The 278,129-nt window shown below is 52.1% G+C and overlaps 10 protein-coding genes and 4 pseudogenes across 26 annotated transcripts; 8 read left to right on the forward strand and 6 right to left on the reverse strand.

Annotated features, from left to right (window-relative positions):
• Positions 1 to 5,384: 5,384 nt before the first annotated feature.
• Positions 5,385 to 42,177, forward strand: PAK6 (p21 (RAC1) activated kinase 6). Of its 7 annotated transcripts, none has more exons than XM_053665159.1 (12): positions 5,385 to 5,682; positions 6,490 to 6,571; positions 17,511 to 17,628; positions 25,043 to 25,179; positions 31,121 to 31,329; positions 32,194 to 32,847; positions 37,335 to 37,832; positions 37,962 to 38,095; positions 38,449 to 38,575; positions 38,681 to 38,806; positions 39,246 to 39,380; positions 40,782 to 42,177. In XM_053665159.1, the coding sequence occupies exons 5-12, from the start codon at positions 31,126 to 31,128 to the stop codon at positions 40,947 to 40,949; spliced, it is 2,046 nt and encodes a 681-aa protein (XP_053521134.1). In that variant the 5' UTR covers positions 5,385 to 5,682; positions 6,490 to 6,571; positions 17,511 to 17,628; positions 25,043 to 25,179; positions 31,121 to 31,125; the 3' UTR covers positions 40,950 to 42,177. The 7 variants fall into 7 exon arrangements, with proteins under 7 accessions (XP_053521134.1, XP_053521129.1, XP_053521121.1 ...); XM_053665154.1 differs by lacking the exon at positions 5,385 to 5,682 and adding an exon at positions 6,069 to 6,147; XM_053665146.1 differs by lacking the exon at positions 5,385 to 5,682 and adding an exon at positions 6,077 to 6,339.
• A 4,062-nt stretch (positions 42,178 to 46,239) lies between these two features.
• Positions 46,240 to 47,397, reverse strand: ANKRD63 (ankyrin repeat domain 63). The gene has a single exon (XM_037161719.2). It carries the CDS (start codon positions 47,395 to 47,397, stop codon positions 46,240 to 46,242), a length of 1,158 nt encoding a protein of 385 aa, XP_037017614.2.
• A 5,507-nt stretch (positions 47,398 to 52,904) lies between these two features.
• On the reverse strand, positions 52,905 to 72,489 carry PLCB2 (phospholipase C beta 2). Its single transcript, XM_037161791.2, has 31 exons — positions 72,167 to 72,489; positions 68,723 to 68,800; positions 68,023 to 68,091; positions 67,351 to 67,491; positions 67,136 to 67,215; positions 67,006 to 67,059; positions 66,822 to 66,897; positions 63,641 to 63,741; positions 63,316 to 63,482; positions 63,082 to 63,228; positions 62,755 to 62,912; positions 62,419 to 62,501; positions 62,093 to 62,177; positions 61,435 to 61,597; positions 61,169 to 61,281; positions 60,953 to 61,049; positions 59,835 to 59,919; positions 59,588 to 59,712; positions 58,913 to 59,067; positions 58,219 to 58,383; positions 57,528 to 57,627; positions 56,916 to 57,020; positions 56,654 to 56,748; positions 56,455 to 56,530; positions 55,817 to 56,042; positions 55,565 to 55,730; positions 55,389 to 55,465; positions 55,202 to 55,297; positions 54,647 to 54,704; positions 53,922 to 54,008; positions 52,905 to 53,553 (listed from the first exon to the last, which is right to left on the reverse strand). Exons 1-31 carry the CDS (start codon positions 72,248 to 72,250, stop codon positions 53,350 to 53,352), a joined length of 3,516 nt encoding a protein of 1,171 aa, XP_037017686.2. The 5' UTR covers positions 72,251 to 72,489; the 3' UTR covers positions 52,905 to 53,349.
• Positions 72,490 to 81,426: 8,937 nt separating this feature from the next.
• On the forward strand, positions 81,427 to 84,407 carry INAFM2 (InaF motif containing 2). The gene has a single exon (XM_037161805.2). The coding sequence runs from the start codon at positions 81,813 to 81,815 to the stop codon at positions 82,272 to 82,274; it is 462 nt and encodes a 153-aa protein (XP_037017700.1). The 5' UTR covers positions 81,427 to 81,812; the 3' UTR covers positions 82,275 to 84,407.
• Positions 84,408 to 89,513: 5,106 nt separating this feature from the next.
• CCDC9B (coiled-coil domain containing 9B) lies at positions 89,514 to 98,388 on the reverse strand. 3 transcript variants are annotated; one of them, XM_037161790.2, is made up of 11 exons: positions 98,253 to 98,388; positions 97,366 to 97,479; positions 96,973 to 97,080; positions 96,275 to 96,430; positions 96,059 to 96,184; positions 95,197 to 95,396; positions 94,839 to 94,897; positions 94,182 to 94,235; positions 93,976 to 94,075; positions 93,352 to 93,394; positions 89,514 to 93,266 (listed from the first exon to the last, which is right to left on the reverse strand). In XM_037161790.2, the coding sequence occupies exons 1-11, from the start codon at positions 98,262 to 98,264 to the stop codon at positions 92,727 to 92,729; spliced, it is 1,512 nt and encodes a 503-aa protein (XP_037017685.2). In that variant the 5' UTR covers positions 98,265 to 98,388; the 3' UTR covers positions 89,514 to 92,726. The 3 variants fall into 3 exon arrangements, with proteins under 3 accessions (XP_037017685.2, XP_053521552.1, XP_053521561.1); XM_053665577.1 differs by lacking the exon at positions 98,253 to 98,388 and adding an exon at positions 97,582 to 98,034; XM_053665586.1 differs by lacking the exon at positions 98,253 to 98,388 and adding an exon at positions 97,582 to 97,619 and having other exon boundaries at positions 97,366 to 97,505.
• An 8,207-nt stretch (positions 98,389 to 106,595) lies between these two features.
• Positions 106,596 to 109,012, reverse strand: LOC119061237 (proteasome subunit alpha type-2-like; annotated as a pseudogene).
• Positions 109,013 to 111,050: 2,038 nt separating this feature from the next.
• On the reverse strand, positions 111,051 to 112,012 carry LOC119061238 (V-type proton ATPase subunit d 1-like; annotated as a pseudogene).
• Positions 112,013 to 117,700: 5,688 nt separating this feature from the next.
• Positions 117,701 to 129,461, forward strand: DISP2 (dispatched RND transporter family member 2). Its single transcript, XM_037161714.2, has 8 exons — positions 117,701 to 117,828; positions 122,797 to 123,126; positions 123,403 to 123,432; positions 123,580 to 123,703; positions 123,990 to 124,105; positions 124,301 to 124,428; positions 124,792 to 124,889; positions 126,201 to 129,461. The coding sequence occupies exons 1-8, from the start codon at positions 117,716 to 117,718 to the stop codon at positions 129,459 to 129,461; spliced, it is 4,200 nt and encodes a 1,399-aa protein (XP_037017609.2). The 5' UTR covers positions 117,701 to 117,715.
• Positions 129,462 to 138,567: 9,106 nt separating this feature from the next.
• On the forward strand, positions 138,568 to 153,403 carry KNSTRN (kinetochore localized astrin (SPAG5) binding protein). Of its 3 annotated transcripts, none has more exons than XM_037161803.2 (9): positions 138,568 to 138,791; positions 138,999 to 139,093; positions 147,143 to 147,272; positions 148,026 to 148,073; positions 149,342 to 149,447; positions 149,672 to 149,765; positions 150,734 to 150,789; positions 151,714 to 151,788; positions 152,673 to 153,403. In XM_037161803.2, the coding sequence occupies exons 1-9, from the start codon at positions 138,583 to 138,585 to the stop codon at positions 152,805 to 152,807; spliced, it is 948 nt and encodes a 315-aa protein (XP_037017698.2). In that variant the 5' UTR covers positions 138,568 to 138,582; the 3' UTR covers positions 152,808 to 153,403. The 3 variants fall into 3 exon arrangements, with proteins under 3 accessions (XP_037017698.2, XP_037017699.2, XP_053522284.1); XM_037161804.2 differs by having other exon boundaries at positions 152,676 to 153,403; XM_053666309.1 differs by lacking the exon at positions 152,673 to 153,403 and adding an exon at positions 151,914 to 152,666.
• A 2,456-nt stretch (positions 153,404 to 155,859) lies between these two features.
• Positions 155,860 to 158,818, reverse strand: LOC119061239 (gamma-glutamylcyclotransferase-like; annotated as a pseudogene).
• A 6,203-nt stretch (positions 158,819 to 165,021) lies between these two features.
• On the forward strand, positions 165,022 to 177,078 carry IVD (isovaleryl-CoA dehydrogenase). 2 transcript variants are annotated; one of them, XM_037161756.2, is made up of 13 exons: positions 165,236 to 165,487; positions 165,618 to 165,861; positions 166,710 to 166,799; positions 167,024 to 167,075; positions 169,023 to 169,192; positions 169,634 to 169,727; positions 169,930 to 170,066; positions 171,317 to 171,413; positions 173,110 to 173,203; positions 173,697 to 173,778; positions 174,330 to 174,434; positions 174,505 to 174,577; positions 175,281 to 177,078. In XM_037161756.2, exons 3-13 carry the CDS (start codon positions 166,722 to 166,724, stop codon positions 175,412 to 175,414), a joined length of 1,116 nt encoding a protein of 371 aa, XP_037017651.2. In that variant the 5' UTR covers positions 165,236 to 165,487; positions 165,618 to 165,861; positions 166,710 to 166,721; the 3' UTR covers positions 175,415 to 177,078. The 2 variants fall into 2 exon arrangements, with proteins under 2 accessions (XP_037017650.2, XP_037017651.2); XM_037161755.2 differs by lacking the exons at positions 165,236 to 165,487; positions 165,618 to 165,861 and adding an exon at positions 165,022 to 165,210.
• Positions 177,079 to 194,756: 17,678 nt separating this feature from the next.
• Positions 194,757 to 221,304, forward strand: BAHD1 (bromo adjacent homology domain containing 1). Of its 5 annotated transcripts, XM_053665608.1 has the most exons (8): positions 196,107 to 196,263; positions 212,513 to 213,943; positions 215,940 to 216,322; positions 217,207 to 217,366; positions 217,760 to 217,836; positions 218,570 to 218,670; positions 219,098 to 219,319; positions 219,666 to 221,304. In XM_053665608.1, exons 2-7 carry the CDS (start codon positions 212,527 to 212,529, stop codon positions 219,285 to 219,287), a joined length of 2,328 nt encoding a protein of 775 aa, XP_053521583.1. In that variant the 5' UTR covers positions 196,107 to 196,263; positions 212,513 to 212,526; the 3' UTR covers positions 219,288 to 219,319; positions 219,666 to 221,304. The 5 variants fall into 5 exon arrangements, with proteins under 5 accessions (XP_053521577.1, XP_037017631.2, XP_053521583.1 ...); XM_053665602.1 differs by lacking the exon at positions 196,107 to 196,263 and adding an exon at positions 194,757 to 194,777 and having other exon boundaries at positions 219,098 to 221,304; XM_037161736.2 differs by lacking the exon at positions 196,107 to 196,263 and adding an exon at positions 195,747 to 196,087 and having other exon boundaries at positions 219,098 to 221,304.
• Positions 221,305 to 222,963: 1,659 nt separating this feature from the next.
• CHST14 (carbohydrate sulfotransferase 14) lies at positions 222,964 to 225,052 on the forward strand. Of its 2 annotated transcripts, XM_053665180.1 has the most exons (2): positions 222,964 to 223,500; positions 223,660 to 225,052. In XM_053665180.1, exons 1-2 carry the CDS (start codon positions 223,192 to 223,194, stop codon positions 224,320 to 224,322), a joined length of 972 nt encoding a protein of 323 aa, XP_053521155.1. In that variant the 5' UTR covers positions 222,964 to 223,191; the 3' UTR covers positions 224,323 to 225,052. The 2 variants fall into 2 exon arrangements, with proteins under 2 accessions (XP_053521155.1, XP_037017714.2); XM_037161819.2 differs by having other exon boundaries at positions 222,964 to 225,052.
• An 18,699-nt stretch (positions 225,053 to 243,751) lies between these two features.
• LOC128627470 (60S ribosomal protein L17-like) lies at positions 243,752 to 244,284 on the forward strand (annotated as a pseudogene).
• Positions 244,285 to 278,129: the final 33,845 nt, after the last annotated feature.

Consider the following 278,129-nt stretch of genomic DNA (forward strand, 5'->3'; position numbering starts at 1 on the left):
TAGTGTGTGCTTAGGAAAATTAGCTTTTAGCCGCAGTCACTGTCGGGGCATTAGGAACCCCCCCACATACCTCCTTTCCCCAGTCTGTACCACCTGGGTGGCCAGAGTCATCCCTGGTCCTTGCCCACTGCGGAAGCCGAGGTGCGTCAAGGACTCTGCTCCTAGTACTGCGGCTAGTGTGGCAGAGGCCTGTCATGCCCACTGCTGAAAAGAAGGCACACATGTGGAGGCCAGGACTTGGGGCTCTGCAGTCTGTAGTTGCTCTGACCTGTTTCGGAACCAGGGTCGATCCCCTGAAGTGCCCCCGGGACCAGCCTAGTGGGGAGGCTTTTCTTCTTCACTCTCAGTGAAGGCCCAGCTCATTTCTGCTCGTCCCGCCTTTTCTGTGCTCTGACAGACCTGGGCCAGCCCCTCCCACAGAGGCTACGCCCAGGACAACGCCACTGCTGGGCCTGCTGCCAGCCACCGAACTTCGGAGGACTGAGTGCCGACTCCCTGCCGAAGCCAAGGCCGGGCCTCCGTCCCACAGAGATGAAAGCCGGCCAGAGGCAGCTCATCCCTTTCTGCAGCACTACCCGCTCAGGAAGGCAGGACGTGGCCAGACCCCAGCCGAGCGGCCGGCTCCCTTCAGCCATCTGCGCGGTGTTGCCCAGAAACAGTTGAACCAGAGCTGCCCCAGGGGGTTCCTGCCTCAGCCACAGGGTCACAGTGAGAGTCAGGGCGACACTCCGAGTCACAGATCCCTCATCTGTCTGTACAAACGGGTAATGACACCGATGTTTTGGTGCTTTGAGGATTCAGTGAACTAACAGCTGGAAAGATCCGTCCAGTGCCGGCACTTGCCAAATACTTCAAAATGTTTTCAGCTGCCACCACCCTGCCTCACGAAAGCAAGTATTTTCACAAGTCCACACATCCCTGGAAAAAGTATCCCATTCCCTTGAAACGCAGTTTCTCCCGAGGGGAAACTCCTGGAGGTCAATAGCAGAGTCCCTGGCCCTGGTCACCACTAATCTCAGAGATTCTGGTCTGTGCTCCTCTCCCTCGCGCCCCCTGTAGCACTGCGATGGATTGGGCAGGAAGGGATGCCTTCCGGAATGGTGCCTCTGGCCAGCTGCTGACACTGCCCTCTCCTCCTGGTCTGGCTGTCTCTCTGCTGACCATTCGTTCCTGTCACTCTCTTGGCTTCCCCCGGTTGCCCCAAAGGCATGGGGGATGCCAAACCAGCTTCTCTGGGAATAATCCCCGTTTTCTGTCAGATGCCACTTTGGTCCCTTCGCCACCTCCCCACTTCCCTGCCCCTTGGTGTCCAGGCAGGTTCTGCAGCCTACACTGGGCTGCTGGAAGGCCTCCACTCTTCACTTTGGGGCAGAGGGCCGGTCTTAGGCCTTCCAGAGTGGCAGTGGCCAGGTAGCAGGGCTCCTGGGAGTAGCTCCTGGGCTTTTCCAATTTGCTTTATTTGTAGTAGAGTTGCTGGAGAAATCCCCTACTCTGCAGCCCAGCAGGCACTCCTATTCCATGGAGCATGAGAAAGGAAAGCCCCCACTGGCTGCCTCCACACACCTTGCCCTGCCACCAGGGACTTCATTACCCCGGGCTCCCTACCCCCGACCCAAACACACGGGAGAGGGCACAGAAGGTACCCAGAGTACCCCTATCTGAGAAGGTCCTTAAGCATCCTTCCTACTGAGGACCCCCAGGACTTGACCTGCTCATCTTCCCTTTTGCTGCCACACCTGAGAGGGTGGGCAGGTGCCCTGGAGGCATCTGCTCCCCAGCCACCCCACCTGCCATGCAGGAGGCCGTTTGGGAAAATCTCTTGGAGGTGCGGCCCCTGCCTTTGCCCTGGCTCTGCTGGAGGCCCAGGGCTGAGGGACACTGCTGAGGTAACTGCAGCCCTGCCTGGGGTGCAGGACACCTGCCTCCGGTGACAGCACCTGCTCTTTAGCCCGAGGCTTCCTCTCTGGAGCCTGCCCTGGCTCAGGGTGGTAGGAGGTGAAGGCGAGCAGGTTCTGTTCCTCCCCTCCCGGCCCCGAGGTGCGAGGTGTTGATGAGTGTAGGCAGGTACAGACAGGCCTGCTCAGCCATCAAAAAGGCCTGTGTAAAGCACCCTCTCTACATGCGGCGGGAGCAGGTGGGGGAGTGTGTGGAAGAATCTGAAGATCTAGAAAAATGTGGCCGTGAAAAAGAATTCTTCCCACATGCTAGAACACGACACTTGTTTCTGAAACGTCAGTCTCTGGGAAAGTTGACTTCACTGTCACAGGGCCTTTCTAAGCATATCTCCAAATGATTCTTTTCAAACCACACACCGGCACTGTGGACAGAGGCGATCATCCCAGCTGAACCTGACTCACCAAAATGGTGCAGATAAGGCAAGTTGCTTTTGAGACTCTTAAGTACACATCTATTTTCAAAAACGAAATTGTAGGGACACCAGCTTTGCTGATTTGCACACTGCAGCCCTGAGAGCCGAGAATCAAAGGTAGAAATGCCCGTGGTGGCAGCATTGCTGCTGCCTCTGACTAGATCATGGGTACATCACGCTCCAGCCGAGCTAGAACGGGCTGCGTGGACAGCCCGGGACGACAGAGGCCTGTGAGGACAGGAAGCCACATTCCAGCCTTGACGTGCCCCCCCCCCCATTTCCTGTGTGGCTTTGCTGAATCACTTGATCTCTGGGCTGCAGCTTTTTCACCTTGTAAAAGAAGGGGTGGGGCTGATGATTCTAGAATCCCTCTCAGCTCCCAGATTCACCATATTCCAAGGGAGGCCAGAGCACAGAAGCCCTGTGGGTGTTTGTTCATTCATTCAACAGAGTTTGCATGAGCATCTACTGTGTGCCCAGCACCATGCCGGGATTCCTGCCCTGGACAACTCAGCCTCCTGGATTAGCGGAGAGGCGACTCCACCCGGATAAAGGGCACAGGGCACACCACTGCCAGGAGTGGAGGCATCTGCATGCCTGCCCCCCCCGCCCCCCACCCCCACAGGCCACCAAGCTTTGTGGGGTTTCTCCTCAACAGGCTGGCAGGCCCCTCCCCCCCACCCTTTCTACAACCTGTGAAAGAAATGGATCTAAATTTGCCGATATTTTCACCAAATCGAGCAGTCATGCCACATGCTAGAGCAGAGGAATGAGTCTGCTTGTGCAGGCTGTCCATGTTCAGAAGTCCTTGAAGACAAGAACAAAGAATCAACAATGACAAGTGATCACACTGAGCAATTGAAAGTGATTGGAAAAAGTGCCAAAGATGCCTTGGTGACCAATGGCTGGTTTGGGCCTCAGGCACCCTTTCCTTTAGTACCAGCAGCCTAGTCTTCACCACATCGTGTCTGGTGACGGAAGCACTGTGCCCAGGCTACTGTCCCCTCTGCCGGAGCCAGAGGTGGACCCATGGCCTGAGCCCACTGACCACATGTTTTGGCTCCCTGCCCCTCCTCCCCCACCGGGGAGCCTCTGCTCTCGGCTCACAGGTGCCGAGGTGTGCTAGGAGGGGTGTGTGGTGGGAGGACCTTCTGTCCAGGTCAATCTGGATGCCTAGAGACCTCGGGCTGCACTGGCTGCTGTCCCGAACTGGGCGTTCCAGACTTCTCATCAGTGCTAGGGATTAGTTACCTGGTGGCCATCAAAAAACTTAACTCTCCTGCTCAAGATGGAGCTAAGGTGGGTTCCATGGCTGGTAGTTGGAGGACCTGACTAATTGAAGTTTTTATGGTTAATGCCATGTGTGCTAATACTTTGCAGTTCAAACAAAATGTCTATATGTTCAGCTTGAGCCCTTTGCATAAGAGGTGACTGGGTCATGGTTTTGAAAGGCCAACCTGCCCCCTGTTGGTAGGTGGGTAAGTGAGCAACAGCCGCAGTCATGGCAGCTGAAAGCTAAGAAGGAAATTTACGTTTGTCGAGCTCTCAGAATGAGCGGTCCCCCTGCCAGAAGCTTTGCTCATCTAATCCCCATAATCCTGGAAGTCAGGTGTAATCATCCCCATATTATGGATGAGGAAAGTGAGTTCAGTTGGTAAATGACATCCAAAGATCACTTGGCTGATGAACAGCAGAGCTGGGACTTGAAGTCAGAGCCTGGGCTTTTAACCAAACACCACGCTGTCCACTATGGAGGAAAATGCATGGAAGAGTTTTCAAAAACAGTGAGTAGTGTAGTGCCGCCTTGGTTGTAAGGGCCTGGGAGTGGGAAGAGTCAGCCCGTGTCCATCTGCGGGCAGCAGTGGGCACTGGGAGCGGGAGCTGGCCAGTCGGGGTGGCGCCTGCAGCGGGGCAGCAGGACGCTGGGTTCCAGGGTGAGCACTGCCAGGTCTATGGTCAAAGCCACGGAGAGGACAGTGTTTCAACTGAGTGTGGGTAACGGTGGGGAAAGAGGGGCAGGGGGCCAAAACTTGGGCATTCCACAGGGGGTTACTGGGAGAAGTAAAGGAGCCGGCAAAGGCTCAGAGAGGAGGGTACTGTGGAAGGTCGGGCTCCACCGGGAGGGCTCAGAGAGGGGGCCGATGGGCGCATGCGCAAAAGAGCTCAAACTACCTACCTGCAAATGCCCCCGCTTCTGACAAGGGGCGATGATACTATGGGGGCGGGTTGAGTAGCTGCCTTCTGCTGCCTGAAAACCCAGGACGCCAGCGTTCACGCTGCCCAGCACCCTCTGTATGCTGCTCACATTAAAACCAGCTGAGACCCGCAAAGTGAGCTCAGCCCGGCTGTAGTCAGGGCAGGGCAGGCCAGGTCTGCATCTCGCAGCTCTGCAGGGTGGGGAGCCTGGGAGGTCCGGCCTCTGGGGGGCTGGGGAGGCTCCCGCTGGTCCCGGCAGGCGGGCCTTCCTCTCCCTCCCCCTCAGTAAAGGAAGGCAGGAAAAAAACGTGTTTTTATAAATAGCTCCAGCCCCAGCTGATTTGTAAATTCAGTGGGTTTTTTTGTGTCAGTGACATCACCCTCTTCCCCATGGCAACCCTCGACGATATCAAAATTGCCAAGCAACGTTGGAGCAGGTCGTTGCCTGAGGATTTAATGGAGAAATCCCAAAGTGAGCCGCGGTGCGCGCTGGAGGAGGAGGGGCGCGCCGCGGCGGGGAAGGACTCTGTAGCCGCCGTTGCCGCCTGCCAGGCAGCCAAGGGCCAGCTGGGGCTCCTCGGGCCACGCTCCCTTTGGTAGCGCCTGCTGTGGACCGCAGGTGGGGGAGGGCACTGCTCCCTGCCTGACATTCCAGGAGCCGGGAGCAGTCATCCAGGTGACTAAGCTGGCCCACTGACACTGAGTCACCCGCTGGCTTGGAGGTTTCTTTCTTCCCTTTTGCATCTGATTATTTTGGGAACTGGAAACTTGGAGTCTCACCCCTTCTATGACCTCCCCTCCCTACCTTGGGCACCATGGAAGATGGGACCTGCTGAGAGTCTGCCGCCACTTCCTAAGGACACGGAAGACGCTGTGGGGGCGCGAGGTGCCACGGGAAAGACTCCCGCCAACAAAATGCAATAGCCGATATGGAGGTCAGGCTGCTGTGCCCTCTAGAGGTGTCTGGAGAGAAGGGAAGCCTGGCCCATGCCGACTGGAATCCTCCTGGGCTGGCTTTGAACTCAGCTCCCATGAGATATTTCTGTAAACGAGTGTCTTCCAGGGGCAGAGTGGCATTTGGAGAGTGAGGCTGGACTGGCTTAGGCTAGCCTGGGCAGGTAGGTGGCTCTGTGCTGGGTGTGGCCCCACGTGTGTGCAAGTGTGTGTGCTGCCAGTGCTGAGGACAGCAGGGGGCATCCGCAGAGAGCTGGCCGACGATGGGGAATTTGCCAGCAGCTCACCCTAACTGGTGCTGGACCAGCCCAGGTTCTGAGATGGGTGCTGTGGGAAAGGGAACTAAGCACCTGGCCTGCACAGGGTGAGGAGCAGCTCCAGCTCAGGCAAGCCCGGGCCCTCGCCGAGTCCACAGCACAGGCACACGGCGGAATGCCGAGGCAGGGAGTGGTCCAGGGAGGCAGGCCAAGGATGGAAGCCAACCCTCCAGTGGGCTGGACAGCACAGGGGCTGCTCCCTCTTCTGACAGCCCTGGGCACGAAGGAGACAGCTTTCTACCAAGGAATTCTGTTGCTCGCCCATGCAGTGCCGGTCAGCGTCTGTGCATGCTCTCTGCCCAGCTCACAGGGGTGAGTTTCCCGCGAAGAGTGCCGGCCAGGGCACAGCCTCCTGGTACTCAGGACCCCGCCGGGGGCCGCTGCCTGGCCTGGCACTCAGGCCAGAGCCCCTGGCCCCCACGGGGCACGCTCCAGTGTGTGTCAGGCAGAGGGGCGTGGGCCCCCTACCTCCCCCATACAGCTGGCAGTTTCACGGGCACACCGGTGAGTAAGCTGCTGAGGGAGGAGGCTCTGTGCCCACAGAGGCAGGACAATACCAACCAGGAGCCTTTGGGAGAAGCGGCTGAGCGAAAAAAACACTGAGGTTTTCTTTTTCTTTTCCTTTTTTTTTTTTTTTTTCTTTTTTGCCTGAAGGGAGTGGCGCTTCCTGGGCTAGAGACAAGCACCAGCCTGCAGTGGGGAGCTCAAGGCCCAGCTGCCCGGAGGAGCAGCCACGGTAAGGTCCCTGCTACTGACGCGGACATGGGCCCAGGCTTCTCAGGCCAGGGTGGAGCGCAGAGGTGCCCAGGCAAGGTGCCCACCTGCTATGTGGGACAGGGGAGCAGCTCTGGATTCCTGTGGACCCCATCCAACCTGCCACTCCCTTTCCAGATTGATTTTGAAACAGCCCAGTTCAACCTGGGCCCTGGTGTCCTTATTTCTGCTATTCCTGCCTATACCTTCCTCTCCTCCTGGGCCAAGCCAGTGTCTCCTCCTGGGCCAGGCATCCTGTCCTGGATGCCTTCTTCCCCTACCACTTCTGGGACACTCCCCTCTGTAGTCACCCACAAATATTTATGGAGCATCGCTGGGACCCAGGCTGCATGCCATGCCCTTAAGGAGGGCTTGACCTAGCACAGAGTCTGATCCCGAAACTCGGTGGCAGGCAAGGTTCAAAGGTGCCTGGCTGGGTGTCACTGCTTCTCACAGGCCTGGGGCCCCTCACTGCCACTGCCGGTGAGCAACCTGGTTTGTTCCAGGGATGTCAGGCTTGATGAGCTTAGGGTGTTAAAGCATTAGGGCCCCACCAAGAAGCAAGGCCAATACAGTGTAATTTGTTCTTTTGCTGGTGTCATACACCAATGTTGGGTGGCCCTGCATGGGTTCTTTTCCTAAGCTGGTTCTGGTAGGAACCAGGTTCTAAGCGTTGAAGATGAGCTCTCTGGGTTGCCTGGCCCTTGGGCTTCGAGGAAGCTCCTCTGGCTGGGAATAAGGCCTTTGGGCCAAGCAAGAGGCCCTCTACGCAGGTCAGGAGTGGCAAACCTGGGAGCCCTAGTGCCGAATCAGGAGTGGCTGTACAACCAGGAGCAAGGCTTCAGGAAGCACTTGATTTGGGGGAAGCTTTGTGCCCTGTGAGTAGCTGCTGGTGGGAGTGTGGGGGCTGCATGGGCCTCCTGGTCTCCCAAGAATAGACCGATTCTTTGTGAGCTGAGCGCTCTACGATGTGCCAGGCACAGGCAAGGTGCAGGCAGGGGGAGCCCATGGGACCAGAGTCAGGATGAACCCCTAAGTGTCTCCCTCTCAACTAACCCCCACACCTGGCTCCAGTATGAAGAAATCCTGCCTCTCTGCAAAAGGTGACTCCAAGCCCGTGGGTCCCCTGTGTGTGCGGAGCTGAGCAGCAGCTGCTGTCCAGCTGGGTCAGCGTGGCAGAGGGTGTGGAGTGCCAGACAAACAGCAGGCAAGCAAGGTGGCATCTGATGGAACCAGGAGGGAGCAGAGGGCAGAGGCCAGATGCAGGGGGCAGGGGAGGGAAAGGCTGCCTGAAGTTTAAAGACAGCTTCAGGGGGGCTCTGGACACTAATTTTCTTATACCTGCCTGCCTCTGTGGGATGGCCAGGCAGGGGGGTAGGTAGAAACACTGAGACTACACTCCTTACACACATGGCCCCAGAGAGGAGTCCGGCACACTCTGTCTTGGATGGAGAAGGCCGAGGGGCTCGTGGGAAGCTGTCCTGTGGCCCAAAGCAGAGCCGTCCTTGGAGGTTGCCCTCTGCTCCATGAGTGGGAAGGTCCAGGGCTCAGGAGCAGTGTCTGAGTCTGGGAAGTAGGGAGGGTGCTGGCAAACCTTATGCACAGGCATTCTGCAGCCTGCCCCCGTGAGGGCTTAGAGAAGAGAGTTCATTTCTGCCCACCTGTCTTGGGTAAAGAGAGCGGGCTGGCTACCAGGCCGGAACAGAGCATGGGAAGGTGAAAGCCTGGAGGCAGAGAGAGCTCGCAACCTCCTGAGGCCCTGCTGGCCCTCCTGCCCGGGGGCGGGGGGGCAGGGAACGCTGATTGGAAGCCCCCTTCTGAGCTCAGCCCTAGGGCCCACTAAGGGCTAAGATGAGATGTGTGGGGTGTGAGATAGAGGGAAATTTGTCTTGTCTTGGTAAGAGGTGGGCTCCAGGCAGCACTCGGGAGATGGCAACTGGCACCTCATTCTGGCTCGCTTGCAGGCAGGGTACAGCTGTTGCCTGACTCCTTAGTACAAAACACCGGTGGCAGAAACGGAGGGTGGGGGAAGGAACAGGACGGGGCCCTTGCCCCCGGGAGCTCAGGGCCCTCGGCAGAGGGGGAAGGAAAGCCGAGCGTGGGGCCGACCACACCGGAAGCCAGCAGAGCTGCAGAGTGACAGGGGTGCTGCCTTCTCACTCTGGGCTCCCTATTCATCACTGAAGGTATCAGTCATGACCCATCCAGTCTGTAATTTATAAATTTAGACCACTACCAGGAGGTGGTTCTTAACATAGAACTTTATGAAGGTAGACTTAAAAAAAAAAAAGATTAGCTGAGAATGAAAACACACAGGAAGAAGCAGCTTCTACTGTCCTGGGCAGAAGGCAGGTTCTCAGGGACCAGAAGAGGCAGAGTGGCGGAGGGTGAACAGCAAGCGTCAGCAGGTGAGTGTCAGCCCCGGCAGCCGGTTCCTGCCAGGTGACCTCACATGAATTACCTCATCTCACCAGGTCTTAATTTCCTGTCCCGTCCAACGGAGATAATTATAGGACCTATGAGACGGGATTGTTGAGAGGATTAAATAAGACCCTGTGCAAACGCTCTCAGCCACTCAGCAACCCTGTTACCGTTGGGGTGACTGTTAGTTTCGGAGAATCAAAGTGCCGAGAGGCAGAGACCTCGCTGGGGTCTTCGGGGGAATCGGAAAAGGCTTCATGGAGGAGGTGGCTTTGGAAGAACTCTTCCTTTGAGAAAAGTTAAAGCACCCAGAATGCTGAGAGACCCACCCCGATAATGCTGGAAGAAACGCAATACCAGATCCATTTTTTTCCCAAATAGCAAATTGTTTTTCCACTAAAGTTCTCTAAAGGATGATCTGAGACTATTAAGAGTTTCCTTCTTCTTTTTCTGGGGCTCTAGAGTTTGACATCTTGAGAACTCGACATGGACTGTATGTAGTGAAGGAATCTAGCAGCCTGGTCTGACTCTGGTCACATTCTTCTCTGGGCCTGGAGTCTTGTCACGGGGTAGCCCCGCTTCCTTGAAGGACTGTGTCCACACCTGCGGAGGGGCGTTGTGCAGAAGGGCCGGACTGGAGGCCACCGCGACCTCTTGGTCTGCTGTGGCAGGGGACTCAGACATGCCCAAGATTCATAAGGCTCAGATGCAGAGACATCTTTCTTTTCCTACCCAAGGGTTATTGCTCTATGAATTTAGGAAAGATAATCCCAGGTTCTGTTCACCTGAAAGAACAAGGCAAACCCAGAACACGAAACTCTTTCATATGCTGGGAGAATTAGCAGGCAAAAAAAGGGGGGTTCCCTTATAAGTACATGGGGCCACATCAGCCCCAGCAAAGGGACACCCATTCCAGCCAGCATTTTCTATACAACCTCATAGGGACACATCAGGCAGTGCCAAGACCCACATCCTTACAGAGACAGCGATGACCTTGCTTGTACACTCGTGGGTCCTCTGTGGCAAACTCTCCCCTCAAAGTGCTGCGTTGTCAGCCAATGCTGACATCTTTCTGCTTGGCTCTGGTTTGCCCAAGACTCAAAGTGCTCAGGCCCCTGGGCCTCTGGCTAAGAGGGTGGAGGCAGGGCTGTGTCCTGCACACTCAGGCTGCCCAGGACCTGAAGTGGGGGCCTCTGGGTGCTTGGAAAAGCAGGTCCAGAAAGCTCAGGTCAGCTGAGGCATTGTTCTGCTCTCTGATCCTAATGCGGCAGCTACCCCAAGGCAAATAACGAGGAACCAGTCACCTGCTCAAGGCCCGCTGCTGCCTGGCCCCAGCTCCCGAAGGCTGCAGCAACAACAGGGTTAAAACCGGAAGGACTGGTTCTCTGGTTCAGCTTCCTGGTCTGGAGCCTCCAGTCTCCATTTTCTTTCTTTCAGCTTCAAATGAGGCTTCAAGTGGAGTTCCGCAAAAAGGCGCAGAGGGTGGAGGAAGCCTGGGGACCCACTGGGGACAGCCTCCTGGCAGGTCCAGAGCACAGTCCCAGGTCGGCGAGGAGAAGCACAAAGGTGGAAAGGGCTGCCCCAGAAAGGAGCTGGCTGTCTTGGATGGCTGTAGCCCATTCCAAAGGAGTCCCTAGGAATACTTAATCCAGCCGCCATGATTTTAGAGAGGGGAGAAGGGGCCCAGAGAAGGGAAGTGGTTCCCAAGGTCACGCAGCTAACTGGCGGCAGAGCCCGATTCAGGCCTGGGGGCTCCCGCCTCCCAGCCCCACACGCTCACCACTCAGGCTGCCTTTCCACGGGCAGCCACTTCAAAGGCACCCCAAGCAGGGGCGGGCACGGGCGGGCACTAGCTGCCCGGTCACTGGATGGATTGAGAGCAGTGGTCTGGTGGCCCAACGAAGTAGGAGGGTGGACAGGTCCCAGCCCTCCTCTGTGCCTCCTGCCCTGACGGTCCTGGTCCCGCTCCCCCACCCCCTCCCACACCACCGATCTTGCTCCTCATAGAAGCCCAGCTTAGCTCCTGCTCGCTCGGCATAGCCCCGCAAAAGGAGGCCCTGCCCACCCCACCCAGGCCACTGAGTGTAAATGGATTGACTCAAGTTCTGCTTTTCCCAGGAGGCAGTTTACGTTTTAGCCAGAAGGTTGTCGATGTCTTAAGCCCAGGGGGATAATGATGAGAGTGTCTGGGAATGAAAGAGAAACTGGGGCAGAGGTTGGGGGTTGCATACGGGAGGCCCTTTACCTCCGGTGGATTTTTCCACAGTATAGATACTCTGGCCCCAGGCAGGAATTTAAATGTCGAATGGCCACCATCAGAGGTCAGATCTCAGAAGCAGGAGGCCTGTCATCTGTCACCCTGTTACCAGGCCCAGGCTGGACAAGAAGACTTCAGTGTTATACTATTGTGGGTCTTGCTGGAGATGGTGCGTCTGGAATCTAGAAAGGTGGAGGTCTTGACCCTGGTGAGGAGTGGAGCCAAGCCCAGGGGGCAAGGGTGCAAGGTCAGGGAGTGAGCAAGGGCTTGAGGCTCCTACAGAGGAGGCGTGGTCAGGACCGGAGGAGGAGCCGCTCCTGAGAGTCCATTGTGCCAGCCACCAGGGAGGGTGTAGCAGTGCACAGCAGGCCTGTGCCACGTCAGCATTCACATGAAGGTCCCAAAGGCTGCCACCCCTGGGGCAGTCAAGGTGTGGGCCAGAGACAAAGGAAGGAACGACCCTGAGAAGGGCAGGCAGCAGCTGCCTGGGCCCCTCCAGGACCCTCTCAGCACAGCACAGCCCAGCCCAGCGGCAGTGAGATAGGCCATGCATCTGACGCCAACCCAGGGCAGAAACAGAAGCAGAGTTCTTCGAGCTCTATAGCCAGGGGTCAGTGCTCCCAGGAGACCACAAAGCCCATCATAGCCTGTGAACCTCATGCATTAAGAGCTTGGGCGTTCCAGCCGGAGGACTGTGAAGGGGGCTCAGACAGCCAGCATCGTGCTCCTCACTCTTCCCTTTCTCTGGCTGGAGCCCTCACCTGGTCAAAAGCCTTCTACGCCCCCCACTCACCTGTTCTTCCTTCAAGTCAGGCCCTGGGCACCAGGGCTTGGTGCCAGTCACAGCCCTGCTCCAGCCTCAGACTGGGGTGGCGACCAGAGAGAGAGGAAGAACCATGGAAGCATTGGGGCAATGGAGGGTTTCCATTCAAGGAGGCTTCCAGCTGTTAGTTCTGCCAGCCAGAGAGCTAACCTGCCAGCAACAGACATTTGGGTGGAACTTTGGAGCTCATTAAGAGCAGGGGCTGCCAAGTGATCATAGTGAGAAGATATTAAATTAATTCATCATGTCTCTAAGATGTGTGTTCTCAGCACAGAAGTGAGTCTTTTCCCAGTCCTCCCCAGGGCAGCTTATATCCTCTGTCCTGAAAACCTTGCCACAGACTACACTGCCCCAGCCTCAGCCCCTTGAAGGGGGTGGACAGTGGCCCCTGCATCTGAGTGGCTCATCCAGGTCAACAGGCTTCTTTGGGACAGTCAGGCAGGTGTGGCCCCGGCATCAGTTTGCATTTGGGGAGGACTGGCTTTGTATGTTCACTTTGGCATTAGGGAGCCTAGTATGGATACAAGCTTGAGAAACAGTACAGAGAGGCTGAGGGGCTTCTGGGTGTAGGAGTTGCCTCTGCGGAGGCTCGAGGCAGCAGGCCGTGTCTGTCCGGCCCCAGGCAGGGGGCCCCGCAGGCTTCTCCCAAACACCTCGCTGGGCCCAGACTGTGCCGCCCCTAGGTGCATTCTGTCTCCAGGATCTGGAGGGGATAGAGCTGTAGGGTTGATTCCTTAGCAAGTTCTGCTGGAAGAACCCTGGCGCACGCCCCCGTGGCGCACCAGACTGGGCTCTGTTGCTCCCTGTGGCGTCTATGTGCCTGCACGTCACGGCGGAGGGGAGTCTTCTCCTCCGTCCCTCACCAAGGGCCAGGAACCTCTCACCCTGTTCTATGTCTCATCACTTCACCCGCTTCTGGAGGGAAGGCGACACTCCCTCCCCCATTACGCACATGAAGAGCCCGAGACGTGCTGGGAGTCTAGAGGGGCAGAAAGGCTCCAGTCCTGCAAGAACCCATGCTCTCTGCACCTGGGCTCTGTCTCTCCTGCTCTAGGACCCCAAGGGCTTGGCAATGTCGACCCGCTCAACTCACACTCCCAGGCCCTCAGAGGTGGGCACCTGCCTCTCAGCCCCATCGACACAGAGAGAGAGACGTGGTCCATCAGAGTAGGTGACACTGGCCCAGGCCACCCCAAGAGCAGGAAGGAATAGCTATTGGACAACCGGGAAGAGAAGGAGAGGAAGAGATGTACTCAAAATTGCCTCTCTCCTAGGGCTGGGGACTGCCTCCCTCCCAGGTGCCAGCGGGTTCTTCCAGCCAAGTCGCGAGTCGGTGTGCCAGGCCCCGCCTTGTGGGCAGTGCCTGCATGTGGGCCTAGTGGTCCTGGGCCATTCCGAGTCCATGAAGGACAGATGGCTGGTGCAGGGACTTCAGACAGGGGGCTGGCTCATGACTGGGGGGGTCTAGCACCTGATTCCTACCAGAGGACTTGGTGACAGGGTGGGAGAAAACGAAGCCCCTCTGCCCCTCACCCCCACTCCTGTGTAGGGGTCCTCATTTCCTTGTCAGAAGTTGGGGAGAAATCAGTGTCACGTGACTTACCCATACAGGGTGGCAGCGTTGGCACAAGAGGGCAAGAGACCAGTGCCCCTCCCACCAGCTGTTCCCAGGACCTGCTGTGACCCCCAGTGACCCCCCATGATCAAGTCATATCAGGCAGTCCCCAGAGCCAGGACCCCTAAGCCCCGCAGAGCTGAGACAGCCCACGGGCGGCCCACGTGGGCGGACACTTGGGCTCCGCCATTCAGTAACTACCAGAGCCAGTTCCTTAACCACCCAGAGTCTCGGTCTCCTGGCCTGTAAAGTGAGAAGATAATGGGATCATTCTTCTGTGCCAAGGTTGTGGCAAAGACTTGAGTGGGATAATACGTGGCCGAGCATGGGGCCTGGCCCGTCGGAAGCATTTAATAATTGGCAGGTATTGTCACTAGTGTTATTAGAGGAGGGCAGAGCCATCCTGAGAAAGGAGTCCCAGCGGTGAGCAAGCTTGTCAGTGGTGTTCCCGATCCCCAGGCAGCTTTTCAAGTCACACTGCAGAAAGGTGCAGGGAAAGGATAATGTGTTTGTGTTTCTAAACCACAAGCTGATCCGTATCTTCCCTCTTTGGTCCTAGCCCAGGCTCCCAGCCCTCGCTGTAAGTGCTCCAACATTACAGCAGGCCCCAACAGACTCGGGCTGGGAAGGAGCCGGGAAGTGCCTGCCCGGCCCTACCCACGCACCGTCTCGCACAGCTCTGCTGCCAGTGCCCCGGTGCTGGCAGGGCTGCCAGACCCATCACCCATGGTGGAATGTCCGTTCTGTGTCCCTGCTCAGAGCTCCTGCTCAATCTGTAGAGCAGCAGTGCACGGACGGCTCCCTCAACCTGAAGGCCTCTGCCAGGGGCCAGGGCTCTGCGAAGCAGGGTGCCCCCCCCATCCCTGTGCCTGGCCAGGCACAGCGCCATGGGAACAGGGCCAGAGGCAGGCACATGGATGCTGGAGGGGATGCTGTCCCCCAGACTGCCCCGCCTCTCCCTGCACTGTAGTTCTGCCCTCTCCTCCCAGGCAGGCTGAGCTGGGCATGGCTCAGAGGACAATGAGAAGCCGGGGAGTCACGCACAGGAATTAATCACTCAGGACCTATTCTTCACATCCCAGCCATCCTAACTTGCAGACAGTCATCCAACCCACTGCCACTGACCTACCCATAGACGCAACCAAAAGTGCAGCAACGTGGGGTTGTGAGGGCCCTGAGCAGTGCCCTGGTCCAGCCTAGCATCCAGCATGGAGCTTTTCTCTAGTACATCTGGGGTCTTCAGTGATGGCAGGTTCATTATCTCCACAGTCAGTCTTATTTGGGGGGGTCTCTACCTCTTCCCAAACCCTATTGAAGTTCCCAAAGGTGGGGAGACCTCAGGGTTCCCCAGACTCAGTGCCTGCAGGGTGAGGATGGGACTTGGCTGGTAGCCTCTCTGGGATACCCAAGCCTGGATTTAGACCATATTAAATAACAATTCACTTCTGATAATATTCTAATGTTTACACCTTGTCGTAGTTCAAAGGTTCCAAAGTACTGCTCAGAGCTGTCATTTTGGTATACAAGGTATTTGTATGAAAAGAAAGAATTCATGTGTGCATTTGTGAGCCAGTAAAATATAGTTTAGGGTGCTGATTCTGGGTTTACTGATGTCATGCATTTCATTCTAGCTTTGGTTCATGGTGCATTTCAAATCCTCAGCAATCAACTCCCCCTGCAAACCCACTTCCCACAGCCAGTGCTGCTATGTAACTAATCTGTGGAGAAAGCCATATTTGTACCACGTTTCCCCTTCATCCCGGACTCCGCAGACAGCTTCCTAGGGGGCCACCAGGGGTTGGAGGTTGGCGGTGGGCAACAGGGGAAGACACGGAGAGGAGGAGGGGGGACAGGGTAAGGAGCGGAGCAGAGACCTGCCTGCAACCACCCCAGCTTCCACGCCACGCTCCGGCTCACAGGGCCAGTGTCTCTGGCAGGCACTGCCATGCTTCCCCACACAGGCTGAGGGCACTGCGGCAGCTAGACGGGGTGCGGGCCTGCCTGGGGCTGGCGAGTTCCCACTGGCCACCTCAGCTATGCTTGGTGGGAGTCTGGAGTAAACTGTGCATGAGCAATACAGCTCATATGCAGTTGCTTTATCCGTAAATTGCATTGATCGATCTAAAGAGTTAGTGAAGAAAAATGGTACATGACAATAGTGACCTCAATTAATAACCAAGGTTTGAGGTGCCCAACACCTCTGCACTGCCCTGGGTCCCTTCGTAGTTACACTGCCAGTCACCCAGTCACCGCTTGCGAGCAGCCATCTGGGCTGCAGGTGTGCAGGATTTCCAAGCCAGAGTGCCCTCAACACTCAGTTGGACACGGCTCTTCCTGGGGACCTGGGTCTGAAACAGCAAGGATATTCTCACTTCCTTATTTGGGGAAGAGACAGATGGCCTCTGCCCCTCCCCCACAGGAGAAACCACCCTCCAAATCAAAAGAATTAGGGCAAAGGGCATTCAGGAGTGAGCCACTTGGAAAAGCCATGCTGGTCCTAAGCCAGGCCACTAGGGTACAACCAGGAGGTTGTAGAAATGGGGTTGTGAAAATGGGGCTGTGGAAATGAGCCCCATCCTCTGTTTGGGGGTGCAGGGCTCCTGAAAGCTTTCCTTTCCCCAGAGGTGCCCTATCTGAGGCCAGACGGTTGTTAGAATTGAGCAAGGTCTGGCAAGGAAACTGGAATCTCATTAATCCCAGCTTCCCTGCCCAGGACAGTCTTGGGGGCTTGTCCAGATGGACAAGACAGGCCAAGGCTGCAGGTGGCAGGACTCCCTCCCGCTGGGACTCTGGGACTCTCTGAGGGGTGTGGGAAGTGACTGCAGCACCTCTAGGATCTGGGAGGAGGCAGCCCGGAGCATCTACAATGCAAATTGATGAGTTAATTACACAGAGAGGGGCTCACTGAATAATCCAGGCTGCGCGGGGCCTCTCACAGAGGCCCCGGGACCTCCTGGCCACTGGCAGATCACAGCGGGCCAGGCCGGGATCAGGGTCCCAAGGTGATGGGCCAGAGGAAGCTGGGGCCCAAGGGTTTGAGGGAAAGGGTTGAGTAGGGAGGTGCCACTGGAGCAGAGAGGCTCCTGGCCATGGCCCCGGGTCCCTGCACCCCTTGGCATTTTTTCCCGGGCAAACCTGGGCTCTGTGTTCCCCGCCAAGTCTTACCTGCGGCCACACCCTGAAATCAAACTCGCGGCCAGGTGAAGCGGGTGCTGTACCAACTTGTAAGCGCTGCCTCCCCTCGCAGTTCCTGGCGCCCCGGTCCTTCCCGCGGAGGGCGGGCCAGACTCCTGAGCTCTCTCCTAGTGCTCCGGAGGCTTCCTGCTCGCAGGTGGGTGTCCCAGCCACCCCTTGAAGCTGACTAACCTCCCTAGGCTGGGGCCAGGACGAGGGGACAAGCATCCGTGTAGGCGTGGCCCCCTTTCTCGGTTTCTCACTCCCTTAAGTTCGCAGCCGCCCGTGCTTGAGCGCAGGGACTGAGAGCCCGCGCGCTGCGGACGCAGATTTACCTCCAGGCTTGCGCCCGGCCCGCTGAGAGATTCCCGCCCCGTTCGGGCCTGCAAGGAGGGGAAGGGGGCGCTGCAGCTGCTGTGGGTTAGGAAGCCCCTAGAAGAAGGGCGGGAAGCGGTACTCACTGCCCCCTGGCAATCTGTGAGTTTCCCTCCTTCCTTTGCACCTGAGAAAGTGGTTCCCTGGGGAGGCTGGCAAGGGGGTGTTCATAATGCTCTGGATTCCAGCCATTAGCAAAATCTGTGGGGACACTTGTCATATTTGTCACAGTGACTCTCTGGTTTCTTTCCATCCAGGCCTGACAGGACTGACCAGCAAGGTGCTCAGTGTTCCCTCACCTGGTGCCTGAGAGCTCTGCCCACTGGAGGGTGAGGAATCAGGAAGAAGAGGAGGCGCAGAGGCAGCGCGCCAGAGGTGAGTGAGGGACCTCCATCCCTGGTAGGGTATCCAGGAGGAGCCTTTGGAGACCAGCATGAGGACAGATCGGAAGGGACAGCGAGCAGGCAGATGGCCCTCCTGGGCTGGCCTGTTCTTGGTCCTGTTAGGCAGCAGCCGTCATCCCTTTTAGGTGCCATTTCTCAATACTTAGTGGAGGTGCATTGTTACTTCCACCACCTCAGCCCGCAGCAGGCTGCTGGCTTCGAATGCCCCGCCCTGCCCCCTGGCCCAGCCTCTGCCCGTCATCAGGCACGGTGCCTGTCTGGGGCAAGGCAGCGTCACCGAAGCTGCGCACAGGAAGTCAGTAGCGGGCCCGGCGCCGTGCCAAGCAGACCAGGAGGCAGTCCCAGGCAGAGGCGCTACTCTGCACACCCCAGCCTGACAGCTTGCTCCCTGGATCTCCAACCTGCTAAAACCCCTCCGGCTTTTCTGGCACCCAGTGCACAGCATCAACCTGGGGTGGAGGTGCTGCTGGGAACACCTGGGAGTTCCCGGGGCGTAGCCGTGCTTTCTGTGTCTTGCCCCCTTCTGCTGTTCTTTTGGGGTCTTCTTGTTTTTGTAGGTGGGGGAGTTGGGGAGGCTTGGGTCTGTGTTCAGGTCTTTTGTGGCCGGCGCAGCATGTATGGCCATGTCCTCCCCCTGTGCCATGTGTAGGACAGTGGCTGAGAACACATTTGGAACCAAGAAGAACTGGGTTTGAATCCTGACCTTTGCTTTGATTCTGTAGGCAAGTGGCTTTACTTCTCTCTAAACTATTTTTTTCCTTAGTTTTTAAAAAATTTTTTATTGATTATGCTGTTACAGTTGTTCTATTCCCCCCTTCATTCCCCTCCACCCTACCCCCCTCCCCACCATTACCCCCCCTTAGTTTATGACCATGTGTCTCAATTCCTTTAGATTCTATATTTCCCATGCTATTCTTGCCCCCCCATCTATTTTCTATCTACTGTCTATGCTACTTATTTTCTGTACCTTCCTCCCCCCTTCTCCTCCTCCCACTCCCTTGTTGCTAACCCTCCTTGAGATCTTCATTTCTATGTTTCCTCTCCTGATCTAGCTGTCCTTTTAGTTTGCTTTTGTTTTAGGTGTGGTTGTTAATAACTGTGAGTTTGTTGTCCTTTCACTGTTCATGTTTCTTTAACTTCTTTTTCTTAGATAAGTCCCTTTAACATTTCATATAATAAGGGCTTGGTGATGATGAACTCCTTGAATTTGATCTTATCTGAGAAGCACCTTATCTGTCCTTCCATTCTAAATGAAAGTTTTGCTGGATAGAGCAATCTTGGTTGTAGGTCTTTGGATTTCATGACTTGGAATACCTCTTTCCAGCCCCTTCTTGCCTGGAAGGTCTCTTTTGAGAAATCCGCTGACAGTCTGATGGGGACTCCTTTGTAGGTGACTGTCCCCTTACCTCTTGCTGCTTCTAGGATTCTCTCCTTTATTTTAATTTTAGCTAATGTAATTATGATGTGCCTTGGTGTGTTCCTTCTTGGGTCCAACTTCTTTGGGACTCTCTGAGCTTCCTGGATTTCTTGGAAGTCTATTTCCTTTGCCAGATTGGGGAATTCTCCTTTATTATTTGTTCAAATAAGTTTTCCACTGGTGGCTGTGCCTTTTCCCCCTTCTGGTACCCCTATAATTCGGATGTTGGAGCGTTTAAAGATGTCCTGGAGGTTCCTAAGACTCTCCTCATTTCTTTGAATTCTTGCTTCTTGACTCTTTTCTGTTTGGCCATTATTTGCTTTCTTCTGGTCCACTCCATTGATTTGAGTCCCAGTTTCCTTTTCATTGCTAATGGTGTCCTGTGCAATTCCATTCATTTCAATTAGTTTTGCCTTCATATATTTGTCTAATTTGTTGGTATAATCAACCAGTTCTGTGAGGATCCTGATGACCAGTGTTTTAAACTGTGCGTCTGAGAGTTTTGCTATTTCTTCATCGCTTAGATCTATGGGCTCTGGGGCTTTGAGATCTTGCGACATTTTTGGTCTGTTCTGGCCCTTTAAGTGTGAGAAGCAGCGCCTTGGACTCCCAGGTCGCTGGGTTGTGAGGCTGTATGTGGGGGCGTGGTCAGAGCAGGGAAATGTCAACCCCCTCTGCTGTTTCTCACAGCTGGGTGAGGATTAGCGTCTTAGGTGGTTCACCTGGGCCGGGCCACTCAGAGTCGCTGGGTTATGACGCTGTATGTGGAGGTGGGGTCAGAGCGGGGAAATGGCGGCGCCCTCCACTGCTGCTTGCCGTGGGGACCCGCCGGGCCCCGGTCCAACCGCCCACTCCCTCGCCTGTCCGCCTGCACACAAATGCGCGACCACAGTCAACACGCAGCACCGCTCCCCCGCTGTCTCCCCCTCGGTCGCTCGCCTAGTGGCTCGCTTGGTCGCTCACTAGGTCCAACTCTGCACCTAGATTCCGCGCGTCTGGATTCCGCGTGCCTGAGTCCGTCTGACCGAGTCCTCCTGTGCAATCCCGCTTCACCAGCCGCTGGTTTCGCCCCTTACCGGTCAGGCTGAAGAATTTGTTGTTAACGGACTTCCGAAAAGTTCAATTTTCCGTGTTCTGGCCGTGTTTTCTATTGCTAATATTTAGTTGTCTCTAAACTTGGTTGTGTGAGAAGGCACGGCACATCCACCTATGTCTCCATCCTTCTCTCTAAACTTTAATGTTCTCAGCTACAAAATAGGGAGGACCGTGCCCTCCTCCTCCTCACAGGGTAGTGGTGAGAAGCCACAGTGAGAAATGAGAACAGCCCAGCGGAGGACCACGTCTCTCACCCCCACATGTTGGTGTTGGAAGAGGTGAAGCTACCTGAGGTCTCCTCGCTTGGAGGACGTTGAGAATGGTCTGGCTCTGAGGCAGGAGACTCTGGAGGTTGTTAGATCGAAGCCCCGGGAAGACAGTAAAGGCAGAAGAGGGTCCATGGTTGCGGAGGAAGTGAGCCGGCCCCGGGAAGAGCCCGTTTCTGGAAGGGGGTGTGAGTTCGGAGGCAGAAACAGCGGCACGCTCTGTGTGTGTTCGTGGTGACGCTCCACACGGGTGTTGCCTGGGGGAGAGGGAGCTTCTGGCTCGAGGCTTTTGGTCTGATCTCTACGTAGCACTGTGGTGTGAGGCAGGTCATTTACCTTCTCTGGGTGTAATAGAGGAGCTTGGAGTTGGAGAGATCGGGGTTTGGGTCCCAGCACCACACTTACCATCTCAAACAGTAGCTTCTTTCCAAGCCCCGGTTTCTTTGCTTGTAACAGAGCACATAGTATCTACTGAGTAAAGTTGCAACCGCTGAAGGCTCTAATGATAAAAGGCACCGGCGCCGGGCCCGGCGTGTTCCGGGTACTTTGTACCTGTCTCTGTGTACATTCCCTGTCTGGTCTCCCTCCTCTTCCCAGCCTCCTGTCGTCTTTAAAATGCACCCAGCAAAGCAGGTTTGCCCCAAGTCTCGTACTGTGAGCACAGAGTGAGGAGGTAAACAAAATAGAGAAAGCTAAGGGCTGTGGAAACATAATCTGTGTGTGTGCGTGTGTGTGATTGAGGACCTAATCTCCTGAGTGGGGGACTCTGGAGGTTCTTTCTGGCCAGGCTCTGAGGACTCCGTGGTGGGGACTCCGGCCTCTGGTGCTGAAGCTGCTGAAAATCGGGCTGGTGAGGCAGTGCCTGGTCTGCAGCGCCCCCAGGCCGGCCATCCTTCTCTCTTCTTTTGGGGAGAACCCCATGCCCAAGAAAGTGCAGACCAGGGGACTGGGGAAGGGTTAGGATTCTCAGTACAGTGAGCAGAGGTCAGAGGGCTGGTCTGCCCTGAGCTGCCGCCCTGGCCGCAGCAGTGCTGCTGGAGGCGGGCCTGGGAGGTGGGCCTGAGTCAATATTGACCTGCTCTGGCTGGCCAGCCTGGCTCTTTGGCCTCTTATTCAACTGGAGTGTTGACACAAGTGATTGAATGAGCTTTATTATCATATTCTTTTCAACAACAGCCCCATTATCTCTCCCCTGGGGATTCACTGGGACCTCTAGTGTGGGAATGATGACAAGGGCGGGGAGCCCAGATGTGCCCTCTGCCCTGCACTCACAGCGTCTCTCTGGGCCGCTCCAGTGGGACAGCGGGACCCGAGGACCACTCAGCATCCTGGAGACACGCCACACTGCAGCACAACGGCCTTGGGAAGACCTTACGGAACCCTCAGGCCATGGCCGTGAGGGCCACGGCCTAGGTCTATGAGCCACCCGCCCTGCCGGTGAAATTCTCCTCAGGCCCTTCCCCGGGTATATATCTGGGGGCCAGGAAAGGGTGCTGGGGTGCCACCTCCCCTGACTCTCATGTCCTATAAAGAGGAGCAGACGGTAGTCCTGGACCCCCAGGGGAGGCTGAGAAAGGACAGAGCTGAGCCCCTCACAAAGGACGAGCAGCAAGGGGACAGAGGGGCAGAGGGCAGGGGCCTCAGGAGGGGGAGGCGCTCCCTGTCACCTAACTCATCCGAGCAGCTAGCAGCGCCCAAGCAGGAGACAGGCAAGGGGGACAGCAGTTTGAGCAGGGCCAGAGGGGAGGCCAGACCCCCGAGCGAGCCCCCCAGGGCGAGCGTCATCACCTCCTCTGGTGGGAGGTGAGCGCAGGAGGGCGACTAGCAACATCTGTTTGGAAAAGCAAGCTGATTCCATGGGAGCAAGGGCTTCCCACTGTGGTCCCAAAGCCCAGAGCGGAGTAAACGCACAATAAGTACTTTCGAATAAATTAATGAATAATATAATTGTATATTTAAACAAACTCCAGAAAGTAAAGTTTGAGAAAAGTCTTCTGGCTGATGAGGATTCCCTGGTGGAAGGCTGGCTGCGGCCCACGCTCCTCTCAGCCAGGGGCCGAGAGGCGTCAGCTCTCCGGGACAGGCGGGCGGGAGGCCGGTCCCCAGGGGGCGTGAGGAGGTTGGGTAGCCCGACCGCAGATGTCTGGGTGAGAGGGCCAGCTCTGGAGGTGACATGACAGGGTCCTCTGTCGGCCACTCTGTGACCGGGCGGTGGCAGTAGTAGAGGTGCCTAATGGCTGTGGAACTCAGGGTCGTACTTCTGTCTTGGTGCCACAATTCCAGAATAGTTCCTTCTCTCAGGCAGCACCCTGGAGGGGCTGAGAACTGACATTTTGCGTGGAGGGAGGCAGCAGCTGACTGCAGCCAAATCACTTAATCTCTCTGAACATCAGTTTCCTCATCTGCGAGATGGGACAGTAATAATCTTACCTCACGGGCTTGTGGTGAGGACACTCTGCATGTGAAGTGCTTGGCCCGTGACCTGGCGCTTACACTAGACCCTCCCTGAGTCACGGAGACTGGCAATGCCCAGAACGAGCCCTGGAGCCAGAACAGATGCTGTTCCTCTTCTCACTCTGCCATGTGTAGGACAAGGTGAAGGTGAAGGAGTCTGTTCGTTGGGCACCACCCAAAAGGCCGAGGCCTTGAAAGGACAGCAGGCCAGGGCCACAAGCTGCAACTCAGGAGCCACATTCTCTGGGGCCACCCCGAGCCAGGGCTCAGCCACGGAGGAAGCGGCAGTGCGCCCCCCACTCTCGCTCACCGGCACTCAGAGCAGGGCGCTGGGTGCAGCCGCCTCCTCTCTTCCAGTCTTCCGGCTTCATTCTCAACGGACAGCTAACCAGCACCCCAGAGCGCAACCAGCCGCACCCCGCAGAGTGGCTGCACACGCCTTTGGCTTGCTCTCTGGAAGCCACCTTCCCAGCCTGCGGTGCGTTTCTGTAAATCCCTTCGGGGGGCTAAGTGCCCCTTTCCTTGAAAGGGGTTTGATGTGTGGAAATAGCCAAGACCCACTGGAAGCCAGGCCTGGAGGGCAGGGTGGGCGACCAGGTCAGACACCACCACTTCTAGTGACAGCAGACACGACAGGTTCAGAGAACAGTCGATGTTGGTTCAAGATGGACCCCAAAGGTTTTTTCCAAAGGGGACTTCTGGAAGCACCGGAGCCTGTTTAGAGCAGCCGGAGTCACTCCTAAGGGCCACCTCCAGGGGCCGCGCTCATCAGGATGTCAGAGCTCTAGTCTGAGGTCCAAACGCAGGCTTATTTCACTGTGGTCCCGTCTGGGGCTCATGGGACCCGGCAGCTTGGTAGCCCTTGCACCCCAGGCCCTGGCCCTAGAGGAGGAGCAGTTTGGGAGCGTGACCCCCGTGCCACAGCTGCTCTGCTTACCCCTGTATGAACTCTGGACCAGCCACCCCACAGCACCCTGCTCTGAGGGCCACCACCCAAACCCCCTGTGGCCAGGGAACTGTAGCAGCGGCCACAAAGCTCTGCCTCCCACCGCTCGAGCCAAGCCTGTGGGTTGCCTGCCTTCAGACCAAGACCCTGTGGAGGGGGCCTGGCCTGCTGGAGAGAACACACCCCTGCTGCTTCTGTGGCTTTTTCATACGTGCCAGGCCCTGATGTCACAGCCACCAACATGAGCTCTTTGGAATACTTCACCTACCCCTCACAAGGCAAAAAGAAACTTGATTTCAGATAAAGCGAGGGTCCGCCTGCAAGTCAGAGCAGCCCCAGCCCCCGGCTTCTGATTCACAGATCGGCCTGGAAAGAACCTGGCATTGGCAATCTTGGTTGAAGGAGCTGGCCCTGGCCCACCCACTCCATCCTGTTGCCATGAGCTCACTCAGGCTGCTCCGTATTCACAGAGACCCCAGGGAGGAGATGAACTGCAACCCAGGGCCCTCAGAGTGGGAACAGGGGCTGTGGAACCAAATCCAGGGCCCAACCCCAACCCCGGCACGTCCCAGTTCTGTGACCTTGAGCAGGTTATTTAATCTCTCTGAGCTCGTCTGGATTTCTGAATAATAGTAATTCCTACCGCTAGCATCGTTGTGAGGATTAAACGAGTTGATCCTTGGAAAGGGCCTACCACATAGTAAGCGCTCAGGAACAGTAACTTCCCTTTTTGTCTCGAGTCTCCTCTAGCACGACAGTCCCACCCCTCAGTGACCCCATTCTGTGGTTCCCCAAACTCTCCCATCGGCTCTGCCCTCGGGTTCACTGGGTGTGGCGGCACTTCCTCCAGAAAATCTCTTCCAGGAACTGTGGCTCCTCTGCCAGCTCTGGCTGGAGGAAGCAGCCTTGGCAGGGGCTGCGCCCAGGGAGCTTCCTTCTCCAACTGGTTTGGGCCGGGCTCTTCCCTGCCAGCACTGGCACCCCGCTCTGGTCCAGTCATGGGCCTGCCAGCTGGGAAGCAGCATCTGCAGACATTCAGAAGAGGAAAGTCCAGAGTGTTCCTCTGTCACAGCAACGCATCCCAGCCTGGGAAAGAATCCTTAGCACCTCCCTGCCCTGCGCTGGGGTGAGGGGTCAGACAGACAGGAGGTCCCCCCCATCCCCCGAGTCTGAGCTGGCCCCCTGCCTCTGTCCATTTCTCCTGCAGAGTCCGAGGCCCTCATTGCTTCCACGTCAGAAGGGAAGGTAGACTGGCTCTCTGAAGAAAAATCACCTCCCTTCCTCCACAGGGTACCGTCTTTGAGGAAGGTGCCTCTGCTAGATGATCTGAGTGTGGATGCAGAGGTGAGAATCTGGGGGCGGCAACTGTAAGGGCCGGCTCTGGCATGTGCGTTAATGCTACTCCCTCAGGGCTGCTGCAGCCCCGTCCCCCCTCAGCCCTCAAGGGGTGGGGGTGGGGATGGGGGGGTCGGGCTTGGGCTTGGGTCTGAGGTAGAACCTGGGAGACCGAGAACCAGAACTGGCAACTTGAGGGCCCTGCCTGGGCAGGCGGGTGTACTCAGGGCTCGGGCTCTGTGGCTGGAAGGAAGCAGGATGTTCATGTCTAAGGTGTTTCACTCCCAGTGACTCGGCAGCATCAGATACTTGCGTGGGCAAATGGCTCTCAGGGACTCAGTCATCGTGGCTTGCCATTTCTTTAGAGGAGCAGTCGGTCATCTTGAAGGAAAATCGAGAAGAGTAGAAAGCTGGGGTTCCCCTGACCAGTGTGGCTGAGTTGGCTGGGCGTCACCCGCCAGAGTGAAAGGTTGCTGTTCGGTTCCTGGTCGGGGCACGTGGCTGGGTGGCAGGTTGGTCTTGGTCAGGGCACGTAGCCCGTAGGAGAGGCAATGGGGAAAAAAAGATGGGATAGGAGAAAATCACCTGTAGCCCACCAGTCAAACTCAACAACAATGAATATTTTGCTGTATTACCTTCAACCTTTATTGCATTCACACTGCATTTACAAATCAATCTCAGTGAAATCTTTAGAAAAGCCCTGCTCCTAACCTGTGACATCAAGAATTCGGCTCTGGTGTGGAAGAAAAAGGGGTTCTGTGCAAAGTAACCTCACAGGGTGACCTGATTATAAACCCCAACTGGGCAGGTGATGGGGGGAGTCCTACTTCAGGCACATAACTTTTTTTTTTCTTTTTAAAGATTTTATTTATTTATTTTTAGAGAGATGGGGAGGGAGGGAGAAAGAGAGGGAGAGAAACATCAATGTGTGGTTGCCTCTCATGCCTCACTACTGGGGACCCGGCCCACAACCCAGGCCTGTGCTCTGACTGGGAATCAAACCGGCAATGCTTTGGTCCGCAGGCCCGTGTTCAATCCACTGAACCACACCAGCCTGGGCAGGCACATAACTTCTTTGGCAAAAGGGCCTTAAGCCCGCCCTGCGCATTGCTTCTGCGCATCCTGGTTGACGCAGCTCTGAAACGCCCCCATTCAGCCCCTCCTTCTAAAACCAGAGAGCACCTGATCTTAACTGTCCTGGGACTTAATCCCCTGCTCTGCTCTGCGTCTCCCACCTTCACATAACTGCTCGGACGCTCCCTCCTTAATTTCTTTTTTTTTTTTAAGATTTTTAAAATTTTGTTTTTTAGATCTTATTTCTTTATCTTTAGAGGGGAAGGGAAGGAGAGAGGGAGAGAAACATCAATGCATGGTTGCCTCTCATGCATCCCCTGCTGGGACCTGGCCTGCAACCCAGGCATGTGCCCTGACTGGGAATCAAACTGCGATCCTTTTGTTCTCAGGCCTGCACTCAATCCACTGAGCTATGCCAGCCAGGGCCCCTCCTTAATTTCAAGTGGACAGAAGGAACTATAAGACTGCTATTCTCCACATCCTGTGAGATCTCCCGGCGTATGTTGTCAGTTTGGCTCGAGTAAACCCTTACAAACATTAAAAAAATATATGCATTGGAGAACAAAAACCAAGTAGTGTAATTTGCCTCTGGGACCCCTGGGTGTGGACAGGTTTTGGTCCCAGCAGGTCAGAGGCTTCGGGAGACCCCCCCCCCTTGCAAACTTGGGCTCCACACAGTCACTCACGGGGGACCCTGGGCAGGGATGGCTGGACATGGGGTCTCCCTCCCTGGGCCCCACCACCACCCCCTCTAGCTTTATTATTTTATTTTTCCCACTTAGAATCAATTAATTTTGAGGGATGATATGAGTTCATTTTTCAGGGTTCCTTTTTTTTTATGTGGATATCTAATTGCTTCACTGCATTTATGGAAAAAATCATCTGTTCCCACCACACTGCGGTGTCACCTTTGTCATAAACTGAGTGACTGATATGACTGAGCCTATTTCTAGATTCTCTCTTCTGTTCCATTGGTCTTTTCATCAGTCTTTGTGCCAGTCTCATACATATTAATTAATACAGCTTTACAGTAAACCTCGATATCTAGTGGCATGATTCTCCAACTTTGTTCTTCAACATTGTCTTGGCTATTCCTGGTTCTTTATGTTTCTCTGTAAATTTTAGAATCAATTTGTCAATTTCGACAAAAAGAAATACACTGAGATTCTGAATTAAATCTGTAAATTAATTGGAATAATTGACATCTTGACAATATTGAGTCTTTCAGTTCATGAACATTCTTTAATATCTTTAATTATTTTACACTTTTCAATGTAGAAAACTTACACATCTTTGATTAGATTCATTCATAGGTACTCAATGTATTTAATGTAAAATGGGAAATGGTATCTGAGGGTTCTTTTCCCTGACATCAAGCGAGAGAGTTTTTCTCCCCGAGGCCATTTCTCCAGCTCGGACACCGGCTGGGTGCTCCACAACTCACTTCAGTTCAGCTCTGGCACTGACTTCCTGAGGGAAGCGCAGACCCCGGGCTCAGTCTCCCAAGCTGCCCCCCACTTCAGATTCCAGTTGCCAGTCGTGAGCCACCTGTCCTTCTGACCAAATGGCCATAAAGACAAGGGTTCTCACGACGCCCTCCTCAGGTTCAGTAATTTGTGAGAATAGCTCATGGAACTACTTACTTACTCGTACCAGCGCATTATAAAGGATACAACTCAGGAACAGCCAGATGGGGGAGATGCGTCGCGTAGGCATGTGGCCAGGAGCCTGGAGCCACCACGCCCTTTCCAGACGCCTCACCCCCCCCAGCGCCTGGGTGAGCTCGCCAACACAGAAGCTCCCTGAACATTGCCATTTGGGAGTCTTTATGGAGGCTTTGTTACACAGGCTCAATTGATTAAATCACTGACCATTGGTAATTAACTCAGTCTCCAGCCCTTCTCCCCTCCCCAGAGGCGGGGCGGGGCGGGGGAGCCTGAAAGCTGGGCATTCTTGTCACTCTGGGGAGTCCGAGGGTTTCGGAGCTGTGCGCCAGGAACCAGGGGCCATGACCAGATTTCTATTTCCCATCATATCACAGAATCTCTTTTTATATTTTATTTTCTATTTGTTGCAGGCATGTCAAAATACAATTGATTTCTTTTTTTCTTTTAATCCTCACCTAAGGATATATTTATTGATTTTAGAAAGCAAGGGGAGAGAAAGAGAAAGAGAGAAGCATCTATCAGTTACCTCCTGTAAGTGTCCCAACCGGGGATCAAACCTGCAGCCTAGATATGTCCCCTGACCAGGGGTCAAACCAGCAACCATTTGGTGCATAAGATGACGCTCCAACCAACTGACCCACGCAGCCAGGGCTGCCGTTGATTTTTTTATATTGACCTTAATTGGAGGCCTTTTCCACTCACTTACCTAAGCCCAAGAGTTTGTAGGCAGTGCTTTGCCCCCGGACTTTCCCTGCACATAAGTACATCGTCCCAGGCGGCGCGGACTCCACCGCTGTGGGAGCGTTCGCCGCCTCCCCGGCGGTGCAGACCAGCGGAGTGGCGGACCAGCGGAGTGGCGGGCTCTGGCTCCTAACTCTGCCCTCCCAGCCTGTAGCCTGAGCTCAGTCAGTGCTTCAGCCGGCTCCCACCCTCACCTCCACAACACACGACCACCTTTATTTTCCCCCAGCCTTCCTTTCTGCCACTGTGAAGCGTGTTCTGAAACCGCTGTTGGGGTAGCCTTTAGATGATTTGCTAAAGATGCTGTCCCCTGCAAAACTGGGGCCCTCGGGGGGCAGGGGTGGGGCAGGGGCGTAGGGGAGAGGGATGTCCTGGGGGGAAGAGGTATTAGCCAGCTTGTCTTCAACTCTAGGGTGTCCCGGCATCTCCAGGGAAGTTAGTAGAGTGGGGGAGCAGAGCGAAACTGTCCGCTCAGCTAAGCTAAGCCCCAAATAGAGAGAGGGTCTACCTCAGACGCTGTGAGGACAGAGGGATGAAGCCTCTTCTATAGCCAAGGGCCGAGAGGGAGGAGGTCAGGCTTTACCAAACCATCAAGAATCAACACAGTGGAGAGGCGTTGAGGGCCTGAGGTCCCAGAAGTCAGGCCTGGCCCTTTGACAGGGAAATCTGAGGTTGGAGTTCAGTGTCACTCTCGGGCTAGTATTTACTCATGTCCCCCAGTCTGTAGGGCCCTGAGCTTAGAAGCAGGGACACAGAGAAGTGGCCCAGCAATCTGCTCATGTAATACTCCCCAAACCCTGTGAGGTGTCTCCCATTAACCCCATTTTACTGATGAAGGACACCACAGCTCAGACCATTCAGGTAACTTGCTCCGAGTCTCCCAGATGAGTGGGGGACCCTCACAGCTCACCTGCAACTCAGACAGGTGTATGTCACTCTGAAGTCCTTGGTCCTCAGGCATCCCACACGGGGGGCTTTGCTCATAGGGGGTGTTAGGTGGGCTCCTGAACCTCAAGGTCCTGGAGGGCAGCTGACATTCCAAGGGGTCAGATGTGGATTCAGACTGACCCACTCTGGGTGAACTCTAGTGGGGACGCTGTGGCTACTCAAGCCCACAGCTGTCCTGAGTGGGCTCCAGCTGCCTCCCGGATCTGTGACCTTCTCCACAACCTGCTGAAGTGCCCAGGAAAATGCTGTTTCCAGAGCAAGATCCTAAAGAGAATGCCCCGGTATCCAAAGGCCCCCCAGGTCTGTGGACAGATGAATGACATGAGCATTCAAGAAACAAACATTTACTTTTAAACCCAGAAGTGACCTTTCCAGATGACATAAGAACCCACTAAGCGTATTTTATTTACCACACTAAAGAAAAAAAAATTAAAATCCCATTGAGCTGTTCTGCGCCACTTCAGACACAAAGCGACCCTGCGACCCTGACCTCCATCACATGTGTTCCCAGTCAGGGACCTCCTGACGGTGAGGCTGGAGCAGCACTTAGGAAGAGTCACCTAACCCCCTGGGTTTCCAGTCTCTCTCAAATCTGCGGGCCAGTGTCACTCTGAGCTGCTGAGGGAGCACAACAGGGCCCTGGCTAGACCCCAGAGCAGCAGGAGAGGGAGGCAGGTATGACCGCGAGTGACATTTTGTGAGTCAGCGTTCTGAGACCCAGGGAAAAGGGCCCAAGGGGAGCGGGGCTCTCTCTCCCCTGGAGAGCTTTACCCCTGAGACAGCGGCCCCTCGGGGCTTTCCAGAACCTGGGCAGAGCACCGGTAACAGCAGGGTCAGGGACTGGGCAGTGCGCCTGCAGCGGGGCGGGCTGGCCTCTGTGGAAGTCGTGAGCCGCATCCGCAGGCCTTCTGCTGTCGAGCCACTCGGGGGCGACCCGAGCTGATGGCGATAAAACAGAAACCAACCACGAACACCTTACCATGCTATTGGATTCCACTTGCTAGTTTTGTTTAGGATTTTCACGTTTATGTTCATAAGTGAGATCGGTTCATATTCTCCTTTTCTTCTGCTCCCTTACCTGGTCGGAGAATCAAGGTCACACCCACTCCATAATGTGCATTTGCCAGCTCTCCCCACTCTGCGCCCGTTTTTAATTCTTCGACAGTGGATGATATTAGTAACGGGCTTTGGATCTTGTAAGGACACACCCCAGAGTCAGCCGCTCGACAGGGGACTTGGCACGGACAAGAAGACAGGCACCTCTTTTCTTGGTTTATTGTCTGTGTTGGCTTGTATGGCGCTTTTGTTTTTTCTGGGACCCCTCTGCTGGGAGCTGGCCGTTTTCCTGCCGGAGAGGGGTGGGAGGTGAGGGGAGCCCTGGGCCCAGGCAGGGAAGACGTGCTCCCAGGGAGGGAACACGCCCAGAACCTGGTGCCCGGCCCCCCTGCAGCCACCCCTGCCCCTGGGGCCAGGCCCCTGTGAAGCGCCCGCGGGAGCTGAGCCTGACCCTCCCCACGCAGGCACCATGTTCCGCAAAAAAAAGAAGAAACGCCCTGAGATCTCAGCCCCACAGAACTTCCAGCACCGCGTGCACACCTCCTTTGACCCTAAAGAAGGCAAGTTCGTGGGCCTCCCCCCTCAATGGCAGAACATCCTGGACACGCTCCGGCGGCCCAAGCCCGTGGTGGACCCTTCACGCATCACGCGGGTGCAGCTCCAGCCCATGAAGGTGAGGTGGGGGGCAGGGATGGGGAGGCCAAGTTCAGCTTCTGCCCCACCCACGCCCGGGCCTGGCCAAACCACAAAGGCACCTGGAGGACCCACCTAATTACCAGCTACCAATTAGCTGCCTTCTATCCCATTAATCAGCCTCATTCACTCCCTGGGTGACCCAGGGAGGGGGACCCCGGGGAGTCCTCTAAAGGGAAGGGTTGCCAGATATGGCAAATAAAAAGACAGAATGCCCAATAACATTTGAATTTCAGATAACCACAATCTTTTAGTAGGAAGGGTGCCCACGCAGTACCTGGCCCTGCAGCCCCTGTGGGACTAGGGGTTTAGTTGTGTGGGGCCAGAGGGTGGGGCCAGGAGCCTGGGAGGGGCTGGGTCAGGGTTCGGGGGCCGCAAAGCCAGTATGTGTGGAGGAGAGCCTGGGACCGGTCCCTGCCTCCTCGGCGGGTGAGCTCTGCACGTCTTCCTGAAGGCCACAGGCAGAGCTGGAGGGTGGCGGGGGGCCCCAGGTGGTGCCTGGTGGGTGCCCCGTCCCCACTGGTTCCCCTCAGCTCCCCAAGCTCAGCTGCCCACACTGTTCAGGATGCTGGATTGTAGCCCTTGGTTCCTCACCTGTGTGCCCTGCTGGACTGCGAGCCCCAGGAAATGGGCCTTTTCCCTTTGTTTCTGCTCCAGCACAGGCCTGACCTGCCACAGGCCTGGGTAAGTGACCGAAAAATTGAGGAATGGATGGATGGCCCGGCAGGCAAGGTCCTTAGGCGTTCCTCCTCCAGGCCCCCAGGGAGGCCCCGGCCTGGTCCCAGGCCACTCCCCCCTGTCGAGAAGAGGACTCTCACCCATGCTCTTGTGCTCTCACCTGCAGACCGTGGTGCGGGGCAGCTCTGTGCCCATGGACGGCTACATCTCGGGGCTGCTCAACGACATCCAGAAGTTGTCGGTCATCAGCTCCAACACCCTGCGTGGCCGCAGCCCCACCAGCCGACGGCGGGCACAGTCCCTGGGGCTGTTAGGGGAGGAGCCCTGGGCTGCTGACCCGGACATGTATCTGCAGAGCCCCCAGTCTGAGCGCACTGACCCTCACGGCCTCTACCTCAGCTGCAATGGGGGCGCACCGGCAGGCCGCCAGCAGATGCCATGGCCAGAACCACAGAGCCCACGGGTCCTGCCCAATGGGCTGGCCACCAAGGCACAGTCCCTGGGCCCTGCCGAGTTTCAGGGTGCCACGCAGCGCTGCCTGCAACTGGGCGCCTGCCTGCAAAGCTCCCCACCCAGTACCTCACCCCCTGTAGCCGCCGGAAGGCGTGGGACCAAGGCTGCCAGACATGGCCCTGAGGAGGCCCGGCCACAGTCCTGCCTGGTGGGCTCAGCGGCAGGCAGGCCGGGTGGGGAGGGCAGCCCCAGCCCCAAGACCCAGGAGAGCAGCCTGAAGCACAGGCTGTTCCGGAGCATGTTCCTGTCGACTCCTGCCACGGCCCCTCTGAGCAGCAGCAAGCCAGGCCCCACACCACAGAGCAAGGTATGTCGGGGGCTGCTCTCTGGGGCCATTCTTGGCAGGGCCGGGCCAAGGGCTGGCCTGGGGGATGTGTATCGGGGACTCGCGTCCTGCCTGGCCTTTCCCATCTACCAGGTTGGGTTGGGGACAGCCTGAGGGGACGAAATAATCAAGAAGTCAGCTCAGCCCTGACTGAGGGTTCTGTCCTGAACCAGCTCAGCCCTCCTCCGAAGGCTTCACACGAGTCAGAGGTTGTGCTCCAGGTCGTTTTCCAGGGGCACCTTGGAGGGGCTTGTGGTACAGGCAGCTCACACGCCTGCCCTCTGGGGTGGGTCTAGGTGGACCGCACTAACTGGCAGACACCCCCTGAAAAGGCGGCATCTTTAACCACAGAAGCCCAGACCTTCGCCTGTCCCGGGTGCCCAGCAGCCCCCGCCCAGGCCCCAGCGGAGAGGAGGGCTCCGACCGTGGGCAGGGCGAGGCCTGTCTGCCTCCCTCTTCTCGGACCTTCTTGTCACCCCCACCCCTCACCTGCCCCAGAGGCCCCGCACTGCCTCTCCTGACCAGCATTCAGCAGTGTCCCGCCTCTAGTGAGGATGCCTGCCTGCCCTTTTTTCAGTGGTGGTGATTTTGTGTCATATTTCTGTAGTGATTAATTTTGAGTTCGTGTCTGGTACGAAAAGCTAGAGGATTGAATCCGCCTGGGTCCGGAGGGAGCCGGAGAACTGACGTTTGGCCTGTGCGACAGTCTCAAATGTGCACATTTTTCTTATAAAAAAGGAAACAGTGAAGGAGGACCTCATGGTGACATTCCTGGGCAGAGGAGAACAGTTTTGCTTCTTACGAGCCGTATGGCATCCTGCCTGCGGTGACAGTAACATCCTTTCCCGTTTGGCAGATGAGTAGACTGACTCAGAGAGGGCGCGGCAGCCCCCAGGTGTCACTCGTGAGTCAGTGAAGGAAGGCTCAGCTGTCTGGGCAGCCACATGCTCTCTAGCTCCTTCCTGAGGGGCAGGCGGCAGCCGGAGGGTTCAGCGTCAGACCTCAGAGACTCCGTGGCTCCCCTCCCTGGAGGAAGACAAGCCTGGTCCGTCCCCTCGCAGTGGGCAGTGGGGGAGGGGCCTGGACCCACGCACCCAGGGAAGGCTCTGAGCCTTGTGTCCTCCAGCCCCGCACGGGGACAGTGGACCCGGCTCCCCTGCAGGGTGGAGGCCTGGGGACACATAGAGAAGTGGTTTGTGACGAAGGAGAGTGTCTGTGAGCAGAGGGGTCTGGAAAGTCTGTGCCCCTGGGGAGCCGTCCCCCGGAAAACCAAGGTGGGAGCAGCACAGCACCCCCTGCCAGGGAAGGGGCAATGGGAGCTTGACTGCTCCCTCCCTCTAGGGTTTGAGGGGCTACAGGGACTTGGAGAGAGGGGGTGCCAGCACTGGGCTGGGCACCGACACACATGTTTCTGGGCTCCTGGCAGCACCCCACAGCCTGGCGAGGGCTGCCTCCCAGCCTGGGGCTGTGCCCTCACACTGTACTGGGCGCCCCCTACGGGCCCTGCTGCCGGTGTGCAGGGCTGGCCCCGCACCCACAGTGGGCGGTGGTGGTTGTCTTGGGCTTGGAGACACCACGGCTTCAAGTTCAGTGGAGAACTTTCCTTCTCGGCACTCCGGGCACATGTTTCTACATAAATACCCTAAGCCAGGCCTCTGAGGCAGGGCTGAGACCTCCTCTGAGCCACTCGGAGCCAGAGCTTCTCAACCCTGCACTGTTGGCGTTTGGATCATCTGGATCATCCCTTGTCACGGGGTCTGTCCTGTGTATTGTAGGACATTTAGTAGCATCTCTGGTCTCTACCCCCTAGACTTCAGCAGCACCCCGCTGATGGGACAACCAAAAATCCTTCCAGATATGGCCAAACTTCCCTTGAGTGGCAAAGTCACTCCCAGTCGAGAACCACTGCTTTAGGCAAATCGCCACACAGATGGGGCGTCCAGCTTGCTCCTCCCTCACAGCCCCAGGAACCGTTGGCCCAGCCCACAGCAGCAGTGCAGGGAGGCCAGGCTGCCGATGGCCACGGCCGCCCGGGAGTGGCTGCAGGAGCACCTGTGGCACCAGGTGCTCAGACTTGGCCCAGGCAGCTCGGCCTGCGGTCACTCACTTTGGCTAAAGAGCAAAACACCTCGAGTGGGGGTGGGGAGGCCAAAGAGACACGACAGTTATAAATCTGGGGAATTCAGAAGTGTTTCCACTTAGAGGTAGAAAGGCCATGTCAGAAGACCTCGATAATCAGCAAACTTTTGTTAAGCCCCTGCTGTGTACTGGGAACTCCATTATATGCCAATGATATATGACACCCATAGAACCATGCGCAGGGGCCAGGGAGTAGGCCGACCAGGCTGGAGTCTGCCTCGCCCCTCACTGCTCAGTGACTCTGGGCAAGTTACTTAGCCTTTCCGACCCTGTTTCCTCACCTACAAATGTGATGATAAGAGTACCCATGAGATCATGAAACAGCCCACAGGGTTCTGGGACTTAAACGAGATAATGCATCTAAGGACCTCATCCAAGTGTTAAATCTGCAATGAATGGCTTTATTATTCTTTTTTTTAAAGATGCAGTACAAACTCCTTAAAAAAATTTTTTTAATTTATTTATTTATCTTTAGAAGGGAAGGGAAGGAGAGAAGGAGAGAAATATCAATGTATGGTTGCTTCTTGTGCATCCCCTGCTGGGAACTGGCCTGCAACCCAGGCATGTGCCCTGACGGGGAATCAAACCACGATCTTTTGGTTCGCAGGCCTGTGCTCAATCCATTGAGCTACACCAGCCAGGGCCATTATTATTCTTTAAATAGCCTCTGCCTTTGGGGCACTTACAGTGCAGCCCCAAACCCACAACCGGGGAGCCCAGTGCTGCTACCGTGGCCGTGGCCAGGAAGGCAGCAGAGCACCGCTGTAACTCCGCCCACGACTCTGCTCACGGCTCCCTGCAGAAGACGAGGTCTCAGATGCACAAGGAACTCCGGAATGAATTCGGAGCCCATAATAATTCCTTGATTTCGTACCTGTCTCCTTTCCCTTTCTTGGTGTGGTTTATCAAGTTTCACCTGGTCCTTTCCTGTGGTGACATTGAGTGAAAGTTCCCTCCTTGTGGAAACAGGCAGCAGGGCCATTGAGGGGACACTTGGACCTGTCCCTGAGGAGGTGACCAAGTCTGGCCGTACCACCCCTGTGTCCCGTGTCCCAGGCCACGGCTGAGAGCTGGGCTCTCAGCTCTCTGCAGGCAGGGACACCTGCTTGACCCTGGACAAGGCTGGGGACTGTGGTCAGGGTGGGAGCCCCGAAGCCCAGGGAGGGGTGCTGCAGAGGCTGGGAAGGCTCTGGCTGAGCCCAGGGGACCCAGGGCCCAGACTTGGGGTCCCCGAGCAAGCAGCTCAGCCCAAACTTACTGCTTGAGAACGCTTCCTGGAAGTGGAGGCAAGTCCAGGAACCAGGAGCGGGAGCCAGCAGCACCTAGACGTCGCCTGCGATGGGCTCCGAGGAGCCTTGAGAGGGCCTCTCTGCAGCCCCGAGGCTCCCGTTGGGTTGCTTAGGGCCCGGTCCCTGTGTCTCTCTTAAAAACATAATTCATATCATGTCGCACACCACCAGCTGCATGGGGAGCACCCCAAAGTTGGGGGTCATTTTCTGGCAGGACTGGAGACTCCGGGCCTAGAAAATCAGGGAGCCTCAGAGGCTTCCAGGGGTGGGCTGTGCAGGGCTTATGGGGGGGGGCCAGTCTGCCACTCAGCTCCAGCTTCCCTCCCGACCCACATGGACAGGCCCTGCTGTCCCTTCCTTATGGGTGGTCCCCAGCCAGGAGTTTTGTGCTTGAGAGCAAGTAGAGGGGCTCCTCTGGAGAGGAGCCCTTAGAAACCCCCCCAGGATCCCTGGCCCCAAGGGTTGGGTTTGGCTGGACCTACCCTCCTGATCCCAGTTCTCTCTGGCACCGCATCTCAGCCCAGGGGTGACCCGAAAACCCCCAGATGGAAATATGGCCCTGAGGTCCTCCGTGGGGCATGCAACGGTGCTTTGCTTGCATGGGCCCTTGGGCCGAGAGCCCCGGGAGCAGCTGCCTCTGACCCAGAACACCGGCACAGCCCCGCCGCAGAGGGAGCACTGCCTCCCAGTGGCCTCTCTAGGGTCTGGCTGTCAACTCCCCAGGAAGAAACACCTAGCTAGCACAAGGACGCCCCAAGGACTCTGCTTTCTTTGTCTTCCCGGAAGCAGGCAAGTTGGATGCACAGAGTTCTCATGTGGTCTGCTCACCTGGGAACAGTGGGGGTTGGTTTCCCAAGCAGGACTGGGGTTTAGCTTCTGCGCCATTTGAAAAGCTTTGCTTGCGGCACCGCCCCAGCTTGGCCCGATGCCCTGGTGATTAACCTGGCCCGCGTCCGGGCGTCAGGGCAGCCCCCCTCTGCTGTGGGACGTTTGCTCCAGACATCCCCATGACCAACCTCTTTCTGTTGCTTTTCCCCGCAGCCCAGCTCCTCATTCCCACCACCACAGAAAGACTCCCCCACAAGCCTGGTGGCCAAGGCCCAGTCCTTGCCCTCAGACCAGCCCATGGGGACCTTCAGCCCTCTGACCACCTCAGATACCAGCAGCCCCCAGAAGTCCCTCCGCGCAGCCCCCGCCGCTGGCCCTCCTCCCGGCCGGCCTTCTCCTGCTGGCTCCCCGCGAACCCGGCACACCCAGATCAGCACCAGCAACCTGTACCTGCCCCAGGACCCCACGGTAGCCAAGGGCGCCCTGGCTGGTGAGGACACGGGCATCGTGACACACGAGCAGTTCAAGGCTGCACTCAGGATGGTGGTGGACCAGGGTGACCCCCGGCTGCTGCTGGACAGCTATGTGAAGATTGGCGAGGGCTCCACGGGCATTGTCTGCCTGGCCCGGGAGAAGCACTCGGGCCGCCAGGTGGCCGTCAAGATGATGGACCTCAGGAAGCAGCAGCGCAGGGAGCTGCTCTTTAATGAGGTGGGAGGAGAGGGTGGATGTGGGTGGGCATCTGGGATGGGCAGTGAGCACCGAGCCAGGCCAGGCCGGACAGGTGCCAGCAGGGCGGTGGGGTCTGCCCAGAACTCAGGCATCCCCACCCGCCCCCAGGTGGTGATCATGCGGGACTACCAGCACCTCAACGTGGTGGAGATGTACAAGAGCTACCTGGTGGGCGAGGAGCTGTGGGTGCTGATGGAGTTCCTGCAGGGCGGGGCCCTCACCGACATCATCTCCCAAGTCAGGTGGGCAGCTGGGGACTGGATCCCGAGTGCTGGCTGCCCCACTATTGCCCTGGCAGGGATGTCAGGCAGCCGGGGGCCCAGCAGACTTGGTGGAACTCTCAGATTGCCCCAAGTACCCCCTGTCTATTGGGGTTAATAGGACCCAAGGACCCCGGGCAGTGAGAGGACCAGGTGGTTTCTAGCCCCGGCGCAGGCCCACTTCCTCCAGGGCTCCGTCCTAACAGGGCTTCCGCACACACCGCCAGGAACTGTGGGGCCTGCTGCCGGGGGCCCTACTCCCTCAGCCCGTCTGTCCTGCAGCCCAGCCACAGCTAACATTCTCTTCCGACGGTGGCCCTTCCTTCCCTGTCCAGGCTGAACGAGGAGCAGATTGCCACTGTGTGTGAGGCCGTGCTGCAGGCCCTGGCTTACCTGCATGCCCAGGGTGTCATACACCGGGACATCAAGAGTGACTCCATCCTTCTGACCCTTGATGGCAGGGTAGGGACCTCCCCACCCTGGCACCCCCACACCCCCACTTCCCTGCACCCAGCATGGCCCCTCCTAGTTCACCACTCCCCTTTTTCCCTCCTGCCTGACCCCCAGGTGAAACTGTCTGACTTCGGGTTCTGCGCTCAGATCAGCAAAGACGTCCCTAAGAGGAAGTCCCTGGTGGGAACTCCCTACTGGATGGCCCCAGAAGTGATCTCCAGGTCTCCGTATGCCACCGAGGTAACCACTCCCTCTATCCCCCAGTCCTCCCAGAAGAGGCTGGGGCACTCTTCCACTTTGGGTCCCCTCCCACCAGAAATAGCCCTGGTTCTCAGGTCCTCACTTACTCAAGACCCTACCCCACTGCCCACTGTCCCTTCTTGGATGGGTCTACTCTTGCCTGTGACTTTGCTGCCACAAACTGGTCTCCAAAATGCTTGTCCCCAGCTCAAGGGCAAGGTAGGGTATGGCCAGGCTTTCCCGTACATGGTAACCTTTCTCAGAGAGTATCCCTAGTCAAGGTCACTCACACAGGAAGCAACTGCTCACAGGGCAAGTGTCCAGAAAGGAGGTTAAATCACTAAGGAGAACTGGGAGCAGCGGTGCCCCTCCCCTGCAGTGTGCTGCTACCCAGGGGTCAGACTCTGCCCGCGGAGTCAGGGACATTCTCCTCCTGCAGGTGGATATCTGGTCTCTGGGCATCATGGTGATTGAGATGGTGGATGGGGAGCCACCCTACTTCAGTGACTCCCCGGTGCAAGCCATGAAGAGGCTCCGGGACAGCGCCCCACCCAAGCTGAGAAATTCTCATAAGGTCAGTGGGTGCATGAAGGTGTGACCCCACAGACCCCATCTCCCTGAAATTTGGAGGACCAGGGCCTGGGCTCCCAGGCCCAGCCTCTCCCTTTCACAGAAGCCAGAGAATCTGGGTTCCTGGAAAAGGCTTCTCCTTCTCCACACAAAACCTGCACCTAGGCATGGAGCCACGTCAGTATACAGACTCCCACGATCCCTCCAGCAAGTTTCTACCTGCAGGAGATCGACAGGAGCTCAAGAGAAGGGAGGGCAAGGCTGCCAGGAATCCCCGGTGATCTGGGGAGGAATCTAGAGATGCGAACTGAGCAGGAACCCTGCAGCCCCAGCCGTCCGGGAGCTGCGCCTTGGCACGGCACTCCCCAGTCTGTCACCCTGAATCGGCTTCTCCTCCATCACTGCACATCCTGGCCACATCCGAGCCACAGTTTTTCCCTTAAAACCTCTGTGTGTGTGTGTGTGTGTGTGTGTGTGTGTGTGTGTGTGTGTGTGTGTTTGTGTGTAACCCTTTTCTACCAAATCTACCCAAACCAGCAGGCCTTACTTGTGGACACCTGTCTGGAGGCCAGGTCAGCACAGGGCTGCACAATGTCACTGCCATCTGGCGGCCAGAGTGAGAAGTGTCCCAGAGGGTTGAAGTCTGGTGGCTCTAACACAGGATGGGAAACACCTCTGAGATGGCAGGTTTTGGGGGACCACTGCTGACCCCACCATTAGCAGATAGGGGAGATTTCCAGTTGACTAGTTACCCAGAGGAGGTAGCCTTTAGCCTTCTCTAATAGCCCAAGACTTACCTCACCTCAAGGTACTGACTCAAAAATAACCAAGATAAGTCCTTGACTTGACTCTAAGGCTTATAGCAACAAAGAAATCTTCCTTTTCAGGGCCCACCTTGTTCTTTTCTATTTTTCAAAAACACTTCTTCCTCCCTGACCTCTTTCTTTATCCTCATTAAAGCCCTTTGTGGCAGACAGAACAAGCACAATTTATTATTAGCCCATTTTGCAGACGAGAAAACTGAGGTCTAGAGAAAACTGCAACTTGCTGGAGATTAGTGATAAACACAGGGCTGCATCACTGATACTGATCCCATGCCCCTTTGCACAGAGAGCCCAGAGGAAGCGGGTGTGGAATGGGCTGTATTTAGAGCTTGGCTCCCCCAGGGCTCCAGGAATCCTAATTCTATTGCTCAGCAGCACCCCCTAGAGGCAAACTGGCCACTCTTGCTGAACTGATGCTGATTTTTCTTTACCTTCCTGCTAATCCCAGAAGTGTTAGACCTGGAAGGAAGCAGGAAGAAAAGAGAGAATTTAAGACTTTGAGATGATGGTGGGGCCGGACGTATGGGTCGCCCCAGCATGACTACAGATCGGAGCTTTTTCTCACTGCCCTGTCTCCACAGGTTTCCCCAGTGCTGCGAGACTTCCTGGAACGGATGCTGGTGCGGGACCCCCAGGAGAGAGCCACGGCCCAGGAGCTCCTGGACCATCCCTTCCTGCTGCAGACTGGGCTCCCTGAGTGCCTGGTACCCCTGATCCAGCTCTACCGCAAGCAGACCTCCACCGGCTGAGCCCACCTCCAGAGTGCACCTGCCACCTGTGCCCACAGGCAGGGGACACTGGGCAACCAGCTTGCTGGCAGGGCCTGCTTGCCTCATTCTCTCAGTATTCTCTCCAAAGATTGAATGTGAAACCCCACCCCCACCCTCCTGCCCTTCAGCCCACCGGGCCAGGCCGGACCTGCCCCTCAGTCTCTCTCCCCTCACAAGAGAGTCCCCAGTTGCCTTTGGGATGATGGAGACCCCTTTTTCAGAATGACCCTTTGTTATTTGCACAGGGATATTTCTAAGACACACACAGAGACCAGCATTTCTGGCCACTGCAGCCAACACAGCAGAAAAGGCTGCTGAGATTTTTTTAAGGGCATCCCAGGCTACCCAAGAGGGCGGAGTGCTTGTCTTCACCAGGATACTCGCTGCTCTCAGCTCCACTTCCAAACCCTGGTGTCTGGAGAGGGTCCCAGGGAAGGCTTTTATCACCCGCACCCACCTCCTTCCCTTGGTCTGCCTTCCTACAGGCACAGCCCCACCTGCACCCGCTTCCGGACCCTGTGCTGCACCCTTGTGCATGGCCGCTCACAGCTGTGGGCAGCCCGTTTGCAGGCCATGGGCGGGGAAGGGACATTTTCTGGGTGAAAGAGAAATACTGGGCCTGGTGGCCAAGGTGGTGTCACTTTAAGGAGTGCACATGCCCGCGTGTGTGTATGTGTGAGTGTGTGTGTACGTGGAAGAAGGCCACCCCCACAGCCTGGCCCCTTCGGTTAGGCTTCCTCGTCCTCTTCCCCACTGAGTTCTGCTCTAAGGGGACCGGCTTCCCTCGTCCGACTTCCCACCCGAAAGTCCTGCGTCTCTGCCTGACCAGTGGTCTGTGTGGAGACGAGCACACCCCGTGGGCCGCACGGGGCCCGGTCTCTCCCGCGCTGTGGAGTCTGAGGGCCCGAGCGTGCCTGTTTCACCTGTGAGCTTCATCTCAATAACCAGGACATCAGGGACCCTTTTCTTTCCAAAATCCTGGTCTGGGGCAGATGTGAACCAGCTCCTGGGGCCCCATCATGTCAAGAGGATGGACACCCCATTTGTGCCAACCGTCTGCCCCTCACTGCCCCTCAGGCACCCGTCTCCTTGGCCTCCTCCTCCTCCTTTCAGGGCTGTTGGGAGACAGGGAAGAACACCAGGAGTCCGGACCCTAACTACATCATATTTTTAGATTTCTCTGCTCCCTAATGGCCTGTTTTGGGGCAAAAAAGAAACAAGAAAAAGAAAAAAAAAGGATTTTTTTTTAAGGGTCAGAGTTTTGAAAACAGAAGCATCTTCCCTAGAAATTTTTGTGAACTGTTTGCACTTGTGCCTGTTTTAAATTAAACTGAGTGTTCAAAACCTCTGGACTTCCTCTTGTCTCTGGGAGTGGAGCCGGCTGTCTCTGAGCTGGGTGTTCTGTAGCAGGCGTCTAGTGTGGCCCTCTCATCCCCGGCACAAGCTTTCCACTGGCCACTCTAGTCCACAGACAACTCAAATCCCCCTGGTGGCGTGTGGACCCAAACTGAGGGCAGAGAATGAAGGAAACAGGAAGTGAAATACCCCTGAGACTGCAAGAGCTGAGAAATAGACAGGCCTCTCCTTCCCAGGGGAGAGGGGCCCAGCCAGGAAAGCCAGGGCCATACCTCTTGCTTGCTGGCTCTACAGGGGCTCCAGGGGCAGCCACCAGGATTGATGACCACTTTCTGCAGCAGCTTCTCCCTTTCCCTATTTGCTTCTCCTTGGAAGTGAAAAGCTACTGTCTTTCGGCTGTCCGTAGGAAGGGGCCTGAAACTGCCTCTGGTGAGAAAGAGGTCTCCGTTTGGGTTCTCAGAACTGAGGGACGTAGTGAGGAGTTGTGAAAGAGCAGTGTGGTGGCTGGAAATCAAGAAAGTGGACTTTGAGTCCTGGGGGGTGGGGTGGGTGGGAGAAATTTTCTTAAAACTTCTAGCTCTAACACTGATTCCAGTACTTCCTTTCTGAGAGCTCATTCTACCCCCTAGCCCAGGGCTCACTGAAACCTCTTAATCAGGAGCAAGAATCCATGCAGACCATCTCCTGCTCCCCACAGCATTCACACCTAAATGGCTGCCCTGGTCCAGGGCTCCAGGCCCACCAGCTCAGCCAGAAATAGCACCTGAGTCTTACCTCCTGGAGGCAGCCACAGTGGGACCCACAGAGATGGGGGCGAGTACACCCTGCCACCTCTCCAACTGAACAACACTGGATTTATTAACTATTCTTTTGAGTCCTAATAGTCCTTCCAGCACATAAGTGTCATTCCAAAAGAGCGTATGTAAGTCATTCCGCCTCACTCAGCCCAGTTCTGAGTTTGATCTCAGAGTACTGGCTTCCAGTGGCATGGGTACATTTTCACAATGATGAAAGCAACAAGAGTTGGCAAAGCAAAGTGTTTAGAAAGTCTCTTCTAAAGTGGAGAGAGCTAGAGAGGACCCAGCCCCCAATGCCCTTGGGACAGACAATGAGAGGAAGTTCAGGAGAGCAAAATGTGGCGAAACATTTAAGTTTTGCACTGAGCTGGGCCTGGTAAGAAACCTGCGAGAACAAGTCAGTCAGACACACAATTCATTCAGACAGGAAAGATCAGCTGTGGTTTTTTTAGAAACATCACTTTCAACTACCCAGCCCTTGGCAACTCCACAGAGGGGCCCTTGTGGTTGTTTACCCAATAAAGAGGGCGCAGGTGACATTCAACCAGAAAACCCCATGTCGGTGACACTTGAAAGATACAGGACTTTCAACACAATGTGCACCTCAAACCTCAGGGTGTTTTGAAGAAGCCAAAATACTTGTATTCTTACACCGTTAGAAACTTCATGAAAATTAAACACAGTCGGAAAGGGAATAAGTGAGCAAGCAAGGGGATAAGTGATCAGGAAAAAAAGGAGTTTGCACTTGGGGTGACCAACCCCCCCATCTTGCCCCACATCCTCTTCTTCTGGCTTTTGAGGAGCTTCTGTGTCCTTTACCCACCACCAAGACAGTGGACTAAAGGAGGCAGATGTTTGAGGGGAAAGGAGTGGGGGGAAGGGCAAAGCACCCACCCCAGAAACAAAAGCAGGGCTCATCAGAAGAAAACAGTGCATGATCAGTAGGTCCCACGGTCCAGAAATCCCGAAGGAGGGGTTGGAAGCTCCAGTTTTCCAGAAGACAGCAGGACCTCGGAGGACACAGAGACAACCTGGAAGATCTTGGGGTCTTTAGTGAAGGGTCTGCGCTCCCGCTACTCCAAATGCGAGTTTTTTTGTTCATGGTCCCTTACTTCACTGCTGTGAAATGACTTCAAGTATCAGGATTTAATGTACTACAAGAGTTTGAAGATTTTATGGGCAAATGCACCCACAGGAAGAAGTAAACAGCAGAGAGGATCTCAGATAAAACCGTGAGTCCGAACTCCGAGCCGGGACGCAGCGAGACTGCAGTGCTGCCACCAGGGGACACCAGAGATCACGTCCCGTGTAAGGGCGCCCCCCCAGCCCCGCGGCCTCGCGGGCCTAGAAGGGTGGGCAGATTAGGGAATCGTCTGATACCTACCTCCGCAGGGCCCACTCCTGATCAGCCACCCATCACCCCCAGGCCTAATTTCCCAGCACAAGTCTCCCTCTGGGCAGTTCCCTTAGAGTTACTGGTGAGAAACCTTTCATTCTGCAAAGACAGATGGACATCTTGAAAAGACCCTCCCGCAGGTAAGTGGGAGCACACTCAACCTTCGGGGTTCACAGAAAGAGCTCCACGCGCCGCCACCTGGCGGGCTGGGTGCACAGACAGGAGCTAGTGCTTCCGCAGGGCACGGCGGGGCATGAGATTTGGCAGACCGGCTTAGTTCCCCCCCGGCTAAGCCGGCACAAAGAAGGGGGCGGGGAGGGAGGGAACGGGGCGGGGGGCAGGCCAGGAAAGGGCCTTTTACCACTTCTCTGCGGTTGCCTCTGACTCACTAATCTTCCCGGTAATGAAGCAGGGCGGGGGGCGGGGGGCGGCGGACCTGCGTCCCACGCCTTGGGGCAGAGGCAGGGGTTCTTGGTCTCGACCTCTTGCATCCATCATCCGCTCTGCCCTCCATTAACCGCCCAGCGAGAAGCAGGAGCCGTTTAACAGCCTCCTCCCAGCTCTCGCTGGAGTTTGATGTAATTTAAACCCGGACCTGCGGCTAGTGTGGGCTTCCGACTCCCGCGCGCCTCGTTTAACGTGGCAAACACTTCAGTCAATTATCCCCCTCGCGGAGCTTCTATTTAAAGAGACATTGTCAGGTTCTTAAGCCTTGGATCAGACCTGCTGCTTTCTGCTTCATATACAAAGACGCAAAACACGGGTTCTTTTGAGGATTGGGAGAAACACAATGAAGCAGAGTGCCTTCTTCGCAACAGTTCCCCCCTGCAGGAGCACCCACGTGTGGGATGGGGGAGCTGGGAGGAGCTGGGGGTGGGAGAAGTGCTTTCCATTTCAGGCCTCTGAGAGTGAGAGGAGATAAGGCTGGGCCAGGAGGGGTACGACCCCAAAGACGGAACTCAAATGCAGAGGAGCCTGGGGATGGCGTTGGCCGGGGCCACACTGCCAATGAGGTTGAGTTCTGGGTGGGCCTGGGGAAGAGGAGGCGGGAACTGGAATTACCCGGAAGCTGGTTCGAGAGACAACTAGCATTCAACACCAGAGGTTCTGCCACTTGCAAAACAAGTTTTCATTGTCTTGAGGCAGGAGATCCTCCCTAGAAAAACTTGACCTCTAGAAGATTCCTTCCTAACCAGCCCTCTTGCCCAAAAGTCTCTGAGGCCCATCTCCATGCTCCCCTTCTCCGACACTTAAGGGAAAGGGGACTTAGGTCATGTGTGGCATTATTGTCAGCATCACTGGGAGGGAAGGGGCTAGACCCTGGTTGGGTCCACTCTTCTGCGCACTCGGAAACATGGCCATGGGAAGGAGACCAAGCAAGAGCCAGCCAGACTCAGGACTGAGCCTTGGGGCACAGGGAAGGGGGTCCGCCTTCCCGGAAGGTTGTAGCCCATGGAACCACTCCATGCTCCCCTTCCAGGTCAGGAAAGGCAGGCTGCACAGAAGGTGAGACTTAGGCAGGGAATACTAAAAAATACCAACAAGCACAAAAAAGATATAATAGGGGTCCCTTTCAGAGAGAAGGCCACTTATCTTGGCAGTGGGGACAGGTTCTGGGATCACAGATGGGAGGGAAACTGCCAGGAAAGTGAGGACGTGGAAGGAAGAGAAATCCCAGAGGAGCAGAGGCAGGCAGGTGCAGGGAACAGGGCTACGCTGTTTACCGTTGAGCGTGCAACGCCACGGCCTCCGTGTCTGCCTGCCAAGCCTGGGGTCCAGGCATCGAGTGCGGCACAGCGTTGGCCTCCAATTCCGGGCCGCTCTCGGGCCCTGGTGCCTCCCCGACCAGGCTGGGGATGTCTGGAGCTGTGGAGCGTCGGCGCAAACCCAAGCGGCCGGAGCCGGGGCCGCCCTCAGGGTGGGGGCTAAGGCCGATCGGGGCTTGCGCTAAGGTTGGGGGCGCTCCCTCCAGCACCTCATGCGAACGCCACCGCCCAGTCCCCGAAGACTGGGGCGAGTGTGGTCGGACCATCAGGGCTCCCGCCCTCAGTCGAGACGTCTCTTCCTCGGTCACCGCACCCAGAGCCAGACTCATGCTCCGGCCCAACTCGGGCCGCTCGCTCCCCTGCGCCCGGTGCCGGCCCGAGCTCTTGCCCCCAGAGCCAGCCTCGCCTCCGTGACCATGGCCGCCGGCCGCTCGCGCAAAGCGCGCCAAGAGAGGCCGCTGTAGGCGCCGGGGACTGGGTCGTCGGCGCTCCGGGCTGGGCGCGGGAGCCGGACGGCCAGGGGGGCTGTCGGAGTTGGAGCCCCGAGCCGCGGCGGCCGCAGCGGCGGCGGCTGCGCGGCCCCAGGGCCCGGTGAGGGCCTGCACGCAGGTTCCGTGACCGCGAGCGGCGGCCAGCTGCAGCGCTGTAAGGCCAGCACGGTTGGTGCGGTCGAGGCGCAAGCCGAGACGGCGGAAAGAGCGCACCAGGAACTCGAGCACCGCCCCGTGGCCGCACGCCGCTGCCCACATCACGGGGCTGTTGCCCGCCGAGTCAGCCGCCTCCGGGTCGCCGCTGAACTGCACCAGCAGCTGCACGGCGTCCAGGTGGCCACGCTCGCACGCCAGGCTGAGTGCGGTGCGGCCGCGCTCATCCTTCAGGTTCACGGCCGCACCCTGCTCCAGCAGTAGTCGAACGAAGCGGGAGCGCAGCGCGGGGTCCGGCAGCCCCACGGCCACCATGAGTGGCGTGCGGCCCTGCTCCGCGCGGCAGTCGATGATGCTTCGGTCTAGCGCATCCAGCACGAAGCGGGCCAGGTGCACTTTACCAGCCTGCATGGCCTCCAGGAAGGTGCGCGTACCCGCTCTGGGGCACAGGTCCTTGGGCTTGAGCATGGCACCGGCCGCCGCCCCGAGGCGGCCCGGCAGCACCGCACGGGGGCGCCCCTCTTCCCGCGCCCCGCCGAGTTCTGGCCTCCGCGGGGTCTCTGGCGTGGCTCCCTGCCTGCGTGGGCGGTTGCGGCCGAGGGTCCTGAGCTTTCCACTGTGCTGCCCCCACGGCTCCCGCTGTCCTGCCGCAACTGGGCCCCACGCCTGGAGTCTCGCTTCTCCGTCCCTGGGCTTCCCGCCTGCCTGGAGGTGTGGGTTGCTCGCTGCTCCGCGCCAGGCCCCGCACGAGACGGCTGGAGCCGAAACTCGGCCCGCTCCTGAAACTCCCGCTGCCTTCCCCGTGTCCCGCGACCCTCAGTCCCTCGTGGCCTGGAGCCGCGCCACTCACCCGCACCCGGGGCAGCCCCCGCTCCCCTGCTGAGACGGTGGCGCCAGCCTCGCGCGCCTGCCTCTAGCCCTGGCGGGGCGCGCTGCTCCTCGAGCTGCTAACGCCGCTCCTCCGCCTTCTCTCCTCTCGCGGGGGCCGGGCCACGCCAGGGCGCTTGCTCCTTACTTGGGGGGCTCCGCGGCGCAGGAGCCGCCGCCCACCTGGATACCTGACTTTACAGCCTCGGGGGTCTCCATGGCAATGGCTGCCCTGGAAGCGGGCTGAGCCGTCAAGTCAGAAAAGGACGGGCGGGGGAGACCAACCCTGACCCCCACACCTTCGCGGGACTAGATATGCGGGAGCAGTTCCTCCTCCGCGCTCCCCTGGGGCTTCAGCGGCGGCTTCGGGAGGTGGCGGGGGCTGCTCGTCGTGGGCCACATGCAGCCGATCGTGCCAATCCAAAAGTCACAGTCTTCTCTCCCCGCCCTCTGCTCCCAGCTGAGTCTGTGCTCCTTAGATGTTTCTAGACTCCTTAGAAACTGGCCGGACTTCGGGGCCGTCGGGGAAGGCCGGGCGTTGCCCCCGGAGGTCCAGGTGGAAAGAAACGGCACCCCACGAACGCAGAACTGGACCATAAGCGAGCTAGGGTGGTGCGAGAGGCGGGCTGGGAGTAATTTGGGCGAAAGGGTAGCTGCGCTGCGCGCAGGACGGGGGCGCCCAGTCTGGCTGGGAACTGCCACTCGTGTAGCGAACCACGCACTCACAATTGTGCCTCCCGCACAGGCTCCCTGGAAGTGGGGGTGGGGGGAGAGCGCGCTCTCCAGTCTCAGACGTCTCCAACCCCTGCAGCGCGCCCGCCCCCCAGCTCCCGGCGCCTTAGGATTCCGGAGTGCTGCAGCCGCAGCAGCAACTCCCCGGGGCCGCCTTTTCCCTGCTTCAGGACCCCCGCCATCCCGGAAAGAGCAAAGATCGAAGAACACACGCAAGGCTCTCCCCACGGCTTCTCCCCACGTCCCCATTTCCCTCTTGAGCACAACCCCCACCCCCCCCCCCACAAGGCTCTGACCTTCACCACTAGCTGACCCCTTCGGAGTGTAGAGGAGAGCTTGAGGTCAATAGGGTGTAGAAAAACCAACGCACGAGTCTCCCTCTGGCCCTGGGGGGCGGGGTGCACAGGCTTAGGGTGCGGGGAGTCCGGGTGCCCTAGAGCAAAGGGATGTGGGAGGGTGCGTAGGCTTGAAACTGATACTTGAAAAATAAGAGGTGAATCAGGTATCAACCACAGATTTACTGATTCTTTTCGTAAGCCAGGTATTGTGTTTCCAGCGGTGGGAAGTAGAGAAGCAGAAGTTCAGTTCTGGATGGAAAAGACCTCCCTCTCCAGTGGGACGTAAAAAGTGGAGTCTACTGCGAACCAGAGTATCGTGGTTCGATTCCCAGTCAGGACACATGCCTGGGTTGCAGGCCAGTTCCCAGCAGGGGATGCACAAGAGGCAACCATACATTGACAGTTCTCTCCCTCTCTCCTTCCCTTCCCTTCTAAAGGCAAATAAATAAAATCCTTTAAAAAAAGAAAAAACAAAACATTTTTTTAAAAAAGTGGAGTCTATCACCTGAAGGCTGAATTTATCTGTTAAATACAAACGGAGACAGCCCTGAGAGGAAAAGGTGGAGCTGTGAGGGAGGGCGGGCCCTGAGGTCTTCCAAGGGTGGAGCTTCTGAGGTGGTCTTCAAGGAAGTGTGGGGTGGGATCTGGCTGCAGAGAAGCAAGGAAGACATTCCAGACCAGGTTACTGCAGCAAGGGCCTTGGGGCAGGAAAAACGCCTTGAAAGAACAGTGTTGGAGGCTACTTGAAAGGGTCCCTTCCTATGAAAGACAGGAAATTAAGAGAAAGGGAGAAGTGTCTTCAGCCCAGGCAGAGCAGAGACAAGAAGCTCTGCAGCAGAGGTTGCCCGGGGAAAGGTGCAGGGCAGAGAGACGGTTTGCCTCCAGGAGGGAGGCCACGCGTGCGTGAGTGGCGGGTGGCCGTAGGGCCCTGCACCCTGAACTTCTTGCCCCTCTCCAGCTCCCAGGCCCCAGGGAGCCTGCCCCGAAGGAACATGTGATGCAAACCTGCACACACTGTGAAGCCCCTCTTCTTTTTGCATTTCTTAATCCCTCTGCTCAGGGCTCTGCCAGGGTTTGACATCAGCATTAATTCCCAGTTTGAAGGCATTTACCAGCAGTGCGATTCCCGCCTGCAAAATGGAGCCAATAATACTACCCTGCCTGCATCAGGCAAGATGTTGCTGGAGAGTGTCAGGAAAAGAGCTATGCAATTATCCAGCACGCAGAAAGCCCGATCCCGCCCCCAGACCTGGGTGTCGCCCAGGGGTGGGTATAGACTCTCCAACCCCCAGGAGGACAGGAATGTTCTCCGAGCTCTTTACTCAGACAGAAGAAGAAAGGCTTTTCTTCCCTTCGTGACTTAATTTCCCTTTCTCCACCATGAAGGAAATTGCTTTCTTCCCTTCTTTCTCTGTTTCCAGGGTCAGGCCAGGGGTACCCCTGGAATCTGTGTGTGGCAGGCCATCCTACAGCCAGGCAGCGACCCCCCACGTGCAGGAGAGAAACACAGACTGGGCACCTTGCCGGCCCCTCTCCCCCGAGCTCCCTCCCCGAGGCATCTCTGCCTCACTGACGCCCATGTTGCTGTGGAAGATGGAGACAGTTCCACGGAAGAAGAGGAGCTGGGGGCCTCACCCTGGCCTGTTAGAGAGCCCCGTGCTGGGTGCTCTTTGGAAGGAGTAGCTGGCTCCATTTGCCTCAGGTGGCCTTGCCAATCGGGGCCAGGCCTGTGGTGGGGTAGGGCAGAGGGTGATGGGGGGGCTGGGGGGGGTCTCAGGCCCTGGAGGCTTTGCTTGGACTTCCCTGTGGGCTCAGTATGTTCCCAAAAGAAAAGAAATAGCAAAGCTGGGGGGAAAAAAAGCTGAAACTTTGCTGCAGAGCACAGAGGCACCAACAGCCCAAATTAGAAGCTGTCGCTTAGGGAGCTGAAGGCTGACAGGAGATAGAGCCGAGGCAGGCAGGGGGCAGGCAGGCTCGCGGCTCCCTCTCTCCACCCACCCCCGAGCCTCTCCCCTGCTGGCCCCAGGTTGGCAAAAGGGCTTCCTTGCAAAGACGGCTCAGGTCTGCAGTCTGTCACTCTGTCTGCAGCTGCCCGCCCCCCAGACCCCCTTCTTTCCTCCTCAAGTGTCACCAACCCCCTCACCCTGTCACGTTGCAGCAGCTCAGCAGGGTTGGGCCCGGTGGCACGTGGCTGGGAGAGCTTGGGGGGTGCAGGGGGCGGGTGAGTCAACAGGGGACCTGGCATCTGAATCAGCAGGGAGATTGGGAAGGGGGTAGGGACCCTTCTCTTTATGCAAAAGGTGAAACTGAGGCATGGTAAGTAAACAGGGACCTTGCCCAGCCTCCTGGATACCCAGCAGGAATGGAACCCAGGTGCCCTTCACCTGCCCAGTGCCCTGACAGAGGTAAACCCTTCCTTGGCTCCTCCCGATGCCAGGAACTAACTCATCTCCAGGGCCGAGACGACGGTAGTTTCCCAGGGGCACCTTGCTCCTTTCTAAGAGAACAAAGCAGGGAGGAGGGCACCTGGGCCTGGAAGCCCCCAGCTTGCTGTGCAGAGGCCTCTCTAGGAGGCAGGATTTTGTCCTCATTCCTGGGCTTCCGAGCTCCTGGGCTTCCGAGCACACTAGGGGCCCAGAGACCAGCAGGCCTGGCTTAGAAAAGCAGGGGAAATCAGCCCCTCCTTCCCGGGGCACTCCCTGTCACAAGCTGGGCACTGCCCAGTTGGCTCTGTTTGGTACTGGCTCTGGCGTGTGCCCCATGTCTAGGTCAGTGAGTTCCTCTAAACCTGGGTTTCTACCCCTGGGCTGGGGGGCAGATGGTGCAGCTGGAGGACTGAGACGGGGCACCACCCTCAGCCATATCCAGTGTGTGTGCAGGCTGCTCAGTGACAGACCTTACTTCTGGGGATGAGCAGACCCTTAGCCTCACCACGCAGCCAGGGACCGCTAGGATCCCAGAGGTCAGGGCCCCAGAGGGGTGGGGAGGTTCCTGTTTATTTTCCGAAGGCACAGGTGCACATAGCTAATGGCATTCGCTAAACTCTGGTAAGAAAACAACCTCTTCCCAGAATCAACCCCCACCCTGCTTTTCCCAAGCCAGTGCCTGGCCCCAGTGGGGATTCAGGACCATGTCATAGGTACAGTGACTGGATGCCCACAAGCCCCTCTATAGCAAGTGCTGGGGTCAACCATGACGGCCACAGGGGGCTGAGAACCCGACCACTGTAAGTGTGCTTAACAGGAGGCAGGGGTCTGAAGGTTTGCAGCTCCCCAAGAGGGTGGGGGGCACCTTTGCATAGGCTCCTCTGCTCCAGCTTTGAGGGTGGAGACAGGGAAGGGCCACATCCGGGTGGGGGTAGAGAAGAGGGGTGGTGTCATTTTTGAATGGTTACGGCATCAAGGAGGGCAGAAGGGGAAGTGACTCCTTTTCAAGCCTAGAGGCAGGGCCCCCCCACTGGGTTGTGGAGGGCGCCTCGCCCCGGGGTTCGGCTCCCGAGGGTTCCCCCCGGCCTGCTTCATTTCAGGGTATTTTACCCGCCTCCTCTCCTCCCCTTTCCTTAGCCGTAGAACAGAGGCCAGGCTTAGTCAGGAAAACTTGGACAGAGTTCTTTAGTAGGAGTAAGGAGAAAAATAAATAAACTAGGACAGAAAATGATCCTGACCTTGTCAGGCAGCCTGGGTGGGGCCACATGCCAGGAAATCACCACCCCCAACCTAAGAAAAGGGGTGAGCCAGGCTCCGAGTGGGAAAGTGCCCAAAAGGCCATCCTTCTCCCCTCGCCGCCAGCCACGGCCCCAGCTGTCTCGGCGGCTGAGGTCCAGGCAGCCGAGGCTGCGTTTTCATGTCAGCCTCCCACTCCCCGCAGGCAGGAAGCCAGGGAAGGGACCTCAGCCTGGGATCCTGGGGGCAGTGGTTTCCCAGGGAGCGTGGAGGTAGTGCCAGGCTCTGGACCAGCCAGGGAGCCAACAATGAGGCCAACTCAGGGCAGGCCTGAGATGGGGCCTACAAGCCAGCGTGAGCTGCCAGCCTTGAAGGATCCTGCTTGAACTACAGGTGCCGGAGTGGAGGTTCCAGTGGCCAGGCCTGCCCGTCCGGGTGAGGACACTGATTCCAGGGTGGGGCGCCGCTAGTTGCACACTGGGAAAGGCAGAGGGAGGCCAGGCCCCCACGTCCTGCCTCCCGGTCCGTATTCTTTCGCCCTCAACAAATACATGACCCTGATTCCAGGAGGAGAAAAACGAGGAGCAGGAAGCCAGTTCGGAGGACCTCCACGTCTCCGAGGAGCCCCTGCCCCGACGGTATCTGGTCGCCGCCTCCTCCTGTAGCCTGGCTGTGGAGGAGGGTGCTCCGGGCTCCAAGGGAACCCCGTGTCCCACAGCCTCCGAGTGCTGGGGCTGCGGGGGCCTTTCTCCCTGGGGGCACGGAGCCTCCTCCAGAGAAGGAGAAATGTCCTCGAAGGAGGTCCCAGCTGGACGGAGGTATCAAAGGAAGCTCTCCTGGGTGTCTTCCGTGGCTTTAAGTGGGTCCGGCCCACTCGGCTCCCTGGAGGCCTCACAGGACATCTCAGGCTTGTCCTGGGCCTCAGAGGGGAAGCAGGCCCTGAGGCAGGTCCTCACCGACTCCTTCACCTCCGTCTCCAGGCCCTTCATCCTGGCCTCGTACTCTGCCAGCGCCTCCTGCTGGAACTGCGGGGACAACAAGGACCACCACCTGGCTCAGGAGGGGCCACCTACCCACTCTCCCCGCCCCGGACAATGGAACAGAGAGATGCCCAGCCTTTTCAGAGCTCCCAGGTGAGGGGGGTAGGAGGTAGGGCACAGTGGAGACCCTCAGGGAGCCTCTCAGGAGAGGGGGTGCCCACAAAGCAAAGAGATCTGAAGAGCTGTCTCATGTGAAAGGGATGGAGGGTCCCATGGGAGCCAGACCCTGTGACTCACTGGTGAGGGGTGAGCCCCACCCCACTCTCCTGACTGGAAGCTCCCCGCAGCAGGTCCCCTCTACACCCTGGAGCCAGGCCACCTCTGCTGGGGGCCGGGGCAGTGGTTCCAGTCACCTGCTTTTCCATCTCCTGGATCTGCTCCAGACAGGCTGCCTGCTTCTCCTCCAGCTTCTCCTGGTGCCGCTCCAGGCTCTCTGTCATCTGGGTGGGAGTGAGAGGCAGGGAATCAGGGCGGCACAGACAGGCTCTGGCTGGCACCCAGCGACAGTCCCACTTAACCAGCTGTAACACTTAGGGTAAATTCCTTAACCTTCGAACAGGTTTTTTTTTTTAATTTATAAAACAAGGATAATAGTACCTGCCTCACTGGATAACGAAAGCTTATATGAGACCGTTCAGGTGAAGCACCCAGCTTAACGCCTGGCACAAGGTCATGCCAATAGCTGGTAGTTCTGCTACTGTTGTTAATCCCCAGGAAAACTTTAGGTCCATTCTCAGCGGGGTTTTTCTTCCTCTTCCAACTCCTTGGAGCCTCAGGAAGTACCCCTCACTCCCTCTCAACCACCCATCCCAATCCCATCCTCCCCTGGCTTATATGCTTTCCATACAGGCAGCCGGACAGACACACGCCCTGTGGGCTGGTAGCCCAATCTCCCCAGAGAGACAGACACTCAGACTGGCCCAGGAGCTCTGGGCCCCGCACTGCCTGCTGCCTTTCCCAGCTGGACAGGGTGCTCTGCACAGTGTATCTCCTAAGGGCAACTCCAGGCCCCGCGCCACCCGCCTCCCTTGGGAGAGCACGTGCACGTGTGTGTTTGTGAGGATGCAGCGTTACATACCTGCTTGATGACCTGTACCACCTCTTGGATGTGGGAGTTGTTAATCTCTCTCTTCAACCTGTTGGGGTAGTCAGGGTTTCAGAGAGGGTAGGAGGCCCCCGGGAAGAGCGGGCTGAGGTGGAGACTCCTCAGAGCCAAATGAGGACTATATGATAAGGGCAGGAACAAACCAAGGACTGACCTGGGGACCCCAGGAGGATTCGAGGGGCCACAGAAGGTTCCAGGGGGTCCCTCTGAAGGAAGGACTTCCTCACTAACCCTCACTGCCCTTCAAGGTGCATGGGAAAGCACTGGTGGGAAGCTGCCATCCCAAGATTGCACCTCTCTCTTTGCATGCTTAATTTTCCCTTAAATTCTCCTCTTTGGTCAGATAGTGTTGGCATGTGTTTTGCGTAAGGAGGTCACTCTAATCAGAGGTGACAGAAGTGAAATTAACTTTCTAGAGCCAGGAGACAGGCACATCTCCAGGGAGCGAGTCAGGACCCGCTTGTGGGGAGACCCGGCCCCGCCTGCAGTGGCTCCGGCTCAGCCCTGGGCCTCTCTTCCAGGACTCACCACTCCTGGGCCATCTTGTCAGTGGTGACCTTGACCATGGCCTGGATCCGCTCCAGCCTCTTGGCCTCCAGCTTCTTCTTCATTTCTTTGGTGTCACTGTAGAGAGACAGGCAGCAAGAAGAAGTTTTGCAGGGGCCTGAGTCCTCTTGGGAGGTAAGAGTCAGGCGTGGGAGGGAGGCAATCATACCTCTCTGAGGTCTCCTTGAGGGTCTTCAGCTCTGTAGCCTGCTTCTCTCTGGCCAGCTCCATCATCTTGGCGATTTGCTGCAGGGAGAGGAAGGACCGGCTTAGGGTGAAGCCCTTTCTTGTGCGCAGTGTGCGGTTTGATTTGGTCGTAGCTCTCTCCCCTCCCCGACCCAGCACCTCGGCCACTTGCTGCTGCTTGCGCTTCAGGACGCACTCGTACTTCTCCTCGCCCTGCTGCAGCAGCTCTAGCTCCAGCCGGTCCCTCAGCTCCCGCACGCGCGTGTCCGCGCCCTCGGGGCCCTCAGCCTGAGTGGCTCCAGTGGTCTCCTTGCAGGGCAGGGTCCTGGGGAGGCCACATGGGAACAGGTCCTAAGCACTCTGCCGCCGGCACTTGCCACGCGATGGGCAGCTCGTCGCCACTGTTATTACCTTTTCTTGCGGGAGCCCTTGCCCGGGCCAAGCCTGCAGCCCCCGCAGCTGCCCCCCACACCGGGCAGCCCGAGCTCCGCCAGCTGCGCCGCACCCCGCTGCAGCAGCTCCTCCCAGCGCCGCGCGCCACGCCTCTCCAGCTCCCGCAGCTCCTTCTCGTGCCGCCGCTGCAGCTTCACGACGCCCTTCAGCTCCCGCAGCTCCTCCAGACTGGTGGTCCGGGGCTCTGCAGGGACCCCGGTGAGGCATCCCGCTGCCCAGGAGCCCCCCTCTTTCCCACTAGTTCCAAGTCCTCCCAGGCTGGTCCCCAAGACTACTCGGACTCAGCAGGCCTTACCCACAGCTTCTTTCGTGGCCTCTTCCCTGGCACTGGCCACGGCTGCTGCAACAGCCACAGGGCTGGCTGGCAGGTGCCCTGAGGCCCCCTGACCCAACTCTGCTCCACCCCGCCTGCTCCGGGTGCCAGTACAGCCCCCGGTGGTGCACTTCCTCAGCACTGAGGTTTCAGACCCAGTGTTCCCTTTCCTGGGTCAAAGTCTGTTATTTAAAGATCTGTTGGTAGGTTGGGATGTGCCTATGGATGCAGCTGAAGAAGGCAGGACCCTTCCCCGTGGGTGGGAGGACCTCACAGTGCATACCTGCTGACCCATTGCTGGTTGGGGCAGTTGCTCCGTTCGCCTGGTTGGCAACTGGACTCCCAAGAGAGCAGGGCTTCTGTGTAGGAAGAGTGGGTTAGGAAGATGGCTCCAGCAGCCCTCTCTCCCTGAGCCCTGGACTCTTCCCACAGAGAGGGCAAAGCTCCTGGGGGCCCCTGGAGATGGACCCAGCAACACAGACCTCAGGCAGACCTCCCATGGCTTCCTTGAGCTTCACAGACTTCTTGTCATGGGCATTGAAGAACTTGATGGGATTGGCGAGGGCCACAGTGAGATCTGGGTGCACAGGAGCATCACGGGCCTGGTATGGAGCGTACCTGGGCACCTCCCCACTGCGCGCCGACCCTAGGACCCCCTGTCCTTGCCCACTCCAGAGTCTGACTTGAGGAAGGGGGAGAGGAAATGGACAGCCCCGGTGCCCAGCACCCTTTGGGCCTCCTAACCTGCCCAGGTGTCAGGTACATAGTCCTTCATCTCCAGGAAGACAAAGAGCGCCGGCATGGTGAGGGGCATGTTGCTCTCGCTGCGCAGGCACAGATGGTGGTACCCTGCGGGGCGCCGTGGAGTGGGCAGTGAGCGGGGCCCCTTGCTGCCCCACCGCACGCCAGCAGCCCAGCGCGCAAGGCTTCCGGTCTTAGAGTCAGAGAGGCCAGGGAGTGAGTCTGGTCCTGCGCCTTCCTGGCTGCGTGTTCTTGGGCATGTCACTGTGACATGGGGGTGGTAGTCTAGCTCATGTGGTTAACTGTTAGGGTTCAGTGAGGACATGTTATAAGCTCTTAAAGCATTTTAAGTGCCCAAGAAGTGTCGGCTACTTGGGAAATTGCCCCTGTAGTTCCAGAAAATTACAGACATTCTGTTAGGTGGGCAGAGTCCCCTCCTCTGTCGGTTTCCTGGAGAAGCACTACCCTGCTCCACTCCTTAGGGCTGATGACATAAAAAGGTTGGGTGAAGTCTCGGGGCCACTTCCCTGAAGCTGGCCCACCTGCTGGACAGGCTCCTGGTGCTGGCTTTGCTCTCAGATCTGCTGGGAGCTGTGGGGAAGGACCCCTGCTTACCAGAATTGAGGGCACTGATGGGGATGATGCGGTGTCCAAGGAACTTGTTGCCTTCCTCCATCACAGCCACTCTGAGGGAAGCCAGCTCCGGCATCAAGATCTGGGGAGAGTTCAGGACAGGACAGGCTGGCAAGGAGAGAGGGCGGCCGAGCTGGCCCCCTCCCTAGTTTGTGAAGTCTAGGGTCAGTGTGAGAGCCTGGCAGGCGTGACCAGATTTGGTGAGGACAGAGGGCACCCTCTAGGCCGCACACACAGACATCTTCACAGCTCATGCCACGGCTAGTCCACCCGGGGAGAAGGGCTGGACATGCAGCCCAGGGCTCTAGGGACCCTGGTGCAGACAGCATGTGACAGCTTTGTCAACAAGTACCCAGTGGGGGCAGAAGACCCCCAGTGACCCCGTGGGACCTTGCAACCTGGTCTGGGAGCTCACATCTCTGCCTCTGACCCTAACATGAACACTCGTGTTCACGCGCACATATGCGCACACGCATAACCTGCCCACCAAGCACATTCCTGTAAATTTGCTCCTGGACTCCTGACATTCAGGAGGGCACAAAGGGAGGGGTGGGGACAGGAGGCGGCTCGGGAACTCCTTTCATGTAGCTCCTGTTTTCTAGAAAAGGCCAAGAACCAGGGACAGCCTGCAGCCTGCCCAGCCCGCAGCCCCTGCCCTGCCCTCGCCTCCCACCTTCTCAAAGACAAAGGGGTCCTCATCCCAGACGGGGTTGATGGAGTTGGTAGTGGGCGACAGCTTGGTGCGGTAGCGCCTCTTGGGGTCCCCGGGAAGGCCGAACAGCTCCACCTCCACGTAGGTGCGCACGCTGCGCTCGGACAGGAACTGCCCGGAGATGACCTGGAGGCGGGGCCGTGAGAGGCCAGCATCAGCTCCCCAAGCCCGCGTTCCCCAGCACCTGGGGCCCCCGGCTTCTCTAGCTGAAGCGTCCATTCTCAGGTACTGGAAGAGCCCCACTCAGCTCTGGCCACTGAGTAGAGGCTGTGCAGCCCAAGGGCAGCAGCTAAACCCTGGTGACTGGGGAGCTTCCAGCATTCTGGGGAGAGGTGGGGGCCTCCCTTCCCGGGCAAAGAAGGAACAGGGCTCTGTTCCAGGGCCTGGGGCCCCTGCTGCCCCTTTCTGCCCACTCTTCTCCCTTCCCCCACCCCAGCCTCAGCCCTTCCCCTTGGTTTCCATGGGGACCAAGAGGCAGCTTCCAGGGCTGAGGAGGAGGCAGTTTCCAAGGCAACTTGCTACTGCTGGAACTGGCTGGGGCTGAAGTTTTCAAGATAATCAGGAGAGGGGGTTGGGAGTAGAGGAGTGGGGCTCCTAAGTCTTTCTCCTCGAGACCCCAACCCCCGGCCGCAGCTTGTCCGTCTCAGGGCCTCGCCTTAATGGAAAGGGTGGTGGCTACCACCACGTCGATGCGGTCCACGGAGAACGGGTTGAACTGCTTGTCTGGCCGACGCATGAACTCGTGCTTGAGGAGGTAGCCAGTCTGCCCGTTGAACTCAAACAGAGCCATGTTCTGCTGCATGGGCAGGTCTGGGGGCGAGAGCGCGGGGTGAGGAAGGCCCAGCCCGGGGTCTCAGCCCGGGGTCTCTGCCCGGTCCCTGTGCCCACATTCCCAGCCTTCCTCCTGGTTTGTGAATGGGGCGGTTGAACAGACCGTGGGCATGAGGGTTTCTCGGGTCTCAGCCTGGTTTCTTAGGGTGTCTCTTCTCTCAGGAAGGGCCCACAGCCTGGGGTCAGCGGGACCGAAGCCTCGACCAGGGCTCAGGCTCACAGTGGGGGCTGAGGCCAGTGAAGCAGGGGCTCCCGTAGGCCCGCTCAGAGAGTGGCCAGGACCCGTGCTGCACCCGGGCACCTTCACAGGCACACTCACTATCGTGCATCCTACAGGCGTGGGCTAACGCGTTTCTGTCCCGAAACGGCCACACACCTGCACGTGCTCCCAGCATTTGCACAGACATCTGGACCCTGTGTGTTCTAAAGCCCACCCCCAGGAGCGCGGTGAGAGCAGGAGGGCCAAGGGGAGGTTCTTAAGGGCCTGGGAGCGCCTCACCCATCGTCTGGAAGTTGAGGGCAACCATCTGGCAGCCAGCATTCCAGAACATCTGGGGCAGGTAGTTGGAGGAGTCCATGCGGGTGCCCTTGGGGTAGATTCGGCTCATCTGGCGCTTGTTGTAGCTGCCCCAGCGTATAGGAGCCCCCTGAGGCTGCATCAGGAGTGCCCAGCAGCCCCCCTTCGAGCCCTGCCCCCATCCCTCCACCCCAACCAGAGCCTCTGGCTACAGAGGCCTCAAGGATACTCCACAAATTGCACTGCGGCCTTGGAAAGCAGGTCATAAGCCTTGAGCTCCGTGAAGGAGGAGATGACATAACTTCGGTTCTTCTCTGCGTGGGGGACAAAGAGGAGAGGAGTCCATGTCACACTGAGGTAGTCCCTTGGAACTACCTTCCCCTTCAGTGCAGCTACGTCCTGCACAAGAGACGCATCTGACCCAGCGCTCCCACGGAGGCTTGGGGGTTCAAGGCCGGAGGGCAAACCCAGCAGCAGGGGTGTGCAGGTCCGCTGTGGGTACTGGTGTGTGTGTGCGTAAAGGGTGTGAGTGGTGGATGTACATCGGGACTGGGTGTGTGTCACAGCACCGGAGGGTGAGGGGGGCCTGCCCTGAGGGGTGCAGAGGGTGTGGGGAACACCCTAGGGTGAGCTCAGGGACTCAGAAACACACTGTGATGCGCAGGGTATGAACCCAAAGGGCAGTGCAGGGTGAGAGGCACACACCAAGGGCGGTACATGCCATGGGTGAGCACAGGTGGTGCAGGCTATGGGCTCAGGGCTGAGGAAAAAGGTTATAGGTGAGTGCACTGAGTGCAGGTGTACACAGAGAGAGGCGATCGTGCTGGGGACCCGCACGGAGCGGGGGAGGAAGGCGCCGTACATGTGTCTGGAGAAGATAAAAAGCATGGTGTGCACAGAAAGGGCAGGTACAAGGGGCAGGTGTGCACTGGCTGGTCCCTCTGCCTGTCACTGCCTCCCAGGAGTCCTCATACCCTGAGGCTGGGGATTTTGGGATTAGGAGCCACAGAACTGCAGGAGTCTGCAGGGGTCCCCGGCCAGCTGCACGGAGGTGGCCTGTCACAAAAGGTCTGCCTGTCACCGACATAATCCAGAGCATCCCGCTCAGTGCCAAATTCCTCAGTACACACTGTACTCAGAAATGGGAGCCACTGCCACTTAAACGAGTCCTTCACCTGACTCCTCTGATGGATGTTCAGAGAAACAGGCCCCAGTCCAAGGAAGGGGGAGGGCTTCCCTTCCTCTCACCCCCACTCATCAAACTGCCTATTGTCAGAACACACTTTCTGGGGCCTTCCGGATCTAGCCGAACCTCCAGCTGACCACCACCAGCCCATGCTAACTTACGGGCAGAGAACTCAAAGGAGATGAACTTGGTGGGCTGGATGTAGTTGACGAGGCTAGACATCTCCTCGTAAGCTGTCACTTCCAGGCCCGCTGTGCCCTAGGGAAGAGAGAGGAGGGTGAGGGTAGGAGAGCACAGAGCCCAGGGACATGGCCGCATCCTGCCTGGAGGGTTCCACAGTGGGGATGGCAGAAGGGCCTCCGGCTGTCTCCACACACCTCGTCAGATTGCATCTTCTTTATCTCTTCTTCGTCCAGGTTTCCCGACTCCTCCTCCTCTTCATCTTCCACCTCCTCCTCCTCTAACTTGGCCACTTCATCACCAGCCCACACTGCCACACACAACTCGTCAGCACAGGGCTGGGGGGCCCCCACCCCAGGCTGGCTCCCCAGCACGTCCCCTGCAGGCCCAGCCCCTCTCTCTCATTCCAGATGCTCCTTTACCCCCGCCCCACCCCACCGCCACTTCTGCCACACTGACTCACCTGTGTCCCCAACCACAGGGGCATCAGGGGGGCAGCTGCCCTCAGCTTCCCCACCCGGCTCCTGGCAGGAGGATGCTGGGCCAGAAAACTGGTTCTTCTTGTTCTTAATGAGGATCTTGCCACGCAGGTCCTCAGGGCTGGGCAGGGGGGTGCCTGGTTTTAGCTGTGGGAGAGGAGAGGGTGTCAGCACCATCTCCTCCCCTTCAGGGTGTAGCCCCTGCCCCCCTCTCCAGCCTCACCTCTCCTCACTCCCCTCGTGCACCACACGGCTGCCCGGCGCCACTTACCCCAGTTCCTCAGTGATGTTCTCTCTCGCCCATTCTATCTGCTTGGGACCCCTGTTCCCCACTCTCAGCAACGTAAATCCAGTACCTCCCCTGGGTCTCAGCCTAGCCACTACTTTCCCCAGGAAGCCTTCTCTGACCCCAAGACCGGACCAGGACTCCCCAAGTGCTCCCATAGCAGCCACTGGTTGTCAGGCCAGGTTCCCTGTCTGTCTCCCCACTGGAGAGTAAGCCATCTGAGGGTGGGGGCTGCATCTCTGTCACCGGTGTACCCTCAAAGTCCAGCACAGGTTGACATGTGGTTAACCTGGCCCCGACAGGGCCCCTGGTCCCCAGCCCCCAGCCCCAGGGACCCCACAGGAAAGCCCACTCACCGGAAACTTTTCCAGGGGCTCTGTGAGCAGCATATCGCCGAACATCGTCCGACAGTACTCGGCCATCTTGGCCTGTTGGCGGGGTCTGCAGGGAGTGGGGTGGGGCTCAGCAGCGCTGCCCCACTCTGGGCCATCCTTCTGGGCCCCGGATCTGGGTCATCAGGAGCACGGGGGGGTCTCGGGGGCAGGGACACAGGCAAGAGGGCCTGGGGTCTCGAGACTGTGTGGAGGGCACAGGTAGAGGCCAGGAGTGGCTGGGGAAGGGCAGTGCAGGCAGAAGATGGGGACAGGGCAGAGAGTGAGGCTGACTGGGCCTGGGCACTCACGAGTCCACGTGGTTTTCGAATGACAGGATGACAGGATAGGGGGAGGTCTTGAAGGCACTCTCTGCAATTGCTTCAATTGCTTCCTGAACGAGAGAGGATGCAGTGGAGAGGGGGCCAGTGCCCCAAGCTCCCCCCACCCCCTGCAACAGCACCCTTCCCCTCTCCTGTTTAAACATGCTCATGGAACTGGGGGGCCACGGTTGGCCCCCTGTCTCCTCTGATCCCCTCTCGTCCCCACACTGGTCCCAGGCCTCCCGCCGTCCTGCTTCATGCCCCCACACCCAGAGGGCTTGGGCACCAGGGTCTCCACCACCAGCCCCACACCCCGAGTCTTACTTTGAAGTAGATGTCTGTGGTCATGGTAAAGCCATGGGTGATGATTGGCTCCTCATCGGGGGGCTTCCCCTTCCAGCAGTCCAGCTCCACGCAGCGGCAGCCAGCCAGCAGTACCTGGCGGTACATCTCAGCGGAGGAAAGGCCTGAGAACTGGCCAGCTGAGCCAGAGCAAGGGGCAGGGGCAGGGACATCATTTAAGGACTGCCCCCCAACTCTGCTCCAGCCTGGGCTGTACTGTTGGCAGCCCGGGGCAACCCCATGAAGAATTCAGGGAACAGGAGCAGCCCCCGTAAAAGCGAAGCCAGCAGTGTGGCAGCTAGGGCCCACCTGTCAGGTAGGTGTTGTGTGAGGAGTTGATGAAGTAATGGTTGAGTGGTTGCGTCATGTCATGGTGAAGCAGCAGCTTGTCCTGGGCCAGCATGCTGTTCTCCGGCCCACAGAGAAACCACACCATGCCCTCCGGTGATAGCTGGCCTGGGGGGCAGGGATGACTGTCAGGGCCACAGCCCAGTTCAGAGCAGGACAAGCCCCCCGCGGGCAAGGGCTCCCCTCCTTTCTCACCCCTCTGCACGTTGATGCCACTGGGCTCGTACTTGTCGATGAGGCCCTGCACCTGGTCGGGCCGTGCGGGCGGGTACAGTAAGGAGTTGAGGCGGGAGTCCCTCTGTTTCTGGTTGATGAATTTGGTCAAGTGATCCTTGGTCATATAGGGTTTGGCCTTGGCATGGCTGTAGGCCAGAAGGAAGAGCACCGGCCTATATCCTCCAGGCTGCGGAACTCGGACTTGCTGCCCCTTGTCCAGCAAAGCCTCCTAACCATCAGCATAGCAAGCGGGAATTTCAGCCACCACCCCTTCGCCATGCCCAGCCCAGCCCAAGAAGCTCACTAGGAAGTGAAGATCTCGTCTATTTCTGGCCGAGGGCAGAGGTTCATGAGGAAACTCTTATAGACAGATTCTGGGAAGTCCTCAGGATTGATGGCATCATTCTGGAGGGACAGAGTCACCCAATCACCTCTGCCCCACCTTCTCAGCACGAAGAACCACAGACTAGGCCTAGCCTGCACAGGGGGCCTGGTTAGAGGGAGGGCTCAGGGCAGAAAGAGGAGCATTGAGGATATGCCGAGCATCCACTTGTCAAGGCCCTGGGTGCAGAGCAGAGAGCGTGCTTAGTTGGTTTGCTTTGTCCCTGAACTTGGACGCTGTAGGTAGTCTCTTGGCTGGAGCAGGATTGGAACTAAGAATGACCAGAATGAGGAGAAAAGGAGGTCAGAAGTAAGTGGTGCTGCTTGCCAGAGTAGTGGGCTAGCTTTTTTAACATAGAGAACAAAATTTTTAAAAGAAGCAATTTGAATATAAATAATACAGCGAAAAACAGAGTCCCAAGGTGCACAAAGTAAAACCTGACAGAACTGAAGGGAGAAATAGACAAGTCAGCGATTCTAGTTAGAGACACCAAAAGATACAAGAACAGCCCTGGCTGGTGTGGCTCAGTGGACTGAGTGCTGGCCTGTGAGCCAGAGGGTTGCTGGTTTGATTCCCAGTCAGGGCACATGCCTGGGTTGCCGGCCGGGTCCCTGGTGGGGGCGTGTGAGAGGCAAACATATATTGATGTTTCCCTCCCTTCCCCTTTCTAAAAGTAAATAAATAAAATCTTTAAAAAATACAAGAACAATAACAAAAGAAGATAAATTGGACTTGGTCAAATTTAAAACCTTTTGTGCTTTGAAGGACACCATCAGAAAGGTAATAAGATAATCTATAGAATGGGAGGAAATACAGGGTAGGGCAAGGGTAGGTTTACAGTTCAGTGTGCAAGACAGAGTTTATTCTTGTATGATTATTTATTAATTATTATATTATTTTCCACCTGTTCTTATTGTCTAAGGCCAACTGTTAACCTACTTTTGCCTCACCCTGTATTTGCAAATCAGATATCCAAGCAGGGACAATTCATCAGTAAAAAGCAAATAACCTAATCGAAAGATGAGCAGCAGATTTGAATAGATAATTCTCCAAAGAAAATATTCAAACAACCAATAAGCAAATAGAAAGATGCTCAATAGAATTAGTCATTAGGGAAATGCAAATCAAAATCTCAGTGAGCTATCACTTCACTTCTTCTAGGATGACTAAAATTAAAGAAAAAAGACAAGAGACAATAACAGGTGTTGGTGAGGATGTGGAGAAATTGGAACCCTCATACAATACTGGTGGGACTGTAAAATGGTGTAGTCACTTTGGAAAACAGTTTGGCAGTTCCTCAAAATGTTAAATAGAAAGTTACCGCCCTGGCTGGTGTAGTTCAGTAGATTGAGTGTGGGCCTGTGAACCAAAGGGTTGCTGCTGGTTCAGTTGCCAGTCCGGGCACGGGCCTGGGTTATGGGCCAGGTCCCCAGTGGGGGGGGCGCACGAGAGAAAACCACACATTGATTTTTCTCTCCCTTTCTCCTTCCCTTCCCCTCTTTCTAAAAATAAATAAATAAAATCTAAAAAAAAAGTTACCATATGATCTATTAATTCCACCACTAGGGATATACCCAAGAGAACTGCAAACTTACATCCAGACAAAATAGTATACGTGAATGTTCATAACAACATTATTCATACTAACCAAAAAGTGGAAAGTACCCAAATGTTCATAAGTAAGCATAAATAAGCAAAATGTGATATAGCCATACAATGGGCTATGCTTCAGCCATAAAAGGGAATGAAGTGCTGATACACGCTACAGCATGGATGAACCTTGGAAACATTATGCTAAATAATAAAGCCTGACATCCAAGACCCCATATTGTGTGGTCTGTTTACATGAAATGTCCAGATCGGCAAATCCGTAGAAACAGAAAGCAGATGAGTGGCATTCCGGGATTTTATCTCAGAAGCAGCCACGGAATGTCCTCCACGGTCACAATGAAGTCTTACTTTGGAGCAGGAGAGCTAGGACGGATCTCCCTACAATTGGATCTTGGACCAATCAGCTTCAAGCAAAGATGGGCCTGGACGCCTACTGGGACACAAGCAGAGCTGACAAATCAGAGGGACTCAGCCAGGGTGGGAGCTTGGGAAGCAGGAGAAAAGGAGGATGGATGCGTACAGACCGCAGTTTGCAAAGCCGGCTGTGGGCCCTCGGCATGGGTCCATTCCCATTCTCTCTCCCACCCCACGTTTGCATCCTCTCTCACTGATGTCACCCAGGGGTCACCAGCCCCATAAAGCTGTGACTATGGAGGAAGTATTCCTCTTGGGCTTCATGAGGACAAATGATCAGTGAGGTCTTAGTTTAATTACAATGTTTCAAATTCTTACCAGGAAAAAAGACTCAGTGGGGCGCAGGTGGCAGCCTGCACAGACGGGGGTGGGGTGGGGGTGAGGGGGCAGGCGGTGGGGGGCTGAGATCCACTCCCCCAGCCAGGCAGAAATCCTGGCTCAGGACCGAGTCTGCCCTGAGGGCTCCTTTTTGTAATTTACATAATACACCTCATGGATGTGTTACATAATACACCTGCACACAACTTGTAATTAAAAATTAATTATTTGACTAAAAAGAAAGGAAAAAATGCTGTTCTGTGTTGAGTTAAAATCTGTGTCCTAGCAGCTCACACCCCTGATTATCCCAGCCTCTCCCTCCACCCCATGGAGCTAGTCCCCTCCTGTAGCTTCCGACCCCTGCAGATGGCCTCCTGTCCTTGATGACCGTACCTCACTCCTCCAGGCTGAACAGGATTCCCTTCCACTTTCATTCCAAGGCTGGAATGCAAATGCACCCACACCTGCTGCCCGTCCTGAACACCAGCCCCTGCCCCGCACGCACTGCCATCCAGGGCCAGGAGGCCGACCTGCTCGGAACCCAGGGCATCTCACCCCTCTTGCCTGGTCCTGTCTCTGTGCCCCAGAAACCAGTGGTTCTTGGGTTAACTGGCTTTTGAGCTGTTTGCTGGGACTGTGGACTGTGCTATTATTCTTTCCCTCCCCAACCCTGACCAGGCCTGGCAACTTGACCTCTGGTTAGAGCCAGCTCGGGTGACAAGGAGAATAGCCGGGTGGGCCGGGGAGGGGGACCACTCACTTTGCCTTTGGCGAGGTGGCAGGCACTGAGGGCGGCTTCCACCCGCTTGCGGTCAGCAGGGAACATCTGGAAAAAACTAAGGGAGCAGAGAAAGGCATGTGGGCAAAGAGAGGAGTCAGCCGAGAGAGAGGGAAGGCTTTGGGGAGCTGGGAGGAAGTGTGGGGAGGGAATAGGGCAGGCTCACTTCTTCACAGGAATCTTCCCTTCAGGGTTGACCTGCATCTTGAGCTTCACCAGGCTGGTGGGGCAGAAAGCAACACGTCAGGCCCGGAGGCTGGCACACTTAGCCCTGCGCTGTAGGGCCAGGCACTTACATCTTGTCCAGGAAGGTGGTGCGGGGGGCGTTGGTGGTCAGTGGGTGCTTGACCAGGGCCAGGACATCTTCAGCCCAGTCCTGCAGGACCCCAGAGCACAGCAGTCAGGCCCTTGACCTCAGAAGTGTCCACACCACCCCTTGGTCCAGCCCTGTCTCTCAGGAAGGCCAGGCTATGCCAGGTGCCGAGCCCCAGGCCAGGGCACCCCAGTGCACCTTGCCCACATTCTCCTTATAGGAGACGAAGTTGTGGAAGGTAAGGTCCACCATGTCAGGGCCAGACACCACGGTGAGTGTCTTCAGCAGGAAGTTGTTGTCAGGGAAGTCCATGTTGAAGACGTCCCGGAGCTTCTGGCTCTGCGGCAGTAGTGACATGGTTAGCATCGTCCCTGCCCACGGTGGCTGCCCTGTCCCTCCCCTTTGGCCACTTGAACGATTGTCCACCAGGGCTGGGCTGGGAGGGAGAAACCCACAGGAAGAAGATAACCTAGGCCATGGGGTCTGGGACTTCTGTGTATTTTGTTTGTCCCTTTTTATTTGAAGATATGTCTCGGAGACCTGCTCCACCAACCCCTTCCTCCAATCTGTCTAGGGGCACTAAGCAAAGACAGGAAAACCAGTCGGGGGTGAAGACAGCCTCCAGTGACCCCTCCCAGACAGCCCGGGGTGATTTAGTGCAGGAGCCGGCCTTGATCGGCCTTGAGACATCTGTGCAGATGGTGCCAAATGGAGCCCCGGCAAGCCCGGGAGCAGCGCTTCTCCTTCCTCGGCTCAGGGGAGGTCCTGCTGCCCAGCCCAGGAAGCTCTCCCCGCTCCCCTGGGGACTCCTGGCCCAGCCCTGTGGAGCAGGTGGCCATGCTGCACCTGAGCTATACTGGGCCCTCCTACCTTGGGAATCTTGGCAAACTTCCCAAAGCGGGTGTCCCGGATGCTGGTGATATCCAGAAACTCCATCTCCTGGAAGGGGCCAGATGGAAACATAGAAGGGATGTGGACATAGAACAGTGAGGAGGGAGCTTCCATATCCCTTCGCATCTTGCCAACTGCCCTCTCTAGGTGCCAAGACTGTGTGGGGTGACCCAGACCCCAGCCTTCCCTTCCCAGGGGTCAGTTTTTCCCTGTGCATGGCGACCCTCCTCCCCTCCTCTCTGTCCTTTCCTTCCCTGGCCACTCTGAGTTCCTCGAGGATCTGTAGTCTGCAGTCTTGCCTCCTCCAGCCTGGACTCTCCCCAGGTTCCCCCTCCCTTCCTTCTGTCTAGGTGCTGAGGCCCTTCTCCGACCACTCTCAGCCCTCCAGCTGTGCTGGAACCGCAGGCAGAGAATCAGCCTTCAGCTGCAGCTTGTTTCCTTCCCCTCTGTGGGATGCTAAGTCTGGAGCACCTAGGCCCAAGGCGGCTGTGGTTGGAGTGACTGCACCCTCCCTCCCAAAGCAAATAGCCCCTGCTCACAGGAGGTCCCCCAGCACCACCCTTCCAGGTCACTCTATGCTCCCCAGTATCCACGCCTCCAAGTCTGCCTCGCCAAGAGGCTGCGCTGACTCCATGGGTTAGCAGGAGCTCAGGGCCACTGCAGGCAGGGGCCGCCTCACCTTACTCTGGTGTGTCCAGTATAAGTAGTAGCCCTTGGGGTCCACGCGGAGGATAACCGGGGAGGCAATTGTGGTTTCCTGCCAAGAGAAGGAGTCAGCGCCCCACTCTGAGACTTCAGGCGGAGCTTCCCTGGCCTTGGGCACCAGGGGTTTTGAGCTCACCAGCTCCCTGGCAGGTGGCTGCCCCAGGAATCTGGGCTTTGTTCTCCAAAGCTAAAGTCTGGGCACGAGCCTTAAAAGCTCTGGATCAGGGAAGGCGAGGGATAGAGGACTGGAGTTGCCATTTCTGGAAGAGAGGATAGTTTTCCATCTAAACCCCAAAGAGAGGTTCTCCCTTTACACTGCAAACAGCATCTTGGCCCCTACTTCCCCCTGTTTTTATGGGTCACAGCTCCGCTGAAGGGGTAGAATATCTCTCCTAAGGGTCCATACTACCTCCAGGATAGCTCAACAGAGCCGAGAATCCACCTGCTGCACCCGCATACAAGGTCCTACAAAGTCCAGCCAAAAGCTGGCTTCCCGCCTGCCCAGTCCCTCCTTGCTCGAGCTGTCCCCTTCACCCGGGCCATCCAGCTGTCATGCAGACACCAAGTGCATTTTCTCCTCTGAGCCTGAAACCCGCTTCAGGACCAGCACAAGCCTCATCTCTTCTGAAAATCCTTTTCTGAAACATGGCGGGTGGGGGCTTGTTCTCAGACCTAAAAGCCCATCCAGGAAATCCCCAGGGGCTCTGGACTCCCCAGAAACAAGCCTGTCCTAGATCATGAGCCCAGTGGCCTCAGATTTGCTAAAGGAGCCAGGGAATGATGAATGAACTCCCTTCGAAGTTCCCGTGCAGCTCACAGAGCACACGGCCTGACCTCAGTTATGATGATATTCGAATGCTCATATAACAAGACTCTGAAGTGGAAGTTTCCGAAGAGACACGGCAGCTCCTGCACACCCACCGAGTCAGATGCAGAGTTCACAGAGGAAAGAGTTCAGAGAGCTCTCCGGTCAGGGCAGGTTGCAGGCCTGGGGAAAGCTCACACTGTGAGGAGGCTACTTTTGGAGAAAGCTGTGCTGTGAGTTCCATTCCCTTCCCTCCTCACCTGAGCAAGAGAGGGTTGAGGGGGCCTGACCCCTCACCCTAAGCCTAGCGAGGGGTGTCACCTGCACTCGGAGAGCGTTGGTTGCCCCTGGCCATGTGGGACATAACAGACTGGGGCCAGACTCCTGCCTGGGAGACCAAGTTGGTGACAGACCAGCCGACTACTGGAGGCTGAAGGACTCGAGTGTGCCAGATGAGCCCGTCCGCCCAGTCTGCTGGGACAAGGCTCACATATGTATTTGCTGGAGTCCAGAGCTGGCCTGTGGGAGAGAGGGGCAAAGAGTGCAAAGCTACAGGAAGCTGAAAGTTGTAACTGGATTCAGAGGGGCTGATGAAGTCCTTGCAAGCGATCTCCTGAAAGGAAAGCAGCAGCAGGACCTTAAGCAAGAGATCCCCAGTTCAGGGCGGGGGGGTCTCCCGAGAATCCTCAAAAATATGCACCAGAGAAAGAAAAAGCCTGCACCACCTGCCAGGTTCAGAGAGCATGAGGCAGCTGAGGAACATGTCTGTTCAGTTCAGCACTTGGTACCCCTCGCTCACTTCCCTCCCTGGACCCCATCCCTGCAGGGCCTGGGAGGAGCAGGGAATCCCACCAGGGGGACTGCAGCCCACCTAAAACCATTTCTAAAGGGAGGAGGGCAGAGGATGGCATTCTAAATGAAGGTTGGATTTTTGGATTAGAACTGGTTTTTGAAATCAGACCGGGCTTTGTGAGGAACCACGACCACAGGATTGTATTCCCTGAGAGCAAATGGATTGTCTGCGTTCCCTTCCGTGGGTGGGAGGAGAACTTCTCTTACCAAAGACACTGTAAAGGGGCCATGGAAGACAAAATTGACAAAATTAAGTAGGGAGTTGATTACGTATTGTGCACTGTGCTTGTTCTACACGGCACGACACACCCAAGCCGACCACCAGCTGAGTGTGGCGGAGGCGGTCTCAGAGCAGAGCCCTGGCCCCCACTGCACGTGCCCTGCGGATGGGCTGGCTCCAGAGGTTCCTGCCTGTGGAAGTCAGGGTGGAGGACCATGCAGTGCCCTGGCTCGGGGAGGGGAACGGGGTGGCAAGGTTCCCAGGTGCTGGATTGCAGAGAAGACCACGAAGCATGTCCCCACCCCTAATGACCCTCTGTCCAGGCAGGTTACACACACTTCCCAGAGGAACTGAGAGAGGCCACTTCATTTTTCACTCTGAGCCACTTCCCTCATTCCACGGGCTCCTGGGACATGCCGCCACTGTGCCGCATCGACCACACACCCCTGGGGAAGCGGAAAGCAACTAGCTAGACTAGCTACAGCCTCCTCCCATAGTCATGGCAACCAGATTACTCAGCCTAGCCTGGTCCTGAAAGCCGAGAGCCGAAGGTGCCTTAACTCAGACCCAGAACCTTCTCATCCCCCCTGTGAAGGGGACTAGCCAGCCCTAGGGCCCTCTCCCCACCCCCCACCCCCACCCCCACCCTTCCTGGTCCCTTCCTGGGACCAGCCCCTCTAACTCTCCCATAGGGCCAGCCCAGCAGCTTCCCCACCCTGAAGAAGGGTCCTCATACTGGGCTCCCCACCTACTCAAGAGAATCCCTGGCCCCGGTGTCTGGGAAGGCCAGAGGCTGGGAGGCAGGCCCCAGTTTGGGAAGGAGCAGACAGAGTGGAGACCAGGCAGGGCAAAGCGGTGCCTTCCCCCTTCCCCTGTGGACAGGCAGGCATGGGGAGCCCAGCTGAGAGCAGCCAGCAGAAGCAGAAGTCAGTCTGCTCCCTCCCAGTCCCCTGAGAACAGAGGCCTCCAGTTCTCGCTTGGGGTCCAGGGCCCTTCTGTGGCTGCCCTGCTGCAGCTCAGGGGAGGGCAGGGCTTCCCTGGGCCAGGGCCAGGGCCAGGGCCAGAAGGGAAGGAGCGGACAATTTCGGTCTAGGCGTCCCAGTGGGGCAGGATTGGGGCATCTGCGCTGGAAGTAGAGGACTAGTCCGCCTCTGCTTCTGGCCCTGCCTCAGCTCGGGGGGGCACACTTTCCTCCCACTGAGGCTAGGGCCAGGGGCAGCAAAACGTGCTCTTCCGTGGGAGGGGACCCTGGGGGTGAGACAGACGAAGACCCAGAGAAACTTCCACCCAGGACGCCGGCCCATCCAGATGCAGAGCCTCAGCTTCAGCAGCCCAGGGACAGATGTTTGGGGCACACTCCCTCAAAAACCCCCTCCCCTGGTTTGTTTATTCAGGCAGTTGTGCCGGCTGCCCGGCCAAGCCTCAGTCCTGACATACATAAACCAACCCGCCCACCCTGGCAAAGCCCCTGGCGGCCGGGCCCTGTGCCCCAGTGTCCCAGCGCCCACAGCCCCTGCCCCCACAGCCCCTGCGCCACTCACATCGTCCCATTTGATGAATCGCTCCCCTTGGCTGAGATAAGCCTTCACCTTGGGGGGCAGCAGGACAGGGTTGAGCAGAGACATGGTGCCAAGTCTTTCTTTGGTGAAACTGGACAGGCAGGCAGGAGGAGGGTGGGCAGGAGGAGAGCCAAGCTGGGCTCACATGGTACCCGCCCTGAGCCGGTCCGGAAGTCTGTGTGCTCCTACAGCCCACGGGTGGTAGTGACCGGGTGCAGAGCTGAGTGCCTCGCACAGAGGCCCAGCTGCCTTTTAAAGCAGCTTCCTCCTGCCTGTCTGCAGCAGGGCTGCGGTTGCTGCTTCTGCCCAGGGAGGACAGCTGCCCCTCCCCAAAGCCCCCGCCCTCACGCTGTGCCTCGGCACTTCCTGCTCAGGGCTTCCGTCTCTGTGCTGTTCACCACTGTGGGGCAGGTCACAGGACCCGGGCTGCTTAGAGCAAGGGCCTCCTGGGCCCAGGAGTAGTCCCTGCTCCCCAGATGTGGCTGGGGGACTAGAGAAGGAAGAATAGGGGGCCAGCTGGGGACACTGTTGCCAGGCAGGGACTGAGGAGGGAAGGCAAGGAGGTGACCAGGGAAGAGACCTCCACGGAGGTGGGGCCCAGAGCACAGGGCTGCCTCCCAGACCATGAGGAGGCTGGGACCACCCTGGAGATGGGAGTTGAGGGCAGGGCAGTGCCCAGCTGGGATTAAGCGCTTTGAATAAGCAAAGTTTGCTGAACACCCAGCTCCTCTTTCTCAACGCTTCCTCCCCATGAAAATAAGGTGCAAGTGAGGCAATCGCACCCACCACATATGACTCTCTCCTCTTGGTCCCCCGGACCTGGCTGAGACCTGGAACCTCCACCGACCAGCCATTCTCAACACAAGGCTAGTTGGGCAACCCTGGGCCACCAGCCTTCACTGGGCTCTCCTGCCGAGCTCCCTCTTCTGCTCTGTGCCAGGGGCTGGGGAGAGAACACTTGAGGCAGGAGGCTACTTGGAGAGGCCTCAGCCCTGAGTACTTCCTCAAGGTGCATTGCCCCAACACTGCCCTGGCCCAGGGAGCTCAGTCCTGACCCAGCTCAGCCAGCCCACTTCCTCTAGCCTTATCTGATCTGATTATCACCTTCGTTAATTCAACGGGGGGGGGGGGGGAGCAGGGAGCTCTACCCAGGACTTCCTTCCCTTCTCAGGACCTGAGTCTTTGTGCCAGCCCCTGACAATGAGGGAACCCTCACTCAGGCCCTAGAACTGCCTCTGCTGGCCTGTTGGGGCTGGAGCAGGAGGATGGGGGCCAGTGGGGCTGGAGCCAAGCGGTCTCTCAGCCAAAAATAACCTCCAGGAGAGCCATTCCAGGACTGTCGGGTGGAGCCTGGAGCAAGGCCTGACTGAGTCCGTGGAAGCGGCTTGGGAGTCCTCCAGCTTCCTCATCCTCTCCCCTCAGGGCTCACCCTCTCTGCCCCGACTCCGAGCCCTGCTGCCCCTCCTTTCTCTTCCCCTGTCTCTCCAACCCCGGGCCCCTCTGGGGGCCCTTCTGGTGTCCCCACAGTTCTGATTCCCTCCCTGGGATCAGGTTCCCTCAGTCTGTTTGAATAGATTTTGCAAGGGAAATCCCTGATCCTTCCCCAAACCCCTGCACCTGTCACCTGCAGTCACCCCTGGTCCTGCACCTGCGTCCCTCCCTCTTATCTGCCCTCCAGCCATCAGCCCTCTCTCCAGTTTGGACCTGGAAAGACAACTCCCTCTGTCTTCCTCATCCTGGGAAAGGAAAGGGACTGGCAGGCTCCTCTCATTTCGCAGGATTGGGGGTGCGGAAGGGAGTCAGGGAGCTCAGGATTCTGTACTCTGATCCTCCCATTCTCCGGCTCTGAAGGCTGAGGCCGAGGCTGTGAATCCACAGAACAAGCCCTCACCCGTCTACCCTGTGAGGGCACCGTCTGAACCAGTTTGTGAGGCCCCCAACGGCAGCCACCACGGGGCCTGGTCTTTTCCTGCCAGTGTCCTGAGAAGCAGCCTTCAGAATGTAGGAAATGCACACATTTGAGGGAAGTTTAAAAAACCTTCATCAAAGAAGGCTTTTTTTTTCTTTTAAAAATATTTTGAGGGCCTGGCTGAGCAAGGGCCTGTGAAGCAAAGGGTCGCTGGTTCGATTCCCAGTCAGGGCACATGCCTAGGTTGCAGGCCAGGTCCCCAGTGGGGGACACATGAGAGGCAACCACACATTGATGTTTCTCTCCCACTCTTTCTCCTTTCCTTCCCCTCTATCTAAAAATAAACAAATAAAATATTTTAAATTTGGGGGGGGTTAAAAAACATGTATCGACAAAGAAAAATACTGTATAAAATGATAGCATGGAGGTGGAGAAAATCAGGAGGTCACGCGAATACCCAGTTTCCGAAACCCGCTCCTCCGCCGAGCTGGGGGGGGGGGGGGGGGGTTGGCGAGGAGCCAAGGGGGGCGTGGTGGGTCGGCGGGGCAATCTGCCAATCTCTCCTCACCCCGCCTTCTCCCCCAGGGCAGAAGGTGGAAGGACGAGGATGCCCCCTACTGGGCTCGCTTCCATTAGAAAGCTTGTGCCTCCTGGGGAAAAGCTGGGATCAACTGAAAGCAGATCCTCAGGGAAGTCGCTGGAGGGCCTGTGTCAGCTGTGATCCTTGGAGACACGCAGGCCAGAGAGTTTGGTGTGTGCAAGCTTTGGGCCACACAAATCTCTGAGAACTCACAGCCAACATGCTGCCGCCTCCTAGGGAGATGCTGGTGGCCCGAAGCCCCAGGGGCAGGTCCCAAATTCGCTCACTCTCCGGGCAGCTTTGTGTGGGCACCTCATGCTTCGGTTTTCCAACCTGTTCACCAGAGAAATCTAGTGGTGGAAGCTGGACTGAGATTCTTCAGGTGACCCAGTTACCAGGCAATAGGAGAGTCGGGTTAGGTGGGTTTCCTACCCAATGCCATGACACCTGGTGAAGCAGCGGGGTTCAGAGGCCCATGTTCTTCCATCTTCTGGGGACTGTTTCCCAGCCTGACACATGGAGTCACACTCACTACGCTGTGAACCCGACCACTTGTGATGTTATTTTAGCAGACACTGTCAGGAGAAATGCAATTTCTTATTATTTCTTCTTCAGTATATATTCTTCACTGACTTGCTCTTTGGATATTCTCCCCAGCAGTTTGTGTGAGTTTGAGGGCTGGACCCACCTTCCCAGGGCAGACCGAGTCCATCTACAAGCCTCTGCCTGTAGACTGGGAGCAGGCTGTCCTCCAAGCGGCCAGGACTTGTGAAGTTAAGTGCTGACCTCCCGCCACCTTTGCACCACCATGGCCCCCACAGCTGATGAGGCAGGCTGAGAGTCAGGACCAGGAGCTGCCCATCCCCTGTCTGTATGTCCGGCTGTGGATCTCCATCCGGCCACCCTCTGCACAGTCAGAGCTGAGGTGAACGAGGGGACAAGCTGGGTAGCAGGTGCTGAAGTTCTAATCCCTTAGGAGATGCGAGGTGAACAAAAGCTCAAAGCTCCCGGTTAAAGCCCAAGAGGAAGCTGTTGCCTGTCCTCCCGAACCCAGCCCTTTGAGAAGGAACCGTCTGGGATTTAGAAGTGGAAAAGAATCAGTCCTGCACACGTTTCCCTTTGAAGTGTCATTTTGGATCAAACTTACCTTGATTGAGATGTAGCTGCCTGAACACTGAATTGTTCTCAACAAACCCAGATGTTAATCCGAAATGGAGGAAAGGTGTTGATCTTGACAAGTTACCTGAGCTCACAAAACTGTTAAGCTTTTCATCGTTTCTAAGATCCCTTCCAGCTCTAAATTCTCTCTCTTCCCAATCAGAAGGGCCAAGTGAGAGAGAAGAGCTGTAGCTGGCAGGACAGGACTGGTCCCTACCACAGCAGGGTATTTTTAGACGCATCACTTATCTTCACTGCCTTTGTTTATCTGTGGAACGAACCCATTTTTCTAAGTGGGATGAAAATAGGTGAGATGCTGTCCTTTGGCAGGCGGGCACGGTGCATTACACATGAGGAAAGCCTTCAGAAAGATCGATTGCTTCTGTCCTTATTTCTGTCCTCATCCACCTTTTCATCACGACGTGGGCAGAGCTACAGTGCACAAACCCCTCAACTTTGTGAACAGCAGGAAGTCCGTGAGAACAGGGGACATACTGGGAGACACCCGGGATCCAAAAACATCCTAACCTGCTGGGGTAACAGGCTGGACCTCAAAGGTGAAATGAACAGGGCCTACCCAGAGAGGTCTGGGCTGGGCTCCAAGGCACCAAGTGTACGAGGACAGGGCGGGGAGGTGGCGGCTTAGCAGAAGCAAGTGTGAAGAAAACTGAGGGCTTTTGCTGACAGCCAACTCCACATGAGTCAAATGAAAAGGCTGCCAGAAACGCGGCCAGTCTCAGGCTCCTGAATTGAAGTGGAGAACTGAGCCCGGTGACTCTCCATCTTGGTATCAATCAGAATCGCCTGGGAAGCTCTGGTAACACCGTGCATTTCTTATTGCATCTGGACCCTCTGAAGCAGGGTGGCTGGGTGGGGAGAGGGGAAGGGAGGTGAGGAGCCTGGGTTTCTAAAGGGTTCACCCTTGGTGCCAGTGCACAGCCAGGGCTCTCAAACCAAGGAGGACTCAGTCACATCCTCCTTCCTGGCACGATGTGCTCAGACTGCAGTTCGGTTGCTTTACGTAGCTGGAGTCTGCTTGGTGGGGGACAGCCGGGATGTCGGACACGCACAACACTCTGTGAGGACTGGTGGAGGAAATCACAGCTTAGAAGACAGAGGCAGCCAGGAGGTCTACTTTCAGATGGACGAGATTTGTTCTCCTGGATCCCCAAGGTTAGAATCTTAGGTGACTTAAGTGACTGTCCTAGGTCAGGTTTCCCAGGAAAACAGTACGAGGAAGAGATTTGCTTGCAGAAAGTTTATTGGGAGGTGCTCTCAGAAACAACATGACATCTGAGGGCATGAAGGAGGCAGGAATGAGCCAAGGACTATCTTAATCAGTGATGTGGTCACCACAAAGAACGTCTCCACAGGGAGCTCTGGGGTTGCTATGACCCTCCAGACCTGGTCCCAGCTGAGGCAAGAGGGCTGGACCTTTGAATCCTCACGCTGACTGGGCAGATTATCCCTAGGAAGGGCTTGTGATGTTGAGGCTATAGTTCTCCCTAGTTGCCTTCCCGTAAGTTTCCCAGAGAAAATGGTCACCAGAATTCTGGAGGAACTATTTCCACACAAGCATGCAGGTCTGAGCCATGTGAAGGGGGTGCTGCCGTGGTTGCTCTGGTACAGCCCCCAGATCCTGCCTTTGGGGCCAAGAAACTTAATCCCCACATTGCCAGGAGTGTTGGCAGCCAATGGCTCATAGCTGAACCTCTCTCCCTGGGCACTTCCAAAAGTAGCTGCCTTGCCCGACTTCACGAGCCCTTCCTAGGGATAATCTGCCAGGTCGGCGTGAGGATTCAAAGGTCCGGCCCTCTCGCCTCAGTTGGGGCCAGGTCTGGAGGGTCATCCCAACTGCAGAGCTCCCTGTGGAGACGTCCTTTGTCATGACTGCATCACTAATCAATGTATTCCTCTGCTCAGCCCTGACTCCCCACTACTGCAGCTTGTCTTGGTGTCACAACTGATAGTCAGCACTGTCCCCACTGCATCACCCATTCAAGAGTCTATTTACCTTCAGCTTGGACCTCTGCCAGTCTAAGTGGCTTACCTGGTGGCATTCCTGAGGGGTCTGAGCCCCTAATCACCATGCTCTTCTCAAACCAAGCTTCTGAATTTGTCTGCTTACTATCAAAATCAGGCGAGGGAGTACCAAGTGACAGCCCGGTGCATCACCTGGGTGCCGAACATATTCTTTCCTGACCCCGCTATGTAGCAGCAGCCCTGTCTCTCCTAAAGGATCAGGGTCAAGTACTCTTGCCAGGAATTGACTCCTTTCTTTGCCTGATAGTGTCTTGGCACACAGAGTCTGAAGGATGAAAAGTGGCCACACGGAACATTTGTGGAATTCTTGTTCCCCTGCCGGAAGTGTTCCGCCTCTAGGACCTAGATTCTCTAAACTCAGAGAGCTTGGAACTGTAGGACGAGGACTAAGAACCATAAAGTCCAAGCCCCCCTCCAAAGGCCAATAGTAAATTAGTTTGTTCCTCCTTCTACCCCTCCCTGGACCACTGTATTTCAGCTGTCGGACCACAGCGCCATGACAGCCATTGGGTAGGTGTCTACTCGATGCTGGAGCGCCATGTCCCACCATCTCTGAAATGGTGCACCAGCCACACCTTTGAAAGGCTGTTCTTTTACTCAATCAGCTCTATTTGCCACTGGGCAGCAAAGTATGTGATATGCCCGGAAGATTCCACGACCACTGTTTTGCTATAAAGCAGGACTCTTGTTCTGATGCAACGTTATGTGAAATCCTGAGTCAGTGGATCAAACACTCTTTAAGCCTTTAGGGAGTGGTGTTGGTTGAGGCCTTTGGCAAGAGAGAGAAATCTGTATTCAGAATATATGCCCATTCAAATGAAGATGAGCCCCCAGCCCTTCCAGAGTAACTAATAGGGTGTTATGAGATAAATGAGATAAGAAATGTAAATGCTTAGTATGGAGCCTGGAGCAGAGTAAGAGCGTGGATGTTGCTACTGTTGTAATTGGTCAGAACTTTCCAAAGCCCAACAAGGCTGCCTTAGGGGGCAGACAAGGTCCACTACTATCATGGAGGGTCTTTTAGCCAAGGCTGAAGAGTGCTCCATAGGGGTGTTATGTGGGAGGTTCTAGGGTCCGAAGGTATGTACAAAAGATTAGACCTTCGGGGCCCTTTCCGTCCCCGCCCTACCTTGATTCTCTGATTTCCCTCGCTGTGCCAAGGGGGAGAGCCACTTAGACAAGCATCTTCACTATCCGGCCACTAGGGGGCCATTTAGTTGCCTGCAGCAGGAATACACTAATGGTTTCTTAATGGCTCAGGCACAAGGGAGATCAAGCTCAATTATATCTGAAAGCAATTTGAGTTCGTAGGGTAAAAGACACTATGTAAATCCAGATAATAAATAGGACTTATTGATGATAGGTTAAAGAATTTGGCACTGTTTACTTTGGAGAAAAATAGGGTGAGAGGAATTGAATTAGTGCTTCAAGTATATTTATTCCTTAGAAGAGAGTAACATGCTGTTTTCTGCTCCCTGAGAACCAAGCAAGAAGAAATAAATTTAATTTGCAACAGAAGAAATATAGAGTGAATTCAAGAAAGAGGCTAGAAGGAGGGTTGGGGTTGACTTTACCTGGGATCTTTCAGAATAATTCTCCCTGGTGTAGTCGGTACGATCTGTCCTGCCAGGAAAGCCAGAGAGCAGAGCAGAGAAGAGAGGAGAACATCCAGAGACGACAATTCAGGGATTTTAACGTAGCAGGCTACTCTGCTAGACAAGCTGTGACCGATCTGGGAGCCGGCTGGGGAAGAAGTGGTTGTGTTTTCCCCATCCGCCCACAGAAGACAATACACACTCCAAACTTGCAGTGTTTTTGACATTTCTCAGAAAGTAAAAAGGAAGGCTTCTCCTGAAAACAGCATTCAGTTGGCCACTGCTGTGGCAGACTCACACCTGGGCCTCAGGAATGAGAGTGAGGGCTCGAGTTATAGGCCTTTAGCTCCGTCAGCCATCAGCACACTCAGCTCTCTCTGGTCAGCTACCTGACTTCTGTGCATAATTGGTCAGAACTTCCCAAAGCCTGACAAGGCTGCCTTAGGGGGCAGACAAGATCTACCTCATGGAGGGTCTTTTAGCTGAGGCTGAAGAGTGCTCCATAGGGCTGTTGTATAGGAGGTTCTAGGGTCTGCAGGTATGTACAAAAGATGACCTTCTGGGCCCTTTCTGTCCCCGCCCTGTCTTGATTCTCTGATTTCTCTCCCTCTGTCTACCCTTATCTGGGGGCAGGACAGCAGTGTCAGGAAGGGGCTTCCTCGACCTAGATACCAAAGGTTCCTGTGGTATCTAGGAAGAGGGGAAGTGGGAAAGGCCAGAGGGTCCTGCCCCCCAGAGTCAGAAGTAAGGAGTCAGGCTCGCATCTGCAGGGGCAGGACTGGGTGGGGGGATGTTCACCCAAAGCATCCCACCAAGACCACATTGCTCTCCCCACACACGTTCACACAGGCGCAGTCTCCCACAGCCAGGTGAGAAACGCAGTTCTGGGAACACAGGAAGTAGAATTCAAGGAGGAAGGAGCCAGAAATTCTAGAAAGTCTTGTAGAGAGGAAATCGGAAGAAGAGAAGGCAGGGGAGAGGAAGATGGAAGGAGGGGGAAAGGCACATGGGAAAGCAGCTGATGTGAGTCTAAGCTTAGAGAGGGGTCGTCAGAATCCACCTGAAGGAGGACAAACCTCACATGGGAAGGGGGTGACGGAATAAACGCCCAGACTCTAAGGCCTAGAGAGGATCAGAGAGAGGGAAATCTGACAGCCCCTCTATGGGTTCAGTGCAGCCCCTTGACCTGGGATTTGGAAGCCCCCATAAGCGGGACCTTAGACCTGTTCTAAACTTGCACTAACATGGGAGGTGAGGCTGGAAACCCAATTTAGCACGTGGTACTGTCTCAGAAGTTTTGTAAGGTCTGGGCATCCTGACTCCGGGCTCTAAGAGGACAAGGAATCGGAGAGATACCAGCAAAACCCTGAACCCCTGGCGGGACGGGGAATGAAATGGGAATGCGGCCGGTAGGGAAGGGGCGCGACCAACTGTGACCACAGTGTGAACCACTGGTCCTCGTTGGCCTACGCCGGACGTAGGCTAGACTGTCCAGTTATAAAGAGGTTTGGGAGACCCGCACGGCGGGCACGTGGAGCGGGGCGCGAGCCGAGAGCACAAGCGTGGTATCACCCCCGACTCTGGGTGTAAACTGAGGCCTGGGGGCGGAAGCTGCTGCTGCTATTCCATCTGTCGCTTGGGAAAGGACCGAATGGAGAGGTGCCAGAGTTGACAGCTCCGCACTCCGAACGCCCCTCCCCGCCCTCTTCCGTTCCGCACTCCGCCCCAAACGTTCCCCTTTTAAAGAAGCGCCCGGGGTCCCACCTCCCCGCGCCAGCCCGCGCGGGGCTGCAGCGACGTTGCCCTTTTAAGAACCAGCCTCCTTTAACTCTTTCGTACCCGGGCGTCCCGGCGGAGCGTGCGGCGCCCGGCAGAAGCCCGCCTCCCCGCGCGGCACTTCCGGACCCCGGCGTCGCCCTTTTAAGAGGCAGCCCCGAGCGGCGCTCTCCCCCGCCCCTGTTGCCGGCGCGCGAGGCGGGGGAGCCGGGCTGGAGCGGAGCGCGCTGTCCGCACGGCCACTGGAGACCAAGCGGCCAGCGGCCAGGCAGGCGGCGGCGGCGGATGGGGACGCGGAGCCGGGCGGCTGTGGCGGCTGTGGCTGTGGCGGCGGCAGGGAAGCAGCTGACGGGCCGGCGGCGGCGGCGGCGCTGGCGGCGGTGACCGGTCCAGGCCCCGGCGGCGGCTGCAGCGACCCGGTGGCGGGCTGCGGGCGGGCGTCGTGAGGAGCGGCGGCGGAGCACGGGAACTGAGGGCGCCGGGCCGCCCCGTGTCTAGTCCTCACAGGCCGGCAGGCCCCCTCTAGCCGGGGCCGTGGAGCACCGGGGCAAAGGCCGGGCCCCCCCCATGAAGGAGCGCGACGCGGCCCCGGCCGAGCGGGGCAAGCCGGCCACCTACACCGGGGACAAGAAGGCGAAGATGGCGGCCAAGACCAACAAGAAGTGGGTCCGGCTCGCCACCGTGTTCGCCTACGTGCTCTCCGTGTCTCTGGCCGCCATCGTGCTCGCCGTCTACTACAGCCTCATCTGGCAGCCGGTGGGCGCCGGGACCTCGGGGGGAGCCGTCGGCCCGCCCCCAGGCGGTTCCAACACCACCGGCCCGTCTGGGACTTCGGCGGCGGCGGCAGTGGGGCCCAACACCACGGGATCCTCCAGCCGCGAGGCACCGCGAGACGCGCCACCGCTGCAGGCGGCACGGCCCACGCCTCCTGAGCCCTCTGCCGACAGCCCCTTGGCCGGGCCGCTGGAGCGGCCGCGGGGGCCGGAGGAGGACGAGGAGGAAGCGGCGGCGGCGCCCGGGAGTCGCTGAACCCCTCCTCACCAGGGGCGGTGGGGAACCACCCTCCGCGAGCCTGGAGCTGGACTGTGCCGCAGGGCGGAGAGCCCGCTGGAGGGACCCTCACGGGAGTGAACGCCCCTCCTCCCACGACGACCGCGGGCTTGTGGGGGCGAGTGGCCTTCAGCTGGGTCTTCAGTCAAGCGACCACGATTCGTCCGGAACTCACAGTTCGGTCTTCCCAGGCCTGTGCTGCGGCGCCGGGGCCCTGAGCCACGGGGCGTTGGGGGAAGGGGTGGGGAGATCCCAGCACGGAACACTTCTGCGCCGCTCACACCTGTGTATCCTACGAGCAGGGGTCACTCGGCCTTTCCCCACAAGACTCAGGGGAAGGAGGGAGTTGTGGGGGCTCTTAAATAAGCTGAAGCTCTCGGAAGGAGGAGGGCACCAAAAGTAGTGGAGCTCAGGTACGTCAACCTAGTTGCAGTGGCCACAAACGCATTTAATTTATAGATCCCTGTACATAGTTGACATATGCACTAGAAGCAGTTATTACATAGAACTATACCAGTATATATCCTCCCACACCCTGGGTAGCTACTGCCTGAGGGAGCAAATAGCAAGGGCTATTTGCTAAGCCCCCGATGCACCTAGCCAGAGGGCACAAACACTTTTTTCCGTCACCCACTCTTTCCCCTGCTCTCTCTCCTATTTCAGAAAGAAAGGTTTGTGACAAGAGTATAATCATTCTTAGACTTGTTGAGAGGATAGTGGGAAGCCTTAAGAGGAGTAGAAGCCGTGTAGGGAGGGTGGGGAGTGCACTGTTCTCTTTCCCACCCTAGTGCCCTCACTTAAGAGGTTTCCTGTTGCACCCTAAGTATTTGGACATGGGCCAGGGAAGAAGGAAGGGAAAGAGCAGTAGTGCCTCTGTGCTTCAATCCTTGGCCTTCTCATAGATTTTTACGAAGAGCAAACTTTGTAAGTAGGTTGACTCACAAGTGTTTTATCTTTTTTTCCTTAAAATCTTGTCTTGTTCCAGTAAGCATCCCTAGCCTTCCCTCTTCTATGAGCTGGTAGTGACAAAGTAGCCCTGTGATTAGGATGAAATCTGTTGTGAAACCAGAGCTTTGCACACGTCCTGTGGTTTAAAAGATGGGCTTCAAACTCAGGACTGTGCTCCGAGAACCAGTTATTACACCAGTAGTGGGAAAGTTAGATTGACTTGTCTATACCTCTCCTGATACACTTATATGCAGCCTGTACTTTTATTGAAATGAGAAACATCAAGGGGAATGACATTCGTGTAGCTCTGGGGCAGCAAGAATGATACATCCTCAATTCAGATTCCATTTCCTTCTGCCACTTGCTTTTAGGCAATTGAGTGTGGGTAGTGACGAGATATCAAACCCCTTAGTGTTTCCTTTTTGGGAAATGAGGCACTTTTTTTAAAACAAGACAAAAATGTAGCCACCTGAGTCCGGAAGCAGTTTTTCTCTCCAGTTTTCTGGCTTACACTCTAGTTAGCTCTGATCCAAGTTCACAGGATGAACAGCCTTGCTTTAAGCCTTGTCCTGCAGTAGGCACGATAACAGCAGCTGTGCTGTCATAGCCTAGGGGCAGGCTGGTGGCACCCCCAGGGTGTCTTGGCTGGAGGAGATTCCTGAGCAGCTGACTTGACTTTGGTCATTAGAAAGCCTCTGAGACCTTTTAAATATTTTGGTGGGAGCCTGGGGGAAGAAACATAGAAATGCCACTTTATAACTTCAATAATAGCCTGTAATTTATATTTATTGTGTGAATTTTTAGTCCTATATTTTAATAATTTATAAATTGATCTCTTATTCCAAGAAATCTTTGAACTTGCAGAAGAACATATGAGAGTCCAATCCCCTGTCCCCGTCCTGACCCCTGCATTTTGGACTGTTTAATCTACTCTGGGACAGATTAAAGAGTCTGAAGAGACCACTCACAGGTCCAGCTGCTGGCCTCCCGACCCTCTAAAGCCTTCACTGGAATTGGGACATTAGTTCCAGCTCTAGCTGTGAACATGACCAGAGACATTATTTATAATGCAGCCATTTAAGATATACCTGTACTCAAAAAGTCTTGTATATTTTTTAAAAGTTTTATTTTTCAGGTGAACAAAAATACATTCTAAAAACTCCACGTAAGCTGTGTAAGTTGATCGCTCCTCTTCTCGAATTTCTTTGGGAAGGAGTGGAGGATGAAGGAGGAAGCAGTCTGAGATGTGGATGGGTGGTAATGAACTGGTATGGGAGGAAAAACAATCGCTCTCCTGTTCTCAGTGCTGTACAGCTTGACTGAGTTGATTCGTGAAGGGTGGCAGGATCCATCTTAGGGGGGAAGCAATGATGGGGTTGAAGAACAGTGATATCTAGCTTAAAATGGTTGAAAAAAGTTAGGCACTTAAAGGACTAAGCAGATGCCTAACTGAGGGAGCTAAGGGACCAGTCACCGTGCATATTAAGAATTATTGCAAATAGTGAGCTGGCTGAGGACATCACTGTTCTCACCTTTAAACAAACCATTGGCCCCTAGATAACTCGAGAAATGCAAACACTGGGAAAGACACTGAGGAGGCCGCAGTGGTTGGGCAGAGCTTTGTCCACAACAGAGGAGGTGAAAGAGCCAAATGGCTGAGAGAAGCTTTAGGTCGCTTCAAAGGTGAGGCTCTTTTTCTCCTTAAAACAAATAATAAAAGACATGTGGGTGAAATGCACAAAAATGAGGGATTAGTTATACTGCAAAATATGTGGCAAGCAGTTGAGCTCAGTTCATTCTTAGACAATGCTGCCCAGCACACAACCAGAAGCCAGTGTTGGAGGGCCCCCTGGGGCATGCACTTCTCCAGAGCTGTTAGGGGGTGGCTGCTGCGCTTTTACCTCACCCTGTAGTCTGCAGGAGAGTGTAGAAAAGTCCGCCCTTTTATTTCTCTCTTCAGCCTACACAATAGGTTTCTATGAAAGGTCTTGGTAAGGCAGAGCAGAAGGGGAGGGAAAGAGTTTCAAGGTTCTTCCAGTCAGTCCCTCCTTTCTGTAGCCGGTGACCTGCGGCTTTTGCCGCTGCACCAGGCTTCACATGGTGGACCCATACAGCCGTGTGTGTGGCAGGCACCTGCTGGCTGATGAGAAGAGCACTGTTCACAGAACAGGGCTCAGTTGGTGGGGAGCAGTTGTCTGAATAGCTTTATTTTCAAGGGTTAGAAATTAGCTGCAAAATTGTCCATGGCTTTTGAGCCAGGAAGGAGAGGTTTGTGCAAAGGGGATTACTTTCAACCGCTTTTTACCTGCACCGCCAGAATCATTTCTGGGTGTTTGCTTGTATTAGAAGTTACCACGGGTGCTTATTCCTTGACAGCCTGGGTTTGAAGGAAGAGATAATCCTCTTTGGAAAGTGAAGTGTTGGGGGTGATGGGCCAGGAGTTGGCCAAGCTGGTTACACTGAGTTTGTGTGGGTATCATTTCTCTCCCCCATGGATGCTGAGGTACAAAGAAGTGTTTCTCTGAAATTTTAAGCATAAGAAATATTTTTCTTCTAAAGAGCTCTGCACAGTATGAGGCCATTTTCTGTCTACCTTGTTTTTCAGTTTTCACCAGGGAATTCTAAGATAGTGTGTTGTTTAGTTGAGTATTTATATCCTGTTTTGAAATGCTGAGCAGAGAGCATCTACTTGTCTCTACATGTTTCTTTAAGGGGAACTGAAAGGTCAGCTCCCGAGCTTTGGGGCTACCACAGCTATTTAAAAGGGGTAATAATCGTTCTCCCCCTTCCTGTCTGAAGAGAATGGAGGTATTTCTGGAATTGCAACTGTAGTAACGAAAGGGCAAGTGCTGTATACTCCAATGCCCCCACCCCACTGGGTTGAGGGAAGGACCACGGTGGCTTTGCTCCTTTCACAGAACCAGCGCTGAGCTCCATGCCCGATGCGGTAATAGGTGCTCTGAGTCTGTCGCTGCTCACCTGGTTGGTCACTGTGTTGGACAGACTTGTTCTTTGTGTCATTGTGGTGTCACTGTCACAATCCACTTGTGGACCCACATCCACAGCCCACAATCTGATTCAAGGGAGTGGATGGGCTGCTTAAGAGAACCCCTGGAAGCGCAGCGGCACTGGCCATTCCAGTCGTGGTTTCTGGGTTTCCAAGTTGAGGGACTTGGGCTTGGCCTGCCTGTTCTTTGCAGGCACCAGTCCACAGCTGTGTTCCATGTGGTGCTAATGGAGGCAACAAAGATATGTGATCCATTCATTGTCTCTGTTCTGGCCTATGTGTAATGTTGAGCTATAAAAATGCCTGATCCGTCAACAGTTTTCTGGTCATATCTGTTTTACTTGCTGACATGGCCTGTGGGTTTCTGCTGCCAGAAAACCTACATTATGTTCTTTGTTGCCTCCAGAAGCTAATTTTAAAAATAGAAAAACAAAAACTTTTTTTTACCACATAGCCAGATTCTACTAGACTCTCCATCCTAAGTGTGGAAACAGCACGGCTCCCACGGCGCACGCCAGCCGCCTGGTCAGCAGGAACAGAGGGCCGGACCAGCTTTCCTGTTCTGTCTGTTAGTGTGCAGACCTCAGGATTACCACGTGGGCCTCGCCCTGTAAAAAGGAATTGACAGTCATGCCAACAAGAATTGACCTTGTTATGCCCTGTTTCCTTAACTTCAGGAACCTGTTTTTGCAATAGCTTATCAGTTAAAACAGCAGTAAGATTCTAACTTAACTTATTTTCCATAAACCACTACCATTAATTCAAGAACTATTTATTTAGTGTCTACAGTATGCCAAGTGAACCTCAAAAGTCCTAGAACCAACTTGTCCAAAAAAGCAATTGTGTCGATCACCAAGGATTTCCTTTTACATGCACCTCTGTGCTGCCTCCACGGTACTGTGCTGGGTCATGAGTCGAGGCCTCCCCACACTGTCGTCTGGAGGCCACCTCCTCCCTCGGCTGCGGGTCAGCCTGGGCAGTGTTGTCACGGCAGCAGCCCCTACACAGCTCACGCTGTCATGGGGACCGGGCGGGAGGCAGCATGCTCTTGGGGACACAGGAGGCTTGAGGACTCAGCAGTGGCCATTGGCTATGGCTCTTGACTCCTCTCTTCTCTCCTAACTTAATGGGACCTCCTGAGAGCAAATGGCGTTAATAGATAGGACAGAGCTGGGTGACCTCAGGAATAAAGGTACAGCATACACACACAGGGAGATATACGTTCAAGGGAATGTCTGTCCTTTTGGGGAAAACTGACGCGCAGAAAGAAATGTGAAGGGGCAGGTAGCAAGCATCAACACCAGTGCCGTGACCATCAGCATCGGCACCACTGGCAACTTGTAGAAATGCCATGTCTGGGGCCCCATCTCAGACCAACCGAATGAGAGATTCAGAGGATGGAGCCCAGCGCCGTGTTTCAGTTAGCCTTCCAGGCGATTCTGATGGGCACTAAAATTTGAGAACTGCAGGCCCAACCTTTCCCTCTAAATCTGGGGGTTAGGGTTAGGGTTAGGGTATTTCTGTTTTGACAGATGATTATTGAGGGGGGCTTCTGACGCTCTTTCTTGGTTGAAGCTAGCTGCCCTACTGGGGGGAAGGAAACGCTGCGTTGCCAGAGTTGGTGAGCAAAGAGGAAAAAACCCACATTGTTGGTTATTTCTGACCGTTGCAGGAGAACTGGCCCTGGAGAGCTTGTTCAGAAGGAAGCAGGCCTGAAAGAGCCCTCCCTCCCCTCCCCACAAAGGTACCGATGTGTTTGCCTCACCTCTTTCCCTGGGGCCTGCTGCTCCTCGAGCCAGTCCTTAAAAGGAGCTGTGGGTGCCACGTTTGTTCCTTCTGGTGCCAGGTCTGCGCAATTTCACTCCCCTGGCGTCAAGTGGACGCTTAACGAGAGGCTGTGACATGGGCCAGCAGACTCGTTGAAGAAAAGCAGCCTCAGTCTGGGCCTTGTGCTGGCTCCTCTCGTTGCCTTTTCCAGCCTTGAATTCTTTCCCTCAGTGAGGTTGTGGTCACCCAGTGTCCGCCCTCCCTCATGAGCCCCGATAACCCCTGCTCAGAGGCTCAGAGGCATGCTTGCCGGGGCCCGTGGGCACTGATAAATGACTCAGGCGGCAGTGAAGTGGTTGGTGTCTTTAGTCTCTCCTGTTCCTTTGACCGCCTCGGACTTGGTGCCCAAAATAGAAAGATATGGGGGGTTTTGCCATTTTATTTGTTCTTCTGGGGGGCTGGTACCAACTTTGTCTGTTATCCCTGTCCTGTAGCCAGGGATGGGACCAGAGCCAACTAGTGGTCAGACCTTCCCAACTTGTGCCTTGTTACGTAGCTGGGGAACCCCTTCTTGCAGGGGTCCTCATTCATCTGTCCCTTGACCGTAAGAAAATATAATTATACTGCTCCTTTGAGTGGCAAAACCTAACAGTAGAAGGCATGAACAAACTCCACCAGGGAGTTTGCTTCTGAAGGAAATTTTTTTTAAAGATTTTATTTAAGCCCTGGCTGGTGTAGCTCATTGGATTGAACACGGGCCTGTGAAGCAAAGGGTCTTTGGTTCGATTGCCAGTCAGGGCACATGCCTGGGTTGCAGGCCAGGTTCCCAGTAGGGGACACATGAGAGGCAACCACACATTGATGTTTCTCTCTCACTCTTTCTCCTTCCCTTCCCCTCTCTCTAAAAATAAATAAATAAAATATTTTTTTAAATTAAAAATTTATATTTTATTTACATATTTATTTATTTTTAGAGAGAGGGGCCAGGGAGGGAGAAAGAGAGGGAAAGAAACATTGATGTGAGAGAGATGCATTGATTGGTTTTGCCTCTTGCATGCGCCCAACCAGGGACCAAACCCACAACCCAGGCATGCGCCCTGACTGGGAATCAAACTGAGACCCTTCACTTTGCAGAACGACACCCCAACCAACATTAAAGAAGTAAAAACTAGTGGAGGGTCCTCAGATTCCTACCGATGTGAACAGAGGGAAAGAGGAAGCACTCTGAGCTGTGGGAACCAATGTGTGGAGTTAGGCAGAAATGCGTAGGACACCCTTAAGATCCCACTGGTGGGTGGGGACAAAGAACCCTCCCTGTAAGAGAAGGGCTGCTCCCTGAGGCTGTGACTCAGCTAGACTCCCCAACGTGAAAGCAGGTCCTGGAATGCTAGTAGCTTCAGAAACCATCCCTGTTTCCCTGAGGGTGTGCTGAGCCCAGTGAAAATGAGACTAGAAGAGAAGGTGAAGGAAAAGATGGGAAACAAAGCAGACGGAGATCACACCAAATAGCTACTTCATTTATTCCACAGATATTTACTAAGTGCCTTTAGGCTGCTGTTAATAGAATGCCTACAGTGTGCTGGGCGTATTTCTCATACTATTAGCTTTCGTTTTCTGAACAACCTTTCAAGGTATTACTAGCCCTATGTTGTAGATAAGAAAACTGAGGCTTTTCAAGCTTAAATTGACCAAGGTCATCCAGCTAGTCGATGGCAAGCAGGATTCAGGTTCAGCCTGTCGGATTCTAAGACCTGTGTCTGTGCGGCTCTGCCATGCTGCTTATCCTCAGAAAACTGGCCTCCCCTGCAGTGCCCTTTGCTGCTCCCCTCTGTGAAGGGGTTTGGGCCCGGGCAGGGACGCCTTCTGCCTCTTCTGCTCTCCTTGTTTGGAGCCTTTGGTAAAGCTGTCATGTCCCTACTGGCTTTCTGCTACCTCCTGTGCCCTCCCTTCTCTTTTCCTTCAGCTCTGTGCCTGGGTTCCTGATACTCACGCCTCGTGAAGAACTCCCCAACTTTTCAAGCAATCTTGTTTGTTAGTTGGAGAGGAGAAAGGATTCCAAAAGGAAGGATCCAGGAAGAGAGAAAAACAGCCTCCCGTGACCCCGAGGTTTGTGGTGGGGTGTCTCCCCATGTTTCCCTTCTGCTCCATCTCTGGCTCCACCCAGGAGCAGGGGGGTGGCCCTGTGGCTGCTGGCTCCCTTTAGTCTGGAGAAGGGCTTGCTTTTTTAAAATTAAAGCTCAGGGATACTCGCCTGGCCCTATAATCTTCCTCCAGTGAAGATGTCCTGTACCAGTCTTCATTCTCTCCAGCCCCCAGTGGCTCCTATGACATCCTTTCTCCTAAGGTCCTTCTGAATGTTCCCCGCAGGGAGAGAAGCCCTGTCTCTCTGTGGCCCTTCTGCCCAGCTTTCTCTTTAGATTATGTCCTGCTGCGAGGGTCGAATCAGAGCTGCCAGAGCATGCGTGCAGTTGGAGGTGCTGGGGGTTGGTAGCAGTTTGTGAATCTTAGAATTTGAGTCCTCGGCCACAGTTATTTTTGGAAACACCTGCAGTCAAGGGCCCTGCCTGCACCTGCTCCGCCCCAGGCCCATCCTGGGGAGTCATGGGTGCCAGAACCAGAGCCGTGCTCTGAAGCCATATTTGTGTGACTGGAAGGCAAGAAGAAGACTTGAACTGGGACTCTTTCATCCTTGCCTCTCTCATCACAGGGGTCTCCCTCTCGCACGCACAGGAATGTTCCCAAGTCTTTCCAAAATCCCTTTGACCAACCCCACGCCAAGCTCTTCCACCTGCTGCCCCTCATCCCAGCCAGCTTTCTCACTCTATACTATGGGAAGCTGGCACCACCACTCACCGACCTTTCAAGCATCTTCCCAGCTGCCTCAGTTTCCCACCCAGCTCTGAAGCCCAGCGGGTCCCACCAGCGGAGGCAGCACCGCCCCATCCTCAGCCTAGCCAGCCCCAAGCAGTGAGAGTGTTGTCTGTCTTTGCCCCAGCCCTCCACGTCTGTTAGTCCAAACCCTTACTGCTCAAAGTGTGGTCGGGCACCAGCAGCATAAGCATCACCTGGAGGAGCAGTAGAAATGCATATTCTCAAGCCCACCCCAGACCTACTGCGTGAGAATCTGCATTACTCTGCACCTTCACATGTAAGAAGCACTGCTTTAAACAATCTGATCCCCTCCTCACGCTTCTTGAATCGTTGGGGCAGGTGGAATGAGAGCCAGTGAGGAAGCCCAGGTTGCGACCTCATGGTTAAGGCCTCACTTCGACAATAGAGAAATCTGGGGGGCAATCCAGACACTCCCTGGAGAACCTAGGGAGGCCCCGTCAGCACACAGGAGCAACCACTGCAGGCCGAAGGGGAAGGGAGCAGAGGGGGCCACATGGGGAGATCCAGGCAAGGCCTTGGGGCAGAGGGTGCACACTGAGAGAGGGAGGGGCACCTGCTTTTGCTAGCAGAGGTAGGATGGTTCCCTTTGGGCTGCTACCGCCATCCCCAGCCCCTGTCCCCTGTCGGGCACTGACAGCCAAGGGCTCCTGCTGGGCTGCCTTGATTTGCCCAGTGACTGGGCTTCTGCCCTCCCCCTTGCTGGCAAAGTCACCATCGCCCTCTGGCTGTGTTGCTGTAGTGGGTGTTCAGGAAATGTTTGTTGAATTGAGAGGAAGCCACACCTTGTGCAGAATCTGGATAATTCACCAGACGGTGGGCCTCAGAGGAGGGGCAGGAATGGAGATGTAAGTGGGAAAGACAAGTCCTGATGCCCTGCTTAGCTGCAGTCGCCATTTCTAATCTCTCAGACCCTGCCTGAGTCCTTGCTTTTGCCTGACCACAGTTCAGCAAGGTGGTGTGGGGAGAGGAAGTAGGCAATGGCAGGAAATGACTCTGGGCTGCAGGACTGCTCCCTGACCCCCATTTGGGGTACACTCAATGTCTGACCTGGCCTGAAGATGGGGTTCCCTGATGGTAAGCCCCCCACCTACTGGGGGGAGGAAGCCGTCTCCTCTCCGCCCAACCCCACCCCGTTTCAGAGAGGAGGTCTTTCCGGGGAAGACCTTAGCTCTGCTCCTCTGGCCCCAGCTCAGCCCCTGCTGACTGTGGCCTCCTTCTCTCGGGGCTTCAGCCTCCTCTTCCAGAAAGGCAGAAGATTTCTGGCTGATTGGTGCGATTCCCCTGGTTTGGCCATCCTGAGTCTGGGGCTGTGAGCCACCTGGGTGCAAGGCAGAGGCGAGGAAGGGCCTAGGCCTGGCCTGGCCTGGCCATGCCAGCTGCTGAGGCTGCCTGCACCCGAGGAGCTGGAAGGTGGCAGCTGGAAAGGGAGGCCATGCAAGCCAGGGGCTCAGTGCTTCTCAGCCTTGCTTTCTTGTCCTGGGGGATGGCGGGGCTGGGGGAAGCTTACGGCCTAGGCAGCAGTAGACCCAAGCAAGACATGGCTTACTAGCCTCAGAGACAAGGTATGGCACAGGAATACACCCGGGGCTGTGCCTGCAGGTGCAAACACACTTGTCTACGGAGGTGTGTGCCCATGAGGTGCAGGGAAGGACAGCTCCTTGCCCTCACAATGTCACTGGGCCGGAGAATTTGCCAAACCATACAGCCAGGCTGCCACAAGCCACCAGCAACAAGACGCCCATCACAAAGAAGGCTCTTGACTGTGTTCTTCCCTCCTCCTCTCCCCAGCCTGGTCCCCCTGCTCCCAGGAGCTTTGTTCAGCATCTCCCTGTGGGGCCAGGGACCCCCATCCTGCCCCTCACACCTCCTCTGCCCCTCACTTTTTGGCCAGTTCCTCTGGGGGGCCTGCATCGTGGTGTCAGGCCCTGCTGGGCCCCAGCCTTGCCAGGCCCGTCTTTTCTGGGTTCTGAGGGCCCTGTTCCTCTTTGTGACTCAGAGCAAGTCTGGACTTCCTGCTCAGCCTGGGGATCCTCCCACCCTAGGGGCTTCTCAGAACCATGTGACCGGGACACTGGGCTCTCCTGGGCACCAGGCCTTGGACTGAGCACACCCACGCTCTTCCCAGGCCCAGGGCTACTGGTGCCTCCTAGAGAGAGGTCAAGGGGAACCAAGTCAGAGGTTTGTGGAGAGCCAGGGACCGGACTGGCTGTTGAAGCTCCTGACTCCCCCTTTGGCCCCTCTGGGGATGCTGGAGATGGGCTGGTTGCTGGGGCACTCGGGGGCCTGCTCTGCTCCATCCCGTTCTGTGTCTGTGCCTGCTCCTTCTTGTTCAGAGTCTGGCCAGTGCTTTGACTTCCCTGAAACGAGAGATTGTTCGGCCCTGCTGGCTGGCAAATCCAGGGCTTGTGTCCCTAGCCCGCCCCACTCTGTCCTAGTACCCACCTCCGGGCTCTCCACCTCCTCCTTCTCTTCCTTTGTCTCCCACCTGTAGAAACACAGCACACAGCAGGCCCCTCTCCTACCCACCCTGCTTCACATCACCAGCACCACAGTCGGTGGCCTACATTTTCCAGAGTTCAGGAGCATCAGAGCCAGAACAAGGCTCCTGGATGCTTCCCTTCCAGCCCAACTCGCTCCCCAAATTCAGCCATTTTCTCCGAACACTGACCTCCTTAGCCCCAGCCCAGGTCCCAAGCTGCTGTTTGTGCTGAGCCCCGAAGCACCTTGAGTTCTGTGGAGACTCTAGGCATGTCCCTGCCTGCACTGCCTGGGAAAGGCACCTGACTTCCCCAGGGGAGAGTAGCTGCTGTAATTACCACCAACCTCCCTGGGCACCAGGCTCTTGCTGCTGCGGCTGCTGCTGCTGCCCGTGCTGATGGCCTCTCCTTGCATCTTATTAACCTTCCCCCCGGGCAGCTGTCAGCAGTCAACCAGGGGGAAGAGGCACCAGGGAGGGCTGGCGCAGGCACCAGACCAGTGTGGGTTCTCAACTCTCAGGAGCAAAGGAGAGCCAGCCATTCAGGAAGCCCAGAATCCTCCCTGATTTCGCCCTCTGCCGCCTGTTACCTTCGGGCCCTGCCAGTCAGCCTATCCGTCCCTCGAGCTTTGCTGCATATGGCTGGTGCCGCCAAGGATCTGCTAGACTGCCCACCCCGAGTAGTACCACCTGCAAGAAATGGTCCGCGAATCAAGGAGAGAAGAGGGCCTTAGCAGCGCAGCTCCTGCACCAGCTCAGCTCATGGGACCCAGCTCCTCCTTCTCTCCCAACTCACCCTTGCCATCAGGGGGCAATTGTGGGGGCTGCAGCCTCCGGTGGCTCCTGGGACCTAAGTGGAGCAAAGGAAAAGGGGAACGGGTGGGGTGGCAAGTGACCCAAACACCAGTTTGGAGCAGGAACACCAGTTCTTCCAGGGCCAGGAAGCTGTCGGTCCTTCTCTTGGTCCAGTTGAGGGTTTTCTGGCCCTCAGATCAAGCCCTGGCCTGGAGAGCTGGTGGGCGTGGTCCCTGTGCTGGTGTTACCACTCCTGGCTGAGTGACTGGCCAGCCTTTCCAGCACCAGCTTCCCCGTGTGTAAAATAAGGGGAGAAGCAGTTCGCAGAGCTCTGCTCCTACAACAGCCCGTGCAGGGCACAGGGCTCTCACCCTAGGGAACCAAGGACTCCGCGGGACCCCAGCGCAGACTCCCTCACGAGCCTTCTCCCCTCGCGTTCTGGGGTCATAACTCTGGGCAGAAGCCGTAGTTTTGGAGGGTGTACAGGGAGGTCATGGTGCCCTCCTTGGATAGCAAAGGGGAGGAAGGAAGACATCCTTCCAGGCTTCCTTCCAGCTCTGAAAGCGAGTGGTAAACCAAGAGGCAGAGAAAAGAGAGGAAGAGGGGACAAGGGGTAAAAAAGCCAAGGGGAAGGGGGAGAGGTGGGGCACTGGCTCACCCCTGGTGCTGCCCGCCCTTCCCTGGCCCTCCTCCCGAGGTTTGCTGGAGCCCTGCGGCCTGTGGAGACAGAGAGGGTGGTCAGGTTGTCAGCGCAGGGGAGGACAGAGTCTGTAGCAAGACGCACACTGCCTCCACCTCCCCCAACCCCAGCCCCAGAATGGAGGGCAGCAGGGAGATGGTGGGCCCAAGCAAGATGGGGGACCCAGTGCCTCCACGGCACTCTGACCCGAAGGCCCAGGCAGACCCTCACCACCCTGGGGAGGGTCCCACCAGCCCTCCAAGAAGCACCCACAGTTAGCCCTGCCCCAAACCCCACGGCACATCAGCCCGATAAGCCTCCCAGCCCAGCCACCCACGTGGACTTGGCCTTGTCCAGGTCCCATGGGCGGCGCCAGTCACCCTGTGCATCTCTGTGCCGGGCGAGGCGGGCCAGGTCGATCTGCTCCCGCTCCTGCTTCCACTGGGCATAGTCCCAGTCCCCCTCCATGGCTCCCCACACTGGCTGGTGGGGAGCTGAGCCGGGGACCAGGCCTGGACTCCGGGGCTCCCAGGCACCCTGCCGGGAGAAGACACTCAGCACCATGGGGTATGAGCAGAAAGAGTCCTGGGTTTGGAATGGAAATCCAGAGTCTACTGACCCCTTCCTCTCTCAAGACTTTGCCGTCCCCATCTAAAAATTTGATGTGTTCCATCTCTAACGTGTTGTTTGCCATGGGTATGGTTTCTATTCACTTGCTAGCTGTGTCTTTTGGGCAGGTTACTAAACCTCTCTGTGCATCATTTCCTCATCTGTAAAACAGGGATAATAATAACACCTATCCACAGGGCTGCTGCAGGGGGTGCGGCCAGGCCCGAGTGGGGAGCCACCCAGCAGCTGTGAGCCACAGCCAGGACTAGGGACTGCTGCCACCTAGAGGTTGGACCTGGCATGGGGCCAGTCCTCCGCACCCTCCTGGCCCCACCTAAAGTCCCCACCCACTTGTCACCAGAGCTCCAGGTAGGGTAAGGAGCTGGATCACACCTCTGGCTTACCCTGTCTTTTGGGGCAAGGCCCACCCAATGCGGGGGCTGGACCAGGAAAGGAAGAAGGGGTAGGAATTCTTGCTGGGGCTTCCTGGGCATGTCCCCACAGACAGGGGACATATGTGACTCAGCTTCTTGGCCTCCCCTGAATGGGTACCACCACATTCATGTCCTCATCCCCTCTTAAAGATATACCTTTCGTGTAGAATCCAAACTGACATCCATCTGCACAGAGCAGCTCTGACCCAAGGCCCCTCCAGGAGGCCCTTCTGCTCCCTGGCTTCTTGCTCTGGTGTGCTTCTCGCTTACAATCCGCTTGGCCTGGGGGAGGTCAGGAAGGGCAGTGTGGCCGAGCTGGGGAGGAGGAGGCTGCACACCTGCGCCTGGGCTTCCCACACCCTCCCTGCTCACCTCAGCTTTGTTTTCCATGGTCACGGCCAGCTCCACCCGCTCCCCTAAGCAGAAGGTGTCTGTGTGAGCCTCCAGCTCCTCATCCGTGAGCACCTCATTGGCCGCTCCAGGCCCACGGGTGCTTCTTGCCCAGTTCTGGCTGACCACCCGCTTCTCCTGCAGAACGAGGGCAGAGGTGGCCAGGAGCTGGGGGCCGGGTCCTTCGGGTGTCTCCCTAGGCCAGCTCCAGCCCCGGCCCTCCCTGGAATGCCCACGGAGAAGCTGGGCGTCCACATGCCAGTGGCATTAGGTTATCCAGGCGGACAGCCACCCTGAGGCTCAAGATGCCACAGCGACCCGTCATCTCTGAGCAGGGAAATCCAGAGCATTCAGACAATGGGTCTTTGTCCCTCCCCCACTGTGGCTAGCATTCAGCCCCTTTTCTCTGAGCCCTGGGGTTTGGGGTTCAGGAGTATCCTGTGCTTTGAGGCATGTGTACAGGGCTGTGGAGCTGGAAAAGGGTACAAGGAGGCTACCCTCTGCTGGCCTTTCAACTGTGGCCCTTTGAGGGCGGGGGGACAACGGCAGCCTGGGCTGCAGGAGATTGGGAGCTGGAAAGTACCCCAGAACTGTAAGTGGGAGTAGCAGGAGCGGTCGTCCACCCCGACATGGGTGGACACCTCCTTGCCACCCCGCCCAGTCTCCCAGGTGGGGCTTACACCGGGAACCTGGCTGATGGTGATGGTAAGGCCGTCGGGTCGGAGGAGCTCCGGCGTGGTCACAGCCCTGCCCCCCTGCTCCGCCCGCCGACGGTCTTCCTGGATCTCCTGTGGGAGGGCCGGGAGTCAGCACGGGCCATGGCCCCCCCAGTGGCACAGAGACACAGACGCCGACAGGCCTACACAGAGAGACACCGGTGGGACACCAAGAGGCAGGGATGCCGCATCACAGAGTCCCTGAGACCCTCACACAGCCTCTGAGATGGACCACGCCCACCCTGACCCCGTCCCCAGGCTGAACCCGCAGGGAGAGACCAGCACACCAGGGTCCGCGGGTCAGACGGGCAGTGCCAGCTCCGCCAGCCCTCCCAGCTCCTGGCACGGCCCTCTCACCTGGTACCTGCGAAGTAAGGCCTGGTTCTTCTTTCGAAGGGCGATTATTCTCCGGTCCAGGTCTGCATCCTTCTCTTCCTGCCTGCTCATCAGGGACTCGGCCCCCTGAGGCCCCTGCAGAGGGCAGAGGGCCCAAGCTCCTGAGTGCTGGGGTCATCCCTGACCATTGCCCAGACTCTCCCTCCCAACCAGATTCTTACCACCCAAAGAACATACCCCAGACCCAGCGCTAAGGTCCAAAGAGGAGATGACACATAGAAGGCCCTGAGCCCCCACCCCACGAGGCCTGCCTGCCATCACTCTGCATTCGTGGGCTCAGGTCAGGGCCTCCGTACCCAGGCCCACAGCTCCCAGCAGTGGTCTGCCCCTCCCCCGGCTCTCCAGGGAGCTCCACTGCCGAGCACAGCCTGGAATGGGAGTTATAAATGGCTCTGGCAGCGGAACCTGCCGTGACTGGGAAGTTGCCAGGGGATTCGGGAGGTCGAGGAGGGAGCTCTTTGGCTCCCAGGCCCAAATCCACAGTAAAAAGAGAGGCCCCTGATTCACGCTGAGCTCCCAGGCCCTGGACCCCACTCCTTAGGCCTGCGCCCAGCCTGTGGGAAAGAGCCGCTCCCAGGGGCCCAGCCACTCCAGGCTGTGAGCTGCTGGCAGTGGGCATAGGAGAGAGCCAAATCTAGGGAGGCCTAGGTCCCTCCCTCTCTGCCTGCAGGGTCTCCTTTGTCACCAGTGCCCCAGCCACCCATGCCCCTGCCCAGCCCCCGGCTTCCTAGGCACAGCCCTCTTCCTCCCAGGCCCAGCTGTCCCCAGCTGCTCCCAGAGTATGGCTTCCTGGCGTCCCAGCCCCCTCCCAGCCCCAAGAAGCCCTCCAAGGGTGAGGTGCCACTCACAGCTGAGTGCATGGCAACAGCGGGCACGAAGAGAATTCCAGAGGAGCCTGGGGGAGCTAAAGCAGGAGGGACTCTGGAGCCGCCAGAGCCAGGCCTCTGCCGGCCTCTCCCTGCCGGCTTCGCTGCTCAGCACACGAGATCATGTTGTGATTACAAAAGACTCCTCTGGGCTCCCAGCCAGGAACGCCTTGGCCGCTGCCCCCACCCATCCACTCTCAGAGGGCAAGGGCCGGGGCACCGGCAGCCAGCTGGCCCTGCCCAGCACCTCTGCCTGCCCTGCCCCAGGGTCCCCAGACAAACCAACAGGGACCTCTCCCCGGCAGGGTGAGCTGACTCAGGGGCCCCGGCTGCCCCAGGCCCGGTGCCCCCCTGAAGACCCCAGTCTGGGCCTGGCTGCAGACAGAGGGGCAGCCAGCATAGGCCTGTGCCCCTCCCATTAGTAGAGAAAGGCCTACAGGACCCAGCCTATCCAGCTCTCTGGTCTGCGGGTGCCCCCCCTCAAACAAGCCTCCCCTCACTCTCCTTACCAGCCCTAGTTAAAATCATCTGAAGGGATATAAGAAGCTCACTTCCCCTAAGCTACCGAATACTACCTTGTACCTAAAATAACACCATTAGTCATTCACTCCTTTAGGTTGAATGTTGTCTTTCCTGTGTTTTGAAGTACGGCCACCCCTGGGAGGGTCAGCTGTTCATGTCTCTTTTTGGTATGGGGTGAAGGACCCTTGTCACCACAGTTCACAGCTGGCCACCAGCCTCCTCCCTCAGGCTCCTAACTTGGGGCCCTTCCCAGCCTTGCTCTCTGGGGCTAACCCTTTCAGCCCCTCTGACCCAGAGAAAGGAAGCAAACTTTCTTGGGAAAGTTCCTCCCTGAACTTTCCCTGTATGGCTAAGGCTGGTCCCTCTGCCAAGGGAGCAGCTGACCTGGCACCCCCCCCCCCAGGAGCCTCTGGGCCCGGGGCATGGGGTGCCAGGAGGAGGGGTGGTGTCGCTGTGTCAGGAGCACCTGGGGTCTCTTTCAGCAGTTACAGAGCCCTGACCTCTGCGGCTTGAGGGGGTCAGAGGTCCCTGCATGCCCTACGTCCCTGCTTGACCAGGCCTCAGTTTCCCTAATTACACAGCAGGACTGGTCTCCTTCTGTCTCTGGAGCAGAAAGCCCTGCTGCCCTCTCTGTCTTCCCGGGTCCAGCCAGAGACCCAACCTCTGTTCACCTCGAACCACCCCTTCCTGTCCGCCCTCCCCTCCTCACCACATTTAACTCTTTCCCGGCCAGGCCTTCACACAGCACCCCTGACCCCACACCCCCTCTCAGAGGCCCTGGAGTTCCCATCCCGCTCGGAAACGCCACTGCACCCAGTCTTCCCTTCCAGCCGGATGTTCCCACTGAGTCAGACTCCTCTACTTCCCCAGCAACATGACTCACCCAGGCTTCTCGTCCTGGTCCTCTCTCTCGAACAGGCTCGCTCCATCTCCCACCTTCTCCATACGCTGCCCCCCACAGGCTGCAGAGTCCCCAAGGTCCAAGCAACGGGCTCTGGTGGGTGGCAGTCCAGCTCCCCATCACCTGCCCCCGCCGTGTCGTTGGAGCTGGGAGGCCTGCAGAGCACCTGCCTAGAGGAGCTGATGCCGAACATTCTCCGTCACGTTGGGGACCCAGACCCCAGACCCGAGCAGGAAGGGTAGAGACAGAAGAGGCTGCAGGCTGAGGCTGCTCCCCTCGGTCCCATTCCCAGCCAGGGGAACAGGAGGCACAGGCAGAAATCAGCCATTCCACAGGGAGGGCGACCCCGCTGTTCTGGAAGGGTCTGCAGGGAAAGACTCCACTGACCTAGTGACAAGGCCTGGAAGCCCATCAGGCTGTGAGGCCCATGTGCCCAGAACAAGCCAAGAGTGAGACAGGGCCCCACATTGTCTGGCCATGTGCCTCCCACATGTTACCATGTCACACCTTGGAGCAGCCCCCCCCCCGTTCTCCTGTTTGTTCCAGAGTCTGCTGTCCCACCGCACAGGGGCTCTCTGAGGCAGCAGTGGTGTACCCAGGACCTCTAGCTTCCCCTGCAAACCGCAGACCCTCCCCCCACCACTTGCAGAATGAACATATGAGTGAATACCCCCATGCAATCCTGGGCACAGCTGTGGGTATCTTATGTATAGGCTGTGACTGCCATTCTTTCACCCAGAATGCTTGCAGCCCTGAGGTAGGCGGTGGCTGGTGAAGGCCGCTGTCTGGGGGAGGCAGGGAGGTGACCAGTATGGTGTTCCCCGTGAGCCCCTGTCTGTTACTCCATGCCACCACTAGGGGCAGCAGAGTTACAAAAGGCAGTTTGGGGGGTGCGAGAGGCCTCCCCTTCTCTTCTGCTCTCCAGCTCCTCTTCCTCAAGTCTCCATAAACCTCCCACCTCCACCAGACTGGAGAAGTTACTCAGTTCCAGACCTATTTTACTGATGAGGAGGCCCAGAAAGGTAGCCCCATCAGTCTAGGCTGCACAGCCTATTTGAAGCACAGGTGAGACTAGAAGCCAGCAGGGCACCTGCTTTCCCTGCCCAGCACTCTCTCCACCACCCCCAAACCTACCAGCCACCCCCCATACTTTTCAGGTCACATAATTTCTCTTAGGAAGGTATTATGGGTCCAAGGTACAGACCGAGAGCGAACCCTGAGGACACAGTGGCAGCAAGTCTGGAAATCCTCGTTGAGAAAGAGAAGAAGAGGGAAGCGTGCAGGGGAGGAAAGACCCTCGGGACCACACGCCGAGCCGGGGAGCAGAGACCTGGCAGAGGCCCCTCCCATGGAGCCTGCACTGCTCAGACCCTGCTCACTGTTTCCAGAACAGCTGCCCCTGAGGATGGCTGGTCATTAAACAGAAGCATTCCAGCCCTTGTCATAGAATGAGACACAGTGGAGTCTTGGATTCCAAATTAACTTCATCCCTCACTGGCTGTGTGGATTTAAGTAACATCCTAACATCTCTGGTCCTTATCTGTCAAACGAGGTGGACCTACTTCACTGAATCATTGGTGGAAAAAATGAAGTAACCCGGTAACATCCATATGTATCTAGATTCTAGAACAACATGTGACCCAGAGTAAAGCTCAGAATAGTTTTATTCCTGCCTCAGGTAACTGTGATAGCCACCTTCTTGCTGCTACCATCACAGCATCCTCTGAGGCACCCCAAAGGCTGCCCCCTGCCAGCCTGCGGGGGAACACACTGAAGATCTCTGGGCCCTAGAATACGGAGCCCTTCTGTGAGCTGGTGGGGGAGATCCCTGGGGCTCTCTCTATGCCTTCCTTCATGCGGTTCCCCGCCCAGCTAACCCTGCAGGGCCCGAGGTCCTGCCCTACTCCCTGCAGGGAGTCCTCCCTGCCTGCCCACTTCCCCCATGCCCTGTCCCCTCTGAAATCCAGGCTCTGGCTGCCGTGTCCTTCAAGGCAGCTCTGGCGCTCCTGGAAGCAGTGTCTGCACTTCACCTGTCTCTGGATCCCACCGGGCTCAGTTCCAGGCCACACCCCACATCCCAATGCCTGGGAACCATTCGTTTTGACCCTGGCCTGGCCCTTAGTGGTCACTGGTTCCACTTCCAGGTTTGGGTGGGCGGACGAGTATTGAAGAAGAGGGTGAGCAAAGCTGGATTGCATGAGATCCCAGCTACTAGGCAGCAGCCCTCTAGATGGGAGGGAGCAAGGAGGCAGTTTCAAGTACAGTGTTCCTTTCCTACAAACCCACTCCCTGCAGTGAGCCCTGCACCCACCGTGGCCATTCCTAGCTCAAGAAACTGCTGTGCTAACTCCTACTGACCAGCGTATGTGCAGGCCTCTCAGGTCAGGCCAGGCCTGGCCCAGGGTGGGGAAGACTCAGAGGGCATGAGATCGGGCCAGAAGGACAGGCTCTGGGCAGGCTTGAGGTTTCAGAAACAGTCTGTGCCCCACCTCTCCCAAGAGCGTGCACGCTGGGGCAGGGCAGGCCCAAAGCCCTTTGAGGTACCAGGAAGCAGAGGGAAACTGTCTGAGGACCTACCCTTCCATTCTGCTCTCCAGGCCACGCCCAAGGCTGGGGCCTCTAGCGCTTTCCAGCCTTGTGCCCAGTGCTGGGAGGTGAGCCCTTGTGTGGCACTGAACGCCTGGGGTCTCTCCTATAGGGGACTTTCTGTTTCTTGCTAGCTGCAAAGATGACTCAGATTGTTGTTCCCAGAGCCATTCACACCAGAGGCCAAGTGCTGCCCCCATCAGGGCTTGTCCTTGATAGTAGCGACACCTACTATGTGCTGTCCCTGGATGAGGCTACAGAACCAGGAAGTGAACACCCAAGCTCCACCTCAGAGGCACTTGTGAATACCAGGCCAGTGGAGGAGGATGGTTTTCCAGGACAGGAGCTTTAAGGGGATGAGCAAGACTCAGCAAAGGGATGGCAGCGAGAAGGCATCATGTCGGTGCAGCGGGGAAAGTGGTGGCGGCTCAGACCAGTAAGAGAATGTTAGGTTAGGAAGGTGCAGACCAGACCAGAAGGACGCTGAAAGGCAGGTCCCAGGAGTAACGTGGTCCAAGTGGTCCAAGAGGAGCTCAGTGGAGGCTCTACAGCAGGGTCGGAGGAGGCTGTACAGTGGTTTGGGAAGCTGAAGCCAGAATGGGTCAAGCAGGTAAGACATGGAGGAGCGGGGCAGAGGTGGACGGAAGCACACAGGCAGGAAGCTGTGTCCAGAGCCTGGAGGGAGGGGTCTGGGCCAGGCAGAGCAGTGGGGGACTAGGGAAGAGTGAACAGGAGGCCCAGAGTATTAGCATGGCTGAGGGTGGGCACCGTGGAGAGGGGAAGGGCCCACCCAGCATTGAGGACTCAGGCCTGCGGAACCTCGTGGATGTGAGGAGAGGGCTGGGCTTGGCCATGTGTGTACTGGGTGCTCCTTCCTCTGGGCGGACAGAGTGGGTTGGCCCGAGACAGACAGGTTCTCTTCCCTCTCGAAGCTCATCCCAGAGGCCTCTCAAGGCCATGGGGGGTGAAGAGGGTTACATCTTCTCACTATAGGGAAAAGGTCTGGCACAGGTTTGAGGTGTACAGGGGACAGAAGCTTAACAGGAGGCTGAAGGATTGATTGGTGAGGGCTGGTCGGCCCCACTGAGAAGAGGGCAGGAACGGCCAGAGGTGGCATGCCCCATCTCTGGGTGGCATGCCCTGGCTTAGAGGCTTCAGGGCAGGTAAGGGCAACTGAGATGAGAGAGAGGGAGAGAGGCAGACAGACAGACAGACATTGAAATGCCCGGGACACCATATTCACCGCAGGGAAGAGGCAGCAGCCTGGGGGTGGGGAGGGCAGTGTAGTGATCAATTGTCCCAGTTTGTCTGGAACTGACCCCATTTTAACATTGTAAGTCCTGTATCCAGAAACCCCTCAATTTTAGGCAAACCTGGACAATTGGTCAATTTAGGGCAGGGGTGTCAAACTCATTTTCACCGGGGGCCACATCAGCCTTGAGGTTGCTTTCTAAAGGCCAAATGTAATTTTGGGACTGTGTAAATGTAACTATTCCTTAACAGTTAAGGAGAGCTCGGCACTGCTGCCTGGTAAAGATAAGGTGCTGGGCAGGATAAAACAAGGTGGAGGGCTGGATTCTGTCCACGGGCCTTGTGTTTGCCACCTGTGATTTAGGAGGAAGGAGGGTGTGGCAAGAGCCTGGGACAGGGAGAGAACTTCTCAGACGCTGGTTTAATGAGATACTCTGAGTGGTGCCAGGGGCGGGGGTGGGGGAGGGTGGGGGTTGGCGGGCATCTCCATCCCTGAGTGAGGGAAGGGATGGAGAGGCCAGGACATCCAATCGGTCCTCAGTGCTAACCCTGACAATGGTCACACATAACACCTTGCACTTAACATCTGACATTGCCACACCCTCACACTGCGATGCCATGTAATCTCATCAAGCCCTGAAATTAGCCGGGACAGGTATTACTAGCTTCTCCTTGGCGATCAGGGTCAGTGACCTGCCCAAGAGTTTGGGTGGAGGGGTGGAAGCCCCCCCACCGCACCTGCCCTGAGTCACTCAGGCCAACGCCCCAGCCCCACAGCACACTCTCCAGCGCATGCCCAGGGTTGGCCGCCTTTGCTCTCCTGCAGTGAGAAACCTGTCCCACCAAACGTGTGAAGGAGCCTGCCCGCCCGCCTCCCTCCCCACCCAACAAGGCAGCCCAGCCACCAGGGGCCTGGCTGGCTCTGCAGTGAGAGAGATCAGAGGTCACAGAGAGGGACATCCTGCTTTCTGCCCCTCGCTGTCAGTGTGGGCTCCCCCGAGACTCCTCCCCTCAGCCTCTCCTCTCCCTGAGCCAGCCTCTCACCCCAGCAATGTCTCCTTTGCTCCCCAGCCCCCTTCTCTTCCCGCAGTGTCCTTCTGGCAGGTAAGTGCCACCGCTTTCAGCCAGGCAGTAAGTTCAAGCACTTGGTGAGTGCTTACCACCTGTAAGGCACAGTGCCGAAGGAAAGGGGACACGCGTGCGGCTGAGGCTCTGCTTGCCCACAATATCCTAGGGCTCAGTAGGGAAGAACCCAGAACGTCATAGTCCGCTGTAAATTCACTCCAACGTGCTTACCCTGCTGTGGGCATCCTCATCTCCCTCGGGCCTCCCGGCTCAGTCTGTCCCCGCTTCTCTGTCCACCCTGGCAAGACAGGTCTGCCTCCTCCGTACGCCTTTCTGTGGTGACCGGGGCCCTGAGCTCAAACCTGACTCCAGAGATGGTGAGAATGGAGCATTCCTCAGCCCTGCAGCCCCTCAGTCCCCCGCGAGGGTCTGTGAAGACACACGCCTCCCCTTTTGGCTTCCTGCCACAGCTGGGCTGGGCTGGGGTAGGGAGGTCATGTTGTCAGGGTGGCTGAAGGTGAGAAGGAGGATTCCTGGAAGAGAGGGGTGTGGAGGGCTGGCGTGGGAGGAGGCAGGTCCTGCTGCTCAGGCCGTGTGGGCCGAGGTGTGGAAGCCTTCGGGTACCACACCTCTGTACACTGCCCTGTGGACCCCCGTCCTCCATGCCCTGGCTCCCCCAAGGCTCTCAGCAAACGTGTGGGTGACGCAGTAATAACTCCTCGCTGGTCAGTGACCAAAGTCCTTTGCCCACAGTGTTACCAAAGCAGGCTGAAGTTTTTCAGAAGAGCATTCCTGAAAGGAGAGAGGACGGGAAGGTGGAGGAGGGGCCCAGGCTAGACCCAGTACACTGGCTGGGTGGCCTCAGGCCAGTTTCCCAGTCTGAGGCCTGAATTTTTTGTATCTACAAAAGAGGGGAGATAACACCTATCTTTGAGAGCTGACCTTGGATCACTGTGAAAGAACCTGACACACTGAAATCCTTTTCTGCACACCATGGAAATAACAGACAATCACTCTTTTTCCTTCTCTCCTTTTTTCAAATCATTTTCTGATATGGATGTGTTATTTGTTCTCACAGTTGTACTTGAGACCAAACTGACATTCCGCAAACAGCACACAGTGTACAGTTTGGTAAGTTTTACCACATGTATGATCCACGAGCCCATCACCACAGTCAAGGTGATGAAAACCCCTGCCAGCCCCCAAAGCGTCCGGTGCCCCTCTCTCAGGTCTCCCCCAACCCCCCCCTCCAGTTCCCACTGCGGCCCCAGGCGACCACTGGTCTGCTGTCATTGCAATGATGAGTTCACATTTCCTAGAATTTTTCAAAATTCTAGTACTTTCTAGACAGAATGATACAGTATGTGTTCTTTACATGCTGCTGCTTCGACTCAGCAGTCATTCTGATATTCAGTCATGCGTGCGCATACGGCAAAGTTCTTTTTGTTGTTTAGTGTTCCGTCAGATGCATACCCCACAACTTGCGTACTCATTTACCTGTTGGTGGCCATTTGAAAAGTTCCCGATGTTAAGCTTTTCCAAACAAAGCTATTCTGAGCATTCAAGTATATAAACCTTTGAGAGGGCCTATTTTCATTTCTCTCAGACATGTTACTTTTTTATTAAATTATTTTTCAGTTAAAATTGACATACAATATTATATTAGTTTTAGGTATATAACATAGTGATTAGACATTTATACCTTACAAACCGAACCCCTTGATGAGTCTAGTACCCATCTGGCAACAGGTATGTTACTTTTTATTTTATTTCATTTTACTGGGTATAACAGTTTTTTTTATTACTTTATTGTTGTTCAGTTACAGTTGTCTGCATTTTGTCCCCACCACTTGGATATAACAGTTTATTACAATTTATAACTGTCACATGAAAAACATTGATCCATTAAATCATGTAGAAATAAGTGTGCAAAAAGTTTGCAGAACAAAACATACTTCAGACCTGTTCACGTGTAGAGACGCTCTGAAGTTCTGGATTTCTCAGTCACTTCGTGACTGAGCAAGGGCAGCCCAGTGCGGTTCGGGTGGAGGAAGCCTCTGACGTCCAGCTGCACCACTGGTCCCAGCTTCTACATCACCGTCTGTCACTTGCCCTTCAGAACTTCCCTGTAGGGTTGATCTGGCTGTGTGAATGGCATCCTCAGGTTCTAGATATTTTTTACATCTTTCTCAAGGAAAACGTTCCCATTCACATAGTTCTTTCCCGTTGCTATGGCTTTCCAGGCAAAGTAGGCTCTGCAGGGTCTGACGGAAGTGAGTGCAGTCGTCCCTCATTCCAACCACGAGTTGGTACAGTCACTCCAGTAACTCCAATACGCCTGGCTGAGTGTATGCTCGCACCCCAGAAGCCACGCTGTGTACCAGCCACGCTGTGGGGACGGGTTCTTAGTAAACAAGAGAGCGTGGCTGTGCACAAGCACTCTGTCACCTGGGCCTACGCCTCACGCTTGGTGAGTGGCTCCGCTCTGTGTACACTCTGCTCATGATACAGAACGGATTTCTGTTTCATCTCAACTGCGAATACCGCACCATTTGCAGCTTTAACTCCCACTGAAGGGCTCCTTGAGTTACAGCAGCCAAAACACATTCAATCTGGACAAGTCTACCAGATGGGCTGAACATAGTCAATGAAAGCCACCATCTTTGCCCAGAGACGAGGTATGTTGCTTCTCAGAAATGGATGTAATGCTGTTCAGGTGTAGATAGTTCACCCAGGCTCTTTACAGGAAAGCCCAGAACAGAGACTGTTTTAACTTCTCCGCTTTCTGTTGTGCGCTTTCCACTTCACATGGTTCTTGTTCTCCTTGATTAAAGCAGAGGCCAGCCGAGCCCTTGGCCCAGCTGCGGATGGGAGTCTCAGCTGGCCTCGGTTCACCCCCCATCTTGAGCTCGAGGGTGGGCGGCAAGCATGGAAGGCATTTTCCTCCTTTTTCCAAAAAAAAAATTTTTAATGTGTAAAAAAGAGGAAAAAACATGAACCCTAAACCACAGAGATGGAAGCATATATGTTATAATATTTCTATTATTACCCCAAAATAACTGCACTCCGACTTCACCAGCTATTTCCTGGGCGCCCACTGAGTGACAGGAGAACCGCAGAGGGCCGGTCACTGTAAGCACGAAGCGAGCGTACAGGCGGGTGGGGGCGAGGGCCGTTAGAAGAGAGGATCTGGGGAGGTGGGAGAGCTCGTAACAGAGGTAGCTGGTCTGTTGCGGGGCTCAGACAGAGGACAGTGTGCCCAGGGCTGTGGCCCACAACAGAGGTCACAGGGCCTTGTGGAGGCCAGAGCACAGGGGCTTGCCAAGCGCAGAGCCAGCTGGCAGCCTGAGCTTCAAACCCCAGGCCCCCTTCCCTCGTGTCTGAACTCCATCCCCAAAGCACCCTTTTCTGACTTGTTTGATGTCCACTCACAATTCGGCTCCCTAGGTTGGGGCCGAATGGAGAACTCAGGACTGGGGCTCAGTGCCCAGGGCGAAGATTCCACCAGTTTCCTCCTCCACCCAAGTAAGCAGGTGAGGATCCTGTCTCTTTGGTAGGAGTCAGTGGTTAACGAAAGCATGTGAAGCGCATGGCCTGGCATTCAGTAGCAGCTCCACAAACATTTAGAGCCAGCTGGGTGCTGAACAGCCTTGCCGGGGTTGGGACCCCTGCTTTGGTTCTATTGTCTGCTTACCAGACCAACCAGGCGATGGGTTGTTTCCTGCATTCTCCACCTGTTACCCCCCCCCACACACACACCTGCGGCCAGCTGCTCGTGGCCCAGACCCTTAACCCCCCACCACACCCTCTGCCCTTGCTCCTTCCAGTGCGCCTGACCCACACCAGCTCCTCCCCACCCTACACTAGTGACTTTCAACCTTTTTCACCTCATGACACATATAAAATAATCACTAAAACTCTGCAGCACACTAAAAAATAGATTTTTTGCCAATCTGACAAAAAAATAGGTATAATCTTGATTCATTCACACCAGACAACTTTTGTTGTGTTGCCTATTATCATGTTTTTATCTGACAATCTGAGGGAAAAGAGGTCAGTCCCCCCAACTAAACAGCCTGATATTACACGCTTTTTAAGAATTTTTGTGACGTGGCGGTAAGCTGCAGCACACCATTTGAAAATCACTGCCCTGTACCAATACACCTGAGGACGGAGAGACCCAGGCTTCCCCCTGCTCCTGCTCTGCTCTCTCAGGTGAGGGTCTGGCCCTGCTGCTGTGGGCAGGGGACAGAAGGGGCTCCGTGACGGGTGTGGCGGGTCAGTGTACGTGCACTGAGTTGGTGTCTGTGCCCCTGCGTCTCCCTGTGTGGGTGTCATGCACCTGTGTGTGTTAGTCTGTGTCTCTCATGAACATAGTGAGGGTCTGCGTGCCGTGTGTGTGCGTACCTGCGTCCATGTCTGTCCACCTGCCCTGGTCCCATTCTGAGCCAAGCCCCTGACCCCCAGTGTCTACCTGAGTTATAATGAATTTACAGTCTCTGCCATGCCAGGTAGAGGGGTTTTGCTGAGGGTTGAAGAGACTGGATGACCAGCTCTCTTTCAGAGCCACCAACTCCTGTCCCTCAAACACCTTGGTCTGAACTGGGAAAAGATAGTCCAAGCCCCACCCCCAACTTTTTTTGAGGTTTTATTGACATATAACATATTAGTGTAAGGTGTGCAACAGTTTGTAATTTGATCCCGTTCGCCAATTTCACCCACACCTACCCATCTATCAGCCCTCACCACCTCCGATAACCACTCGTCTGTTCTCTGTGTCTATGAGCTGAGGGTGTTTTTGTTTGTTTGTTTTTATATTCTAGGGTATTTTTTTAGATTCCACATATAAGTGAGATCTGTCTTTCTCTGTCTGGCTTATTTCACTTAGCATAATGTCCTCAAGGTCCATCCATGTTATTGCAAAGGGCAACATTTCCTTCTCTTTTATGGCCAAATAACATGGCTGTATGTATGTATCACATTTTCTGTACCCTTTTCATCCGCCAGCGGACACTTAGGCTGCTGCCGTGCCTTGGCTATTGTGAGTAATGCTGCAGTGAGCATGGGGGGGTCCTACCTGTTCTAGTTAGTGTTTTTGTTTTCTTTAGCTGAATATACCCAGAAGTGAAATTGCTGGGTCATATGGTAGTTCTAGTTTTAACTTTAAAACATTTTTTTACTTATTTATCTTTTTTAGAAGGGAAGGGAAGGAGAGAGAGAGAGAAATATCAATGTATGGTTGCTTCTCATGCATCCCCTGCTGGGAACTGGCCCCTGCTAGGAACTGGCCTGCAACCCAGGCATGTGCCCTGATGGGGAATCGAACCTCGATCCTTTGGTTCACAGGCCAGTGCTCAATCCACTAAGCTACACCAGCCAGGGCCTAGTTTTAACTTTTTGAGGAACCCATTTCCACACTGCTTTCCACAAAGGCTGCACCCATCTGCACTCCCACCAACAGTGCACAGGGCTCCCTGCTCACCACATCTTCTCCAACACTCCATTCTAACAGGTGTGAAGTAGTATCTCATGGTTCTTATTTGCGTTTCCTTGATGATTAGTGATGCTGAGCATCTTTTCATGTACAGGTTGGCCATCTGCGTGTCTTCTTTGGAGAAAGTCTGCTCATATCCTCCGCCCAATTTCCAATTGGATTGTTTGTGTTTTTCCAAAGCCTATCTTTTCTCTGCTAAGCCAGATTCTGACCAGCCCTAAGGTTTCCTTTACTGCTCCCTCTTCCAAGCCCAGCCCCTTGGATCTCTTCCAGACTCATCAGTCATTAAAGGGAAGGAGCAGGGGTAGGAAGGACCTCGGGCATAGCTTGGAGGCTGACTGCAGCTGAACATTTGTGGTGCAAGTAGAAGCCAACAAAAATAGGTGGCTCAAGAGGTGCAAGGAGCCTGTCTTGCAAGGAGCTGGATAGTTATACTGGATGTGTGTGTGTGTGTGTGTGTGTGTGTGTGTGTGAACATTTGTGTTTCTATGTTCAGCAACTACATGAGTACCAGAGAGCTCTGATGTCAAGTATTTAGTCTTTTTTTTCCTTTGAGAGGGCAGTTTATTGTTCAAAGGGGCAGAGCTGAGAAAGGGATATGAACAGCTACCTCCCCCACATACACTGCTTCCTCACGGCTCTGGGGGTGACCCACAGAGGGGAGAGGAGGCTCACGCTGCCCCCAGGGGTTCTCAGGTTAGGAAGGGGCACAAAACTGACCACATGCTTTTCAGACCTATCAGTGGCTATAACAGAGCTGAGGGAGCCTCCTTGATCTGGAGGGGGACTTGGTCAATCCTTGGTGGGGGGAGCAGGTATCCAGCCCCTTTCAGGCCCAGGAGTAGCCTCAGAAGAGCAGGGAAGCTGGGAAACTGCTAGGACAATGTGCTCCCCCCAGGGCAGGCCTGTGAGCCGTGGCCTTGGTCCCAGCACACACGGACACACACACCTTTGGGGAGCCCTAGGCCAGGGCGCTGGAAGATGGGATGTAGTTGTTGATCTTGGCACGGTGGTGCTGGGCAATGCACTCAGCAATCCACACGATGTTGCAACACTCCTGTTCCTTGAGCTTCACAAAGGCATAGAAGACACCAAAGTGGAACTGCTTCAGAAAGGCCAACTTGTTCACTTTCACCTGGTGCTCAAAGAATCAGTCCTCCAGGGTCTTGTCTCCAGGGTTACTGCCTGTACCCTCAAAAAGCAGCTTGTACTCCAGGTAGCAGTCAGCCACATTCTTGACCTGCTTGTAGTCATGAGCCCAAGCTAGCTGGGCCAGGCCCTCAGGGTACAGCTGCTCTCAGTGTGGAAAGAGCTCGACACAGTCTTCCTTGGACAGCTCTGTACCAAAGGAATTGATGGTGATAATGAAGGCGCAGTGAACTGCTTCAGACTCCAGGATGGGGCACATGGCATTGGCCGTGGTCCCGCCCAGCTGGGTGCAGAACTTGTAGAAAGACTCCAGGCAGGCCTTGTCAAGCTTGTTGCAGATGATCTCAATGTTCATCTCCTGTAAGTCCTACTCTTACATGCAATTCTGGAAAAAAGCCGCCAGGGGCACGTCCACCAGAATGGCATTGTAGAGCTCGGCAGGTGTCTGCACAATGTTCACAGCTTCCATCTGCTCAAAGCAGCAGAGTGGGTGGCACTTGGGCACAAGCTCAGCGACAGAGTGCTGGTGCAGTGTGCCTGTGATGATTAGGGTCACATTGTTGATCATGTGGCTGTAAGTAATGAAATCCAGGAAGCTGGTAAGTGGCTCATAGGTGTAGTTAGTGCTCTACAGGTGTACATTCAGGAGCTCGAACACCTTGTACTGCACCAGGTTGAGGCCGCCTGGCCACATGCCCTGGCCTTCAAGCCGCGCACTAGTCCCTCCAAGTAGCCATTGTCCACGTTGAAGTAAAGCTCCAGGAAGGACGACATGGCTGCGGCGGGAGCTCAAGGATTTGGTCTTCATGTTACATAATGTATTCTGATTTGCGGGTCAGAAAAAAAATGAATGTACTGTACTTGAATGTACTTGCTTTGTTCCGGGGTTGTCCACTGTGGTCTACAAGCCAAGCCCAAGCAAGTGAGGCCAACCTTGGCATTGTAGCACCTCAGCAGCTCCGCCCAATGAGAACACACTTGTTGGTAAATGACGGCCTGGCTCAGACCCTAGGCCTCCCGCCACTTCCAATCCTGTGGGAGGAAACAGGACAGGCAGCCAGGGCCCTGGAAGGCTTTCTGTTCACCTGCAAAGATCTTTGGGTCCCTGGATCTTCCATAGGCCCCTGCCAACTGACCTCATCCTGCCCTCCCCTGCCCTGGGCGACCCGGTCTCACCAAGCCACCCTCTCTCATTTTTATGCCAGGTGTTTACACAGGGATAAGAATCTATAGGGACTGGGTACTATGATTTGGCATGTGGTAGGCCCACAACATGAATAATTAGCATGGTTGACATTGGCCCAAGTGAAATTGAAGAAGTACATGATTGTGAGTCTGAGGGTCAAGTGCGAGAGTGGAGTTCAGGGGTCAGTACATGATGCTTTCATGTCCTGTCTACCCACCATGTAAGCAAACCCACTGTACCCATTCACCACCCATGCCTGGCACCTACTCAGTGCCCAGCTCCGCACTGTGTGCAAGCTAAGCCAGAGGGAGCAGTTTTACCTCTGTGAGTCCTTGAATGGATTGTGTGTCTACATCCCAGGGAGGGAATAAGGAAAGGCTGAGATTTAGGTTACAGTAAACTAAAACCACTGGTGTCCCTTTCATCACTTCATGTACTTGCCTGATAAAGATGGAGCCAGGAAACTACTGTGGCTGGAGGCTGTGGGGCAGAAGAAGGAAGAGCGAAGGAAAGAAAACGGTGAAGGCAGGCACCGTGGGTCACCGTTCTACTGCATGCCAGAATGTGTGTTTGCGCCAAGGGAGTGGTCGGGGCCCAAATGAAAACAATCCCTTACACTTTGTAGAATACTCTGCGGTTTAAGAAACAACCTCAGGAATAACCAGACAGGTGTTTTTCCCACTGTACACATAAGGCCACGGGAAATTATGGGTTACGGTCAGGGTGAGGCTGTGGAGATGTAGCTAGGCGGGGAGTCCAGAACTCAGCTCTTGGCAGCTGTACCATTGGCTTCCCTCAAAGGGAGCAAAAGGCCATCCTGGCCCTCAAGAAATACGTCTCACTGAGTAGGCAATTCCCACCAACAGAGCACTTCAGAATACCCAGGACCACTTGGACTGGTTACTGAGGAATGACCCCATGGCATCTGCTGCCGGGCAGGCAAGGCAGGCAGGGTGGCCTGATCTAAACAGACATCCTGCAGGAAGGCAACACAGAGTTGAACAGGAGAAGTTTTCAAGTGGCAGGAGGTACGAGCAAAGGCTGAGAGTGGGGAACAGAGGACCGTAAGCAGTAGCCAACAAATGGCTGAGGGTCTGTGCAGAGACCGGACTGAGAAAAGTGGGTTTTGAGAAAAGGAGCCGGATGGGGCCTTTCTGGAGGCGGCAGCAGAAGAATCAGGGTTTGCCACTGCAGAGTGCCTCCCTCAGTGTTGTAGGGTTTGGCTGGGGTTTGCGGGGCAGACAGCTAACAGGGTGGTGGCGACACCCCACCCAGGAGGACGGGCCAGCTCCCGAACAACGGCAACGCGCAGCTGAACTTTCCATCGACTTCCAGTGCACCTGTATCTGTTGTTGAGTGAATGGAGGAAGGGACGAGGGTCAGGCACGTGAGGAGCCTTGTTGGAGGTGGGGGTGGGCACAAAACCAGCACCAGGGAGAGGTCAGGCCTCTAGCTTCAGAACCAAATGACAAAAGCTGCTTCTTTTTTCCCCTTTCTTTTCCACAATCGGAAGGTAGAAGTTTCCCAGTCATCTTCCTTTTCCCCCTCTACTGCCATGTTCTCCAGGCCTCTAGCCACCTTCCTGGACCTTCCCAAATGAAGAGTAGGAAGCAGGCTCAGCCATCAGCCCTACAGCGCTCATCCACCCCCTGCCGGCTGCAGCCTTCTTGTCAGCTGCTCTCTTGTTTTCCCATCTGTCTCTCTCCTTTCCTCACATCCTCTCCCTGCCGCAGCAGCCCATCCTCTCTCCTGCTGCTTCCCCGCCTGTTTCATGCTTCCCTGCCTTCCTGGCTACCCCCACAGACTTCCTGGCTGCCTGGCTTGCTCCCAAACCCCAACCACACTACAGGGCCCCAGTGACCTGCCTAGGTCAGAGAAGGGAGGCTGCCAGCCCTCCTCTCTGCTCCCCCAATCCCTCCACTGGCTACCACAAGCAGACCCAGCTCCCAGGCCTGGAACTGGTCCCACCATAAAAATAGTCATAGAAGGAGAGGCAGGCATAGGAAGGGGCTATTTCCAGGCATCACTGAGCCTGAATGGGGTAAGAGCTGCTCTAACGTGCTGACAGGAGAGCCCCTAGTCCTGGAACCTGCCTCTCCACACTCACGACCATCCCCAATGCCCAAGGCTTTACCAGGCCCTAGGAGGCAGAAGCTGACTGACCAGTTATCCCGCCCCTAGAGCAGGGGTATAGCCCTACCCCTGCTCCTTCAGGGCCCCAGGAAATCACTCTCCTCTTCCCTGGGCCTATGGCAAAAGGTAAACTACTCTGGCCTTGGAGCCTCAAAAGTGTTTCCAGCCAAGACAGAAGGTTAAACCAGCCTCTTTCTAGGCCTCTTCTGGCTGAGGCAGTAAAGCCTTGATTTTATTTTCTATTCTTCCTGGTTTCTTGAGTCTGGCACCTATTGGGAGACAGGCACCGGCTCACACACACTCTCCCATTATCTTGTACATGCAACCACACACGTGCACCCATATGCATGTGTCTGTCTGTGGGCACAGCAAGCATGTATATGCAACCCACCCATGCACATGTACACAGGCATAGCTATTTGTATGTAAATTAGCATACACACTTGTACCTACGCATATGCATGCGCTACCGACATAGTGAATACACACACCCTTGCCTTGCCACCTCCTGCCTGTAGTCTCCTTCCAGTCTCCAGCTGTCTTCCTCCTCCCCCCACCCCAAGCTCCTACACACCCACTGACCCTGCCTCCTGTCTCCTCCTTGCTTCGGGGCCACAGTGAGCTCTTCTGCAGCCTCCCCAGCCCCACCCTCACTTCTAAGTACAGTCAGCTTGCAGTTCCCAGCATGGTACAACCTCTAGTCACTCTACAAGGGTTCCTGGGGGATGGAAGGGAGAAGATGAGATCATTGTCCTTCTTTGTTACAGATAAAACAAACTGAGGTCTGGGGAGTGGGAATCATATGTCCACTCAAGGAATGGAGACCAATGAATCTAGCTTCCTCCCATTTCATCTTCTTGGTGCTCTGGCTTCATCAAAGCAAAAAGCCCAGCGCTAAGAGCTGCCACTGCTGGCCCTATCTCCCAACCCTCCACCACGATCCCCTGCTACTGCCCAGGAATCTTGAGTCCTCTGCAGAGCGAAGGGAGGAGAAGAAGGGAAATCGATTTGGGGTGAGACAGGCACTGGCTCTACCATTGCTCATTTGGCTTTCTGCAGGAGTGCTGCCACGTGGTGGGCATGGCTATGATCCTGGCCCAGGGCACTGTGTCCCACTCCCTGATACACATCACTGAGTAGGCAGAAGAAACGGGACCCAAGAATGGGGAGCCTAAGTGGCTTGCCCTGCTGACCTGACATGGAGCCTGAACCAGACTCTTCTCTTCCTAATGAACAGTTTCCTAAAGGCCATGTTTCACTCTTAAAAAAGTCTGTCTTCCCTCACACCCAAGCTGGTGCTCAGAAACCTAGTGGTCTCTGAGTTCCCTAGCTGTGAGAATGGGGTACTCAGCCACACATTCTCAGAAGCTTGACTCTGTGGTCCCCACAGCATATGGTTGCATAAGGCCACCTGCTTTCTTTTTCACTTCTGCTTCTTCCCATGAGAGGGCCTAAAACGCGGCCTCATCACCTCTACCCCATCATATATACCCCAGCCTAGGGGGTCTTCCAAAGTTCCATCTTGCATGTCTCACTCTATAGATCAGAAACCTTTAATGCATGGTTGTCCAACCTTTAGGCACCTCTGGGCCACACTGAAAGAAGAAGAGTTGTCTTGGACCACACGTTAAATACATTGTGATATGTAATCACAAAAAACCCCTCAATTTTTAAAATAAATTTACGGTTTCCTGTTGGGACGCATTCATAGCCATCCTGATGCATGCAGCCCACAGGGATTCCTACTGTCCACATGTATTTCTCACCATTCCCTCAATGTACATTGAACTTTCCGGCTTTTTTAACTTTACACGGTTCCCCACCACCTCCACCCCACCACACTCCCAGGTCAGTAATGCCCTGCTTCCAAGCCAGATGAATTTCCACCATCAACATGATGCCTTCCCTACAGCCCATTAGGAAAAGAGAGGTCCTCTCTCTGCGTACTGCCTCCTTCTCTACAGCTTAACTATTGATGGGTGTGGCCACACCCTACCCAGTCAATACCAATTCATGGGCTAGCCTTTTATTTCTCCAACCAAACTAAGGTACTCAGGGCAGGCCCACCACTTCCACATGTCTAGATTCTCCCACCCGCATCCTCTACTGATCTGTGTCTTACATAGGGTGGTATCCACACACTGTTTAGAGATACCTATATGCCATACACTTCTGGGTTCTGACTCTCTTCCCAGCCCCATTCTTCAGCCAAAGCACCTCCTTGCACACCCATCCAGTCTGCCTGCTGCGAAACCCTTTCTGCTCAGGCAAATCCCAGATCTGGAACCCTCTTCACTGGCCAAATTCCAGGCTTCTCACAGTGTCCCTATCTATCCTAGAGCTACCACAGTCCTCTAGCCAGGCCTGTCCATGGCCATCACTCCTCCTCTCCCTCACAGTCACTTCCTCACAGGGGACGCAGCAAGTGCCCTGGAGTACGTGGCTACTAGGTACTTCCCAGGCTGAAGTGGGGTGATTATGAAAAAATGCACCAGGCCTTCTCTGAGTGTCTCCCGTCACCCAGTCCCCACCATATGGCACACTTGAAAAACGGAACTGGGGCTCCATGTCTGATGGGAGCAGAGTTGGTCCACATCCAGGCGAACATGAAGTAAGACTCAACTTGAGCAGCTGTCTAGCCCTACTGGGGAGGAAATGGGGGCGCTGAATGGACCCAAGAAAAATGTGGGACTAAAGTCACCCGACCTTTCGACCCCTCAGTGTCCCGTGCTGTGCAGTGCAGGCGTGGAGCTACTCCCTCTTTTCCACTGGAAAAGTTTGCACTTCAGGTTGTGAGGCTCCCTAACGCGATCCCTGGGTCCGTGCTTCCTAGTTCCTTACGGGAAGACCGATACCACTCAGGAAAGGCCAATGTGCAGACTACAGCTAGAAGGCCAGACTTCCAACAGAAGCTCTCAGACTCGGCTTCGTTAGAGGGTCCCACACCACCAGCCCGGAGGTCTTAAAGACCGCAAGCCTCCAGCTCCCAGCAGCAAGCAGCGAGGGAAGCATCTGTCCCCGCCCCCGGCTCTGCGCCCATTGGCTGGGCTTCTCACTAGCCCCGCCCAGCAAACACGCCCTGCGCATACGCATGCGTAGAAGCCCTCCACCGCCACCAATTCAGCACCACCGCCCGGACAGCGGCGCCGCCCACGGGCATGGACGGAGGTAGCTGCGGCAGCGGTAGCGGTCCTGCTCCCGGCCCAGGTCCGGAAGGGGAGCAGCGGCCCGAGGGAGAGCCCTTGGCCCCAGATGGAAGCTCCCCGGACAGGTAGGGCAAACTACTCCACAGACCCAGCTCACAGACCTTCCCAGCACGCACGCCCCAGGTATTCCCAGTAGCCGCCATACATTGCCCCATTCATTCTCCAGCCCCTCTCAGAGCCTCTTCCGGGGCCTCCATGCTCCCGGCCCCCTGGCCACGCCCTTATTCTGCCAAGTAAATTTTCTCTCTCCTTGCTACACCCCACTGTCAGCCCCCCCGGCGCTCTCATGGCCCCGATTCTTGCCCCACCCACTGTTCCTATCTTAAGGCCTGGGGTTCACTCCCTCTGGCCTTCAGAGACCCTCCCTTTAAGCCCTGCCCCCCCCCCACACACACACACACTCCCCACATCTTCTCTGTAAAGCGGTAGCCTGCAGCAACCTCAGACCGGTTCCAGTGTGTCAGTGGGCTGGAGGGTGCGTGTGTATCGCGGATGGAATGTTTGACAAGGTGTGTGTCCTGGGGAGAGCAGATACTCGGCAGCCACGCCACGGACTGTCTTTGTCCATCACCATCAGTCTCCACTCTGCCCTGCATGGGCAGCTGCGCACGTGTGGACCAGAGTCCCCGCATGTGGCAGCTACCTGCACTCGCTGAAGACACTAAGGTAGGCAAGCTCAGAGGATCAGGCTACAGTCAGAACTAAACCTGAAAGGGCCCTGGGCTGGCAGGACAGGAGGAACCCCTTCCGGCTGAAGGCCCAGATCCTGGTGCCTATCTTCTCTCTTCCTCCACCATATGTGTGAGGGAACAGCCCAGCCAGGTAACAATATGGCGCAATTTCTGTGTCCTGCTTGGTCTGCCACCCCAGAATCCCTCCCCTGAGGTAACACTGCCTTTCTATGCTGCCTGGACTGAAATAAGAGGCATTCTTTGGAGGCAAAAAGCAGAGGTAGACACATGGCCTCCAGACTGCTCCAGTTAAAATGTACATTCTGTACCTCAGGGCAAGAGGAAGCTCCACAAGTGAAATATTGTCTTCCCTCTAATGTTAACACATCAGCCTGGACAGATTTAGTCACCTTTTCTTAGGAAAGACACAGAGATCTCTTCAAAGAGACGAGACACAGGATTGATATGCTCCTGGGACCAGGGTTGGCCTGGGAGTATGGCTTGACCAAAGAGCCAGAGGTAGACAGGGCAGGGGTGGTAACGGGGCAGAGCAGAGGCCCGGAGCCAGAAGCCTGCCTAGAAGGTGCTGGTGAGTCATTTGGTTCTTTGGATATTTTGCCAGGGATCAGCCCTGACTAGACTGCTTACTTCCCCTGCTCATGAGGGTCATTCCTGGGCACAGGAACCACTTGTGGTCCTCCAAAACCTCCCTGGGACCACTCACCCCTCCTGACTTCCCCAGAGACCCTGGATACTAATCAGGCAAAGGGACTCACTTCAATTCAAGAACAAATATGCTCCTGCCGAGCTCAGGAGAACTCTGGGGATAGATACACAGTGAAGATGCTGACACGCACATGCACACACACAGTACTTAACTAACACACTGACTACAGAGCCAACTGAGATCATTCGTTCTTTGTCTTTAAAATTACCATTTTATTTTCCTAGTAGCATGAGCTGCTTCCCATCTATCCTGGCCTGTCTTCAGGATCACATGGATGTCCGTGGGGCTGTGTGTCTGTGGGCTTGGGGGCAAGGTTAATGCACATGTGCATTGTCCCTTGTGAGGCTCCCAAGTGGGGGCTCTGTGTCTGGGGCCCTGTCAACTAGGCTCTGACTGCTGTGACTTTGGCCTCTTAAGGAGGTCTGCATCACCACTTTCCATTCCCCTGCCTGCCTGCCTCAATCACTGACTTGGCTTACAGGCCCAAGGGTCCAGACAGGCAGCTCAGGAAGTTGCTCATCCCAGTGAGAGCCATGGAACTGAGAGGGTGAGAATGAAAGCCCCCTGGGGAGGCAAGGCCTGGACGGCTTAATTCATGTTATTACTATGCCTCCTGAGAACAGAGGGCAGCAAGGGCTGGCAAGAGAAAGCTTTTATTCTGAGAAGAGTTTGGCTCTTCTCCTTCAAAGAGTGGAGACAAAGGCCTGCTCCTGCAGCAGTGAGAATATGGAGGGTTTCAAATTCTACCATTTTGATAATATGGGCATAGTCAAAGAGGGTGATATTTAGAAATAACTAATCCTTGGTCCCTGGAGAGGAAAGAAGGGGTTAAAAGGAAGAATCTGGGGCCAGGAAGACCCCAGTAGAAGCAAACCAATGGTAGAAGCTGGAACGCCCCTTGAACAGAAGCCACCTAAGGAAGGGGTTGGGCTTGAGGTTTGGTAGACTGGTTAAGAGATTGTGGTCATGTTCTCCTCCAGCACGTTCTCAATGAAAAAGAAAGTGACACTCTAAGTGGGAGCCTGGCTCCTAGGACAAGTCCTGTGCTCAATGAATGTTTTAAGGCCATGAAAAGTTGGAATAGGCACCCTGGTTGCCCCACCCTCCTGACCTCTGGAAGGCAGGCCCAGCTCTAAAGAGGGAGACCAAGACTAATGGGCCATCTTCATGCCTTCAGGATTCACCTTAGACCAAGCACAGTGCTCAGCATGCAGTAGGTGCTCAGAAAAAATACCTGTAGAATAAAAATCTTTAAGAAGTAAGTAGATGTCCACACTTACACACATAAACCCAGGCCATATATCCAGCTTCCCTTTTGGCCCATGGAGATGGGCTCATAAGGCCCTTTTAACTGCCAGGATACTGGTTGCTATGTCATTAACTTTATGGGGTAATCTGAAGTCTTGCTTTAAAACAACATTGGTCTAATTCTTCTTTTTCTTTTTTTTAAAAAAAATGTCGTTTATTTATTTTTAGAAAGAGGGAAAAGGAGGGAGAAAGAGAGGAAGAGAAACATGTGTGAGAGATACAGCGATCGGTTGCAACCCAGGCATGTGCCCTGACTGGGAATCGAACCGGCAACCCTTTGGTCCGCAGGCCAGAGCTCAATCCACTGAGCCACACCAGCCAGGGCTAATTCCTATTTTTCAAAATTCTGAGTTAGTAAAAAATATAAAAAATATAAGTATCAGTAATTTAAATTATGAAATCAAATCCTGATGTAGCTTTGGGATAACAAAAAAGAAAGCATTTATAATTATATATGTAGCGAGATTTTCAAGGTGTGTGAGTTCTCAAATAGAGATTTACTATCTGAGGTGCCTAAAGAGGTCAAATTGTAAATACATATGTACTTTTTAGACTACATGGTCCCTGCGGCACTGAGTGTGAGAAGGGGCGAGAAGGCAAATGTACCTTCCACATGCCAGGCTCCTCACATATATTATGGCAGTTAATGCCAAACCTGAGAGGGGTCATTATTATCACACCCCCATGCAGCAGTCATGGATGCCAATGCTCCAAGAATTGTGTGTCTTCCCCAAGATCCCAGAGCTAAAGGATGATGGAGCCAGGAGCCAGGAGCACCCCTCCACCACTCCCCCGTTTTATTCTCAGCATAAGGGCCATGCTCTGCCGACTGCTATGCCTGCCAGCCTTCTGGGAGGAAGAGGATGAGCTTGCCCATTCTTTCCAGTTCCTTTACTCGGTCTCTGGGCAGAGCCCAGCCTCTGGGGGCGATGTCCTTGCACCAGGACTGTGGCCCACAGCCCCTTCAGCAGTGCAGCTGGCGGCACTGGAAGCCAGGGCTGCTTCAGCATACACCCGGCTCTCCCAAAGGAGCTATGCAAGCTCTGGCGAGCCAGGGAGATGGGAGGAGAGAGACAGGGCTATGCCAAGGCTGCCCATCCCAGAACCCCTGGGGGCCCCACTCTGTTCTGTGGCCATGTTCTCCTGTCCTGGGTCTGGCAATCCTATCACTGGAGTGTGATCCATCTAGCCCCACACTCAGAGAATGGGGCTAGGTCCTGCCCCCATTAGTAATTTTGGAAGATAAATCTATTTCTGACTCCTCCCTAGCGAGTTCCTGGGGGATCCAAAATCCATCTCCCAACAATACATCCCCTTGCAAAACAAATCTTCCTTCCATGGCTCAATGTTGGTGGAAGGGCAGCAGCAGCCTCTGCCAAACTTTCCCTGACTACCCCCAGCCCCGTTGAAGGTTGGGCCCTCCTCTGGGCTCCTTCACCCTCTAGGACTTCTTCTCTCGCAGCACTTAGCGTGGCAGATTGTCCGCATCTCCCACCTGCTATGAGTACCTAGAGGACAAGGACCCGGCCATCTTTATCCTAGCACCACTATTAGCAGCCTGTCTGGCACTCAGGATTCATTCGACAAACATTCCCTGGGCACCTCTGTGTGTAAAGCACTGTTCAAGGCACTGAGGACAGAAAGATGGATCTCTCTGAGGGGCACCAGGCCCTGCTCTCCCAGAGCTCACATTCCATATGTGAGACAGGCAATAAACATGACACCTCTACAATATAATGTCCAGTTGTGGCAAATGCTCCAAAGAAATATAAAGCAGGTAGGGGGGTGGAGAACGGGTAGGTGATTATTTAGAGAGGGTAGTCATGGCAGGTTTCTCTAAGAAGGTAATAGTTGAACTGAGAATAGAATAAAGAGAGAGCGTGAGCCATGTCATTATCTGGGGGAGCAGCAATTATCTATAGGGACAAGAGTGCAGCGGGTGCTCAATAAGTATCAAACGAGAGAATGAACTGAAGACTGTAGCAGAAAGAGCACAGGACCACAAGTCAGAACTGGGTTCAAGGCCCAGCTCTTCGTATCTCACAGAACCTTGGTTTTCAAATCTATACAGAAGAAAAGTACTTCCTCTGTAGGTTTTCGTAAAGAGTAAATTAGATCATACGTGTAAAATCACATTTGTAGCCTCGCACAGTGTCTGGCACGTAGCAGGCTACCAATAATTTTTCTTTGAGTGCATGAGTGAGTAAGACAACGGACCCCGAGAGGTAGGCAGGGGATGTAGATCCACAGCCCCCACCCTCCTTGCCTCCCCTCCGGGACTAGCAGTAGGAAAGTCCCACAAGCTTCCCTGCATCTTCTCTCTCCAGGTCCCAGAGCAAGGCTGTGGCCCCTGAGGCAAGCCCAGAAAGAAGCTGCTCCCTCCACAGCTGCCCCCTCGAGGACCTTTCCAGTTCTTCGGGACCTCCACCAGCAACTTCTACCCGCCAGCCTGTGGGCCCACCTAGTCCCTTGGCCCCTGCCCTCTTCACTTATGCTCGGGCACCACAGGAATACCGGGGGGGCACTTCTCTGCCAGGGCTTGGGGACCGAGCAGCTCTGTGCTCCCATGGCTCCAGCTTCAGCCCTTCCCCGGCCCCCTCTCAGCACGATGGGGCCTGGAAGCCGCCATCTGTGCAACACCATGTGGTCAGTGTCAGGTAAGGAGGGCTCCTGCAGCCTGCCAGCTGCCGCTGGAAGGTAGGGCAGGGCTTAAAAGTGGGACCGATCACCTGGGCTCTGGGCTCCATGCAGCCCAGGATGCCCCCTGCCTCTGATGAAGGAGGCAGTTCGGGTAGAGAGCTTGGAAGTAAGAATTGTAGCAGAGGTGTGGGAAAGCCTAAAATGGTTAACACCATTTTCCTCTGCCCCCTGCCCCCATGTCTCACCCTATGAGAGGACTTTGGCAAGCAGGTATCTTTTCTTCTATTCCACAGGCAGAAACAGGCCTTCCAGATGCCAAAGAGGTAGGCCTAGGCCTTTTCTTCACCCCTAGGGTGCCCAGTCTGTGCCCACTCTAGCCCCACCACCCCTTCTGGGTGGTTCCTAAGCTTACCTGGCCCCTGCTGCCACCCGCGACACCCATTCACGTGGGCTCTCTTCCTCTTTCCCAGCTATTCCCAGCTGATTGCTGAGTGGCCAGTGGCAGTGCTGCTGCTGTGTCTAGCTGTCATCCTCCTCTGCACCCTGGCTGGACTCTTAGGGGGCCACCTGCCTGACTTCTCCAAGCCCTTGCTGGTGAGGAGCCAAGGGGAAGGAGGGGACCCCCAGGTCTGGCCACTTAATCTCGGTCTCGGAAACAGGTTTGCATGGCCCAGCTGGGGGCGGGGCGGCAGTGGCGGGCTCTTAGCATACAGAGCAAGTTGGGAAGATGGTACAGAGGCAACATGCCTGCTCATCAGTCCAGGCAGGCAGGCTGGCTGGCCTTCCCTGTTCTGGGGAGACAAACGGGCAGAGCCAAGAAGCACCAGACGGAAAACCCCTCCTTCTGCTTGCCTGATCTTTCCGGCCCTCCTCCCTACAGGGCTTTGAGCCTCGAGACACAGACATCGGGCGCAAGCTAGTGGTCTGGAGAGCACTACAGACCCTCACAGGCCCCAGGAAGCTGCTTTCCTTTTCCCCAGACCTTGAGTTGAACAGGTAATGGGTTCCCATCTTTCCACACCACTGGGGGAAATAGGAGAGAAAATGAGGCTTCTAGAGAGAGGCCATCAAGTGACCCCCCAAAAGACCTGTCAGGGGGGCTGGCTGGGGACCTCTGGGGAGTAATGTATGGCCTCCTCTGAGCACCCCACCCCTCGATGGTGCCTGGTATTAGTTTTCTCTCTGCCTCAGCTCAAACCCACATACCACTCTGAGCCCCGAGCCCTGGAGCAGTGCCCAGGAGGGCGTGGTCCGGCCCCGGAGGATGGCGGAACCCCCGGAGGACAGAGGGCACAAAAGCTTCTTCTGTGGCCCCCCTGGTAAGCTGCACTTGACCAGTCCCTGGCTTTAACAGTGGTCCCCACCCCACTTACTAGAGCAGAAGGACCCAGGAGGACAGATGTAAGCAGACAGAAAGGGAAGAAGGCCAGCTGGCCACATTCAAGCCAAGAAAACTGGGTTGTGTCTAGGAAGATGAGCCAGGTCTCAGGCGATCCCGCCAGGTCGGGTCAAGCTGGGCGTGGGCGGGCCCAGGAGCGGGGATGCGGGCCGGGCTGAGGCAGCCAGGGGCAGGGTTCAAGCTCCTGAGAATCCGAACCTGATGTGGCTCTGCGTAAGAGTCTTTCCTTTGGTGGGCCCAGCACCTGGGGCCAACGGGCTGAACTCTGGGGGATGTGTTGCAGAAAAGAGCTATGCACAGCTGGTGTTCATGTCCACCTCCGCGGGCAGCCTGTGGAACCTGCACGCCATCCACTCCATGTGTCGCATGGAGCAGGACCAGGTGAGCTGACTTGGGAGGTGCCCAGGGCTGGGTGTGGGGGGACCAGGACACCGAGGACCTGACCCCAGGGAAACACTGCTGAGCCAGGACTGCCAGCGTGGATGGGGAGAAGCATTCCCGCTTAGAACATCATTCCAGCGCTGCCAAAAGGCTGTGGGTTGGGGTAGGGAAAGAAGAGTCAGCTGTTTTCACAAGAACCAAAACTCAAGTGTTAGAAGACACAACGTGCAGAGCCCAGGGATTTCATAAAGGTACCGAAAAGGAACCTCGGGAACTGGCCCAGGGCCCCCGCCCCTCATCAGACAGCCACACACTGTACCATCTGCAGAAAGATCTGCTGCTACAAACAGTGTGAACACCGCAAAGTAGCCCCAGCCGCCCACTTCACACAGAGTACCCAAAGCACCAAAGACACTGGTTTAGAACATGTGCCCTGGAGTCAGATGCCTGGTTTCAGGGCCAGCCCTGATACTCCCTAGCTGAATTCAGGCTAACTACCAGGTGCCTTCCATCAAGCTGTGTGACTTCAGGCATGTTTCTTAACCTCTCAGTGCCTCAGTCTTCGTACATATAAAATGGGGATAAGAATGGTACTTTCCTCATAGGCATGTTGTGACAATTAAGATGGAATTTGTAAAACTATAACACAATGACTGGCAATAGTAATCTCTCAATAAATGTTATGAGTGTCACCGCGATCTCAGATGCAAAGCTGTACACCCAGTTGGTGACAGAACAGAGCCTGGGGCTCCCAGACAGGTGCTCTGTAACTACGCCAGTTGTCATGATGTCAACAGCAGGTGGGAGAGAAGAGGAGGCAGGAGGTCTGAAAAGAAACAGCCCTGTGTCTGAGAGGGTTTAAGTGGACTAATAGAGGGAAGGGGCTAGAGTTTGGCAGTGACCCGGATCCTGGAATGTTTTGGCCTCCGCTTCTCTCACCCTTTACTTCCAGTTTCCTAGACCTTTGACCCTGTTCCATCTGTGGCTGCCACTTCCACTCCTACTCTTGGCTCAGGCAGCATAAAGTTGGGGTGTGTGACCCACGGGGGCCCTTAGGGCAGGACTTCTGAGGCTGGGGTCTTGGCAGCATCTCTGAAGCTCCTTTGATGGAGTCAAGATGTAACTGCTGACACCTGGGCCAAGAGCCAAAAGCAGCTCTGAGACAAGCCAGTTCTGCTGGGCTGTCAGGATACCACTCTGCCTCTGCCCTGCAGCCCAAAAGGAGGTGAGAGGGCCTTGGGCAGGGCTGGGGAACCCTGGGCCTCCTCACTGCCTGCCCTTGAGCTCTCTCCTGCTGTCTGTGCCCTACAGATCCGCTCCCATTCCCATTTTGGGGCTCTGTGCCAGCGCACAGCAGCTGACGAGTGCTGCCCCAGCTGGTCCCTGGGCAACTATGTGGCTGTGCTCTCCAACCGCTCCTCCTGCCTGGACACTACTCAAGCAGACGCAGCCCACACACTGGCCCTGCTTCGGGCCTGTGCCCTCTATTACCACCGTGGTGTCCTGGTGCCCTCTTGTCTGGGACCAGGGCAGGATAAGCCCCTACGCTGTTCCCAGGTTCCCACCAAGTGCTCCCGGAGCAGTGCTGTGTACCAACTTTTGCACTTTCTGCTGGACAGGGACTTTCTGAGTCCCCAAACTGCTGACTACCAGGTGCCCTCCCTCAAGTACAGTCTGCTCTTCCTGCCCACCCCAAAGGGTGCCTCCATGATGAGCATCTACCTGGACCGCCTAGCTACCCCCTGGGAGCTCTCTGACAATTACACGTCCATCACCGGCATGGACCTGGGCCTCAAGCAGGAGCTGCTGAGGCACTACCTGGCCCAGGATACAGTGTACCCCTTGCTGGCGCTGGCTGCCATCTTCCTCAGCACCGCTCTCTACCTGCGCTCCCTCTTCCTCACGCTCATGGTGCTGCTAGGAGTGCTGGGCTCCCTGCTGGTGGCCTTCTTTCTTTACCGAGTGGCCTTCCGAATGGCCTACTTCCCCTTTGTAAATCTGGCGGCCCTAGTCCTGCTCAGCAGTGTCAGCATCAACCACACCCTTATCTTCTTCGACCTCTGGCGTCTCAGCAAGAGCCAGCTGCCATCTGGGGGGCTGGCACAGCGCGTGGGCCGCACCATGCACCACTTTGGCTACCTGGTGCTGGTCTCCGGCCTCACCACCAGCGCGGCCTTCTACGCAAGCTACCTGAGCCGCCTTCCAGCCGTGCGCTGCTTCGCCCTTTACATGGGCACGGCTGTGCTGGCGCACCTGGCGCTCACGCTGGCCTGGCTGCCCTCCTCTGCCGTGCTTCACGAACGCTACCTGGCCCGCAGCTGTGCGGCCCGTGCGCAGGGCCCGTGGGCCGGCAGCGCACCCCGGCGGCTAGCGCTGGCGCTGCAACGGAGGCTCCGCGGCCTTCGGAGGGCCGCGGCTGGCACCTCGCGACTGCTCTTCCAGCGCCTCCTGCCCTGCGGAGTCATCAAGTTCCGCTACATCTGGATCTGCTGGTTCGCAGCGCTGGCGGCAGGGGGCGCCTACATCGCCGGTGTCAGCCCGCGCCTGAGGCTGCCTACCCTGCCCCCGCCCCGAGGCCAGGTCTTTCGGCCCAGCCATCCCTTCGAGCGCTTTGATGCAGAGTACCGCCAGCAGTTCCTGTTTGAGCGGCTACCTGAGGGCGAGGGGGGCCACATGCCCGTGGCTTTGGTGTGGGGCATCCTGCCTGTGGACACTGGGGACCCCCTGGACCCTCGCAGCAACAGCTCACTCGTAAGTGACCCTGCCTTCTCAGCCAGCAGTCCTGAGGCCCAGCGCTGGCTGCTGGCACTCTGCCACAGAGCTCAGAATCAGAGTTTCTTTGGCGCCCAGCCCGAGGGCTGGCCCACAGTGTGCTTCGTGGAGACCCTCCAGCACTGGATGGAGAGCCCCAGTTGTGCCCGCCTGGGGCCTGGCCTCTGCTGCGGCCACTCAGGCTTCCCCTGGGCGCCGCAGCTTTTCCTGCACTGCCTCAAGATGATGGCTCTGGAGCAAGGCCCAGAGAGCACCCGTGACCTGGGACCACGCTTCGACACCCAGGGCGGCCTGACTGCCCTGGTCCTGCAGTTCCAGACCAACTTCCAGTATAGTCCAGACTACAGCCAGGCCCACCGCTTCTACACTGAGGTCAGCCACTGGCTGGCAGCAGAGCTGCACAGGGCACCTCCCGGCCTCCGCCAAGGTTGGTTCACCAGCCAGCTGGAGCTGTACAGCCTTCAGCACAGCCTGAGCACTGAGCCTGCTGTGGTGCTGGGCCTGGCTCTGGCGCTGGCCTTTGCCACACTGCTGCTGGGTACCTGGAATGTTCCACTCAGCCTGTTCTCTGTGGCAGCTGTGGCAGGCACGGTGCTGCTCACCGTTGGGCTCCTGGTTCTCCTCGAGTGGCAGCTCAACACTGCCGAGGCACTCTTTCTCTCTGCCTCCGTGGGCCTCTCAGTAGACTTCACTGTCAACTACTGCATCTCCTATCACCTGTGTCCGCACCCGGACCGCCTGAGCCGCGTGGCTTTCTCACTGCGCCAGACCAGCTGCGCCACAGCCATGGGCGCCGCAGCTCTGTTTGCGGCTGGTGTGCTCATGCTGCCTGCCACGGTGCTGCTCTATCGCAAGCTGGGCATTGTCCTCATGATGGTCAAGTGCGTCAGCTGTGGCTTTGCCAGCTTCTTCTTCCAATCTCTCTGCTGTTTCTTCGGACCAGAGAAGAACTGTGGTCAGATCCTCTGGCCCTGCGCCCACCTGCCGTGGGATACCGGAACTGGAGAGCCACGTGGGGAGAAAGCAGGCCGCCCACGACCAGGGCCAGTAGGAGGGCAGCCTGGGTCCTGCTCAGAGCAGTATGAGCTACAGCCCCTGGCACGGCGCCGGAGCCCCAGCTTTGACACCAGCACGGCCACCAGCAAACTGTCCCACCGACCCTCAGTGCTCTCCGAGGATCTACAGCTGCACGATGGCCCCTGCTGCTCCCGTCCCCCACCGGCCCCTGCCTCCCCAAGGGAGCTGTTCCTGGACCACAAGGCAGTCTTCAGCGAGTGCCCAGCCCTGCAGACCTCCTCCCCTTATAAGCAGGTTGGCCCCAGCCCGAAAACCCATGCCACTCAGGACTCCCAAGGGCAGAAGGCTGAGCCTGTGCAAGCCTCACCTGAAGCCCCTGCCCATGCCCCCAAGCCCAAGGTTGCAGAGCCACCTGACTGCCTCTGCTCCTCAGCCAGCACCCTGGAGGGGCTCAGCGTCTCTGATGAGACCTGCCTAAGCACCTCTGAGCCCAGTGCCCGTGTACCAGATTCCACGGGTGCCTCTCCAGAGGACCCAGGTGAAACTGAGCAGTCGGTACCCGAGCGGGGCCAGCTGAACGAGAAGCGGGACACCCTGTGGCTGGCACTGAAGGAGACTGTGTATGACCCATCACTGCCTGCCTCCCACCAGAGCAGCTCGTCCTGGAAGGGCCGTGGGGGGCCAGGGGATGGCAGCCCCGTGATGCTGCCCAACAGCCAACCAGACCTGCCAGATGTTTGGCTGCGCAGGCCCAGCACTCACACTTCAGGCTACAGTAGTTGAGGGAGGCCCAGGGAGGCTGGACCAGGGTACAGGCCCTGTCAGGGATGGCGAGGCAGGGGCAGCATCAGGCTGAAGCCTCGATGGTGTTTCCCCACGTCGGCATGGAGAGGTCTCACCCTCCAGCTGTGGATTTTAAACCCTGCCGGATGTTCCATCCTTGGCCTGGGCTGCTGCTTACACCCCACGTCTGGAGGATTCAATGGGGAAAGTCTTCGGAGGGAAACGCCAAGCTCTCCCTGTGATCTTCTGAAAGTTCCTATGCCCCCATAATGCCAACCAGGACATACCCTGAACAGAAGAGTCCTGAGGAATCTCAGCAGCGCCCTGGGCCTCCCACCTTTCAGGGGCTCTTTATCAGGACACTGCCTTCTCTTTGAGGAGCTTCTTTGTGCCAGAATCAGGTGGGGGCCTCTGTCCTGCACTGCCCTGCTCCCCTCCACATGCCCCAGCCTGACAGGAAGTTCATCAAGGCCAGAGACGAGAGGAGCAGGAGAAGGAGGCCTGCTTGGAGCATCCCTATGATATGGCAGGCTGGTCCCTCATAGGAAGCTGCTCTGGCAGGGAAGGGCGGTCTCCGCTGTTAACAATCAGAGTCCTTTCCATCCCTGCCTCTTTCAGTTTACAGAACACTGCTGCTTCTGTTGTCTCCTTGGGATCTCACTTCACTATGGGGTAGCCTGCAGTTGGCTGGGTCCTTTTGCCCCCAGTTTATAGGTAAAGACACTGAAACTAAACAAAGTGATTTGCCCAAAGTCACATAGCTAATAAATGGCAGAGCAGATTTCCACACTCACTGCACCTGTGCAGCTCCCACTCTCCTCCTGGTCACCTGCCCCAAGGACGTTGGTCTGTGGCTGTCCTTATCTTTTGCCTCCAACCCCTCTTGTGACCTGCCTCTTCAGATGCGCTCCTCCTGCCTCCTTTTAGACCTCCACCTCCAGAGAGAGCTACACCCTGAGCGAGCCTGGAGTTCCTCCCCATCAGCTGGCTGTGATGCCTACTGGCTGTGGGATATCCTGGCTCACCTGATTTCCAGGTTCAGAGTCAGTGACAAGCCTCTTCCATGGCCACGGTGTATGGAGAGCCCCTGCCGGGAGAGACACGGAGGGCAGTAGATATGGAGCAGAGTTCCATTAAGGCAGGAACTCGGGGCTGTCCTTGCTGGGACTATGTGCATCTGAAGCTATTCGCCAGGTAGGGTCCCCAGCTTCCTAAGGACAGATCTCTGTGGTGGCCACCAGCAGACCAAAGGGTGTCTCCGCCCCATCGAAGCAATGAGTCTCTCCGGAAGGCTTTATCACAGGCCAGAGCTCACAACACTCGGAGCACTGGCGAGCTTGCTGAACACCCACTCTGCACCCAGCACTCCGAGGAGGCAAAGACGTGGGAGGAAACAGTATCTTCCCTCAAGGCGCTCGCCCTCTAAACTGGGGAAACAGTTCACACGCCCATGCAGGCAACCATGGGTCTCTGAGGGACATATGCCTGTCACCGTCAGTACCGCTGGAGTTCCAGTACCCAAGACTGGGTAACCAGGAAGGCTTCCTGGAAGAAGAACAATTTGAGCTGGGCTTCAGAAGTCTAAGTGTCTCAGACTGGAAGGAACTTCAATGATCATCCATTCCAGAAGTTTTCAAACTCTGTAGGTTCAGGACCCTTTCTTCAAAGAACCCTTGTATGGAAACACAGTATATAAAACAGATCAAAAGTGGCTATTCTGGTGGGGCCCGGTGGGAGCAAAAAGCCGGCTCAGCCTCCCCCCTACCGCACTTCTCTGGGAGCCCTGGGGAGCCCGCAAGCTCCTGTAGGCTCCACCGAATTCGGCGTGAAAACCCCTGATTCGGGCCATCTTACCGAAGAGTATCACAGAAGGGAAGGGGGTTTTCTAGGAAGAGTCTATGGTAGAGCTGGAGACAAATCAAGGAGTGTTTTGTTTTTTTCTGTATTGTTGAGACTCACCTCCTGCACCAAGTCACCCAGGGACAGAAATCCCAGTGAGACACTGGAGTTGTAGAAGACACAGAAGACCATGGGCAGGAATGACAGAACACTTTACTCAGCCAGATAAAGAAATCAGACCCACTGGGCTCCTAGGAAGGGAGGTAGTGACTAGGATGTCAACTGGACCGCTCTCCATGTGCAAGCAGAATTCAGGCTCTCTGGTCTAGGGCTGCCTGTCAGGGTCCTGCCTTCTCTGCGCCAAGGACTGGGTCCCTCTGTTAGCACATGGACAGGCCATGACAGCCCTGGCCTCACTTGGGACAACCAGCCCTCTAGAGGGAGAACAGGTGAGCTCTTCCTCCCACGCATGAGAAGTCTGGCCTTGACTCAAAAGAGAGTCCAGCACCTGAACTGCTTCTCAACAAGTCACCAAGGCTCATTGGCCCCGTGCCATGGGAGAGCAGCGAGGACCTGGGCCAGAAGAACCTGCTCTTCCACAGCCTTCTTTGTGTCTTACAAAGGAAAACACCGGTGTCTCGGATTGGAGCTTCAAAAACTTTGCCTGAACACAACCACTGAAACGTCAGAGCATGGGGCGGAGGGTCACGGGGGGTCAGGCGCACCTGAGGACCCCATCAGGGACTTCGGGGGCTTGGTCTTGCAGGCTGCAGCCATAAAACCCTATAGGAGGGCAGATGCACCAGAGCTGTTGGGGTGCTACTGGATTTGCCCTTTATGGCTCCAGGCCCCAAGGACTGGGAAACCAGTGGCAATCAAACGCTTCACCTTGCAACGAGAATGGCCCAAAGCAATGGCAGCCGCCCTGCCTCAGTGAGTAATCCAGCCCACTTCTCCAGCCCCAATTTTGGAAAGCAGGACTCAGCACTTTGTTTCCTTTGACTTTAGATCTATTCTCTTCATTATGGTTATGGGTGGTCACAATGAGTGTGTGGCCCTGGGCACCTGTGGGGAGAGGCTTAGAAGCATGGAGTGAGGCGGGAAAACCAGTCGAAGAATTCATGTTTGCTCTGGAAAACCCAAGAAATGGTTTCGTAGCACTGAGACGCTTTAAAATAGAACTATGTTAATACTCATTTGGGACTTGAGAGTAATTCTCCTATTGGTGCCACAGAGTTCATGCTTGAACTCATGCTCAGAGTATGTAGGCCGTGTTTTTAAAATGTAACTTGGTGTAGCTTGTGGGAGGGCCATCCTTCCATAGCTGTGGCGCTTGGATGGTGGTGGTGGAGGACACAGATTGATGTGACTGGCCGAATGTTAGATTTTACTGGCACATGGTGTATTCTAGACCATGACATTTAGTCAATATCCCAGCCTGAGCCTGATCCTGAAAGAGACACCTCCTAAGAGATTTAGAAGCCAAACTTCCTCAGGCCCTACAACTCATTTCATTCTCCCAGTGTGCAACAGGGCAGGGGGACAACCGAAGGGTGTCAGGAAGGAGGATAGTACATTGACTTGTATGACCTTCACTCGTTGTCCAGAGAGTTTCTGATCTTTTCTGCCACGGTGGTCTCCTCTCAGCCTTTCATAACACACACGGACAATGACAAGCTCCGGGGCGTCCCAGGCCACACGTCAAGCTCCTATTTGCTTGGGAACAGCAAAAACAGATGCTCCTCACCCTTTCTACCCTCACCCTTGTTCCCTGGGGCGACTGTAACTCAAGGTCTGGGGGTGTTTATGCTTAAGGGAAGAAATCGTAACACAATTCACTGGGAAGGCCATTATGTGCTGTGTGAATGACCAGCCGTCCAAAGCCACCCTGTACTGAGGAGCCTTGGAAGGACCTTGATAAACTTATCATTGTTATCACGCCTCTGTGTGATTATTCACAGTATAGAAGGGAGAGATCAGCATCTTATCAACTACACGCACATCGAACAGGAGCTTTAGTGTCTTGAAAGAAAATCACACAGCTGGGCAGAGTGATGCAGGTCTGAATTCGTGACCACCAAACTCCAACTGGACCCTCAGCCCTGCCTAGCTTATTTCCATTCTAATTACTAGTTTCCATTCTTTGTAAGGACGCTTTCATACTTTCTCTACCTTCCCCAAGTATCTGATACCCACCTCCACCTTCTACAACCCCACCGTCAGGAGACACCCATTCTTCATAAAGAAAACTGGAAATTTACTCACCTTCAAGTCCCCAACTTGCCTTCCTCTGCCCCTGCCTGCTTCTTACCCATCCCTTCTATTACAACAAAGGAAGCAGTGATTGTTCCATCTGTGGCTTCACACACTGCACCAGCGGCCTCCAAACAAGGGCTTGCATGTCCACAGGGACATGAAGACTTTCTAAAACGTACGTGGACACAGACAGTTTTAAGGGAATCAACTTCCAGAGCTGCTTCTCTCATATGTTTCCTCTCTTTGTATTGATCAGCCTGAGAAGGAGCCTTAGGTCAGTTCTTCTCTGTCTTCTCTTTCCCAGCTGACCCCCTCCTTCATTTTGAATCCTACTCTGGCAACTCACTCTGGGGTATTAAAAAAAAAAAAAAAAGGCTACTTGAGAATGCTGTGCTTGAGGAAGTTGAGGAAGTCCTAGAGAAAGCAAAGTCTAGAGAGCTTCTGTGAGAATTTTTGAAGGGGACAACTCTATAGCTCAGTTCTGTGCCTTCTTCATTTAATTTGAATTATTTCCATTGAAAAGCAAAATAAAAAACAGAGAAAATTTTTAAAATCAGGCCTTTTCTAATGGAAAGTCAACCTGACCTGGCCGATGGGTCTAACGTAGAGGCCTGGCTTTGCAAACAGGACACATGGCGCACATCTTTCAAAGGTGGACATGTTTAAATCCAAAGCCTCACAGCTTGAACAAAATATATTTAAAGCACACATATGACCTCCCCTTCTAGCCAAGACAAAGTAGCAGGGACCGGATTTACTCTGTTTCCTGAAACAACTATACAAGAAAAAATCTATGAAACACAGTTTTCACAACACTGGATACAGACAACAAAGCACAGTGACCCCTGATGCACAAGAAAGTGGTGAGGTGGGCCCTGTGGTTGTGCAGCTGACCACTTGAGTTTCCAGTATCTATTGCAGGGAGGGAGAACCCAGGCAGGACGGTGCAGACTTCCTGAGCTGAGGAGAGAGCGCAGGGTTTGGGGCAACCAAGGGAGCAAGAGTGCTCAGGACAGGACACTAGACAGGAGGGGGGTGCACAGAGAGAGTCTCGGGGATCTGAAGCGGAACCCCCTCAAGTATTCTTTAGAGCACTGCTCATCACAAAAATGTGAGGAAGCCACTTGAGACCAAGGAAAGAACCACCCACAATGATCAGAGGGAACAGCAGCCATGAGTCACAAGGGTCTGGAACATTGCCTATTCCCATTAGCCACACTGGAAAACCTCGTAACTTACGGAGCATGGGTTAGAATTTTCAAAATGTACGTGGCTCAATAGTGGGGACTCGTTAGCCCTGGTTTAAACACCGATTGTTCACACCTAATGAATCTTTAAAGCAAAACCTGAAGGGATCAGATTGTTTCTAAATAATGTAACTGCAGCCTGGAACAAACCTTCAGAATATTTACTGGAATACAAAAATAATCAGCGCCCCAAAACATAAAATTCACTATGTCCAGACTCTAATAAGAAATTACCAGTCATGCAATGAAGCAGAAAAACATGACCTATATTGAGGAGGAAAATCAACTGACCAACCTAGAACTGATGCTAAATGTAAGAAGTACCTGACAAGGACATCAAAACAGTTATTATGACTATTCCCAATGTTAACGTAGCTAATTAGAAACTTGGAAGATATTTTTAAAATGCCCGCATAGAACATGGAGAGATGCAGACTAAAATGTCTGAGATGAAAAACTACTGAATCAGAATTAACCACAGTTTAGACACTGCAGAAAAAAAATTTTAGAAATGAATAAAAATCATGCATAATATGTAGGAGGTAGAAAGCACATGTTCTTTACAAATAATTTATGAAAAATTTAGTCATCAACTAAAAATGGGTGAGAAGGTACCTAGTTTTTGTTTTGCTATTTTGTGGGATTTCATGAACAAAAGAATTTGAAGATGCTCTTGAACAATTAAGATAAATAAATTAAAAAAAAGAATTTGAAGATGCTGCTCTAGATCCCACCTTCTTCCCTCTTTCTCAATGACTTTGCTTCTTTCATCATCCCCTCTCCTCTCGGAAGCACCCTTGTTTTCCTGTCAGCGGGCTCAGTCCCATCAGCACACGTGCCACCCAGTATCTGCACCTTCAGGGTATGCTCCTCAGCCGGCCTTCAGTTACTGCCCAGTGGCTCTACTCCATTCACAAACTTCAAATCCATACCTGCCATCCCTCTCTTCCTCCTCTTTCCTGTTCCAACATGGTTGCCACTCAAACTTCCCCATTAGAATTTCTTTTCCTATATGCATCAATGACTTCTTTGTTGCTAAATTTAAAGGATCCTCGGTATTTCTCACCTCACTTGCCCTTTTACTTATGTTCAATAGTTTACCAATCCCTCCTTCAGCAGTTCACCACTTCTTCCTTCTTAGCTTCTACAATATCACCCTCTGTTTGTTTTCTTCTCACCTCTCTGGCACCTCTTTATCATGTTTCTTGCCTGGCACTTTCTTATTGCAGCTTCTAAGCACTGTTGTCCCTGTCCTGGCCCTAAGTCTCTCTGTACCCTTCTTCCCTTGGTGATCTCCTCCAAGATCTGGTTTTAAATGCATCCATATACCCATAATTCCCAAAAGTGTATCTCCAACCTAGACTTTCCTCTGGGCTCAAAGCCTGTATTTCCAATTGCCTACTTGATGCTTTAAACTCTTGAATGTCTCAGAGGCATTTCAAATTTACCATGTTCAAAACTAAACTCTCACCCCCCCCAAAAAAAATAGTGACTCTACCCACATAACTATTCAAGCCAGGGAGTCATCCTGAAACCAGGACAATTGTCCCCACAGGCTCCACTGCCTGCCAGCACAAAAGCCAAACTTGTGAGACAGGTGCTCTGTGAAGAACAGTGGTTGAGTTTGAATCAACCTAAGGAGGTGGCAGGCTCATGCCTCCAAAACCATCTCAACATCTCTGGTCAAACCAGTGATTCTTATAGTGAGTTGGTGGGAAGTCAGAAGGGGGAGAATTCCAAAGGATAGAATGCAGACATGCAGTTTCTCTTGAGAAAGGGAACTGGGAGTGAGGGGAGGGGGAATGAAGTGGAATCATGCAGTTCTTGCTTGGGCTCATTTCTCTCTCTGATGTTATCTTGTGACATAGTTAAGCTCCACATCTGTGGTCCATTGCTTCACTGTCAGTGTCAACACCCCTCATTCCAGGAACAAGTTATTAGGCTGTAACAAGAACCTAGCAAATGAGAGTGAAAACACAGAGTTGATTAAAAGCACAGGGTAAATTATACTCTTTGATTTGTTACAGAATGTATAACTTTGATCACTAAACTAGTAATATTAAATTATGGTTACGGTCCTTAAGATCTACCGTTCCCTTATCCTCACCCACTTCTGAGATTCAACCTCCAAAAATTGTCTTAAATGTATTTGATTGTCTCTTCTTTTCCACACACACCACGACCATCTTGGCTGAGCCACCATCTTCTCTCACTTGTATGATTACAGTAGCTTCCTAATTGTCTCCCTAGTTCCACTCTTGCCTCTTCAATCCATTCTCTAGGTAGCTAGTAAGAGCTTTTAAAAATAACTTCAAGAATACTCTCCTTCTCTAATACTTCAATGAGTTCCCATTACTTTTCCTTTGACCTACAAAGGCTGCCATTCTTCTAGCTTCACTGTACCACTGTCCTCCCATCTAGGAAAAAGCCCATTCCTGCCTCAGGACATTGAATTTCTGCCGCCTCCCACATTGTCCTCCCCTGTTGTTCATCTGATTAACTCTCACTTATCCTTACCATCCTTACAGTGACTCCTCCTGGGACTCCGCAGTTATTTATTTACAGAGAGGGGAAGGGAGGGAGAAACAGAGGGAAAGAAACAGTGATGTGTGGTTGCCTGTCAGGTGCCCTTCATCGGGGACCTGGCCCACAACTTAGGCATGTGCCATGATTGGGAATCGAACCAACGACCATTTAGTTCCATTTAGTTCTCGGTCGGGGCTCAATCCACTGAGCCACACTAGCCAGGACTCTGGCTCCCCAGTTTAAACTTGCTTTCCCTGCTTTTCTCCCTCATAGCACATTGTACTTTTCCTTCATACTTTTACTACAGTTGGTAAATATATATTTATTTGGCAATTGTCCAGCTTGAGATATAATTAGCAAGTTCATATGATTACTGTTTCCTAGATTCTAAACACCAGGAGAGCAGAACCAAGGTCAGTTTTTTTTTCTCTTTTTAAAAAAAAATTTTTTTAAATTTATCTTTAGAGGGGAAGGGAAGGAGAGAGGGAGAGAAATATCAATGTATGGTTGCCTTTCATGCGTCCCCTGCTGGGAACTGGCCTGCAGGGAACCAGCCTGCAACCCAGGCATGTGCCCTGACTGGGAATCGAACTGCGATTGCCTGGTTCGCAGGCCCGCGTTCAATCCACTGAGCTACACCAGCCAGGGCCCAAGGTCAGTTTTGATATTTGCTGCCCTGCCGCTCTGACCCCCACCAGCCTACTTAGAATAGGGACCTGGCACATATAGTGCTCAATATTTGTTGACCGAAATGAATGAATGCATTAAGTGCTTGAGAACTCTGCTCTGTTCACCAAGAGCAGCTCTGAATTTCTGCTTCAAATCTGGATAACTGCTACTAGAATTAGAATAGAGGTACATGCTACAGGTATTTCAGCCCACAGACCCTCTTGAAACTTCACCTGCTACTCCCCACAGCGTCAAGTGTAGTTTTACTCCCATTGAAATACTCTCTGCAGTCTACAGCCCTAAGACCCCGAACGTGCCCGATCTAGTCTGAAATACTCTTTGCGCCTGGCAAACAGGCATCACGCAATATCCCTGATAATCACAGACCAAATAGAGAAGGATTGTGACATGGACTCTAAACGTGGCTGTGTTTTGCATCCCAAGCTGAAAAGTGCCCTCCGTGGCTCATAGCTCCACTCACATCCGCAGTCTGCACCACTTCCCTCACCAGCAAAGACCCGCGGGCTCCAACACCCACCGCAGGGAAGTTCAGCTCGCGCTCCAGCTCCGACCTTCCGTACCGCATGGCAGCCCCCCAAGGAGTCCCTCAAGACAATGCTGTCCGTACAACATGGCCGCCTACAGGGCGCGCAGCGCAGCCCCACCCACCGAGCCACCGGAAGTTTCCGTTTGAAATCCAGGCTGCTGATCGGCTTGAAGGTGTGGCGGTTGCCGCGGAGCACATTTTGAATCCTAACAACGAGAGTTGTGAGCCGGAGCAGCAGGCACCTGGGTGAGGTTCTCCCGGCGCAAGGGACTGGTCTGATGGGGGCAGAAAGGTTGGGCTGGGAGTGGAGTTTCCCCCTACAACTCCCGTTGAATCAGAACGACTAGGGTTGTGAGCTGGGGCTGGCCGGGTCGCGCGCTCTTCCTGTCCCCTCCACCTGCTTGGGAGCCCTCCGGTCCACCCACGGGATAACATTCACCTTTCACCTTACAGGGCCCAGCCTTGTCACCTCCTTACGATGACCAGCGGGGTTAAGACAGCGTACACACTGCAACCCCCCTCAGGGCTGAGCGGCGGCCCGCCCGCAGGTGGGTGCGCACACTGCCCCCAGGGGAGGACAGAAGAGCAAATCCGTGTCCCAGAGCAGAGCACGGAGCCGGTGCGGGGGTGGGGGCGGTGGGAAGGGCATTCCGTGGACGCTGACTACCTGCTGACTCTCCTAGACCCTGGCTCTCCAGGTTTAAGATAGGAGTTAGAAGAGGGCCTTGCGGTAGGATTTTAGACCTGCCCTGCACCCCTGCTTCCCCAAACGTAACAGCGCTGCATTACCAATTCAGTTAAACTGCTGACTGCCCTACAGTCTTAATCCCATTAATTTAGGGATTTCCTTGTAAACAATTACAGATTTTATTTCCAGACCTGCGCTGTCTGGAACTGGGTAGTTGTCTTGGGGAGGGAGAAAGGGGAGTCATTTGAGAAGCTGGATACTTTCGCGGGGAGCACTAGAATTCCCCACCGTGTCTGGTTCACATTTGTCTCTCATATAGTACATTCCTAGTAAACATTTGCTCAGGGAAGTGTGAGAGAGGGGTCAAGCTTAGCTAGAGCATTCGAGAAACTTGGGAAAAGAGACATGATTAAATTTTGTTAATTGTTTTGCCATCTTGCTTTATTTTACATTATCTTGTGGTTTAAAGCCAATGCCTAGAGTCTGCAGGTGTCCAGCTGCCTAATCTAGCGATCATAGCACAGAGTAAGCTTCAGACATCAGAACCAGTTGTGGGAGATTTTGAAGCAGCTGTTTAAGATCCCTTACCAGTCTCATCATCAGCTGGTTGAGGACCAGTAGCAGGATTGATCTGTGAAGTAAATAGGCTTTTCTCCAAAGGCTCAAGGGTTGCCCTCTTTGTCTTAAGTTGCCTCAGAACACCTGGATGGTAATTCTGGCATCAGCAGGGCCTAGCAGTAGCTGGGGGAACCAGAGCCACATCCGTTTACTCTGCTTGTCCCGTGGAGTGCAATGCCCCCGCGGTCACTGGGGAGTGACTGGCTCTCCCCAGCAAAGTTGAAAGTTTTCAATCCCTTTGCTTTCTATTCCTGTCCTAGCTTTATCATTATATGTAACCTCGGTAATTTAACATTTTTAGTCAGTCTTCCAGGTTTTTATTTTGATTTTGGGCATGGGCTGGTTGTTTTTTAAAATATATTTTATTGATTATGCTATTACAGTTGTATGCTATTTCGGGTGTATGACTTTAAAATACAGGGTCTGACAGAAATAATGCCTGCTTGAGTGTGGTTGGTAGGTTAATATGAGTGTAATAATTTATAGTTTTAATGTGAACATTTCACCTAAAATGTTGTATGGTATACTTGAGTGTGATATTGTTATGTTACAGGATATCATGCTTATGATTTTGTAATAAAAAAAACTTGTAATAAAAAAGGGGCGTTATTTGTGCTGGCCCCTGGATAACATCTGTATGCTTTATTGTGTGTTCAGCACCTGAAGTCTAATCTCCTTCTGTCACCACACACTTGACCTCCTTCCACTCTGGTAAGCTCCATTCTGTTGTCTGTATCGATGAGTTTGGTTTTTGTTTGTTTCATTTATATGTTTGTTGCTTTTTGTTTTATATTCCAAATATGCATGGAATCGTGTGGTTGCCCTTTTTCGTTTCACTTAGGTCATTGTGGAATACTCCCGACATTCATCCATAATGTCATAAATGGCAATAGTTCTTTTTAATGACTGCATAGCGTTCAATCATATGTATGTACCACATCTTGTTTTTCCAGTCATCAGTCAAAGGACACGTAGGTTGCTTCAGTGTCCTGACTATCGTCAATCGTGCTGCAATGAACACAGTGGTACATATATCTTTACAAATAAGTGTTTTCACATTTTTAAGACAGATAGTCAGGAGAGGGATTGCTGGGTCATGTGGTAGCTCCGTTAATTTTTTGAGGAGCCTCCATACTGTTTTCCAAGTGGCTGCATCAGTTTACATTCCCACCAGCAGTGTCCCTGTTCTCCACATCCTCTCCAACACTTGCTATTTCTTGTTGTCTTGATCACATGCATTCCAATGGGTTTGAGGTGGTGGCATCTCATTGTGGTTTTGATTTGCATTTTCCTCATCACTAGTGATGTTGAGCGTCTTTTCATATATCTGTTGGCCATATGTAAGTTCCTTGTAAAAACGTTTATTCAGGTCTTCTGCTCGTTTTTAATGCAGTTTTTTGCTGTTAAGTTGCTGGAGTTCTTTATATATTTCATATGTTAACACCTTATCAGACATTATTTGCAAATATCTTGCCTTTTGTTTTGTTAATAGTTTCTTTTGCTGTGCAGAGCTTTTTATTTTGATATAGTCCCATTCATTTATTTTTGCTTTTACTTCCCTTGTTTTGGGGGTCAAGTTCACAAAAACCCCGAGACCAACATCAATAGGTTTGGTAACTATGTTTCTTCCTATATAGTCAAGTCTCTACTCCATTGTGAGCTAGTTTTTGTATATGGTGTCAGATAGCAGTTTAGATTCTTTGCATGTGGCTTTCCAGTTTCCCAACACCATTTACTAAAGAGACTTTCCTTTCTCCATTGTATGTCTTTGGCTCCTTTGTTGAAAACTGGTTGCCCATATATATGTGAGTTTATTTCTGAGCTCTCAATTCTGTTCCATTGGTCTTTCTGTTTGTTTTTCTGCCAATACCATGATGTTTTAATTATTGTAGCTTTATAGTTTAGTTTGAAGTCAGAAAGTGTGATACCTCCAGCTTTGTCCTTTTTTTTTTTTCCAGGAGTGCTTTGGCTATTCAGAATCTTTTGTGATTCCATACAAATTTGAGATTTTCTGTTACATTTCTATGGAAAAAGCTATTAGGATTTTGATGGGGTTGCATTAAATCTGTATATTGGTTTAGGTAATATAGTCATTTTAACAGTGTTAATTGTTCCAAGCCATGAACATGGATGGAATATCTATTCATTTCCTTAGGTCTTCTTCAATTTCAACAGTGTCTTGTAGTTTACAGATCATTTGCTATCTTTGTTAACTCTATTCCTAGGTATTTTATTCTTGTTGCAATTGTAAATGGCATTATTTTCTTCATTTTTTTTTTTTTTGATATTTTGTTGTTAGTTGATAGGAATGCAACGGGTTTTCATCTGTGGATTTTATATCCTACAACTTTGCTGTATTTGTTCCTAATACTTTTTTGGTGGCATTGTTAGGGTTTTCTATATACAGTGATGTCATATGCAAGTAGTGAGTTTTACTTCTTCATTCCCAATTTGGATTTCCTTCCTTCCTTTTTTGGTCTAATCGCTCTGCTCTGGCTAGGACTTCCGGAACTACATAGCACAGCAGTGATGAGAGTGGGCATCCTTGTCTTGTTCCTGAGCTTAGAGGAAAAGTTTTCCGTTTCTCCCCATTGAGTATGACGTTACCTGAGGGTTTGTCATCTATGCCCTTTATTATGTTGAGGTCATTTCCTTCTATAAGCATTTTATGGAGTGTTTTATTATATGTGGATGTTGTAACTTGTCAAACGCTTGTTATTGTTATCACATTGATTGATTTGTGGATGTTGAATCATCTTTGCATTCCTGGAATGAACCCCATTTGATCGCGATGTATGATTCTATTAATATATTGCTGTATTCTATTTACTAGTATTTTATTTAGGATTTTACCTGTTTATCAGAGATATTAGCATGTAATTTTCTTTTTATTTTAAAGATTTTATTTATTTTTAGAGAGAGGGGAGGGAGGGAGAAAGAAAGGGAGAGAAACATGGATGTGTGAGAGAAATGTTGACTGGTTGCCTCTTATACACCCCTAACTGGGGACCAGGCCAGCAACCCAGGCATGTGCCCTGACTGGGAATTGAACCAGTGACCCTTTGGTTTGCAGGCTGGAGTTCAATCCACTGAGCTATACCAGCCAGGGCTCCATCGTTTCTTTTCCCTTGTGATTTTTGTCTCCTATTTTAATATGGTAGTTTTCTTTTTTTTTCCATTCCTTTCCTCTTTTTTTTATATCTTGTGTCTGAGGTCTGGATTTTTGTTTTGTGCGTGCCATTAAGTTTGTGTAAAATGTTGCATATATGCAATAGTCCTCCTCCTTTTGATTGCCTCGTCTTTTTTTTTTTTTTTTATCTGTAGAAGGGAAGGGAAGGAGAGAAATATCAATGTATGGTTGCTTCTGGTGCATCCCCTGCTGGGAACTGGCCTGCAACCCAGGCATGTGCTCTGACGGGGAATCGAACCACAATCTTTTGGTTCGCAGGCCCGTGTTCAATCCACTGAGCCACACCAGCCAGGGCTGATTGCCTCATCTTATTCACCTGTACATGTGCAGTCCTTTTTCTTCTCCCCTTATATGACTTTGTTGTCACAAATTATCTCTTTTTTTTTTTTTAATTTAAAGATTTATTTATTTATTTATCTTCAGAGGGAAAAGGAAGGAGAGAAATATCAATGTATTGCCTGTTATATGTGCCCACTGGGAACTGGCCTGCAACCCAGGCATGTGCCCTGACTGGGAATTGAACCGAGATACTCTGGTTCTCAGGCCCACGCTCAATCCACTGAGCTACACCAGCCAGGGCCTACAAATTATCTCTTTTATGTTGTACATTTGATAACAAATTGCAGTAGTTATAGTTATTTTTTAATGCATCTTGGAGAAGGTCTCTTTGCATTGATATAATTAGGTGTTCTGTTAGCTTCTTCTATTCCAAAGTCTACTTCTTCCCATAGGTTTGGGAAGTTCTCTTCAATTATTTCTGTCAGTCGGCGCTCTGTTTCCTTCTCTCCTCTTCTCTGGCATTCCCATTACACTGTGTTGCTCTTTCTCTTCTTCTTTTTTTTAAAGATTTCATTTATTTACTTTTTAGAGAGAGAGGAAGGGAGGGAGAGAAACATCAATGTGTGAGAGATACATTGATTGGTTGCCTCTCCCACACCCTCAACTGAGGACCCAGCTTACAACCCAAGCGTGTGCCCTGACTGGAAATCACACTGGTGACCTTTCAGTCTGCAGGCTGGGGCTCAATCCACTGAGCCACACCAGCCAGGGCTGTGTTGCTCTTTCTAATGGAGACAGATAGTTGTCATATAGCCTTTCTTCCCTTCTTTCTTTCTTTCTTTCTTTCTTTCTTTCTTTCTTTCTTTCTTTCTTTCTTTCTTCCTTCCTTCCTTCCTTCCTTCCTTCCTTCCTTCCTTCCTTCCTTCCTTCCTTCCTTCCTTCCTTCCTTCCTTCCTTCCTTCCTCTCTCCTTCTCTTCTCTTCTCTTCTCTTCTCTCTTCTCTTCTCTTCTCTTCTCTTCTCTTCTCTTCTCTTCTCTTCTCTTCTCTTCTCTTCTCTTCTCTTCTCTTCTCTTTTCTTTCTTTCTTTCTTTCTTTCTTTTCTTTCTTTCACTCCTAGTTCTTTCTGTTCCTCCTCCTGGGTCATGTCTAGGTCCTACGAGCTTGCTGATGCTCTTCCATGCTGTCCGCTCTGTCTCCCGTGCTCTCTGGAGCACTCCTCATCTCACTTACTGGGTTGTAGCTCCAGGATTTCTGTTTGGTTCTTTATTATAGTTTAAATTTCTTTGGTAAAGTACTTCTTTTGATTATTAATTTTATTCTTGAACTCAGTGTACTATTTTCTGAGTTCTCTTGTATCTTATTGAGCTTTTTCATAACTGCAATCTTAAATTTTCTGTCATTTAAGTCATGCTCTTCCATGACTTTGATTTGGTTTCTGGAGACTTTTCATTTTCTTTCTGTGCTCCTGTGTTATCTGGGTCGTTCGTGGTGTTTGATGAATTGCTTCTCTGACTGCATGTTTCAGGGTAGTGAACTCCTTTCTTGTCCATATTCTGTGTTGCTGTCAGTAATTCAGTGATTTGATAAGTAGGGTACTTTATTTTGATGCTGTTATAGTTTTAAGTTTTGTTTTCTCTTCCTACGCTATTTGCACCTCTGGGATCATGGTGGAGCGGTGTCAGTTCAGCTAAGGAAACGGCACACACCCCCTGGGATGGTGGGTGTCCCTCTGTGACTGGATGGCCTCCGCCACAGGGCGCCGCCCCCATGGCGGGGGAATGTGGTGGGTGGTGGGCTACTGGTTTCACCTACTGCCTCCTTTTGTCTAATGGTCCCAGGCCCAACTGTATTTTTGGAGGCCTCTCCACTGGCTCCTCCTGGCTGTGTCAGGATGGGTCGGGCAAGGGATGCAAGTTCCCCATCTCAGGGCTCTGCCCCTCCCTGTCATCACCTCCACACTGTTTAAGGTTTCCCAGCCACCTTGCCAGGGTCCGCTGCAAGCGGGAAGGGGGTAGGGGATGGCTTTTCTCAGGGAGGCACTCCCTCTGCCCCCCTTACAGCCTGACTTCTGCACTGCTGCTGTGCTCACTGGCGCCGCGGTGGGCCGCCACCCTGCACGTCCCCCATCCCACCTTCCCTACTCGTTGGTACACCTGTCTTCAGGCGTCCCAGCATGTGGGTCTTTGAGGCGTGTTTGTGTGTTGCGGAGAGGATCCTTTGTTGAGTTACAGTTGTCCAACTTGTAAATTTAGGGGAGAAACAAAGGAGTCTTCTTACTCTGCCTTGATGTTTACATCACTCCAAGTTTTATGTGATTCCAGGATTGTTTTTTGAGTAGGTAACATATGTTTGTGTAAAAAAACCCACCAAAGTTAGGAAATGATATGTAATGAAAAAAAGTCCCCTCCCCTTACTCGAACACCAGCCATCCAGTTTCCCTCCTGACATCTCTGGTTTTAAGAAGACAGTCTTCATTAAGTCCTGCTAACTTTTTCCTACAACGCACCCTTAGGTTCTAGGAAATGTGGATTATTGGAACTAGTAACAGTCAGGGAAAAGTGCTAATTTTGACCAATTTACTGTGAACACCTTTATAATGGGGTAGGTTTGTTATTATGTATAACTTGTAAATACTTGAGAGAGAAGATAAATACATTACCCCAAGGTTACCTTTTACTTCAGATAGAGACCTCAGAAAGAATCCTTTTAATCTTTGTTTTATGGGTAAGAGTATGGAAAGTGGAGTGTTAGTGCCCAGTGAGTGTACCTATAAGGGAAATAATGTGTTAACCTGAGAAATGATATTTATTCCAAACCGTTGCATGGTTAGACTCATCGAAATAAAGTCTTCTTCAAATACAAATGCAACATTTCCTAATCCTGCGATCCAGTGCTTTGTACCTCATTTCTTCAACTTGATTTCATTCTCATGGGTAAGCTGAAACAAGCCATTTTGCAATGAACAAAGTAAGTTAGTGTAGAGAGGACAGGGTGTGTGTAACTCCAGAACAAGTTACTGCTTGAATTTGGCTACAAAATATAAACAGTAGGAAGTCAGTGTGTGGTGAAGGGCAGCACAAGGGGTAGGAGAAAATCCCCTCCAGGGTAAGAAGAGTGTTACAGCAGGGCCCTCTGGCCACCTGGAGATAGCCCAGCGAGAAGATCAGAGTAGAATGCAAATGGGGAACCTCTAACCTTAATGATGTATAAACAAATTAAAGGGGCTGGCAGTAAAGGTATCAGCATGGAACAGGGAAAGAAGACTAGAGATTATTTAGAGGTGGTCTTTGAAACCTCCATTAGTGTGCCTGCCCCAGGCACTGTCCTGAGCTCTGGCACACCGAGACGCATTTTAGAGTACTTAGGGAGACCGTCTGGTCAAAACAGTTCCAGTGGCAGTTGACAGAGAAACTCGGAGCAGCTTGAGTGCAGCCTTGGGAGAGCGTGCAGAGTGCCTGCAGGTTTAACGAGATGCTTCCATTCCTCTGGAGTTTGATGAAGCATTCAACTGTGTTTTGCCCGCCAGCGGCCTCTCATTTAGCTCTTGCTTGCATCAACCATCACATACCCTGTAGCCATTCTATGTGATCTATCATCAAGCTTTTGGCTCCCCGTAAACACTGCATTGTTACATTTAAAGAATTTTGTTTTCTATCCCAAATTAGTCTAGAATTCTCATTTTTCTGAATTAATCTTCACAAATTGAGATGGGCCAGAAGGAAATACAGGTTTCTGACAGCTTAGAATTAAGCTACGTTTGTTAGAGTGGCAGCTGTTGGGTCCTGATACTTGAGATTTCACCTTCCTGTTTTCCTTTGCAGACACACAAATTCGAGCCGCTTCTAAGAGCTTATTACCTGTTAAATCTAAAGAAGTCGATGTTTCCAGAGTTCTTCATCCAGGAGTTTCAGAGAATGATATTATGAAAATCGTCAAACCAAGACGAGATGGGTGGGTCAGATCATTGGTACCCAGTTAGAACGTCTTATTAGAAATTGCTCAGTATGAAGAATCAGAAAATACAGTTTTCAGGAGCACAAGGCACCTGCACAATTGGCCTGCAGTCAGTGACCCAGAGCGGAACAGCGTTGCTGAGCTGTCAGGACCCTTTGTGTCTGTCAGTTCTAAAGAGACACAGCAAGGGTTATGATGAGAGGTCTGCTTCCTCTCTCACCACTCGCCCTGAGTGTACAGGTGGCGTTCCTGTGGTCGCACGCCAGCCCTGGATGGCGGTCGTGGTGGGCAGGCACTAGTATTCAGCTTCTGTTGCTGGTCTGAGCACGTCTGGCCCGGTGCGTGTGTGTCCCTCTGTCTCGTGCTCAGTCCCCAGTACAGGAGGTTGACATGAGGTAGTCACTCCATTCTGAGCAGGAGGGGAGTTCATTCTCCATTAATAAGCCTTTTTCAATAATCTGGGCTGAAGCGAACGTGCATGGGCCCTCAGAGTTTATCGATCTTGTGCTAGTTGCATTGTATGTACGCAGTGAGAATCATAATATGTTGTTATGTGTTGTGAACAAAGCAGAACAAAGAGCCTGGTCTTGAAAGATTGCTCCCTTTGCTTTTTTTTTTTTTAATTAAGGTATAATTGACTATAGCATGATAGTTTCAAGTGTACAATATAATGACTTGATATGTGTATATATTGCAAAATGTTCACCACGCTAAGTCAACGTGCTGAATCCTTTCTCATTGTTTCTCTAGGCAGGTCAAAGCTGCTGATACTGTCATCAAGAGGAACATCAAAAAGAGGTAAACATCAGCCCTGACTGGTGTGGCTCAGTGGATTGAGCACCGGCCTGCGAACCAAAGGGTTAAAGAGTTGCAAGGGTTGTGGATCACATGCCTGGGTGGCAGGGCGGGTCTCTGGGGGCACGGGAGAGGCAAACACACACTGATATTTCTCTTCCTGTCTTCCTCCCTCCCCCTCTCTTTAAAAATAAATAAGTACTTTTAAAAAGAGAGATGAATATCAGCATATAAGAAGGTTGGATTGGGCACCGTTTTAGTGGATCTCAGTCCTGATTGTACAGGATTTGTTGGGACTTGTTTAATGTGTTATAGTCTGTGTTGCCACCCCCAGAAATCACAACGGAATTGTCAAGGGTGAGGCGCAGCCAGATATGAGAAACTGTCAGGGCAAGATGCTACCATCTTCAGGGCCAATCGAGATCTTTTGGGGCTCCATGCCAGGACCACTGCAGATTGGAAATCAAACCCAGCTATGACCTAGCAACAGGAATATGAAGCCTTCAAGATAGGAGGGGCTACATGTAGTTGGTGATTTTGAGATGCTGTTTCTGGTGGTGCTGCTGCTGGGGCTGGTGAAGGCTAACTCCAGGAGAAGGAGCCATCTTTCTCTCCGAGGCTAGCTCGGAAATTTTGCAGTCCTGAAGACAGAAATAATACAAGCTGAACAGTCTATAGAAATAAGTTCTAATTCCAAATGTGGGCAAGTCTTAAAAGTTCTGAAAACAAAATACTATTAAGAAGAACTCTGAGTCCTGGCTGGTGTGGCTCAGTAGATTGAGTGCTGGCCTACAAACCAAGAGGTCACCAGTTCAATTCCCAGTCAGGGTACATGCCTGGGCCAGGCATGTGGGCCAGGTCCCCATTAGGGGGTGCGCAAGGGGCAACCACACATTGATGTTTCTGTCCCTCTATTTCTCCCTTCCCCTCTGTCTAAAAATAAAATCTTTAAAAAAAAGAACTCTTAGAAATTTGAAAAGAATAGTGTTGATAATGGCTATTATTTATTGTTTACTACGTGTCAGTAGCTGTGCCGAGAATGGTACTTGTATTCTCTCTAATTCTTCACAATAATAATAATATGAGATGCAGGCATTATCCTAATTCTAGAAATGAGGAAACGGCCTCAGAGAGGTCATGCAGTTCACCGAAGGTCATATAGCCCTATGTAAGGGAGCCAGAATGTGGACCCTTGTTTGTGAGACTGCATGGTCCATACATACTCTTAACCCTCCACTACTTCATATGTTCATTAAGTACAATTATTACAGCTACAAACCATTGAGTAAGCAGAAATCAGAGGAAGAACTCAAGGATAAGAACCAGCTCTTAGAGGCCGTCAACAAGCAGTTGCACCAGAAGTTGACTGAAACTCAGGTGAGAGACCACCAGACTCTGCCATCAGCTGCATTGGGTGATGCAGGTGGAATCCTGAGGGACAGCCCCTTGGGTGGGAGCAAGCTTGCAGTGCCTGGGCGCCTGAGGGCAGAACGTCAAGGTACCAGGCTTGTGCTTTGGCTGTCTGAGAGCAAGGGCAGTAAAGGCCGCCCCAGAAGGATGGAGTGGGGAAGGCCTGATCTCTCTGCATGGTGCCCCACTAGGGAGAACTGAAGGACCTAACCCAAAAGGTGGAGCTGCTGGAGAAGTTTCAGGACAACTGTTTGGCAATTTTGGAGAGCAAGGGCCTCAATCCAGGTAAAACACAGCACCCAGTGGCCTTCAAGGGAATCAGTGCACGTGCCCTCTCCCGGAATGATGCTGGCCCGTAGGTGACGGGTCCAGCATGGCCGAGGCTGGCCTCAGCAGCCCAGGGGTTTGGAGCTCCTTTTTGTTCCCTTGCGACATGGACTGTGCCTGACCAACAATCTCAGATGGTTGTGGAGAATTATTACCACCTTCTTATCTGAATACTTTATGTGATTCATTCAGCATCCAAAGATATGACCTTGCAAATTAGACCAGAAATAATTTTATTTCTTTCAAGAGTGGTAATATACGGGTAACTCCCAGATGGGAAGAGAGAGAGGTGATACTGTAGTATCTGGCTAATCAGCAGAATCATGGTGGCTAAGATGCAATTCCTGCTCTGACCTTGTCCCTGGAGAACAGCCTGGCAAAGAAGAGAGCACAGAAGGAGCTTTCCCAGGACCGTAGCAGGGGCAGGCCGAGTTGCGGAGCCTGGGAACGCCCGGGGCAGGGCCCTGGCCTTCTTTGAATTAAGGAGTGCTGGCTGTGCTCCTGGTTAACCTGTGCATTTTTAGGGTATATTCTTTATAGTCACCATGCATGACTTTACATGATTTTAATTTAAAAGTATGTACTACTTTTGCCAAAAATAATAATAATGTTTAAGGCCTGAAAAGCTTTTAAAAATAGTTTTATGTTTTATGCATTTCCTTTTGACAAATGTTTTGCTGAGCAGAAAGCAGAATGAATTTTGGGCCATATCCAAACACAGAAAGGAAGGAGGTAAAATATATATCTCTGTGGAGGCAGGTGTGGGCGGCACTGCCCAGGTGAAGACTCGGGGACGTCAGGGAGCAGCTGCCCAGACACATTTCCCTCATGGAAACCCTTGTGCTTGTCCAGGAGGGATTTTATTGTATTTTGTCTAAGGTACAGTTCCCTAAACAAGGCTGACTTTGTTGACTCTATGACTTTAGACAGTGAAGCTCCGGCGTCACAGGAAGAATGCAACACGGACCACGCAGACTCCATGGTAAGGGCACGGGTGTGCGTGGGCAGGGGCCCAGTGGCCGTGGGGCTCTGCAGCTTTAAGACCATCTCTGCCATGCAATCAGTAAACCCCAAGAAACAGCCTTTGGTTACCCAGGATAGTGGAAGAACAGAGTGGTGAACGTATACTTGAAATAGCATATTTACCTGACAGGGGACTTTGTACTCACAAATGTGAGTCTGAGTTGAAAGTGCACCACTTTAAAACATGATAGGATAGACCTGTATAGAGAGCTTTCTGGTTTCTCTATTCTACCCTAGACCAACGTTCTCTCCTTTGCTGAGAACTGTGTAATGCAAAAATTTGGCATGAATTAAATTTGGCTTCTTTTTGGTTTCTTCCCTGAAGTAAGAAGGTAATTGTCTGGAATTAAAGTTTTCTGAGCTTCTATAATCTCTTCCCCAAGAAGAGATTGTCATCTTAGAATAATAGAATGCTAGATACGGAAGCCATTCTCCGCTCTCCCAAGCTCTTAGTCTCCCCTTCAGTGGCTACTGTGTTTCATTCATACTGCTTGTGTAGCAAGGCTCACGGAAGTGGGCTGATCTGCTGTCCCTCCTCGGGACAGAGTCCCTCCAGGGTGCACAGAGAGAACCCAGCATGTGGGTGTGGACACTCAGCAAATGAGTGACGTTAGCAACCATCTATTTTGGCTCTCCTTCCATACAGAGAGATTAATTTGTATGAAGAAAATGTTCATGAGGAACAAGTATGAAAGACACAGGGATGAGGACTGGGGGGGGAATGGGAGGGAGGGGGGGAGATGGGGCGGGGGGGGTCTGGGATGGGAGAAATAGACCAAAAAATGTACTTGAAAAATAATTAAATAAAAATTAAAAAAAAAACAAAACAGAAAATGTTCACATTTCAGTAAAGATTTGTTAACTACATTGTATTTCCTTTTAGTTGCTGTTAGAAACTTTGCAAGGTGAATTGAAGCTCTTTAATGAAACAGCCAAAAAGCAGATGGAGGACTTACAGGTAAGAGGCCAACATCACCTAGAGGCAGAATTACCATTGCCTACCACCGTGGGAAGATCTTTGGAAGGCCCTTTCTTATTTATCTATTTCTTTTTTTTTTAAAGATTTTATTTATTTAATTTCAGAAAAAGGAAGGAAGAATGCAAAGGAGAGAAACATCAATGTGTGGTTGCCTCTCACATGCCCCCAATTGGGGACCTGGCCCGCAACCCAGGCATGTGCCCTGACTGGGAATCGAATCAGCAACCCTTTGGTTTGCAAGCCGACACTCAATCCACTGAGCCACCCCAGCCAGAGCTATTTTTTTTTATTTTTAATAAACTATTTTGTAATCTGGATTTACAGAATAATTGCAAAGTAAATACAGAGAATTCAATTCCCATAATATTAGCATCTTACATTATCGTGGCACATTGTCAAAACTAGGACACACCAACGTTGAAGTATTACTGTTAACTAAATTTCAAGACTTCATTTGATTCCACCATTTTTTTTCAACTGATTTTCTTTTTCTGTTCTGAAGACTCTTTAGAATTGTTCGTATCTGCAGGGCACGAGAGGATGTGCACCATGCTGGGTTGCTCAGAGTTGGGACCTGTGTGAAACCGAGGCCGGGGAGACGTGACACCTCAGGGAGACCAGTCACAGGAGACCCAGCTTCCAGGGGCTGCTCTGGGTGGCTGGGCGGAGTCATGGGGTGTGACCCCGAGCCCTAGGGGACTTTATTGCTCCAACTTAGATCAAGGAGTCTCTAGCAAAAGGGGGCAGTTCTAAAACCAGGACAGATAAACCTAATGTTAGTATACCTGTGGTCTTCGATGGAATAGAAACATAATGTTCCAAAGTTTTGTTTTGTGTTTTCTCTTTTTGAATGTCTTTCCAAGCAGGCCTTAAAAGTAAAACTGAAGATGAAAGAAGAAGAGAGGGCCCAGTTCCTGGAACAGCAGACCTTGTGTAACAGTCAAGTAAATGATTTTACAACAACCCTTGAGGAACTGGAGCAGCTGTTAGAAATGTGATAAAAAGCAAGTGGCCAGATGGCTCTCTCTGGGGATTAACTCTAAGAAGTGGCCACTGAGGACATCTGCTTCTTGGCGATGATCTTCTAGGACTCACCATCCCCAGAATGAAAACCGTTTCTGCAGTAGGATTAAGGACAGTTTGTGCTGGAACGGCAGTCTCCCCTTTAAGCAAGTGTTCTACCCTCAGATTGGTCAGCACCCTGAAGCTTTCATGTACATAATTAAGGTCTACAAGAGGGAGGCCTGGATGCTTGGATCAACTCCTAGGCAACAAGGCAACAGACACACTGTTAGAATTAGGAGACTAAACCTGCCACAGCCAGAGAATCCAAAAGGTCCCATTCACATGCACGGGAAGAAACGCTTAATTGTGCACGGGAACACAGGTGCTCCACAGGAAGTATCGCTGATGAGCCATGCGCTCCCCTGCTGATTTGGAACCTACCCTGTCCCATCCTGGTTGGGCTCTATACCTCTTTGTAAAGTTGCAAACTTAAAGTTACTTGGAAAGGCTTATTAGCAAATGGGGTGAAGATGTATAGATAGCAGTAACACCTACCTGTAACAATACACGTTGGAGCTTTTAGTCTAAATCATTTCTGGTTTTTTATATATATAAGAAAAGAAATATCTTTTTAAAGAGAGATTTCTTTTTATATGTAGCTATTTCTGTATTCGGATTGCAGTATTGAGAAGGGAAAATAGCCTTGTAACCTAAATGTGTTCACTGACTACCACTGAGCTAATCTAGGAGTTCACGGCTGAACTTCAACCCAGAATATTTCTCTTCCACTCATTAATTGCTCCATGCCTACCCCACCCCGTCTTCCAGGAACGTGAGCTGGTTTTCTGCAGACATTCCCTGTTTGTTGCAGTGGCCGCCATACACTGTCTACCGGGTCTGTGTCACTGGCTGCCTGTGTTCTCCCTGTGTTCCTAAGCATGGTTACGTACCAGCTGTTTGTTTTGCACAGCCAATCCTGACCTGGCTCCGTGGATCCTCAATCAGCTGAAGTCCGTGGCAGTCCGCCCCGACCTGATTTACCAAGGCACAGCCATATTTCATTTCTTAGTCAAACTGGGCAGTCTTTGGCCAGCTCCTTTTTTCTGCGCCTACTAATTTTTTCACCGAACCAACCTACCATTCAGCATTGCTGAGGCTGCCCAGGGCCACCCATTCATGCTAGGTAATGCCCCCATCCTAACCCAAAGGGCGAAAACTCTGCCTTCACACACCAGCTTTCATGCAGTTGGTTATGTCCCAAACATTTTGAAGGGGAAATCCAGTTAAATAATTCCCACAAGTGAGAAGGGCTCAACATTTTCTTCTACCCACTTTTAGGACATTTATAGTTTAAAAGATTGTTTACCCAAACAAATTAGTAATTTCTATTTCAGGCCAAAATAAAGTTGTTACTTCCTTCTTGGAACGAGAGGTTGGGAAACTCAGCTGTAGGATCCTCACCTCCTTGTCATGCCTCCCTGGGTGACTGAAGAATGTCACAATCTCACTAATGTCTGTGGTTGCTCATCTTCCCCCACGTAGAGACCCTGCTCCCTCGTGGCCTGGTCACACCAAGGGTTCTCCCTTCACGGTTCTGCTGTGCACCACCAGCCAGCATTTGTGTGCACTCATTCCCTCTGACCAGTGCTGCTCCTCCTGCCTTTTGTATGTGAGGTAATATTCTGGGTGCTTAATCTGATCCAGAGCCTGAAAAATTAATACATACACTTAGCAAATAGTGATCCGCACCTTCCACTTTGCTAGATGCTGTAGGAAACTAATGTAACATGACATTCTTAATCTCAGATGTTCAGTCTTAGGTGAAACAAAAGTGCAGGTCATTCATACACAAGGTAGCAAAAGTTACTATACTAACAATGGGTTGTGTGGTACAGTCGTACTGGATACCACAGTTAACTGAGCTAGGCTTATGGAGGAGGTAGACTGGAAATTGAAGGAAAAGTAACACTGAAGAGGCTAGCTAGAAAGTTGAGGTCCTTCAAAGTTGGTGAACACGAACATTTCAGTAAAGCAGCCTGCTCAGAGAGGGCGTGGAAGCTCCATGCCCTTGACCCCACATCTTTCCCTACATACTCTTCCATCTGACTGTTCCTGAGTTTGTTTTTATAATAAACCAGTAATCTAGTAACTAAAGTACTTTGCTGAGTCTTTGAGTCACTCTAGCAAATTAATCAAACCGAAGGAAGGGATCATTGGAAATAACAGGAGAAAATAAAATGAAAGGTTGAAAAAAGCAGGGCAGGGAGGTACCCAAATAAGTCTTGGGTCACTGAGTAAGAACGCTGGGCATATTCAGAGGATTCGAGATGAGAAGGGATTATGCCTGACACTCCATTGAACACTTGTAATATAATCATCCAAATGCGATGTTTATGTTCCTCATGTATTACATCCCCATGTAATCCTCATTACAGTCATACCAGGTAAGTCATATCACACATTACTCCTGTTTACAGGTGGGGAAGTAGGTTCAAGGAAGTTAAGTTGATTGGCCCAAGGTCAAATGACAAGCAAGTATTGGAAAAAAATTTGAGCCAGGGAGTAATGGGTGGGGGTGGAAGATAATGGTGTTCCAAGAAGTTTTAAAGAACATTGAATGCCAAGCTAAGATGTGTGGGCTCTGTCATTAGCAACTGTCTCTGAAGTTTGCTTGCCCTCATTAAGCTCAAAAAAATGTTCCAGAGCAGAGCGATTCACAAGCACCATCATTAAGTTGCACTTCTATCCTTTGTCACAGAGCAAGAATATATATACTTCAGGTCAACTCAAGAAGATAACTTCATGGAAAAGTGGTCACGGAAGTACCCACGTCCATTTATCATGCATTCCAGTGCCTTACGGTCCCCTGTACAATTGCCTAACTCCTAACCCAGTTTCATTTTATGATCCAAAAACAAGGAATCCAGTGAGATATCCCTTGCGAGCATTGTTGAAGATATATTAAACAGATAGATCCCAGATCCCTGTTCTAAATGTTAAAAAATATTAAAAGCACATAAAAATATCTGTATGGTCTATAACGGTCTAGTGAGTTTGTTTCCCCTTCTTTGATAATGTCTTCAATTTCTACTCAGACCGTTCTTTGTACTCATTTGGTTCTATTGCATTTAACTTCTTTTGATACTCCAGTGGCAAACTGGAGCAGCAAACTATTCTCTTGCACCCATGCAAAGGGCCTTTTTATACTAGGGTTATTTCCTTCCTGAGTGTAAACATTACTTTCTATTGGGGGCATATGTTCCTATTAACTCTTCTTGCTTATCCAGGGAATTTAAATTGTTTTTGTTCATTTTCCACACTGCTCCTCATACTTCACAGCCAGGAATTTGGAAAATGGTGGCTATGCCTCCATGCTAAGTTTCCCTTATTTTACCTTGGGAACTGCCAAAGTCAAGCTTAAAATCCTGTAACTGAACAATCATTTGCTCGTTAACTCTCTCCCTTGTCTCAACTATCAATATAAGCATCTGAATCTCTTTCCCACATTTGAGGAATCTCCTACCTTACGTGTCTGGAGGGTAGAGACTGCCAGAGCCAGACTTCCAGTTTTGAACTTTTGAACCCCAGAAGGTGGTCTCCCAGCTTTGCTTGCAGTCAGGGCAAGGGCATGTGGCCAAGACTTAGCCAATCTGGACAACCTTTGGGGCTTTGAATGGTGCCCACGACAGCAGAGAGTTCACCCTGGTCCCTGGTGGTGGTAGCCACATCTGGGTTTCAGGACCTGCAGAAGTGTTGTGACAGTGGCAGGCAGGGTCCACATTTACCAAGTTCAACAGTGGCCACCTGGGCTGTTTCTGTCTGTGACACTGGCTTGTATTACGATTGCCACGCCTCCTTTTTTGCCTGCCTATAACGTCAGTTTTGTGGTCCTTACTTCTCAGTCATTCTGTAAGCTCTGTGACAGCCTTTCAACACATTGTTTCTGCTTAAATCAGCCACTTACTGTTGCTTGCAACTAAGAACCTTGGGGGGGGGGGGCAGCAAGCAGCAGGCTGAGGGGTTTCAGAAGGGGATTCGCAAAGTTGGTAGGTTGCTGCCAGAGGCAAAGTTCAGAAAACTCCACCTCCTGGCCCTGCAGATCTTGATTCGCCGCTCCCGCCAGCTGCCTGCAGGGGTGTGAGGAAAGACAGCAGGGAATGACCCCAGCTCGGTGGCCGCTGGGCCACCACCTCGGGCATTAGGAAAAAGGCAAGAAGCGTGGGCCCTATTGTCTCAGTAATATTTTTTGACACTAAAATAAGTACCTAACAATTCTACTTTAAGTAGTTAGATCCAAGTAAGTACTTATGCCCTAACAACTTATAACAGCTATTTGAAAAAGTAATACACAAATCTAAAACAAATTTTATTGTTCAATAACCCCAAGCATCTACTAATGGAATTTTGGGCACTGCCTAATTTCTCAAGCCTTGGAATAAAATCAGACACTACTGCCTTCATTCCCCGTTTGACCCTGTCAAGGAATGTAGCGTGATCTAATGTTGACACGGACCTAGTTCAAGCTAGTAGTGAAATATAGAATAAAATGTTCCCCAAAATTGCTCCATGGAGTCAATCCCTGCCAGAACCATGATTGTGGAATTGTGGCCCAGAAACTACTTTCACTTCTTGTAAGTTTGTTTTTCAGATCCAAAGACAACCTACCAACCAAGCACAAACTCAGTATCTGGTTGAGCAAGTCCCTTCCCACATTCCCTAATAAATGCTGCACAGTCCCAGAGTGCTTCACTTTGCAGATATACACCAGGACACCAGTGGTCCAAAAAAGGAGAAGCCTAATAATCTGCTCTCTGATTGGTTAACCCCAGCAAATCTCCCGTCCTCAAGTCATAAAAACCCTTGAGCCTCACATCTGGCACTCAGAACCTGAAGCCCTGGCTCAGTGTTCTTGCCTCTGCAGAGCCTCAACAAATCTGCCTTTGCTTTTATCAGTGTCTCTGTCCTAAATTCTTTTATATCAGGAGAAAGAGAACCCAAACTCGTTGGTAACAGTAGTTCACATGTCTAACATATCAAGCATCACTGTGATTCCCACCAAAATTTAAAATGTTCTATGCCATCCCTGTGAGTTTGCTGCCCAAGGGTGCCTTAGCTCACAGTCTGGGAACCACAAATCTAGGCAATAAGGCATCACAAACATTTTGATCAGGCAATCACTGTAACAAATGTTTTAGGAAAATGAGTCTGGCATTGGTGTTAAAGCTGGATAGCACTGTTAACATTTTTTTAAAAGTAGCTCTGGCTGGTGTAGCTCAGTGGATTGAGTGTGGGCTGAAAACTAGAGGGTCACCAGTTCAATTACCAGTCAGGGAACATGCCCAGGTTTCAGGCCATGTTCCCAGTATGGGGTGCGTGAGAGGCAACCACAAATAATATTTCTCTCCCTCTCTTTCTCCTTCTCTTCCCCTCTCTCTAAAAATGAATAAATTAAATATTTAAAATAATAAAATAATAAAATAAAAACAACGGAGACTAGCCTTAACAATTTCAAGTACACAAAACCAGTTTAGTCAAACAAACAGACCTTAATTTAGGTTATTTTACAATACTAACTCACCCTGATCATTTCCTGCTTACGCTTCAGGAAATCATAAGCAAAACTTGACCCTTTAACAAAGTCGACATAAGGTAACCACTGAAAGTTCTAATATAACCAGTCACTATGAAGAATAAACAGTCAGTGCATTTATAATCGCAGAACCAGCTCACAATGGTTACTGAGTTGACTTTCACAATCAGCAGACCAAACTGCAAGTCATGAATCCAAAGTACGTGCAGAGGAGAGAGTTTGACCTCCGCAACACCCAGACCGAAGGACTAGAACGTGACCAGAATGTGAACACCAAAACCCTTCAGAAGCAAAGGGTCTGTTGTACAGGAAGACTGATGCTTAGCATGCTTTACCATAAGTGGCCAAGGTCCAAAGCTCTCCTGTCAACACCTGAACCACCAGTTTTTCCGCATACCAGACTGCTCCACCCATTCTCTAAGCCTCAATCTTTGCCTTTAGAAACCCTTGATTAAAGGCCGTTGGGGAGTTTGGGTTTTAAGCCATAGCTTTCTGTTCCCCTTGCTTGACTCGCTGCAAGTAAAACGGCTTTGACTTCTCCGCTGCAGATCTTGGTGTTTGGTGTTTGGCTTTGCTGCACATCAGGCAAGCAGCCCTTGCTTGGTTTGGTTCAGTGACATTTTCTCACCATACAAGCTGCTTTATAACATTATACGAGTACTCCTGAGTCTCACTTCGTATTTCGGTTTGAGTGCTCCTGGGTTGCACGATGAACTCTGACTAATTACTACTTCGGTGACGCATTGGGGTCACTTTGGCTATTTCTGAACTTTTAAGAGGATGGATTCAAGGACCTGAGGAGAGCTCAGGAATCCCATGTGTAAGGGCCATGGCAGCAAATGAGTAAAGAAAGATTTGGACACGAGAAAATTGCAGGACTTAATTGATGGAATAGGGTGTGGGGGGAAGTATCTATATACATAGAGATTTTTAGGAGTGGTGACAAAATAAGAATTAGATATAAAATTAGGATGTTGAAACATCAGTTTGCAGCCCATCCTAGCCAAACAAATCTAAACTGAAATCCTAGCCTACACATTGTCCATGAAACTCAAAAATCAAATCTGGAGGCTGTGGCTAGAAATGAATGATAAAGATTTATTCAAATGTGTTAGGGTTTGCAAACTAGAAACACAACTAGGCAATACCCGGAGTGTTCTGGAGAAAAAATGAAACAGGTAGAATAAAATGTTCCCCACAATTGCTCTGAGCCAAGTCTTGCCAGAACAAATCCCCACTGAGTTAAGCCCTGCCAGAATATGACATTTATCAATAGGTAGCTATGAAATAATGGACCAGGGGCTACCCAGACTTCTTCCTGGACATCAGTGTTCATATACCTGACATCAGTGTTTCAAAAAAGGAAAACTCTGCTACCTTACTCCCTGATTGGTTAACCCCAGCAACCTCCATGTTCCCAAGTCATAAAAACTTCTAAGCCCCACATTTGGCGCACAGAACCCGAGGCCCTGGCTCAGTGTACTTGCTTCTGCAGAGCTTCGATAAATCTGCATTCGCTATTATCAGTGTCCCTTGTCTAAATTCTTTTATATCAAGAGTCAAGAACTCAAACTCATTGGTAACAGAAGGAAAAGCTGAGGGTTCTCATAGTAAAAAGTACATTCTTGAAAAGAATTGGCCCAAGATGGTAATCCTCTAGACGACCAGAGGTCCAGAGAACGGGTGTCAGGTAACCAGCTGTGTGAACTTTCTTTCCTTAGTCTTTCAAGGAGTAACCAGAGGGTTATCTGGAGGTCTGATGTATAACCAAGCATTGATGCAGGACTGGAAAATTCAAAAGTATGTTTCTGATGGGGGCTCAAGAGTTGGAAAATTTTAGTTTAGGTGATAGCTAATAAGCTTAGTAATCAACGCATGTAAGAGCCATTGTTCCAGGCACCGAAGGTAGGACCCAGCCCAGCTCCAGGAGACCATGGGCGGTTCCACCCCTGCGCCTCAGGAGGACTGCGGGCAACCCAGGTGGTGACTGAGCGGGATGACCAGCGCCCAGGGCAAGAACGTGGCAGTTTTTTAATCCAATTAACTTTTCCCTGCATTCCAACCCCCTTACCCACACTTTGTTCTCCTTATAAAAAGGGTCATTTCAAAATGGAATTTAAGACGGTCTGTTAGGGCACAAACCCTCTGCCTTCTCAGATCACCGGCCATCTGAGTAAAGCGCCCACAAAGGTTCAGTCCCTGTCTCTGCCCATTGGGTCTGGTGGGTGCCAGGCAGCACGAAGGCTGGCTCTTCCTATTTCATTTTCAGGCTAGTTAAAATAAGGATAGAATAATTTCCTCATACCTCAATCTGTTTGATTCCAGTAATTTAACAGTTTGACTATAGTGATTCCATTTTATTTCTTCATTGTATATCTCACCACTAAAGACTGATCTTTGGCAAATTCTCTTAGTCTAATTTCTCGCCAGGCTGGAAAGATATAGAGATAGTATGGAATTTCTCTGAGCAATTCGATAGTATCTCTAAAATAGAGATAGTATCTATCTTGTTGGGTTGTCATAAGAGAGAATTGTGTACAGCACCTGGCAAAGGTACTCAAATCCAGAGATGGCTACTAGTGTTAAGACTCAAATTTTGTCTTGGTGAATGACCCCCTTCCTGACTGTGCCTCTAATACCCACCACCATGCTGGCTCTCTCTCTCTTCTGCCCCTGTCTCTTTAGTGCCCTGATTTCACAAAGCCTTTGCCAACCTTAGATATTCAACTTTTCTCTCACTGGGATCACTCAGTTTTTACTCTTAGGCTCAGATACAATCTTTTGAAAACAAGCAAGACAAAGCAGCATTCTTGACCACCCCCCCCCAGGTACCATCTATCTCCTATTCCCAGTCAAATGTCTTCAGAAGTGTTTTCATTCACTGTCCTCTTCCCCTTCCAATGTGATCTAAAGACAAAGGTAATTATATGATGTAGCTACAATAGGCAAAGTCATAGAGACAGAAAATAAAATAGAGATTTCCAGGGACTGAGTGGAGGAAGGAACAGGAAGTTTAACATGTGCAATTGCTATTTGGCAAGATGAAAAGTTCTGGAAACGGATAGTAGTGATGGATGCAGAAAATTGTGCATGTACTTAATGCCAGTAAGGTGAACTAAATATAGTTAAAAGGGCAAATTATGTATATTTTACTACATTTTAAAAAGATTTTATTTGTTTATCTTTAGAGGGGAAGGGAAGGAGAGAGGGAGAGAAACATCAATGTATGGTTGCCTTTCGTGCGTCCCCTGCTGGGAACTGGCCTGCAACCCAGGCATGTGCCCTGATTGGGAATTGAACCGCGATTGTCTGGTTCGCAGGCCCGTGCTCAATCCACTGAGCTACACCAGCCAGAGCCATTTTACTACAATTCTTAATAAAATGTATTGAGGCTTACCAAAGTGTACTAACCTCTAGTGTACAGGTTAATAAATCACTGCCTCCTTCTAGAGAGGACCTCTAGTCTGACAGAAAATCACCATCTATTAGTATTCTTTTTTTGAACTTCATATAAATAGATTTGTCCATTTTGTCATTGTCAAATGTATTGATATGAATTGCTCAAAATAACCTCTTATTATCTTTTTTATATCAATAAGATCTGAAAAGGCTGTTCTTTTTTTTTATTCTTTAACAATTTTTTATTTATTTATTTTTAGAGAGAGGGGAAGGAGGGAGAGAGAGAGGGGGAAGAAACATTGGTGTGTGAGAGAAACACTGACTGGTTGCCACTTGCCCCCCCCAACTGGGGACCTGGCCCACGAGCCAGGCACATGCCCTGACCAGGAATCGAACCAGCGACCTTTCGGTTCAGACGCTGGCACTCAATCCACTGAGCCACACCAGCCAGGGCTCTTTATCATTCTTGATACCAGCAATTTACAATTTCTCTTTTTTCTTGATCAGTCTTGTTAGTGTTTCATCAATTTTATATTGCTTCCTTTGTTGTACATCTGTTATTTCATAATTTCTACTCATTCATTTCCATCCATTTCCAATTGAGAGTTGCTTTTCCATTTTCTTAACATAGAAGAGTAGATAACTTCATTTATTTATTTATTTATTTATTTTATTTTTAAAGAGAAGGAAAAGGAAGAAGAAAGAGAGAGAGAGAAACATCGATGGAGCATATGTTCTGGTAGGGTTTAACTCTGTGGAGCGAGTTTGGGGAACATTTTATTCTACCTTTTTCAATACCACATGTTGTACTTGGAAGCACATTTCTACCCAGAAGCACATCTTGGGCGGCTTGTCCTGAACCCCCACACCTTCAGGTTTCAGTTCCCCAGCGAGACACAGTATTTATTCTCAGTACAATCAGGGGAAAGGGACGAAATCAACTAAAGTTGGCAGATCTTTTTTAAAAACATAAAGCCTGTTTAAACATTCCAATTTCCATAAACTTATCGATACTTACATTTCTATATTCTTTTTATCTAATTATAACCTGAGTTCAGACTTCACCAATGGGTTTTTATACCACAGTTCATGAACTTCCATATCAAGGAATCCTGGAAATTTCTCTTTTCTATCTCCCAGCCATTTTACCCGCTCTTTTATTTTATTTTTTATTGATTGATTTAAGAGAGAGAGAGGAAAGGAGAGAGAGAAAGAGGGAGAAAGAGAGAGAAATCAGTGCGTTACTCCACGCATTGATGCACTAATCGGCTGATTCTTATATGTGTCCTGACCAGGGATCAAACCCATAACCTTAGCATTTTTGGGACGATGCTCTAACCAACTTAACTACCCAGCTAGGGCTATTTTACCCAGTCTTGAGTAAAAGACTTTAGGTCCCCAGTCAGGAGTCAAGCCAAGAGACCCTGGCCCTGTTATGAAACTTGAACTCAATTTAACCAGGTTCACTGTTGCTCCAACTGATTGCTGGTCGAGTTTCTCATTGTGATCACTTCCTTTTATTTTACTTTTTATTATCTTTTCCTTTTTTCTCTCCTCACCCAAGAATATATTTATTGATTTTAGAAAGAAAGAGGAAGTGGGGAGAGAGAGGGAGGGAGGGAGACATCAGTGGTTCGCAACCCATGACAGGGGATGGAGCCCACAGCCCGGCTGTGGCCCTGACAGGAATCAAACCCGCAACCTTTCGGTGTATGGGATGATGCTCCAACCAAAGGAGCCACCCGGCCAGGACATTTTTTTTCTTATAATCACTTCTTTCCAGTCTTCTCCAAAGATGGGTAAATAGAAAAAAACTTATTTAATTCTGGGGAACTTCTGAAACCGGAAAAGCCCATGTTTGTGCTGCCTGACACCTACCAGACTCAATGAGCAGAGACAGGGCCTGAACCTTTGTGGGCGCTTTATTCAGATGGCCGGCGATCTGAGAAGGCGGCGGGTTTGTACCCTAACAGAATGTCTTAAATTCCGTTTTGAAATGACCCTTTTTATAAGTAGAAGAAAAGTGGAGGTAAGGGCTTCAGGGAAAAATTAATCGGATAAAAGCTGCAGCTTTCCTTCATCTGCGTCCTGGGCCGTGGACATCTCACTCTGGAGTACGAGGGCTCAGACACCCCCTGGGTTGCCTGCAGTCCTGAGGCGCAGGGGTGGAACCGCTCACGGTCTCCTGGAGCTGGGCTGGGTCCTACCTTCAGTGCCTGGAACAATGGCTTTTACATGTGATGATTACTAAGCTTATTAGCTATTACCTAAACTAAAATTTTCCAAATCTTGAGCCCCCATCACCTCAGTTTGGCCCATTCAGCCTTTGGTAATGCTGTACTAAAACTTTGTTTTTAACCCAATGTCCATTTTATTTATTCCCATTTTTATTTTATTTTTAAACTAAAGGTTTCCAGTCTGGTAGTTTCTACTCTGGTGAAAGGAGTCCCGTGATTCATCTTTCTCTTTAATTCAGCCATAGTAATATTTTTTTAAAGAGTTTATTTTTAGAGAGAGGGGAAGGGAAAGATAGAGTGGGAGAGAAACTTCAATGTGTGATTGCCTCTCACATGACCCCAACTGGAGGCGGGGCCTGCAACCCAGGCATGGCCTCCAGTCAGGGTTGACTGCAACCCAGGCAACCAAACTGCTATCCTTTGGTTCCCACGCCCCCTCAGTCCACCGACCTACACCAACCAGGGATCAGCCATATTAATATTTAAAAGTAGTATCTCATTCTGTTTATTTGGTTTGAAAGCCCTTGTTTTTGAAGTGCACACCAGAGCAAGCCGGCTTTCCCAGTCTGAGCAATCCCAGATTTGCTTTAACAGTTTATTCTTAAACACGAGGTTTTCGGGGAGCTTTCCCCTTTGCTACATTGACACTTGCTTTCCTACCGAGGTAGACCTCTGCAGTTAGGGACTGTTTTTTAGCACAGGGGAGATACCATATCCTCCACTCATACGAGATATTTGTCTTCTACTCTTCTTAAAGAAGAGCCAACCTATCGCTGAAGCTACCACATCCCATACTTGGCACTGGCAGCCCACTCCCGCGGTGTCGGCTGGCGGGGGTCACCAGTGATTGGTTGGGTCGTGGCTAAGAGCTACAAAGCCTTCAGCGGGCAGCGAGGAGTGATAGGCTCAGGGAAATCCATCTCCTCGCTAATTGGTGGCGGCTGAGAAGCCCGGGATTGGTGGAGCCCACAGGGCAGGCTCCAGTTCGCTGCAGCTGGGCTCTGCTACCAGAAAAAGATGGCAACTACGGTGTGGCTACTGGGGCGGCGCATGATGAGCTGGAGGCTGCAGACGCCGCTGTCGCCGCTCGTCTGCCTCGTTTCCCAGCGGGCCCACTCGCTGTTGCAGGTGGACGATGCGATCAGCGGGCTAAACGAGGAACAGAAGCAGGTAGGGTGCCTGACCCTTTCCCTAGCCCCAAGGCCTCCTGCCCTGGCCGCAGCTGCCAGCTTCGTGAATTGCCTGACAGCCCCCTGCCCAGCGGCCACTCAGCCGCGGCGTGTGTCTAGCTGCGAGAGTTAGATGAGGAGCCAGGCAGCAAAGCTCCTGGGAGACTGATGGTGTTTTGGTGGAGAATTGGCAGGGGCCACCCGTATGTGGCAGAAACGTCCTCAACCTGCCTGAAATCTGCTTACATCTGAACACAAAGGCTGTGGTTGTCAAACAGGTTAGTCATTATCCCCAACAATTTTTTGTTTTACATACACGCTTTTGGAATTTTTTTAATGCAGTGTGATCTGACCCCACAGAGCCCTCTCACAAAGTTGAGCAAAATACATGAAAAAATGTCATTACAGCTGGAGCTGAACCAGAGCCCTGTCAGGAGGGAGGAGACTTCTCTTGGACACAGCTCCCCACAACCCCAGGAACATGATTTTCCCATGGCAACAGCCAGCCCATGCCAGTGCCTCCCGGAAATCCCGGAACACAACTCTGTTTGTGTCTACAGACTGCAGGCAGAGGTTTAAATCACCCTGGAAAACTAGAAGTCAATTCTAGTTCTCAAACTTTCTTGCCAAGAAGAGTTTCTAATCTCTTTGGGTAAAACCTATATATATTTTTAATTAATGAATTAATTAATTTTCAGAGAGAGGGTGAAGTGAGAAAGAAAGGGAGAGAAACATCTGTTTCCTCTCCTATGCACCCTGCTTGGGACATGACCTGCAACCCAGGCGTGTACCCTAACTGGTCCCTGCCTGTTGGGCAAGCCAGGGACCTTTGGCTTTGCAGAAGTAATCCCTTTTGGGCAGAAAAGAGCCCAACTGGCTCCTGGAACTGAAGAGAGCACAGTGTGTCCTTGGGGAGGGGAGGGACCAGAAAAGTGAGGGTACTGGGGAAAGTTGGAAGGGTCAATGAGGGTCAGCTCATGCAGGACCTTGGCCTTCTGAGTACAAAGGAAAGCCATGGAATAATTTTATGTGGGGGAGTGGCATTTTTAAAAAAATCATCTTCAATCTATCTGTACTTGGGACCTCAAGACAGGGGTGAAGACCTGACTGGGATGGCTCAGGTGGTTCCGCAAAGTGGAGGCTTGCTGGTTCAGTTCCTGGTCAGAGTCCATGCCAGGCACATGCCTGAGTTTTGGGACATTTCCCAGTCGGGGTGTGTGTGGGAGGCAGTGGATGGATGTTTCTCTCCCTCTCTTTCTCCTTCCCTTCCTTTCTCTCTAAAAATAAATAAATAAGATGTTTTTTTAAAAAATAAAAAGAGGGATGAGTCAGTCTGTGAGGAAATATAAACAAAAAGTGCTTCTAAGTTTTGTCTGATGCTGTTTGGTGAGATATCTTGGGGCCTGTTTGCCTGAACGAGTCCTCAGTAGTGGAGACGCTGTCTTCACGGGCAATAATGTACTGGTTAAGAGGCATCTGTGTCCACCTCTCTTCCTCTAGCTTCGTCAGACCATGGCTAAATTCCTTCAGGAGCATCTAGCCCCCCAGGCCCAGGAGATTGATCGAAGCAATGAATTCAAGAACCTTCGAGTGAGTTCCAAGGCCTATACTGAGGGGCAGAGGGGCAGTTTGGGAGCTGCTCTGGGAGAGATGATGCAGCAAAAAAGAGCTCATACAATCTTCTAGTAAACAAAATCTCCTTAAGACTGCAGCTCCTTTCTGTGAAGCATTTGGGTCTGTTGCTCCAGGTGCCCAGGTACCTGTGACTGGCTGCCTTCTCACAACTCATTGCACTCACTCCACTTTGTTGATAGGAGTTTTGGAAGCAGCTGGGGAACCTGGGAGTCCTGGGCATCACAGCCCCTGGTGAGTATAATTTCATTCCCTAATGAGAACTTTTCTTGCATGCCCTTTAATATCAGTCCCAAAAGAATTATGAAGGGAATGAAAAGGTTGTGTTCAACGAAACCTAGAACTTCCTCCCTCTTGGTTCTGGGAAAGCATCCACTGACTGTCAGCCCTCACATTTCTTTAGGCTGTGACATTGAGAAGGCAAAGAGATTAGGCCACTGTGGCTCACTTAAATCAGGGTCACTTGGACTCTTGAAGTCTTCATGCTTAGTAAGCTCCCCTAAGTGACTCTAATAGCTGTGTTAGTACCTAGTCCAGTCCCTAAGCCCTGCCCTACCAATATAACATCTAGGCACACAGGTTGGCCCTAGGGCTCATTTGGGAACAGATGATGGTGTGAAGGAGAGGGATGCCTGTCTGAGCCTACACATGAGGTGGCCAGATGATGTGTTCAATACACTGTCCCTGGGCCTGTCCTGTGTCCCCTACTACTTGTGGGTCTTACTATTTGTTTTCAGGGATAAAGGACAGGGAGCTGGTGGGCTCTGATTTGGGTGTTGGTGTCTGAAGGAGAGGCCCAGCCTGGCTTACAGTGCCCAGTAAACAGATGAGCCTGTGGCCCCACCAGCTAAAGCCCGGATGGCACACTCTCCTTTGGCTTGTATTCACTGGGCGTTAGAGTAGAGGTGGAGCACAATACACTACCAGTGTTTCATCTGGGTACCCTGCCTGAGCCATGAAGCAATCTGAAATAGCTGCTACTTGTATTGGGCTTGGACATTCCCAGGTGAAGCAAAGCTGTGACTCTAATCTGGTTGCCACTAGAGCTTATGGAGGCCAGCTTTTGCTTACATGATAGGATTTAGGAGCCAAGACCAGCCATTTTGTGGAAAAGTATCTTGGGTCAGACAGAGCCTCTGGGAATCTCCAAGATGGGCCACACAGTGTTGGCCAGGTTGGTAGTGTCTCAGATATGGCACCACTGGTGCCCTCCAAGCTGCCACCCTCGTGCTAGAGCTCAGAGGGAGGGAGTCTGAGTAGGTGAGTCCCTGTGTGGGTTCCCCAAGAGGAAATGGTCAGGACTCCAGCAGCCTCCTTCACTGACTCAATCTCCACTGTTTTTCGCAGCCAGAAGGGGACTTATCTTCCTGGTCTGGGGGGCCTAGTGTGGTCTGGGACTCCTCATTCCTAAGATATCCTTCCCAAATTTTTATCCACATGGGTGTGGGGCCAGCCTATTCTGCATCTGCACCCCTCCCACCAGTCTGGATGGTGTGGTTTCAATTCCGTCGTTGTCAGACTTCTATTTAGCTTGATTTCTGACATTCCCAAGTGATGGTTGTTCTATCTTTTAGTGTATTTTTGAAATGATTGTGCGAAGAGTTGAGCCATTTCTGCCCATGTTGCCATCTTGACCGAAGCCTCACTTTTTTATTTTTTAACATTTTTCATTGAGATACAGTTGACATGTAACATTGTGTAAGTTGAAGGTGTACAGCGTGTTGATAGTTCAAACCTACGCTGTGAAAATCTCACCTTCCTCCAGCCTTTTACACCCATCCTTTGCTTTGAATCTATTCTTTGTGCTTTGATCTTCCTTCTTTATGTTTCTTGGTGGAACCCCAGGTCCTCTTTATCCATCTGCCTCTGCACTTCTGTAGCTTTCTGTGTAGCGGGTACTCCAGTTCTGCTGTCTTCACGAGAAGGTCTGTCTGGGGTAAAGCAGGAGCTCTAATGACTTTTCTGAACCACACCTCAGCTGACAGAGGCAGCAGACAAAACCAGTTCTGCGTGTTCATAAGCAGAGTCCCTGGCATCAGCCTGTTGACTTTGTTAGTGGGGAGCGTGGACTAAGGTGCCACGAGGGTCTTTCTCTGTTGTCAGTAAATGTTAGGTTCCTGTCAATGTCCTGGTTTAACCTGGGCTGCCTTTTCTGCTCCCCTGAACAACCTCCACTCCCAGTCCAGTATGGTGGCTCTGGCCTGGGCTACCTGGAGCAAGTGCTGGTGATGGAGGAGATATCCCGAGCTTCTGGAGCGGTGGGACTCAGTTATGGTGCCCACTCCAACCTCTGCATCAATCAGATTGTTCGCAATGGAAATGAGGCCCAGAAGGAAAAGTACCTCCCCAAGGTGAGGAAATAGGAATGGAGAAACACGCTGATCTCACCATACGACCACTGACCCCGAGGTACCCTCCCTGGTGGTGAGGGCTGGTCAGATTTGCCCTCTGTAGCTTGCTGCCTTGAATCAGATATGATTAGGAAGGGATCAGGGGTTTGCTTTCAAATGCTTTAGTCAAGAAAATTAAAAATAGGGCCCGACCTCTTGAATTCATCAATAGACAACATTTGCAGAGAGCTCTAAGAAACAGAAGACTGGGACTGGCTTCCTATGCAAAGGGGAAAAGGAGAAATATTTTCAGCCTTGTAGATACCGAACTTGCCTTGTAACACTTAACCAACACCCTAGTCTTAGAAGTTTGAAGGGGTGTCGTATGAACAGGCAAGAAGCACCCGAGCCCTGTCGGTACTTCTGAAGTCATAACCAGGCCCCCTGGGGTTTTCCTTGCAGCTGATCAGTGGTGAATACATCGGAGCCCTGGCCATGAGTGAGCCCAATGCTGGCTCTGATGTTGTCTCCATGAAGCTAAAAGCAGAAAAGAAAGGTGAGGCCTCTCTGGACTCAGGAGCTGAAATGCACAGAAGGACAGACCTTGTCAGGGTGAGGGAGCAGTAATTGGGGGTACCCTCTGCTAGACTGCCGGGACTGTGTCCAGCTGGGCAGCTTCCCGCTTAGCGGGTCTGTGGACTGACTGGCTGACACAGGCCAACAGTGCTGCTGTTTAGTAGCCGAGTTCCTGTCCGTAGGAGATGACTACATCCTGAACGGCAACAAGTTCTGGATCACCAATGGCCCCGATGCCGATGTCCTTATTGTCTACGCCAAGACAGATCTGGTTGCTGTGCCAGCTTCTCGGGGCATCACGGCCTTCCTGGTGGAGAAGGTCAGTGGAGGGCTGGTGCATGGTGGGAGGCCCTCGTCTGCTGACAGCGGTGCCCAAGGTGGATCCCTTCAGCTGACCGCAAACCAGTCAAACCCGTGTGCTCTGCCAAGGCTCCCTGGGGTGGGGGTGAGGCGGGAGAGCAGACTGAAAGGAGAGTGGCCAAAAAGTGGAGTCTAAGGAGGGTGGGGCAAGTTTGAGAGCAGTAGAGCCAGCCACCAGGCCGGGAAGATACAGACTGAAAGGAGACATCTGAATTTGACAATGAAGGTGTCATCAGGGGCTGTGAGAGTGGGAAGTGAGTACAGACTGATTGAAGCCTGCACCTTTTGAATTTCGACAATAAAGGCAAGAGGGAGATAGAGCAGAAGTTAGAATGAAAATTTGGGAGTTTGAGTGTGTTTTTAAGAATGGGAGAGAACTGAGCCAATTTTTTAGGAAAGTTTAAGGAAAAATAGGAGAGGGAGGATTTAAGATGTGTGCAAAACACAATGGAGAGTCAAGGGAGGAGCTGTGAGGCTGGTTACAGGTGATGGGGGAGGGACCTCTGCTTTGTGACCTTGGGGTGGAAGACCAGGGCACCGGAGAGGGAGTGGGCGGACAGTTTCATGGATTAGTGTTGTAAATGCACATAATACCCTCCTGGGGAGGGGGAGAAGGTAGCTGACTAGGAGTGGAAGGCCGGAGAAGTGAGTGGCCCAGAGGGCCCGGCTAAGATGGAAACGTCAGGGCTGTGTAAAGCCACTCCGGTCAGCCAGGAGGTGCGGGGAGCCACACGTGCTCCTCTGGGCACTTAATCGCGCTGCCTCTGATTAGCCCAGGACACAGCACACAGGTGGTTGAATTGATCCCGGCTGGGACTCAGTTAGCTACAGATGGCTGAGGAACAAAGGGCCAAAGGAATGGAATGGGCTGGTGTGAATGTCCTCGAAGTGATTTCCTGAAGGAAAGGAAACGAGCCAGAAGGGTCAGGCAGGCCCCAGGGATCAGGCATTTCAGAAAGAAGTGCTCCGGTGAACAGCGGGGAGAATGCAAACTAGCAGAGAGAAACTAGGGCCTGGGCGGGGCGTTGGGGCAGGAGCTTCCAGGGGTGCAGCAGTTGTGTACAGGTGGGGGTCCTGGGAGTAGAATGCTAGGGTGCCGCACAAGTACTGGGACTTGACGGGAAGGTGGGCATTTTGCAGGGATCTTCCCTTTACCAGACCCCCTTGGGGCCTGGTCTGTAATCAAGGCCACCTTCTGTTTCTGTAAAGAACATGCCTGGCTTCAGCACCTCCAAGAAGCTGGACAAGCTGGGGATGAGGGGCTCTAATACCTGTGAACTAGTCTTTGAAGACTGCAAGGTTCCTGGTGAGTGTCTGAGAAAGGGTGCACCCCGGTGCTGACCCTTCATAAGCAGGGAAAGCCCATCTCTGGGTGAGAGAGGCTCCCCATTGTTAGCTCACCGATGACTGGTGGCGTGGGGGTGGGGGTGGGGGTGCCGCCCCTGCTCCGGCAGGCACATGGGGGGCGCTGGGGCTGCTGCGGGCAGCTCTTTTCCCTGTGTGCCCAGCTGTGGCCACAGTGAGCGGTGGTGCTTCTCTGTGGAGAGCACAGTGTGCTGGACTTGGAACGGAAAGACAAGATCTGCCCTTGCCCGTTACTCTCCTTCAGACACATCCTTGTCTGTACAGCCTGCGTGAGGTATTCATTAACAACGCTAAAGCAGTGTCCAAATACACTGATGGAAGCTGGACTCAGTGAAGGGAAGGCAATTCAGTTTGAGCATATTCTCCCCTGAAGTGTAGCTGAAAATGCGACACGTTGTCCCGCACACCCTTCATGTGCTAATGAGACCACGGACACAAACTTGATCACTAGGTTTGTTCCGCACCCCACCCACAGGCCAGCCCCTCACTGTCTTGATCCATCTTCTGAGAAAAGTGCACTTTGGTTACAAGGCGCATCACAGGAGTGGGGGTCACTACAAGCCCTTCTTTGTAAGCGGGAGAATACTCCAAGGGTCCTGGCTTCATGGGGGAAGAGGGGCTCAGCAGTTCTGTCACCGGTACTGAATGGCCCATCTCCTGGGCGGTGACTTCCAGGACCACCCTTGGAGGGGAAGAGACAGATGATACTGGACCGGAGCAGGCTCAGCCTCAGGGGAAGAGTAATTAGGGACATAAGGGCAGAAAAGCTGGGAAGGGTTTGGCTGACTTCTAGACCAAATTTACTTTTCTTCTTTCCCATCCAAGGCAGTGGAAGAGGAGAAGGAGACCTAAGGATCTGGCCTTTGTGTCTGATCCTGTGGGTGGTGGGGGCGGGACCTATCTAGCAAACTGCTTCTGACTGAGGGTGGCAAACTCCGTCCTGTTCTCCCACCCAAGACACTCTCATTGAAGGTCAGGTGACATTTTGTTTTATGTTTTTAAATTTTTATTTGATTTGGAGAGAGGAAGTAAGAGAAACATTGATTTGTTGTTCCACGTATGCATTTATTGGTTGATTTTTAGAAAGATTTATTTATTTATTTTTAGAGAGAGGGGAAAGGAAGAAGAAAGAGAGGGAGGCAGAAAGAAACATCGATCAGTCGCCTCTCACATGCCCCCAACTGCGGGCCCGGCCCACAACCCAGGCACATGTTCTGGCTGGAGATCAAACTGGCGAGTCTTCGATTCCCAGGGCAGCGCTCAGTCCACTGAGCCACACCAGCCAGGGCTCATTGGCTGATTCTTGTATGTGCCGTGACAGGGATGGAACCCACAGCCTTGGTGTGTCTGTACAGTGCTCTAACCAACTGAGCTACCCGGTCAGGGCCAGGAGTGTTTTTAAAGTGGTTAAGTACATCAACTGCTTTTTGTGTGTGTGGTTTCTGGGATTTAGTAGTAGGTAAAAAAGATCTTCCCACTTTCAAAGAGGAGCTCTAAGCAGCCAAGCTACCGGCCAGGGCCAGGTGACACATGTTAATGCCTTGTGTGAGAGTCCTGGCACCAAACACAGTAGCTTTTATAAAAGTGGGAAGTCTGTGGATATCCCTCGCCCCTCTGACCAGCACTTGTCCTGGCAGCTGAAAACATCCTGGGCCATCTAAGTAAAGGCGTCTACGTGCTGATGAGTGGGCTGGACCTGGAGCGGCTGGTGCTGGCTGGTGGACCCCTGGGGTGAGCGTGCAGCAGGGGCGGGGAGGGGCGGGGAGGCTCCTCCTTGGCAAGCGCTGCCTTGGCAAACGGCAGCTGCAGCTTTCCCCTTGTGGATCCGGGGGAGCCGCCTCCTGGCCAGTGCACCTTCTATCCTGGAGATAAAAGAACCTCCTCCTCCCACGTGTAATTTCTTCATGATAAAGGGAAAGACCAGTTGAAAGACAGACAGGAGGCCTGAGGAGCAATCCTGCTTAGTTACATTGGAGGTGAAAAAAGTACACCCAGGCTCTGAGGCCCCACTCACTACACAAGGTCCTGTATAAGCCCTGGCCGTCAGCGCATGACTGAGCAGGGGTAACAAGTGTTCTCCCTCTCCCTTCCTCCGCCCTAGAACTCCAGCTCCGAGTCTCACTGAGCTGCCCCGCCCCCCAGACCTTCCACACTGGCGTTTTGCCACCCCAGCGGCAGCTGGGGGACAGTGAGGCACCACCCAGCGTCTTTCTCCCTCCACCAGGCTCATGCAGGCTGTCCTGGACCACACCGTCCCCTATCTGCACACTAGAGAAGCCTTCGGCCAGAAGATCGGCCACTTCCAGGTGAGTGGAATGCTTTGCTGAAATGTGCTCTTCCATTGGGTTCGAGTTTTCTTTAACAAATGAGTACATAGGAAATGCTCTGTGGGGCATTTACTATCCTTCCCCAGCAAAATGAGTTTGAACGCTTGGAATGCCGGCTTCTTCAGCTTGCTACTTGGCTTTGGAAGTTGTCTGGAAGTTCTTCATGTCACCTCACTTCCTGAGTGAGTTGAAGGAAGGAGGCATTGTAAGGTCGGAGGGTGAAGCACGCCAGTTCAGGGAGGCCTGGGCAGAGGGGAATGGCATTTCTAGTCAAGTTTTGTGGCCTGAAGACCTTCAGGATTAATGAGGGCGGTGGAGGTGGAGGGCCATTTGAGGTGCATCAGCCGCCTTCTGGCCTTAACTCCAGACCTGCTACCGTCTGTGTCATCCCAGGCAAGTCCTTCAGCTCTCTGTGCCCTGATGTTCCCGTTCTGGCTGTCAGGTTGCTGATCTGCTTTTGGTAACTAGGGGGAGTGTCTGAGAGGAATGTGGCTCCAGTACGTTGACTTGTGACCTCCTTGTGTGCCCAGCTGATGCAGGGGAAGATGGCCGACATGTACACCCGCCTTATGGCCTGTCGGCAGTATGTCTACAATGTCGCCAAGGCCTGCGATGGGGGCCACTGCACTGCCAAGGTACGGGCCTGCCCAAACAGAGGCAGTGGTGGGCTGCGGGGCCCTGCTGACCTGCGGCCTCCTCCCACAGGACTGTGCAGGTGTGTTTCTTTACTCAGCTGAGTGCGCCACGCAGGTGGCCCTGGACGGCATTCAGTGTCTTGGTGAGTGGCCCCCACTCCCCACTCTCAGGGCTTCCCTCGCTCCCAGAGCCTGTGGCTACCTCCAGAAGGAGGTTTCCTCTCTCCCCCTCACTCGGAGCTTCAGTTAGCTGCCACTGAGCTGGCTCCCCTCGGATCCTTCTGCCCCAGTTACTGGGAGAACATGGAAAGGCAAATGGAAAGATTACTGGAGGCTACAAATCGCTACTCTTTCAGCAACACCCCCCTCACACCCTCCCCACCTAGTCCTGTGGACACTGGCAAGTGAGAGAGAGAGGTGTCTCGGAGGTGGGACAGCCTTGTTTCAAAGCTGCACAGACTCGAGCCAGATGGCCTGGATTTCAATTCCTGGCCTTACCACTAACCAGTTTTGTGACTTTCACAAGTTACTTCACTTCTCTGGGGCTGGCACCCACTAAGTGCAATGCAGTGTCTCTTTGTCCCCTTCTCCACACTCGCCAGTGGTCCTCTCCCCGCCTGCCTGCTCTCCTCTGCACTCTGGGTGGCCTTCCAACCCCTGTCCACTGTCCTTCCAGGTAAGGTATTCCCCACGCCCCAGCCTCTCACCACCTCTTGCTGGTGCCCTCTAATTAGTCTCCCCCTGCCTGCTTCTCTACCCTTGGCCTTCTGTTTGCTTCCCTTGCTTGTTCCACGGCCCATCACTTTTCCTGTCGTTCTTGTTTCTCTGCCCAAACCCTGGCTACAGGTGGCAATGGCTACATCAACGACTTTCCCATGGGCCGTTTTCTGCGAGACGCCAAGCTGTATGAGATTGGAGGTGGGACCAGTGAGATCAGGCGACTGGTCATTGGCAGAGCCTTCAATGCAGACTTCCACTAACCCCAAGACCTTCACCCCTCTTCCTAGCACCTAGAGGCCTTTTTTTGGAAGCAGAAGTGTGGCAAGTCCTGCTGCTTGGCTGCCAACCACTGGGCCTCAGAGCCAGACCAGCCAGCCAGCCCAGAAAAAAGCACTCAGTGGCTTAAAATGGACACAACAGGAAGCATCGTGGCTTTTCTGGGGTTATTGGGATGGGCTTTGGTGACCCTGTGCACTTGCTCTCTAACTTCTAAGCCTGATGCACCCACCTTCCAGGGTGGTCACGTGGGGGGCGGGCAGGCAGTCACCTCTTTTTCTTGGATGAGCATCTGGCAGGGAGCCCCCTGCTCATCTGCTTGAACTTGATAGCCTCTTCCAGAGGGAACCCTCCCCCCAAAAAACCCTGGGCTTTATTTCTGCCAGTTTCTAGAGGCACCAGTCCCCAGCAGCTTGTGAGCAGGCACCCACTCAGCACAGCCCCTGCATCCGTCCAAGGGCTTCCTTCTTTATGGCTGACATCCCACCATTTTGGGGTGGAGTTCTGGAACTGGGCATCTCAAAACACATGTGCCACCCACAGTCTGCAGTGGGGCAGAGGTTGGCATACTCGTGAAGGATCAGCTTGGCACTGGCCTCTGGCAGCACCTCTGAGCCCTCTGGCACCGCCGTGGCACCACTGCCCCGGTCCCGGCCATGTGACGGCCCCCAGCTGACAGGCAGCGGGCCGAGTCGGCTGGCTCCACGCCAGCCAAGGCTGCCTGCGTGCATTTCTCTGGACGCCCTATGGCTAATTTTGTTACAACTGCACAGCGGCTGCTGCCATTTTGTGTTAAACATAGCATGAAGCAGACCCATCTGCTTCTACCCTGGTGTTTGGGGGAGAAGCAGTTGACTTGCTACCACCTCCTGCCTGGCTCCAGCCCATGTCCTTAGGGGCTGGGCCACGTCCTGCTCCTGCTCCCCAGTCTCCTCACAGGTGGAAGGGGGTGTGAGTGGAAGTCAGTGCTTAGGAGAGAAGAGGTCTTAGCTTCCCTTTTCCAAATCCCCAGGGATTTTTAAAAGGAAGTTGGAAGCCCAGGGTGGTAAGTCTTGGAGCTAGAAGAAAGCTCATAAATTTTGGGGAAACCACCCCCATGTTTTTTTAAAAGATGAAGACAGATTTTTTTCAAGGTCAGAGCTGGAGCTCGAATCCAGAGCAGCAGAAATGGGGATTCTGAAAATGCCCTCCTGGAGCCCCACCGCGCGGCTGCGTGGATGCAGCTTGGGGAGGACCAAGTTTGGGTCGTTCCATCCCATGTGCGTTTTCTGAAGAGAGAGCTGGTTTTCTTGGCTCTCAGCCCAGCGATGCCTCTTCTAACTTGGGTCCTGGCCTGTAGCCAAATGCTATTCCATTCCCACCCCAGCCCAGCTGCGATCTGAGGGGGAAAAGACCCGGGGCTTGTTGGCACTGACCCTTCACTTCTCCACTCTACCTCCTGCTGTTGGATGAATGTGACTAAAATGGTCTTGTTGGGTGTTACGTATGGTTAGACAACTGGCCTGGAGATGTTCAGAATGGGCTGTTTTGTCCAGTCAAGGTGAGTTACAAGGCCTGCCACAAACTTGGGGAAAATTGATTGTTCTCCTGATGCTATATGTGAACAAGTGTGTTTTAAAATAAAGCCAGCCCTGGCTGGTGTGGCTCAGTGGATTGAGTACTGGCCTATGAACCAAAGTATCACTGATTTGATTCCTGGTCAGGGCACATGCCTGGGTTGCAGGCCAGGTCCCCAGTGGGGGGCACACAAGAGGCAACCATACATTGATATTTCTTTCCCTCTTTCTCTTTCCTCTCTCTCTAATAATAAATAAACATTAAAAAATAAAGAAAAAAAAAAGCATATCTTGAGTTATGAATGGAAAAACCAGGGAGCCCTTCCACCTTGGTTGTTTTGGGAGTTTTCGGTTGTTAGAGTTACACTGTGCAACTCTGGAGCACCAGCTGCCAGCCCTCCTTCCAGGGGCTGCCTCTAATTCCACTCCGGTGTTCCTCAGGTCGCACTATCAGCCCAGGTTCCCCTGTTGATTACCTTCCCTGCTTTCCTACCGCTTGCTCTGTGGGATGGTAATAGATGCTAAGGAAATGGTTCTCCAACTGTGGCCTAGGCATCCGTTTATGAGAATTTGGCAATCTGTTTTAAAAAGAAGAAAAGGCATGTTCCTGGATGGGCCCCAAACCTAATCACCACTCCAGGGGTAATTCTGAGGCACAGGCAGCCTTTCAGAGCTGGTCTGGGGCCCTGAGGATGCTTCCGAAGATGCCAGAGTCCTAATTATAAACCTCTGTGATCTAGTGATGGCAGACCTCTCAAGTTTCTTTTTGACACTAGCTCGATTTGCGACTACCCGGGTTCGGGAGACAGGGTTGCACGTGGGCCCCATTCCAGCAAACCAATAAGGTGAGTGGCCCAGGGGCACCGCAAACAAACCGCGGACAAACTAGCCCCGCCCAGGCGCTGGGTGGAGCCAGAGCTGGTGTAAACCCTAACTGGGGGTATGGGAGGGGTGTACACTCCTCGTCCCTCCCGGCCGAGCCTGACCTAGGACCCAGGTGGCTGTTAGTTTAAGGTGGGTAGGTTCAGGATCCCCCGTCTGCCTCTTCCCACCCCAGGCACCTCCTGCTGCAGAAAACTGCTCAGGCTCTCTCTTGGGGTGCGGCTCCCTGGGCCCTGCGTGGAGCTCGCCTGACCCCTGCCGGCAGGCCGCAGGGTCGCAGGCGCGCAGAGCCCACCACCTTGGACCTTTTGTCGGTGCTCTGGACTGACTACTCAGGACACAGAGAAAGCTGACTACCCTTTATCTTGTATCATTTTATACAAAACAGGTCACTTTAGAAATTAGAAAAAGTAGAAAGGACTTAAACTCAGAACAAAAGCCATTTTTTTAAAAAGTTGTGTTTAATGTTCGTGGGTTTTAAAATATAATTTAAAAGGTGTATTTAAAAACCTTTCAATGGAAAAAACAACAACAACAAAAAAACGCTTGCCCTTGATGCCTCAACAGCGCCCTCCACCCCACCTCCTCACCCCTCCAAAACAGCACTTGAATCTTTAAGAGATTTCTTTTGGTAATTCATTTCATGCCTCTAAGTAATATGCTTACATATGGATTTAATCGCAGACACGTCTAAGGGTAGTGCTTTAAAGTGCATACATTTGGCCCTGACTGGTGTGGTCCAGTGGGTTGGGCACCATTCCCCAAAGCAAAACTTTGCGTTGGATTCCGGTGAGCGCCCTGCCCGGCTTGCAGGCCAGGTTTCCAGCTGGGGGCTGAGGGAGGTGACTGATCCTTATTTCTACTGCACTCACTGATGTTTCCTTCCCTCTCTCCCTCCGTTCGCCTCTCTCTAAAAATAAATAAAGTGCAAACATTTGGCTTATAAGAAACTCGTTACATGCCACGCTTATTTTGCTCACCTTCTCAGGCTTGTCCACAGGCTAAAACTTGGGAGCCCTGGGGTCAGATGGTACAGGGTCCCACCTGCATTCCTGGCTGTCCCCCAACTCTACCCACACTTAGTGCTCCCCAGTGGCCAGAGCCCAGGGCCAAACTGGTTCCAGGCGGAAGCCCCCTCTCCCTGTGCGCTCCACCTGGTCACTCCAGCAGAGAGCTGTGTTCAAAGCTGACCTCTCTGAATCCTCACACACAGCTGGCCTGTCAAAATATTTCTTGGATCCACAGTATGACAATTTCCCTGCCTTCTTCCTTTCTATGCCCCTCAACCTTTCTCTATCAAGCCAGAGTGAATTCCCAAACTCCCCCTAAATACTTCAGGGGCTCACCTGTAAGATCTAAGATTTGTCAGGGCAGTTGGGAACTCTGATCGACCCCTGCCTTCCCCTCCTGCAGCCCCTGTCTGCATCCCCATGAGGACTTGTGTTGTGTTGCCAACACTTACAGTGCTATTTCTTACCCTTGGGCCTTTGTCCCAGTTGATCCCTCTGCAGAGGATGCCCTTCCAGCCCTTGCCCTTGCCCTTGTCCTTGCCCTTGCCTCCTCACCGCTAATACCTCAGTTCAGGGGCTGTCTCCCTCAGGAAGACCTCCCTTCTCCAACCTTTCCTCACTGCTTGTCCCCATCCTGCCCATCCTGAGTGGGGCCCCTCCCTCCTTCCCCCTGGGCAAATCTACATCAGTGGACTTGCCCCACTTTTATATTTATCCCGTGCATGTGTCTGTTTCCCCTGCATCTGCCTAAGAACTTAAAGGCCAGTATTGTGATTTAACTGCTTTTATATGTTCACCATCCAGCATGGCTCCTGGCACATAATAGGTACTCCACAAACATTTATTGAAAGAGTAAATAATAAAATGTGACGCTTTGCTCACATTTTGTTGGTACCATAGTTGTTTGTGTATGTGATCACCTCTGAGTATATTGCAAGATCTTTTTTTTTTAAAGATTTTATTTATTTATCTTTAGAGGGGAAGGGAAGGAGAGAGGGAGAGAAACATCAATGTATGGTTGCCTTTCGTGCGTCCCCTGCTGGGAACTGGCCTGCAGGGAACCTGCCTGCAACCCTGGCATGTGCCCTGACTGGGAATCGAACCGCGATATTGCAAGATCTTTGAGGTGAAAGACCATTCCTCAGTTATCGGAATCCTCCCCACAGCACCCAGGGCTCACAGAAAGCACTCAGTAGCTATGTTCATGCTGAGTGAGTGAAACAACAGGTGGGCCAGAGCCTTGGCCTAATCCCCAAAGTTGGCAGGAACAGCAGAGCCAGCCGGCCTCCCCTGGCCCTGCCTTCCGCAGGCCTTCTCACCCCTGAGTATCCAGGGCCCAGCTGCAGAGGGGAGGCCCCCGCCTCTTATATTCCTCTGGCCCTCTCAGAAACAGAAAGGAACTGTGACGAGGGACACTGGCCCCTCTTCTGCCAGCTGAGAACAGAAATGGGGATTGGGTGGAGAAAAGGAGCCAAGCTGGGGCACACATCATTCTTTTTTTTCCTTGTGGTAAATGTATGGTATATACCAAGTATGTGACATGTACATGCAGCGCAGTGCAAAGAACAATAATACCATAAAACAAAGTCTGCACAAGTCGGTGAGGAGGCTACTCCAAGTGCCTTAGAAGCCCATGTGCCTCTCCCTGACACATTTTCCCCAAAGGAAGGGAACCACTGCCCTGAATTTAGTGACAGTCCCCTCCTCACCTTTTTTTTTTTAAGCTATTGTTTATTTATTTTTAGGGGGGGGGAGGGAGAAAGAGAGGGAGAGAAACATCAGTGTGTGGTTGCCTCTCACACACCCTCTACTAGGGACCTGGCCTGCAACCCAGGCCTGTGCCCTGACTGAGAATCAAACTGGCAGCCCTTTTGTTGACAGGCCAGCACTTCATCCGCTGAGCCACCCCAGCCAGGGTATTCTTTATGCTCTCCTACCTCTGTATGCATCCTTAAACAATATCACTTAGATTGCCTGTTTTTAACCTTTCTACAACCAGACTCATACTTAATATATTTTTTTGTATCTTTCTTTGTGGGGTCATTGTATAGGTTTTAAAGGCTTCTTCATATTAATGAGTAAAACTGTAATTTGGTCAATTTTTTTTCTTGTATAGTGTTCCATTGAATAACAATATGACAACTTAATATCCATCCTGGTGTTTGTGGACATTTGGGATGTTACCACCTTGAGGCTATTCTAAAATCTTCTGTGTATGTCTTCTGGTTTATGTGCACAAGAGTTTCTCTAGGTACAGTCCCAGGAATGGAAAGTTCTGTGTTACTGTGTTACCTGATCAACTCCACTAGGTAATTCCAAACTGGTTTTCAAAGTAGTTGTGCACCTATACTTTATTATAGTTTTTAAAGATGTTATTTATTTCTTTTTAGAGAGAGGGGAAGGGAAGGGAGCAAAAGGGAGAGAAACATCAACGTGTGGTTGCCTCCTGCACGCCCCCTACTGGGGACCTGGCCCACAACCCCGGCGTGTGCCCTGACTGGGAATCCAATCTACAACCCTTTGGTTCGCAGGCTGCTACTCAATCCACTGAGCCACACCAGTCAGGGCTCACCAGTACTTTTTAAAATAGTGCCACCAGAGGTGACCCAGGCAGAAGTGGCATGCCAGCCACAGGGCCAACCGCATGAGTTTATTTTCAGCGAGGGAGAGAAGTCATATGGCAAAAGAGGTGCATCACTACCTCCCTGCTCAGGCCCATCAACTGCATCACCAACAGACCTTCCCAGAAAAGCTCAGAGGTGTGCACTGGGCCAGGGGCTGGGAGACGGCCCTGAGTTAGCTCGAGCAGCCCAAGACAGGAACAGTTGCGTTCCCAGGCACTCTGCCAGGCGGCCCCGCACACTTTGGCCATGGAAGGCATGGGACAGTAAGGGCTGGATGGGTCAGTGGGAGTTTCTTAAAGAGAGGAGCAACATTCCAGGCCCAGGATACCTCAGCACAGGCACCATCTTCCTCCTCGAGGAGGACAGTGGATCAGTGGAGGAAGGACAGAGGGCTGCCCTCCCATCACTAGAGGGAGAAAAGGGACAAAGAGAAGGTTGGGGCCTTCTGAACCAGAGACAGACATCTCTCCATCCAAACGCACCTGTTCCCTTGTGCCCATCCACAGGCAAACATGGCACCCACGCCGGGACACAGGCTGTTAGCTGTGCTTCAGGAGCAGAGGCCGGGAACGGGAGCTCGCAGCCGCCTGAGGGAGACAAGCCCAGCTCGGGGGCTGCCTGCCTGGCCTGGCCTGAGAGTCCCCCTGGCACATCCGCCTGGGCTCCCAAGAGGCACTCTCTGCAAAGTGGAGTGTTTCCAGGACAACCTGGGGGCCCAGCCCCAAATGCTTGCTCTATTTAAGGGAGTGGCTTAGCAAAGTCTCTTAGTCCATGCTAGAGCCCTATCTGATGCTGCCAGGCTGGGCAGGGTTGAGTCTGCAGTAGATCCCATTACTTGGTGAAGTAAAATTGTTTAATTAAATTTATTATAAGATTCATTAAGATTTAAAATAGGGGGAGTAGGACTCTAAAATGAGAAAAGGCTGGTGAGATGAGACTCTGCGTCCTTTCACAGTCGGCCGGCGACCTGCCCAGTCCTTTGTTTCTTTCTGGACTCCCACTGTCGGCCCAGAATGGAAGGGTGGGGTCTGTTGACCCAGAGAGTAGACGGGTGGGGTTGGGGCCATTGCAAAGTTGCTAATTAAGGCTGGAGGTGTGTGAATTTTGTCTAACTGTAGTTGCCTGAGAAAACAGGGACCTGCTCCCCGGTGCTGAGACTGCTTCTGGTGGTCGAGCTGGCCAAGGTTCAGGCTGGAGAATCACCACCTAGATACTCAGACCCAGCAAGCACCAGCTCTTCTCACTACTGACCTCCCAGCCCCCACTTCCCAGGTGACTCTGGGCAGAATACACCCTTTGGCCCTGCAGGGCTGAGAAGGGGTGGGGTGGGAAGCAGGTTGGTCTTTGAAATCTCCACCTCCCTGTGGTACCTCCCCCCACCCCCTGAACACTGAGGGGCTCCAGAGTGAAGGACTATGAAGTCCTCACTGGAATGCAGGTGGGCCTTTCTTAGTCTTCTTCTGTGAGGTGATACCCAGGTGCTTGGAGCCCTGCCACCCCCCTCTATGCCCCCCTCCCCATTCACTGACCCTTAGGGGCCAATCGGAGATTTTCATGCTGCAGCTTTTCTGCTTTTCCCTCCCCGTCACCCACATCTCCAAGGGGACAAAGCCTCATGCCCTGGACTCCTGAGCCCTGGAGAGAGGCCCTGGGGGTGGGGTGAGAGAGCCGGAAGGGCCGCAGAGTGTGGAACCTGTTGTCAATAGGCAGCAAGACCACCTGTAAGGTTGTTAGCACTCCCCAGAGAAGGGTCAAGCAAACGCTGGCTCCTCTGTCTTAGCTCAGAGGCAGATCCCTCACTAATGCGTAACCTTCCCTGTCTCATGTTCTGCACTCCTAAAACTTCTGCGTTCCCCTCTGCTTCAAGTGGACACTCCTGTGGGCTCGGCCCTCTCACGGTTCCCCACAAGGCCCTCTGATAAGCCCCTTCCCTCCGCCCAGCCCCTCTCCCCAGCCTCCCCCTCTCCCCAGGAACAGCCACCCACCTCAGTTCCCTGCTGCCTCATGGAAACTTCATCTGCCTCTCCTGCAAGGGTTTTCTGAGTCCACCACCCAGTGCCCCCAGTCAGTGGATGGACCTGCTGGTCCAGCTTCCTGCCCCCAGCCAGCACACTTCTGGCTCAGCCCATTGAGTGAACCATCCCTGCATCCACCAGCCTCCAGCTCAGAAGAGTCAGCATTTACCGAGTGGCCACTATGCACCATGAACCAGGGCTGTGGGGGAGTCTAAGACCAGTAACAGTTATGAGATTACAATTTAGCTGAGAAAATTGACATAACACAGATCGCTTCAATCAGTTCTAATGTTATTTATTCTTTTTAAAAAACTTAATTATTGATTTTAGAGATGGAGGGAAGGAGGGACAGAGAGAGAGAGAGGGAGAAGCACCAATTTGTTGTTCCACTTAATTACGCATTCATTGGTTGATTCTTGTATGTCTCCTGACCGGGGATCAAACCCATAACTTTGGGGTATCAGCATGATGCTCTACCCAACTGAGCTACGGGGCCAGGGCTGATGCTTCTTGTTCTTTAAAACCTGGCACAAGCACCACTCACCCAAACATAACCTGTCTGTGGTTTGCTGCTGTATCCCTAGCATTAAGTCTGGCTTAATGGAGATACTTGAATAAGAAATATTTGCATGATGAATGCCTGCCCTGGGGGGCTGCAGGAGGGACCACCCCTCTTCCTGTCTCCCTCCACCAAGCTTATCTAAATGAAATCAGATTTAACTGAAACATCAAGGGCAGACTTGCAGGGGGGAGGAGAAGAAATGGGCAGGGGAAATCCCAAGGCTTTGCCTTGAACTGAATTCTCCAATCTTTTCAGTAGCAGCTAAAAGATTGGGGTTCTGGGGCCACAGACTCTAACTTCTTGGAGAAGCCATCTGGTCTGCCAGAGCCAGAACTGTAAATTTTATGTCTCCAGATTTCAAAGGACCTGCCCTGTCAAACCCATAACTATTGGAATCCCAGTCACTGCATTCATCAAGTCAGTAAATTTTACAGGAAAAATGCACACAAATCACAAAACCCATAAACATTGGAGACTTAGAGGCCAAGGTAACAGCAAAGTTACTTCTGCAAACAGGCAAACTGAGCTGGGAGGAGTGAGTCTAAGGGCAGCAGCTGGGGCCTGGCACACAGTGTGGCTACAGGAAGTAGTTTTCCAGCACTGTGACCACGTGGCAAAGCGGTCGGACTGCAGAGCTGAGATGGCCCAGGCGAAGGTTTAATTTCTCTGCCAGTTGTTCATTTATTCATTCTTCATTCAGTAACTGTCACTGAGAGCTGACCGTGTGCAGTACCCTGCCAGGCGGTGGGGACACAGGACCCGATGTAGATGTCCTCACCCTAGCCTAGCTGGCAACAAGCTGTACCAGGGAGCCACTCCCTCGCCAAGCCGGGTTTGGGAGGGAGGGGGGCATCGCAGGTTCAGGAGTGAGATTGAGGGCAAGGGGGGAGGTGTGGAGAGATCTGTGAGCCTCGGGCTACGGCAGCCTCGGTTGTCTGTTTCAGATTCGGATCTTTATCCTGGCAGCCGGCAGGAGCCACAGAAGGGTTTAAGCAGGAGAATGATATGCTGCGATCTGTTTTGAAAAGATCCCTCTGGCTGCTGCATGGGAAAGTCTGGGGCGGGGGGGGGGGGGGGATGGGAAGGGCAGAACGGATGCGGGAGGCGAGGGCTGCGGTTGCAGGGGTGGGGAGGAGGAGGTTTGAGGAGTGGAGGTAAATGACAGTCTGGCTGTGGTGATGGATTAGATATGGGTGGTGGCTGGGGAGGGCGAGGGAGGTGCCAAGGATGACTCGCAGGTTCCTGGCTTTTGAAACCGGGTGGGAGGTGGTGCCTTTACCCCAAAATGGAAACACTGGGAGAGGACTTGGTGTGCTGTAGTTGGAAGTTGGTTGAAGTGTATCTGATGTTCCTAAAAGACCACATTGTTATTTCAGTGTCAAAATGAGTGCAGAGGGCAGGGAAAGGGTACTTTTGATGAGACCTCGCACAAGGAATATTCTTTTCACTGAGAAATATGACAACACGCCGCAACATTTTGCCTCCAGTCTGATAGCGGCTCACAGCGACTTCATGTGCAAAATCCAAATGATTTGCTGACAGATGGCTGGAAAACATAAGAATAGAGAATTGTTTGGGGAAACTCATTTAGGAACAAGTGATGGAGGAACAGCTACAAGTGACAAGGCTGGGATCCACCACTTATCAGCTGTGTGACTCTGGGCAAGTTATGGAAACTGTCTGTGCTTCAGGCTCCTCATTAGTGATATGTAATAGCAGTACCTAAGTCACGAGACCGGTTGAGAGTTAAGAGAGTGCATGTTCTCTCCATCAGTGCCGAGCCGGGGGCACCTCTTAGGACAACTGGCACGGTGCTGCACGACCTTGAAGCCCAGCCACAAGAAGTGACAGTATAAGCTGGGACGCCCTGCTGCCAACACAGATTGTCCCCCTGCCCCACGCAGTCCACAGGCAAGGAGGCAGCAGGTACTGTACCTTGAGCCCGGACATGGGCAGCTTCTCCTGGGGCTCGGAGTGTCATCCTCGCAAAACAAGAGCTATTGATGTGGTCCACAATGACGGACTGGTCGGTACCGATGCCCTAGGAAAGAACCGCATCGTGCTTGTTCGCAGCACACCGCACCAACTGGTGCGCATCCTGCTGGGCACTGTCCCTGGGCTGCAAGAAGGTGGCCCAGCGGATGGACTCCTGAGGAGGATGAGATTTTAAACAAAAAATGATCAAAGGAAATTCAGAAGAAATATGATGAAAGGAAAAAGAATGCCCAAATCAGCCGTCTTCGGGAGGAGCAGTTCCAGCAGAGCGAGCGTCCTGCGTTCGTCGCTGGAAACCAGGCCAGCGTGGCCACATGGATGCCTGCCTGCTGGAGGGCAAGGAGCTGGGGTCCAGCTGAGGCAAACCAAGGCCCAGAAAGGCAAATAAATCCTCTCCCCTCATGTAATAAAGGTGCTTATTCTAAAAAAAAAAAGTGTATAAAGAGTTTAACACAATGCCTAGCTCATGGACTCTCTCTAGGAGTGTCACCTATTGATACAAACTGCACTCCAGGGGAGAGGAACAAATCAAAACAGCAATCGCTGACTCACCCATGTGCTGTTCAGTAATAAAGAAGAACTGCCATCTAACTAAGCCCGATTTTCACAGATTCCCTTATAATGTTTTTAAAAATAGACTTATTCACAAATCAGAGGCAAAAATCTGTCAGACCTTGGTGCTGGAGTCCGCCTGTCACCTACCTGGCTGCTTACTGCGTGGGCCAATCTTGCTCGGGTGATCGATCTCTGCTGGTGATAGTTCTTTAGTTCCGGAGGGTCTCGTCATGGTGCAATGAAAGCTTTCGAAGGTCAGAAGCAATGTCATCGGCATCATCTTCCAGGTCCTGTTCATACCTAAGCCGAGCTGAGTGTGAGTGGTACTATGGTTGGTCAGCGTAGTACTGTGGTGTGGAGATCGCCCCAGGCAAGCGCCTGTGCTGCGAGGGGCTGGCCTGGCCCCTGTGGGCTCACTGCCATTAAGGGGAAAATGGCAAAAGAGCCACAAGTGACTCTCTCCCTCCACTGTTCCTTTCCAAACACTAGAGAGGCCGCTGGCTGTGGCCGAGAGCCCGTAAGAGATGGAGCCACCTCACCTTGGGGGGTGTGGTTAAGGATGCCACCGAAAATCTTTCCAAACGTAGAGAGGAAGGAAGATGGTCCTAGTTTTGGGAGGGTGGACTGGCAGAGTCATGAGGAGGGAGGCCGGTCCCCTTCCTGACTCAGCAAAGAGAGGCACAGCCTAGCCGAGGCCAGAGCGGGATACACGCTTCTGGATGCAGAGAACACAGCCGTGGACACCACCTAGTAGGAACTCAATGTGGGAGACAGAGGTGCAAACAGGGGCTGCAGGACTGGATTCTGGGAACAGGCACACTGCAGGCACGGCCGGACAGGGGCGGCTTCCTAATTGCTAATGTTTAGGGGGCGTTTGCTAAGAGTCAGGCACGTTCTAAGCATTTTGCATGTTGTAAGACACTGTAGAGCCAGGACTCCAATTCAGGAAGTCTAGCTACAGAGTTTGTATTCTTTAACAACTACATTATGTGAAATGCAGGAAGAGTAAGGGTTTTTAGACCTCTTTCCCTTTGTGCTAACTGCCATATTTAAAAAGCAAGGGTCTGGAACCACTCCAAGCCCATGTGATCTTGAGCAGTTACTTAGATTCTCCAGGTCTCTGTTTCCTTATTTGTCTGTTAATTTAAGAATAATATTCACCTAAAAGGGCTGCTGTGGATGAAATAGAGAAAGGAGTGTGAGTGTGAGCCCACGCTCCTGCAAGACCTCTGACTCTGGCAGGCGTTGCCCGCTCCAGACCAGGGTGTGCCCGTCCCAGCAGTCTGCAGGCCTGGGTTCAAGGAGCCGTAGTGGATGTACTCCTGCACCCCTGTCCACAGCTGCTGGGGTTCCTCAGGGAGGGGTCCCCTTCAACATAGTCCCATTTGATAGCTGAGCAGATGAAGTGTCCCAAGAACAGTGACCCTGAGGAAGCCACGGTCCCAACCACATCCAGATGATCACAGGTATTTCACGCTTCTTGGAACTGTCATTTCTTTACCATTAATTTATTTATTCAGTTGCTATTTACCAATCATTTGCTATTCAGTTCAAGTATTATCAGGCACCTACTATTTGCCAGGCATTATGCCGTGTTCTCAGGAGTAGTCACCTCGAGGAGCCCACAGATGCTGGACCATGTTTAACATCCCTTTTCATCTCCAGCATACTTGCACGGATCTTGGAGAGTGCTCAGTAAACATCTGTCTCTGAGGCAATAATAAAGGCACTATTGGAGACAGGCTGTGAGAATGTAACAAGGCTGTCTGTGTAGGTCCTCGGCAGGCGGACACTCCAAAAACTTAAGACACCCATCGTTGTCTCTGCGGCCACAGTGCAAGGATCACAGTCCTGAAAACCTTTGAGTCAGGCAGGTCTCATGAGCGCCTGAAGAGGGCAAGGTGGGACTATGACGAAGTAGAGCTAGAGATGGCATTTGTTCTCAGTACCAGCCTATTGTTGCAAGTAGAAAGGTGGGCCAAAAACAGCCAGATCTTCTGGCTTTTTAAAAATAAAAAAAACATGTTTATAGATTTTAGAGAGAGAGAAAAACACTGACGTGAGAAAGCAGCACTGAGTGGTTGCCTCCCATCCACTCCCTGACCGGGAATGGAACCCCCAGCCTGCAGTGTGGGATGAAGCTGCAACCGGCGGAGCAGCCCGGCCAGGGCCCAAGCTGACTGTTGAAGAGAAATTGGAATTGTATTATTTTTAAGAGTTTACAAAGTTCTTTTTTTTTAAAAAAAAAATTGATTTTAGATAAAGGAAGGAAGGGAAGGGGGGGAGAGAGAGAAGAAAGAGAAAAGAAACTTCTATTTGTTGTTCTACCTATTAATGCATTCGTTACTGATTAGTGTATGTGCCCTGACCAGGGGTCTGACCCAAAACCTTGGTAGATTGAGATGATGCTCTAACCAATTGAGCTACCCAGCCAGAGCAGAAATTTGGATTTTTATTTTAAACCCAAAATACAGGCTTTGGCTTCTAATTTTAATCTTTCTTAAAAGTCCTGTGAGACAAGAACTTGTCAAAACAGAAGTTGTCTACCTGCCGAATTCTGCTTAAAGGTTGCCATGGGGGACCCCTAAGTCGATCTTCAGAAGGGGAGAAGTAAAGAGCTTTGTGTCCTGGGGCCAGGTTCTGGGAGACCCAGAATGCCATCCTTCCTTGGGTGCAGGAATAGGCGAGACACACAGGAAGCCTTAAAGGGGAAGTCGAAGCCATAGCCCTGCCCTCCAGAGGTCTGTAGTTTCATCAAAGACCCAGGCAAAGTCGCAGATGCCAAGGCTCTTAGGAATTCAGGGCATCAGGGAGCGATGTGGACCTCAATTCCAGAGACCTTCACCTGAGCCTTCAGAGACCTTTCTGAGTCTGAAGACTCTGAGGATGAGGATTTCAGGGGCAGAGAGTTCAGGAAGCTTCAGGAACAAACAGGCACAGGCATGACCTGTGCTGGGGTCCAGAGAGGTTGCTTCCAGGTGTCATGGGAAAAGCCTCGCTGGGAAGGACAGGGCTGTATAGTATAAGGCTTCGATGACACCCCCACGCCCTGTCCTACTTGAGGTGGCAATCCCTGACTGGTGAGAGCAGTCGAGGTCCGAGTGGGCGGGCAAGCAGGGCAAGGTCAGTCAGTAGAAGGCACTACAGTAGGCTAGGGCCCCAGGAGGGGGGTCCAACCCTGACCTGAGAGTATGGCAGACCAGGCTGTAAGCCTCACTTGTGTGACTTGGGACAAGCATTACCTTCTCTAAGCCTCGGTTTCCTAATCTGTGAAATGGTGACAGTGAGCCTATCTCCTGGCAATGACTGGGGCGCTGACGGAAGGAACCGGCTCCCAAAAGTCAAGTGCTCAGTCTGATGCCAGTCCCAGGGCCCCAGTAGGGACGTTAGCCAGCGTCTCTATGTGGTTGTTATCGGCAATGTCTACTGCCTGACAATTCTAGTCCCACCTCAGGTGGGGAAAGAGCACCTGTACGGTAAAGCTGGTCCCCAAGGTCTTGCCTTTTTTACTGTCAATGCTACAGGAAATGGCACTGATTCTGGGAGGGCAGGACTGCCCAGAAGGGGTGAGGGAGGAGATGGATGAGCTGGGCCCACCCCACGCCTTCTCTGGGGAGAGAGGAGGTAGAGCCCTGCTTCAGGTGGGAGCGGCGCGGAGACAGGACTCTTCCCCAGGGCGGACCCTTCCCGCCTAACCCCCACCCAGGAGGCGGAGAGGTTCAAGGTTAACTATCCCTCCGGTAAGACAGCGCCGGGTGGGAAGCAAAGTGGAACATGCCGCCCAGCGCGAGCCACACCGCCCTGCTGGCCCGTGTGCCTTCCCGGATCTCTGGCAGACGCAGATCGGACCAGGACCCTGCTTCCCTTTAAATCTGCCCCCCTGCCCTCCAATGCCTTTGGGGTGAACACCCTCCGCAGGACTTGCAAACCTTGGTGGCCGCAGCCACCTCTCCACCTTTACCTCTAGTCTCACCCCCTATGTCACAGCTCGATGTCCTCAACTTCGTTCTGCCTCTACCGATGGCACCTCTGCAGGACGAATGGTGCCCCTCCATAGAGATTCTGCTCTCGGCTGAGCCCCTTCTCAGGACGTCCTCGCACCTCCCTCCAGTCCCACCCCGGGGAAGACCCCACACTCTTCCCTCTGCTGCCTCAGCAGCCATTGTGTGCTGCTGTCACGAAGTTATGCTTATCACGCTGTTTCCTGCCTACTTGTCCCTCTTCCCCCAACACATCCCAGCCCTCCGACTGGAAGCTTCTCGAGAGCAGGAAAAGTCTTACTCCTCGTGGTAACCCAACCGCTGGCTAGCCCTTTCGCCTGGGGCATTCTGGCCACTCCACTCGGGATGGGCGACGGAGAGGGCACCCGCGAGTGGGCGGCTGGATGAAGAACTAAAGCAGTGGATGGAGCTGCTTTTTTAGAAACCGCGGGGGTGGTGTTGAGGTTAGCACTTCAGCCTCTGCAGAAGGCTCCCGCCGACCCCAGCCCGCCCGGCCCAGCTCCCTCCCGCTCGGGCGGCCCAGGCCCACCGGACCAGGTGATCTCGAACCTTCTCCCTCTCACACCCAACAACAAACAACCCTCACGCTCTCCCTCCGGAGAAAGGAGGTGGAGCCTGACCTCAGCCGGAGGCTGCAGCAGCTGCCGGAGGGGGGTGGGGGAGAGCTCGGAGCTCCAGTTCTTGGGGGAGCCTCTCCAACTGGGAGTGGCGGGGTGGGGGCCTTGGCGAGTTCCCAAGCGCCCGGGAAGCCCTCCCTCCGCAGCCGCGACCCTCCTCGGGCGAAGGGAGGAGGGGCAGAAGGGGTGGCTTCAGTGAGTGCCTGCTTCCGACTCTGTCCCTCTCTGGATCTGGAGTGCCCTCGAGCCCCCCCCCCCCCCCGCGCCCCATTCACACCCAACCTTCCTCGAACCCTGCAGCCCAAAGGGCCGGGTGAGATGAGGAGCCTAGTAAACCGGAGAGAGAGGTTGCAGCTCTGCGGGGCTCCCGGGAGCCGAGGTGTGCCCATCCCCCACCCCCTGGGCTTGGGTGGGGGATAGGGGGCAGTGTGGTGAGACGGACCCCGGGGACGCTCCGACTAGGGCAGAAAAGGGCTTGAAATGGGGTGTAGTCTGTAGTTGTTGGGGCTCTGGTGGAGGCGACTTGGGTAAGGGGCAGAGAGGGCACCCCGAGGAAGGCGCACCCCAAAGAGGGTAAGAGTCGGGAGCTCGGAGAGAGGGAAGGAGAACGCATAAACAGTTTTTTCCGGGGAGGGGCAGCTTGCAGACTTCCTTGGCCAGCAGTCTGGAGGCTAGCACTGGACACATGGGGGTCTTGGACACAGCACCAGGGACATGTATTCCCTAAAGTATGAGTGCATGTAGCCGCCCTCCCGCCCACCCCCCATTTTCCTTCTGAAGGTCCTGAGCCCACACAGGGCCCGGCTTCACTTTGACCCCCAATCCCCACCCCCAGGCTGTAGCAGTAGGTGCCATTAGAGGAAGGAGGAAGAGGTCCTGTTCTTTGCTGGGCATTCAACAGCTGGCTCCTGGGCAGGGCCTTGCCCCTCCAGTTCAGAGTCACAGGAAGTGTACTTCTGCTTCCCCCATCCCTAGGGAAGGGGCCCCAGCAGGTAAAGACCCAGCAGACGTCTGCTCTGGCTTTTGCCTGAGGGCAAATAATTTCTAGAGATCCCTTTAAGGAGGGGGTTCCGATCCCTTTAAGAGGGAGTGGGTCAGATAAAAGGACTATAAAGTCCACTTTCATTATTTCCCCTGGGGTGGGGGGTGCATGCGTGGCTTCCTATGACGAGGGAGGGAGCAAGTGCTGCAGCCGCATTTAATCGGTGCCCTGGTGTCTTTCCCCCAAGGAGCTATGCCCTTCAGTTTGTCCAGTGGGGCTGAGAGGCCAAGTGGCTCAGTGTTCCTGGGACCTAGAGTTCAGGCACTTTAAGGGGGCGGAGGAGCAGCTAGCTGTCCCATATCCTGGAAAGATGGGACCAGTGCTTGGAATGGAGGTGGGGAAAGTGGTTACTGCCACCACTGCAAGGACAGCAGCGTTGCCTCGCTGGGGTGCCCTGCCTGGGGCTAGGTGGCTGGAACCGAGGGCAAGCGGTCTGCAGGGACTGTGGCGGCAGTGGGGGAGGTGCTTGGCGGCTGGACAGCAGAGATGGAGCAGCCAGTCTGTCCCGGCTGTCAGTCTGGTCCTAGGTGGTGGGGGAGGGGTGTGCGGTGTGTTTTCTCCAAGCCCTGGATGTTTTCCTCTCTGCTCTGAGGCAGTTTAGCCCTTCCTGATGGGTCTGGAGGCATGGCATGGGTCGCCCCGGAGACCTTATGGATCCATTTCTCTCTCCAGACCCAGCCACTAGGTGAGGAAAGGTGATGGGCCCCAGGCTGTGGCACAGCCGCCTTGGTGGAATGGGGTGGGGGCAGTACTCATTGAGGACAGAGAAAATCAAGGAAGGAGGAAGGGGTGGAGTCCTTTCCAGGTGTAGAAGGGCTCTGGACTGGGGAGGAAGGAGGCCCAGTCACAGAGGTCCCTGGAAATGAGGGGAAGGGGGACTGGCTGAAAGGTCCCTTGGGGAATAGACAGAGTGTACAGCCCAGTCCCTCTTCTTCCCTGGCTTGTTGACCAGCTTTAACAGGGGGTGAGGGGAGGGATTGGGGGTAGATCAGTGGGCAGGCACAGGAGGAACACCAAGTGCCTTTAGCCAGCCTGTGTCTGAACCTAGCCCACTCAGAGCCTCCTGGGGCAAAGGACACAGACACCCACATGGGGGAGGCTCTGTGGGTAGAATTCCTCCAGCTGCCAGGCAGAGCAGACTGGGAAAGCTTGAATGGGTTCTCATGACCACTCTGCCTCCTCTCCAGTCAGTACTCCCTTTTTGCCCTCCCAAGAGGGCCCCATGAAAGACAGCTCTCTCTCCCCAAACTCCCAGTCCAGGGCCACTGGATCTTCACTCCTGCGTGGTGGGGAAAAGCCCAGTCCTCCAACCTCATCCTCCAACCACTTCCTAGGCCCATTACGGCTTCCTGCCACTTGGTCTCCTTCTGTATGAGTAGGTACATTTCTCTTCTGACCCTTGCAGTCTCAATCCCTGCCCATTCATGGGCATGAAGTCAAGGTCAGCACAGGCTGAGCTGCTGACTGGAGCCCTGTCCCCTCCTTTGTTTTGGCTTCAAGCTGTCAATTGCCACAGCTGCCGTGACCCTCTCTCTCTCTGATGAGGGGTGGGGGCACATCAGTCCATGGGAGACTGCGTGGGGCAAGGGTGCTTTCTGTGAGGTGGGAATAGGGCTGGGATAGTGGGCAGGACTGCTAGAAATCTTTGTCCTGGGCAGCTCAGGAGAATTTTCAGTGTTCTACTTTTGTAGATTTGGGAATTTTGCTTTCTCAAAGGGCGAGAGATGGGAGAAGTAGGGGCAGTTGTCCTAGGAGAACCTCACTCTGAGTTTCCCCTAAGTGTTAGCGTTTAGCTTCCATTCATACACTTCTCCTTCTGGGTGGCCCTCTCCTTTAAACATTTCCCCCAACACACCTAAAACTACCTGGGCCTCACTGACAGCTCTAGAAGTGGATGGGAACCATCCTTGAGGGTGTTATTTCCTAGCCATGGGGGTGAGTACCCCCGATTGTCTTCAAGACTGCCTGTGTGAGTGCTTACATGTCAAGGTCTAGGAAAGACTAGATAGTATGTGGGGTGCAGAAGGGCCCCACAGCCACACTCCAAGGCTGAGTTTCTCCTCTACCCTAGGCAGCCCCAGCATTTAAGGGTGCTTCTCTCTGCTGGAGGCGGTCCCTCCCTGGGCTGCTCCCAGCCCTCCGGTGACTCCACTCTACCCTTCTTGCTGTTGCTCCTTTTACCTCCCAAAGCTCCCCTCCCTCTCCTGAATGGGGAATGAGGCTTTGTTCTGGGGACTTAGCATTTCTCAAGAGCCTACTATGTGCACATTCAGTGCTGGTTGGGTGAAGCCCTGTTCTGGTTCTGACGACACAAGGTGCCAAGACACAGCCCCTTCCCTCACCTCGCAGGGACCTCCCACACCTCCATGTGACTTCAGCCTGCTGTGCCCACCCACCCCGCTGACCCTGAGAGCATGCTCAGGCTTGGAAAGACACGTCTGTGGGTGTGAGACGGAGTCACAGCATTCGGTGACTAGGGGGAAGCCAGGTAAGTGTCAACGCTTGGTCCCATCCTGGAGTGGGGACGAAAGGGAGTCCGGCCTGGGCTGTCAGGCTGCCCCCCGACACACACACCACCCCGCTCCCGCAGAAAGCTCTGATTTTCCCCGCGGTGGTGGAAGAGGGTATGTGGGTGTCAAGGACTCACAAACCAGGCTCTGGTGTCTGCTGTTAATGGATGAGGGTTCCACACTCTGCCTCTGGGAAAGGTGAATTAGGAGCTGGAGTGGAGGGCGGTAGGTGCAAGGGAGAAACAGGAAAAAGAGATGCGGGTGAGGGGTTACCGAGCCAGGACCGACCTTGCTTGAAAGGAAAGGAGACGTGGCAGCCTGGGAAGTCGGAAAGATGAGGCAAGGGCGGGAGGGGCTTCTCAGCAGTCGGGGCCCTTTCGCTGGAGTCTGGGGCCCTTTCTGCAGGAAAGGGGGGGGTTGTCCTCGCTTGATTTTCGTCTGGTCTTCCCGAAGCTTTGCCCTGGGGGCAGCTGCCGCTGGCGAGGGTGGGGGTGTTCCTTGGTCCGCAGTTCTCTCCAGTGGGTGCTAGGGAGGAGGAGGAAGCGGGATGTGGAGGGGTTACGACCAGGGCGGGGGGCAAGATGATTTCTCTGGGGTGGGGTAGCAGCTGGGGGATTAGGATTCCAGGCTCGGGTCACCATGGGATACAGGCTTAGGCTCTGCAGGAGAAAAGAAAAATCCAAGAAGCCGGCAAAGAAAACCACCACCCGCCACCACCCTTGGCACCGTACCCCTCCCCCAAGGCCCCACCACTCCCCGCACCGCCTCCCCCAGCCGCCTCGTGCTGCCCCCTGCGTTGGGACGACCGACCCACGGTTCTGATTGGTCCGAGACTGGGAGGGGGAGCTGAGGGCCGGATTGGCTGGCGGGGCTAGCGCAGGGCGGGGCGGCTGATTGGCGGAGCTGGCCGAGGGGCGCTCCGCTGATTGGTTGGGGACGAGGAAGCAGGAAGGAGGGTGGCGGAGGCTCCGCTCTTGGGGAGTTTGTGGAGGAACCGCGAGCGGCGTAGCGGATCCCGGAGCCCGGCCCCCGCCGTTCGCCCGTCCGGCTGCCTGCCCCGCCCGTCCGGCCCTCGCCGTCCGCCCGCCCCGGCGCGCCCGCCCCCCCGACGGCCCCGCCCGGCCGCGGTCCCCGCTCCGCCCGCCCGGCCCCGGCCCCCAGGAGGAGGCGCTGACGCAGCAGCGTGGAGCCCGGGAATTGAGCGCCCCCGGGGGGTTCCAGCCGCCGGATTCCAGCCCTGCTGGGGCCTGCGGGCGCCCAGAGCTGCGCCGTTCGCGCCGCCGTCCCGGTGAGCTAAGGGCCGGGGTCGAGGTGGGGGGAAGGGGCGAGCGGACGGGAGGGAGCGAGCGAGGGAGGCGGACGAGTGAAGAGGAGAGGACCGACCGCCCGTCAGCGCGCCCCACCGAGCGCGCCGCCGCCCCCGCCAGCCCGGGAAGGGACGGACGGACGGACGACGCGAAGCAGGTGCGGCCGCCCGCTTGCTCGCGCCTGATCCTTCCCCGGGGTCCGGCGCCACGGTCCCGCCATCGGGGAGCGCGGCACGCCTCGAGGTGACAGCCCCCGGGGGTTGCTCGCTTCGATGGCCGGGGGCGGGGTGGGTGGCGGCCGCAGGGTAGCAGCTTGGCCGTGCGGCGGCGGCGCGGGCGTCCCGGGCCGCGGAGGGCGGGAGGACGCTGCTTGTTTCCTTGCCGCGGCGTAGCCGGCTCGCCTCCGAGTGCGCGGGCGACGCGGCCCTGGCCCCCCTCCACCGCCGCGCCCCCTCCCCCATCGCGGTCCCCGAGGCTAGGGGCCGAGGCCGGGGGCGGCGCCGCGGGATTGCCTGTTCAGGGTGGGGGGCGCCCTCCCGCGCTGGGAGCTGACCGGTTATTGCTAGATGGGGGGCAGGGGATGGGGGCTGCGCTGGGGTGGGGGGTAGTGTAGACCCGATGGGATCGGACTGAGAGGAAGGGAGGCGCCGAAGACGGAAGGGAACCGGTTCGAGAAGCGAGTGTGGGCCGCGGGAGGCCCGGCGGGGACCGTGCAGAGCGGCTGCCGAGTCCGTGGTGGGGCGGAGGGATCGAAGTTGTCAGAACGCCTCCAAGTGACAGCGGGACCCCGTGCTCTGGGCCGGGCCTGGTCCTGCCCTGCCTGCCTCGCCGCCGCTCCTCGGGCCGGGTCAGGTCGGGCTCGAGGGGCCCGCTCGGCGGTGAAGCGCCGGACAAAGGCGGCGCCGGAGCGGGCGCAGGTGGTGGCGTCGGGGAGGGGAGCGGGTCCGAGCCACCACCCGGAGGGGCGGGCGACAGGGCCGAACTCTGCCCGGGGGGTTGCGGGGGCCGGGGTGCCCTCCAACAAGAGCTGTGGCACTGGCTCACCGTTCCAGCCGCGGATCCTCGCGAGGTTCTGGGAAGAGTGAGGTCGACCTGGCCAGGATGGAGTGGCACAGGAGTAGAGGTGGGGGAGTGCAGACGGTGGGCCTGGCTGGTAACGACCAGGTCTGGACGTACCGAGGCAGGCGACAGTCTGGTGGTGAATCATTGTAGAGCCTCCTAGGAATGAGGGGTTTCAGCACGCAGTTTGCCCACGGGTAGAGGTTTAATTTCACCTGGGGCTTCTCCCAGTCACCCATTGTCGACAGTTTTAAGAGGACTGATCAGTTGTATTGGGAACTAGGAGACACCCTCCAGATGTGCGCCAGCAGTCCATTCTTAACTGCTTTTAGCACTTTTTTTTATAGCCAAAGAAGGTACCCACGTAGGGAAATGAGAAGCTCAGTTTATGAATTCAGGCAGAAATTTAATGATTAAATGAAAAAGCCTTCCAATTCTTTTCCTTTGTGCCACCTGAAGGACTTTACTTCCTGCCTTTTTCATACCCATGTCTTCCGGAAAGGGGCCCCAGAGGGACTGTATGTCCTGGAGGGACACGTTGTACTTGGTCAGCTGGAGGACACTTGGGAACCAGTGGCTTTAAGCTGTAGGTTCCTCTAAGCCCACCAGTAACCAGCTCTAAGGTAGATGCTGTTTCCTATTTGTAAACCCCCCCCCCCAGAGCTCCTGTGACCCCGAAGTGGAATAGTTGAGAACACGAAGATGTGGAGACTCGGGCTGTGTAGAATGCAGACTTTTGCTAAGAATCTGGGTTCGAGTCCCACTTCTTGTAGGTGTTGGCTAAGAGCTGCTCCCAGCTGTAGTTGGCTATAATCTCACTCTTGGGAAAGCTGCCTGTTAGCCTTGCTTAGTATGGGCACAGAGTTAATTTATGGCCACCCCCATCCTCCCCCTGTGGATCTAGACCCCAGCCTGAGTGGAGTTTGAGGCTTGTGGGAATGTGATGTATTACCTCATGCAGGAGACTAAAGTTTGTTCTGAGATTAATTTAATTGTATGTCTAAGGTTCAGAGAATGATGAAGGCCCTTGTGCCTTTTGGGGGGTTACACAGTATGTGATTTCTTTTGGTGGCAGTATAAAGGGAGTGACCTGGTCTGGCCATTGGATGTAAAGGGGAATGAATTGCCAAAACAGTGGTTTTCCTCTTGGACAGGCTCTTACCTGGCCAGGAGTCTCATGCCAGTCAGATCAAGTGATTAGGAGGGTTGTCTCAGAAGAGGTTAGCCAGTGAAGAGGTTTTCTCTTTTTTATGTCTTTCTCCCTCCTTTTTTTCTTTCTGTTGTCCTTCCGGCCTCATGTCAGGCCTGTGTTGTTGTCCTGGCCTCCCTTGTTCTCCCGCTTCCTCTGATCCTTCTGATCCAGTCCCTACACAGCTATTAGATGACTCTTCCTAAAGCACCCCTTTGCCTCGTCATTCTCCTATCCACAGACTTGCAGTGGCTCCCCTTTTCCCACAGTCTGACAGCAGACACTTCCCTCCCCCTGACTCCCCCAGTCATGCTGTGCACATTTATCTCCCTGCATCTTTGCTTTGCTGCATTCCCCAGTTTTCCCCAATGAGGAGCCCCTTGCCGCCTTCTTCTCCCGCCTGAACCCTATTCATCCTTCCTTTCCCTGTCACTCACATCACTTGAGGCCAACATTGACTGTTAAACCCCTATGCGTGTGTGTGGGTGTGAATATTCCAGGATTTCTGATAGTGTCATACACATTATTTTTGTTGCATGAATAAATGCAGTTGACTGCTTAGTTGGGTAGGAACAGAGGGGAAGCCTTCCTTTCCGCTTCCCCAGCAATGCTCGGTATGGAATACTTTGTGGTTTCCAACCTTTTCTCTCAAAGGCTTGTAGATAGGGCATGTTTGGGGTGCTTTAGTGTGGGGAGCAAATGAAAGTTAGCCGTTTCTGATATTCCGTCTCGTGAAAAGTCTGTCCTATGGGTTGCTCACATGATGTGATATAGACATGAATTACAAAAAGACTGTAATCCCATTTTACTTCTATAGCACCAGGCCATTCTTTCCACCCGGCTTTGCTGCTCTTATGCAGTTTTCCTTGTCCATGCTAAATGATTCCATATGTTTTATCTCTTCTCAATCCCAGGTGTAAATAAGAGAGAAAACGGGGTTCTGAGAACAGAAAAGAAAAAGATTCCTGGGTCTGGCCCATGGATGGGACTTTGGGGACTGGCGTTGGAAGAGGTGTTTGTAGCAGTATCACTGATGTGGGAGGCATGATCAGCCCCACACTGGACCCATCGGAAAGGAAGGCTATGATCCCAACTGTCTCAGAACTTCAGTATTTGTTCACCATCAACCCCAGACCATGAGGGAAATGGGAATGAAGAGTGGTGACTGGTTTGAGTCTAGACAGTGAAAAAATAAATTCTGCATCCATCCCCTTTCCCCCAAACCTCTCTTTTGTGCCCCAGTTTGATGATTAATGGACCAGCATTTCCCTTCCAAGCTGGAAAGCCACCCCTCACAGTTGCCATGGCAATGTAGACCGCTCCCCGTCAATTAAAAAAAAATCCCCACTACTACTCTCCTTGCTTCTACTGTAGCAGGAGACAAGCTACCTCAGAATGCAGCTCCTGGGTTCTCCCCTCAGCTGCTCAGGTCATTTTTGCTCTGTGTTCAAGAACATAGTCATTGCTGTCTTTCTGGGGTTTGCCTGTGTTTCTTCTTTGAGCAAATTGTGCCCCCTCTTAGTTCCAGCAAACCCTGAAACACTTATATGAAGAAGCAGAAAAAATAATTGTTTTTTAAATTCATCTGCCATACAAATGAAAAACCAGAAAGAGCCCTCTTCTACCTTTACTTCTGGGGTTAAAAAAAAAAATCCCATCCACACCTTCTCGGGTATGTAAGGGTATAAGCTAGAAAGCATTTTGATGTCCATAAAGGAAGTTTCAGTAAACCTAGAAGGAATTTACCCTTCCACTGTACTTCACATTGGAATTCTATGGGAATTTTCAACTTATTTATTTTCATTCCTGCCTACCTCTCCTTCTCACCATTCAGGAGCACTTGTGTGTTTTTATTTTATCTGTTCTTATTCTTCTTGGCATTGCTTTGGCAACATCTGGCCTCAGCGCCCTGTTGCAAGGTGAGTCATTAAAGAGAAAAAAAAACTTAAGGGGAAAAAGTCTCTGGAATTGAGAAGTAGCCTGTGTTGAACTAAGGCTCCCAGCCGAAGCTGCCAGGTTTATGGAGCATTATGCGGACAACCCCAACATTAAAGGACCTCCTTTTTATGAATGGGTTGTGAAGAATGTAAATAAAGCAGCATCTGTCAATGGGGAAGCATTGTACATAAGCAGTACTACCCTAGCCTAAGTATTTATGGGAATTTGCTAGCACAGCCTGGCAAGACTCACTTCCCTTGTGAACTTGCCATTGTGCTGGGGACTTCGAAGGGACAAGGAGTGTGCTTGGGTACTCAGGGCAGACCCAGCACTCCGGCTCTGCAAGTCCCTGGCCTTGACTTGATGGACCAGCTCATGGCTAGAAGTGCCTGTTAACTCAGAAAAGATGGAAGATACAGGGTATAGTCAAGAGCTTGTGATTATTGGAAGCACAAGCTCTGATGCCTGGGGTCCTGAGATTCCGCAGTTACTGACCCCTTGTGCTGCTTTGACCTCCCCAGAACAGGGGACAGAGAGGACCTGGATGATGAAATCTGGCCTGGTTTAATGGAAGGCACCTAACTGGAGTAAAACTGACTGGTTTGAATTTCAGTTCCTTTATGATTCCCCTGCCCACCTCCTGGTATGGCCACTAATGAGCAGTAAACCGGCTAACAGGGAGGAGGAGGAAGAGAGCAGTGGCAGCCGGGAGGCTGCAGACCGCTTGCCTGCTCAGGGGCAGATGAAGAGCTGCTGAGTACCAGTGGGGCCTCGGGTTTCACTGAGGGGAGGGGGATTGGTGCCCTGACTTGGGCAACTTGGTCTGGAAACTGGGGAGCAGAGGACTGAGGGTTTGGTGAGCCAGTCTCAGGGCAGTGGTGTCCAGGACTTGTGTTGTATCCCGGAAAGCATTTTCATCCAGATTCCGTATTTCCCAGTGGGGTACTCCTGCAGGGTTGGTTGGTTATTCACCTGATTCAGTGTGCCCCTCCCTCACACACACACAAGAAAAAGATAAAAAATAACACGCCCTTGAGATGCTCTGCAAGCCCAGCCCACCAAGAATAAAAGATTGGGCTTGTCTCTTAGCCTCTTTGAGATGTGAAATGGGAACTTTTCTCCAAAGAAACAAGTTATCCGAATGAAAAAGTGTCAAGTGACTCTTCTTGGTAAACAGGATGGGTGCAGACAGGAACTTGGGGTCTACATCTTCTTTCTCACGTCAGCTTTTCTAGTGGATTTGGGGGCAGAGACGAGGTGCTTCCCCTATCCTAAGTTAAGGAGAAGGGGTGTGTTGCATTTCTGCTCTTTGTGACCCTGGGGTCTCACATGGAGTGGAGCGGATGGCTCCTACTCCCGGTCCTCCCCAGAGGGGGCTTTCCATTCCTGCCAGCAGAGGAGGAGGGTGGCCCACACTCTCCAACTGCTGCTCCCTGTCCGAAATGTTTGGGGGAAATTCAGTTCGTTAATGACATTCTTTTTTAATTTTTAAGAAGATTTTATTTATTTACGTTTAGAGGGGAAGGGAAGGAGAGAGGGAGAGGAATATCAATGTATGGTTGCTTCTTGTGCATCCCCTGCTGGGACCTGGCCTGCAACCCAGGCATGTGCCCCGACTGGGAATCAACCGCAGTTGTTTGGTTCACAGGCCTGTGCTCAATCCACTGAGCTTCACCAGCCAGCGCTGTTATTAATGACATTCTTACCTGGCCAAGTGGTATGGAGATGAATTAGCAGTTTTTAGAAGATCTTCCTAGAAATCATGGGAAAAGCGTTAGGGTACTGCTTGGTGCCAGGGTGTCCTAACAAGTGTGCCAGAAGGGAAGATTTACATTTCCACTCTAGGGCTTCAGAAGTGAGGGGCATCCCCTGCTGTGTGCCTGGAGGGGTTCACCCAGTTTTAATGGAATGTAAGAAAGAATTACAGCCCTGACCAGTGTGGCTCAGTTGGCTGGGCATAGTCCTGCAGAGTGAAAGGTTGATAGTTCGATTCCTGGTGAGGGTACACGGCCTGGGTTGGGGGTTCCACCTCCTGCCTCCTCCTCAGGGCGTGTATGAGAGACAGCCAATGGATGTTTCTTTCCCTCTCTTTCTCCCGGCACCTTGTCCTCTCTCTAAAAACAAACAAAAATCATTACAAATTGATGAAATGACTATAAGACATCTTCAGAGAACATTGAAAGGGAAATTGACTTGGATTTATTTGGCCTTGAGGAGTTAGCCAAGGGGCAGTTACTATGTCCTCCAACACTGAGGCGTCTTTTTGGAGCGTGACAGATTTCAGCCTTCATTGCAGCTCTGGTGAAGGAGAGGCAGTGCGCCTGATTAAGGAAGTGTGGTTAGATGCGTGGGGACGTCTGTAGGTGACGTTCCTGGATTTACTGTAACATTGAGACGGCGTGCTTTTCTGAAGCCTTTACCCTTTTAAAAAATATATTTGATTTATCTTTAGAGGGGAAGGGAAGGAGAGAGGGAGAGAAATGTCAATGTATGGTTGCCTCTCATGCATCCCTCGCTGGGAACTGGCCCGCAACCCAGGCATGTGCCCCGACTGGGAATCGAACCACTGCTGTTTGGTTCACAGGCCCCTGCTCAATCCACTAAGTTATGCCAGCCAGGGCAGCCTTTACCCTTTTCTGGGATATAAAATGGGTTTGTTTTCAAAAGCACATGTAAAAACGTATTAGGAACTTTGAGCAGACTTTCTGATAGAAACAGTCTGTAAAATTATGTTCATGTTCCCTGGCCAGCTCACCAGTGAATGCTGTTTAATCTGAATGCATCCTCAGTTCCTCGGGTGATGAAAAATCAGGAGAAACTAGTAATGTGTTGATGCCGGTAATGAAAGCAACACAGAAAAACAGAATTGAGCATGCAAGTTGCTCTCGAGGGTCCGTCGGGACTCAGCAGCTGTCCCATGTCTCAGGGAGGGTGTACAGAAAGGTGAAACAGTTTGCCTGCCTCTACCATTGTTTTCTCCTTTTGGGGGTGAGATGATAGCTGTCCTTGTGAGGTGGTTGTGAGGATGGATGAGAGTAAATGCAATGTGCTTAGGGTGGTGCCAGGCCATAGCAAGCACTTGACGACGGGAGCCATCCTGTTAGACCAGAAGCCTCTGCAGTGGGGCAAGACTTTCCTACCCTGCACGTGTAGTGCATTTGGGGACTGGTTCTTTGCTGCTGAGTTTACCTTAATATTCGTGACATTCCCTGTCTTGATAGAAGTGTGCCTCTTGCTCTCTCTGTAATTTTTTTAAGAAGGGAAGGGAGGGAGAAAGAAAGAAACAGTGATCTGCACAAGAAAACATTGGTTGGTTGCCTCTTGCACACCCCCAACCGGGGACCTTTACCTCTTGCATGCCCCTAGAGTTGGGGACCTGGCCCACAACCCAGGCATGTGCCCTGACTGGGAAGTGAACCTATGACCCTTTGGTTTGCAGGCTGGTACTCAGTCCACTGAGCTACACAGCCAGGGCCACCCTTGCTCCCTTAATGGTTTGGGGATAAGAAGTGGAATGAGAGGATTATTTCCTGAGATACCTGGGCAAGTTGAGAGAGAGAAGAAAGGTAATGATAGTGAAAGGAGGTGTGCTGGGTAAATGTGAGTGATTTCCTGAAGTAGCCCTATTTACTGAACCATGGATTACACTGAAGAGGCACAGTGGACTCCTGAGCATGGGGCAGAGTTTGGAGGTCAGCCTCTTGTCCTGGGCTCCAAGTGATGCCGTTACCTAGGATAGAAATATTATGAGTTGGGGCAGGTGGGCAGCCAGATCTTCATTCATTCAACAAGCTCTTATTAAGCCCTATGGATGGGATTTAGTGGTAAGGAAGGCAGAACCTGCTTGTCCCCACAGAGCTTGCATCCTAATGGGGATACCACTAATCCCTTAAGGTGCCCATAACTCTGGTAGGGTCTGCCCTGTGTGGTTCTGCTCTTCCGGTGGAGCATTGGAAATGCCTAGTCTTAGGTCTTGTTCCTCAGGGCTGGTTCCTTCAGAAGGTCAAGACCTGCTGGGGAGGCTGAGGGCAGAGCTCCCATCTCTACCTGGCTGGCCACTTTCTTCTGTTCAGGATGAAATAGCACCTCCAGTCTTGGCAAGTCATCTTAGAAATCTAAGTTGTTGGTTCCTAGAGTGTCCTGGTGGTTTAACCAACACATATCCTCTGCCACTCCTGGAGACGGGCCCAGAGCAGGCTGGTGAACTGTTGTGTGGTTTGAGAGAGAGAGAGAGAGAGAGAGAGAGAGAGTGTGTGTGTGTGTGTGTGTGTGTGTGTGTTTAAGAATAGCGCATTAGAAACATGAGGTTTCTGCCTAATTCTGCTAAGGGCCTGTTGCTGAGCTTTGGGGACCCCAGCCCTATTCCTGTTTTATTTCTCCCTTGTTAATTGCCTGGAGGGAGTGAGTCCCGCTCCAGGCTCCAGGAGATTTGCTTCTGGCTTCACCTGGGCGCTGCTGAGTCTGGGTGGGAGGGCGTGAGGGAGCCTGAGCCTGGGGCTCCCTTGTCCCCAGCCTGAAACCAGTCTACATGGAGCCAGTAAGGCTGAGTCTGGCGGAAGGTGCATTTGTCTCAGCTTTTGTCTGTTGCCCCTTCCTGAATCCAAACATTTGTGAAATGTATTTCTCAGAGTGTACCGAGGGCTTTTCGGTTCCCTCGGCACACCTGGCGTGGAGGAGGCCTTCAGTGTCTGAACGGAGCCCTGGCTCAGGGGCGCCCTCTGAGGCTGCCTTGCAGCGAGAGCGCTCTCCACCAAGTTCGGAGCACTCACTCCATCACAGTCCCTGTCACTCTTTTGTCCTCTGTCTTCCTACCAGCCCAGAGCTCCAATTTCTTAGGCTTTTTTGCATTTTTTTTTCTTCAGCAGTTAGCTTAATACTGGAAGTGTAGTGGAAAAGAATGAGCTTGTATTGATCATCCTTTGTATCACAGGCACTTGCCACAGCTTCTCATTTAACTTGATCCTCATAACAACCTTGCTGTGTAGACAAGGAGAGCAAGGCTCAGAGAAGTTCAGTTTGCTGACCAAGCTCACTAGGGTTAGCAGCAGCACCAAGTGGCTTCCAGAACCATGTGAGTTTGTCCTCTGGTTGAGCCGTGGCAAGAGGCCAGCAAATGTTGGCTGACTGAGCAAAGGTCACAGAGGTGCCGTGTGCCTGGGATTGAGCCTCGGGTGCTCTGGCTTAGCTGGACTCACACCTGCAGGTCAGATCTACCCTGGGCACATAGCTGTGCACTGGGAGGAAGCCCGGGGAAGGCAGATTGTTGGAGGGAGGGGTATGTGCCTTTACTGAGAGCCGTAAAGACAAGTTTTGTACTATACCTGATTACCTTCTAATTTGTCAGGTTAGAGTTTCTTAAAGCAGAGCACTGTGGTGTGACTAAAACTCAACACTCTTCACCCACTGTCCTAGTTCAGGGGTCTGCGTGTATGTATTGACTTCTTGGTCCAAGGAGTTCTCTCTCTCTCTCTCTCTCTCTCTCAGCCCCACTACCTGGAGGGAGGACCTTGCCCTAAGGCCAGAGCACTGGCAGTTTCCAGTGAGGAGGAGACTCCACCAACTGGACTGCTACACACAGGGGTGGGCAAAAGTAGGTTTACAGTTATGAGTGCACAAAAGGTTATTCTTGTATTATATTTATTCATTTTTGTATTATTTTTCATATGAATAATTGCAAACCCACCTTCCCCACCCCTGTAGTTGTATACTTAGTTACAATTCTAATATAAAATGGGGGTTTGCGTTACTGTAATCTGAGTTAAAATTCCCTTGCCCTGACTGGTGTGGCTCAGTGGGTTGGGCGTCATTCTGCAAACCAAAAAGTTACCAGTTTGGTTTTTTTTTTTTTTTTTTTTTCTTTTTCAATTTTATTTATTTATTTTTAGAGAGAAGGGAAGGGAGGGAGAAAGGAGGAGAGAAACGTTAATGTGTGGTTGCCTCTTGAGCACCCCCTACTGGAAATCTGGCCCACATCCCAGGCGTGTGCCCCGACAGGGAATCAGACTGGCAACTCTTTGCTCCACAGGCCAGCACTCAGTCCACTGAGCCACACCAGTCAGGGCACCCAGTTTGGCTTCTGGTCAGGGCGCTTGCCTGGGTTGTGGGCCAGGTCCCTGGATGTGCAAGGGGCAGCCAGCTGGTCAGTGTTTCTCTCAAAAATTAATGTTTCTCTCCCACATTGATGCTTCTCTCCTTTCTTCCTCCCTTTTTCTCTAAAAAATAGATAAATAAGTAATTTTTAAAAGCAAACACACCCCTTTTCCCCTCCCCACTAGGATTTATGCTCCTTTACAGTTACAAGAGACTGCGTGTGGAGGTTCTGGATGCTTGGTGCAGGGCTGGGCCTGTGTGTCTCGGCTGTCCTGTTGGGGTCAGCAGAGTGGGCAGGAGTAGCCAAAGATAAGGCCAGCTGCACCCCACACCACATGTGGGGTGGGTGTGGGTCTTCCCAGCAGGGCTGCTCCGCTTTCTCAGGGCTTCTGGGAGCCCCCAGTGTGAAGTGTGAGAAGCCGGTGGTCTCACAGGCTGAGGTGGGCTTAGTGCCTCCGAGGGACAGGCTCAGCCCCTCGGGTGGCTGCCAGACCAGAGGGTCATCTATAAAACAAGTTGCGTCCAGGCAGGTCAGGCCATTTCCCTTTGGTTGGGAGGCCTATGCTTCCTGCCCACATGTTTGTAGGATCTCAACCTGATGTCAGTGAACTGAGAGCCCACAATGAGCAAGGCCGAATGGGCACCCGGGGCGAGGGCCCTGGGCCTTGAGCTCATTCTGTGCCGCCTGTCGGGGAATTGACCTTTCTGTGGGTGTCCACCAGGAAGCAGCAGTCAGATGGCAGGAACAGGCAGGACGCAAGCCCTCTGACCCCCACCCCAGGCTTTTAGCGTCTGAGGAGCTCACCTTTTGCCCCTGAGTAGAGTGTTTCCCCGCAAGTGTGGAGTGGTCGTTCAGGGTCTGTTGGGCTGTGGTTTCTGCCCCTTGCCCTCTTGCTGTGTTGTAAACTGAACCCCCCACAGTTCACCCCACGGGGGGCCCTGCGTGGGGAAAGAGCGGCATTTCCATCTTTTTCTGGGGTTGACGCTTGGGTGTTTTTGGCAGACTGGTAGCAAAGCAGAGTTGAGGTGCACTCTCGTTTTTCAGATTTCTCACAGGAAGCTGGACTCTTACCGTGGGGAACTGGGCAAGCCCACGTGTGTCTGTGGGTCTGGAAGCGGGGAGGGACCTTGGTTCCTGCCCTGGTAGACTCCCGAGCGGGGTGACTCCGTCCTCCTTCCCACCACTCTTCAGTAAGGTTCATTTGGTGTATCCTTTTTAGATGAGGAATCTGCCATTGGAGAAGTGAGTCAGTGTGAGGGGCAGAGCTGGCATTTAAATCCAGGTCTGCCCGACTCCAGGGTTCGGTTCCTTCTGCCAGCCGTGTCTCTTTACCTACCTGGCTTGATCGTAAGAGTTTCAGCAGCTTCACTTTTCCGTTTTCCCATGAGATAACTTCAACTAAAATAAAAGGAGCAGGGGCCTGTCTTCGTGCTCTTGCTTTTTTCTTCTCCGGTAAAAGATTAAAGAAATTCAGTGCTCATGAGCAAGTGGGGTGTTTTTTGTTTTTAATTTGCATGTATTGATTTTAGAGAGAGAGAAACATCAATTTGTATTTTACTTACTGATGCATTTATTAGTTGATTCTTGTAGTGCCCTGACTGGGGAGTCGAACCTACAACCTTGGTTTAGCAGGACAATGCTCTAACCAGCTGAGCTACTTGGCCAGGGTGAGAGAGTGTTATTCCTTCAGGGGACGAGGAAGGTGATTCCAGGAGAGGTTACAGAGGAGGGCAGTCACTCAGTGCCAGTTGTGTGGCTTTAGGTACAGTCAGGAGGTGCCTTGGGTCAGGGCTCTTCTTGCCTCTTACCCTGGTGACCACCTGGTCTTCCCTTACTTAAGATCCCCTTGAATAAACCAAAAAGCCTAAAAAGCAAACTTGAAAAGGCAATTGATAAGGAAAGGCAGTAGGGCAGATCCCTGAGTCTGGGGGTGGGGAATGTGGCCTGGAACTGGGTAAGTATGCGGAGGGCCAAGGCTCAGGACCTCTTCCTGCCACAGACTGACCTCTGCTTCTTGGAGAAATCTGGGCTTGACCTGCCTGTCCACGCCGTGCCCTGGTTTCCCCCTCAGCGGTGCCCACAGCCCATACTCCTCCAAACCTCTGACCCTCCCTTGCACACAACATCTTGGGTGTGCTCCACCGGGGCTGCTGGAGCTGGAGGGCAAAAGGCAAGTACTCCCTCCCTGCCTGTTTCTGCGCTGATGAGTTCCCCCAGCCCTGGGCAGCGCTGAGGCCCAGGCCCTGCCTTGACACTCTGCTTGGGCCGCTCTCTCCCTTGATTTTTAGCCCCCACGTTCCCCTGGGCTGAATGGCCCGTTGGCTGTCTTTAGAGTTAAAGTACACCTGTGATTTGGGATTCACCGTGTGGTTTGCTAGTCTTCGGCTTAGAGAAACCACCAGCAGCAGCTGTCCTTCATGGCAGCTGGCAGCAGTCAGACTGCTTTTCCTCGGTGAGAGCTTGCTTGACATGCTCTGGGTGAGTGGTGATGTGCCCTGGGGAGTCCCTCCCAGGAACCTGGTCCCCAGCGGGCCTGGACTGCACGTGCCTGAGAAGACAAGGCTTCCCAGAGAGGAGGAGGGTAATGCTGCGAGAACGCAGCCACCCTCGTCCCCAGCAGTGGTAGAAGTTCCTGGCTGTGTAAGTAGCAGGTGCAGGACAGCAGGAGGATTGGCAGGGCTGGAATGGGAACCAAGCCCACCCTTTCCAGGGTCTTCTTTCCCTGAGGAGCTGGGTCGCCCCCTGCAGCACCCCCTCTACCCAGCTCCACCCACAGAGGATGTGTGGGGAGGGGAGCTGCTGCCCAGTTCCTCACCGGTCTGGCTCTCCTCAGTTTGGAGTGTAGCAAGGCAGGCAGCAGAGATCCCAGCCTCTTCTCGGGATGGTGAGTGACATTGCAGCCTTAGGCACCGCTTGGAAGCTAAGAGTTGTTTCTCAGTGTGCTTTTGACAGCCTTGGGTGCTTTCAGTGGGTGACGGGATTTGGCAGAGTCATAGGAGGCTAGCAGGAGGCTCTTAGGCTTGATTTGGAAATGTGACTTACACTCTGATTTAGAGGCTTCCCTGGTAGCCAGCCAGATAGTCAGTCCATCGGTGGAGGGAAGGACAGATGGACATGACGGTGGGTGTCCCTGAGGGACTGGAGGTGAAGAGAGGGATTCTTAGGGGAACACACTTCCAGGTTCTGGGGACGTGCTCCTGAAAGTGGAAGGCTCCTTGCCCTACCTTTCCCTGTCTGGGACTTTTTGCATGTTCAAGGTAAAGACTGAGTGGGGAGAAAGTGTCCCAGAATCCCATCTGCCCAGGCAGCCAGCAAACTGTGGGGGAGTGTGGGCAAGACGTAGGGGCAGATCAGTCACCCTTGGCTCAGAACTCTTTTGCTCTTTGGCTTTCCAGGCTTCAAAGTGCCCTCCTGTGCTCCCATTATTTCCCATCCACCCCGTCCTTGCTCTTTACTCAGCTGTGTCCTTAAAGGCCACAAGCCCCGGTGACTTCAGCCTTGGCCCTTAGCCATTCCCAGACCTGGCTTCTCCGGTAACTTGGGGTCTGTGGAGGGGCTTTGGCCCCTGCTCTGCTGTGTGGTCCGTTCACTGCCCTCCATCTCCGGGCCCTCCGGGGGTGAGAGAGCCTGGGCCCAGGCTTTCCTAGGAACTACAGATGTGGTTCTCCTTGTTGCTGCTCCGCCACCTCTGGCACAGGGGTGCCCTGCATTTGAGAAAGGGCCTGTGGGTTGATTTTGAGAGTGAAAGGATGCATTGCTACCCAGCACGCCAGGCAAACTGGGGTGAGTGGTCACCCTGGTTAGAAGCCGAGTCTAAGGAAGCCTAGCAGATGCCTGGGGTTTTTTAGGATCTCTCCTGTCTGTGGTTCAGGAATGAATGGATTTGCCTTCTGTGACTGTCATGCCCTGGGATCTGGTCTTTGGGCAGGGGCAGGTCTCCACACTGAGGCCAGGGCAACTCCTGGCATGCTGCCCCCTTTTTCCAGTTTTCCAAGTCCTTTCTCAGGGGTGAGGAACACCCATGCTGCCTTCAGCCTGGTTTTCTTCAGTCTCAACCAGTGGAGCATGTCTCAGGAGAGAAAGTATACTCAGTGAGCCCATCCACCAGCCCAAGGCCACTGGAGCAAGCTGGGAAGGGCTCCAGAGAACACTCAGATCTGGGACTTCGAGGGTTAAGTCTGGCCGAGCAGGAGGGCGTGTGTGTGTGTGTGTGTGTGTAAAAACGATAGCAGTAGGAAAATACAGCTTGAAAGCCAGGGTTGGGGAGGGGGTCCCAGGGTGCCAGGAAGGCAGAGCCTTGCTGGCACCTTACTTGACAGCACCTCGTTTTGGATTGTGGAGTTAGGTGAGGAGCTCAGTGGTCTCTGACCACCGACCGCCACTCTCCTGTTCTTCATTGTCTTGGCCAAGCTTCTAGTGAACCCCCAGTTCTGGCATCTCATTCAGAATGAGGTCCAGTTGTCCAGGTATGTTGTGGGGTGGGGGGGCAGTATTTGACAAGCTAAGTTAGGGGATGATGCCTCCTTGAGGTCATTTTCTGTCGGGGGCTCTGGGTGTCCTGGCACTTCCCCATCCTTCTTCCTGCCTGGAGGCTTGCCTACCAGGTGGGAGACCTGAGGACTAGGGCGCGACCAGGAGGAAGCTTTGGATAGCCCCCTGCAACCCCCTCACCCCCCTACCCCTGCCCCGAGTTAGCCTTCTCTTGACACTTTCTTTTCCTAACTCTTAGTGACTAAGCGGGGTGAGGGGGGTTGGTTAAAGATGTACCACACCTGTGTGTGGTCTGGGTTTCCTACCCAGAAATGCTGGCCCTGGCTTTACCAACGTCCCTTCCACAGGCACTGGCACTGTTTAGGCTGCCCTTCCCTGGAATCTCCTGAATCAAGGTGGGTCTGGCTCCTAGGGTCAGCTGTGGCCTCCCCTGGCCACCAGTTTCTCACAGTCAGGCCTTCGCCCTTCCTGAGCTTTTCCAGCTACATCCAGGTTGCAACTGTCTTGCCACGCGAGCTCAGCAGGGCGTCCTCCAAGGCTGGACTTTGCCTCCTCCAGGCCCAGCAGGCAGGTTCCTCCTCGTACCTCTTCATTGTCCAGCTCCTTATCGTTCTGTGGCCAACCTCAGAGGCCCCGCACGGGGGAGGGGCTGGCAATATTGGGTTGGCCAAAAAGTTTATTTAGGTTTTTCTGCAAAATAAAAGACATATTTCTTTTTCATTTTCACCAGTAACTTAATTGATTTGGGTATTTTGAGTATGTTATCTCTCTCCTCCCGTGTGGTATAACTTTAATTGTTCTCAGTTAATGTGTCAGTTTGATCACTCTCGGCTTCAGCTGGTCTGCCCAACCATGGAGCCTCCTCCAGCGAGAAATCTGCAGCACGAAACTTTGCAGACCACTTTGACGCGTTGGGTCAGTTAGCACCTTCTCCATACACTGCACAAATCTTTTTTTTGCGTTCCTGTTACATTTTTACCTTTCTTGAAATAATAAACCATAATGTGCCAAAAATGTTGCTCCCCCCCATCATCAGTATTAAAATGACTACACATAAATTCACCAATTTCCATGTTGTTTTTAAATGCACACTGATATGACAGTTGTCATAGTACAACCTAACAAAATTGTTTTGAATGAAGGTAGAGACAACTAAGTATTACTAGAGCCATCTTAGGCGGGGGGGGGCGGGCAAACTTTTTGGCCAACATGTTTTTGAAGAAGTAGATGGGCTCCCACTTCCCAAGCCCCTGTCCTGCCTGGTGTCTTCAGATCCTCCTTCTGGCCCAAGATGAGTATCTGGTTGGAGAAAAACAGTCCAAGAGAACCACCTTTGCCCCTGGCTCCTTCTGTCTTCTGACCCTGGGGCCTGTATTGCTCTGTAGCCTCTTTAGGGGCTTTCTTCAAAGGATCCTAGGCTGAAAGAATGGGGCAACCGTTTCTTGCAGAGCCACTGGTAGCCTGACCTCACTGGACCTTTGCACTCTGGAAGAGGGGTCCCCTGAAAATCCAGGCTGGAGATGGGGTGAGGGTAGGACAGGGTTACTGTAGCTGGGGCTAGATGGGACTGTAGGTGGCGGAAAGGTGGCAGGGCAGGCCAGGGTGGGCTTCTCTCATTGCCTGCCTTCTGTCCTGCAGGTTGGAGGTACTCCATGACACACACTCGGAGGAAGTCCCTTCCCATGCTTAGTTCGGGCCCCATTGGCCGCCGGGAGCCCCTGCAGATGGAAGGCAGCAATATGGAGCAGGGGGCGGAGGGTGTGGAGCCTGAGAGCCCAGGGCATCTGACAGGACGTCGTAAGAACTACCCGCTGCGTAAGCGTCCCTTGGTTCCTGAGAAGCCCAAGGCCTGCAAAGTGATGCTGACCCGCCTGGAGAATGTGGCTGGTCCACGGAGTGCAGATGAAGCTGATGAGCTGCCCCCTGACCTGCCCAAGCCCCCCAGCCCGGCCCCATCCAGTGAGGACACTGGCCTCGCCCAGCCCCGCAAGCGGCGCCTGGCCTCCCTCAATGCCGAGGCCCTCAATAACCTGCTGCTGGAGCGGGACGACACCAGCAGCCTGGCAGGCAGCCGCCGCAGTCGAGGAGGAGACCCTCACCACAGCCGGGACCGTGACAGGGCCACAGGAGGCTGGTCTTCCTCCAAGAAGCGGCCCAAGCTGGGGGACTTCAGTGGAGGAAGTCGGGATCTGTCCCCAGAGCCAGCACCAGATGAAGGTGCCCGCCGAGAGGGCGACCCAGCTCCCAAGAGGCTGGCCAGCCTGAACGCAGCTGCCTTCCTAAAGCTGAGCCAGGAGCGGGAGCTACCCCTGCGACCACCTCGTGCTCACCCAGAAGCAGATGGTCGCTCCACTGAGCCACCCACACTGAAGGCCCTGAGGCCAAAATGGGCCAAAGTCAATGGCAAGAACTATCCCAAGGCCCGGCAAGGGATCAGTTCTGGGGAGGCAGCAAACTCACCCAGCTGGCAAGAGTGTCCTGAGGAGCCATGGTTATCTGCCACCCCTCGAAGGCCGGCCAGCCAGCTACCTTACCAGCCCCTGAGCCAGGGTCTGGAGAGCCCCTTAGGGCTGCGTCCCCACCTGCCCCTGCTGATGGGTGGGCAGGCAGCCCTGAAGCCAGAGCCCGGGCGCCCAGGAGAAGAGTCGCCTGCCCCGAAGCAGGAACTGCACCAGCCCTCTTTCCCTACACCCCAGCTATCCCCGCTACCGATGCCTGGCAACCCTGCCGACTACAGTGGCCTGTGTGGTCGGCCTGAGCTCACTGCGCTAGGCAGCTTCTACCTGTATTGCAGCCAAGATGGGCTGCAGTGTGGGGGCTACTCCCCCTGCCCCATGCTCCCTGAGGGCAAGCTGTCCCCAGTGGCTGCACCCACGGAGGGGCTCCTCTTGGCCCCGAGATCAGTGCCTGCAGGCACCCCTTTCCAGCACCCTCCCTGGGGCTCTCACTACTGCTCCAGCGAGGACGCCGAAGTGAATGGCTATAGCATCTGTGAAATGTTGCCCCCTGCTCTTACCCACATTGGCACTACCTGTGGCGGCTGCTCCTACAAAATGCCTTTTGCAGCAGGTAAGCCTTCCCGGGCATAGGACGTACAGGGCACAGGTGGCAAGCACAAGGCCTGCGGGCCGAGCCTGGGCCTTCGCTTTATTTTATCTCGCCCGGCACCTTGTTTCTGCCTGGCGGCAACACTGAGCTCTCGCTTCACTGTTAAGGAGTAGTTACATTTACACAGTCCTAAAATTACATTCGTCCCTTTGAAGACGACCACGAGACTGATGTGGCCTCAGTGAAAATGAGTTTGACACCCCTGTACTAGGGAGTCTCCTAGGAGGGCGGGTTGTGAGGTTCTCAGGGGTCGAGCTACTGCATGGGAAGTAGGGGACTTGGAAAGGGGAGGGTTTCCCTTCTTTTGCACCCCACTCCTAGGAGCAGTCCTGGGAAGGGGCCCATGTTTAGCTTTTAGTAGCCCTACTCTGTCCCCACTATCTGTGGAGATTCCTTGGCCTGGCATTTTGCTGGTGATGGTGGAGGGGGGTTGGAAGGGCTTCTTTTCCTTCCCCATTGGGATTTCCAGTCTTAGACTCTGAGTTGCAAGTTACTGAAATTAGGGCTTGTGCCAGGTGGTCCCCATGTCCCTTCTGCTCTCTTCAAAGAAACCTGGAATGTCTTCCTTTCCAGGAGCCCAGACCATCTGCATGCCAGACAGCTTCAGCATTTGGGGTGTGTGTGTGTGGGGGGGTACCAGGCCTAGTAGATGGTGCCAGCTGCAGTAAAACATCTTCACCCCACTGTACAGGCTTTGAAAGAAAAAAGTGCCTCAATTTAGCACCACCTTGCTAGGGGTGGGCACACCCCCAAAACAGGCAGAGTGCCCTGGCACAGACCCGGCACTCTTGAGGCCTGTGGCTTTGGTGTCTGCCTTCCTGGCAAGACCCAGACACCTGAGAGGCTTACGATGCAGCTGATGAGACACCCCCACAGTGATCTCCCCCTCCCCACCCCCCATTGGCAGGAGGGTCCTCGCGTGCCTCTCCAAGCTCCCTTTCTGGCTCCTGGGTGGAAACAGGGTGACCAGAGCCATCCCGCCTGGCGAGTCTGCCCTGCCGCTGATAAAGCGAGAGGCCAGGTCTTCCCAGGGCTCTCCCCTCCCCCACAGCCTTTCTTGTAGGGTCTATAAAACAACTTTATAGACCAGTTGACTCTGTCCAGACTGGTTGTTTCAGATTTTGGCATGAGTTGGGACTCTGAGAAATGAGAACAGGCTTTTTCTTTGGCTTTTCCTTCTCTTTTGTACCACTTTGCAAGTCTAGATGTCTAACTGTGGTCCCCAAGGCCCTTACCCCCCTGCCCTGGGACACCAGTGCGCACCATGTGCCAGGCACTGCCCTGAAGCACGTTGCAGATGGGAGGCCACGTGGCATGTAATCGGGCAGAGGTTGTGTGGCCAGACTTAGAGTGAAATGTTCTCCCTCACTTCCTTAGCATGTGAGCATGGAACAAACCAGTTACTACTTGATGTCTTAGTTTTCTTAATCGTAAGGTTGGAATAATGGTAGCTGCTTCGTAGGGTTGTTGTAAGGGTAAGTTAGTACATTGATAAGAGAAACACGTAGGACACTACATGTCATTTGCAACTACTACTTCTGTTGCAAGGCACTGAGAGGTAAAGTGGCTTCCTGAGGTCACACAACTGGTGCGAGGCAGGTCTGGGATTCCTATTCTGGGCCAGTTCCAGCTCCCCTGCTCCTGAGCACCGAGGAAGCCTCAGAGAAGATGAAGTCAGAGCTAGAGAAGCTGTTTCCATTACTCACCACCCTTTTCTTGCTTCAGGCTAGAAGGGCAGGTGGGGATGTCTGTGAGTCTCCAAGGTCAGGAAACACCCTTGCTCCACCAGTCATTCTGACAGTGCACCTTACCTTAAAGGCCCCTGACCAAGTCTGTCACTTCAGTGGCTTTGGGTTCACACTCAGAATTAAGACAGGAGCAGGCTCTGAAAGCAAAGAGGCCAGGGTGAGGTTACTGCTTGTCCTTACCTGTCCCGACCCCTTTCTCCTTTCCCCAGAAGGCTGCAGGTCCCTGGGCCAGTTGGAATTTCCTCTTCCCGAAGCTGGTCACCCTGCCTCACCTGCCCACCCCCTCCTGGGATGCCCTGTGCCCAGCGTGCCACCTGCAGCAGAGCCCGTCCCTCATCTCCAGACGCCCACCTCGGAGCCCCAGACAGTAGCCCGTGCTTGTCCTCAGAGCGCCAAGCCTCCTAGCGGCTCCAAGTCAGGTCTGCGCACGGGCTCCAGCTGTAGGCACACTGTGAGGAGCAAGGCTGCCCGCAGGCCCAGCCACCCCAAGCAGTCACGTGTCCAGCGCCCACGTCCTCGCCGCCGTCGCCGCCGCCGCACTAATGGCTGGGTGCCTGTTGGGGCTGCCTGTGAGAAGGCTGTCTATGTCTTGGTGAGTGCCAGGTCTCAGCCAGTGGGGAGAAGCGAGGGTGGCTTTGGGGACACAGGACCTGCAGTGAGGTGGGTCCCGGGAACCCTGGCTTTAGCTACTCTGAAAGGTGGTGAAGGGCCCAGGAGTCAGCCACACTAGCCCAGTGTGCTCCACTGCCCCTACTGATCCCGTGCTGTGCGCCTCAGGGAGGTCGGGGGTCCACACAGACCACCTGGTGGCTGCCGTCTCTGTCACTGACTCTCAGGGAAGTTATCTGAAGTGTCTCCATCCCTTAGCCCCGCTCACACTGCCCCCTCTATTCTGGATTTTAAAATGTAGGACTTTTCACAGAGGCTTTTTAGATGAGAATGTGTAGGGAAACTTCGGAAAGGCAGAGGGGGTCGGTGATACTGGAACGTCTGGGGTGAGGAAAAGAACATAGACTAAAATTTATTGAGCACTTCTTAGGTGCCAGACCCGAGCTGAGCACTTTGCATGTATTATCCGCTTTCAACCTCACGACTACCCTGTGAGGTACGTACTCCACGTTCCTATGATTGTCCTCATTTCACAGATGGGGAAACTGAGGCTCAGCAGTAGATTAAGTAATTTGCCCAGCGCTACACCACTTGCACTGGTGGTTGAAGGGTCAAACCCAGACTGTCCCGCTTTCCTAGCCCTGTTCCCATCTCTTATCCTTTATCCGGCCACGGGGACGCCTCCTGCCCCTGCACCCAGGCTTCAGGAGGAGGGGCAGCCTGCAGACTACTTCCGCAGATCCTCGTCCTTGGCGCCTTGACTGTCCACCCCTGAGGAAGGCGTAGAGGGGACGTCATTTGCTCCCTCCCTCCTTCACTCTGCGTACAGTCCCACAAGCCTGTTTGTGTCACTGGTTTGTTACACAGGATGAACCTGAGCCAGCCATTCGAAAAAGCTACCAGGCGGTCGAGCGCCACGGAGAGACCATTCGAGTCCGGGACACTGTCCTCCTCAAGTCAGGCCCGCGGAAGACGTCTACACCTTATGTGGCCAAAATCTCAGCCCTCTGGGAGAACCCCGAATCAGGTAGCCCCGGCCTGCAGGTAGACCTGGCGGCGGTATTCCCCATTCTCACACAGCCCGCCTTCCATTCAGCAGGGTGTGTTGCAGACAACCTTGTGGCTTCAGTTGGGTCAGTCTGTTAACCTTTCCGGCCATCAGAACCCGGGCACTTATCTGTCGCCCTTCCTCACTTGTCATTGCCCCCCAACCCCCTTCTCCCTTCATGCCTAATGGCATTCCAGGTCACTTGAATGCCAGGCTTGGCCTGAGGCGTAGGACAAAGGTGGCTAGAACCTGCAGGATTGGCCCAGCCTTGAAGTTGGATGAGCCTCCAGGGCGAGTGGCCAGCCTGCATGCCTTGTCTGAGGAAATCTGGTGTTGCCGGCTCAAGCCATGACTACTTCTCTTGTCCCCCAGGAGAGTTGATGATGAGCCTCCTGTGGTATTACAGACCAGAGCACTTACAGGGAGGCCGCAGTCCCAGCATGCATGAGGTGAGCCACTGGGCAGACAGGATGGGGAAGGCAGGAGAGGCAGAGGGAGAAGCTATAGCACAAGAAGGTGGAATGGGGAGGGCAGACGTGGGTAGTCAGGTCCCTAGAACCCCGGGGAAGGGCCCCCATTTCAGTCTTTTTTCTTAGCACTGCTCCAATTCACGTTTCAAAGGGAATAGTAACCTTTATCTAGAAAGGGAGCCCTTGCAGGCAGGGTTGCCAGAATGTGCCCTGCTGTAGACAAGAAAGGGGAAGTGAAGCGGTACACCTAGCCCCCTTTGCTGCTGTCTGCAGCATGAGAGGGAGGGCCAGATCTGCTCCTGACACACCTTAGCCCCAGACCCAGAGGTGTGCGAGGAGCGGTGCCCTCTGGGTGCAGTCTCCCCCATCTGGGTCTGCTTTCACTGTGCTCCCCTCTGGGGCTTTTCAGGAAGATGTGCACCAACTCCCCTCTGCTCTTCTGGCTGGCAGTGGGGGTTAGGAAGCTTAATGACAGGCTGGAGGAGGCACTTGGCTTCTCCAGAGCATCATAGAATCTGGGAGGGATGCCCTGAGCTGCCAGGTGAGATCCAGTTGGGATCAAATTCCAGGGGAGCATCCTAGCTTTCTGGGCACTAGCTAGAGTGATCTCAGGTCAGGAGTCTTAGCACAGGAGTTAGGGTTACTGTCCAGCTTTCCCTGGAGTTAGGTGTTCCCAAGCCTGGTAACTGATCTCATCCTGTCTCCCCGTGAGCCTTTGCAGAATGAAGTCTTTGCATCAAGACATCAGGACCAGAACAGCGTGGCCTGCATCGAGGAGAAGTGCTATGTGCTGACCTTTGCAGAGTACTGCAGGTGGGTGGCGCCCTGTGTCTCTGACCATCCTCCGCAGGGCTGTTGGGGGCTGCCTGTGATCCCCAGGGGATCTCACTGGGCCTGACCTCCCAGAGTTTTTTCTTTACAACCCACTTCCACCATCTGATGTTTTTAGAAGAAAAAAACCTGTTGCCTGTCTGAGGGAGAGTGGTTGGACAGAATTGGGGGTGGTTATTGTACTGCGCTCAGAGAACTCGAAGGGGAGTTGGCAGGTGTTCGTGAGGGAGGCCCTGGCAGGTGTGGTTTCCCAGTGACAGAGAAGGCGAAGCCCCTGACAGGGATGGAGGTGGCACCAGGCCTTGCCCAGGTTAGAGGCACTTCCCAGCTCTCTGAACAGGGTGGGGAAGGAATTGGTCCTCCTGCAAAGGTGGCTTTGATGAAGACAGTGAATGGTGTGTTGCTGCAGATTCTGTGCCATGGCCAAGCGCCGAGGTGAGGGACTTCCCAGCCGGAAGACAGCACTGGTGCCCCCCTCCGCGGACTACTCCACCCCGCCACACCGCACAGTGCCGGAGGACACAGACCCTGAGCTGGTGTTTCTTTGCCGCCATGTCTATGACTTCCGCCATGGCCGCATCCTCAAAAACCCCCAATAGCCTCCTCCCGCCCACACTGGGGCTGCCCACAGGCAAGTGGGGCTTGGGGCAGGGGGCACTGCTTGAAGCACAGCACTTGGTTAAGGGGCCACAGGGGCCTGAGGTTGTTGGCCTGTGGTTCTCTAGGGGGGAGGGCAGGGGCCCCTGTGGGTTTTGGGTCTTACGGGAGGGAAGGGGGAGGCCAGGGTATAAGACAAGCATCGGAGCCCTCGGCATGGCCCAGGGTCCCACTCTGGCCCCCGGGCAGAGACTCCTAAAGAAGCAGTGTTCCCTGAGGCTGGGCCAAGCCTGAGGGACATTGAGCCCTAGGGGGAGGGGGAGGTCCTTCAGGAACCAGGCCCAACAGGGCTTTCTTTACCCTCCCCTGGGCCCTTCAAGGGGTAGCAGGAGCCAGCTTTACCTCACCCACTGTGACCCGCTGCTTCCCCGTCGCCTGGGACCAGCCTCTTTCTGATTCTAGCACAGCTCCCAGCTCATTCCTTTGAAGCAGAGAGAGCCAGAGTCTGGCTTCCAGAGCATCGACTTCCTCTTCCTGGATTCAGGGCCTTCCCCTGGCTCTCCTCCTTGCCCCTGCAGTCGCCCCTGGTGCTGGGACAAGTTACCGGGCCCTCACAGTCATGGGTGTCAGCTTCCTGTTCACCTCCTGGTGAGGGGCCACCCAGCAGGTCTGGCTTCCCTGAAGTTAACTGATCAGTATGGGGTTTGTCATGTCTGGGAGGGCAAAAGGGAGCTGGGGGGGCAGGGGGCAAGGAAAATTGCTACCTGATTTATTGAAGACTTTTCCTCTTGCCTTATACTTGGAGGTTCTAGGAAACCTCTTGCAGAACTACACACATGACTCTTCAAGCCACACCCACCTGAAATCAAACCAAAGGAGTGCTGTGGCCCCCCCCTTGCCCTGCCACCCCTTGCCCTAGTCTTTTGTAGATTGCACTAATTTACATCCCAGCGAGAAACAACACTGTACCAGTCCGCAGACCTGCTGAGCTGCAGCCACTAGCTGCAGGAGCTAAGGACCGAATTTTGTTTATTCTTGTTGCCCAGGGTCCCTGTTCTCACCCTGCTCCCCAGAGTAGATTAGGAGACTCAGCCCTCTGTTGTCCTTGCCAGGACTAGGACCTGGCCCTGGGGCTCTCTGTGAGGGGGCTGGAGCAGCCTGGTTCTTTCCTATTTGTACCAAAGAGGAGCATGGTGGAGAGCAGGAGAGGAGCCCTGTGTGGCTCGGGCCTGGTGCTGGGAACCTGCTTGTGAGCACACCCCTGGGGGCAGGAGTCAAGGAAGGCAGCGCTGTGTCCTCCTTCCCCAGGCAAGGGCAGACCCGGACCCAGCAGGCCGATAAGGGGGCACTGGGTGAGGACAGGTAGGGAGGGTCTGGAGAAGGGGGTGGAAGTGAATACTGAGGGCACTCCCAGCAACCCCAGCCCTTGGCGGCCCCTGAGAACACTGGGCCACTCCTGCTCCGTCATCGAAGTGGGAGAGGCCTGGAGGCTTCAGAGGTGAATTTACACAGTGAATGCCCAAGCCCAAACCTGAAGAGAAGGGACTCAGGTTCCCTTCTGTGGAATAAGCTGTTTGGAGGAAGGCATCAGTCCAGAGGACTCTGCAGTAGGAGAAGTTGGCAAAATAGGGGCTCCGAAGAGCCAGCCGTGGAGCCTGCTGGTTCCCAGGGTGCTGGGCCCTTGCCACCTGGGAGGCCGGCCCCACCCAGCAGGAGAGATCAAGGCCCCTCCGCCCAGGTCTGCTGCCCAGAACTTAAATGCTTTTGAAATCTCTTAGATGTGGAAATATTTTTTCGAACCTGAAAATGGAGCTGGTAGAATTTCGATGGAAGCATAATTCATGTAAAATATATTTTAGTTGATAATTTTGTAAAATGCACTTTTTGTGTGTGTCGACCCTGGTTTCTCAGATCTGTATTTCAGTGTTTACAAGGGAGGGAGGACCCTTTCCTTACCTCCCTTTTGACAGAGATTAGAAGTACTTCTTTAAGAAAAAAAAATAAATTTGAGAAATTGTATTGATTTAGAAAAGAATCATTTCCTGCGTGTCCTGTCGACTTTTTGTGTGTGGTTGTGGAGGGGCTCACTTTAGTTTGGGGGTCTCAACCCTTGCAGCACCGGGCTCACTAAAGCCAGTGAGCGGAGAACAGGAGAGTAGGGGAAAGCAGAGGGAGACAGAGGGAACAGGTGTCAGCGGTAGCCAGAGCCACCTACCTGGACTGAAACCCTTCGGTTGCCAGCCCTCACCTGGCTGGCGATCTGGTGGGAACTGGTCCCCAAATAGGTGCACAACGAAGTTAGCACCTCATCACCTTGGGTCGTGCCCTTGGGAAGCTGGCCTGCAGAAACTGGCCTGCAGCCCCAGTGTCTCACAACCGGCACTCTTTGCTGAGAGAATGGAGGCTCATCCTATGTGCTCTCTCGAATTGCTGGGGTTGGGGGGGATCCAGGAGCCTCACAGCTTCATTTCACCGCTCAGAACCCTTTGTCCTTCTGAATACCTGGTCAGCCGCAGCGCCTTCCTGCAGCACCCTCGAAGCCTCTGACTGTCCTGTTCTAGCACTCGCCCAGTACAGGCTGCCCTGGGCCAGCTGCTTCCTCCCTCCTAACCATTCTCCTTTTGGGCTCCATCTCTGAAGGATGGTGATTAGGAATTTGGGTTTTAGATCAGACTGACCTGTACAGAGTCTCAGCTTTCCTGAACCCCTCTGTTTCTTCACCCGTGCAGTGGAAATGCCTGTGGCACCTCCCTCCCAGGGTGACTGACACATGAAGGGGGGAATATAAAACACTGAGCAGGCCCCTGCCCTGGTAAACGTGGACTTGAATCACATTACTGCTGTGCTTCAGAACCTCCCTGACTCCACACAGAACAGGGTGAAATCTGGATACTTGACAAGGTGTCCAGGTCAGGTGGGGAAAGGCTGTCTGCAGACATCCAGGGTGTTCCCCTATCTACCTCATGGGGCCAACCTGGTGCCATTGAACACGAGCTTGGCTCCTCAAGGAAGCTAGCTGCTGTTCTGACCTCCAGCTGCACATCCTTCAAGATGTGTGCGCACCATTGGTCACGAGACACCAACTTGTTATTGGCCCCTCACCAGAGTGTCCCAGTTGTCCCATTTTTTCATGCCTGGGGGAAGGACATTCAGCATTACTCTGGATAAATACTGATCGACCAGGTATAGTTAAAAATTTCAGGGTCCCTGGAGAGAAGCCACTGGTCAGTGTCTAAGAGTCTCGTTCCTCTTTCTTGGATCAGCCAGGATAGGGTACGCAGGGGGAGCACACTGGGGTCTCTGTCGGGCTAGAACCAGGTGCCTCAAAAGTGGATCCAGAGCTTTGGGGGCAGGGTGAGGTGGCTTCCTGCAGACTAGCTGTTTGAAAGGAGAGGCTCAGCAGGCCAGAGTGCGGCAGTACATTGGGTGCAGGTCGTTTTCATCAACTCTTTGAAGACACTCGCCGGGACTTGACTTGCCTGGGTCTCCTTTGCCTTCAGGATGCGGGCAGTTTTTGTCTCCGAAACCCGGAGGACCAGGCCCGCCTTGCATCAGGCGGTGGGAGCCTACTCGTGCCCTCCCACCGGCTTCCAGCCGCTCCCCCCACCCCCACCCCATGGGCCCGCCCAGTGCCTGTGTCACAGTTGCCGGGGGTTGGAGAGCTGTCGGGCGGGACATCCGGCCCAGTCTCACCGCTCCCTCCCTCCTCCCGCTCCGGGTCTCAGCCTGGGAGCCGACCACCCTCTCCAGCAGACCACCTTCGCACGCCGAGGTCGCCAGTCAGTGCTCCCCTCCCTGACCCCCGCCCATACCCCCGAAACACTCGGCGCCGGCCCGCAACCTGAGCTCGCCTCCCAAACAGCGCGGAGCTCAGCTGGGCTGCGCAGGCCCCCACCCCCGATCACCATGTTCCCCTGCCCGCTGACCCCGCTGGCGGCCCCAAATGGCGCCGAGCCCCTGGGCCGGGCGCTGAGGCGGGCGCCGCTGGGCAGGGCCCGGGCCGGGCTCGCGGGGCCGCCCCTGCTGCTGCCGTCCATGCTGATGTTCGCGGTTATCGTGGCCTCCAGTGGGCTGCTGCTCATGATCGAGAGGGGCATCCTGGCCGAGATGAAGCCCCTTCCCCTGCACCCTCCCAACCGCGAGGGCGCAGCATGGCGCAGGACGGTCCCCCAGGCTGGGGGGCTGTCCCTGGATTCTGGAGACTCGGACTTGCAGGTGAGGCAGGATATCCAGAACCGGACCTTGCGTGCTGTGTGCGGACAACCGGGCATGCCCCGGGACCCCTGGGACTTGCCGGTGGGACAGCGGCGCACCCTGCTGCGCCACATTCTCGTGAGTGATCGCTACCACTTCCTCTATTGCTACGTCCCCAAGGTGGCCTGCTCTAACTGGAAGCGGGTGCTAAAAGTGCTGGCGGGTGTCCTGGACAGCGTGGACGTCCGACTCAAGATGGACCACCGCAATGACCTGGTGTTCCTGGCAGACCTGCGGCCTGAGGAGATTCGCTACCGCCTGCAGCACTACTTCAAGTTCCTGTTTGTGCGGGACCCCTTGGAACGCCTTCTCTCTGCTTACCGCAACAAGTTTGGCGAGATCCGAGAGTACCAGCAGCGCTATGGGGCTGAAATCGTGAGGCGGTACAGGGCAGGAGCTGGGCCCAGCCCTGCAGGGGACGATGTCACCTTCCCCGAGTTCCTGAGGTACCTAGTGGATGAGGACCCTGAGCGCATGAATGAGCATTGGATGCCCGTGTACAACCTGTGCCAGCCTTGTGCTGTGCGCTACGACTTTGTAGGCTCCTATGAGAGGCTGGAGGCTGATGCCAACCAAGTACTGGAGTGGGTACGGGCACCACCCCACGTCCGATTCCCTGCTCGCCAGGCCTGGTACCGACCTGCCAGCCGAGAAAGCCTGCACTACCATCTGTGCAGTGCCCCGCGGTCCCTGCTGCAGGACGTGCTGCCAAAGTATATCCTGGACTTCTCCCTCTTCGCCTACCCACTGCCCAACGTCACCAGGGAGGCCTGCCACCAGTGACCTTGTGCATGGGCCAGCAGCTGTTGAGGACTGGTTTTGATAATGCCAGCTTCTTGTGCCTGCCATTCATAGAAACTCTAACTCTGAGGCCTGGAGCTTCTCCAGATGTCTGGATGCCAGGGACTGCCCTCGGAAGTTCTTTGTCCAGAGTGGGTGCCCACCGTGGCTCAGAGGACCGGGTTGCACAGGAGGCCTGGTGTTTCCCCCCAGGGGGATTTCTTGGCAGCCAGTGTGATCTTTCTAGTCCTGGCAAAGCCAGGTACCAGTTTGCCAGTGAAGCAACACATTTGTTCTACAGACCGACTTCAAGGATTGTGCCGTCCACTTGGTTTACCTTAACCACTGGCCACACCCAGAGGTGGCACCCATCGGGGGGCACGACCAGAGCCAGGGGCCCACATCCACAAGTTAGCAGTCACACCTTACAAATAACTGTTGTACCTTTCAGCTTCAGACTCAAAATTTCCTACACTTGCCATATTCTTTCTATTTTTCCAAGAAAAGGAAAACTGAGTCAGGGCTCTTGCCTGATAGCATCCAAAGGCCCCGGAGCCCAGCCTCTTCTTGGGGCTCTGGGCACCACCTTCCCCCAAGGTTATGAGTGTGGCTGGTGTATCTGGCTGCCACTTTTATGACATGTTTATTTAAAATTTGTACTTTTTGATAGAACTCTTGTGAAGACTTTGTTTTCCTAATAGCTGAATTTTTAATAAAACTGTTTTGTATTCAAGTCAGCATCCCTGATTCTCCCTCCGTGCTCCTGTGCACTGAGCAGGTCTTCCAGACGCCTGTCTCCCCAGGTCAGGAGAGGGAGCTTGCAGGTGGAGAAAGGAAGAACCAGTGCACCTTGTTTGGGCCGGTCTAGTGGGCCACTGCCACACCGTGGAGAACGTGGGGGCCCCCTATAGGCCGTACCCAATCACAAATCCACTGAAGGGCAAACCCTATTAGGAATGACACACCCTGTGGCTTATTCCCTGAAGAAGGAGGTGGGTATGAGACACTGGCTCCTCTTCCAATTAGACAGCAATTGTTCTTGACTGAGGAGGCCCCCAGAGGAAAAGGGGTTGTCGTGTAAGGGGCGGTTATTCCTGGCCTTGAGAATTATAAGGAAGGCAAGGAGGCTGAGCAAGGCAGGCTACTGACTTGGGTCCAGAGGAAGCTGTGGGCTGTGTGGGAAGGTGCATACTAGCCTTGCTATTGGCCTGGTTTTGCAGGAGAGTCTGGGGAAGGGGGCTTCTGTGGGCACTCGCGGTTCTCTGCCATGACGTACCAGGAGGTCTTACCTGTCTTACTTGATCTCTTGTCCAGGTCGGGTGTCCCCCTTCAGGGTCCACCTGGCTCTGGGGAACTTCACGTTAGATAGCACTTAACCACACTCTGTTGTCTTGGCCCAATTACTTAACAGTCTCCCCACTGAGACTGAATTGTGTGAAGCTGAGACCATGTCTGTCTTGCTCCCAGAACCTAGCCGAGGTGCTGGCATACAGTATGTGGCCCAATAGAACCAAGGTGTCCATCTTGCTACAGGACAGATAGCACTGCACTCGGGACTCACCCAGACCAGTCAAGCCCCACCTCTACACACCAGCTGCCTGATCACCTCTCTGAGCCTCCGCGTGCTCCACTGTCTCATGGGAATAACACCTCTCTATGTCCATTGCTGTGAGGACTAAATGATAAAAGGAGGGCCCACCCCAGCACATGGTTTACTGATTGTTCTTTGAGGTGCTAGTTGAACATCTGATCCCTTTGCAGCCTGTGGAGATAGGAGAGAAGCCAGGACACTGTGTCCAACCAGTATTGTTACCCAGAGACCTTTGGACCCGTGGGTTTGCTTCCTCTGTAAGGTTCTTCTTTGAGTCTCTGGCCCCTCAGGAGTCCTCTACCCCCACCCTGCCCCAGCGTCTTCCTCCTTGGCTGGGAAACGCCCCTTTGGACCTGTAACGACTACTTGGGCCCCCTTAAGAGGCTGTGGTGTGGGACCCAGAGGGCCCAGAGGATGCTGGGCCCAGCTGCTGTGCTCACCGCATCTCCGTCCTCCCAGCAGCCCAATACCACAGCTGTTGTTCTGCTTCAGAGACATGGAAACTGGCACAGAGAGGGTAGGTACCTGCCCAAAGTCCAGCCCAGGTCTGCATGCTCCCAAACTGGGAGCCAGAAGAGAGAGTGGGGGTGGCGGTGGGGGGTGGGGTGGAGATTGTGGAAGGTGGGGGTTGAGAGAAGAGGCGATGAAAATGGAGATTAAGGAGATTATCCTCTCAGGCGTTACAGGGTGGACTCCTCTCCTCTCAGGCGTTACAGGGTGGCAGCCGCAGAGCATCCCGACAGGCAGTGTCGGACACCTGCGGTGTGGGCAGGGGGCTTTGAGGTAAGAGCATGCGGGGGACGGCTGAGACAAACTGCCACTTACTGTCATTTTTGTCCCTGGAGTTAGACTTTGAGGAAATTAACTTGTCACCTACCCTTCCTTTCAGGAAAATAGACTTCTGAAAGAAGCTGCCAAGGAGGTGGCAGAGAGTTGTGGGGGTCCAGCTGGCCCTAGTGTGGCTTGCCTGACATAGAGCACCTAGGCCAGAGCTGGGGGTGTAGGGGCGGCAGGCTCTGGGACGCCCGGGGTTGGGCAGGGCATTCTCAAGGCTGGACGACCGGACTGTGTCTCCTTGGAATCCTACGTCCACACTGAGTTGCCTCTCATCCCTGCAAAGAGCCAAGCCCTACACCGCTGACTGTGAGGACAAGGGTGCCCCTTCAGAATACACTCCATCCCAACAACCCAGGTCTCCTGGACACAGGGGGATGGGGCTGACAGTTGTTTAACTTCTCTCCAAGGCTGAGGGCGATGATCAAAGGGAAGGGGAGGAGCTAGGAGGGGCCTGGCCTTCCAAGTCTGGGCCCAGACTCCACTTCCAGGCTCCTGTTCTGGTCCAGTTTTCATCCTGTCAGATACGACGGCCCAGAAACCGTCTCACCTTAAATTCTGAGATTGTGTTCCCTTCCTTCTCAAACCTCTGTTCCCTCCCTCCAGGAGGGCCCCACCACATAAATGCCCTACCAGAAGCAAGATCTGACTTGAGCAGCTGATCCTCCTCCCAGGTGAACGCAGAACCCTCACCTTTCCCACGGCCCCTCGCCAGAGGTGCCAAGCCCTGGGCCCTCTGTCAGGGTGAACGGAGTGCTTTTCACATGGAACCAGCCCCTACCTGGCATCAAGCAAGGCATTCTTTCTCTTCCTAAAGGAAAATGCTAATAATTAACAATACCGACTCTGAAATGAGAGCACCTGTGCCTGGCACACTGGTAAGTCCTCTACACGTACCCCCTTCATCCTAACGACCACCCAGCCAGGTAAGCAAAATTATTTCCATTTTATAGATGAGGAAAGTAAGCCTAAGGGACTTGTCCACAGAGATGACGGGGGTGGGATTAAAACCCAGCTCCGTCTAATATTTGCTCCTTTGTAAGTGAGCACATACCATAAGTTCTCCGCTCGTTGCATCCACAGGATAAGCAATCCTGTGGATTGCATCCATCGTTTTCTCAGAACTCTGCACCCATCTCCAGCCCTCCTTCCCAAAACCCCCGCGAGTGCCTCTGTCCACAGCTTCTTCAGCTGTCACAAACCCCCCATGTTTGCTGCCCTGAGAACAATGTGCCAGTAGTGCCGGGGCCAGACCGTGAATATACTAGGCTTTCAGTTCAGGTCCTCCGAGGAGTCAATGCCAAGGCAGAATTAGACGCGCACGAGATTTATAGGAGAAACAGCTGTGATGGATGAAGGGGCAGGGAGTAGAAGGGGCTGGGACAGCCTGACCGCTGTGAAAGGAGAGAGGGAAGGAGAATTGCGTGGGAAGAGTCTCAGATTTCAGTGCAGCTCTAGGAAAGTCTCTGCGGGGGACAACCAAGGGGGGGTCCCCGGCAAAGGTTACCTACTGGAGGAGTCCTCCCTCGGGCAGAAATGGCGGGACTGAGGCGTGGGGTGGTCTGGGGTGGGGTGGGGGTGACACCAAGGCAAGTCAAAAGATCGAAAGCGGCAGAAGCAGCTGGGGCCGTGGGCTAATCACACTTCTCACAGCGGGGTGTCTTGAAGGAAGATGTGGACACAGCAGGTCCATGGCTGCCACACAGGCCCAGCTCGGCTACTCTGACCAGTGGCACTGGTTCTCAAAAGTTCTGTTGACATATGACCTTTTCAACAACCAGAAAACAGCTGCTGGCCTAGCAAGAGCCTCTGAGATGTTCGGGGGCGGGGGGCGGGCGGCCCCAACTCACTCTTCCCCACGGCCGGTCCTTGGCTTGATCGCAGCACTGCTGCCTCCTTCATCTGGGCCCCTTCCATGTTGGAAGGTGTGTGCCACCACCATGCCCGAGTGGCCGGGATATTTCCCCTGCAGTTCGCCCAACTCACTGCAGTTAACTGGGTGGATATTGGTGATCGCCTTTGCCTAGCTTTCGTCTTTCATAGGCTCACGTGCTTTTGGGGGAGAACGCACACCCAGAGGCTGAGTCTGGGTGCTAGAACCCCAGGCCTCCCAGGGCATATAGTCTAGGCTTTTTCCTCAGTCTGATCATTTCCATAAACTCCAGGACAGCCTGAGACGGAAGCGAAGTCTCCCCAGAGGGAGCTTCCGGGGACCGGCATGCCCGTAAGTACCAGGTCTTCTGTAGCATCCCCTACTGAGATCTTAGGCTCGTTTCGTCCCAGTCCTGGACCGGTCTGCATGGGAGTCCCAAAGGGACAAAGAGAATCACAGCATCCGTCCTCATTGTTCCATGGTGAGGAGACAAAGAGGTCCCGGTCAGGCCGGGTCACCCTGCCCTTCAACCCTCTGGTAGGAAAACCATGCCAACCCCAGCCTTGGGGTGGGGCTTTGGGGACAGAAAGACATGAGGGCCTTCAGGAGCTCAGTAAGGAGGAGCCTGTCATGTCCCTCCTGCCACTGGCTCAGCAGCTTCCCCAGACCTGAGGGGCCACCACCTCGCTGACTATCTGCAGATGGAAGAAGCCAGATATTCCACTTCATAGCAGCCCAGGGGGCACCCACTGGGTCATTTCTCTGTCCTCTGCCCCGGAGAGACTGAGCTGCCCCTGGGACCCCACCAGAGCCCCAGCGGTTCGAGCACTGTGTCCAGAGAGGCCATCAGAGCAGGGGAGTCCATGGCAACCGAAGATCAGGCTGGCCCCTGAGCAAAGGGCCCCAGGCTGCCTGGAAGGAGGGCCCCGAGGCAGGCCCAGAACAGTGGTGGCGTTGGCTGGGTGGGGCGAGGGAAATGCCGCAAAGTTTTCTGATGTAGGAGCTAAACCAAATTGGGGGTTAGCTGACCACTGGCAACCCAGGCATGCCTCCCCCACCCACCAGTGAGAAGCTGTAATGAGCCTCTTCCACAGAAGCTGCTGGACACAAGAGCAGGCCAGTCCCCTGGTAGGGGGGTCTCCTGTTGTCTGGAGGCAAGTGGCCAGCAAGAGAACGACAGCTGTTCTGATAGCTGAGGGAGCTGGACTAACTAAAGCAGGAAAGCCAGGAGAGAGAAGCCAGCCCCTGGGCGACTTTCTGGGAGGACTCTGATTTTAGTTCACTGAGACTACCCTCAGCCCAAGCTCCCACATATAACAAAATGAGTAGGTGGAAGACAAGGGGAGAGATGGGCGAGAGGAGGAACAGAACGAGAAAGGGGACGTACAGGCTCAGCTCAGTTGCCTGGCCTTCCCGAGGCTTCTCTCAGCTACTGACCAGTTAGCCTCTCCATCCTCTGACGCCCCCTGGTCCCCAGTACTGCACACCTCTAGGAGAGCTTTTAACCCACGGGGTTCCTTGCCTGTCCCTGCCCTATAGACTAGGAGTTTCCCAAAGGCAAGGGCCAGGTCTTGTTCACATAGAAGGTGCTCAGTGAAGGTTGAGTAAGTGGAAGGAAGGTCCGATGATGGATGGACGGGTGGATGGGTGGATGGATGGATGAATAGGAGTGTGTGTGTCAGTGGGTATATGTTTGTGTGAATGAAAGGATTGATGGCTAGATGAAAAAGTGCATGGATGGAAGGATGGGAGGATGGATAGATGGACAGATGGACAGCACAGGTGGGTGGATGGCCAGATGAAGCAGTACACAGATGGATGGATGAGTAAGTGGCAGCAGGGGGACTAAAGGAAGAGGAACTTCTGCAGAGAGAGAGATCAGGAATCACAGTGGACATCTGGTAGTTACATATTTCTTCTTAGAAGGAAAGAGAGATGTTCCACGCAGAAAGCGATAGCAGAGGTTTGCCCGATGGAGGAAGGGGCCCGGGCAGGGCTGGGTCCTGGGCTTGCGGAGACACAGGAGGGAAGGGATACCACTTGGAGGGGTGGGAATATAGCCAGGTGAGACAGATGTCAGGAAAAGTAGGAGTCAGCGAGTGACCATGAGAATCCCCCAAAGGGAGGAACTTCCAGCAATCAAAACAAATGTCTCCCCTAAAACAGGTAAAAGGGGTCTGCATTATTTGTTCCTAATCCACCTGGGTGGGCTTTCTACAGGAGGTGGGTCTTCGCCACCAACAGTTAGTAGGGAGGGAGTCCCTTGGGGCGTTAAGGACGCAGAGGGACCAGATTCCTGCATTCCGGTCCACACTCCGCCACTCTAATGATCCTGAGCAATTCCCTTTAAGTCTCAGTTTCCTCACCCGTCACCATTATGACCTTATAGGGACTCGCAGACCCCATGAGGAAAGCAGTTTATGTGCCACAAAACTCTGAACAAGCAGGAGGCTGGAGAGAGCAATGGGATGAGAGTTCAGGAGTCAGAAAGTCCTGGGCTCAGATACTTGAGGTCTTGCTCAGACACTCACTAGCTGGGCCAGTAGAACAAGCCCCTAAGCCTCTCTGAGCCTGAGCCCCCACAAGTGAAATGAGCAAAATAACATCTACCTTGAAGAACTGTTGTGAGGTTTCAAGGTAACTCACACAACATGCCTGGCATTCAACAAGTGGAAGTTAACATTACAGAGAAGGGATTAATCAAGACTGCTGTGTGCAACCAGGCATGCAACCTGGACACAGGCTGGGTCTCCCAGAGGAGGGAGCCCGTCTTTCTTATTCTCGAAAAGGTACCATCTGTTTTCCAAGTTCTGCACTTGGGGGCCTGTCTCCTTTAAGCCTGGGATTGTGTTGTTTCCATCTCTATTCTGTTACCTTACGCAGTGGGGAAGCCTGAAGGCCAGGCTCTGAACATGGCCCATGACCCAGGCTCTAAAGGTGGGTCCAGAAGAGTGGGGGACTCCAGCAGCCTGAGTCCTGCCACCATCCAGGGGCAGAGCCTGTCACTCCACTGTTCGACAGCCTTCCTTTTGGTTTGAGAGATCATCCCCATGGGGATGCAAAAGTCAGATGATCATAGTAAGGAGCCGCCGTGTGTTAGCTGCCTCTTTGTGCCAGATCCTGTGAGAAGAGATTTCTGTACACCTTTTCTCCTATGTCTTATTATGAGAATGTTCAAACCTACATACAAGTTGTAAAAATAGTACAGCGAAACCCACAGACCTAGATTCACCTGTTCGCATTTTACCCCGCTTATTTTCTCTCTCTGGATGTATATGTTTTTCAAAATCATTTCAGAATAGGTTACAGACTTTGCCGTGCTGCACCCCCAAAATATTTCAGCATGTGTCTCCTGAGGAAAAAGGTATTCTGCTATGTAACCCAGGACTAATGTCCTGGGTTACATAGTATGATCAAACTTAGGACATTTTTACAGTAATATAACAGTACTATACAAGTCCACACTTAAATTTCCCCAGGTGTCCAGGTAATTTTTGTAACTTTTTATGTTTAAATCCAGTTAAAGATCATGCACTACGTTTAGTTGTCATACTTCTTAGTCTTCTTTCACCAAAAACAGTGCCCCACCCCCACCTTTGGTCTTTCATGCCATTAACATTTTGAAGTGTTCAAGTTAGTTGTTTGCAGAGTGTCCCCCGGTTTGGATTTTCTGATGGTTATATTCATGTCGACCTGCATGTTTGATTCTCCCAGTGACTATATGGCGGATTTTATTACTTCATTTTGCAGCAGTGGAGGCAGAGGCTCAGAGAAGGTGTCTCACAGCTGCCTAGAGGCTCCCCAGGAAGTGGAGGCAGAGAGCTTGGGTCCAGTCTGTGTTCATACCCCGCTCTGCCTGGGCCAGCTGCGAAGTCTTCTCGGTTGGGTTATATAATGGATTTGTGTATCAGCCTCTTTTAGCACCTTGACCATGAATGGAGAGCAGATTCTGACAGGACTGGGTGTGGGAAGAAGAGTGATATCCCAGGGGAGGGACACCTCCAACGTACTCTGAAGTGAGCCCCAGTCTCCAGGGTGGCCTGACTGGAAGCCCAAATGGTCCTTTGGGCTGTTACAGAAATTCGACTTTTTCAGCCCTTTTCTAGACCTTCAGGGAGAGTGATGCATATCATACACACACACACACACACACACACACACACACACACACACACACACACACTACTAGGGTATAACAATCTTCTAGTTACCATCATAGATGAATGCTGTACCGTTGCCTAGCAACCTCAGGGCATTTCCGCCCTTCCCAGCCAGAGGGTGGGTAGAGAGGGCAACCACGTGACTGGCTGGGAGTCTCCAGCAGTGGAGGTCTCCAGGCCTGCTTCCTCAAGACCAGTTGCCTAACAACCATGGAAGTCCTGGTTCTCTGGGGAGTTACCTCATAGGGGATGAGCGGAGCCTCTTTAGAGCCTTCCCTCCTGGCTTGGGAGCCGCACAAACGCACTACAGAATGCAGGGCCCCTCCCAGGGAGGAGTGCCTGACAGCTAAGGGAAGACTCACACTGCACTGGGCAGTGAATCTTTGAAGAGAAATAAGTAAAAGGAGATTCTGGGTAAGAACCTCATTACTCCAGGACGGTCTAGCTTCTCGTGGTCTGGTGCCTCAGAAGTTCGGAGACCTGGTGGCCAAGAGTGCTGGGTTTGGGTCCTGACGGTACTCCTCTGTGAAAGGAGGGAGATGGATGGTCCATGTACCTGGGCAGCTCCTTAATCACCCAAGCCTACAGTTAATCTTGAATTGTATGTATAACTTTAACCTTTTTATTTAGGGAAGATTTAGGAAAGATTTAGGCCAAGGGGCCTTGCCTGGGGTCCTCAGGACCCCTGAGGGGTCTGTGGGCAGAATTCAGGGGATTGGTCAACTTGGGGAAAAGTTACATTTTTATTTTCACTAACCTGTTCTGAAATATGTAAAATCTCTTATGAAATATTATAAGTTCATAGTTTCATGAAGTAGCAAAGATGACTTTGTCATCTATCGAAATCACAGATACTTTTATATGATTTTACAGTTTAAGATCTCACAAGCCACTGATTATGCCCTTAACTACTTAGAAGTGAGGACGGTCATCAGACCCGCTGCTGGACCTCAATGTGCTCACAAAGCAGCACATATCAATGCCACATTTTTGTTTTTCAGTGTATTGAGAACTAAATTTCAATATAATCGGTTTCCTTTGCAATCCTATGCATCTTTTAAAAGATTTTATTTATTTATTTTTAGAGAGGGGAAGGGTGGGAGGAAGAGAGGGAAAGAAACAGAGAGAGAGAGAGAGAATTGGCTGCCTCTCACTCACCCACAACGGGGGACCTGGCCCACTACCCAGGCATGTGCCCTGACTGAGGATCGAACTGGCAACCCTTTGGTTTGCAGGCCTAGCTCTCAGTCCACTGAGCCACACCAGCCAGGGCTGCAGTCCTATGTGTTTTTCTAAAATGCAAAACATTATTCTGAGGCTTCACCAGACCACCAAAGGGAGCTGTGGTGCAAAAAAAAAAAAAGGTTAAAAGGCTCAGGTTTAAACTATGGAAGTTTTTCTTAGACAAAGACCCAAGGATGTATTCTGGGGAGTCTTCAAAGTTTGAACGTTCGATCTTCATGCTCTAAGCCAAGCAAATCACTGTGCCATCTTCCTGATGGTTTGAACGACTACCTCACCATCCGGTACAGCAGGGCCATCTCGGCTTCTGAGTTTCCATTTACAGCAGAGGTGGTGCCAAACAGCTACCTGAATTGTTCCATTCTGATTAGAAAAAGAGATCAAATATGTAAATGATGACAATAAAAAATAAAACGCTGAGGAAGTCGGCAGGAAGAAGTGTATTGAACTCAAAGAGCCTGCAGCGCAGTGGTCGGTGCCGCAGCCAGGCGGGCAGGGTTCAGTCGCAGCGACACAGGAGCACTCATCACGAAAGATTAATCATTTTAATTTGGACTGTTTTTATAGTAGTTCTCATTTTGTTCTGGCTTCCACAGTAGTGTAATAACTGTTAGCAGGAATGTATTTAGCATCATGTTTTGTACTTACCTGAGTAACAAGTTGACTCTAGAGATCTGAGCATTTTTTCCTCTTTAACGAGGATGCGCTTTGCAAAGGTGAAAAATGCTGCACTCTGGCATGTCTGACAACTTTGTGTTTTTTCTTCTCTGGCTTACCCCCTTCTCCACCAAAGAATGACTGAGTTAGGATCTCAAGCTTTAGAATGACTTAATTTCAAAGGTTTCCCAGATACATGATTAAAGATCAAATGACCTGGTAATGCCTGAAGATGTCTAGTGTACAATTCCTTCATTCATATCCAAAGTCACTCTCACACCATGAGGACTAAAATATGGGTGTTTTTATTCCAGTGAGCATTTCATACTGTGTTTGACCTTCTCCAGACATGGTTTCCTTGTGGCATAAGCACTGACGGTGAGGTTGGGGAGCACAGTGTCAAGAAGTCAAGGGACAGGCCACACTAACACATGGTGTACACAAAATAATCCTTTTTTTCTAATCTACTCTGAGGAGCATTTAAGTCATGTGTCCTACGTGCAGGTTTTATCATACATATAAAAAATCTATCCACCAAGATGGAGGCATAGATAGAGATGTCGTGCTTTCTCACACAACCAAGTTTAGAGACAACAAAATATTAGCAACAGAAAACACATCCAGAACACAGAAAATTGAACTTTTCAGAAGTCTGATAACAACAAATTCTTCACCTGACCGGTAAGAGGGGCGAAGCCAGCAGCTGGAGGAGCGGGGTTGCACAGGAAAACTCGGTCAGACGGACTCAGGTGGGCAGATCCCAGGCATGGGGTTGCAACGGGCAGACCCAGTGAGCGACCCAGTGAGTGACCGATGGACCCAGCGAGGGTGCAGGGTGGCGGGTTGACTGTGGTTGCACATTCATGCACAGATAGACCATCGAGGGGGTGGGCGGTGAGATGGGGCCAAGCAGGCCCCAGCAGCCAGAGGCAGCAGAAGGGGCCGCCATTTCCCTGCTCTGACCCTGCTCTTACATACCACAGCCCAGCAACCTGGGCAGCCCCGCCCTGGTGAACACCTAAGGCTCTGCTCCTCATACTTATCGGGCAAGAACAGACCAAAAATGGCTCAAGAAGATTTCAAAGCCCCAGAGCCCATAACTCTAAGTGACGAAGAAATAGCAAAACTTTCAGATGCACAGTTCAAAACACTGGTGATCAGGATGCTCACAGAACTGGTTGATTTTAGTCACAAATTAGAGGAACATATGAAGGTTAAACAAATTGAAATGAAGGGAATTGCACAGGAAACCAATAGTGATGAAAAGGAAACTGGGACTCAAATCAAGGGAGTGAACCAGAAGGAAGAAAAAAATGGCCAAAAAGGAAAATATGAAGAAACAAGAATTCAAAAAAATGAGGAGAGACTTAGGAACCTCCAGGACATCTTTAAACGCTCCAACATCTGAATTATAGGGATACCAGAAGGGGGAAAGGAACAGCCACCAGTGGAAAACTTATTTGAACAAATAATAAAGGAGAACTTCCCCAATCTGGCAAAGGCAATAGACTTCTGGGAAGTCCAGGAAGCTCAGAGAGTCCCAAAGAAGTTGGACCCAAGAAGGAACACACCAAGGCACATCATCATTACATCAGCCAAGATTAAAATGAAGGAGAGAATCCTAGAAGCAGCAAGAGCTAAGGGGACAGTCACCTACAAAGGAGTCCCCATCAGACTGTCAGCGCATTTCTCAAAAGAGACCTTCCAGGAAAGAAGGGGCTGGAAAGAGGTATTCCAAGTCATGAAATCCAAAGACATACAACCAAGATTACTCTGTCCAGCAAAACTTTCATTTAGAATGGAAGGACAGATAAAGTGCTTCTCAGATAAGATTAAATTCAAGGAGTTCATTATCACCGAGCCCTTATTATATGAAATGTTAAAGGGACTTACCTAAGAAAAAGAAGATGAAAAAGATGAACAGTGAAAGGACAGCAAACTCACAGTTATTAACAACCACACCTAAAACAAAAGCAAACTAAAAGGACAGCTAGATCAGGATCGGAAACATAGAAATGAAGATCTCATGGAGGGTTAGCAACAGGAGAGTGGGAGGAGAAGGGGGGAGAAGGTACAGAAAATAAGTAGCATAGACGGTAGGTAGAAAATAGGGGGGAGGGCAAGAATAGTATGGGAAATATAGAATCTAAAGAACTTGAGACACATGGACATAAACTAAAGGAGTGGTGGGGGTGGGGGTTGCAGGGTGGAGGGGAATGAAGGGGGGATAGAACAACTGTAATGGCATAATCAATAAAAAAAAATCCAGATGTGCTATATTTATGGTATATATATATATTTTTCTCCCCTGTAGCAGGGCCTAAAATTAGAAAACCTACAGTGTCCGAGGGTTCAACTTTTACTGATTAACTTTAACCCTCTTAGGGATCAAACATCAACCAGTTTGCCAGTGTTAGTGTTTTCAAACAGAGCACAGCCCTTGCTGGACTTGCAGCCCCATTCAGTGTGGCAGCTGCGTGCTCAGAGCAGCGGGCTTCCTCTTCGGAGAGTCCCGGCCGCTGACTCGGCCCCTCCGCTGCTGCTGTGGGGACTCTTCCGGTTGTCCTGACGACCTCCCTCCATGTTTCCAGGCTACTCCACAGCCCGTGGGGAGTGAGGGCCAGCCTCAGACAGCGTGTGCCCTGCCTGAAGGCAGCTTCCCCATGGCGCTCCCTCCTCCCCACCGGGCTGGTGTGTCCTCTGAGCTGCCACCCCCTTACTTGCAGGTACAGCTCCCCATGTCGCCATGCCTGACTCTTCAAGGTTGGGGTGGTTCTCATCCATCATTCCGGTCCTCAAAGTGGCCAGGAAACTTAGTTTTACATTCTTTTTCTAGAGCAACTGGGAAAGTAATTCTCCCCGGACCTGGCTGGGGGACACTGCTGGACGAATATCACTCAGAGCACATCAGACGAGGTTCCTAGACAGGACGTGCATGAGTGTGGCAAAACAAAACAAAACAAAACAAAACAACCCTGTAAGTTTACCCTCTTCACCATTCTAAGAGTGCAGTATTGTTAACTATATACACATTGTTGTACAACAAATCTCCAGAACTTTGTCATTTTGCATGGCTGAAACTATACTCATTAAACGGCTCTCTATTTCCCTCCCTCCCAGCACCTGGCAACCACCATTCTACTCTCTATTTCCATGGACTGACCACTTTAGACAGATACCTCATGCAAGTGGAATCATGCAGTACATGTCTTTCTGTGGCTGGCTTATTTACATAGTATAATGTCCTCAAGGTTCCTCCATGTTGTAGCACGTGACAGGATTTCCTTCTGTTTTTTTTTAAGGCTGAATAATAATCCATTGTATGTATATACCACATTCTGTTCATCCGTTCACTTCACCTGCTGATGGACATGTAGGTCGTTTCCACACTCTGGCTATTGTGAGTAATGGACACAGGGTGCAAATATCTCATCCAGAGCCTGTTTTAAATTCTTTCGGAGGTATACCTAGAAGTGGGATTACAGAATCACACGATAGTTCTATTTTTATTTATTTGTTTCTTTATAGGAAACCCCACACTGTCTCCTATCGCAGCTGCATCATTTTACAATCCCACCAACAGTATACAAGGGATCCAATTCCGCCATGTCCTCACCAACTCTTATTTTCCTTTTTTGATAGTGGCCATTCTAATGGGTATGGGGTGATACCTCATTGTGATTTTGATTTGCGTTTCTCTGATGCTTAGCGATGTTGAGCATCTTTTCATATGCTCGTTGTTCATTTGTATGTCTCCTTTGGAAAAACGTCTACTCCAGTCCTCTGCCTATTTTTTTTCCTCTGCCCATTTTAAATTGTATCTTTTTTGTTGTTGAATTGCACAAGTTCTTTATATATGCTTTACAAATATTTTCTCCCATTCCATAAGTTGTCTTTTTATTCTTTTGGTTGTTTCCTTCCCTGCACAGTGTTTAAGTTTGACGTAGTCCCATTAGTCTATTTTTTTCTTTTGCTTTGTTACCTATGCTTTTGGTGTTGTATCTAAGAAAGCATTTCCTATTCCAATATTAGGAAGATTTCCCCCTATGTTTTCTTCTAGTAGTTTTATAGTTTCAGGTCTTATATTTAGATCTTTAATCCATTTTTAGTTAATTTTTATAGATGGCATAAGATAAGGGTCTGTCTGCATTCTTCTGCATGTGGATATCTAGTTTTCCCAACACCATTTGTTGAAAGGCTGCCTTTTCTTTGTTGTGTTGTCTTGGCACCTTTATTGAAAATCATTTGATCATATACACAAGGGTTTATGTTTGGGCTCTCCATTCTGTTCCATTGATCTCTATGACAGTACCATACTGTTTTGATTATCATAGCTTTGTAATATGTTTTGATATCAATAAATATGAGGCCTCCAGCTTGTTATTCTTTCTCAAGATGGTTTTGGCTATTCAGGATCCTTTCAAATTCCATATGAAGTCTAGGGTGGCTCTTTCTATTTCTGCAAAAAATGCCATTGTAGACCAGTGGTTCTTACCCTGTGGTCCTAGGGTCCCTGGATGGCATTTATGGTGCTGAGAGCCTCCTAGAACTATGTGTGTCTGCCTCTGATCATTTTCACTTGGCCTCTGCTCAGATATCTGAGGGTTCTCCAGCGCCTGCAGATTGGGCTTCTGATCACACAATCCACAAATGTCAAGAATGGTGGCCACTGGCAGTGGATCTGTCATGATACAAGGGGAAGTTACACAAAGGCATCAAATCCAAAGGAGCTCATGGAATACAAATGTAGCCCTATTGTTAACTAATGTCATTGGTGTTGGAGTTTTAGTTACCATTATTAACACTTTGCGTACAGTACTGCTCTCTTTTTTAAAAAAAATATTTTATTTATTTATTTTTAGAGAGTGGGAAGGGAGGGAGAAAGAGGAGAGAAACATCAGTGCCTCTTGTGCGCTCCCCACTGGGGACCCAGCCCACAACCCAGGTGCGTGCCCTGACTGGGAATCAAACTGGTGACCCTTTGGTTCACAGGCCGGCCCTCAATCCACTGAGCACCACCAGCCAGGGCTGCTCTCTTAATCTGTACCTTGCAGGCTTTATTAATTAGAAAGCAATATCCCATGAAATGACTATCACTTTAGTGTGTTTGCCCTAAAATAGATATCTGCTTTTCTCAAAACCTGTCTTTTCTGTTTGGGTCTCTGGTGGTCCATCATCTGAGCCCCACAGAAGCAGGACAAGTGTCATTTTTAATTACTTTTGTCTCATCGGGTTAGGTGTGGGAGTTTGGTGATGTAGTTATTACCATGCACGTTCCCTGGTGGTGTCTGAGCAGGCTGGGGGACAGCTTCACAATGTCTTGACACGTTTTGTTCAACAGCTTGTATTCTTGGGCATAGGGGGCCAAAAATCTTTTATGATGATTGTTAATGCAATCATCATTAGAGACTGCTATGGACTGCATGTTTGTGTCCCATCGAAATTCAAATGTTGAAGCCCAAATCCCCAATGTACTAGTATTAGAACGTGGGCCTTAGGTTTAGATGAGGTCATGAAGGAGGAGCCGCCGTGACAGGATTGGTGTCCTTATAAAAAGAGGAGGAGGCCAGAGTTCGCTCGCTCTCTACCTGGGGGCACATGGTGAGAAGGCTGCTGTACAAAAACCAGGGAAGGTTTCTCAGCAGACACTGAATCTGCCAGCACCATGATCTCAGCCTTCCCAGCCTCCATCCCTGTGAGAAATGAAAGTGTTGGTCAAGCCGCCAGTCTGTGGTTTTCTGTTATAACAGCCTGAACTGACTAAGAGACTCTTCCTGAACCAAATATTATAACAGAACTCAAATATTTTTCATAATGCAAGGCACCCGTTTCCTCCTGGAAACCACTGCCCGAATAGCATCCTTGAAGGTAATGTTTCCTTGGACCAGCAAAGCTACTTTGCCCATCATGTGTTGGCTCCCTCCTCTCCCCTTTCTTTGACCCCAGTGGCTACAACTTAACCACCCTTACCTCCTTCCTCCTGAACCTCTACTTCACTCAGGAGTCTGGAGATCTTTTACTATGCAGAGTATGCTGTCGCTAGCATCTCTGGTTAGGAGAGCCTCCATCTGGGCTGCAGTCATTACTAAGAGCTTACCTTGGTTTGGGGCCACACTGGCATTTCTCTGGAGGAACCCAAGTTGCATTCAGGAGGTAACAGGCCTCATAAAAATTTCGATGGTCAAACATTCTGGAAAATCTGGGTTATACAGAATTTTATTACAAAAGATCATTTTTCCTGTTATGTGACTATGTCCTGTAGATCTATGTGACAGGTGGAGACAATAGAGGATGCGCTGTTCTTCCAAATGTATTTGTCTACACGGTCCCCTTTCGCAGAGGTTTGGGTTTCCTCTGAATCCACTTCGGGAAAGATAAGTGTCTGGGAGGCGTGCGCCAGCTGTTCCTATATCAGCTTTGCTATTTTGACTCTCCCCTATAAATAAACATATGAACTAAATGTTTCCAGCTATTTCTAATTACTAGAAGTCTAAGTTAGTAGGTATAATTCAGGTAGGCAGATGGGTGGTGGGTATATGAGTGGGTGGTTTTTTGTCACTCTTTGAACGGTACATATATTTTATGTATATTCTTTTGTATGTATATTTTGTTAAAAATTATCATTCTCTTGTATTAAGTACCATAGCTTTTATAATTCACATACCATTATTTGTTGACTCTAGAAATGGAGAAATGAACTTCCTAAAGTTTTAAATAATAATAAGCAAGACTAAAAATCATTTAGAACAGGGTTATTCTATTTTTTCCTTTACTTATGTACTATTTTAAACTTATTTTTTCAAAGTACACATAAAGGGATTATAAATCTTGGAATATGCCTGTAAATATCACTCAGTTGAACTGTGTGCCACAGAGCAGAAAACTTCACCTTCTATCCTTGGAAGCTCAGGATATCTAGAACAGTGGTTATAGAGCACAGGTTTGGAAATCAGCACCTGTTCACATCCTCACTTCATGTCTTATCTGTTTAACACTGGGTGAAATGTTTCACCTCTCAAAGCCTCCGTTTCTGGATCTGTAGAATAAGGTTTGTTTGGAGGTTGAGATCGGATACTGCATATAATATTCTATGAAACGCCAGCCAGTTGTGCAAAGTACTTACCAGCACTGTTACTGCATCTGGCAGAACGAGGGATTGACTGCGTCCATTTTGCGGACAGCAAACAGTCGTCCCATCCTCTGCTTTTGGATCGTGAATGTTATATGGCAACTTGCCTTAGCTCATAGGGTACCCAGATATTTGGTCAAACATTATTCTGGGTGTTTAGGGATGAGATTAACAGTTCAATCGATAGACTGAATAAAGCAGATTGTTTTTCCTGATGCGAGAGGGCCTCATCCAATTAGCTGAAGGGCTGAATAGGAAAAAAAGGCTGACACCCTCCCGCTGAGAGGAGGGGGTGCTCCTGCTGCCTGACTGCCTTGAGCTGCGACATTGGTCTCTTCCTGCCTTCGGACTCAAAAAAGAGGAAATGTCTCCTCTTCTTGAGCCTTGAGCCTTGAGCCTGCTGGGTTTGAACGAGAATTATGCCATCAACCCTCCTGGGTCTCCAGCTTGCCAACTGCAGATTTGGGGGACTTCTTGGCGTAATTGCTGGAGCCAATTCCTTATAACACACACACACACACACACACACACACACACATCCTCTGTTCATTGGTTCTCTTTCTCTAAAGAACTCTAAACAACTTTGATAGCTATTCTTAAAAATTTACAGTTAAGACAATCAAAATGACTAGGAAAACATCAATTCAACTCATGGTATGAGCATGAAATATATAGTCACTGATAGGACTTACTGAGTGAGGGTTAAAACTGAGAAAATATAGTATGTAAAGGCCATATACTCATATAATGTAGCTACAGGACAAGTATATAAATGGGGGTAGAATGGGGAGAGCGCATTCAAAAAGCCTAATATTACCTGTTCTCAGTAATCTTAGCAATGGTGGCAGTATCCGTGTTATTCTGGGACTACTGTGTATGTGATGTGGGATAAAGCAGATTATTAATAATGTGATATTCCAATTTTATCTTGCCCTGTGTTCTGGAGAACTAGGCTTCTTGAAATAGAAGAAAAAGATATGTTGATATAATACAGGAAAGATTAAGTGAAAACCCTGTAATCCTGCATTCTTTGCACAAGCCACAGTTGCCTTCCCTTGTCCCCATGTCTTTTATGCTCTCACACCCAGCATGACATGGACTCCAGCTCACTGAGATTCCTTCTTGCCTGAGAATTGCCCTTCCTGTGAAAATGCCCAGCAGCTGGAGCGTTGGACACCTTTTACTAACCATGAGCTTGATGAAGTGGAGGAAGTCGATCCGGAGAAAGAAAAGCAAGAAGCTGCCCCTCAGAGGAGGGCTGCCTCAATCCCTGACAAGTTCCTTATCTCTGGTCTGACCCAGTTTCTCTTCTTGGCCACTGTGTGTTTTTATACTAACTTTCTCTTTCCTGTTTAAGCTTGTTTGAGAAAAGGTCTAGTGAATTCTTACTCCCTAAGACTCAAAAACAAAGACCTTAGTCCTAAACTTGAATTGAAAATATCAGTAGGAACTCAAGAGTTATATTTATTTATCTACTGATTGATCTATCAATTCATCTATTAATCTTAGCTCTGTCATCTGAAAAGGCCTAGAAACAATTACTCACCCAGTAGCAATGAGTATCTATAGTATCCAGATTGTAGTCTTGAAAGATCATTTTCTACTAAAAGGAACCAGAGCTTCTGGGGCAGTGGCTGATTCCAGGTCTGTGGCAGGAATAGCCGAGGTCAGCCTGAACAACTCGTTTTACTGGCCAGCAAGGAACTGATCGAAGACTACTGGGATCATGTCAAAAGACTTAGGAGCCAACTTAAAAAGGCTACCACCAGCCAAAGATGGGCCAATTTCAATTTCAAAAGGGTAATTGTCACTGGTTTAAACCATTGGCTGTGGTCAAATTTATGAGTTCATGCTGCTATTTAAAAAACAGTCGTCACATAAAAAAGTTATCCTTTCATAAAAAAGTTTTTGCTCTTCCCCAAAATTGCCTGAGGTGACCTCTGAAAATGGTTGGCTATTTACTTAACTCAGAAAACCCCACAAAATCATGCAAATCAAGAGGTTCAAATCTTTGTGTTCACTTTAAGAACACTCGTGAAACTGCCCAGGCCGTCAAGGGTATGCACATCGGAAAAGCCACCAGGTACCTGAAGGGAGTCACTTTACAGAAGCAATGTGTGCTGTTCTGCCATTACAATGTGGGGTTGGTAGGTGTGCCCAGGCCAAACAGAGGGGCCAAACACAGGGTGAATTTTTGCTGCACATGCTTAAAAGTGCAGAGAGTAAAGCTGAACTTAAGGGTGTAGATATGGAGTCTCTCATCCTTGAGCACATTCGGGTGAACAAAGCTCCCAAGATGCAGCATAGAACTTACAGAGCTCAGGGGCGGGTGACCCCACACAGGAGCGCTCCCTGCCACACTGAGACGATGCTTCCTGACAAAGAGCAGGGTGTTCCCGGACCAGAAGAGGAGGTTGCACAGGAGAAAAAGATGTCCCAGAAGGAATGGAAGAAACAAAAACTTACGGCCTGGGAGTAAATTCAGCAAGAAATAAATGTAGTAAAAGTAAAAAAATTTAAAGAAATAAAAGTTATAAATTAATAATAATGGCAAGTTCATACATACACAGGCACATGTAAACCTGTAAGACTGTAAATGTTATTTAGGAAGGTATGTACAAACACTAAAACCAACTATTACACTAGGGGTGGAAGCGTTCCACGAGGTCCTGCCCCTGACTCCAGTTTGGTCCCCCAGCTATTACCTTGATCTTCCCAGAAAATGAAGGCGGTGGACAGGATTGATTCTTCTGAGTAAATGCTCTGAAAGGTGTCTTGCAACAACTTTTAAGGTAGTTGTCAAGACCAATGAAAAGATGTTGGAGGCGGCCTTGAGAAAGCAAGTGCCTGAGGCTTGCGGAGAGAGCAGCCAACCTGCTGGGCCTTTCTGACATGCCTGCTATTCTGTTCAGGGTCCTGAGAGCAGGAGAACCCCCTGCTACCTCACAGTTTCTCTCCCCTGTCCCTTCCAGTCAGACCCAGCTCTGAGCTAAAGCCAAACGGGGATTCTGTCGGCCTCACACAGACCCCACCTTGCAGCACCACATCTTCCTGCTTGAGTCCTACTTCTCACTCTCCTTCAGGCCCAACCAGTTTTTCTGGAAGCATCATTGGCACTTGAGGGTGAATTTAAATCTCTGAATTACCTTTTGCAGGGTCATAAGCATTTACACTTTATCGCTAAAGGGATTCCTGACTAGCAAGATTTTTTTTGTGATTGTAATTTGTCTCCACGCCTGCCCTGCTCCCAGAGGGCCTTTGTCAGTGGAAATTCGCCCCAGGCGGGAGATTGCCTTCTTCCCCCAGGGAGTGAGTGGCTCCAACGGCAGACCCCGGGGGCCCACCTGCCTCACTCTTCTCCTCCAAGATACGGAGACAGCGATATTTATGAAAGTGAATTGTGGCACGAAGGAGACATTTTGGCAGCTCTAGCATTTTTCTTAAACCCAGCAGGGAAGCCAGGCACTGGGAGAAACAAGCACCAGCGGTCTGAACATGCATAACTGTTGCTGTTGAGTAACTGTCTCTGAACGCTCTTCCTTTAATGGATGCACAGCCTATGCGTGAGCACGGTTCAAGTGTGCCCGCAGCTGGCTCTCAGCTAGTGCCCGTGCTCTCGGCTCAGGGTATCTCCGCCGTCGGTGTGATTGTGCCAGTGAGACACACACACCAATTCGAAAGTTTCAGACATTCTCCATTCTGCTGACATGTATTTTAACTTTTCAGGATCTTCTTTCCGGGTAAAAAGGATGAAATAGAAGGAGGGGTACTTGCCTCTAAAATGGAGATTTTGGGTGTCAAACTAGAGTTAAGGGATTTGGGGCTCATCACACAGATGAAAAAATGTTAATTTTATGAGGAATATAGTCAGTGATATTGTAACAACTATGTATGGTGTCAGATGGGCACTAAATTTATTGGGACGATCATGTTGTAAGTCATATAAATGTCTAATCACTGTGTTGTACACCTGAAACTAAAACAACATTGTATGTCAATTGTAATTGAAAAAAATTTTAATTATTATATATTTTTAAATACTGATTTTACTTATAGAGAGAAGGGAAGGAAGGGAGAAAGAGAGGGAAAGAAACATTGTTGAGTGACAGATCCATCCATTGATTGCCTCTTGTCCACCAACCAACCGGGGACCTGGCCCGCAAGCCAGGCATGTGCCCTGACTGGGGATTGAACCCGTGACATTTTGGTTCACCACGCTGGCACTTAATCCACTGAGCCATACCAGCCAGAGCACTGAAAAACAAAAAAATTTTTAAAGAGCTGATTTCTCTTCAGTACCAAATGAGTGTTGTTAATGTCTTCTGCTGGGTTGAAACGTCTGAAGAATTGGGGTCCCACTATGACTGAAATACGCTAATCCTCTGCCTTTGACTTTGGCTGTCAGAGTTGTGGGTGTTACTGTCTATTTCAGCACCCAGGTCCTGCGTCCCTCTTAGTTCTCACTTGCTCCTTGAATGAGTGCCGCATGCCCATGTTTCCGTGGCGCTCCCACCCTCCAGGTCTCAAGCTGGCCTCGGCACTGTTGGAAGCATCGCAGGCAGTGGTGGCAGGGCCTGCGTGCTCATGCACATGTCCGTCACGGTCATTACTCTCTTTTCTTGTCACCTCCTGTTCCTAGTAGATCAATGGGCTAACAGTGCCCCCCATGAGTAACTGTTTACCAGACTATCTGCACAGAGAGGTGGTGCTGTGTAGGTTTACAAGCGCCTACCCAAAACACAGAACATTTGTCCTGTTGCTGCTGTGATACAATCCTGCCAGAATCATGTTCCAAAGACTTGTTAGGGGCACCAACTCTGTTAGCCTGTGGGTCCCACTGACAAACGGTGGCTCTCTTTCCACTGAAATATGGTGCTTGCTGCCGTGAATCCTGATGTGCAGGTTTCAATATCACCACTGCATACTCTAACAATAATCAAGCTTCTAGAAAGAATTGTTTATACTCATTGTCTCCACTTCCTGACTTCCTATTTCTTTCTCAACTCTGGCGCCCATCATTCTATAGGAACACCTTTCTCCAAGGCCAAGATCTAGGGACCTCCGATTCACTAGACCCAGTAGGCATCTTCAGGCTTCATTCTTTAGCTCCCAGCAGCGTTCAACCCATTGAGCCACCCTCTGATTCCTGAAACACCCTCCTTTTTTACATTTCTGTCTAACCCCCTCTACTGGTAATCCTCACTCTCTGACCCCAACTGCTATGGCTGCTTTGTGGGATCATCTCCATCCAGTCATTGACTTTGAGGCTTATCAAGATCTTTCCTGGGTCCCTTTCTCTTTTATGATACGCTTTTTCCACCAGCCATTCATTCATGCCCAGTGTTTCAAGTACCTTTTAGGTCAATAACCTCACACAAAAATCTCTAGCCTGGGCCTCCCCCTCTAAATTATAGACTCTTGCATCCAACTGCAAATTAACATCATCACTTGCATGTCTCAAAGGTATTTTCAATTCAAAATGTCCAAAACTCATGGGTTTTTTTTCTCCACAAGAAAAAGAAGGAGGTGGGAGAAAGGAGAAAGGGAAGGAAAGGAAGACAAGGAGAAGGGAGGGGAGGGGAGGGGTAGAGAGGGAGGGGAGGGAGAGAAAGGAGGGCAGAAGCAAGCATTGCTTTTGTGCTCCGTCCTTGTCACAGTGCATGTGACCACCATTCTTCCTGCTCCACAGGCCACATACCTGGGATTTTTGCTTAACACCTTTTTCTCCCCAAGTAAAGGTTCTAGTCAATCACCAGACCTGTTCCTTTTACCTTCAAACTGCCTCCTCTTCTCTCTGTCTCTACTCCATCTCCTTAGGGCCAAAACTGAGGCGATAACTAACACCGTCTTGTGCCTGGACTGTTGCAATAACCTCCCTTCTCTCTCGCCAAGCCGCCCTAGCCCTCGTTCCAACCCGACACTGCTTACATGCTTCAGTAGCTTCCCTCATCTCTTAGGATAAAGACCCACATCCTCTATACAGCCTTGGGGCCTGCGTGGTCCAGCCCCCGTCCTCCTCTCTGACCTCCGTTTCCCAGATGCTCTCCCATCACACACGCAGGCCTTTCAGTTCCTCCAAAACCTCTGCTTCCCTGCCTGCCACAGAGCCTCTGACGAGCTCTTTCCTCGACAGGAAATGCCCCCTCCCCTGCCTCCACCCCACTTTGCCTGTTTAACTCCTCAGCCTTCAAATCTTCTCAATCGTCACTTCCTCAGGGGAGCAGCCTCCCTGACCCCTAGAGCAGATCGGTTGTCCCGTCAGAAGCTCTCACAGTGAGATGCACCTCATCTTTACGGCACTCCTGTCTGTGCGTGATGACATATCTCCTGTGCAATGATTTAATTAACAGCTGTCTCCCAGTTAGCCAGTGGCTAGGGGCTGTGTCTAATCCTGCTTACTTTTGTACCCCAGCTTAGTTTTGGAGTCTCACCTATTAAAAATACTGAAATGTTCAACGATGTAACAATAACAGCAGCATTTCAATTTTGATTTAAAGAAGTATTTACTGGGTGCATATTAACATGTCCTTAAGTGACGAGAAATGTAGAGGTCCCTACTCTCGCCTCTTTTTTTCTGATATGTGTTTGAGTCATGGGTTGCTCTACAAAGATGAAGAAATGGTTGGCACCTGAAAAGTCAGAGTTTACAGTAAATGGTATTTTTTAAAAGATGTTATTTATTTTTAGAGAGAGGGAGAGAAACATTGATGTGCAAGAGACACATTGCTTGATTGCCTCTTCCACGCCCCCAAGTAGGGACCTGACCTGCAACCCAGGTAAGTGCTCTGACTGGGAGTTGAACTGGCAGCCTTTCGGTTTGCAGGCTGGCACTCAATCCACTGAGCCACACCAGTCAGGGCTGAATGGTATTTTCGAGGTCCCAGATCATATTTAAACCTTGAAAGTTCCAGGTGGTCATCACACTTGTTGCCACTGCGAATATCTCTCAGGAGACTGCCACTTGTTTCAGGGGCTGTGAACTGTGCTACTCACACAGACCTCTTAGTTCTGGACCTGCTTCTCAGCGTTAGCATCCCGTTTTCTCAACCTGACAACCTGGAGGCCAGTCAAAGACATTCAAAATGCGGTGATCTCTAATGGCATGCCCCTGGCACACTGAAGTCACTGGGTGAGGCCCCGGGCCCCAGCCCTGCCCTCTCTATGCAGGGTCAGCTCCACTCGCTCATGCCCAGCGGAAGCTGCCCTCATTGCTCTTCCCTCTGCCACCTCTACCACCCTGTAGCTGCCACTTTCTTACTGCTCCAGCCCTGACTGCCAGGAGGGGACCAAGGCCACTACCTCATTCAACTGCAGCTGCATCCGCTTCCATGAGAGGGAGGGGTGATGGTTCCTCCACTGTCACCAAGCCCAGCTCTCTCCCGTCTGGGCCAAACCCTGAGCAGTCTGGCTTGTGAGCGGAACACCAGCTAATTTCCCTGGATGCTGCCCGTGTAGCCTGACCCCCTCCTACCTGCTCTCCCAGGTTGTCTCAGAAGGTTGGGACAGCATTTTTCTACCTGTCTTATTTAGGAGAGTTGATTTGGGGGCACTCAGAGCCCAGCCTTGAATCCCAACATCCTTCCGCCATTTCCCCAGGACACGCAGCTTGGGCCTCCATAGAGGGGAGGATCTCCATACCAGCTCTGTTATCGTAAACCTGGGGTGGCCCCAGCGTATCCTGGCTCCACTCACCCCTCCGCCTGAGCGTCTCTCCTGCCCCCCTCGGCCCCTCACATAGTCCATGCCTCCTCAGCTCAGCTGTCACTTTCTCAGGGAAGGCCCCTCTGACCCGCAGACCAGGTCAGATTTCTCTGTGGTTTGCTTCCCTCTCCTTGGGAGCTCTTACTACAGTTTGTAACTCTATATTTGATTTCTATCTACATCCCCCTCCAGAAGATAAGGTCATTGAAGGCAGTGTTTCTGTCTTGTTTGCCCACCATCGTGTCCGCAGCACCCTGGGCAGCACCTGGTCCACGGTAGGGACTCAGTAAGTGTTAACTGGGTGAATGAGTAAACTATGATTCACTTCACTACGTGTCAGTCTTCGAAAGCCTGTCTCTGATAAACCTGTGTCCCTCTGATAGCAAACAAAACACCCTGTGGGGGGCAGTCATTAACCAGCGTGCACTGCAGGCATTAGCACCACAATATTTCTGCTTGTGAGTTTGGTGCTTCATCCCCATATTTTATTAAAGTATTTCGTTCAGAGTGGTAAGAAACACTCTGTTACTGGGTGGTGGGAAGTTAAACCTGCCTCTGAGGGAAGGGGTCATGTTACAACCCTGCAGATAAGTGAGGACGCCAGTCCAGGTGGGGGGAGGCTGCGAGGAGGCCCCGGCTCCTGCCTGCCTGGGGACATTCTGCCTCCTTCCTTCAACGGTGCAGACTGCAGAGGACTCGAAGAAGGGTAGACAGTTCCAGAACCCAATGCCAGCTATTCCTACTCTGCTCACAGTCCTGAGGTGACTCTGTGGAGGGGTCTTCAAATGGGACAGTGTGGTTGGCTCCAGACATTTCTAGATTTGCTTTGTTGTATGTCAAGTCATCACGCTCTGGGTCGTCGGGAGATGACGACAATATGTTTGACCAAAAATGATGACAAAGCCTCTGTGACGTGGAGGGAACCATTACCCAGTTCACTGGTTCTCAGTATGAGTCACACATCAAGAATGAACCCTTGGAGAATGGAAGGGGAAGCTCTGGGAAGCGTGTAGGAAGGTGGAAAGAGCACTGGGCTCGTGGTCAAGGTAATAACTGTTTCCTTCCATGAAGCACTGGCCGTGGGTGCGAGCTGTGCGGAACACTTTGCATGCATTATCTCATTTAATCCCACAATAGCCTATGAGGGTTTTTTTTTTTTTTTTTAGATTTTATTTATTCATTTTTAGAGAGAGGGGAAGAGAAGGAGAGAAATATCAATGTGCAGTTGCCTCAGTTGCCTCTCCTGCCCCCCACACTGGGGACCTGGTCCCCAGTATGTACCCAGGCGTGTGCCCTGATTGGGAATCAAACTGGTGACCCTTTGGTTCACAGCCCGAGTGCAATCCACTGAGCTACGCCAGCCAGGGCCCTATAAGGTTTCTTATCACCATTTTCCAAATAATAAAACCAGTGTCAGAGTAAAAACAAAATGTGCCTGAGATAACGCAATTGAGTAGTTGGCAGAACCAGGATCTGAAGCTAGATCTGTTTGCTCCACGTGGACCCACATAACCCGGGAGACTGCCCATTGGGAAAGCTGGGTCCGAGCTCTGATTCTTCCCCCATGGCTGTGTGTCTTGGAATAACTACTTCATGTCTCTAAAAGTTTTGTTATCTGTAAAGTGTAAGTAACCATATCTAAGGAGGAGGGTTCCTGTAAGAATTAAACAAGACAATGTGGATGAATTCTTTTGAACTGTGCTAATCCAGCAGCCACCAGCCGCAGGTGGCTACCGAACGCTTGGAATGTGGCAATCTGAACTGAGATTGGCTGCACATGCCAAATGGACGCTGGATTTTTGAAGACTTAGTATGAAAAAGTGCAAAATATTTTATTAATAATGTTTCATACAGGATTTATATTGAAATGATAATATAGTGGGCTAAACAAGATATATTGCTAAAATTAATTTTACCTGTTTCTTTTTACTGTTAAAAAATGTGGCTGCTAGAAAGTTGAAGTTGCGTGTGTGACTCACCATGTTTCCTTCGGCCGGCACTGCCGTAGAGCACTACAGACACGAGTGACTATCGTTATGGTAATTTCACGCAGAACCGTATGCCCTTTCACCGCTGAGGTCAGTCTGCACCTGGGCAGTCTGATGGAGAATGAATCCCCAATTTTCTATACACGTCTGAATGAATTTTTAAATTGTAAGCTTTAATCTTTTGAATTCAGGCTTTCTGATGTGTTTATTGTTTTGCAAATAAACAAGGTCTTCCATGTGGAGGGAAGTCTTTCTGTCGGAGTATAGAAATGAAAATTGGAAACATTCTTTATTCAGGTAACTGGAGTATAAGCTGCATTGCATGGGGCACAAGAACCACTCTTACCTTATATGGAGTAGCAATGATCCCCATTTCATCCATTCCTTATCAAATGAATTGCTGACCCCAATTCATAATAATATTTGAATCATTTACAATCATTTCAAACTACCGTCTGTCAAAGCATATCATTTTAATGCATGCCTAAATTTCATCTTGTTCCTTTTGACCTATTATTCTGGTCTAGATAATTTTGGATTTGGATTCTCTCCTAGAGCGTCATGCTACCCCTTGCAGGTCTGTGTGTGCCTGCAAATTTCTTTTAAACCTTCTGTTGTTCATTCAGGTCAATAAATGAGAACAGGGCTCAGCACAGAGCAGTCAACTAAACTACAAACCGCCATTCAGACAGAGGGACCACACTTACACACCAGAAGTAGAGGACTGATCTACAGTCCATATTAGAGTTGTATTACAGGAAATTGCAACTTACAATGAAAAGCTTTTTGCTTTAGTTTGAGTAACACTACCTGCTCTAACATGGAAACCCTGACACCACAGAGGTTTAACGCGACAGAAGGTTATTTCTCCCTCACATAACAATCCAGGGCTAATGTTCCTGGCATCTGTCCTCCGTTGGTGACTGAGGCCCAGGGGAATTCTTCCCTCACCTGGCTCTGCCATCTCCTGGGGCTTTGTTCTCCTCTTTAGCCAATCAGCAAAGAGAAAGTTTGTAGAAAGCACCCACATTTCTTAAGCCTGGCCTGAAAGCGGCATACAATGACTTCTGCTCGTGTTCCGTCAGTGCGAGTTTAGCACCTGGTCCCACCTGAATATAAGGGGCACTAGAAACACAGTTCCTGTACGGGAAGCCCCTTTCTATAAATACGCTGCACAGTGAAAGAGGAGCAAGCCGTCTGACAGTCAGCGGTCCATTTCCACTGCCTCATAAGTGGTCGTTATTTCTATAAGGATGAACACAAAAATGTCTAGATGTATTTTCAGACTTCACCATACGTTACCCATCATCACTGCCCTCAAACACGTTAAATAACACTTAAAATGCATAAACTAACAGGAATAATAAGACACTGTGTACTCGCTTGTGTTTTAGAGGGACACTACACTACTGCACCAAAGGCAAGGATCCTTAAAGTGTACCCCTGGGTGGAAAGAGTTAGGCATAGGGGGATAAAGAAGGGAGTGGCAAGCTGACCAACGGCCACCTTTATTTACTCCACTGAAGGGGCAGATGCAGAGACAGCGCAACATGAACCAATCGGAGGGAGGCCGTAGTCTCTGTCTTGTAAAACTTCAAGTTGGTAAAGAAGTGAAGTGTCAACTATGTTCCCTTTTACATTTTAGTAGCAAAAATTACATGATTATTCATATTTTCTCTCGCTTGGCCAAAGTTTCTGGATGACTTGCCAGCTAAATAACTTAGAAAGGTGGCTTAATATCTCAACTGGCATGTAAAAAAGAATAAAATTAGTCCTGGCTGCTGTGGCTCAGTGGACTGAGCACGGGCCTGCGAACCAAAGGGTCACCAGTTTGATTCTCAGTCAGGGCATGTGCCTGGGTCGCTAGCCAGGTGCCCAGTAGGGGTGTGTGAGAGGCAACCACACATTGATGTTTCTTTCCCTCTCTTTCTCCCTCCCTTCTCTACTGTCTATAAATAAATACACCAATAAACAAAGCCTTAAAAAAAAGTGCAAAATTAGGTAAAATGTAAAAGGGTAAACATGAGCAATGACTCCTCGATTTCTTTCTATTCCCCCCAGTGCCTTGCCACAACAGGCACCTGCTAAATATCTATTGATTTTTGATAAATTAAGGTTGATCCAGAGTTTATTTTGATTGTATCTTACCTGAGTATTCTGTTCCAAAGTATTATATATATATATATATATATATATATATATATATATATATATATAGCAGACATCAATTCGCCCTCATGGGTATTTCTTTCTTTGAAGTGAAAGGGGTACATTCTATAAAACTGTGAGGTCTTTCCATGTCTTTAGTTCTGAACCTGCTACCCAGCTCTGAATCTGGCAGTTGGTTAAGGAGCTAAATTTCTCTTTTTTATATGATTGAAGCATAATAAATAAAATGTCTAAAAATATCTGAATATGGATATTTTTCTGTTGCAAAGAGGAGTCACTTTGCTCATATCATGCTTATTTATCTATGTACCAATGTAGGAAAGGAGAGGGGATCAGTATTATGCAATAAATGCCTCACAGTCTTATAAAAATATAATATGTTCTGCTGAGTTTTTGTTTGTATTTTGTTTTTGTTTTGTTTTCACTTCTGCAGCATCCACTGGCCCATTATGATCAAGGTTTTTAAATTAAATTTGTTGGAGTAACATTGGTTAATAACAATGTAAATTTCAGGTGCACATTAGTATGACATCTGTATACTCTGTGCCCACTGCCCAAAGCCCACCACCACATATTTGACCTCTTTACCCTCTTCCTCCTCCTCCAACCTTCCTTCTCCTCTTGTAACCGCCATTCTGATATCTGTGACTATGAGTTTATTTTCTGTTTGTTTTGTTTGCTTGCTGCATTTTATGTCCCACATATAAGTGAAATCATAAGGTCCTTGTCCACCCTGGCTGGTGTGGCTCAGTGCATTGAGCACCAGACTGCAAACCAAAAGGTTGCTGGCTTGGTTCCCTCCCAGTCAGGGCACGTGCCTGGGTTGTGGCCAGGTCCCCAGGTGGGGACATGTGAGAGATGTATCTCTTACACATCAATATTTCTCTCCTTCTCTTTCTCCCTTCCTTCCTGTATCTCTAAAAAGAAATAAATAAAATCTTTTAAAAAAAAAGGTTCTTGTCCTTTTCAGTCTGACTTATATCACTTGGCGTACTCTCAAGATCTATCTATACTGTTTCAAATGGCAACATTTCATCTTATTTTATGACTGGGTAGCAATCCATTGCACGTATGTACCACATCTTCTTTATTCAGTCATCCATCGAAGGACACTGAGGTTTTTTCCTATGTCTTGGCTATTGTAAATAATGCTACGTTCTGCTGTTTTAAGAAGCTCCTCCCTTAAAGTGGGAAGATTTTTTTTTTATCTATGATAAATCCCAGGACTCTACACACATTTAAAAAAAAGCAGCTGGTATATTTAACCATATTAAAAAGAAAACACCCCTTATCTGTCCCGGTAGCTCAGTTGGTTAGAGTATTGTCCCAATTTCCCAAGGTTTCTGGTTTGGTCCCGGGTTTGATCCCTAGTCAGGGCACATACAAGACTCAACCAATGAATGCACATATAAGTGGAACAACAAATAGATGTTTTTCTCTCTTTGCTTTCTCTTTCTCTCTCTCTCCCTTCCTCTCTCTCTCTCTAAAACCAATAAAGTAAAAAAGAAGAAGAAAGAAAGAAAACACTTCTGTGTGACAAAAACACTATAAGCAAAGGCAAAATGTAACATTTTGTAACATTGGGAGGAATATTTGCAAATTGCATAACCAAAAGCTAATTTCCCTGTTATATAATGAACTCTTAGGAATAAAATAAAAACTAATAATCCAACAGAAAAATGAGCAAGGGATATAAAAGACCATACATAGAAAAGAAATATAATGGGCCTTAAATATATGAAAAGATATTCACTCTCATCCATAAGTGTAAATTAAAACAATACTGAAAATGTTTTTTGCTAACAGTATGGCAAAAGTCTGAACCTTCGGTAACATGCTCCGTAGGTGAGAGCCTCGCAGGAAACAGGATGTTGTGGGATGGCCTCTGCCGAGAGCAACTGGACAACGTCTCTCAAAACCGAAAATGCAGGTCCCTTTCCATGCAGTCATTCCACTTCTAGGACTTTACCTCAAAGGCACAGCTTATGTGCAAAGTGACATGTATACTAGCTTATTCACTGTACCACTGTTTATAATGGCAAAAATACTGGAAACGACCTAAATGTCCATAGATAAGAGGACTGGATAATCAGTTTGTGGTCCATTAAAATAGAGCACTATCACATTATGGGGAAACATTTTATAAGGAAGGCCTTCGTGAGCTGATATGGAAGGACTTTCGGGATATATTAAGGGGAAAAGTAAAATGCAGAGGAGTGTGAATAGGATGCTGTATTTTATATAAAAAAAAGAGGAAATGATTCCTGTGTGCTTATTAGCAAATAGAGAAACTCTGGGATCAGACTAATCACAGTGGTGGAGAGTGAAGGGAACTGGTAGGGGAGAGGTGCCAGAGGAGGAAGACTTTTGTGAAAAAGTTTAAAATACCTTCTGATGTTGGAACCTTGTTAATGTATAGTCTATTCAATGAGTTAAACTTTAAAAAGTAACAAGATCTCAGTGAACTTTTAATTCAGCTTTGGTAAAATCATAATAGTCTTAGGAAAATGTGCATTTTCATGCCTAGTGACATAATAGTATGGTCCAGACCATCTCGCATGGCTCATCTTGTGCCCAAGTCTTTTCTCCCTCATGAAACTGCCAGCCCTCGGCTCTCCGGGGCTTCCACGGTGTCTCCCCTGGGCACCCAGTCGGGGTCTGAAGACAACTTATTGGTTGATTAGGCCTCTCAGTTTTTCATCACAAGAACTTCTATGTGTTTTCCACTTCTTTCTTTCAAGTAATTCAAAATATTAGAATGAAAGGACAAGTAAGGTAGAAAGTTGCCGGGTAAATTGAGTGTTCTGAGAGTGTTTCTTTAGGTTACAAAAAGAAAAAGCAGTTTCCATCTCATTGATAAAAATGTGTTTGCTTTCTATTCAGTCAATTACCTATTGTACGTTGGATGGTATTTTCTGGTTCAAATGTCTGTCTGCATCAAATGCCAACATTTAAATATCTCTTTCCTCACTGTGAAAAATCTATTCCCTCCACTCCTGTTTCAATGTCAACAACTCTACCATTAGAATCTGCAAGTAGGTGTCTTTGCAGCTAAAGGAAAATTCAGCTGAGATGTCAGATTTTATGATACAAATGTGATCTCACTTCTCCATGTGAGTTGCTTCCTGAAAAATCACTTAGTGGAGGAAAGACAAAAAATATAAGCCTCCAGTGCTTGCTGTGCTGACCACTGGGGCTGGTGGCTGCAGTAGCAGCCAAATCTGACAGACTCCTGGCCAAAGCCAAGGGCTCTCTCCCCTCCCCTCCCCTCCCCTCCCTCCCCTCCCCTCCCCTCCCCTCCCCTCCCCTCCCCTCCCCTCCCCTCCCCTCCCCTCCCCTGCCCTCCCCTCCCCTCCCCTCCCCTCCCCTCCCCTCCCCTCCCCTCCCTCCCTCCCCTCCCCTCTCCTCTCCTCCCCTCTCCTCCACTCCTGGAGGTGGAACCCTGCCTTCCACCAGCCTCTGAAGGTGAGAGTGTGTCCCTCCTGCAGTATCTGCAGACAGTGGTTTCTAGGCAAAGCGTTCTAGCCTCCTGTTTACTGGGAGCCTTGGTATAAAGGATAGCTTACCCGCCCCCCCCCGGCCTGAAGCTTGCTGGTGGGGGAGTCTGGGTCAGCAGTGGAGGGCCAGGGGCCCGAGAAGAACAGGGAGGAAGGACGTCATTTCTGACCCCCCAGGTTGGAGCTCCAGGACCCAGCCTGGACAGCACGGCCCCCTGACTGCACTCCACCCCTCCCTGGGGACAGGGAGAGGCCACTCCAGACAGACTGCCCTGGTTTCGCACCCTCTTCCCTCCACCTCACAGCCTTTTCTTTTCCCAGCCCCTACTTTCCCTTTTCTAATTCATCCCCAACTAAACAGATATTTGGGGGCAATGAATTCATTTGGCTGGGCCTCATTTCCTCTTTTGTACCATTATATCAAACTTTATAACCTTTAAAAACTATATGATAATATTCTATAAAGTTAAATATACACTTAACTGAATTCAACCCCTAAGTAATTAGAGAAACTAAAATCTATGTCCACTGATATACTTGCCTATAAATGTTCATAGCAGCTTAATTCGTAACAGCCAAAGACTGGAAACAACTTGAATGCTCATCAACAAGTAAACTGAAAGCACATTGTGATGTATCTGTGCAATAGACTCCTACTCAGCAGTAAAAGGGACAAACTACTGACACATGCTTCAGCATGGGCAGACCTCAAAAGCATCATACTAAATTAGGAGACTCTGATTCCATCCATGTGAAGTCCTAGAAAAAGCAAAGCTAATCTGTGGAATAAGAAGTCAGAACAGGACTTCTGGCCAAGATGGAGGTGTAGGTAGACACACTGTGCCTCCTCGCACAACCAAAATGAGGACAACAATTTAGAAACAAAATAACAACCAGAACTGACAGAAAATTGAACTGTATGGAAGTCCAACAACCAAGGAGATAAAACAGACACATTCGTCCAGACCAGTAGGCGGGGCAGAGTCCAGCAGCCGGGCGAAGAGGGGTCTCGGCACAGAAAGCAGTGGCACCGGGCACGCAAGGCACCCCGGGCAGACCCAGTGAGGCGGTGACTGTGGAGCGAGGCACTGCGCACAAGGCAGCTGGCTGACCAGGCAGTCCCAAATTCGTGGGCAGATAAACCAGGCGAAATTGGGGACTGAGACAGACTGCACAAGCCAGGGTCCCAGCGCTGGGAAATAAAGCCTTAAAACACCAATTGAAAACACCTGTGGGGGTTGAGGTGCTGGGCGAGACTCCCAGCCTCACAGGAGAGTTAGTTGGAAAGACCCACAGGGTCCTAGAATGTACACAAACCCACCCCACGGGAATCAGCACCAGAAAGGCCCAGTTTGCTTGGGGGAAGCAGCGAAAGGGACTGAAATCTGACAGAGAGCGGAGTAAGCACATTGTTCCCTCTCAGCCCCTGCCCCCACATACAGTGTCACAACCCAGTGACTGGGTCATCCTGCCCTGGTGAACACTTAAGGCTCCACCCCTCATACATAACAGGCGCAACAGTCAAAAAAAAAAATGGCCCAAACAGAAGAACAGATTAAAGCTCCACAGCAAATACAACTAAGTGATGAAGAGATAGCCAACCTATGAGATGGATAGTTCAAAGCACTGGTGATTAGGGTACTCAAAGAATTGGTTGAATTTGGTTGCAAATTAGATGAAAAAATGAAGGCTACCCTAAGTGAAATGAAGGAAAATGCACAGGGAACCAATAGTGATGGGAAGGAAACTGGGACTCAAATCAATGGAGTGGACCAGAAGGAAGAAAGAAACAACCAAACAGAAAAGAAGGAAGAAACAAGAATTCAGAAAAATGAGAAGAGGCTTAGGAACCTCCAAGGACATCTTTAAACGTTCCAACAGCCGACTTATAGGGGTACCAGGAGGGGAAGAGGAAGAGCAACAAGTGGAAAACTTATTTGAGTAAATAATAAAGGAGAATTTCCCCAATCTGGCAAAGGAAATAGACTTCCAGGAAGTCCAGGAAGCTCAGAGAGTCCCAAAGAAGTTGGACCCAAGAAGGAACACACCAAGGCACATCATCATTAAATTAGCCAAGATTAAAATCAAGGAGAGAATCCTAGAAGCAGCAAGAGATAAGGAGACAGTCACCTACAAAGGAGTGCCCATCAGACTGTCAGCGCATTTCTCAAAAGAGACCTTACAGGCAAGAAGGGACTGGAAAGAGATATTCCAAGTCATGAAATCCAAAGACCTACAACCAAGATTGCTTTATCCAGCAAAGCTTTCATTTAGAATGGAAGGGCAGATAAAGTGCTTCTCACATAAGGTCAAGTTAAAGGAGTTCATCATCACCAAGCCCTTATTTTATGAAATGTTAAAGGGACTTACCTAAGAAAAAGAAGATAAAAAACATGTACAGTAAGATGACAGCAAACTCACAATTATTAACAACCACACCTAAAACAGAAACAAACTAAGCAAACAACTAGAACAGGAACGAAACCACAGAAATGGAGATCACATGGAGGGTTGTCAACAGGGGAGTGGGAGGAGGAGAGACTGGGAGAAGGTACAGAAAATAAGTAGCATAGACAGTAGGTAGAAAATAGACAGCGGGAGGGCAAGAATAGTAGGGGAAATATAGAATCTAAACAACTTGTGATACATGGGCATGAACTAAAGGGGGGAATGTGGTTGGGAGAGGATGTGCAGGGTGGAGGGGAATGAAGGGGGGAAATGGGACAACTGTAATAGCATAATGAATAAAAAATATTTTTAAAAAAGTGAGAACACATCAGCTTATGTGTTCCAAACATCTATTTCATAAGGTATTTGTTCCCATTTTATAGATAAATAAAAAGCATAGGAGAGAATAACTTGCTTACGTGCATAAAACTAAATGTGGGGCTGACCCCAGGGCTCCTTGTCCCAATTCAAAATTCTTTTCCACCATATCAAAATTCATTTTTTTCAGGTTATGAGGAATCCTTTCTTAGGACCAAAATATAATCAGACTTGACCTGTGGGCTGGTTAGTCACTCCTACCATCCAGGCCTCTACATGTTACCCTGCAGAACTAAACAAGAGGAATGGGGAGGATTAGGGCCAAGTCAAGTTGTATTATAAGCAGGCGATATGCCATGTCTTATAACACATAAAATAAAAATATTGGGAAACTGTCAAAAAAGAAGTCAGAACAACAGTTTCCTTGAATAATATGAACTGAGATGGACTGAGGGAATGTGCTGGAATGATGGAAATGTCCTTTATCTTGACTGAGGTGAAGCTTACCTTAGTATATATACATTTATCAAAACCCATTGAATTGTACTTTAAATGTTATGTTTCATGTAAATTAAACTTTAATTTACAATTGTCTTTGAAAAATAATGGTACCTACCTTATAAGGTTGCTGTAATTATTAAATGAGTGAAAATGTAAAGTGTTAGAGGGGCACCTGGCACAAAGATAGTACAATTTAAGTATTTCTGTATCATTTACAGTATAATCATGTAGCATTTATATAGCATTTGTATATAGTATTTATAATTAATCCCAAATCTGTGGCACGGAGGAAGACTTACATTTTAAAGTACTACATGACAGAATTTTCCACACAGCAATTCACACAGGGGGGAGGGGCAGAGGAATCTCGCTACTGTCCCCACCTCCCAGGAGGTTGTGAGGATTAAATGAGCCGTGTACTTCGGCTACATTTGTATTTAATTAATAATATTTTAATTGTGGATACTTAAGTCATCCAATTTCACTTCCTGACATAATTTCTCTATCTGTGAAACGTGCCTCCAGGTCCAGATACCAGAGAGACACAGAACACAGTGAGGAACACCACACATTCCTGTGACCTGGGTGGCACGTACGCAGCAGCTCCGTGGTGGCTGCTTACAGATGCAGCACAGCCATCGCCTCAGAGGCGGCTGTTTGAACCGCCCCTCTGAGAGGCTGCTTGTCAGGAGGAAGAGCTTGGCCGCCTGGGTTTTAATACTGGTCAGCACCCAGTACATGTGATATTGGGAAAGGTACTTAATCGCACTAAGCCTCAGTTTTCTTATCTGTAAAATGGGAATGATACCTATCCTATCTGGATGCAGGGAGGGCAGTTGGATGAGAGAAGTTACGTGTTTCAGAAATAAAACTGTACCAATCTGCAGAGGGTGAATGCTAGGGACGGGGGGGTCTTTTCTGAGCAGGCTGTCTGGTGTTGGACAAATGATGTGTTCCCGTGGTCAGTTTGGGGAAGGTGGGCCCCCGCTGCTCTTTTCTGCATGAGGAAGTGGGTGGGGAGAAGGAGAAGCCCAGGGGAAGATCTTGGAGGGAGTGCCTGGGACTGGGCAAGATTCAGAGGCCTCTCAGGGAGAGAATGAGGAATAGCCAAAAAGGCAAATAAGGGAAGAAAAGCTTGATGGGATCAAATGCTGCCCCTGTGCTGCGCATATAATATTCCCTTTCCTTGGTCTCATCTATATGCCTTCAAAATAAAAATCTACAAGATTTACTAAAGCTCTTGTGTAAATGGATTTTTTTTTTTTTTTTTTTGTAAAGGAGCAAGAGGAATTGCTAAGTCCTGCTTTATTGGTAGCGCAGGAAGAAAAGGCAGGCTGCAAGCACCCAAATCTGGATCACTCATCAGCCTGGCACAGCCCCGGGTCCACGGTCTGTCCTGTTCCAGCAGGAGAGCCCTCCTCACTCCACACCGCGGGCTCAGGTCCGTGTCCCAGCACCAGTGATTTTATAACAACAAAGCCCTATTTCTCAGCCCCTTCGGCTGGGCGCGAGTGCGTGAGGATGCGGCTGGAGTGGCCTCCAGTACTGCCTTGCCTGAGAGCTAGCAAAACCTCCCTTTCTGGGGCGCAATTATATCCTCCTCTCAATTTAGCTCCGTGCTGGTCGGCGCCGGGCAGTGCGCAGGGGACCCACTCAGCTGCGGCGACCCGCCGCGGCCTGGTGTGCCTTTCCCGCCTGGGTTCTCGTGCAGCCCTCGCAGGTCCAGGGCCTGCCTCCCGGGGTCTGTCCCCAGTGGCCCATAATCCCGGCTGGTGACAGGACTCTGTGCTCCTCTCGGGCGCCCAGGCGGGCGGGCGGCTTTCCTCACTGAAGCCTTCCGCTCGCCACTCTGGCCTCACGCCTGGCAGCTGCCCTGCTCTCCGCCGTGCCAGCGAACCAGTGCTTAGCGACACGTTCTCCGCCCCGCGTTGCCTCCCCTGGGGCCGGGCCGGGGTCAAGGTCTGGACTCTGTCCGCTCGCAGCGCCACCCTCTGGCGCTGAGCGGGCGGGGACGTGCGGAGGGCTCGCGCGGTTCTCGCACAGCCGGTTCTGTCCCAGGCCACCGGGCGCAGACTGGGTGCTGGCCTGGACGCCAGACCCGGAGGGCGGGGGCTGCAGGCGGAGTGGCTGCCGGAGGCCGCTCCACGCCTGCTGAGTCCGCGGCCCGCCGGTGTCCCTGCGGCCTGAGTGGAGCAAAATGTTTCAGACCAGAGTTTTAAGACGACGCTCCAGATGTAGCTCAGATTGGGCCAGGGTGTGTAAAACGAGGTCACAGTCTCACTGTGCTCAGGTGGTGATGCAGCTGTGGACGAACCACGCCCGCCTGTAGGTAAGTCCCTGGCAGTCTTCCCACTCGCCGCAGAGGTCAGCGGTTCCTGACCGTGACTGCACCTCACCCTGCCCCTCTGCGCCCCAAACCTCAGTTTTGAGGATAAGCCTAAACGCCCCCCGTGCCCCTCCACTCTGACACCCTTACCTGCTGAGTGTCCATCTTTCTCCTCCTTCTTCTTCTCCTCCTCTCCATCACCTGTCTTCCCTACTGACCCAGTCTCCCTCAGACCCTTTCTCAGCCATGAGGTTAACCGTCATCAGAGCTCAGGCTCATTTCGCTGGTTCAGTAATAATCCTAGTTACTCAACTCCCATCCCCATTTTCACCCTTGTGTCCCAGTCTTCACAATTCTGTGGCTATTTCTGGCTCCCAATCCCCCCACCTCACTAATCTCCATCCTTAACATGTCCTCCAGACACTGCCCTTCCCCTGCTGTCATCATGGTCTCTGGCTCAGCCCTCGCCCCCAACCTCCCTTGAGTCTACAGTCACTGTCCCAGTCCAGCACAGGACCTTCTCCTGACCCAGCCAGGTGAAGCTGTGCCACATGCTGCTGTCCCCAGGCCCCACTCCCAGCCTGCACCCTCACTGTGCCCACAGAACTGTCAGTGAGTCTGGAGGCCTGGCAGCATCCTCTCTTGTCCAGCAGGCCTGCTGAGGGGCCACAGCAGATTCTTCAGGGTCCTGCTTTGTCTACCCAAAGGACCGTAGCTCTGTTTCTTAATCTCACCTGCTGTGGGTCCTGCATCCTCCAAAGACCTCCTGGCATGATGGAGGATGAGGGGAGCTTACCCACCTGGCACACCAAGAGATGCTGTTCAGTCAAGTCAGCTAAACATTCCCACGAAGAACTGGTAAAAAGGGAGTGAGGAAGCAAGCAAGGACTGCTTTAATCCTCAGAGTTTCCGCTGCCCCTATTTCCTGCAGTATACAATGGCAACATAGTCACTTGACCTCTGTAGCACCCCAGCACACCTAGGCTGGACAGCCAGTCACATGCCAACGGAGGCTAGACTCCCCTTTTCAGGGTGTGTGCTGTGGATGGGTACCCAAGATGGGTGTGTGCTGGTCCCTCATGCCCGCGGAGCTGTGCTTGGCTCATTACTGAGAACACAGCATGTCCTGCCTCCGGATGAAGTCAGGAATCCATCCTTTCAGATATACCCCAAAATAGCATTTCTACATTTTCTGAGTTTTCACACCAGGAAAAACAGTGGAGGAGAGCCCAACTTTTCTGAGACATTTATTGGTAATAACTGCAATCAACTGTCACCAATTGAAAACAAAACAAAACAAAAAACCTTCTTGCCCCAGTGTGGCTCAGTTGGTTGGAACACCATCCCATAAGCGAAAGAGTACGGGTTTGATTCCCGGTTAGGGCGCACCCAGGTGGCAGGTTTGGTCCACGGTCCGGGCGCCCCCCACACAGCACGTGCAGCCCCCCATCTGGACATGGCAGGAGGCAACCAACAGATGCTTTGTCGCACGATGTTCCTCTCTCTTCCTTCCTCTCGCTAAAAAGCAATGAGAAAATGTCCTCAGGTGGGGATTAAAAAAATTAACTAAATTAAATTTTTAAAACTTCTTAATTCTATAAATATGGGACTGATGTCACTGAAGGATTACTAACAGATTTTACTTTTTTTTTAAACTTTTTGTTTTGAAGTGACTTCAAACTTACCGAAAAGTTGTAAGAATAGTATAATCACCTGCTAGATACACCTCACTCAGGTTTGCCCGTCACCATCATTTTGCTGTATTTGGTTTATCATTCTCTCACTCTCCCCCCCACACACACACACATGCACACACACAGGGAAAGAGGTGGAGGAAGGGGAAACAGTACATGCACACAATTTTTTCTTACCTGATCCATTTGAGAGTAAATTGTGGTTATGACACTGCTTAACCCTGAAATACTACATTATTATTATCAAAATCAGGAAATTTAACATTATTGATTCAATGCTATTATCTAATATACACGACTTACTCAAATTTCACCAATTGTTCCATTGATGTCCCCTCCACCTCCCGATACCGATGTAGCTTCCTCCTCCTCCCCCTTTTCCTCCTCCTCCTCCTCTCCTCTCTTCTTTCTTCTTTTCCCCTTCTCCTCCTCTTTCCCTTCTTCTTTTTCTCTTCCTCCTCCTCCCAACAATAGCTATTGTTATCTCTGGTTCAGGACCACATACTGCATTTAGTGGCCATGACTTTTTAGTCGCCTTCTATCTGGAACAGTTCCTCCATCTTTCTTTGTCTTTCATGACATTGACTTAACAGTAACTACAGGCCAGTTAAGATGTAGACCACCCCTCCTTGGCAGCTTGTCTGATGTGTCCTATGATTATGTGAAGGTAATGCATTTTTGCCAAGAATGCCACAAAAATTATGTGTCCTTTCTCAGTATATCACATCAAGAAGCACATGACCTTGTTTGTCCCATTTTGAGAGATGCTAACTTTGGTTACTTGGTTGGAATGAAGGCAACTAGGTTTCTCCATTGTGAAATTACTTCTTCTATGGAATTGGTCATTTGTCAGGTGAATTATCAAGTCTTTTAAATTAAATAAGTTGGCTTTTTGGAAAACTCACTTCATAGTCCTTATCTTCCTCACTTTGCTCTTGTCTGGTGATCTTCAAGATCATCAATAAGCCCTAGACTGACTCTTGAAACCACTGCACACAGATGCCAGCAAATCCTTCATTTATCTAACAGACACTTGAGTACGATACTCATATATGTCAGGCACTGTTCCAGATCCTGTCTTCTCCAATCAAACTCCTATTTGTAAAATTTTATTTTTCAATTACAGTTTACATTCAATATTATTTTGTGTTAGCTTCAGGTGTACAGCATAGTGGTTAGACAATCACATACTTTTACAAAGTGGTCCCCCCCATATTTCAAGTTCCCACCTGCACCTTGTATAGTTATTACAGTATTATTGACTATATTCCCTATGCTGTACTTTACATCCCCGAGACTAATTTAACTACTAATTTGTTTTTCTTAATCCTGTCACCTTTTTCACCCAGTCCCCAAACCCTCTTCCCTTCTGGCCACTGTCAGTCTGATCTCTGTATCTATGAGTCTGTTTCTATTTTATTTGTTCACTTATATTGTTCTTTAGATTCCATATATAAGTGAAACCATATGGTATGTCTTTTTTTTCTTTATTTTATTTTATTTATTTATTTTTTTAATTTATTTTTTATTGATTATGCTGTTACAGTTGTTCTATTCCCCCCTTCATTCCCCTCCACCCTACCCCCATCCCCAACATTACCCCCCCTTTAGTTTATAACCACATGTCTCAAGTTCTTTAGATTCTGTATTTCCCATACTATTCTTGCCCTCCCCATCTATTTTCTATCTACTGTCTATGCTACTTATTTTCTGTACCTTCTCCCCCCTTCTCCTCCTCCCACTCCCCTATTGCTAACCCTCCTTGAGATCTTCATTTCTATGTTTCCACTCCTGATCTAGCTGTCCTTTTAGTTTGCCTTTGTTTTAGGTGTGGTTGTTAATAACTGTGAGTTTGTTGTCCTTTCACTGTTCATGTTTCTTTTAACTTCTTTTTTTTAGGTAAGCCCCTTTAACATTTCATAAAATAATGGCTTGGTGATGATGAACTCCTTGAATTTGATCTTATCTGAGAAGCACTTTATCTGTCCTTCCATTCTAAATGAAAGTTTTGCTGGATAGAGCAATCTTGGTTATAGGTCTTTGGATTTCATGACTTGGAATAGCTCTTTCCAGCCCCTTCTTGCCTGGAAGGTCTCTTTTGAGAAATCAGCTGACAGTCTGATGGGCATTCCTTTGTAGGTGACTGTCTCCTTATCTCTTGCTGCTTCTAGGATTCTCTCCTTGATTTTAATCTTGGCTAATATAATGATGATGTGCCTTGGTGTGTTCCTTCTTGGGTCCAACTTCTTTGGGACTCTCTGAGCTTCCTGGATTTCCTGGAAGTCTATTTCCTTTGCCAGATTGGGGAAATTCTCCTTTATTATTTGTTCACATAAGTTTTCCACTGGTGGCTGTTCCTTTCCCCCTTCTGGTACCCCTATAATTCGGATGTTGGAGCGTTTAAAGATGTCCTGGAGGTTCCTAAGACTCTCCTCATTTTTTTGAATTCTTGCTTCTTGACTCTTTTCTGTTTGGCCATTATTTGCTTTCTTCTGGTCCACTCCATTGATTTGAGTCCCAGTTTCCTTTTCATCGCTATTGGTTTCCTGTACAATTCCCTTCATTTCAATTAGTTTCACCTTCATATGTTTGTCTAATTTGTGGCTATAATCAACCAGTTCTGTGAGAATCCTGATCACCAATGTTTTAAACTGTGCATCTGAGGGTTTTGCTATTTCTTCATCGCTTAGATTTATAGGCTCTGGGGCTTTGAGATCTTCTTGAGCCATTTTTGGTCTGTTTGCACTCGTTAAGTATGAGGAGCAGAGCCTTGGACTCCCAGGTCGCTGGGTTGTGACGCTGTATGTGGAGGCGGGGTCAGAGCGGGAAATGGCGGCGCCCTCCACAGCCGCCTGCCGCTGGGGCTGCTGGCTGTCGTCCAATCGCCCACTCCCTCGCTTGTCTATCCACACACGAATGCGAGACCACAGTCAACCCACAGCCCCGCTCCCTCGATGTTTCCCCGCGATTGCTTGCTGAGTTGCCCACTAGGTCCAACCCTGTACCTGGATTCCGTGCTCCTGAGTCCGTCTGACGGAGTTTTCCTGTGCTACCCCGCTCTGCCAGCTGCTGGTTTCGCCCCTCTTACCGGTCAGGCTAAAGAATTTGTTGTTATCAGACTTCCGAAAAGTTCAATTTTCTGTGTTCTGGCTGTGTTTTCTGTTGCTATTATTTAGTTGTCTCTAAACTTGGTTGTGTGAGGAAGCATGGCATCTCTACCTATGCCTCCATCTTGGCGGAAGTCTCCATATAGTATGTCTTTATCTGACTTATTTCACTTAGCATAATAGTCTAAAGGTCCATCCATGCTGATGTAAATGATAAGATTTTCTTCTTTTTATGGCCAAAAAATATTCCATTGTATATATGTACCACAGTTTTTTTATACACTCATCTAATTGATGGGCACTTGGTTGCTTCCTTAGCTTGGCTATTGTAAATAATTGCAATGAAATAGGGGCTCGTACTTCCTTTCAAATTAATGTTTTGGGTTTCTTCAGCTGTATACCTGGAGTGGAATTGCTGGGTCATAGGGCAGTTCCATTTTTAATTTTTTGAGGAACATCCACACTGTTTTCTGTAATGGTCGCACCAATCTGCATTCCCACCAACAGTTTACGAGGGTTCCATTTTCTTCCTGTCCTCATCAACACATGTTGCTTTTGATTTACTGATGGTAGCTGATCTGACAGCTTTGAGGTGGTATCTCATTGTCATTTTAATTTGCATTTGTCTGATGATTAGTGACTTCCAGCATCTTTTTTGTTTTTTAATCCTCACCCAAGGACATGTTTTCATTGCTTTTTTAGAAAAAGAGGGGAGGGAGGGGAGGGAGAGAGAGAGAGAGAGAGAGAGAGAGAAACATTGATGTGAGAGACAAACATCATTTGGTTGCCTCTTGTAGGCTCCCAGCCAGGGCTCAAACCCACAACCTAGATATGTGCCCTAACCAGGAATCAAACCCCTGACCTTTAGGCGTACAGGGCATGGGTCCAACCAATCTCACCAAACAGGCTAGGGCTGAGCATCTCTTCATATGTCTATTGGCCATCTTTATGGCCTCTTAGCAGAAGTGTCTATTTAGATCCTGTCCTGACTTTTAATTGGATTTTTTTTCAGTGTAAATTTTGGATATTAACCTCTTGTCAAATATATCATTGGCAAATATCTTCTCCCAATCATTAGGTTGAGGTTGTGTATTCCTTCTGTTGTTGATGATTTCCTTTGCTGTGCAGAAACTTTTCAGTTTGATGTAGTTCCATTTGTTTATTTTTTCTTTTGTTTTTCTTACCTGTGGATACATATGAGACAGAAATATTGCTGAAAGAACTGTCAGATGCCCTGACCAGTGTGGCTCAGTTGGTTGGGCATCATCCTCTAGTGAAAGTTCGCCTGTTTGATTCCTGGTCAAGGCACATGCCTAGGTTACAGGTTTGGTCTCCAGTTAGGGCACATAAGGGAGGCAACTGACTGATGTTTCTCTCTCTCTCTTTCTACCTTCTTCCCCTCTCTCTAAAAATAAATAAAATTTTAAAAGTTTTAAAAGAAATGTCATAGATTTTACTCTCTATATTTTCTTCTACGGGTTTATGGTTTCAAGTCTTGTATTTAAGTCTTTAATTCATTTTGAGTTTTTTCTTGCATATGGAGTAAGAAGGTGATCTAGTTTCATTTTTTCCATGTATCTGTCCAACTTTCCCAACACTATTTATTAAATAGACTGTTTTTTTCTCCATTGTATGTTTCTGCCTCCTTTGTCGCATATTAATGGACCATATAGGCATGTGTTTATTTCTGGGCTCACTATTGTGTTCCATTTATTTATATGTCTGTTTTTATGCCAGAACCATTCTGTTTTGATTACTGTGGCTTTGTAGTATAGTTAGATACCAGGTAGCATAAGACCACCAACTATGAGAACAACTTTCTTAAGACTGCTGTGGCTATTCAGGGTCTTTTGTGGTTCATATAAAATTTTGGATTATTTGTTCTACTTCTGTGAAAAACATCATTGATATTTTTATAGAAATTGTGTGGAAACTATAAATGGCTTCGAGTAGTGTGGACATTTTAATGATGTTCATTCTTCCTCTCCATGAGTACAATATATGCTTCCATGTATTTGTATCTTTTTCAGTTTCCTTCTTCAGTGTCTTATGATTTTCCTAATACAGGTCTTTTACCTCCTAGATTAAATTTATTCCTAGGTATTATTTTTGCTGTAATCGTAAATGGGTTTTCTAGTTTCCCTTTCTGATAGTTCATTATTGGCGTATAAAAATGCAACCAAACTGAATATTTATTTTGTACCCTACTACTTTACTAAATTCATTTATCAGTTCTAGTAGTTCTTTGGTGGACCCTTTAAGGTTCTCTCTATATAGTATGTCATCTGTAAATAATGAAAGTTTTACTTCTTCCTTTCCTATTTGGATGGCTTTTATCTCTTCTTCTTGTCTGACTGCTGTGGCTAGGACTCCCCATACTAAGTTAAATGTTCAACAGTAAAGAGCTGGTTAGGGTGTAGGCAAATGCAGTACTTGCCTCCTTCAACAACATCAAAAGTACAACCAAAGTATAGAACAACCACTCAGAACTGCCTAAAATCAAGTTGAATGGAAGTCCTACAATTAAGGAATTAAAGAAGAAGCCACAATGAGACCAGTAGGAAGGGTGAAGATGTGAAATGTGCTGTCAAACACCCACACACAGTGGATAAAAATCAGGAGGCACATCTCAGCTGCGGAATTCCCTCCTGAGGAGCAAGAGATCCCATTTCCACACCAAATCTCCCAGCTCAGGATTCCAGTGCCAGGAAGAAAAGTCCCCATAACTTCTGGCTGTAAAAACCAGTGGGGATTAAGGCTGAGGGAGACTGCAGCTTCTAGTGTCCCAGGCAGTTCCACTTAAAGGGCCTACACACTTGAAGAAGACTTAGACTCACTCCCTCTTGAGCTCCAGCCCTGGTATAGCAGCTTGAAAGGCACCAGAGACATATGGAGAGGAACTTAATCGTCTGAATTAGGGGAGAGCAGGGTGGGGAGTCAGGGGTAGGTAGCTTTCTCCCAGACAGAAGTGCTAGCAGAGGCCATTTCGCTTTGATGAGCCCTCCCCCAACACAGCCAGCAAATGAGTGCCATATGTGAGACTCCATCAGCCTGGCTCACACTGTTTGCTTCACCTTAGTGATTCCCTTAGACCCAGCCCCACCCAACTTTCCAGCCCACCCAAGCTGTTTACAGTAGCTCTTCCATACAAATGGCCTGTCTTGGCTCACACTTCAGGTTTTCCTAAAAATCTTTCAAACAAGTAGCATCTGGCTTCAGTGAGCCCTATACCTCTAAGTGGCCCGGGCCTGGCACTAGCATCAGCTGGCCTAGGTTAACAGTCTGGCCTTGCCTGGGCACCCAAGAGCCCAGCACAAGTAGTAGTCATCTGCAGATGGCTTTGTAGCTCATGCCAGGTGGCCCCAGGCAGAACGCATGTGATGGCCGACCTTCACCTGCACCTCCAAGAAGGCCCCAGAGCCAAGGCACCCAGTAGACAGATTCAGACCACACTGAAGCACCACTCAACTACCTGTACAAGTGATACACTTAAGGGCTGGACTCAGTGGGCGCCCAATCCCTGCTGAAGGAAGTCTTATTCTATGGGGAGGGCCCCTGCATAGCTGATCCCATGGTGGTTGAAGGTCAGTGTGGTCAGATATTGGCGTTTGGTGGTCATGGCCAGTCCTTTAAGCTGATCAGCCTATGGGTAACTTCCTCCCATTGACATCAACAGCAATCAAAGCTCAGCTACAAGAGGAGGGTGTACACAGCCTACACTGTTGGCACGCCTTGAATACCCAGCTGGGGTGATCAGGAAGGCTGTTCCACTAACCATACAGAACACTTACTACATTAGGCCCCTCTACCAAACCTGGGAGATATAGCAGCTCTACCTAATACATAGGAACAAACACAGGGAGGCTGACAAAATGGGAAGACAAAGAAATATATTCCAAATGAAAGAACAAAACAAAACTCCAGAAAAAGAGCTAAACGGAATGGAGACAGGGAATCTATTAGATGCAAAGTTCAAAACACTGATTATAAGGATCCTCAATGACCATAATGAGAACATCAACAACATAAAAAGTACCAGACAGAAATGAAGCATACACTAACTGAAATGAAGAATAATTTACAGGAAAACAACAATAAAATATATGAAGCCAAGAATCAAGTTAGTGATTCGTAATATAAGGAAACAATAAACACCCAAAGAGAACAGCAGAAAGGAAAAAAATGAGGATTGCGTAAGGAGTCTCTGGGACAACTCCAAGCATACCAACGTTTTCAGCATGGGGGTTCCAGAAGAAGAGAGCAAGAAATTGAAAACTTATTTGAAAAAGTAATGGCAGAGTAATGGTATGGTCTATGGCCATACCACCCTGAACGCACCTGATCTCGTCTGATCTCGGAAGCTAAGCAGGGTCGGGCCTGGTTAGTACTTGGATGGGAGTAATGGCAGAAAACTTCCCTAATTTAATGAAGGAAATAGGTATACAAATCCAGGCAGCACAGGGAGTCCCAAATGAGATAAACCCAAGGAGGCCCACACCAAGACACATCAAAATTAAAATGCCAAAGTTTAAACACAAAGAGAGAATCTTAAAAGCAGCAAGAGAAAAGCAGTTGGTTACCTACAAGGGAGCCCCCATGAGACTGTCAGCTGATTTCTCAACAGAAACTTTGTAGGCCAGAAGGGATTGGCAAGAAATATACAAAATAATGAAAAGCAAGGACCTACAACCAAGATTACTGTACCCAGCAAAGCTATCATTTATAATCAAAGGACAAATAAAGAGCTTCCCAGACAAGAAAAAGCTAAAAGAGTTTATCACCACCAAACAAATATTATATGAAATGTTAAAGGGTCTTCTTTAAGAAGAAGGTAAAAGATATGAACAATAAAATAGCAATAAATACATATCTGTTAACAACTGAATCTAAAAAACAAAATAAATGAACAAGCAGAACAGAAACAGACTCATAGATACAGAGAGCATTTTTAAGAAGTTTTTAGTTATTTATCTTTAGAGGGGAAGGGAAGGAGAAAGGGAGAGAAATATCAGTGTGTGGTTGCCTCTCGTGGGTCCCCTGCTGGGAACTGGTCTGCAACACAGGTATGTGCCCTGACTGGGAATAGAACCATGATCCTCTGGTTTGCAAGGCCTGCGCTCAATCCACTGAGCTACACTAGCCAGGGCCAGAGAGCATTTTGATAGTTGCCAGAAGAGAGGGAGGTTTGAAGGATGGGTGAAAAACAAAAAGGGATTAAGAAGTACAAATGTGTTGTCCCAGCCAGTGTGGCTCAGATGGTTGGGCATTGGCCAGAGAAGCAAAAGATGGCTGGTTTGACTCCTGGTCAGGGTACATGCCTGAGTTGCAGGCCTAGTACATGGTTAGGCCATGTGCAAGGGGCAATTGATTGATATTTCTCTCTCCCGTTGATGTTTCACTCCCTCTCTTTTTCCCTACCTTCCCCTCTCTTTGAATATATAAATGAAATCTTCTTTAAAAAGAAGTACAAATGGGTCATTACAGAATTGTCATGGGGGTGTAATAGTCACGGGAATATAGCCAACAACATGCTAATGGCTATGTATGGTGCCAGATGGGTGCAAGATGTATCGGGAAGATCACTTAGTAAGCTATGTCATGTCTAACCACAGGAGTGTACACCTGAAACTAATATAATAATATATGTTGATTGTAATTAAAAAATGTTAACTGTTTAAAAATAGGGAAGAATAAGAAGAAAGGAATAAGATTCAGTTTATCTGATACAGGGTCACTGGTCTGAATGGAAGCCTCTTCTCATGCTCACAGCCAATCATATGTACATAACCAGGCATCACACTAAGTGACTGTCATATTGTCATCTCATTTAACCTTCATAGGAACTCTAGAAGATACGAGTGATTTTTATTATGCCCATTTTACAGATTTGAGAATGAAAGATTAAATATGTGAATTAATTTGCTGACACAAGAGAAAGAAATGTAATTTCCTGAGACTGTCTCTTCATCACATGCTCAGCATCAGGCGTCCCAGAGAATGAGCACTTTTCTTCAGAAGAAAAGTCAGAATTTGAGGGACATCTGGTGAGGGAAAGAGGCAGGTAGAGAGGAAAACTGTTGCTTTCAGCCTTCTGCAGTACATTTAACTTCAGCAGTGAATATGTAACACTTGAATAATAAGAGCTAGTAAAAATTGTGTAAAAAAACAGTAAAGGGTTGGTTAAATTATGACCAGTCACCCCTAAAAATGAATACCATGCATTCACTAAAAATGCTCTGGGATAAGCCATGTGCTGATATTTTTGCAGCTGGGCAATTTGTATATAGGAGCCCATTATGCCAGACTCTCTACTTTTGTACATTTAAAGCTTTTTTCCTTAATTAAAAGCAAAGGTGTCACAGAACAATGTTTAAGTGGAAAGACATTTGTCCAATATATTTAGTCTATGGGGTTAAAGTATGTACTTTGTGATTCCATTTTTGTTTAAAAAAAAAACATTTAGAAAAAACTTGAAAAATAGACACCCAAGTGCCCATCCTTGGTTATCTCTGGGGGTTAGATTTACAGATAATTTTTATTCTTTTCTTTTTCCTCACTTCTACTTTCTAAAATTTATAAGGTGATCATTGGTTACTTTTATATTAATAAATAACAATAAAGAATGAAGTTTGAAGAAATTTTACTGAATTATCCAGTGTTTTCTTATGAGAATATGAAGGAGTTCCTCTGGAGGTCCCTGGGGCCTTATCCAGAGGTGAGACCATCCCCAGCCACAAGGTGGCAGTGCTGTTCGCTGAGGCCTCCGTCCTTGGATTGATTACCTTCTGCTGCATCCTTGAGGTGTCCTTTGCCCCTGCTCTCCTCTTACCCTGAAAACACAGGGGCACCCCGTGAAAGAAGAAAGGCAACCTGATGTACACCAGCGGCTCCTCCCCTCTCTGCACCTAGGTTAGGGGTGCAAATGGCTCCGGTCAGTGGAGATGGCAAATCAGGAAGTGTTTCCTTCCTCGGGGAAACTGGGAAGCCGCCCCCACCAACACTTGCCTGGGTGTCTCTAGATGTGACAGTGGCTGCCAGTTTGAGTGCGTGTGCATGTGTATGGAATGTGTTTTTAAGAACATGTTCTACACATTACTAGCTGTGTCATTTTCTTTGTGTGTTTGTTTCCATGTTTACAACCTGTTATTTTATTACGGAACAACGTGGCTATGGAATGTTGAAGAAAACACATTTACTTTGTACCTAATTCTGTGTTTATTTTCTTCTGGTTTTTAGACCACACATTGTTCATCACATTGGAAACCCTTTCTATACCTGCTTTTGAAGTAGGATCAATGCACTATAATGATATAATTTCAGCAAATAACTTAATAACCAATATGAAGTGTATTGAATAATGGTAACATTTTGTATTATACATTGTGGGCTTATAATAAAAGTGCTTTAGTCCTGGCTGGTGTGGCTCATTGGATTGAGAGCTGCCTGCAAACTGAAAGGTTGCTGGTTCAATACCCAGCGAGGGCACATGCCTGGGTGGTGGGCCAGGTCCCCAGCTGGGGGTGTGCAAGAGGCAGTGGATTGATTGTTTCTCTCCCTCTCTTTCTCCCTATTTTCCCCTCCCTCTAAAAATAAATAAGTATTTTTTAAAAAATAAGTAAAAGAAATAAAAGCATTTTACCTACAAAACAATTATGTAACTATATTTATAAAATTATTTCCTAATTATAAAATGTTTAATAATTTATAAAAATGGACATTTGCCTAATGATTTTTAAAAATTCACCTAGTTGTTTAAAGCATAAATTTTAATGTTTTAGTAGATTCACAGAGTTCTGCAGTCATCTCCACAATTAATCTTAGAAAACTGTTATCACACCCAAAAGGAGTTCTATACCCATCGGCAGTCATTCCCATTCCCCTCCGAACTCCCTCCCCCGTCCAAAGCAAGCACTAATCTGCTCTCTATACATTTGTTCATTCTGGCCACTTCATATGAATGAAATCGTAACAATGTATGGTCTTTTGTTACTGGCTTCTGTTATTTGGCATAATGTTTTCAGGCTTCATCCATGTCGTCACGTGTATCAGTAATTAAGTCCTTTTAATGGCTAAATAATATTCCATTGGATGGAATCTTACTTACCATTTATCAGTTGAATGATATTTGGTTTGTTTTTACTTTTTGGTTATTACGAATAGTGTTGCCATAAGCATTTGTGTACGAGTTTTTGTGTGGATGTGTGTTTTCATCTTTCTTGGGTATAGACCTGGGCCGACTCTGTTTAACTTTCTGAGGGACGATCAGGCTACGTTCCAGTAGCAATGTATGTGGTTCCAATTTCTCCACGTCCTAGACAGCACTGGTTATCCATCTTTTTGATCATAGTCTTCCTAGTAGGTGTGAGGTAGTATCTCATTGTGGTTTTTTTTTTTAAAGATTTTATTTATTTATTTTTAGAGAGGGGGAAGAGAAGGAGGTAGAGAGGGAGAGAAACATCAACGTGTGGTTGCCTCTTGCGTGCCCCCCACCAGGGACCGGGCTCAAAACCCAGGCATGTGCCCTGACTGGGAATCAAAGTGGCAACCCTTTGGTTCTCAGGCCAGTGCTCAATCCACTGAGCCACACCTGGCCAGCCAGGGCTCACTGTGGTTTTGATTTGCATTTCCGTGATGGCTAGTGGACATTTTCATAACTTCTTTTGGAGAAATGTCTATTCAGATCCTCTGCTCATTTTTTCAGTTTAATTATTTGTCATTTTGTTACTGTGTTGTAGGAGTTCTTCATATACACTAGATACAAGCCCCTTATCAGACCTCTATTTGCGAATATTATACTCTATTCTGTGGGTTATCGTTTTACTTTCCCAATGGTGTTCTTCGAAGCTCAAAAGTCTTTGATTTTGATAAAGTTGAATGTATTTTTTCTTGTCACTTGTGTTTTGCTCATCCTAAGGTCATAAAGATTTATGCCTATATTTCCTTCCTATATTTCTTCTATGAAAGACATGGTGCATGTGGTGTGAGGTAGAAGCTTCATCCCTTGGTGGCCGGGTACCCAGTGGTCCCGGCACCCTTTGTTGAAAAGATGATTCTTTCCCCCACTGAACTGCCTTGGATCCTTGTGGAAAATCCATTGATCATAAATACAAAGGCTCAGACATAAACTCACTCCTGTGCTGTTGTTCTACGTCTGTCCTTATGCTGGTACCACGCTGTCTTGATTACCGTGAACAGGTAGTAAGTTTTCAAACTGGAAAGTGTGAGTTCTTCTGTCTCGTGATTGTTTTGGTCACTCTGGGTCTCTGGAATTTCCATATGAATTTTAGAATCAGCTTGTCAATTTCTACAAAAAACAAACAAACAAACCCAACAACCCCAGCTGTGGTTTTGATGTGGATTATGCTGAATCTATAGATGAGTTTGAGGAGCATTAACATCTTAACCACATTAAGTCTTTCGATAAATGAACATAGGATGTCTTTCTATTAATTGGGTGCACATCTGGTTTTCAAATTCATTTTTACTGGGCAGAATGCTAAATAACAGAGGGTTCTGGTTCGTGCTCAAACACCTGAGTACTTCGACTAAAGCCTACTAAGCAGGTGGGTGTCACTCAGCACAGCTTGAGGACAGCAGTCCCTCCCTCCCTTTACAGTGCAGATAGTGGATCAGAATGACTTGGAGTTGCTGCCACCAACTGCTGGTTTTCTAATGTAGCAGAGCTTGGGGAAGCCTTCTTCTCTGGACTTACTTTCTTCACCTGTAGAAAGGAAGTCATAGTTACCTCAATCACTTGTATGAATTTTTGTTGAATAAAATGTCTTTTAAAAATACATTATAAAAGCCAAGAAAAGATTCAAATACTTTGTTCAAGAAGATATATAAATGTCCAATAAACAAATAAAAATATGCTCAATATTATCAGCCAACAGAGGAATGCAAATTAAAAACCACAGTGAGACACATGACCCCCCTCCAAGCCTCAGAATGGCTAAAATTAAAAAGACCGTCAATACCAAGTGCTGGTGAGGATATGGAGTAATCGGAACTCATTCACTGCTGTTGGGACTCTTACATGGTGCAACCACTTTGGAAAATAGATTGGCAGGGCGTTTTTAAAAAGATTAAGTTAACATACATAACATAACAGTAATTTGAGTCTGTGGCATTTATCCAAGAGAAATGAAAATTTATATCTACAGAAAGATTTGTACATACATGTTCATAGTTTTATTCATAATAACCATCAATCAGAAACATCTCAACTATTCATTGATAGAAAAATGGATAAACTGTGATGTATCCAATATAATTAAAGATACATAAATAATTTAAAAGAACAAATTACTGATACATAACATGCATTAATCTTTAAAATATTATGCTGAGTGAAAGAAGCAAGACATGAAGAGTACACGCTGTATGATTGTATGGATAGGAAATTTTAGAACAGAAACCTAAGCGATAGGAACAGCAGACCAGCGGTTTCCTGGAGACAGTGGGGGTGGGACGACGGACTGTGAAATGACAGGGGGCACTTTCCGAGGTGATGGAAGTGCTCTGTCCTCATTGGAGTGATGGCTATATGTGCATAGACCTTTGGAAAAACATATC

This window comes from Artibeus jamaicensis, unplaced genomic scaffold (assembly GCF_021234435.1).
Source record: "Artibeus jamaicensis isolate MK-2021 breed Jamaican fruit bat unplaced genomic scaffold, CSHL_Jam_final contig_1132, whole genome shotgun sequence".
In the NCBI taxonomy this organism is placed as follows: domain Eukaryota; kingdom Metazoa; phylum Chordata; class Mammalia; order Chiroptera; family Phyllostomidae; genus Artibeus; species Artibeus jamaicensis.

Bases quoted from the DNA above. Each gene is read 5' to 3' on its own strand.
- INAFM2 (XM_037161805.2), top strand. From the start codon at position 81,813: ATGAAGGAGCGCGACGCGGCCCCGGCCGAGCGGGGCAAGCCGGCCACC.
- BAHD1 (XM_053665602.1), top strand. From the start codon at position 212,527: ATGACACACACTCGGAGGAAGTCCCTTCCCATGCTTAGTTCGGGCCCC. The intron at 216,323-217,206 runs GTGAGTGCCAGG...TTTGTTACACAG, and splicing joins AGAAGGCTGTCTATGTCTTG to GATGAACCTGAGCCAGCCAT. The intron at 218,671-219,097 runs GTGGGTGGCGCC...GTGTTGCTGCAG, and splicing joins ACCTTTGCAGAGTACTGCAG to ATTCTGTGCCATGGCCAAGC.
- CHST14 (XM_037161819.2), top strand. From the start codon at position 223,192: ATGTTCCCCTGCCCGCTGACCCCGCTGGCGGCCCCAAATGGCGCCGAG.
- IVD (XM_037161755.2), top strand. From the start codon at position 165,058: ATGGCAACTACGGTGTGGCTACTGGGGCGGCGCATGATGAGCTGGAGG. The intron at 171,414-173,109 runs GTGAGTGTCTGA...TTGTCCTGGCAG, and splicing joins TGAAGACTGCAAGGTTCCTG to CTGAAAACATCCTGGGCCAT. The intron at 173,779-174,329 runs GTGAGTGGAATG...TTGTGTGCCCAG, and splicing joins AGAAGATCGGCCACTTCCAG to CTGATGCAGGGGAAGATGGC.
- PLCB2 (XM_037161791.2), bottom strand. From the start codon at position 72,250: ATGTCTCTGCTCAACCCTGTCCTGCTGCCCCCCAAGGTGAAGGCTTAT. The intron at 62,178-62,418 runs GTGAGTGCCCAG...CACTCCCTGCAG, and splicing joins TTCGAAAACCACGTGGACTC to ACCCCGCCAACAGGCCAAGA. The intron at 55,731-55,816 runs GTAATAACAGTG...TGGCCTCCCCAG, and splicing joins AAGGGCTCCCGCAAGAAAAG to GACCCTGCCCTGCAAGGAGA.
- KNSTRN (XM_037161803.2), top strand. From the start codon at position 138,583: ATGGCAGCCCCCCAAGGAGTCCCTCAAGACAATGCTGTCCGTACAACA. The intron at 147,273-148,025 runs GTGGGTCAGATC...TTGTTTCTCTAG, and splicing joins GTCAAACCAAGACGAGATGG to GCAGGTCAAAGCTGCTGATA. The intron at 149,766-150,733 runs GTAAAACACAGC...CTATGACTTTAG, and splicing joins GAGCAAGGGCCTCAATCCAG to ACAGTGAAGCTCCGGCGTCA.
- CCDC9B (XM_053665577.1), bottom strand. From the start codon at position 97,662: ATGGCAGGCAGGCCTCGTGGGGTGGGGGCTCAGGGCCTTCTATGTGTC. The intron at 97,480-97,581 runs GTATGTTCTTTG...TGCCCTCTGCAG, and splicing joins ACCTTAGCGCTGGGTCTGGG to GGGCCTCAGGGGGCCGAGTC. The intron at 93,395-93,975 runs GTAACAGGCGGC...GTGTTTCTACAG, and splicing joins CTGACTGGCAGGGCCCGAAG to GTGGGAGACAAAGGAAGAGA.
- DISP2 (XM_037161714.2), top strand. From the start codon at position 117,716: ATGGACGGAGGTAGCTGCGGCAGCGGTAGCGGTCCTGCTCCCGGCCCA. The intron at 117,829-122,796 runs GTAGGGCAAACT...TTCTCTCTCCAG, and splicing joins GATGGAAGCTCCCCGGACAG to GTCCCAGAGCAAGGCTGTGG. The intron at 124,106-124,300 runs GTAATGGGTTCC...TCTCTGCCTCAG, and splicing joins CCAGACCTTGAGTTGAACAG to CTCAAACCCACATACCACTC.
- PAK6 (XM_053665159.1), top strand. From the start codon at position 31,126: ATGTTCCGCAAAAAAAAGAAGAAACGCCCTGAGATCTCAGCCCCACAG. The intron at 38,096-38,448 runs GTGGGCAGCTGG...TTCCCTGTCCAG, and splicing joins GACATCATCTCCCAAGTCAG to GCTGAACGAGGAGCAGATTG. The intron at 38,807-39,245 runs GTAACCACTCCC...CTCCTCCTGCAG, and splicing joins GGTCTCCGTATGCCACCGAG to GTGGATATCTGGTCTCTGGG.
- ANKRD63 (XM_037161719.2), bottom strand. From the start codon at position 47,397: ATGCTCAAGCCCAAGGACCTGTGCCCCAGAGCGGGTACGCGCACCTTC.